This window comes from Salvelinus fontinalis, chromosome 27 (genome assembly GCF_029448725.1).
Source record: "Salvelinus fontinalis isolate EN_2023a chromosome 27, ASM2944872v1, whole genome shotgun sequence".
In the NCBI taxonomy this organism is placed as follows: Eukaryota; Metazoa; Chordata; class Actinopteri; order Salmoniformes; family Salmonidae; genus Salvelinus; species Salvelinus fontinalis.
The window spans coordinates 28,639,821-28,928,178 of NC_074691.1; the positions used below are offsets into that span (position 1 = coordinate 28,639,821).

General features: G+C 43.1%; 6 protein-coding genes, 1 non-coding gene and 1 pseudogene across 7 annotated transcripts; 5 read left to right on the top strand and 3 right to left on the bottom strand.

Moving 5' to 3' along the window:
- Positions 1-97,784: 97,784 nt before the first annotated feature.
- Positions 97,785-144,651, top strand: LOC129825395 (visinin-like protein 1). Its single transcript, XM_055885483.1, has 4 exons — positions 97,785-98,083; positions 104,372-104,538; positions 141,403-141,618; positions 142,255-144,651. The coding sequence occupies exons 2-4, from the start codon at positions 104,377-104,379 to the stop codon at positions 142,450-142,452; spliced, it is 576 nt and encodes a 191-aa protein (XP_055741458.1). The 5' UTR covers positions 97,785-98,083; positions 104,372-104,376; the 3' UTR covers positions 142,453-144,651.
- A 531-nt stretch (positions 144,652-145,182) lies between these two features.
- On the bottom strand, positions 145,183-153,175 carry LOC129825396 (splicing factor 3B subunit 6). The gene is made up of 4 exons (XM_055885484.1): positions 153,035-153,175; positions 152,418-152,536; positions 147,033-147,171; positions 145,183-145,751 (listed from the first exon to the last, which is right to left on the bottom strand). The coding sequence occupies exons 1-4, from the start codon at positions 153,062-153,064 to the stop codon at positions 145,662-145,664; spliced, it is 378 nt and encodes a 125-aa protein (XP_055741459.1). The 5' UTR covers positions 153,065-153,175; the 3' UTR covers positions 145,183-145,661.
- A 3,308-nt stretch (positions 153,176-156,483) lies between these two features.
- Positions 156,484-180,372, top strand: tdrd6 (tudor domain containing 6). The gene is made up of 17 exons (XM_055885485.1): positions 156,484-156,832; positions 160,807-160,854; positions 161,078-167,072; positions 167,285-167,412; positions 167,539-167,619; positions 167,756-167,801; positions 167,931-167,998; positions 168,245-168,299; positions 168,555-168,637; positions 168,728-168,797; positions 168,902-168,981; positions 169,078-169,126; positions 169,205-169,281; positions 175,099-175,132; positions 175,253-175,329; positions 177,540-177,591; positions 179,557-180,372. The coding sequence occupies exons 3-17, from the start codon at positions 161,159-161,161 to the stop codon at positions 179,673-179,675; spliced, it is 6,933 nt and encodes a 2,310-aa protein (XP_055741460.1). The 5' UTR covers positions 156,484-156,832; positions 160,807-160,854; positions 161,078-161,158; the 3' UTR covers positions 179,676-180,372.
- Positions 180,373-180,583: 211 nt separating this feature from the next.
- Positions 180,584-194,520, bottom strand: LOC129825399 (platelet-activating factor acetylhydrolase-like). Its single transcript, XM_055885486.1, has 11 exons — positions 194,155-194,520; positions 193,524-193,651; positions 193,268-193,418; positions 192,995-193,088; positions 192,816-192,884; positions 190,658-190,832; positions 190,186-190,299; positions 185,120-185,211; positions 183,292-183,468; positions 181,524-181,672; positions 180,584-181,377 (listed from the first exon to the last, which is right to left on the bottom strand). The coding sequence occupies exons 1-11, from the start codon at positions 194,222-194,224 to the stop codon at positions 181,286-181,288; spliced, it is 1,311 nt and encodes a 436-aa protein (XP_055741461.1). The 5' UTR covers positions 194,225-194,520; the 3' UTR covers positions 180,584-181,285.
- Positions 194,521-196,599: 2,079 nt separating this feature from the next.
- On the top strand, positions 196,600-205,847 carry LOC129825401 (integrator complex subunit 9-like; annotated as a pseudogene).
- Positions 205,848-208,110: 2,263 nt separating this feature from the next.
- glrx5 (glutaredoxin 5 homolog (S. cerevisiae)) lies at positions 208,111-210,328 on the bottom strand. Its single transcript, XM_055885487.1, has 2 exons — positions 209,876-210,328; positions 208,111-209,239 (listed from the first exon to the last, which is right to left on the bottom strand). The coding sequence occupies exons 1-2, from the start codon at positions 210,174-210,176 to the stop codon at positions 209,067-209,069; spliced, it is 474 nt and encodes a 157-aa protein (XP_055741462.1). The 5' UTR covers positions 210,177-210,328; the 3' UTR covers positions 208,111-209,066.
- A 3,263-nt stretch (positions 210,329-213,591) lies between these two features.
- LOC129825735 (small Cajal body-specific RNA 13) lies at positions 213,592-213,876 on the top strand. The gene has a single exon (XR_008754935.1). It is a non-coding gene; the product is annotated as a small Cajal body-specific RNA 13 (non-coding RNA).
- Positions 213,877-239,572: 25,696 nt separating this feature from the next.
- On the top strand, positions 239,573-242,201 carry LOC129825402 (alpha-1-antitrypsin homolog). The gene is made up of 5 exons (XM_055885489.1): positions 239,573-239,658; positions 239,736-240,414; positions 240,684-240,954; positions 241,341-241,488; positions 241,655-242,201. The coding sequence occupies exons 2-5, from the start codon at positions 239,745-239,747 to the stop codon at positions 241,844-241,846; spliced, it is 1,281 nt and encodes a 426-aa protein (XP_055741464.1). The 5' UTR covers positions 239,573-239,658; positions 239,736-239,744; the 3' UTR covers positions 241,847-242,201.
- Positions 242,202-288,358: the final 46,157 nt, after the last annotated feature.

Genomic DNA, 288,358 nt, shown 5'->3' on the forward strand with positions numbered 1-288,358 from the left:
AATTGCGGACATATCGTCATATTAGTCATTTGTGTACATTTTAATTAAAGGAGGATAGTGATATAGATGTAATTCTAGTTCTATCTTATATTACTTAAATCTGAAGATTTTTTTATAATAGTTTGATGAATGGTTCACAATATAGATTTGGAAGCGATTTGAACAGTCATCAATCACATATCAACAGGAGAGGGAAGGGTAGCTACATCATAACATTATTTTAGATCAAACTTCCTCTTCACGAGACACTGATGAATCACTGGAGTAAGGATTTAGTATCCCTGTTACAGAGGCTCTCACACACAGAAACACAGGCAAGCATGCACACACAAACACACACAACCAATTTAATAAATGTCTTAATTTCTTGCATTAATGTGTTATCATTTACACACTGTGTCACGTTTATTTTGCTTCTGTTTCGAGAGAAAAAAAACTTCCTTGACAGAATCATTATTTTCCTCTTTGACTGTGCATTTGACAGTTCTTACTTTACATTTACATTTACATTTAAGTCATTTAGCAGACGCTCTTATCCAGAGCGACTTACAAATTGGTGCATTCACCTAATGACATCCAGTGGAGCAGCCACTTTACAATAGTGCATCTAGATCTTTTAAGGGGGGGGGGGGGGGGGGGCAGAAGGATTGCTTTATCCTATCCTAGGTATTCCTTGAAGAGGTGGGGTTTCAGGTGTCTCCGGAAGGTGGTGATTGACTCCGCTGTCCTGGCGTCGTGAGGGAGTTTGTTCCACCATTGGGGTGCCAGAGCAGCGAACAGTTTTGACTGGGCTGAGCGGGAACTGTACTTCCTCAGTGGTAGGGAGGCGAGCAGGCCAGAGGTGGATGAACGCAGTGCCCTTGTTTGGGTGTAGGGCCTGATCAGAGCCTGAAGGTACTGAGGTGCCGTTCCCCTCACAGCTCCGTAGGCAAGCACCATGGTCTTGTAGCGGATGCGAGCTTCAACTGGAAGCCAGTGGAGAGAGCGGAGGAGCGGGGTGACGTGAGAGAACTTGGGAAGGTTGAACACCAGACGGGCTGCGGCGTTCTGGATGAGTTGTAGGGGTTTAATGGCACAGGCAGGGAGCCCAGCCAACAGCGAGTTGCAGTAATCCAGGCGGGAGATGACAAGTGCCTGGATTAGGACCTGCGCCGCTTCCTGTGTGAGGCAGGGTCGTACTCTGCGGATGTTGTAGAGCATGAACCTACAGGAACGGGCCACCGCCTTGATGTTGGTGGAGAACGACAGGGTGTTGTCCAGGATCACGCCAAGGTTCTTAGCGCTCTGGGAGGAGGACACAATGGAGTTGTCAACCGTGATGGCGAGATCATGGAACGGACAGTCCTTCCCCGGGAGGAAGAGCAGCTCCGTCTTGCTGAGGTTCAGCTTGAGGTGGTGATCCGTCATCCACACTGATATGTCTGCCAGACATGCGAGATGCGATTCGCCACCTGGTCATCAGAAGGGGGAAAGGAGAAGATTAATTGTGTGTCGTCTGCATAGCAATGATAGGAGAGACCATGTGAGGTTATGACAGAGCCAAGTGACTTGGTGTATAGCGAGAATAGGAGAGGGCCTAGAACAGAGCCCTGGGGGACACCAGTGGTGAGAGCGCGTGGTGAGGAGACAGATTCTCGCCACGCCACCTGGTAGGAGCGACCTGTCAGGTAGGACGCAATCCAAGCGTGGGCCGCGCCGGAGATGCCCAACTCGGAGAGGGTGGAGAGGAGGATCTGATGGTTCACAGTATCGAAGGCAGCCGATAGGTCTAGAAGGATGAGAGCAGAGGAGAGAGAGTTAGCTTTAGCAGTGCGGAGCGCCTCCGTGATACAGAGAAGAGCAGTCTCAGTTGAGTGACTAGTCTTGAAACCTGACTGATTTGGATCAAGAAGGTCATTCTGAGAGAGATAGCAGGAGAGCTGGCCAAGGACGGCACGTTCAAGAGTTTTGGAGAGAAAAGAAAGAAGGGATACTGGTCTGTAGTTGTTGACATCGGAGGGATCGAGTGTAGGTTTTTTCAGAAGGGGTGCAACTCTCGCTCTCTTGAAGACGGAAGGGACGTAGCCAGCGGTCAAGGATGAGTTGATGAGCGAGGTGAGGTAAGGTAGAAGGTCTCCGGAAATGGTCTGGAGAAGAGAGGAGGGGATAGGGTCAAGCGGGCAGGTTGTTGGGCGGCCAGCCGTCACAAGACGCGAGATTTCATCTGGAGAGAGAGGGGAGAAAGAGGTCAAAGCACAGGGTTGGGCAGTGTGAGCAGAACCAGCGGTGTCGTTTGACTTAGCAAACGAGGATCGGATGTCGTCGACCTTCTTTTCAAAATGGTTGACGAAGTCGTCTGCAGAGAGGGAGGAGGGGGGGGGGGAGGGGGAGGAGGATTCAGGAGGGAGGAGAAGGTGGCAAAGAGCTTCCTAGGGTTAGAGGCAGATGCTTGGAATTTAGAGTGGTAGAAAGTGGCTTTGGCAGCAGAGACAGAAGAGGAAAATGTAGAGAGGAGGGAGTGAAAGGATGCCAGGTCCGCAGGGAGGCGAGTTTTCCTCCATTTCCGCTCGGCTGCCCGGAGCCCTGTTCTGTGAGCTCGCAATGAGTCGTCGAGCCACGGAGCGGGAGGGGAGGACCGAGCCGGCCTGGAGGATAGGGGACATAGAGAGTCAAAGGATGCAGAAAGGGAGGAGAGGAGGGTTGAGGAGGCAGAATCAGGAGATAGGTTGGAGAAGGTTTGGGCAGAGGGAAGAGATGATAGGATGGAAGAGGAGAGAGTAGCGGGGGAGAGAGAGCGGAGGTTGGGACGGCGCGATACCATCCGAGTAGGGGCAGTGTGGGAAGTGTTGGATGAGAGCGAGAGGGAAAAGGATACAAGGTAGTGGTCGGAGACTTGGAGGGGAGTTGCAATGAGGTTAGTGGAAGAACAGCATCTAGTAAAGATGAGGTCAAGCGTACTGCCTGCCTTGTGAGTAGGGGGGGAAGGTGAGAGGGTGAGGTCAAAAGAGGAGAGGAGTGGAAAGAAGGAGGCAGAGAGGAATGAGCCAAAGGTAGACATGGGGAGGTTAAAGTCACCCAGAACTGTGAGAGGTGAGCCGTCCTCAGGAAAGGAGCTTATCAAGGCATCAAGCTCATTGATGAACTCTCCAAGGGAACCTGGAGGGCGATAAATGATAAGGATGTTAAGCTTGAAAGGGCTGGTAACTGTGACAGCATGGAATTCAAAGGAGGCGATAGACAGATGGGTAAGGGGAGAAAGAGAGAATGACCACTTGGGAGAGATGAGGATCCCGGTGCCACCACCCCGCTGACCAGAAGGTCTCGGGGTGTGCGAGAACACGTGGGCAGAAGAAGAGAGAGCAGTAGGAGTAGCAGTGTTATCTGTGGTGAGCCATGTTTCCGTCAGTGCCAAGAAGTCGAGGGACTGGAGGGACGCATAGGCTGAGATGAGCTCTGCCTTGTTGGCCGCAGATCGGCAGTTCCAGAGGCTACCGGAGACCTGGAACTCCACGTGGGTCGTGCGGGCTGGGACCACCAGGTTAGGGTGGGCGCGGCCACGCGGTGTGAAGCGTTTGTATGGTCTGTGCAGAGAGGAGAGAACAGGGATAGACAGACACATAGTTGACAGGCTACAGAAGAGGCTACGCTAATGCAAAGGAGATTAGAATGACAAGTGGGCTACACGTCTCGAATGTTCAGAAAGTTAAGCTTACGTTGCAAAAAAATAAAAATAAAATACAAGATCTTATTGACTAAAATGATATAGTACTGCTGGCTGGTGAAGTAGCCTGGCTAGCAGTGGCTACGTTGTTGAAAGTGAAGCTGGCTAGGTAACCTCGACAATTTCACTAAATTTCTCTAAACTACACAATTATCATGGATACAAGGACAGCAAAGACAACTAGCTAACACTACGCTAATCAAGTCGTTCCGTTGTAATGTAAGTTTCTACAGTGCTGCTATTCGGTAGAAGTTGGCTAGCTAGCAGTGTTGGCTAGGTAGGAGGACGGCAGCGTGGCAGGCGAAAAATAGCTGGCTAGCTAACCGATAATTGCTCAAAGCTACACAATTATCTTAGATACAAAGATAGCAAAGAAAACCATGTAGCTAGCTAACACTACACAAGTCAAGTCGTTCCGTTGTAATGTAATCGTTTCTACAGTGCTGCTAATCGGTGGCTAGCTGGCTAGCTAGCAGGGTTGCCTACGTTACGTTACGTTAGGGCGAGAATACCTGGCTAGCGAACCTCAGCGAACCTTGATAACTACACAATTATCACCGATACAAAGACGGCTATGTAGCCAGCTAAGTAGCTAGCTAAGATCGAACAAATACAAATCAAAGATAGCAAAGACAACTGTGTAGTCAGCCAACACTACACTGATCAAGTCGTTCCGTTGTAATGCACTCGTTTCTACAATGCTGCTATTCGGTGGCAAGCTGGCTAGCTAGCAGTGTTGGCTACGTTGCGTTACGTTAGGGCGAAAATAGCTGGCTGGCGAACCTCAATAACTACACAATTATGTTTGATGCAAAGACGGCTATGTAGCTAGCTAAGATCAAACAAATCAAACCGTTGTACTGTAATGAAAATGAAAATCAGACCGTTGTACTATAATGAAATGTAATGAAAAGTTATACTACTATTCGGTAGACGGTGGACGTTTGCTAGCTGCTGGGCAGATAGCAGTGTGGACTACGATAGGCGACGAAATACGATAATTACGCAATTATCTTTTATACACAGACGGCTAAGTAGCTAGCTAAGAAGAAATTGCTAAGGTTAGACAAATTAAACCGTTGTACTATAATGAAATGTAATGAAATGTAATGAAAAGTTATACTACCTGCAGAGCGAATGCAAATGCGACCGCTCGCTCCAAACCGGATGTCACCACTAGAGGGCGATTAGACGATTTTTGGGGGGCTGTACTCCCGAAGTTGTTGACTGTTTTTGTGCTTGCCAGTTAGCTAACAGTTCTCAGCTGTTAGCAGCCGACCTCCAGAACCATGGCTAGACGTTTTTTACATGGTGACCAAACCAGCTCCGCGCGTGTGCCATTGTGCGCATATTGATTTTGACTATCCCCACCAGACTCGTATCATGACACGCAGGTTAAAATAACAAAGCCAACTGTGAACCAATTATATTCATTTGGGGACAGGTCAAAACACAAATGAAACATTCATGGACATTTAACTAGCTTGCTGTTGCTAGGGAGATAAACATTGGGTTGTTATTTTACCTGAATTTTGACCTATTTTGAGTCTTACAAAATCGTATGTTTTCTTCTTTGACAATGAATCCACATATTAAAGGGAAAAACTGAGTTAGCTTTCTTTGATTAATCTCTCCTCGTTCGTCTTTCTTCTTCTTCTGTGGATTTTATATGGCAGTTGACAATCAACTTTAAGGTGCATTAAGTTGCATTAACACCACCAACTGGACTTGCAGAGCGTCAAGCGTTTAAAATAAATCCAAGTTCTATTTTAGCGCCTGTGTCACGCCCTGGGCGAAGAGAGCTTTTTATGTCTCTATTTTGGTTTGGTCAGGGTGTGAATTGGGTGGGCATTCTATGTTCCTTCTTCTATAATTTGTATTTCTGTGTGTTTGGCCGGGTGTGGTTCTCAATCAGAGGCAGCTGTTTATCGTTGTCTCTGATTGAGAACCATACTTAGGTTCCCTTTTCCCACCTGTATTTGTGGGTAGTTGTCTATGTGTAGTTGCATGTCAGCACTCGGTTTAAATAGCTTCATCTTCGTTTTGTTGTTTTGTTAGTTTGTGTAGTGTTTATTTGTTTATTAAAGAAGAATGTATTCAAATCACGCTGCGCCTTGGTCTCATCGTTATGACGAATGTGACAACCTGGCTGCGCAGATGCCCGTTGACGTGAGCGAGCAGTTTGATTGAATAACATGCATGCCTACATGTATTATGCAACGCTTGAATACGCAACGCGGACAGTGTGGTCAGCATGTTCCTTGATGATTTCTGTCAGTTTTTCGAGTCATTACTGAATTATTTAATGTAACAAATCAAACGTTAAACCATGGTCATGGTCATTCATGGTAATGTTAAATTCATGGTCATTCATGGTAACCTCGTAAACAATTCATTTAGACCCAGCGTTCATTTGAAACAGGTGTTTATTTGCTGAAATATGTACTGTTGCCCGGCTATTAAAAGGGACGGATGGCTATTTGAGACTGAGTTTAATTGAAGTTTTACGGTAGTCAGGTCAACACCCTTCTAACCATGCAGCAGTGGAACTATCTTTCAGCTATCACAAATTAGAATAGATAATGGAAAGCAATGAGGGCAAAAAGGCTACATACAGACATATGTATTTCTCATAGGGATGCCTCATCAGAGGCTCAGCCTTAGAGCTCAGTGTCAGACTTTATTTGGCTAGTCCGGATGGTCATACTATCAACAAACTATCTGTTGATAAGCAACTGCTTGCTAAGGTTAGGGTTCGGTTTAGAATAAGGGCTTGGGGTTAGGGCTAGGGTTAGTAGATAGTTAGTTGAAATGTTACTGATAATCTGTAGAGCCTATCTAAATAAAGTGTTTCTGAGCGGAGTGTCAGAGATCACCAGTTGTTAGGAGCTGTAGCAGCACCACCACCATGTCCTTCTCCTCATCAGGAATACTTAAGAGACTCACTAACGCCTGCATATTTAATAGGGCTTCTTTTCAACACCTATTTTTATCAGCTGGGTTGAATAATTCAGTGCATACTTCAACTGTTCAGTTCTGTTCTGTCTGAGCTGTGTGTGCGTGTGTGCGTGCGTGTGTGCGTGTGTGAGTGGAGCCCTCCCCTGAAAAGAGAGTCAAGAACAAAACCTTCTGTTTTCATCTGTCAGTTATGTACTTCAGTTTACCACTCTCATCTATCAGTTATGTACTATTATGTTATGTAAAAAAGCCCTCCTACAATGAAAATAATCTAAGGTTTTTGTGTGGTCATGTTCACGTCAGCTTGTCATGGGCGTGAGAAAGAGTATTGTTTTTGAATCTTTAATTTCAGAGTCTTCGTCATCACCCCACAGATTTATGATGAATAGGAGAGAAATTACTGGGTGCGTGCTCTGTGTGTGTGTGTGTGTGTGTGTGTGTGTGTGTGTGTGTGTGTGTGTGTGTGTGTGTGTGTGTGTGTGTGTGTGTGTGTGTGTGTGTGTGTGTGTGTGTGTGTGTGTGTGTGTGGCTCCTGAAGTTGGTCCATTCAAAATTAATTAAACATTACAGTATATTATCATATGCCCTCTTCTAACAACGGTGCATCGCCTCAAATCATTCTCCACAAGGTCAGTTGTTGAGTTACAATAACAGAGAGAGAGCAACAACCAAGACCTCCGAGACCAACACTTGATTTGTAATCAAACAGCACAATCAAGGAAGTAGTCCCTCTTCATCAGCCTATGTTCTTTCATGGCAACAGCTGGCATGACAACAGCTGATACCTACCTACAGTTGCCAGCAAGTACGTTTCTAGTTGGCACCGCTGCACTTCAAAGTGTTGCCTTGTAACGTTTGATTAAACACCAGTTATGAGAGCAGCATCACTGAGCTCCGAGCTCCAGAAAGAGGCAGTGAACAGTCACATTTACCCTGCAGCTCTGAGCTCCAGAAAGAGGCAGTGAACAGTCACATTTACCCTGCAGCTCTGAGCTCCAGAAAGAGGCAGTGAACAGTCACATTTACCCTGCAGCTCTGAGCTCCAGAAAGAGGCAGTGAACAGTCACATTTACCCTGCAGCTCTGAGCTCCAGAAAGAGGCAGTGAACAGTCACAATTACCCTGCAGCTCTGAGCTCCAGAAAGAGGCAGTGAACAGTCACATTTACCCTGCAGCTCTGAGCTCCAGAAAGAGGCAGTGAACAGTCACTGTTACTAGTTTGACTGGGCCTTTGGGTTATTATCTAAGTCACACTGTTGCTGCCTCAGCTTTGTGTTGCTGTATGACTATGGAGAAAGCGACACACCATGAATGTGTTAAGGAGCACTGAAATACCTTTATTAGCTTGCTGTTGCTGACCGCGAAGACAGGATAGGCCTGTGAGTTGTTAGTGTGTGTGTGTGCATACAGTGCATTCTGACAATATTCAGACCCCTTGACTTTTTCCACATTTTGTTACATTACAGCCTTATTCTAAAATGGATTCAGTTGTTTTTTTCCTCTTCAGTCTTCTTGGGTATGATGCTACAAGCTTGGCACACCTGTATTAGGGGAGCGTCTCCCATTCTTCTCTGCAGATCCTCTCAAGCTCTGTCAGGTTGGATGGGGAACGTCGCTGCACAGCTATTTTCAGGTCTCTCCAGAGATGTTCAACCAGGTTCAAGTCCGGGTTCTGGCTGGGCAACTCAAGGGCATTCAGAGACTTGTCCTGAAGCCACTCCTGTGTTGTCTTGGCTGTGTGTTTAGGGTCCTTGTCCTGTTGGAAGGTGAACCTTCGCCGTCTAAGGTCCTGAGCGCTCAGGAGCAGGTTTTCCTCAAGGATCTCTCAGTACTTTTCTCCTTTCATCTTTCCCTCGATCCTGACTAGTCTCCGGGTCCCTGCCGCTGAAAAACATCCCCACAGCATGATGCTGTCACCACCATGCTTCACCGTAGGGATCGTGCCAGGTTTCCTCCAGATGATGCTTGGCATTCAGGCCAAAGAGTTCAATCTTGTTTTCATCAGACCAGAGAATTTTGTTTCTCATGGTCTGAGTCCTTTAGGTGCCTTTTGGCAAACTCCAAGTGGGCTGTCATGTGCCTTTTACTGAGGAGTGGCTTCCATCTACCATAAAGGTCTGATTGGTGGAGTGCTGCAGAGATGGTTGTCCTTCTGGAAGATTCTTCCATCTCCACAGAGGAATTCTGGTGCTCTGTCAGAGTGACAATCTTTGCCAGCAAATGGCTTGGTTTTTGCTCTGACATGCACTTTCAACTGTGGGACCTTATATAGACAGGTGTTTGCCTTTCCAAATCATGTCTAATCAATCAAATCCAAGCAAGTTGTAGAAACATTTCAAGGATGATCAATGGAAATAGGATGCACCTGAGCTCAATTACGAGTCTCATAGCAAAAGGTCTGAAAACTTATGTAAATAAGGTATTTCTGTTTTTATTTTTCTATAAATTCCTGTTTTGTCTTTGTCAATTTGGGGTATTATGTGTAGATTAATAAGGAAAATGTTTTATTTAATCCATTTTAGAATACGGCTGTAACGGAACAATTTGGAAAAATTCAAGGTGTCGGAATACTTTTCGAATGCACTGTATAATGCATATGAAGGCCTATGGATATGTGTGCCTATGCATGTGTGGATTTGTGTATAAGAGACAGATGGCTCAAGCACTATCTATCATCTGCATGTGTGTGCTGTAGTGTTGGGTTGTTCTCTGCGTCACTCCAGGCCTGGCGCTGTGGAACCCGATGGTAAACAGGGTGAAATGCCAAGACAACAGGCCATGCAGTCACTGAGCAACAGAGAGACAGAACAGTAAACCTGTGGCACTGCAGTATCAATCCAATGTAGGCACACACACACACACGTACACACACACACACACGTACACACACACACGTACACACACACACACACACACACACACACACACACACACACACACACACACACACACACACACACACACACACACACACACACACACACACACACACACACACACACACACACACACACACACACCAGCCGCACAGTATTTCTGTCATATTCTGTTACCTCTCAGTCAATCAACCCACACTTCATGCTGTCGTGACTCACTAAACAATAGTACCCATTGCCCACCAAAATACACTACATCAATATCCCCAATATACAGCAATGCAGCACTCTGGCAATCTATTGTATCTCAAACAAACAAATTACATTCAAAACACTTAGTTGGTTTGTGAAACGAGATACTTGTTATGCTGATGTGATGTGAATATCTCAAGTGGCCACATTGGCTGTTTTAACACATGATCATAACCTGATTAGCAGTCTGACATGGAGAACTACCAATCTGACATGGAGAACTACCAATCTGACATAGAGAACTACCAATCTGGCATGAGAACTACCAATCTGACATAGAGAACTACCAATCTGACATAGAGATCTACCAATCTGAAATGGAGAACTACCAATCTGACATGGCGAACTACCAATCTGACATGGCAAACTACCAATCTGACATGGCAAACTACCAATCTGACATGGAGAACTACCAATCTGACATGGAGAACTACCAATCTGACATGGAGAACTACCAATCTGACATAGAGAACTACCAATCTGGCATGAGAACTACCAATCTGACATAGAGAACTACCAATCTGACATAGAGAACTACCAATCTGACATGGAGAACTACCAATCTGACATAGAGAACTACCAATCTGACATGGCAAACTACCAATCTGACATGGAGAACCACTAATCTGCATTTCTGGAGGGCAGTTGATAGAGTGGATCATGGGAGGAGCGGGAATGCAGGTGCGCCTGCCCACACACACACACACACACACACACACACACACACACACACACACACACACACACACACACACACACACACACACACACACACACACACACACACACACACACACACACACACACACACACACACACACAGTGGATAGGAGAGAGGGAGGTGAGGGGACACGCAGCATAGCAGTCAATATTTGCAGTCAGTATTTTATATTTGTATTTATTAAGGATCCCCATTATCTGCTGCCAAGGCAACAGCTACTCTACCTGGGGTCCAGCAACATTAAGGCAGTTGTATACAATTTAAAATATTACATTACATTATATTTCATAACACTTTTCACAACACATTAAGTGTGTGTCCTCAGGCTGCTGAGGGGAGAACGGCTCATAATAATCGCCAGATGGAGCAAATGGAATGACATCAAACACCTGGAAACCATGTGTTTAAAGTATTTAATACCATTCCACCTATTCCTCTCCAGTCATTACCACGAGCCCCAGTTAAGGTGCCACCAACCTCCTGTGAAATCCATGTGTACGTGTGTAGAGCGTGTGCTTTATCATGTGTACAGTAGGAGGGTAGGGGGATAGGTGGGTAGTGGGGTAGGAGGGTAGGTGGGTAGGAGGGTAGGAGGGTAGTGGGGTAGGTGGGTAGGTGGGTAGGAGGGTAGGGGATAGATGGGTACGGGGTAGGAGGGTAGGTAGGTATAATGGTAGGAGGGTAGGTGGGACGAGGGGTAGGGGGGAGGGGGGTAGGAGGGTAAGTGGGTAGGAGGGTAGGTGGGAAGAGGGGTAGGGGGGGGGTAGGGGGGGGGGTAGGAGGGTAAGTGGGTAGGAGGGTAGGGGGCTAGGTGGGTCGGAGAGCAGGTGGGTTGGAGGGTAGGTGGGTAGGAGGGTAAGTATGGAACATGAAGTCCATAAGAATATTTAATCACTCCATCTAAATCCTAAATGGCACCCTATTCCCTATATAGTGCACTACTTTTGGTCAGTTCTCTGCCAAAGCCTATAACTTTCTCCAACTGTCTTGTTCCATTAGTGCATGAGGCCTGAGTCATGTTGATATTGACCCTCTCTTGATTCATTAACTACATTAGAACACAGCCAGGGCTCTTGTCCTCCATGCTTGACCGTGACAGCCATGGTTCAACTAGTCATGTCTGACTAAGAGCTCTGGATAGTTGATGTGTTGCTTCATCTGCACTGTTTTGTTGCCTGGGATTTAAAGGTACAATCAGTGATGTTGCTGTATCGATGTTCAATTGGTAATTTCAGTTGATTCTTGAAGAGTTTAATTTATAAATTAATCTTGAGCTTAGTACAACTGTCTTAGTGTCACGCCCTGACCATAGATTGCTTTGTATGTTTCTATGTTTTGTTTGGTCAGGGTGTGATATGGGTGGGCATTCTATGTTGTATGTCTAGGTTGTCTATATCTGTGTTTGGCCTGGTGTGGTTCCCAATCAGAGGCAGCTGTCTATCGTTGTCTCTGATTGGGAGCTATACTTAGGTAGTCTGTTTTCCGTTGTGTGTTGTGGGTGATTGATTTCTGTTTAGTGTATGGTCACCTGGCAGAACTGTTTCAATTTCCTCATTGTTGTTTTGTGTAGTGTTCAGTTTTTATTAAACTATCATGGACACTTACCACGCTGCGTATTGGTCCGATCCTTCATACTCCTCGTCTGAAGAGGAGGAAAATCGTTACACTTAGCCCATCATAACCCAAATACAAGAAGGATATCGAAAACCAAGTGGTGGAGCTACTGTAGATAAACAAATCACAGATTGTGGCTTTTTGAGATGTAAAAGTATGCTAGATGGAGGATTGTTCTCCTCAGCAATCGGTCGGCGATATATCAAAGCGTATGTTATTTGTCACATGTGCTGAATACAACAGGTGTAGACTTTACCATGAAATGCTTATTTACAAGCCCTTTCCCAACAGTACAGAGTTCAAAAGTGAGAAACATTTGAAAAAAATTCCAAAGGACACAGTAACACAAAACAATAACGAGGCCAAATACAAGGAGTACCAGTACTGAGTCAATATGCAGGTAATGAGGTAGTTGAGGTAATATGTACATGTTGGTAGGGGAAAAAGTCACGAGGCAATAATGATCGATAATAAACAGAATAGCAGCAGCGTGTGTGAAAGTGTGCCTATTTGTGAGTGTGTGTGTGGCATCAATATGTGTGTGTGTGTGTGTGTGTGTGTGTGTGTGTGTGTGTGTGTGTGTGTGTGTGTGTGTGTGTGTGTGTGTGTGTGTGTGTGTGTGTGTGTGTGTGTGTGTGTGTGTGTCAGTGTAGTATGTGTTAGTTTGTGGGTAGAGTCCAGTGAGAGTGCATAGAGCCGGTGTAGGAGAGTCAGTGCAAATAAAAAGGGGGTAGCTATTTTAATAACTGTTCTGCAGTCTTATGGCTTGGTGGTAGAAGCTGTTCACGAGCATTTTGGTCACAGACTTGTCGCTCCGATACCCCTTGCCGTGCGGTAGAAGAGAGAACAGTCTATGACTTGGGTGGTTGGAGTATTTGACAATTTGTAGGGCTTTCCTCTGACACCACTTGGTATGGAGGTCCTGGATGGCAGGAAGCTCGGCCCCAGTGATCAAATCAAATCAAAGTTTATTTGTCACATGCGCCGAATACAACAGGTGTAGACCTTACAGTGAAATGCTTACTTACAGGCTCTAACTAATAGTGATAAAAAGGTATTAGGTGAACAATAGGTAGGTAAAGAAATAAAAACAACAGCAAAAAGACAGTGAAAAATAACAGTAGCGATATACTGGGCTGTACGCACTACCCTCCTTATGGTCAGATGCCAAGCAATTGCCATACCAAGCGGTGATGCAGCCAGTCAAGATGCTCTCAATGGTCCAGCTGTAGAACTCTGAGGATCTGAGGGTCCATGCCAAATCTTTTCAGACTCCTGAGGGGGAAGAGTCATTGTCATGCCCTCTTCACTACTGTGTTGGTGTGTTTGGACACAGAGGATCTTGAAGCTCTTGACTCACTCCACTTCAGCCCCGCCGATGTGAATGCTCAGCCCTCCTTTTCCTGTAGTCCACAATCAGCTCCTTTGTCTTGCTCACATTGAGGGAGAGGTTGTTGTCCTGGCACCACACTTCCAGGTCTCTGACCTCCTTCCGATAGACTGTCTCATTGTTGTCTGTGATCAGGCCTTCCACCGTTGTCTTGTTGGCAAACTTAATGATGGTGTTGGAGTCGTGCGCGACCATGCAGTCGTGGGTGAACAGGGAGTACAGGAGGGGATTAAGCACTTACCCCTGAGGGGCCCCTGTGTTGAAGGTCAGCGTGGCGGATGTGTTGTTGCCTCCCCTCACCACCTGGGGGCAGTCCGTCAGGAAGCCCATGATCCAGTTGCAGAGGGAGGTGTTTAGTCCCAGGGTCTTCAGGTGTTGAACACTGAGCTGTAGTCAATGAACAGCATTCTCACATAGGTGTCAATTTTGTCCAGGTGGGAAAGGGCAGTTTGGAGTGCAATAGAGATTGCGTCATCTGTGGATCTGTTAGTTAGTCATTTAGACAAGTTACCTTTGCGTTCTTGGGCACCGGGACTATGGTAGTCTGCTTGAAGCATGTAGGCATTACAGATTGGGTCAGGGAGAGGTTGAAAATATCCTGGTAATCCATCTGGCCCTGTGGCCTTGTGAATGTTAACCTGTTTAAAGATCTCACATTGGCTACGGAGAGCTTGATCACACAGTTGTCCAGAACAGCTTGTGCTCTCATGCATGGTTCAGTGTTGCTAGCCTCGAAGCAAGCATAGAAAGCAATTTATCTGAATTGCACGCCCTCCAATTTCACCGGAAGTTGTCAACAGGTGTCCCGCTTGTTTTTTAAATTTACGGATAGCCAGAGGCACAGTTCAACACTCAAACACAATTTACAAACGAAGCATTTGTGTTTAGTGAGTCTGCCAGATCAGAGGCAGTAGGGATGACCACGGATGTTCTCTTGATAAATGCATGAATTGAACCATTTTCCTGCCCTGCTAAGCAATCAAAATGTAAAGATGCTGTTCTGATGTCCAGGAGCTCTTTTCGTCATAGGAAATGATGGCGGAAACATTATGTACAAAAACACTTAAGATCAGTAGAAAAATGATAATAAAATAGCACAATTGGTCAGGAGCCCGTAAAACGGCTGCTATTCCCTCCAGCACCATTACAATCAAGCAATGTTATGTAACAGAAAAGAGACACGTCTTCACTAAAAGCCAAACTGTGTGTGTGTGAATGCGTCCATGTGTTACTCTGCAGTAATGAGCCCCGTTATGACAAGACTTCTAACGGTTGACACTGTAAAACTGTCTCTGTGTCTCTCTGGGAGTTTGTGTGATAGGCTACAAATGGAAGGTAAAATGTGTACACCAAAAAGTCACAATTATCCCTGCGGTGGTTCCTGTCAAGGAGAGCGAGACAAACGCTTTTTGCTCAGTTGAGTACAAAAAACAGTAGCTCAAAGGAACAACAATTGTTTTTAGAATTATTCATATTAACGGCATCTATATCATCCAAACTCCTATATTTGCTACTATTAATAATTAATATATATATGCTAGCTAATATTAATAATATGTTAGCTTCTATTAGTAATTAATAATGATATGTTAGCTATTATTATTAATAATAATATATTAGCTAATATGAATGCCTAATCATAATATGTTAGCTGATATTAATAATGAATAATAATATGTTAGCTGATATTAATAATATGTTAGCTGATATTAATAATGAATAATAATATGGTAGCTGATATTAATAATGAATAATAATATGTTAGCTGATATTAATAATATGTTAGCTGATATTAATAATGAATAATAATATGGTAGCTGATATTAATAATGAATAATAATATGTTAGCTGATATTAATAATGAATACTAATATGGTAGCTGATATTAATAATGAATAATAATATGTTAGCTGATATTAATAATGAATAATAATATGGTAGCTGATATTAATAATGAATAATAATATGTTAGCTGATATTAATAATGAATAATAATATGTCAGCTAATATTGGGGCATAGTACAGGTCTGTAGTTCAGGTATAACTGTGAGCTTAATTCTAAATCCACTTAAAAACAAATTAGACCCCTCATAGGGTGATGTGTCTTTACCACCATACATTGCAGTAATCTCTATATTACTGTTTCAGTTACTTCTCAAAACACTAAATTACATTTTCATTATCTTAATTTAATCACGTATTACAATAGGCCTTATTGGTGCCATATTTCACATGTGGTGGATACATGAAGACATTGTATGAAAGGTGGCTGTAAGGAAACAAACACACACATGTAATCAGTCTCCTGGCATACATCAGTCAACCAGATGTTACATGCATAGATCTGAACGTCATGTAGAACCTAGAGAAATCAACGCTGCCAATGGTGGCATTGCTTAGCAACTGATGCATATGGAGCGGACAAACAAATGCAGGCCCACACACACAGATGCATATGGCAGTGAAAGGAATGTGGATGGTAAGCTCTGAGACATGTTAGCCGCTAATACCGTATATTATGGCCTTTGATAAATCGACCCCACAAACATTTTAAGTTCATTCCCATCCGCTATGGATCCAATTTAAAAGTCTGAGCTAACCTATTGTATTACATCGACTGCAATAACCAACAGTTTCACTTTGTCTGCGTATGGTGGTACAGCAATAACTCATTCATCGATGGTACAACTGTTCACTATGGATAGCTGGCAGAAAAAGACATGCCTACAACAAACTACACTTTCTGCCTCCCTATACTCTCTCTCTGTCTCAAATATACACACCAACATACACACACACACACACCAACACACACACACGGTCATATACCAACCTTAATCTCGAGGGACAACCTGTTCCCTTCAATTTAAGGCTCCATTAATTTCAGTACAGTTGACGGAGGCTCCATTCATTTCAGTACAGTTGACGGAGGCTCCATTAATTTCAGTACAGTTGACGGAGGCTCCGTTAATTTCAGTACAGTTGACGGAGGCTCCATTAGTTTCCGGACAGTTGACGGAGGCTCCGTTAATTTCAGTACAGTTGATGGAGGCTCCGTTAATTTCAGTACAGTTGATGGAGGCTCCGTTAATTTCAGTACAGTTGACGGAGGCTCCGTTAATGTCAGTACAGTTGATGGAGGCTCCGTTAATTTCAGTACAGTTGACAGAGGCTCCATTAATTTCAGTACAGTTGACAGAGGCTCCATTAATTTCAGTACAGTTGACAGAGGCTCCATTAATTTCAGTACAGTTGACGGAGGCTCCCAGAGCCTCAGCCACACACCCCAGTTTCCGTCCTTCAGAGACCCTGAGAGAGGAGTAAGGACAGAGAAAAAGGAAAAAAGAGGGAGAGGGGGAGACAGAGGGTGAGACAGAGGGAGAGACAGATGAAGAGGGAGGGAGAGACAGAGGAAGAGGGTGAGAAAGATGGAAAGGGAGAGACAGAGGGAGAGGGAAAGGGAGAGACAGAGGGAGAGGGAGTGACAGAGGGAAAGGGAGAGAAAGAGGGAAAGGGAGAGAAAGAGGGAAAGGGAGAGAAAGAGGGAAAGGGAAAGAAAGAGGGAGAGACAGAGGGAGAAGGAGAGGGAGAGGGAGAGACGGGGGGAGAAGGACAGACAGAGAGACAGAGGGAGAGGGTGAGAGAGGGAGAGCGAGAGGGAAAGGGAGCGACAGAGAGAAAGGGAGAGAGGGAGAGCGAGAGGGAAAGGGAGAGACAGAGAGACAGGGAGAAAGGGAGAGAGGAAGAGCGAGAGGGAAAGGGAGAGACAGAGAGACAGGGAGAAAGGGAGAGAGGAAGAGCGAGAGGGAAAGGGAGAGACAGAGAGACAGGGAGAAAGGGAGAGAGGGAGAGCGAGAGGGAAAGGGAGAGACAGAGAGACAGGGAGAAAGGGAGAGAGGGAGAGCGAGAGGGAAAGGGAGCGACAGAGAGACAGGGAGAAAGGGAGAGAGGAAGAGCGAGAGGGAAAGGAAGAGACAGAGGGAGAGGGAGAGCTCAGCAAGGATGGCAATATACCAAATAGTAGTGCACTATATAGGGAATAGGGTGCCATTTGTAACTTACCACATGTTTAAGTGATAGAGACGTTGAGCGGCGGCGCCAGGGAGTTTGTGTTGTTTTGTGCTCACAGTGACAAAAACCTTGGTACACAACGCTATCGATTTCAACATCCAATCACATTACATGTCTTGTCTATCCTCTACCTGTGTGTGTGTGTGTGTGTGTGTGTGTGTGTGTGTGTGTGTGTGTGTGTGTGTGTGTGTGTGTGTGTGTGTGTGTGTGTGTGTGTGTGTGTGTGTGTGTGTGTGTGTGTGTGTGTGTGTGTGTGAGGTGATGCCTGTTGGATAGATGAGTTGGGGCGTGTGAGTGGGTGGATGAATGTATGTGGATATTTCACTGTAGAAAACAACCGCCTAGTGACTTGAAAAATGCATAAAATGTACCCTCCTGTATATACAGTGGGGCAAAAAAGTATTTAGTCAGCCACCAATTGTGCAAGTTCTCCCACTTAAAAAGATGAGAGAGGCCTGTAATTTTCATCATAGGTACACTTCAACTATGACAGACAAAATGAGAAAAAAAAATCCAGAAAATCACATTGTAGGATTTTTAATGAATTTATTTGCAAATTATGGTGGAAAATAAGTATTTGGTCAATAACAAAAGTGGATTTTTTTTTCTCATTTTGTCTGTCATAGTTGAAGTGTACCTATGATGAAAATTACAGGCCTCTCTCATATTTTTAAGTGGGAGAACTTGCACAATTGGTGGCAAAATACTTTTTTGCCCCACTGTACACAACACATCTTGCAGTAAACATGTTGGGTACCATGGAGGCTCAGTCAAACAGCTTGTTTTAAATGTAGAAGCCTTCCTCTCCCCTCCAACAGAGGAACCGAAGAGGGGAGGACATCAAAACCTATGGCACTGATAGAGTTAAATATTCATTGTGCTGCTGGTTCGGATAAATATAATGAGAGCGAGAGAGAGCGAGAAGGAGGGAGTGTGTGTGTGTGTGTGTGTGTGTGTGTGTGTGTGTGTGTGTGTGTGTGTGTGTGTGTGTGTGTGTGTGTGTACAAACATGCAATTCTGTGTGTGTCTTTGTGTGTTTCTATGTGTGTGTGTTTGTTCATTTCTATGTGTGTGTGTTTGTTCGTTTCTATGTGTGTGTGTCTGTTTGTTTCTATGTGTGTGTGTCTGTTCGTTTCTATGTGTGTGTGTTTGTTCGTTTCTATGTGTGTGTGTCTGTTCGTTTCTATGTGTGTGTGTTTGTTCGTTTCTATGTGTGTGTGTCTGTTCGTTTCTATGTGTGTGTGTGTCTGTTCGTTTCTATGTGTGTGTGTCTGTTCGTTTCTATGTGTGTGTGTTTGTTCGTTTCTGTGTGTGTGTGTTTGTTCGTTTCTGTGTGTGTGTGTTTGTTCGTTTCTATGTGTGTGTGTCTGTTCGTTTCTAGGTGTGTGTGTTTGTTCGTTTCTAGGTGTGTGTGTCTGTTCGTTTCTATGTGTGTTTGTTCGTTTCTATGTGTGTTTGTTCGTTTCTATGTGTGTTTGTTTGTTTCTATGTGTGTGTGTTTGTTTGTTTCTAGGTGTGTGTGTTTGTTCGTTTCTATGTGTGTTTGTTCGTTTCTATGTGTGTTTGTTCGTTTCTATGTGTGTTTGTTTGTTTCTATGTGTGTGTGTTTGTTTGTTTCTATGTGTGTGTGTCTGTTCGTTTCTATGTGTGTTTGTTCGTTTCTATGTGTGTTTGTTCGTTTCTATGTGTGTGTGTTTGTTCGTTTCTATGTGTGTGTGTCTGTTCGTTTCTATGTGTGTGTGTTTGTTCGTTTCTATGTGTGTGTGTTTGTTCGTTTCTATGTGTGTTTGTTCGTTTCTATGTGCGTTTGTTTGTTCGTTTCTATGTGTGTGTGTTTGTTTGTTTCTATGTGTGTGTGTCTGTTCGTTTCTATGTGTGTGTGTTTGTTCATTTCTATGTGTGTGTGTTTGTTCGTTTCTATGTGTGTGTCTGTTCATTTCTATGTGTGTGTGTTTGTTTGTTTCTATGTGTGTGTGTCTGTTCGTTTCTATGTGTGTGTGTTTGTTCGTTTCTATGTGTGTGTGTTTGTTCGTTTCTATGTGTGTGTGTTTGTTCGTTTCTATGTGTGTGTGTCTGTTCGTTTCTATGTGTGTGTGTTTGTTTGTTTCTATGCGTGTGTGTTTGTTCGTTTCTATGTGTGTGTGTTTGTTTGTTTCTATGTGTGTTTGTTTGTTTGTTTCTATGTGTGTTTGTTTGTTTCTATGTTTGTGTGTTTGTTCGTTTCTATGTGTGTGTGTTTGTTTGTTTCTATGTGTGTTTGTTTGTTTCTATGTGTGTGTGTTTGTTTGTTTCTATGTGTGTTTGCTCGTTTCTATGTGTGTGTGTTTGTTTGTTTCTATGTGTGTTTGTTCGTTTCTATGTGTGTGTGTTTGTTTGTTTCTATGTGTGTTTGTTCGTTTCTATGTGTGTGTGTTTGTTCGTTTCTATGTGTGTGTGTTTGTTCGTTTCTATGTGTGTGTGTCTGTTCGTTTCTATGTGTGTGTGTTTGTTCGTTTCTATGTGTGTGTGTTTGTTTGTTTCTATGTTTGTGTGTTTGTTTGTTTCCAATGTGTGTGTGTTTGTTTGTTTCTATGTGTGTGTGTCTGTTCGTTTCTATGTGTGTGTGTCTGTTCGTTTCTATGTGTGTGTGTCTGTTCGTTTCTATGTGTGTGTGTCTGTTCGTTTCTATGTGTGTGTGTTTGTTCGTTTCTATGTGTGTGTGTTTGTTCGTTTCTATGTGTGTGTGTTTGTTCGTTTCTATGTGTGTGTGTCTGTTCGTTTCTATGTGTGTGTGTCTGTTCGTTTCTATGTGTGTGTGTCTGTTCGTTTCTATGTGTGTGTGTCTGTTCGTTTCTATGTGTGTGTGTGTGTGTGTTTGTTCGTTTCTATGTGTGTGTGTCTGTTCAATTCTATGTGTGTGTGTTTGTTCGTTTCTATGTGTGTGTGTTTGTTCGTTTCTATGTGTGTGTGTGTCTGTTCGTTTCTATGTGTGTGTGTGTCTGTTCGTTTCTCTGTGTGTGTGTTTGTTCGTTTCTATGTGTGTGTGTTTGTTCGTTTCTATGTGTGTGTGTCTGTTCGTTTCTATGTGTGTGTGTTTGTTCGTTTCTATGTGTGTGTGTTTGTTCGTTTCTATGTGTGTGTGTCTGTTCGTTTCTATGTGTGTGTGTTTGTTCGTTTCTATGTGTGTGTGTTTGTTCGTTTCTATGTGTGTGTGTCTGTTCGTTTCTATGTGTGTGTGTCTGTTCGTTTCTATGTGTGTGTGTGTCTGTTCGTTTCTATGTGTGTGTTTGTTCGTTTCTATGTGTGTGTGTGTCTGTTCGTTTCTATGTGTGTGTGTTTGTTCGTTTCTATGTGTGTGTGTTTGTTCGTTTCTATGTGTGTGTCTGTTCGTTTCTATGTGTGTTTGTCTGTTCGTTTCTATGTGTGTGTGTTTGTTCGTTTCTATGTGTGTGTGTTTGTTCGTTTCTATGTGTGTGTCTGTTCGTTTCTATGTGTGTGTCTGTTCGTTTCTATGTGTGTGTGTGTCTGTTCGTTTCTATGTGTGTGTGTTTGTTCGTTTCTATGTGTGTGTGTTTGTTCGTTTCTATGTGTGTGTCTGTTCGTTTCTATGTGTGTGTGTCTGTTCGTTTCTATGTGTGCCTGCGTACGTATTCTGCTGCCTCTCCCACTCCTTCAGAGAGCGGCTTCAATGCAGCACTGCTCTAATGATACATACTGATCTGACTGCCTCCAATGGGAAATACAGCTCCTCTCTTCTCTAACCCCTCACCCATCACAGGCTTCCCTACAGGGAGAGGAAATGCGTTCTATTATCTCTCAGACATAGAGGTGATGTTCCCAGGGCAGACAGTAGAGACTGAACTGTCAGACACTGTACTGTGTTATGTAAGAGCATGCCTGTGATTCCACTGTGACATTATAGAGAACAAAGCGTGTAGGAGAAGCTGCAACGTACAATGGTGAGTGGATGTTAGAACGAACCTGTGGTGAATGATATTCTTAGATATTGCTATAAGATCACAAGGAGGAGCTCATAAAATAGAATCATGATGCTGTCAGGGATATGATTATCCTGTTGATTAGATGTAGATGTTTGTCACAATTCCAATAGTGGTGATGAAGGAGTCAGGCGCAGAGAGCAGGGTAGTGAGAATTCACTGGATTTAATATTCCAAAGAATATAACGAGACGGCTACGCCACACATATAAGGGCGTGTCAAGTACAGTCCAAAACAAACAGGACAAAATCCACAGGGAACAGACACCACAAGAAAAATACGACACCACAAACAGAAAAACAAGCCCGCACAAAAGCCGGCGGGCCAACTGGGTTTAAATAGCCCACAATAAACCTAAACACAAAACAGGTGCAACAAATCAGACACAACTAAATGAAACAGAAAAGGGGATCGGTGGCAGCTAGTAGGCCGGAGACGACGACCGCCGCCCGAACGGGAAGAGGCACCATCTTCGGCGGGATTCGTAACAATGTTAGTATTTTTCATCTCTCACACTGACTGTCATGATCTGAAGTTGTTTTCGATGTAGCGTTGCAAAATTCTGGTGACCTTCCAAAAATTCCCAGGTTTTCCGAGAATCCTCCAACCGTAAAAATACAGACATTTTGCACCTCTAATTTCATGTCAAATGATTTGACACACATCACAGGTGGACCGTGATCTTGATCTTGGTTATGAAGCAGTCCTCTCTGCTAGAATTTAAGTAGTGAGTCACATTAGTAATTGGACGTGGTGCACACTCCTACACACAGAGTCAATCCATACATTAGCATCATGGCAGAAACCCTGGTAGCTAGCAGCAGGTGCAGCTGGTTGGTATGGACTGTAGAGAAACCAGGTTATTGAAAGGCCGGATCCATTCAAAGTGGGGCTCTGCCCTCTATACACACAAACACACACATATGCAAATTGATGCATATGTACTTTTCCCACCACCCACATATTATTATGCAGCCTTGACTACGTACCTGCATTCTAAGAGGCATTTGAACAAAACAAGTGAGGGTAGGTAGGAGTGCAGCAGAGTGGTACTCTCTGACAGAAGCATCTTGTCAATGAGTTATGCAGGTAGCCACCATTAGAACTGTGTTGAATGTTTTTCTAAGACCGAAGGCCCTCATCAGCTTAAGCTTTATTCCATTAAGAAACAAAACACTACCTTTTTTTTTTACAATATACACTGCTCAAAAAAATAAAGGGAACACTTAAACAACACAATGTAACTCCAAGTCAATCACACTTCTGTGAAATCAAACTGTCCACTTAGGAAGCAACACTGATTGACAATAAATTTCACATGCTGTTGTGCAAATGGAATAGACAAAAGGTGGAAATTATAGGCAATTAGCAAGACACCCCCCAAAACAAGAGTGATTCTGCAGGTGGTGACCACAGACACACATGCACATTTGTGGCCTGCTGGATGTCATTTTGCAGGGCTCTGGCAGTGCACCTCCTTGCACTAAGGCGGCGGTAGCGGTACTGCTGCTGGGTTGTTGCCCTCCTACGGCCTCCTCCACGTCTCCTGATGTACTGGCCTGTCTCCTGGTAGCGCCTGCATGCTCTGGACACTACGCTGACAGACACAGCAAACCTTTTTGCCACAGCTCGCATTGATGTGCCATCCTGGATGAACTGCACTACCTGAGCCACTTGTGTGGGTTGTAGACTCCGTCTCATGCTACCACTAGAGGGAGAGCACCGCCAGCATTCAAAAGTGACCAAAACATCAGCCAGGAAGCATAGGAACTGAGAAGTGGTCTGTGGTCACCACCTGCAGAATCACTCCTGTTTTGGGGGGTGTCTTGCTAATTGCCTATAATTTCCACCTTTTGTCTATTCCATTTGCACAACAGCATGTGAAATGTATTGTCAATCAGTGTTGCTTCCTAAGTGGACAGTTTGATTTCACAGAAGTGTGATTGACTTGGAGTTACATTGTGTTGTTTAAGTGTTCCCTTTATTTTTTTGAGCAGTGTATTTCTGTCCATTAACAGTTCTCCATAACAAGTTCTCTGACGTTGGGTTCTACATTGCCGTTAAGCACAACATGCAGGCGTGGAGAACAGTTCATTTTAATGGAGAGAACAGTAGCTTCTTGCCTCGTGTGCTAAAAATAAAGCATTACACACACATGGGCTTATCTAAGTCATGTTTTTACCATTAGGAGACCAGGGGAGGCCATGCCTCCTAGCAGGCTAGCTGGAACTCTGAAACATCAGAAACAAGACATCATGATGAGTGTGGACTCAGACTCAGTATAGAAACAGCAGATACAGCACCAGAGAAAATACTGAATTAACCCTTTATATTCCCCAGCAAACCGAAATAGGTTCTGTGAAAGTTTCCAGAACAAAGGTTCTCATAACACAAAAACTGTCGAGTCTTGCTGATGATTATAGGCCCCATGCGCACAACTCTTGGCGGCAGTAACAAAGCCATTCAACATGGCCTAGATTTGTGTTTATTACTTCTAAACAAAATCACTTTTTGGTGTTCTGACACGCTTACAATGATGTTTTGATTATTGCTTCAACAGTTGCTAAGATTATATTTACTTGGTTGTGATTTTTTCAAAATAACTATTTCAATGCAGCAGTTGTTAGCTAGAATGCTAACGATCATTGATATAGGCTGTAGCAAAAGTTAGCTAAAGAGCGTGTTTTTTATGTATTCTGCTGTTCATTTGTGATGAGGACAAAAACCTTATATTAAGCAGGACTCCATACGAGCCACAAAAAACAATTATAATCCAATAGTAGTGTGAAATGCACTACTAAGCAACATGTAAAGAAAGGCTTTTTCCCCCTGGCGTTCTCTGAGAAGGTGTTCTGCCACCAACCTTGTGCGGCAGGAAATGTTTGCAAACAAAGAAAGGGGTCTATAGAATGTTTGTATAAAACATTTGCCTGATGTTCCAAGAATGTTCCTAGAGCACATTTAATCTGTTTAAAGGTTCCCAGAATGTTTCATTAGGTTGTGGGAACAGTTTGGTGAAAACATTGTGGGGATATCACAAAAAATATGTTCCCAAAACACAAAAATTGTCCAGTTGTGTGGATGATTCTACAATGTTTCTTTTAGAGCTAAAGCGGTGTTTGTCAGACCATGATACATCCCGAAAATAGGTCTTCTCACAAAGTTGTCTGTAGCGTCCCGAACGGTTTGGCCAACTATTATGACCCCTTTATGAAAACATGTACTCTCACGAACACGCTGGTGTTCTCCGTTTTGCTCTACAACCCCACAAGCGTTTTGGGACTCCTCTGAAGTTGGTACAGCCCATCTGCCAACTGTAGCGTCTGAACAGTTTGGGCGTCACACCAAGAAGACACACTCTCAAGAGCACGTACATGTTTCCTGATCTTTCTTATATCTCAGATATAGGACAGGCTCTTCAGAACAAACTTCCTTTAGATTTTATGGGGGTTTATTTTATCAAATCTAAAGGATGTTTGTTTATGGGGGACTATGTGTTGGCAAATAGCAGTAAGGCCAAATAACATTTTGCATCAAATAATTGTTTTATATATTTTTTTATATTTCAAGGGGTCCTAAAATTCCAAATCAAATGCTCATCACACAGGTGCACCTTGTGCTGGGGCAATAAAAGGCCACTCTAAAATGTCCTGTTTTGTCACACAACACAATGCCACAGATGTCTCAAGGTTTGAGGGAGCGTGCAATTTGCATGCTGTGTGCAGGAATGTCCACAAAGCTGTTGCCAGAGAATTGAATGTCCTTTTAGAGAATTTGGCAGTACGTCCAACTGGCTTCACCACCCCAGACCACGTGATATCACAACAGCCTAGGACCTCCACATCCGGCTTCTTCAACTGTCCCGGGCAGATGGCATACAGCGTATATGGCGTTGTGTGGGCGAGTGGTTTGCTGATGTCAACGTTATCAACAAATGTTGCGGAAAGTACAGTAAATATAAAATCAACAGTGTAATGTTTAGATTCAGTTTTATCAGGTGATTCAGTCTTGTGCCTCACCTTAAGTCTAATAAATGTCCTGTTCCCTTTTAATTTCTACCATGGTTATGCATATGCTTTCCATATTTCTTCTGTAAGAAACATTCCCATGTAGGCCAATTCCCATGAGTGTAAAGGGTTAAGAGGCCAAGACTAAAGCATACGTTGCATATATTATATCCCATTGGAATACACAGTAGATAACATTGGAATATAGATTTACCAATGGTATCTATCAAATCAACTTTATTTGATTTGAATATACAGTGGGGAGAACAAGTATTTGATACACTGCCGATTTTGCAAGTTTTCCTACTTACAAAGCATGTATAGGTCTGTAAAAATCCAGAAAGTCACATTGTATGATTTTTAAGTAATTCATTTGCATTTTATTGCATGACATAAGTATTTGATCACCTTCCAACCAGTAAGAATTCCGGCTCTCACAGACCTGTTAGTTTTTCTTTAAGAAGCCCTCCTGTTCTCCACTCATTACCTGTATTAACTGCACCTGTTTGAAAACCATTAGAAAACCATTAGTAACACACTACGCCGTCATGGATTAAAATCCTGCAGCGCACGCAAGGTCCCCCTGCTCAAGCCAGCGCATGTCCAGGCCCGTCTGAAGTTTGCCAATGACCATCTGGATGATCCAAAGGAGGAATTGGAGAAGGTCATGTGGTCTGATGAGACAAAAATAGAGCTTTTTGGTCTAAACTCCACTCGCCGTGTTTGGAGGAAGAAGAAGGATGAGTACAACCCCAAGAACACCATCCCAACCGTGAAGCATGGAGGTGGAAACATCATTCTTTGGGGATTCTTTTCTACAAAGGGGACAGGACCGACTGCACCGTATTGAGGGGAGGATGGATGGGGCCATGTATCGCGAGATCTTGGCCAACAACCTCCTTCCCTCAGTAAAAGCATTGAAGATGGGTCGTGGCTGGGTCTTCCTGCATGACAACGACCCGAAACACACAGCCAGGGCAACTAATGTGTGGCTCCGTAAGAAGCATCTCAAGGTCCTGGAGTGGCCTAGCCAGTCTCCAGACCTGAACCCAATAGAAAATCTTTGGAGGGAGCTGAAAGTCCGTATTGCCCAGCGACAGCCCCGAAACATGAAGGATCTGGAGAAGGTCTGTATGGAGGAGTGGGCCAAAATCCCTGCTGCAGTGTGTGCAAACTTGGTCAAGAACTTCAGGAAAATTCTGATCTCTGTAATTGCAAAGAAACGTTTTTGTACCAAATATTAAGTTCTGCTTTTCAGATGTATCAAATACTTATGTCATGCAATAAAATGCAAATGAATTACTTAAAAATCATACAATGTGATTATCTGGATTTTTTTAGATTCCGTCTCTCACAGTTGAAGTGTAACTATGATAATAATTACAGACCTCTACATGCTTTGTAAGTAGGAAAACCTGCAAAATCGGCAGTGTATCAAATACTTGTTCTCCCCACTGTATATGCAATTGGAATATGTGCATTGAGGACGTCGTCCCCACAGTGACTGTACGTACATACCCCAACCAGAAGCCATGGATTACAGGCAACATTCGCACTAAGCTAAAGGGTAGAGCTGCCGCTCTCAAGATGCGGGACTCTAACCCGGAAGCTTAAAAGAAATCGTGCTATGCCCTGCGACGAACCATCAAACAGGCAAAGCATCAATACAGGGCTATACTACATCCGGCTCCGACGCTCGTCTTATGTGGCAGTGCTTGCAAACTATTACAGACTACAAAGGGAGCACAGCCGCGAGCTGCCCAGTGACACGAGCCTACCAGACGAGCTAAATCACTTCTATGCTAGCATTGAGGCAAGATATTCTGATGCATGCATGAGAGCAGCTGTTCCGGACGACTGTGTGATCACGCTCTCCGTAGCCGACATGAGTAAGACCTTTAAACAGGTCAACATACACAAGGCTGCGGGGCCAGACGGATTACCAGGTCGTGTGCTCCGGGTATGTGCTGACCAACTGGCAGGTGTCTTCACTGACATTTTCAACATGTCCCTGATTGAGTCTGTAATACCAACATGTTTCAAGCAGACCACCATAGTCCCTGTGCCCAAGAACACAAAGGCAACCTGCCTAAATGACTACAGACCCGTAGCACTCACGTCCGTAGCCATGAAGTGCTTTGAAAGCCTGGTAATGGCTCACATCAACACCATTATCCCAGAAACCCTAGACCCACTCCAATTTGCATACCGTCCAGACAGATCCACAGATGATGCAATCTCTATTGCACTCCACACTGCCCTTTCCCACCTGGACAAAAGGAACACCTACATGAGAATGCTATTCATTGACTACAGCTCAGCGTTCAACACCATAGTACCCTCAAAGTTCATCACTAAGCTAAGGATCCTGGGTCTAAACACCTCCCTCTGCAACTGGATCCTGGAATTCCTGATGGGCCGCCCCCAGGTGTTGAGGGTAGGTAGTAACACATCTGCCACGCTGATCCTCAACACTGGAACCCCCCAGGGGTGCGTGCTCTGTCCCCTCCTGTACTCCCTGTTCATCCACGACTGCATGGCCAGGCACAACTCCAATCACCATCATTAAGTTTGTAGACGACACAACAGTGGTAGGCCTGATCACCGACAACTACGAGACAGCCTATGGGGAGGAGGTCAGAGACCTGGCCGGGTGGTGCCAGAATAACAACCTATCCCTCAACGTAACCAAGACTAAGGAGATGATTGTGGACTACAGGAAAAGGAGAACCGAGCACGCCCCCATTCTCATCGACGGGGCTGTAGTGGAACAGGTTGAGAGCTTCAAGTTCCTTGGTATCCATATCACCAACAAACTAGAATGGTCCAAACACACCAAGATAGTTGTAAAGAGGGCACGACAAAGCCTATTCCCCCTCGGGAATCTAAAAAGGTTTGGCATGGGTCCTGAGATCCTCAAAAGGTTCTACAGCTGCAACATTGAGAGCATCCTGACTGGTTGCATCACTGCCTGGTACAGCAAGTGCTCGGCCTCTGACCGCAAGGCACTGCAGAGGGTAATGCGTACGATCCAGTACATCACTGGGGCTAAGCTGCCTGCCATCCAGGACCTCTACACCAGGCGGTGTCAGAGGAAGGCCATAAAAATTGTCAAAGACCCCAGCCACCCCGGTCATAGACTGGTCTCTCTACTACCGCATGGCAAGCTGTACCGGAGTGCCAAGTCTAGGACCAAAAGGCTTCTCAACAGTTTTTAGACTCCTGAACAGGTAATCAAATGGCTACCCGGACTAATGGTATTGTGTGCCCCCCCAACCCCTCTTTTACGCTACTGCTACTCTCTGTTTATCATATATGCATAGTCACTTTAACTATACATTCATGTAAATATGTACATCCTACCTCAATTGGCCCGACCAACCAGTGCTCCCGCACATTGGCTAACAGGGCTATCTGCATTGTGTCCCACCACCCGCCAACCCCTCTTTACGCTACTGCTACTCTCTGTTCATCATATATGCATAGTCACTTTAACCTTATCTACAGTTGAAGTCGGAAGTTTACATACACTTAGGTTTGAGTCATTAATTAAAACACGTTTTTAACCACTCCACCAATTTCTTGTTCAACAAACTATAGTTTTGGTAAGTCTGTTAGGACATCTATTTTGTGCATGACACAATAATTTTTCCAACAATTGTTTACAGGCAGATTATTTCACTTATAATTCACTGATCACAATTCCAGTGGGTCAGAAGTTTACATACACTAAATTGACTGTGCCTTTAAACAGCTTGGAAAATTCCCAAAAATTATGGCAATGCTTTACAAGCTTCTGATAGGCTAATTGAAATAATTTGAGTCAATTGGAGGTGTACCTGTGGATGTGTTTCAAGGCCTACCTTCAAACTCAGTGCCTCTTTGCTTGATATCATAGGAAAATCAAAAGAAATCAGCCAAAAAAAATTGTAGACCTCCACAAGTCTGTTCTGTAATGATCGTCCTGAAAAGAAGGTGACCAAAACCCAGCGTGGTAAGTGTTCATTATAATTTAATAAATAACCTGAACACTGAAACAACAAAAACAACAAAGAGAGTGAACGAAACGAAACAGTTCTGTCTGGTGAAACAACACAAAACAGAAAACAACTACCCACAACACACAGGTGGAAAAAGGCTACCTAAGTATGGTTCTCAATCAGAGACAACGATAGACAGCTGCCTCTGATTGAGAACCACACCCGGCCAAACACACAGAAAAGAAAACATAGAACACCAGACATAGAATGCCCACCCCAACTCACGCCCTGACGAAACCAACCTAGAGACATAAAAAGGATCTCTAAGGTCAGGGCGTGACAGTACCCCCCCCCCCCCCCCAAAGGTGCGGACTCCCGCCGCAAAACCCAACCTATAGGGGAGGGTCTGGGTGGGCATCTATCCGCGGTGGCGGCTCTGGCGCGGGACGTGGACCCCGCTCCATCTTAGTCTTGGCCCACCTACAGTATATCACAAAAGTGAGTACACCCCTCACATTTTTGTAAATATTTGAGTATATCTTTTCATGTGACAACACTGAAGAAATGACACTTTGCTACAATGTAAAGTAGTGAGTGTACAGCTTGTATAACAGTGTACATTTGCTGTCCCCTCAAAATAACTCAACACACAGCCATTAATGTCTAAACCGCTGGCAACAAAAGTGAGTACACCCCTAAGTGAAAATTTCCAAATTGGGCCCAATTAGCCATTTTCCCTCCCGGGTGTCATGTGACTCGTTAGTGTTACAAGGTCTCAGGTGTGAATAGGGAGCAGGTGTGTTAAATTTGGTGTCATCGCTCTGTCACGCCCTGGCCTTAGTATTCTTTGTTTTCTTTATTATTTTAGTTAGGTCAGGGTGTGACATGGGGAATGTTTGTGTTTTGTCTCGTCTTGGGTGGTTATATGGTAAAGGGGGTGTTGGGTTTAGTGTATGGGGTTGTGGTTAGTGAATGTGTCTAGGTAAGTCTATGGTTGCCTGAGTGGTTCTCAATCAGAGACAGCTGTCTTTCATTTGTCTCTGATTGGGAGACATATTTAAGGCAGCCATAGGCATTATGTGTTTGTGGGTAATTGTCTATGTAGAACGTTTGTAGCTTTTGTATTGCACTTACGTTTGTAGCTTCACGGTCGTTGTTGTTTTGTTTAGTTTTGTTATAAGTGTGCGTTTCGTGTTTCACTCGTCTCTAATAAAAGAGCATGTATTTTTCACACGCTGACGCCTTGGTCCACTCATTATCCTCAAGACGATCGTGACACGCTCTCACACTCCCTCATACTGACTGGTCACTGGAAGTTCACCATGGCACCTCATGGCAAAGAACTCTCTGAGGATCTGAAAAACAGAATTGTTGCTCTACATAAAGATGGCCTGGGCTATAAGAAGATTGCCAAGACCCTGAAACTGAGCTGCAGCACGGTGGCCAAGACCATACAGTGGTTTAACTGAACAGGTTCCACTCAGAACAGGCCTCGCCATGGTCGACCAAAGAAGTTGAGTGGACGTGCTCAGCGTCATATCCAGAGGTTGTCTTTGGGAAATAGACGTATGAGTGCTTCCAGCATTGCTGCAGAGGTTGACGGGGTGGGGGCTCAGCCTGTCAGTGCTCAGACCATACGCCGTACACTGCATCAAATTGGTCTGCATGGCTGTCGTCCCAGAAGGAAGCCTCTTCTAAAGATGATGCACAAGAAAGCCCGCAAACAGTTTGCTGAAGACAATCAGACTAAGGACATGGATTACTGGAACCATGTCCTGTGGTCTGATGAGACCAAGATAAACGTATTTGCTTCAGATGGTGTCAAGCGTGTGTGGCGGCAACCAGGTGAGGAGTACAAAGACAAGTGTGTCTTGCCTACAGTCAAGCATGGTGGCGGGAGTGTCATGGTCTGGGGCTGCATGCGTGCTGCCGGCACTGGGGAGCTACAGTTCATTGAGGGAACCTTGAATGCCAACATGTACTGTGACATACTGAAGCAGAGCATGATCCCCCCCCCCCCCCCCCCCTTCGGAGACTGGGCCGCAGTGCAGTATTCCAACATGATAACGACCCCAAACACACCTCCAAGACGACCACTGCCTTGCTAAAGAAGCTGAGGGTAAAGGTGATGGACTGGCCAAGCATGTCTCCAGACCTAAACCCTATTGAGCATCTGTGGGGCATCCTCAAACGGAAGGTGGAGGAGTGCCAGGTCTCTAACATCCACCAGCTCTGTGATGTCGTCATGGAGGAGTGGAAGAGGACTCCAATGGCAACCTGTGAAGCTCTGGTGAACTCCATGCCCAAGAGGGTTAAGGCAGTGCTGGAAAATTATGGTGGCCACACAAAATATTGACACTTTGGGCCCAATTTGGACATTTTCACTTAGGGGTGTACTCACTTTTGTTGCCAGCGGTTTAGACATTAATGGCTTTGTGTTGAGTTATTTTGAGGGGACAGCAAATTTACACTGTTATACACGCTGTACACTCACTACTTTACATTGTAGCAAAGTGTCATTTCTTCAGTGTTGTCACATGAAAAGATATACTCAAATATTTACAGAAATGTGAGGGGTGTACTCACTTTTGTGATATACTGTAGGTGGCGCCTCTGGAGCGGGGACCCTTGCCGCCGACCCCGGACTGGGGACCCTTGCAGTGGGCCCTGGACAGGAGGGCGACTCTGGCGGCTCCGGACAGGAGGGCGACTCTGGCGGCTCCGGACAGGAGGGAGACTCTGGCGGCTCCGGACAGGAGGGAGACTCTGGCGGCTCCGGACAGGAGGGAGTCTCTGGCGGCTCCGGACAGGAGGGAGACTCTGGCGGCTCCGGACAGGAGGGAGACTCTGGCGGCTCCGGACAGGAGGGAGACTCTGGCGGCTCCGGACAGGAGGGAGACTCTGGCGGCTCCGGACAGGAGGGAGACTCTGGCGGCTCCGGACAGGAGGGAGACTCTGGCGGCTCCGGACAGGAGGGAGACTCTGGCGGCTCCGGACAGGAGGGAGACTCTGGCGGCTCCGGACAGGAGGGAGACTCTGGCGGCTCCGGACAGGAGGGAGACTCTGGCGGCTCCGGACTGGGGATCGTCGCTGGAGGCTCTGGACTGGGGATCGTATCTGGAGGCTCCGGACTGAAGGGCGTCGCTGGAGTGGAGAGACAAACAGGAGGCTTCGTGCCATGGATCATCACTGGAGGCTTCTTGCCATGGATCATCACTGGAGGCTTCGTGCCATGGATCATCACTGGAGGCTTCTTGCAATATATCATCACTGGAGGCTTCTTGCCATGGATCATCACTGGAGGCTTCGTGCCATGGATTATCACTGGAGGCTTAGTGCCATGGATCATCACTGGAGTGGAGAGACACACAGGAGGCCTGGCTCTGGGAGAAGGCACAGGATTCACCAGGCTGGGGAGACATGCAGGAGGGTTAGAGCTTAGCACAGGCACAGGACTCACCAGGCTGGGGAGACATGCAGGAGGCCTTGTCCTTGGCCGAGACACCGGATACACTGGGCCGTGGAGGCGTACTGGATGTCTCGAGCTAAGAGCCTGCACAACCCGTCCTGGCTGGATGGTGACTTTGGCCCTGCACGTGCGGGGCGCAGGCACAGGACGCACTGGACTGTGCAGACGCACTGGAGACACAGTGCGCAGAGCCGGCGCAGGATAACCCGGGCCGAGGAGACGCACTGGAGGCCTGGAGAGCAGATGAACTTGGTACCTTTAGGCGTTTGGAAATTGCTCCCAAGGATGAACCTGTCACGCCCTGACCTTAGAGATCCTTTTTATGTCTCTATTTTGGTTTGGTCAGGGCGTGACAGGTTCATCCTTGGGAGCAATTTCCAAACGCCTAAAGGTGCCAAGTTCATCTGTACAAACAATAGTACGTAAGTATAAACACCATGGGACCACGCAGCATTCATACAGCTCAATCCCAGAACAACAGCAAAAGACCTTGTGAAGATGCTGGAGGAAACAGGTACAAAAGTATCTATATCCACAGTAAAACGAGACCTATATCAACATAGCCTGAAAGGCCGCTCAGCAAGGAAGAAGCCACTGCTCCAAAACAGCCATAAAAAAGCAAGACTACGGTTTGCAACTGCACATGGGGACAAAGATTGTAGTTTTTGGAGAAATGTCCTCTGGTCTGATGAAACAAAAATAGAACTGTTTGGCCATAATGACCATCGTTATGTTTGGAAGAAAAAGGGGGAGGCTTGCAAGCCGAAGAACACCATCCCAACCGTGAAGCACGGGGGTGGCAGCATCATGTTGTAGTGGTGCTTTGCTGCAGGAGGGACTGGTGCACTTCACAAAATAGATGGCATCATGAGAACGGAAAATGATGTGGATATATTGAAGCAACATCTCAAGACATCAGTCAGGAAGTTAAAGCTTGGTCGCAAATGGGTCTTCCAAATCGACATTGACCCCAAGTATACTTCCAAGGGTTTTGGAAAAATGGCTTACGGACAACAAAGTCAAGGTATTGGAGGGACCATCACAAAGCCCTGACCTCAATCCTATAGAAAATGTGTGTGCAGAACTGAAAACGCGTGTGCGAGCTAGGAGGCCTACAAATCTGACTCAGTTACACCAGCTCTGTCAGGAGGAATGGGCCAAAATTCACCCAACTTATTGTGGGAAGCTTGTGGAAGGCTACCCAAATCGTTTGACCCAAGTTTAACAATTTAAAGGCAATGCTATCGAATACTAATTGAGTGTATGTAAACTTCTGACCCACTGGGAATGTGATGAAAGAAAAAAAATCTGAAATAAATAATTCTCTCTACTATTGTTCTGACATTTCACATTCTTACAACTTCAACTGTACATACTACCTCAATCAGCCTGACTAACCTGTGTCTGTATGTAGCCTCACTACTTTTATTATTTCTTTACTTACCTATTGTTCACCTAATACCTTTTTTACAACAACCTGGGGAATAGTTACAGGGGAGAGGGATGAAAGAGCCAATTGTAAACTGGGGATTATGATGGTTTGAGGGCCAGATTGGGAATTTAGCCAGGACACCAGGGTTAACACCCCTACTCTTACAATAAGTGCCATGGGATCTTTAATGACCTCAGAGTCAGGACACCCGTTTAACGTCCCATCCGAAAGACGGCACCCTACACAGGGCAGTGTCCCCAATCACTGGCCTGGGATATTATTATTTTTTAGACCTGAGGAAAGAGTGCCTCCTACTGGACCTCCAACACCACTTCCAGCAGCATCTGGTCTCCCATCCAGGGACTGACCAGGACTAACACTGTTTAGCTTCAGAAGCAAGCCAGCAGGTGTATGCAGGGTGGTATGCTGCTGGCTAAGATGTCTTTGGAATATACAGTAGATACCATTGGTATATAGATGCCATTGGAATATAGATGCCATTGGAATATAGATGCTATTGGAATATAGATGCCATTTGAATATAGATGTCATTGGAATATAGATGTCATTGGAATATAGATGCCATTGGAATATAGATGCCATTGGAATATACAGTAGATGTCATTGGAATATAGATGTCATTGGAATATAGATGTCATTGGAATATAGATATTGGAATTAGATGCCATTTGAATATAGCTCGTTGGTGAGAGAGGTCGAAGGAGAATGGCAAGAGTCGTACAAGCTAACAGGCGGTACACAAACAGGCCAATAACGGCGCAGTACAACAATGGTGTGCAGAACGTCATCTCGGAACGCACACCTTGTCACGGATGGACTATTGCAGCAAACGACCACACCGGGTTCCACTCTTATCAGCTAAAAAAGATAAGAAGCTGCTCCAGTGGGTAAACGATCACCAACACTGGACAATTGAGGAGTGGAAAAACATTGTCTGGTCCGACGAACCAGGATTTGGCGTAAGCAGCATGAGTCCATGTCCCATCCTGCCTATTGTGTACGGTACAGTCTAGTGGCGGTGGTGTAACGGTGTGGGAAATGTTTCCCTGGCACAAGTTAGGTCCCTTGATACCAATTGAGCAACGTTTGCACGTCACACCTTGATTAATCAACACCCCAAAAAATGTAGGCTGTTCTGGAGGTAAAGGGGGGCCCAACCCGGTACTAGATGGGTGTACCAAATAAACTGGCCACTGAGTGTAGATGCCATTGGAATATAGATGCCATTGGAATATAGATGCCATTGGAATATAGATGCCATTGGAATATGGTTGCCATTGGAATATAGATACCATCGCAGAACTAATCAGGCATGTGTACCACCAGACTCTTTCTGCAATCAACCTCTCTAGCTACATTGGAATGAGACAGGGACTAAGGCTATATTAGAGACATACATAATAATTGCTATAGAAATGACTGAAGGGGCTGAGAACCCTTGAATGGTTTAGCTGTCCTTTATAGTTCCATCAATGGCCTGCAGCTTTTCTTTCTTAGCCACCAGAGGCCTGTGTGTTTGATCTAATATGGAGAATCAGGGGGGCAAAGGGAGGTAGAGCGAGAAGTTCCAACTAAGACAGTTTTATCTGTAGAACACCTCTGTTGTTACTGGCCCATGGTGAATTGACGTGAATTGGTCTGCTATCCCTGCTGCTTCCTCATGTGGTTGTAGATACACCATTAGGACAAACCAAGAGGCCATGCATGACTCTGTGTGTCCTAAATGGCTCCCTATTCCCTATGTAGTGCCCTACTTTTGACCTGGGCATAGGTCACTGGTTAAAAATATTGCACTACATAGCTTTCTTAGTGTCTAACAAGCTTTCTCTGTCCTTAACCTTGTTCCGAACACCTCCAAAACAAAAGTCATGTGGTTTGGTAAGAAGAATGCCCCTCTCCCCACCGGTGTGATTACTACCTCTGAGGGTTTAGAACTTGAGGTAGTCACCTCATACAAGTACTTGGGAGTATGGCTAGACGGGACACTGTCCTCTCAGCACATATCAAAGCTGCAGGTTAAAGTTAAATCTAGACTTGGTTGCCTCTATCGTAATCGCTGCTCTTTCACCCCAACTACCAAACTAACCCTGATTCAGATGACCATCCTACCCATGCTAGATTACGGAGATGTACTTTATAGATCGGCAGGAAAGGGTGCTCTCGAGCGGCTAGATGTTCTTTACCATTCAATCATCAGATTTGCCACCAATGCTCCTTATAGGACACATCACTGCATTCTATACTCCTCTGTTTTAACGGCTGTCGTCCTCCTCTTCCTCAGACGAGGAGAGGAGAGAAGGATCGGTGGACCAATACGCAGCAAGGTATGATGACATAAAGTAATTTATTGAAAGACAAAGACGAATACGAAAACAATTACAAAATTACAAAATAAGAAAACGACGTAGACGAAACCTGAACTTACATAACTACACGTAGAACTCACGGACAGGAACAGACTACATCAAACGAATGAACAGCCAAACAGTCCCGTATGGTACAGACACAGGAGACAATCACCCACAAACAAACAGTGAGAACAACCTACCTTGATATGACTCTCAATTAGAGGAAAACGCAAAACACCTGCCTCTAATTAAGAGCCATACCAGGCAACCCAAAACCAACATAGAAACAGAAAACATAGACTGCCCACCCAACTCACGCCCTGACCAATAAACACATACAAAACAAGAGAAAACAGGTCAGGAACGTGACATCTGTAAACTGGTCATCTCTGTATACCCGTCGCGAGACCCACTGGTTGATGCTTATTTATAAAACCCTCTTAGGCCTCACTTCCCCCTATCTGAGATATCTACTGCAGCCGTACACATGCACGTACACATGGTTAGCAGATATTAATGCGAGTGTAGCGAAATGCTTGTGCTTCTAGTTCCGACAGTGCAGTAATATCTAACAAGCAATCTAACAATTCCCAACAACTACCGAATACACACAAGTCTAAAGGGGTGAATGAGAATATGTACATATAAATATATGGATGAGCGATGGCCGAGCGGCATAGGCAAGGTGCAATAGATGGTATAAAATACAGTATATACATATTATATGAGTAATGTAAGATATGTAAACATTATTAAAGTGGCATTATTTAAAGTGACTAGTGATCCATTTATTAAAGTAGCCAGTGATTGGGTCTCAATGTAGGCAGTCACATTCTGTTAAAGGTCCCCAAAGTACACACATCCCTGGGTCGCTCCTCTTTTCAGCTCGCTGCAGCTAGCGACTGGAACGAGCTGCAACAAACACTCAAACTGGACAGTTTTATCTCAATCTCTTCATTCAAAGACTCAATCATGGACACTCTTACTGACAGTTGTGGCTGCTTTGTATGATGTATTGTTGTCTCTACCTTCTTGCCCGTTGTGCTGTTGTCTGTTCCCAATAATGTTTGTACCATGTTTTGTGCAGCTACCATGTTGTGCTGCTGCCATGTTGTGCTGCTACCATGTTGTTGTCATGTTGTGGTGCTACCATGTTGTTGTCATGTTGTGTTGCTACCATGCTGTGCTGTTGTGTATTGCTGCCATGCTGTGTTGTCTTAGGTCTCTCTTTGTGTAGTGTTGTGTTGTCTCTCTTGTCGTGATGTGTGTTTTGTCCTATATTTGTATTTTATTTTTAATCCCCGTCCCCGCAGGAGGCCTTTTGCCTTTTGGTAGGCTGTCATTGTAAATAAGAATTTGTTTTTAGCTGACTTGCCTACTTAAATATTGGTTAAATAAAAATTAAATATAAAGATAGGGAATAGGTTTCCATTTGGGATGAAGTCTCAACTGTAGTATAGGCTACATGGGGTAAAATGATTCATATGTGTAACTGGTGGACAGATTGTTGTCGTTGTTTTACATGATTAGGATATTCAGAAGTTCATTAGATTGCTGAACAAGGGGTAAACATTTTAATGGGAAAATTGAGTGTATGGCCTCTTGTTGTTGTGTATTAATAAGATAATCAAGCTAAATTCAATGACGTTCAGAGTTCTCTAATACTGTATATGGGTATAATTAGGGGAGGAGGAACAGATTCTCAATACACTTCAACATAATTTAATGTGGTTTTGATTTAGTCCTTTCTGGGTCATGGCAGCCTTTTCCTTGTTTTGTGACCAGAGGCCTAGTCAGGGTTGTTGGAAACTAATATGCAGGTTGAGGTGACCTTCTCCAAGCCTCCAGTCAGAGTCAGGAGAAATTACTAATTTTCTGTTCCATTGAGGGTAAACCCATACTGCTCAGTGCTCGCTATGGAAAAGCCAGCTGTCATTTTACCCACAATGATCTCAGTAGTAATTTCACATTATCAATCCTAGGCATAGGATTTCCTCTACGTGTAAAACGACCATTGATGTTTGGCAAACAGTTCAAACACAATTTCACCTGGAAATCCAAACAGCTCAATTCCATCTTTTCATGTTCCCTTTAAAAAGCATAAAGGCAGTAGTTGGGTTGGGTTGATCTCATTTAATATCTCATTCCTCCAGTAATAAACTCAAATCTCTCTGTTTGTTGAGGTGTTCCAGAGGGAATCCAGGCTGTGTTAATCAAGCTCCTATTTCCCAGACGTGCCCAGATGAGACTGGCTCTTCTCTCCAGAGATCTCTTCACATTTTACACACACACACACACACACACACACACACACACACACACACACACACACACACACACACACACACACACACACACACACACACACACACACACACACACACACACACACACACACACACACACACACACACACACACACACACACACACACACAGGGTTAGACCTGGGACTACTCTTCAGAGGTCTCTTCACGTCTCCTCATCAAATTTCTCCTCATCAGCTTCAGTAATGAGATCTGGCACACCATCAGTGTAACTCTCCTCACTATACCTGTCACATCCACCCAGTCCAGAACACATTTTCACTTTATATGTGTGTTTGCTGCAGTTCTCTATGTACAACAAAGCAGTACACTTGTCTTGACAATATTTCCCTGTTAATATTACATATTAATAAGGCCTTTAGAGGTTTGTTACCAGACACTCATAGTCAGAACACAGTCAAACTCAGACTGGCGTCAAATTAGGCCCAGAACTCCAGACCCAGAAGTTTCCCAAAAAGCATTCCATAAATAATCTGTGTGTGGATCAATGAACAATGAGATCCTCTCAACTCCTAATCAATTGCCCATCACACAGCAGTCCTAAAATAGCCTCAGATAATACCCCAGGACTGTGGGAGAGCTCAGCTCAGTACAGTGCTGTTGCAGTTAGCCTATTTAAAGCTATGAGCGATGCAGGCAAAGTACACACTAAATTGGCTCTATCAGATTCTATTCCTTTAACAGTCCACACATCATTCATTTAAAGTCTGCTTAGAGACCCCCTCAGGGAAAGTTAAGCAAACGTCTTAAGTGACAGAAAGTCTGGAGGAAGAAACTACGGATGCAGCTGGACATGTTTTTGGGCCAGATTTCCTGTATGAAATGGGCAGATAGAGCAGATGAGACCTACAGTAAACTAGTCACATTCCACCACCCTCCCAGCTACTATACCACGTCTTCCCTCTCCCAGGTCCCTCAACACGGATGATGACGTTACCATGTTTCATAATGACTGGCTGTGCATGGAAACAGCCAGGAGCAGATGTGTACTGCTGTGTGTGACGGTTCACTTGTCACAGTACTTTCCAAATGTCATCATCTAATTTCCAACCGCGTCTGATGAACCAAACGAGATCTCTCCGCTCGTTATGATAATGGTGCTCGATACTGGATTGATGGAGCTGGACCAAAGGTAGAGAAATAGACTTATATGCGTCACAAAGAAAATATTTGGTTGTTTTCCTCCATCTTCATTCATATCATTTATTGAATTTAAGCATAATAATATAAATCATGATGTATACAGTGTGAACATAGCATGTATTTACAGTGTACTTACCATACAATAGTGTATTTACAGTGTATTGTGTGACCCCAGCAGACCTCTGTAACCCAACTGTAATATCCAAGTATTCAGTGTGGTTCATTGGTTCATTGGTTCAGGTTCAGTCCTCTCCTAAAGGTTATTATGATGTCACAGCTCTGGACTCTCCTAAAGGTTATTATGATGTCACAGCTCTGGACTCTAATAAAAGTTATTATGATGTCACAGCACTGGACTCTCTTAAAGGTTATTATGATGTCACAGTTCTGGATTCTCTTAAAGGTTATTGTGATGTCACAGCAGCTGTCACAGCTCTGACTCTCTCCACATACACACTTCCCCAACTTACTGAATATTCAACATGCAGCACTTTCTAATGGACTTAAGGCAGCATAAATTAAGGCAGCATAAACTTTGAACACACGCACATGTACACCCATGCACACACTGTCTCTCACACACACGTACACACACATACCCACAAGGACTTTCATGAGAGTTTTCTCCATCCCTTTGCCTAAAATAAAGAATCCCTTGTTCCTGGGTTTGTATTTTTTATGTAACCTAATCTTTCAGGAAGTGTTTTATTCATTTTAAAGAACACTTTTATGGTTATGTATGTAGTTTTTTTCTCTCAGATGCCCATGAATGTAATTGCAGTGGTGAACGTTTTTCCTTGAAGCCCTAATGGAACGGTGGGTGGTGGAGAGAGAAAGAGAGCGAGAGAGAAAGAGAGAGAGGCTGCGATGGCAGCGAATGGAAATTACCTTTCATAACAAGAGCAGCTGGAAATCTGGAGGGGCCTCATCAATAATTCATCGAACAACACAGAAACCAACAAACATAAAGGCCTCTCAGTAGAAGAAGTGCCCTAGCTACGATTCTGCTGATCACAAATTACAAGACACATACTGGAGACGTTAGATATGCAGTGTTAGTTATTATTGTGACCTGGGCTGAATGGAGTTATTTCATCTGGGAGATAAAACTCCTTCTTATTTACTGTGGACCAAAGAAAGAAAGAAAGAAAGAAAGAAAGAAAGAAAGAAAGAAAGAAAGAAAGAAAGAAAGAAAGAAAGAAAGAAAGAAAGAAAGAAAGAAAGAAAGAAAGAAAGAAAGAAAGAAAGAAAGAAAGAAAGAAAGAAAGAAAGAAAGAAAGAAAGAAAGAAAGAAAGAAAGAAAGAAAGAAAGAAAGAAAGAAAGAAAGAAAGAAAGAAAGAAAGAAAGAAAGAAAGAAAGAAAGAAAGAAAGAAAGAAAGAAAGAAAGAAAGAAAGAAAGAAAGAAAGAGGGGCCAGTCAGAACAGGCTTGGCTTGTAGCTATGTACTTATGAACCCAGCAATCTGGTTGATATTTACTCGCTTAGAAACTGACTTACACACCAGTCAAATTTAGATGTGGAGTTGTGTATTCTGGTTTGTGCTGGACAGAACAGTAAATCACAGGGCAGCTTCATCTATCAATACTCTGTGTGTGTCTGTTTGCGGGAGTGGGTGGATGGTGTGTGTCATGGTGGATGGAAGCTGCCAGAGAGATTTCAGCATATTAGAAATATACATCAGACTTTTGATTGCATGTAATGTCATTGAGCATGTCTAAAATGAATGTATGTGAGGGGTGGTTGTGTGATTCTCGGTGGCTATATAAAATGTATTCAACGTCTAGACTCATATTGACCAGTCCTAGGTCTAATTTACAATGTATAGTACATAGCCCATCTGTAAATTGCCCATCCAACTACCTCATCCCCATACTGTATTTATTTATCTTGCTTCTTTGCACCCCAGTATCTCTACTTGCACATTCATCTTCTGCACATCTACCATTCCAGTGTTTAATTTCTATGTTGTAATTACTTCGCCACCATGGCCTATTTATTGCCTTACCACCCTTATCCTACCTCATTTGCACTCACTGTATATAGGCTTTTTCTACTGTATTATTGACTCTATGTTTGTTTTATTCCATGTGTAACCCTGTGTTGTTGTATGTGTCGAACTGCTTAGCTTTATCTTGGCCAGGTCGCAGTTGCAAATGAGAACTTGTTCTCAACTAGCCTACCTGGTTAAATAAAGGTGACATTTAGAAAAAAAAATCTGATGTAATCGCTCTCTACATCACTTTTAACTGTGCCTCGTTAAAACAAAAGTATGTAATATCTCCTGCAATGAATTCTCATGTCATTGATGCAGGCTTTTATGTGTTTAATACCTATCTACCTAACTCATGATGAAAATCTCACTGCTACCCTAATTCAGACGTTTAATTGGAACAAATCCTGGGCCAATTAGTCAAGACTAGAAGTCCCTAGACATCTGCTCTCCTCTCCTACTAATTACTTTGGTAGCGGCTGATGTCCAACTAAAACACACACACACACACACACACACACACACACACACACACACACACACACACACACACACACACACACACACACACACACACACACACACACACACACACACACACACACACACACACAAAAACAAAAACAAAAAGTGTAAGCATGTGCGCCTGTGTATGTTAACTGTAAAAGTATGTGTGTGTTTGCTGAATGCGTTGCATGCTTGTGTGTACACACTCTGTATGTCAATGTTTCTGCCTGTGTGTGAATAGTTCTGTTATCAGTCTGGACATACAAGAGGAATACCAATCCAGGGGCTTCTCTCCTACACTGTAGTCTCTATGTACAGGGGTATGCCTGGGAGACACAGAGACAGGCTGACATGAGAGGGAGAGGGAGAGAGGGGGAGAGAGAGGGAGAGAGACCTACACCCAGACCACAGCTTCACCAGCCACACCCCAACCAGCTGAGACCACCCCAAACAAACCCTGGCCACACCCTATATACGCCCCCCCAGATCAGACCGATGTCCCTTCTGCCACCACCCCATGTCCCCCGCCCCTGCAGCAAGAACCTCAACATGACAGCTGCACACATGCTCAGGCCGTATGTAAAGCAACAGCGCAACCCCCACTAATGCACCCCACCAAGCCCCATCCTGCGACCTAAGAGGTATGTATCAGATGCTCAACATGCTCTGCTCACACCTACTGTGGTGGTCTGGGCCTAAACCACACAAAAACAACACTAGACACTATGGAACACAAAGCTTTTACTATCTCATCCTGGAATATACAAGGTCTCATCTGCCTTTGGCCTAAAAAGCAGGAACCCAGACTTCATCAAAGAAATTAGAAATACAGACATTGTCATTCTACACTAAACATGGTATAGAGGAGACAGACCCACTGGTTGCCCTCTAGGTTACAAAGACTCGGTAGTCCCATCCACCAAACTACCAGGTGTGAAATAGGGAAGAAATTTAGGGAGTATGCTAATTTGATATAGAGCAGACCTAACCCACTCTATTACAGTTTTTTCCAATTGCTAACACACTAAAATGACATGCACAGCACAATTATTTAAACTGACACACAGAGAGTAAAACCTCTTCTCAAATCTCCAAAAGTCTAAACACATTTTCTGCTTTACACACATTTTGCAATTCAAAATGGCACTTTTTAAATGCACTGCACACGGTTCTTTGCATAAGACACAACAATCTGACATAAAGTCACATGTTTGCCATTTCAAAACAATGCCATTCAAAATGACACTACATGAGCTAATTGGCCAATACATGTGCCACCTGGCCAAACACCTCAGTGGTTAATTGTTACCACTTCAATCAGGAAGTAAGCACTATGAAAAGACCACAGGTGAGGACCTTTTGTTTTACAACAACAATGGAAGCCGTTGCAGAGAGAGGAAGAGGGAGGGTGAGAATGAGAGGGGGAGGAAGAGTGAGAGGTAGGGGGAGGGTGAGAATGAGAGAGGGAGGAAGAGTGAGAGGTAGGGGGAGGGTGAGAATGAGAGGGTGAGGAAGAGTGAGAGGTAGGGGAGGGTGAGAATGAGAGGGTGAGGAAGAGTGAGAGGTAGGGGTAGAGCTGGTAGAGGAGTTCATGGCCAAAGAAGACAACAACTTTCAAATGAAATCAGAGCAACATTAGTTGATCATGTCATCAACCATGGGCTGACAATGAGAGAGGCTGGAATCAGAGCAACATTAGTTGATCATGTCATCAACCATGGGCTGACAATGAGAGAGGCTGGAATCAGAGCAACCTTAGTTGATCATGTCATCAACCATGGGCTGACAATGAGAGAGGCTGGAATCAGAGCAACCTTAGTTGATCATGTCATCAACCATGGGCTGACAATGAGAGCGGCTGGAATCAGAGCAACCTTAGTTGATCATGTCATCAACCATGGGCTGACAATGAGAGAGGCTGGAATCAGAGCAACCTTAGTTGATCATGTCATCAACCATGGGCTGACAATGAGAGAGGCTGGAATCAGAGCAACCTTAGTTGATCATGTCATCGTCCATGGGCTGACAATGCGAGAGGCTGGAATCAGAGTAACCTTAGTTGATCATGTCATCGTCCATGGGCTGACAATGAGAGAGGCTGGAATCAGAGCAACCTTAGTTGATCATGTCATCGTCCATGGGCTGACAATGCGAGAGGCTGGAATCAGAGTAACCTTAGTTGATCATGTCATCGTCCATGGGCTGACAATGAGAGAGGCTGGAATCAGAGCAACCTTAGTTGATCATGTCATCGTCCATGGGCTGACAATGAGAGAGGCTGGAATCAGAGCAACCTTAGTTGATCATGTCATCGTCCATGGGCTGACAATGAGAGAGGCTGGAATCAGAGTAACCTTAGTTGATCATGTCATCGTCCATGGGCTGACAATGCGAGAGGCTGGAATCAGAGTAACCTTAGTTGATCATGTCATCGTCCATGGGCTGACAATGCGAGAGGCTGGACAGAGAGTGCAGCCCAACTTGAGCCGTTTTACTGTCGCCTGTGTCATCCGGACATTTAGACTGGAGTACAGGTATGTAACCAACATTTCTTTCACACTATGTAGTACACCCCATGTCATAGTGTATCAGTTGGGTGACGCCTGTTTACTTCATGAATGGCTGATGTCATACACTAACTGCACAAATTTCCTGTAGAATTTACTCTACTGTGGGGGAAATATCTTTAGGCTGCATTGTCCAAGCCCTATATTTTTGTTTTTTGTTTTCTCTAAAGGACTGAGAGACGCAACCATGGTGGAGGAAGGGGCTAAATGTTCACCGGAGTACAGGAAGCTGCCATTGTAAACTTGGTTTTGGAAAATAATGAAATCAGATTACGAGAAATTCCAAGCCACATCATCCAAGACAACACCATATTCAACAACATTCAACGAGTCAGTCTGTCCACATTGGCTCGCATTCTCAAGCGAAACCAAATCAGAATGAAACAACTTTATAAAGGTGCCGTTTGAGAGAAACTCTCAAAGAAACCTAGAGGTCAGACGAGCATATGTGGATGTAAGTACAATATTGACTGCAGTACACTACACGCAACATTGTTTCCCAGTGTACTGGATAACACCATATTAACTGCTTTTGTTCTTTGTTTTCAGGGAGTACTGGAAATGGATGCTCATGCAATCCCACACGAGTTCATCTTTATAGATGAGGCTGGGTTCAACCTAGCAAAGACCAGAAGAAGGGGGAGAAACGTCATTGGCCACAGAGCCATTATAGATGTTCCTGGTCAACGTTTCTGAACCCCATAGAAGAGTTCTTTCCGGCGGTGGAAGGTATACGACCAGCAGCCCTTTGTGCGCATGCCTCTTGTGCAGGCTATGGAAGAGGCATGTGATGAGATTGATGTGGGTGCGATTCAGGGATGGATAAGGCACTCAAGGCGCTTCTATTTTTCTTGCCTCTTTTTTTTCTATATATTTTTTCTGCACATTTTTTCTGCAATTTTATTTTTTCAGTTTACTGTTTTTTTGTGAGCATATTTTTGTTCAGTCCAATGTAAATATATCTGCTGTGCATATAACACTGACTTGTTCGGTGAAAATAAAAAATGTAATGTTTCAACAGCATGTGTGTGTGTGTATCTGCAAATATTTCTGCGCATCTGAAGAATTTTCTACAATTTGAACTATTTTAGTGTTATGGCAAAGCATACTAAAGATGAGAGTGCTTTTCATTATGCTCAACAGTGTGTAGTTGGTTAGACAAAAATCTGGTAATATGAATGAAGTATGTGCCATTTCGTGCAAACGTTTGATTTTGATCATTGTAAAGGCTTTCTTCCAGGGGTGAAGGAGGACCAAAATGCAACGCGGCTAGTGTTAAACATGTTTAATACCAGAACAAGTGAAACACTACAAACAACATACAAAATAACAAATGTGCAAAACCGATACAGACCTATCTGGTGCAGAACACAAACACAGAGACAGGTAACAAACACCCACAAAATCCCAACACAAAACAAGCCTCCTATATGAGTCTCAATCAGAGACAACGACTACCATCTGTCTCTGATTGAGAACCCACACTAGGCTGACATAGAAACAGACAAACTAGACACACAACATAGAATTCCCACCCAGCTCACGTCCTGACCAACTAAACACATACAAAACAACAGAAAACAGGTCAAGAACGTGACAGAACCCCCCCCCCCCCCTCAAGGTGCGAACTCCGGGCGCACCCCTAAAACTCAAGGGGAGGGTCTGGGTGGGCATCTGTCCGCGGTGGCGGCTCCGGCGGTGGACAAGGGCACCACTCCACCATTGTCTTTGTCCACCTCCTTAGCGTCCCTTGAGTGGCGACCCTCGCCCCCGACCATGGTCCAGGAACCTTCACCAACTCCCCTCTACAATAGAGGAGACAACTCAGGACAGAGAGGTAGTTCAGGACAAAGAGGTAGCTCATGACAGAGAGGTAGCCCAGGACAGAGACGTAGCTCAGGACAGAGGGACAACTCCGGACTAGTGGCAGCTCCGGACTGAGTGGCAGCTCCGGACTGAGTGGCAGCTCCGGACTGAGTGGCAGCTCATGACAGGAGGGCAGCTCATGACTGGAGGGCAGCTCATGACTGAAGGGCAGCTCATGACTGAAGGGCAGCTCATGACTGAAGGGCAGCTCATGACTGGAGGGCAGCTCATGACTGGAGGGCAGCTCATGACTGGAGGGCAGCTCATGACTGGAGGGCAGCTCATGACTGGAAGGCAGCTCATGACTGGAGGGCAGCTCATGACTGGAGGGCAGCTCATGACTGTAGGGCAGCTCATGACTGAAGGGCAGCTCATGACTGTAGGGCAGCTCATGACTGTAGGGCAGCTCATGACTGTAGGGCAGCTCTGGCAGCTCCTGACTGGCTGGCGTCTCTGGCAGCTCCTGACTGGCTGGCGTCTCTGGCAGCTCCTGACTGGCTGGCGTCTCTGGCAGCTCCTGACTGGCTGGCGTCTCTGGCAGCTCCTGACTGGCTGGTGTCTCTGGCAGCTCCTGACTGGCTGGCGTCTCTGGCAGCTCCTGACTGGCTGGCGGCTCTGGCAGCTCCTGACTGACGGACGGCTCTAGCGGCTCCTGACTGACGGACGGCTCTAATGGCTCGGGACAGACGGGCGGCTCTAATGGCTCGTGGCAGACGGATGACTCAGATAGCGCTGGGCAGACAGATGGCTCAGACGGCGCTGGGCAGACGGATGGCTCAGATGGCGCTGGGCAGACGGATGGCTCAGACGGCGCTGGGCAGACGGATGGCTCAGACGGCGCTGGGCAGACGGACGGCTCAGACGGCGCTGGGCAGACGGACGGCTCAGACGGCGTTGGGCAGACGGGCAGTTCAGACGGCGTTGGGCAGTCGGGCAGTTCAGACGGCGTTGGGCAGACGGGCAGTTCAGGCGCCGCTGGGCAGACGGGCAGTTCAGGCACCGCTGGGCAGACGGCAGACTCTGGCCGGCTGAGACGCACTATAGGCCTGATGCGTGGTGCCGGAACTGGAGGTACCGGGCTGAGGGCACGCACCTCAGGGCGAGTGCGGGGAGGAGGAACAGGGCTCTGGCGATGCACTGGAAGCCTGGTGCGTGGTGTAGGCACTGGTGGTACTGGGCTGGGGCGGGAAGGTGGCGCCGGATATACCGGACCGTGAAGGAGGACACGCGCTCTTGAGCACCGAGCCTCTCCAACCTTACCAGGTTGAATGGTCCCCGTAGCCCTGCCAGTGCGGCGAGGTGGAATAGCCCGCACTGGGCTATGCAGGCGAACCGGGGACACCACCTGTAAGGCTGGTGCCATGTACGCCGGCCCAAGGAGACGTACTGGAGGCCAGATATGTTGGGCCGGCTTCATGACATCCAGCTCGATGCCCAACCTAGCCCTCCCAGTGCGGCAAGGTGGAATAGCCCGCACTGGGCTAAGCACGCGTACTGGGGACACCGTGCGCTTTACCGCATAACACGGTGTCTGACCAGTACGACGCCCTCTCACTCCACGGTAAGCCCGGGGAGTTGGCTCAGGTATCAAACCCGGCTTCGCCACACTCCCCTTTAGCCCCCCCCAAGAAATTTTTGGGTGAGCCTCTCGGGTTTCCAGCCACTCTGCCTTGCAAGCGCCTCATAATGCCGCCTCTCCGCTTTTGATGCCTCCAGCTCCGCTTTGGGACGGCGACACTCCTCTGGCTCTGCCCAGGGTCCTTCTCCGTCCAGAATCTCCTCCCATGTCCATTCCTCCTTGTACTGCTGCTGCTGTTGCTGCTGCCCGTTGCCACGCTTCTTGGTCCGGGTTTGGTGGGTGGTTCTGTAACCATCTGTCTCTGATTGAGAACCCACACTAGGCTTACATAGAAACAGACAAACTAGACACACAACATAGAATTCGCACCCAGCTCACGTCCTGACGAACTAAACACATACAAAACAACAGAAAACAGGTCAGGAATGTGACAATCATGTAATATGTAGTTTGGTTGCAGTGCTTCATTTTGCAGGATATATGAGGTATTTTGCAGTTTGGGTGTGTGGTTTTGTGAATTGTGTTAAGTATTTTGATAAAACCAGCCTAGTTTGCAAAATTGTGTTTTAAGAATTGGGAAAAACTGTAAATTAGTCAAAACAGGAACATTTTACATCTAACTAGAAATTAATAAGGAAATTATCTCAGAAAAATATTTGGTTTGGAACCATCAAGACTCTTCCAAGAGCTGGCTTCCTGGTCAAACTGAACAATCGGGGGAAAAGGGCCTTGGTCAGGGAGGTGACCAAGAACCCGATGGTCACTCTGACAGAGCTCCAGAGTTCCTCTGTGGAGATAGGAGAACTTTCCAGAAGGACAACCATCTCTGCAGCACTCTACCAATCAGGCCTTTATGGTAGAGTCGCCAGATGGAAGTCACTCCTCAATAAAAGACACATGACAGGCCGCTTTATTGCCAAAAGGCACCTAAAGACTCTCAGACCATGAGAAACAAGATTATCTGGTCTAATGAAACCAAGATTCAACTCTTTGGCCTGAATTCCAAGTATCACGTCTGGAGGAAACCTGGCACCATCCCTATGGTGAAGCATGGTGGTGGCAGCATCATGCTGTGGGGGTGTTTTTCTGCATCAGGGACTATTAATGTAGCAAAGAACAGAGAGATCCTTGATGAAAACCTGCTCCAGAGCGCTCAGGACCTCTGACTGGGGCGAAGGTTCACCTTCCAACAGGACAACGACCCTAAGCACACAGCCAAGACAACGCAGGAGTGGCTTCGGGACAAGTCTTATTGTCCTCCTGCCAGAGTCCGGACCCTGAACCCGATCGAACAGCAACACTACCCATCCAACCTGACAGAGCTTGAGAGGATCTGCGGAGAAGAATGAGAGAAACTCCTCAAATACAGGTGTACCAAGCTTGTAGCATCATACCCAAGAAGACTGAGTAAAGGGTCTGAATACGTATGTAAATGTGATATTTCTGTTTTTGCATACATTTTAAAAAAAATACGTTTTTTTGCTTTGTCAATATGGGGTATTTTGTGTAGATTGAGATCTGAGATATCTACTGCAGCCCTCATTCTCCACATAAAACACCCGTTCTGCCAGTCACATTCTGTTAAAGGTCCCCAAAGCCCAAACGTCCCTGGGTCGCTCCTCTTTTCAGCTCGCTGCAGCTAGCGACTGGAACGAGCTGCAACAAACACTCAAACTGGACAGTTTTATCTCAATCTCTTCATTCAAAGACTCAATAATGGACACTGTTACTGACAGTTGTGGCTGCTTTGTATGATGTATTGTTATCTCTACCTTCTTGACCTTTGTGCTGTTGACTTTGCCCAATAAGGTTTGTACCATGTTTTTGTGCTGCTACCATGTTGTGTTGCTACCATGTTGTTGTCATGTTGTGTTTCTACCATGCTGTGTTGTCATGTTTTGCTGCCTTGTTATGTTGTTGTCTTAGGTCTCTCTTTATGTAGTGTTGTGTCTCTCTTGTTGTGATGTGTGTTTTGTCCTATATTTATATTGTATTTATTATTATTATTATTTTAATCCCAGGCCGTGTCCCTGCAGGAGGCCTTTTGTCTTTTGGTAGGCCGTCATTGTAAATAAGAATTTGTTCTTAACTGACTTGTCTAGTTAAATAAAGGTTAAATAAATAAAAAATGTAATAAAACAGTAGCAGCTCCTATGTACCTGAACACAACGGTGCAAAGAGAAAAGACGCCAACTGTTATATGGACATTCAGTTGTCTGTTTCAGCCTGGCTTCTGACAAAGAGGCAATGGGAGATGTAAAAGAGGGGGAACTGTAAGCAATGTTAGCATTACATTATTATGTTATAATTGTAAAGGCAGTCATTGTTGTTCTCCCCCTTAGACGAGAAGGAGCATGGATAGGACCAAGATGCGGATTGAGGGAAATAAGCCATCTTTTAATGAAAAACAGCAAACAAGACACTACAAACTACAAAACAACAAACGTGACTAACCTTCAACTGTCCTGTGAGGACACAGGAACAAACACCCACAAAACACCAGTGAAACCCTGGCTGCCTTTGTATGACTCTCAATTAGAGACAAACAATACACACCTGTCTCTAATTGAGAATCATACCAGGCTGAACACAAAACCCCACATAGAAATACAAACATAGACAAACCCACCCAACTCACGCCCTGACCAACTAAAATGAATACAAAACAAAGGAAAACAGGCCAGGAACGTGACAATAATTGTGTTATGTTCAAGCTACACTTTGCTACACTAGTTCAATATTTCAAGGAAAAAATGTATGACTAGTCAATGAGACACCTTAGAATGCTACAGACCCTAACCTTCTGTAACTATGGAAATGACAGTTACAACATTGACTTGGAGGGATGGATACTAGGGGAATCAGGGAGGGAGGGGACATCACTTTGCTTGTTATGGATCGTCATATGAAGCTCACCAACTGTCAATCAGCTGCAGCTAATATGACTTTTAGTTATTAGCTGTCAACATGAACATGGTGTTTGGTTCCGTTTGCATAGCCAGCAGTAGAGGCGTCATTACAAATCATTAAAACCTCATTACAGTAGGAAGTGACTGTAAGTAATAGGAAATGTATGACTGTCTATGGCTAATGAGTGTGTGTGTATGTATCTGCGTGTGTTTATGTAATGATTTCTTAATTCTCCAAATGGCTGCCATACATACATTAGCTGTTGATGGAGAAAGCATTTGGCACTGATAGTGACTGATCGATAATTGATATCTCACACGTGACGATTGAGCTTATTGATTGACATTCACATTGATTATCATTTGCACTTTGATTTACTGGTCAGAGAGACTATTTGATTGAGAGGCACACTCATCTGGTGAGTGTGTGGGTGTGTGGGGGGGGCGGTGCATATTTGAATGTAATGCATGTCATTGTTACGTTTTGGTTCTTTCTGAGTGGTTACCTTACCATATACAACTTGACACCAAATGTTGTAATAATTAAAATGAACTATGTTGGCCTCTACTTTACATATTTGTCATTAAGTGCATTGGAACTTTCCAATCCTCATGTTTCAATGCTCAAGGCGTCCTCCCTCAAGTCATATTCATTTAACCTCTCTCTCTCTGTGTGTGTGTGTGAAATGAGAAACAACATGACTTATAGTCCCTTTAATACATTAAGTGTGATTTCCAGACCCTCGCTAAGGGAACTGCAATATGGTAACCATCTGGTACATTCAGATTCCCTGTAAAGTCAGTCTGTAGAATCACTGACACACTCCTGCCAAACAGAATAATCCCAAAACAGAAGGAAGAAACAGAGTTTAGGTATTTTATTTTCAAAGTAACAGAAGACAGAAGTTCTCTGAGCTGTTATCAATCTTTACTATGTCAGTGAGCCATAGATCCAGGCCATTTTCTGAACCATGAGGTGTTTTTTGCTGTTCAGTGGAGATTCATTTAAACACATATTGTAAAGTGTTCCTGTCTACTACAGATGTAGGATCTTAATAACTAGAGCCAGTTTTCTAAAGCAGGAAAATAATCCTGCAGCAACTGGAAATGTGAATTATTATATGGATTATACTTCATGGACATTTTTTGTAGGGGTTTGTACATTTCTGACATTTTAAAGTGGAAATTACAAACTTCAGAAGCCTTTTGAAACTTTGAACACACTACAAGTTTCCATTTCTTGCTGTGCAGGACAATTCACAGCAACAAAAAAGAGTGATCAAATTAAGATCCTACATCTGTAAAGAAGGCCATGCCCCTTGATGCTCTTTTTCAATTCATGCATTTATTTCATTATTATGTGGCGGGTATACTGACCACATTGAGTGTCTCTCAAATAGCTAAAAAAAAGACATGTTCCAGGTCACTGATGTATCGCTCACTAAAGTACACAAAATTATTGTGTTTTCAATATACCCTGAATAAAAATATAAAAGTCCCATGTTTCATGAGCTGAAATAAAAGATTCACCAGATAATTAAATGTTAATTTCTCTACCATAAACCACCTCCAACATCGTTTTAGAAAATTTGTCAGTAAGTCCAATGTAATATTTCATAATTTTTTTTATTTTTATAAATTAGCAAATAATTCTAAAAACCTGTTTTTGCTTTGTCATTATGGGTTAGTGTGTAGATTGATGAGGGGGGGGGGACTATTTGATACATTTTAGAATAAGGCTGTAATGTAACAAAGTGTGGAACAAGTCAAAGGATCTGAATACTTTCCAAAGGCACTGTATGGCAGAGAGACCAAATAATACATATTATATCTGCTCTCCTTTTTCTCTTCTCAAAGGCAAGGGGAATAAATTAACTGTCAGACATCCAGGATTAATGATAGCATTTCCCATAAGGGCCACAATGCCATGGCAACAACCTCCCACCTTATTCCAATGACTCAGCAGCTGGTACAATGTGATTGGCTGATTCCTGAACGATGTACACCTCTCTGTTGCTCCCATTTTGCTTTCAGAAAACGTAACTTCCCACAATGGAAATCTTATAGGCTACTGTACACTGCACTTGAGTTAATGGTGGGACTGACATGACTGTATTGGGATAAAAAACAAATGTGCAGCAATATGTATTTTAATACAATCAAATTGGACTAGTCTGTAACTCTGCTTTGACTAACACCTCTATGCGAGACGTCTTTGAACAATCCTGAACAAAAATATGAATGCAACATGTAAAGTGTTGGTCCCATGTTTCATGAGCTGAAATAAAAAATCCCAGAAAAATGTTCCATATGCACAAAAAGCTTATTTCTCTCAAATGTCGTGCACATATTAGTTTACATGCCTATTAGTGAGCATTTCTCCTTTGCCAAGATAATCCATCCACCTGACAGGTGTGGCATATCAAGAAGCTGATTAAACAGCATGATCATTACACAGGTGGACTTTCTGCTGGGGACAATAAAAGGCCACTTTAAAATGTGCCGTTTTGTCACACAACACAATGCCACAGATGTCTCAAGTTTTGAGGGAGCGTGCAATTGGCATGCTGACTGCAGGAATGTCCAACAGAGCTGTTGGCAGAGAATTGAATGTTAATTTCTCTACTATAAGCTGCCTCCAATGTGTTTTAGAGAATTTGGCATTGCGTCCAAACAGCCTCACAACCGCAGACCACGTGTAACAATGCCAGCCCAGGACCTCCACATTCAGCTTCTTCACCTGAAGGATCGTCTGAGGGGGGGTGGGGGGAGTATTTATGTCTGTAATAAAGCCCTTTTGTGGGGAAACACTAATTTTGATTGGGTGGACCTGGCTGCCAAGTGCGTTGGCCTATGCCCTCCCATGCCTGCGCCCCTGCCCAGTCATGTAAAATGTATAGATTAGGGCCTAATGAATTTATTTTTCCTTATATGAACTGTAACTTAGTCAAATTTTGGAAATTGTTGCATGTTGTGTTTATATTTTTGTTCAGCATATATCTGTTTTGATCAAAATGAGCCTAATCTTTCTATCTGTGATAAAAACCCTGTCAACTAACTCCAGACTGTGTCTTAATGGTTCATTTTAAGTGTCACTACTTGTCTCGATGGGTCTTATGAAACGTTCATAAGAAGAGATAAAAGCAGCACAGTCTCTGCTCTCTGAATCCTGAGCATATTTCCATGTGTCAAAACCCCCAATTATCTTTCATCTTCGATTGCTGAGGCCCTGAGGACCATGTTTGACCATATCTAACTTCCCAAACCATGGCTGTGGCCAAATCTGTGCAATCTCTGACAGTGTTTTCACTGTGACTTCGCTCACTGACTTCAAAAGACAGAGAAAAACCTACTGTTGAGAAGTGAAATGGTTGGGTTTATTTACACAACTCCCTTTGTAGTCAAGTAAATGCCTGAGACTACTTGATAATCATCACATATGACACTAGCCTGGTCCCACAACTGTTTGTGCTGTCTTGCACAACTCCTATGGTCAGTTATTGTCACACCAAACAATGACCACAGTTCTGGGATCAGTCTACCATAACATTGGCTTTCATTCTAATGTCTCTTAGTCACAGATTACTGCAGTACAATCTCAATTTTATTTATTTATTTATTTATTTTACCATTATTTTACCAGGTAAGTTGACTGAGAACACGTTCTCATTTGCAGCAACGACCTGGGGAATAGTTACAGGGGAGAGGAGGGGGATGAATGAGCCAATTGTAAACTGGGGATTATTAGGTGACCATGATGGTTTGAGGGCCAGATTGGGAATTTAGCCAGGACACCGGGGTTAACACCCCTACTCTTACGATAAGTGCCATGGGATCTTTTAATGAGCTCAGAGAGTCAGGACACCCGTTTAACGTCCCATCCGAAAGACGGCACCCTACACAGGGCAGTGTCCCCAATCACTGCCCTGGGGCATTGGGATATTTTTTAGACCAGAGGAAAGAGTGCCTCCTACTGGCCCTCCAACACCACTTCCAGCAGCATCTGGTCTCCCATCCAGGGACTGACCAGAACCAACCCTGCTTAGCTTCAGAAGCAAGCCAGCAGTGGTATGCAGGGTGGTATGCTGCTGGCAAGTAAATGTGAGATTATTAATGACCTCTTAATGACCTCTGACTTTTGACACACATTTACACAAAGTCAGTATGACCATCCATAGGGTAACATCATATTCAAAAGCTCAAAGAGATCTACTGCATCATTCATAGAAAGGTAGGTAGTGACATAGGCCTGGTCCCTTGGGAAGTGTGCCCTGAGATGATAGCGGGTGTAGCCTATAACCTTTTGTCATCATTTGACATCTACATTTGAGATATATATTTTATTAAAGCTAATAGGTTATGTATGAACTTCCAATGTAATCTCTGCCTTTTAATGAACAGGTTTCCTCTCACCAACTCCATGCTCTAATCTGCCCCTGGTAAGACAGAGAGGGGGAGTATGTCCGACAAAGGGAATAGCTGGCCGCTTTAGTCCAGTGGGTGAGTCTGATAGAGAGAACAGCCTTTGAAATGGATCCTGCTACCCGCTATAGTCCAGGGGATGAGTCTGATAGAGAGAACAGCCTTTGAAATGGATCCTGCTACCAGCTATAGTCCAGGGGGTGAGTCTGATAGAGAGAACAGCCTTTGAAATGGATCATGCTGCCAGCTATAGTCCAGGGGGTGAGGCTGATAGAGAGAACAGCCTTTGAAATGGATCCTGCTACCAGCTATAGTCCAACCAGCCTTCAGCCTGTGAGGGCTCACCTGACATCTCGTTGAGAAGTAGACATTTGTATCTACGGTGCAGAACGGTGAGTATTTAGTTGCCGTGGATACAGCAGAAAATGTGCCGATTCTGAAGACACCCCTTTCATCTTTTTTGTATTGAATGACCTGACTAATGTTAAATAACTCTTTCTCTAGGAATTCAGGAACGGATCCTTAGTACACTGCCATTTAGGGAAAGTGTATAATCGTTTGAATATTTTCTTCTTCCAGGTGGCGCAGCGGTCGAGAGCACCACATTGCAGTGCAAGAGGCGTCACTATAGTACCTGGTTCGAATTCAGGCTGTATCACATCCGGCCGTGATTGGGAGTCCCATAGGGCAGGGCACAATTGGCCCAGCATCGTCCGGGTTTGGCCGGAGTAGGCCGTCATTGTAAATAAGAATATGTTCTTAACTGAGTTGCCTAGTTAAATAAAGGATACATTTAAAAATATATAAATATAAAAGAGAATTTACAGTATTTATCACATCACGATACAGGTGAAGCTAACAGCATGACATTGCACACAATTTACTGTAAAGAACCAACCAGCAGAAATCAGTCTCAAGTATGAATCCATCCTCAAGCTGAGTGCATTTATTCAGATCACATTTACAAAGGCTCTTTGCAAGTCGACCGATACGTCTCCCAGTGGTTTTCTGTGCATTGTGGCCTACCAAGTACAAACTACTAGGAAACACACAGAGAATGACTGCCAAAAAGCAGTGCTGTCTGCTTCTCGCTCTCTCCGTCTCACTTTCTTTCTTTCTGCCTCACTCTTCCTGCTTCTCCTTGAGCTGCTGTGGCAAAGAAACAGCGGCACGTTGAATAATTGAGGCAGATATGGTGGGAATGTGTCAGAGTCAAGGTAAAAAAGGTTCTGCCGCTACAGATGTGTTCTCCTTCTCTTCTCACACCCACTCTGCTCGTTCTTTTCATCCCTTCATCCCACCCACACAGAGGCAATTGCCCCTGTGCGTTTTTTAATTTTCTCCTCAGCGTCCTAATGGAACTGCAAATACTAGAGGAGACGAGGCTGTGAGTGACTGAGTCAGTCAGTAAGTTCTCAGCCTGCCATCTTCAGCCCCTAACAGCTTAGACAGGCTCTGGGTGGGGGACGCATGTTATTAAACAGCCAATAGCGTGCACCGGTCTGATTGAGACCTGGAGAGAAATGTTGTATTGTCCCTGGAGGCCTGCATCACGCAGAGAGAGAGAAACAGAGAGAGCGATAGAGAGAGGGAAAGAGACAGGGAGAGAAAGACTGGGAGAAAGGGGGAGAGGGGGGTGAGAGAGGAAGAGTGAGACAGGCAGAGGGAGAGATAGACTGGGAGAAAGAGGGAGAGGGGGGGATGAGACAGGGAGAGGGAGACAGGGAGAAAGAGGGAGTGGAAGAGGGGGGGTGGGGTGGAGAGACTGCGAGAGGAGATAGAGAGAAGTAGTTAGAGAGGGTCGTGGGGTGAGACAGGGATGTAGCTTAAGCCCCACCCTCTTCAACATATATATCAACGAATTGGCGCGGGCACTAGAACAGTCTCCAGCACCCGGCCTCACCCTACTAGACTCTGAAGTCAAATGTCTACTGTTTGCTGATGATCTGGTGCTTCTGTCACCAACCAAGGAGGGCCTACAGCAGCACCTAGATCTTCTGCACAGATTCTGTCAGACCTGGGCCCTGACAGTAAATCTCAGTAAGACCAAAATAATGGTGTTCCAAAAAAGGTCCAGTCGCCAGGACCACAAATTCCATCTAGACACTGTTGCCCTAGAGCACACAAAAAACTATACATACCTCGGCCTAAACATCAGAGCCACAGGTAACTTCCACAAAGCTGTGAACGATCTGAGAGACAAGGCAAGAAGGGCATTCTATGCCATCAAAAGGAACATAAATTTCAACATACCAATTAGGATCTGGCTAAAAATACTTGAATCAGTCATAGAGCCCATTGCCCTTTATGGTTGTGATGTCACAATACAGAGGCGGATGCAAGATGCAAGCAACGATGGTTTAATGAAAATAGTTTACAGTATCCACAGGACAGACAGAATATACTCAGACAGAATCCAACCCAGGGCCTAGGGCACATCCTCTGATGATAGCGTGCTGAGAAATCCAAGGGAGTGAGTCCGGCTGGGTAGGAAGGAGCACAGCAGATAATCCCCACAAGGGCTGAGAGAGAATGAGCACTGACACACGACACAACCTCAGGGAAGAAACAACGATCTGACAACAAGAAACACAGGTTACAGAACATATAAAGGGGAAGATAATTAATTCCAGCTGGCGCAGACAATCAGGCCAAGATTGGGAACCACGCCCACACAAACACAGGAGAGAGAGAGAGAAAGAGCGAGAGAGAGAGCGAGAGAGAGAGAGAGAGAGAGAGAAAAGAGAGAGTGAGGCAGTGGATTCATGAACCGTGACAATACCCCCCCCCTAGGAACGCCTCTTGGCGTTCCCAGACAAATTTACCTGTCGATTGAAATCATCGATAAGGGAGTGATCCAGAATGTCCCTAGCGGGTACCCAACTTCTCTCCTCCGGACCGTAACCCTCCCAGTCTACCAGGTACTGGAATCCGCGTCCCCTCCTTCTCGAGTTCAAAATCCGATTGACAGAAAAGGTGGTCTCCCCATCAACAAGTCGTGGCGGCGGGGGAACCGGGACCGGCGGGTTAATGCGTGCCTGAAACACCGGTTTTATCTTGGACACATGGAAGGTAGGATGAATTCTCCTATACGCCGGAGGAAGCTTGAGCCGGACCGCCACCGGACTAATGATCCTGGTGACCCTGAACGGCCCGATAAATTTGGGGGCAAGCTTGTTAGAAACGGATCGGAGTGGAATGTTCTTCGTGGAAAGCCACACTCTTTGTCCAACAACGTATACCGGAGGCTTCGACCGGTGGCGATCGGCCTTAGCCTTGGTGCGCGCCCCCACCCGGAGGAGAGTCTCACGGGCTCTGCTCCATACGTGACGGCACCTCTGGATGAAAGCGTGAGCGGAGGGAACAGTGACCTCGGACTCTGTACTGGGAAAGATAGGTGGCTGGTAACCTAAACTACACTCAAACGGAGAGAGACCCGTGGCTGCCACTGGCAACGAATTGTGAGCGTACTCAACCATAGAGAGTTGTTGACTCCAGGAAGAGGGGTTCTTAGAAACCAAACATCGCAACACTCTCTCCAAATCTTGGTTGGCCCTCTCCGTTTGACCGTTGCTCTGGGGATGAAACCCTGAAGAGAGACTGACACTTGCTCCCAGTAACCTACAAAACTCCTGCCAAAACTTGGACACAAATTGGGGCCCACGGTCAGAAACTACGTCCATCGGCAGGCCATGTAAGCGAAAGACATGATCCACGACCGTTACCGCTGTTTCCTTGGCAGATGGTAATTTAGGCAAGGGAATAAAATGAGCCGCCTTCGAGAACCGGTCCACCACAGTCAAAACAACCGTCTTGCCCTGGGAGGGCGGGAGACCGGTAACAAAATCTAGCGCGATGTGGGACCAGGGTCTCGAAGGGACCGACAGCGGTTGGAGTAACCCATCTGGGGGTCGATTAGAACTCTTCCCAGTGGCACAAACCGAGCAAGCCAAGACAAAACTGTGAATGTCACGAGCCATCAGCGGCCACCAAAAGCGTTGCTTCACTAAAAAGCTAGTACGGCTGACTCCTGGATGACACGCTACGTTGGAGCAATGCCCCCACCGAATAACATCGGACCGACACCCCTCCGGCACAAACAACCGATTAGGCGGACAACCGGGCGGAGGCGTTACCCCTTCTAAGGCCGTTCTGACCCTCGATTCAACCTCCCATATAAGTGTGGAGACCACTAGGGTCCTGGGTAGGATGCACTCGGGAGTGGATGGGCGTTCGGAATGGTCAAAAATACGAGAAAGGGAATCGGGTTTGACATTCTTGGAACCCGGGCGATACGAGAGAGAGAAGTCAAAACGTCCGAAAAAGAGTGCCCACCGCGCCTGCCTGGAGTTGAGTCTCTTGGCTGTTCTGATATATTCCAAATTCTTGTGATCGGTCCAAACTATAAAAGGTACCCCCGAACCCTCTAACCAATGGCGCCACTCCTCCAATGCTAACTTTACTGCCAACAACTCTCTGTTGCCAATGTCGTAGTTGCGTTCCGCAGGTGATAACCGATGGGAAAGGAACGCGCAAGGGTGCATCTTGTTGTCAGATGCGGCCCGTTGGGAAAGTACCGCACCTACCCCCACCTCTGAAGCGTCCACCTCCACCACGAACTGACGCGAGGGATCGGGAGCTATGAGGATGGGGGCCGAAACAAAGCGGCTCTTGAGTTTGACGAATGCAGCCTCGGCTGTATCGGTCCACCTGAACGTCACTCTGGGGGAGGTTAAGGCGGTAAGGGAAGCGACTATCTGGCTAAAGTTGCGAACAAAACGCCGGTAGAAATTGGCGAATCCCAGAAACCTCTGTAGGGCCTTACGGGAATCTGGGCTTGGCCACTCCACCACAGCCTTAATCTTGTCAGGATCCATGCGAATACCCTCAGTCGAGACGATGTAACCTAGGAATGGAACGGATTGTGCATGAAAAATGCATTTCTCCGCCTTGACAAAAAGTCCATTCTCCAACAACCTCTGGAGCACTCGTCTGACGTGCTGAACGTGTTCCTGGAGAGAAGAAGAAAAAATCAGTATGTCATCCAGGTAAACATATATGAACTGATCAATCATATCTCTCAGCACGTCATTGACGAGTGCCTGGAAAACCGCTGGGGAGTTGGATAGCCCAAAAGGCATGACCAAATATTCAAAGTGCCCTCTGGGGGTGTTAAACGCGGTCTTCCATTCGTCCCCCCTCCTTATGCGAACCAAATGATATGCATTACGTAAATCCAACTTAGTGAACACGGATGCTCCCTGTAACCTTTCAAAGGCTGAGGACATCAACGGTAAGGGATAGGTATTCTTCACTGTGATGTTATTCAACCCACGGTAATCAATGCAAGGACGCAGAGATCCGTCCTTCTTTCCCACAAAGAAGAACCCCGCCCCCGCTGGAGAAGAGGAAGGACGAATGAATCCAGATGCCAGAGAATCAGAGATGTATCTCTCCATAGCCTCCCTCTCAGGAACAGAGAGTGAATATAACTTGCCTTTAGGCGGAGACTCACCTGGCAATAATTCTATTGCACAGTCATAAGGACGATGCGGAGGAAGAGAAGCAGCACGGGACTTACTGAACACCTCCTTCAGGTCGAGGTATTCAACGGGCACGTTAGACAAATCCACTGCCTCCTCTAGAAACACAGAATCAGACACAGATGAACAAGCAGACACTAAACAGGACTCAAGACACTTGTTACTCCACATGGATATAGAGTTATGACCCCAGTCCACTCTGGGGTTGTGTTGGGTGAGCCAAGGGTGGCCGAGAACTAATGGTGCAAGGGGTGAGTCCATGAGTAGAAATGATAGTGTCTCAGTGTGATTGCCAGAAGTGATGAGTGTGATAGGTTCAGTGGTGTGAGATATGTTGGGGAGTTCTTGACCATTGAGAGCGTTGACGGATATCTTGTGCGTGAGTAAGGTGATAGGAAACTGGAGCTTGTGAGCGAGCTTGAAGTCCATGAAATTACCCTCTGCTCCTGAGTCCAGTAAAGCTTGGGTGTCGTGCGTGTGGGTGGCCCATCTTAGTCTTACCGGAAGGAGAGTAGATGATGAGGTCTTCTCTGTGGTGACACCACCCGATAGTAGCCTCATACTTACTACCGGGCCTGATCTTTTACCGGGCGGGAGTGGATAAAGTGGCCCGCTCTACCACAGTAGAGACAGAGTCCTTGTGATCTCCGCCTCTCCCTCTCCTCCCGGGAGAGGCGAGCTCTCCCCAGCTGCATGGGTTCGTGAGCGGAGGCTGAACTGACCGTGTTCCCGCCGCTGGTATGCCAGCCCTCCGTGTCGTTATACGGTCTGTTAGGGCATGCTCGGCGGCCAATACGACTCAGACGAGCATCGACCCTCAAGGCTAGTTCCACTAGTCCATTTAAACTCCTGGGAAGGTCCAGAACATAGATCTCCTTCTGGATCCGGTCCCCCAGCCCATGCAGGAACATGTCCCACTGCGCCTCCTCGTTCCACTGACACTCTGCGGCCAGAGTGCGGAATTGGATGGAGTATTCCGATACTGAACGGTCTCCTTGGCGAAGGTCAGCGAGTAGTCTGGCCGCCTCCCTACCCGCCACGGCCCGATCGAAGACCCTTCTCATCTCCTCGGATAGTGTCTGGAAAGAGGTGCAGCATGGGTCCTGGTTCGCCCACACCGCCGTTCCCCAAAGAGCTGCTTTGCCTGATAGCAGTGTGAGTACGAATGCTACCTTAGACTGTTCACGGTTGAAGGTCCGTGGCTGCAACGAAAAATGCATTGAACATCTCGTAAGAAAAGCTCTACAATAGTCCGGATCACCTGAATAACCCTCTGGTGTCGGTAGTCGTGGCTCTAGCTGAGAATCCAGCTCTGGCGGGGCGTGTGGAACTGCTGGTGTAGGTGGCGCAGCGAGACCCTTCAGATGTTGTAATTGTTGGGTCAGCTGGGATACCTGCGTCGCCATGGCTTGTACTGCCCGACCTGTGCTGGAGATGTTCTCCTCTTGTTGGTCCATTCTCGTGATACTGCGGGAAATGAATTCGGTCAGACTCGTTGAACTCGCTGCATCCATGATATGGTCAGATCGTTCTGTCACAATACAGAGGCGGATGCAAGATGCAAGCAACGATGGTTTAATGAAAATAGTTTACAGTATCCACAGGACAGACAGAATATACTCAGATAGAATCCAACCCAGGGCCTAGGGCACATCCTCTGATGATAGCGTGCTGAGAAATCCAAGGGAGTGAGTCCGGCTGGGTAGGAAGGAGCACAGCAGATAATCCCCACAAGGGCTGAGAGAGAATGAGCACTGACACACGACACAACCTCAGGGAAGAAACAACGATCTGACAACAAGAAACACAGGTTACAGAACATATAAAGGGGAAGATAATTAATTCCAGCTGGCGCAGACAATCAGGCCAAGATTGGGAACCACGCCCACACAAACACAGGAGAGAGAGAGAGAGAAAGAGCGAGAGAGAGAGAGAGAGAGAGAGAGAGAGAGAGAGAGAGAGAGAGAGAGAGAGAGAGAGAGAGAGAGAGAGAGAGAGAGAGAGAGAGAGAGAGAGAGAGAAAAGAGAGAGTGAGGCAGTGGATTCATGAACCGTGACATGTGAGGTCTGGGGTCCGCTCACCAACCAAGATTTCACAAAATGGGACAAACACCAAATTGAGACTCTGCATGCAGAATTCTGCAAAAATATCCTCCGTGTACAACGTAGAACACCAAATAATGCATGCAGAGCAGAATTAGGCCGATACCCACTAATTATCAAAATCCAGAAAAGAGCTGTTAAATTCTACAACCACCTAAAAGGAAGCGATTCCCAAACCTTCCATAACAAAGCCATCACCTACAGAGAGATGAACCTGGAGAAGAGTCCCCTAAGCAAGCTGGTCCTAGGGCTCTGTTCACAAACACAAACACACCCCACAGAGCCCCAGGAAAACAGCACAATTAGACCCAACCAAATCATGAGAAAACAAAAAGATAATTACTTGACACATTGGAAAGAATTAACAAAAAAACAGAGCAAACTAGAATGCTATTTGGCCCTAAACAGAGAGTACACAGTGGCAGAATACCTGACCACTGTGACTGACCCAAACTTAAGGAAAGCTTTGACTATGTACAGACTCAGTGAGCATAGCCTTGCTATTGAGAAAGGCCGCCGTAGGCAGAAATGGCTCTCAAGAGAAGACAGGCTATGTGCTCACTGCCCACAAAATGAGGTGGAAACTGAGCTGCACTTCCTAACCTCCTGCCCAATGTATGACCATATTAGAGAGACATATTTCCCACAGATTACACAGATCCACAAAGAATTTGAAAACAAATCCAATTTTGATAAACTCCCATATCTACTGGGAGAAATTCCACAGTGTGCCATCACAGCAGCAAGATTTGTGACCTGTTGCCACAAGAAAAGGGCAACCAGTGAAGAACAAACACCATTGTAAATACAACCCATATTTATGCTTATTTAATTTAACTTTTGTGCTTTAACCATTTGTACATTGTTACAACACTGTATATATATAATATAACATTTGTAATGTCTTTATTGTTTTGAAACTTCTGTATGTGTAATGTTTACCGTTAATTTGTATTGTTTATTTCACTTTTGTATAATATCTACCTCACTTGCTTTGGCAATGTTAACACATGTTTCCCATGCCAATAAAGCCCCTTGAATTGAATTGAATTGAGAGACCAGTCTGAGACCTGTCAGTTTACTCCACTCCAAGATGGTGATGAAAGTTTAATGAAGTTACACTGCAGCATGGTAATGAAAATTCTCCAAGGCCAGAGAGTTGGGGATTGGCTGGAGAACTGACAGACAGAGAGGAAACACATTCATACAGATACAGTACCCTGGCCACGCCCCCGGGCACAGAACAGACCAGATCATGATGCTTAGCTTCCAGGTAGCAGAGCCGTGGAGCAAAGGTGCCGTGTCCGCTTTGTCCCCTTCCTGATAAGATGAAAGGCTCTGCCAGTTTGCCGGATAAATAATTCACATGAAGTGGAGTGGGGGGTTAACCTCTACCTTATTACAGCTTATGTTACCTCACTGCAGTGCAGCTCTGTGTCTCAGTGAGGGAGAGGGTTGTGACCTAGTATCATCTATCAGATCTGGATAGAATACCTATATAAAATATTTCAAATACTTGAAGAGCGTTTGATGTAGCTTGCCTGCCATACAAAGTTTGCACTTTTTAAAACTATTTCATGAGTTATGGTGTGCCTGACAAGCTAAATCAAGCACACCTCAAAAGTGTTTTGAATATTTCAAATAAGTGTTCAGCCCAGGTCTAGTATTTTAAAGATACTGTATTGTTAGTTGGCTGTGACCATAGGGTTAAAGCCAGAGCCACCCAGACTCTGATAAATGAGCCTCTCTCACCCAGGTCAGGACATGCATCAGTTGTACCAGTACGTATTTTTATTGTCTCTTCAGAGTTGAAAGAGCTAGCAGTGCTGAACTGGGGTTATTCATATAGCATCCATTACATCATGGTTTCCCAGCCCGCGGGTGCTTTTATTTGATCTGTTCCCAAGTATTCCCACGCATAATAAAGAGATGTGATTGTATACAAATGTAAGCAAGGTTGGGATTTATTAGGTTTTTGTCAAATATATCTGTTTGGGCTTCTTGCTGTCAATTTGCAATGTGCAAATTATTTGTAATTATGTTCCGGTCCCCCAACGATTCGCTTAAGAAAAAAAAATACATATACACTATATGCAATTGGAATATGTGCATTGAGGACGTCGTCCCCACAGTGACTGTACGTACATACCCCAACCAGAAGCCATGGATTACAGGCAACATTCTCCCCACTGTACTTATTTTAAAATCGTCCCACGGCTGAATCTAGTTGATGATCCTTGCTTTATATCATCCATAACATACTCTGTAACATTAGGATATCACATCATTGCTCCCCTGAAAAGACCAAAGTAAGTAACCTCATTCCCCCATCTGTCTTTGCTCTGAGCACGTTTACAATATTTACTGGCAGAGCAACGAGAAAGGATGTGTCATTTCAGTTCAGAAGGGCTGCGTTTGAAGTGGCACCCTATTCCCTATAAAGTGCACAACATTTGACTACAGCTTGCACCTTATTCCCTATGCAGGGCACTACTTCTGACTAGAGATAGTGTAACGGATGTGAAATGCTTCGTGGGTGACTGTTGTCGATGTGTGCAGAGGGTCCCTGGTTCGCGCCCGTGTCGGGGCGAGGGGACGGTTTAAAGTTATACTGTTACATTGGTGCCGTGACCCGGATCACTGGTTGCTGCGGAAAAGGAGGAGGTTGAAAGGGGGGTGAGTGTAACGGATGTGAAATGGCTAGCTAGTTAGCAGGTACGCGCTAGTAGCGTTTCAATCAGTTACGTCACTTGCTCTGAAACCTATTAGTAGTGTTGCCCCTTGCTCTGCAGAGGCCGTGGCTTTTGTGGAGCGATGGGTAACGCTGCTTCGTGGGTGACTGTTGTCGATGTGTGCAGAGGGTCCCTGGTTCGCGCCCGTGTCGGGGCGAGGGGACGGTTTAAAGTTATACTGTTACACTAGCACCCATTCCTTATATTGTTCACCACTTATACTGGCCCTGTTAAAAGTAGTGCAGTATATGCAAATAGGGTGCACCAAAGGTCTTAAGTGCCGAGTCGCCCTCTGCCTTTCTGCAGAGTTTAGCAGCTATTTCATTCCTCAACCAACCTCTCAGCTCTTTGTCGTCAAAGGTCAGGATTTGATGTAAGTGTAGCTAGCTACCAGCTATCGATTCTCTCTCTCTCTCTCTCTCTCTCTCTCTCTCTCTCTCTCTCTCTCTCTCTCTCTCTCAAGAAATACAATCGCCTTGAAACTCTCCTTCCATCCTGATGTTTAGGCAAAGTTGGGCAACCGAACCGCACTCAGTTCACAGAGAATATTCTCGGATGTACCCTTAGAAAGAAATTGCACCAGTTTACAGTGAAAAGTTGAAGCTGAGAAAGGTGTTTTTTCAAAAGGATAGGGAACTTTTTCCTCTCAGAACATGTCCAATAAAAACAGTATAAACTCTCCCTCTGTTTGTCAAATAGATACACTATATATTCAAAAGTAGTGGATTCGGCTATTTCATCCACACCCGTTGCTGACAGGTGTATAAAATCGTGCACAGTCATGCAATCTCCATAGACAAACATTGACAGTAGAATGGCCTTACTAAAGAGTTCAGTGACTTTCAACGTGGCACCCTCATAGGATGCCAACTTTCCAACAAGTCAGTTGGCCAAATTTCTGCCATGCTAGAGCTGCCCCGGTCGACTGAACTGTTCGTCGGGAGCTTCCTATAATGGCCGACAACCACACACAAGCCTAAGATCCCCATGTGCCAAGCATTGGCTGGAATGGTGTAAAGCTTGCCCCAATTGGACTCTGGAGCAGTGGAAACGCGTTCTCTGGAGTGATGAATCACACTTCACTATCTGGCAGTTGGACGGACGAATCTGGGTTTGGCGGATGACAGGAGAACGCTACCTGCCCCAATGCATAGTGCCAACTGTAAAGTTTGTGGAGGAGGAATAATGGTCTGGGGCTGTTTTTCATAGTTCAGGCTAGGCCCCTTAGTTCCAGTGAAGGGAGATCTTAACTCTACAGCATACAATTACATTCTAGATGATTATGTTCTTCCAACTTTGAGGCAACAATTTGGGGAAGGCCCTTTCCTGTTACAGCATGACAATGCCCCCGTTCACAAAGCAAGTTCCATCCAGAAATGGTTTGTCGAGATCGGTGTGGAAGAACCTGAGTGGCCTGCACAGAGCCCTGACCTAAACCCCATCAAACACCTTTGGGATGAATTGGATCACCGACTGAGAGCCAGGCCTAATCGCTTAACATCAGTGCCCGACCTCACTAATGCTCGTGGCTGAATGGAAGCAAGTCCCCGCTGCAATGTTCCCACATCTTGGCCAGTGGTTCCCAAACTATTTATAGTCTCGTACCCCTTCAAACATTCAACCTCCAGCTGCGTACCTCTTCTAGCACCAGAGTCAGCGCACTCTCAAATGTTGTTTTCGCCATCATTGTAAGCCTGCCACACACACACACTATACAATACATTTATTAAACATAAGAATGAGTGTGAGTTTTTGTCACAACCCGGCTCGTGGGAAGTGACAAAGAGCTCTTTTAGGACCAGGGCACAAATAATAGTATAATAATAATAATCAATAATATTTCTCTTTATTTAACCATCTTACATATAAAACCTTATTTGTTCATAAAAAAGAGTGAATAACTCACCACAGGTTAATGAGAAGGGTGTGCTTCAAAGGATGCACATAACTCTGCAATATTAGGTTGTATTGGAGAGTCTTAAATAATTTCCCACAAACAGTCTCTGCTTGTATTTAGTTTTCATGCTATTGAGGGCAGAGAATCCACTCTCACATAGGTACGTGGTTGCAAAGGGCATCAGTGTCCTAACAGCGCAATTTGCCAAGGCAGGATACTCTGAGGATACTCTGCCCAATCCAGAAATCTGTCAGTGGCTTCTGATTAAATTACATTTTCACAGAACCGCTTGTTGCAATTTCGATGAGGCTGTCTTGTTCAGATATCGGTAAGTGTACTGGACGCAGGGCATAAAAGGGATAACGAATCCAGTTGCTTGTGTCGTCTATTTCGGAAATGTACCTGCATAATTGCGCACCCAGCTCACTCAGGCGCTTGGCTATATCACATTTGACATTGTCCGTAAACTTGAGTTCATTGGCACACAAAAAAATCATACAATGATGGAAAGACCTGTGTGTTGTCCTTGTTAATGCAGACAGAAAAGAGCTCCAACTTCTCATTAATCCTAGCATCAATTTCGTCCCGCACGTTGAATATAGTTGCGGAGTCGTTGTAATCCTAGATTCATATCACTCAGGCGAGAAAAAACATAACCCAGATAGGCCAGTCGTGTGAGAAACTTGTCATTATGCAAGCGGTCAGACAAGTGAAAATGATTGTCAGTAAAAAAAACTTTATGCTCGTCTCTCAATTAAAAAAACGTGGCAATACTTTGCCCCTTGATACCCAGCTCACTTCTGTATGTTGTTAAAACGTTACATGGTCACTGCCCATATCATTGCATATTGCAGAAAATACACAATAGTTCAGTGGCCTTGTTTGATAAAGTTAACCATTTTCACAGTCGTGTCCAAAACGTCTTTCAAGCTGTCAGGCGTTCCAGCAGCAGGAGCATCTCGGTGGATGCTGCAGTGTATCCAAATGGCATCGGGAGCAACTGCTTGCACGCGCGTTACCACTCCACTATGTCTCCCTGTCATCAGTACAGATACCAACACATCTTGACCACCAAAGTCCAGTTGATGTCACAAAGCTGTCCAGTACTTTAAAAATATCCTCTCATGTTGTCCTGGTTTCCAGAAGAGGATGTCTTCCTTAATTGACCCCCCATAAACGTGCCAGTCCCACCACGTCTGTTGACTCATCCAGCTGTAACGCATAGAATTCACTGGCTTGTATGCGAAACAATAATTGTTTCAAAACATCTCCTGCCATGTCACTGATGCGTTGTGAAACAGTGTTGTTTGATGAAGGATTGTCTGTATAGTTGTTTGGCCTTTTCCCCCAGCATCGTCCCAGCCATATCCACGGCAGCAGGAATAATTAAGTCCTACACAATAGTATGGGCTTGCCTGTCCTAGCCACTCGGTAGCTCACCATATAAGACACTTCTACCCCCTTCTTATTAATGGTATCTGTTGCTTTTATACATGTCTTACTACCAGAAAGTCATATTTATTCTCGCTCAAAAAACTCCCGTGGCTTATTTTTCAAATTGTCATGTTACGTTTCTAAATGTCTGCACAAGAGTGAATGTTTCCTGCGAGAGAGTAACGGTTAATGTGATTGGATGTTAGTTATTTGACTAGGCTACCTGTATTTGACATTGTGTTGCTATTTCGCTGAACACGAGATGGTTTAATAAAATTTTTGGCAGTGAAATGAGGCTACTTAGGTGAGAAAAAACCCTCATCCAATTGTATAGCCCCGTTGTAAAATATAAATGTACTGTTTGAAAATGTGAAGATTTAAAAAAAAATATATATATAAATACATATATATATTTTTTAAATGTGAATCACATTTTAAACCCCCGACAGCATTGTGCGTTCCCCAGTTTGGGAATACCTGATCTAGTGGAAAGCCTTCCTGAAAGAGTGGAGGCTGTTATAGCAGGAAAGTTAAATATTAATGCCCATGATTTTGAAATTAGATGTTTGATGAACAGGTGTCCACATACTTTTGGTCATGTAGTGTATCTCTGTTTGAGCTTTTGCTACAATAAGAGGATCAGGTATTTGGTTCACTCTGCAACACAGAAAGAGGGACTCAGCTGTATGAAGCCTCTACAATAAAGCCTTGCAGTGCACAAACTCACTGCTTGGGAGAATGAAACAGAGTCAGAATCTCACCTATAGACTTGGTATTATGCTCACACACATCCATGTCAGTCAAGCTATGGATTGCCTGTTAAAAAGGTTAAATGTAAAAAATTGGACAGCAAAATGTTCAATAGTAATTTCATTGAATTGGTTTAGCCAGGATAGTCCACTCAGTAACATTGCCACTGTTTCCAGGGAGTTCTGGGCCTTGCATGAGTGAATGTGACAGTCAGTGGAGGCTGGTGGGAGGAGATATAGCAGGACGGGCTCATTGTAATGACTGGAATGGAATAAATGGAACGGTATCAAACTCAAACATATGGAAACCACGTTTGACTCCGCTCCATTCATTTCATTCCAGCCATTACAATGAGCCAGTCCTCCAATACCTCTTCCCACCAGCCTCCTCTTGTGACAATTAATTATTTTCACTGACTAATTCCTGTAAGCTCCTAGTGGAGCAAAAGGGCCTCCCTATTTAAATTAGTGGCTCACCCCCCTCAGGGAGGAAACTAGGTTCCCATCAGAATGTGTTCCAGGTAACCAACAGAGGAAATGATCACCAAACCGACTGCACTGTGATTGTCCATTATGCGGTGGGGAAAAAAGCCAGTGTCGGGGAAACAATGTGCAATGGTTGATCCTGGCGAGCATGTGTCACAACAGTTTGTTCAGAGTGGGGTGAATGCTAATTACCATGGCGATGAGGCATCCAAAAGGATGTTGCTGCTGTCATGAGGGCTGAGGTGGCGGTGCCAACGGATGTTGCCAACTCGTGAATATTCATTAATGGAACAGCTAACTCTCCTCTGACAGCACCGGGGATGGAGGCATGAGGAGTGCCATCCTGAGAAGCAGAAGGCTGAGGGTGGCCTGTTAGCATGGCCTGTTACCATAGCGATAGGTCTCCACTGTTGGTGAACTCTGTTATTCCTGACCAACTTTGCTTTACGAGCGCATTGATGTTGTTCAATAATGAGAGCAAGAATGTTTTGGGGTATTTGCTGTTTTTCAGCGACAGCAAATTATATCGCTTGGTGATAACATACTCTTTAACATTCAAATGATGTTATGCATTATAGAATGTAATAGAATTTCTCCTCAGGAAGATACACCTGTTGGGACTTTTTAGTATGATGGTGACATGATAGTCATTTCCATGGTTAAATAACATGTTATCAATGATGTCTACAGTGATTGATTGGTTGTGATGGTGAAGAGATTTTCATCATAAATGTACAGAGCCTTTCATCATAAACGTACAGAGCCCACAATTTTAGTCTGCTGCCATATCAAACATCTTTCTGTTGTATGAGTCAGATCTACCTTGTACTGCATAAAACAACATTCATCAACCTTTGTTTTAGCCTATATTATGTATAGGTAATCGCTTATTTTAAATTCTGTATGATGCCACGGTATCCATGGCAAACCTCACAATGTTGTATTTGCATCATACCTGTTAGATTACTGATTAAGGAGAATGTGAACAAATGTTTTATCAATTTATACAGGTATCCTACTATCCTAGCACAAATTAAGTCATATTGTTTAGTTTTGAACGGAACGTATTCCCTATACAGTGCACCTGATCAAAAGTAGTGAACTATGTAGGGAATAGGGTGCCATTTGGGATGCCGGGAGAGCGTTCAAGCAGGAGGCACATCAACTAACTCTGCATGGTACATCGACTAACTCTGCATGGCACATCGACTAACTCTGCATGGTACATCGACTAACTCTGCATGGCACATCGACTAACTCTGCATGGTACATCGACTAACTCAGCATGGCACATCGACTAACTCTGCATGGCACATCGACTAACTCTGCATGGCACATCGACTAACTCTGCATGGTACATCGACTAACTCTGCATGGCACATCGACTAACTCTGCATGGTACATCGACTAACTGCATGGCACATCGACTAACTCTGCATGGTACATCGACTAACTCTGCATGGTACATCGACTAACTCTGCATGGCACATCGACTAACTCTGCATGGTACATCGACTAACTGCATGGCACATCGACTAACTCTGCATGGTACATCGACTAACTCTGCATGGCACATCGACTAACTGCATGGTACATCGACTAACTCTGCATGGCACATCGACTAACTCTGCATGGCACATCGACTAACTCTGCATGGTACATTGACTAACTCTGCATGGCACATCGACTAACTCTGCATGGTACATCGACTAACTCTGCATGGTACATCGACTAACTCTGCATGGTACATCGACTAACTCTGCATGGCACATCGACAAACTCTGCATGGTACATCGACTAACTGCATGGCACATCGACTAACTCTGCATGGCACATCGACTAACTCTGCATGGCACATGTAGGCACGTAGTGGCCTCAGCCCACTGAGACCAAGGAAAAAGCAATAGATTTCAGACTCTGCCTAATTTCTCCCCTGAAATATCGTTCTTGATTAATGAAAACATTCTTGGCAAACGCCAAGTCATGGCCAAGTAATGGCTAGAAGGGATCCATTTGTCAGATTTAACTTTTCGTAGCAGGTTAGGGAAAATTAACCAGCAGGTTAGGAGAATTAACATAGCAGGTTAGGAGAATTTGGTTAAGGTTAGGCAAATGGTTAGTTAGGGTTAGGTACATTTTTAATTTGACAAAAAGTCATTTGACAAAAGCTGGAGCCCTTCTAGCCATGACCTGAAATATCAGGCTCTGCTTTGTACTACTATGGCTAACCCTGTAAAGCAACACATTTCACTGCACCTATCTGTTCTACAGTATGTGACAATAAAACATCTTACTTTTTTTGGTGTCAAATCATTAGCATAAGCAGTTTATTCTGGGTTTAAACTGTGAAGATAAACCCATTATCATTTGTTTCTGTCAGAGTGGTATTTTTTAATCTGGTCTGTGTGTGCTTTGTATAATTTTTCTTTGTGTGTGTATAAGAAAACGCCTCAGATCCTCAGTGAAGTGGAGCTATTTTCAAAGCTGACACTGTGACAACTTTATTTTGAATGGAAAGACCTCAAGAGTCAAATTGACAGTTTTACACTTCCCCTATAAAGCAGGTCTTGGACTACGTCATATGAAGATGTATTACTGGGCTGCACAACTGCGTTTACGTAAACAATGGACAGTAGACTATCCTTGTGCATAGAGGAGTATTGAAGCAATTACATATAGGTGTTCCCCCACAGTTTCAATTTGAAGAACCCCTAAAGGATACTCCAGGAACCTTTTCTTTTTAGAGTGTAGGCTACAGCAGAACACACATATTGTATGATAATATATACGTATCCTTCCTATGTGATAATATGGTGCACATAATACATTTCACAGTATAGAACGTTTGTAAAAATATCAAAAATAAATCCTACCTTAGTTTTCAAAACCTGCCACAATGACTCTTCCCGTGTCAAGTCCTTTTAACTCCTGACAGTCAATTTCTTGCTCAAAGCCGTGAGTGGGCCTGTGGCTGTGAAGTTTAGCCTCCTTCTAAGGCTGTTCGGAAGACTGGCTGTAGAGTCTATTTTTTCATTTTGAGTTAACTATAACCCGGGTGTCCTCTTTAGTCTGCTGCCACCAAATGCGCCTTGGTTCAAGTATGTTCAAAAACCTTTTTTCTGAGGGCTCTTTGTTGGTTTTTTCTTAAGTCTGAGGCCGAGGATGTTAACTTACTCTCCTGTACATTCCACCCACTCTTTTGCTAGTTCAATCCCTCCAGTCGTTTCAAGACCCAAGCTTTTTGCATGTTGTACAGCCTAGCTTTGGTATTTTATTAGGATCCCCATTAGCTGTTGCAAAAGCAGCTACTCTTCCTGGGGTCCACCCAAAACATGACATAAAACAGAACATTAATAGACAAGAACAGCTCAAGGACAGAAGTACATACGTTTTTTAAAAAGGCACACGTAGCCTTCATATCAATACATAACCACAAACTATCTAGGTCAAATAGGATGAGGCGTTGTCCCGCGAGGTGTTGCTTTATCTGTTTTTTTAAACCAGGTTTGCTGTTTATTTGAGCATTATGAGATGGAACAGAGTTCCATGCAATAATGGCTCTATATAATACTGTACACTTTCTTGAATACGCTTTGTTCTGGATTTGGGGACTTTGAAAAGACCCCTGGTGGCATGTCTGGTGGGGTGTGTGTGTGTGTGTGTAAGTTGATTATGCAAACAATTTGGCATTTTCCACACATTAATGTTTCTTATAAAAAGAAGTGATGCAGTCAGTTTGTCCTCAACTCTTTGGCAAGAGAGACTGGCATGCATAGTATTTATATCAGCCCTCTGATTACAATGAAGAGCAAGACGTGCCGCTCTGTTCTGGGCCAGCTGCAGCTTAGCTAGGTCTTTCCTTGCAGCACTGGACCACGTGACTGGACAACAATAGAGATTAGACTAAACTAGAGCCTATAGAACTTGCTTTTTGGAGTGTGGTGTCACAAAAACAGAGCATCTCTTTATTATGGACAGACCTCTCCCCATCTTGACAACCATTGAATCTATATGTTTTGACCATGACAGTTTATATTCTAAGGTAACGCCAAGTAATTTAGTCCTTCAACTTGTTCAACTGCCACACCATTCATTACCAGTCAGCTGAGGTCTAGAACTTAGTGAATGATTTGTACCAAATACAATGCTCTTAGTTTTAGAGATGTTCAGGACCAGTTTATTACTGGCCACCCATTCCAAAACAGATTGCTACTCTTTGTTAAGGGTTTCAGTGACTTCAGCTGTGGTTGCTGATGCGCATATGGTTAAATCATCAGAATTATTGTTCTTATTGTGGACACATGCTTTGTTTAATGCCAGTGGCAGGTCATTGGTAAAAATAGAAAAGAGTAGAAGGCCTGCATGACAAGCCAGGGGTTATACGTTTGCTTGTTCTTGAATTGCAAATTGCACCTGCTCCGATCACTATTTTTTACTTGGCTTTCCCACGTTTCAAATTCAGTAAGGAGACTACTAGCCTTGGCTACGTGACGAGGTTAGGTAGGGATCTCTTCACTAGCTGACCACCACTACCAAGACCTGTGTCAAGATCAGTTCCTTACCCCACCGACCTTACCCCATAACCTCAATGTACAAATAAGCCAGCATGTCTGGAATCAGTGTGGCAGGATAGGATGATTACACAGAAAGATCATCGCGCTTTTAAATGATGGGCTTTCTGGGGGTTGGGAGAAATAACTATTAGAATGTTTAAAGTGTGATACAATTAATAAATCATGCTGTGAGAGGTACCGGATCCGGGAAAATAGGAGCCGGAACAAACAAAGTCAAATCTGAGAGGCCGGATCCTGTTCCGGCAGGATCTGCTCAAATTAAGCACTGGTTAGTAGGTGCCAGGCGCACCGGTTCGAGTGTGTCAAGAACTGCAACGCTGGTGGGTTTTTCATGCTCAACAGTTTCCTGTGTGTATCACGAATGGTCCACCTCCAAAAGGACATCCAGCCAACTTGACACAACTGTGGGAAGCATTGGAGTCACCATGGACCAGCATCCCTGTGGAATGCTTTTGACACCTTGTAGAGTCAAAAGGGGGTGCAACACAATATTAGGAATGTGTTCCTAATGTTTTGTACACTCAGTGTATTCACTACTTCGGGTCCAAGGCGTTGAAGGAAAAGACAGACAATCCAATGATTCTCAATTCCATTTGTATTTGGGGGAAATGTACATAAATTCATGACGTGGAAAAAATGTATATCGCCAGGCACCCCTATTTGGAATAACTTCACCTTACCTCCAGTGTTTAATGACAACACCTTTAAGTCCAGGCTCCAAAGTGGCATCATGAATTTTGAACATGTGCACTATGATGGATCTCCATCATTCAATACAGAGTTACACATAAACAAACGTATAGTCAATAACACAATAGAAACATCTATGTACAGTGTGTGCAAATGTAGAAGGGAAGGAAGGCAATAAATAGGCCATGTAGGTGAAATAATTACAATGTAGCATTAACACTGGAGTGATAGATGTGCAGATGATGATGTACAAGTAGAGATACTGGGGTGCAAAAGAGCAAGAGGATAAGTAACAATATGGGGATTGGGTGTGCTATTTCTAGATTGGCTGTGTACAGGTACAGTGATCGGTAAGCTGCTCTGACAGCTGATGCTTAAAGTTAGAGAGGGAGATATAAGACTCCAGCTTCAGTGATTTTTGAAATTCGTTCCAGTCATTGGCAGCAGAGAACTGGAAGGAAAGGCGGTCAAAGTAAGTGTTGGCTTTGGGGGTGACCAGTGAAATATACCTGCTGGAGCGCGTGCTATGGGTAGGTGGTGCTATGGTGACCAGTGAGCTGAGATAAGGCGGGGCTTTACCTAGCATAGATTTATAGATGACCTGGAGCCAGTGGGTTTGGTGACGAATATGTAGTTAGGGCCAGCCAACGAGAGCATACAGGTCGCAGTGGTGAGTAGTATATAAGGCTTTGGTGACAAAACGGATGGCACTGTGATAGACTACATCCAGTTTGCTGTGTCTTTGTGAGACACAGAGTAGGTGAACAGATGATCTAAACATGTGTATTTCCCACCGTAAAGCATGGAGGATGAGGTGTGATGGTGTGGGGGTGCTTTGCTAGTGACACTGTCTGTGATTTATTTAGAACTCAAGGCACACTTATGCAGCATCCCTTCTGGTTTGCGCTTAGTGGGACTATCATTTGTTTTTCAACAGGACAATGACCCAACACACCTCGAGCTGTGTAAGGACTATTTGACCAAGAAGGAGAGTGATGTAGTACTGCATCAGATGACCTGGCCTCTACAATCACCCGACCTCAACCTTCAAATACAAAATATATTTTGATTTGCTTAACACAGCTTCATATGTGTTATTTCATATTTCAATGTAGAAAATAGTAATAACAAAGAAAAACTTGGGAATGAGTAGGTGTGTCCAAACTTTTGACTGGTACTATGAAAAACAGCTGCATTGGAACTTTAAAGTTTACCTTGATTAATTAGTGTTCAGTTTGAGGTAGTCAGATCGTCAGACTGGAAACATACCAAGAGCTCTAGTGGCAAATAGGACCACTTAACTGATTCTCACCATTTGTTTTGCGGCATTGCAGTATTCGTTCTTATCATACCCTCTCCCTCGTTGGGAGGAGAATAATCCATGGCTGATTGTTCAACACACATAGACTCTTCATTTCTTTTCTCTGCAGCAATCAGTCGAAGCTTCGTCCCAAATGACACCCTATTCTCTTATAGTGCACTACTTTTACCTGTGCCCATAGAGCTCTGGTTAAAAGTAGTGCACTACATAGTGAGGGCTCTGGTCAAAAGCAGTTTACTATTTGGGAATAGGGTGTCATTTGTGACAGACCCAAACAATGCCAATATCCCTGGTGGGAGATGGTTGACTAGGGAAGTGTGGCCTGGGTCAGAGGTTTGATAATACCTTCCTGGGGATATAGAATGTGTCAGACTAGAAATACAATTGTGATAACAGTTTACCCTTGAGAAAGGGGAGTACATGATATAACAAAAAGGTATGTACAGACATTGTAGGGACTAGAACATTTGTTCATCTTTTAAAAGTTTTCTGCATTGTTCCGCTCAAATGAATATCTATTTTGAGAATATTGAATGGTTAAAAAAAAATGTATACTGTAGTGAAATACATAATAACATGCATATTTGATTTGACTGAATGTCTTAATATGCAACGGCGGTTTCAATAAAATCCACTTTAATCAAAGCAAAGGAAAACCCCAAATTAATGTTGCAAAGTATTCCCTGAGCTTCATCAGTCTGCAAAAAAAGGAGTGTCCATTCCCAGCTAGCACAAAACGTTCTTAGGTTTTGGTGAGAGTGTGGATGTCCTATGGTTATTTGCATACAATCTTCCCACAACTCTCTGGGAATGGTGCAGGATAGCTGCTTAGCTTTGGAACATTCTTAACACATTTAAAGAACTTGACAAAAAAAAAACGTACTTTTTGGGGTATTTCATTACTTTAACAGAACGTTCCCTAAAAGTTCAAATATGGTTACATTTAATATAAATTTGGGTAATTTTCTAGGAACGTCCTCCAACTGGTTTCACATTGGTAATGTTCTCAAATAGTTCAGAGAACGTTGAGAAACAACGTTCTTCTGTGGGAATTTCATTACTTCAGCATAACGTTTCCTCATGGTTCTATTTAGTCATTTTCACAAATTGTTCTGAGAACATTAAGAGAACTTTCCATAAAAACCACAAGAAAACTTTAGTAACGTTCAGAGAACATTCTAAGAATGTTATTTAAAAACATATACTTTCCATTCTCAGCATCAACCAAACTCTCTATCCTCTCTTGTTAAGTGTGCTCAGGTGTGTTGGCTTTACCCGTTAATTGGCCACACCTGATCTTAATGAGGGCTTGTTTCCTTTGAAATGGGGTCTGATTGAATAGACTAAAATTAACAGCTTTGTATGCATAAAAAACCTGGCATGAAAACTCCATGGCATGCTAGCAGTGGACTAATCCCATGGATAGAGAACAGAAGAGGTTTTAATCTCAATTATAAAAATAATTATTTGCATGACTAATGCCTAAGGAAATTAATTTCCATGTGTCCTATCTGTGCTTGGAGTTAAAAAAAGTTAACCTGAAATAAGCTAGTGTTATTAAAAGTCTTATTAAAACATTCAGTGAAAGTTTTAAAGGCCCAAAGCAGCTGTTTTCAAATCATTTCTGTGTAACAATTAAATACTGTACTGTATTATATTTCCATTAAAATCTGCAAAAATAGCTTTTTAATCAAAAAAACATTTCCCAAGGAAGAATTTTGCTAAGACTGTCTGGGAGTGGTCTGAGAGGGGAGCGGAAAAACTGAAAACGAGCTGTTTTTGGCAGAGGTTTGGAACTCTCTATGCTATTGGTCTATTCACCAATTTAACGCATGGTGATGTCACCATGGAAAGCCAAAATAGTTAAGGTCCTATGTAGACAGTGGTGGAAAAAACACTCAGTTGTAATACTTGAGAAAAAGTAAAGATACCTTAATAGAAAATGACTCAAATACAGTGCATTCGGAAAGTATTCAGACCCCTTGACTTTTTCCACATTTTGTTACGTTACAGCCTTATTCTAAAATGGATTACATTGTTTTTTCCCTCATCAACCTACACACAATACCTCATGACAAAGCAAAAACAGGTTTTTCGATTTTTTTGTTAATTTACATAAATATTCAGACCATTTACTCAGTACTTTGCTGAAGCACCTTGGCAGCGATTCTTCTTGGGTATGATGCTACAAGCTTGGCACACCTGTATTTGGGGAGTTTCTCCCATTCTTCTCTGCAGATCCTCTCAAGCTCTGTCAGGTTGGATGGGGAGGGTTGCTGCACAGCTATTTTCAGGTCTCTCCAGAGATGTTCGATCAGGTCAAAGTCCGGGCTCTGGCTGGGCCACTCAAGGACATTCAGATACTTGTCCCGAAGCCACCCCTGCATTGTCTTGGCTGTGTGCTTAGGGTCGTTGTCCTGTTGGAAGGTGAAACTTTGCCCCTCCTGAGAGCTCTGGAGCAGGTTTTCATCAAAGATCTCTCTGTACTTTGCTCCGTTCATCTTTCCCTTGATCTTGACTAGTCTCTCAGTCCCTGCCACAGAAAAACATGCTGTGAAATATGGTATATCGGTCTTCGCTGGGCCTTTCTATACTCATTAAAAATCTCTGGTCACATTTTTCTGATACAGTTGACATCTATCTGCAGGGGGGCTGGGTATGAAGGAAAAAGAGATCCCTTTCAAGTGTAAAATTATATTTATGTGATGGCGAACATCTCTGGAGAGACCTGAAAATAGCTGTGCAAGATACACTCCCCATCCAACCTGACAGAGCTTGAGAGGATCTGCATAGAACAATGGGAGAAACTCCCCAAATAAAGTTTTTCCAAGTTTGTAGCGTCATACCTATATATGGGGTATTCTGTGATGATTGATGAGGAAGAAAAACAATTTAATCCATTTTAGAATAAGGCTGAATACTTTCTGAAGGCACTGTATATGGTATATGCGAGGTCTCTAGCTGAATGTTGCAGTTTCTAGTCTCCTGGTGCCTTGAATATGCCATGTCCATTTTAATCAAAACAAACATATCTAAGTGTGCCTAATTCTCACATTTTTGGACCCTCCCCCTAATAACACGTTTTCATTGTCAGTAGTATTTAAGATCTTGGATCCCGGGTTACATAATTATTGGAGCTCATAATTGCGGTAAATTAATTACATGGGCGAGCATCTGCGAAGGATTGAGAGGAGTAATTTTCTAAGAACTTCAAAAAATAAATATACCTTCTGGCTCTGTGTGAGGCTTTGAAGTGTTTCTCAATCCCATCAAGCGCCTTAAAGGGCCAATTGCAACCATCGAAAGCCACCAGATTATCGCCATCTGATCTGTTGTTAAACCATCAATACGTGCTAAAATAACACGAGCTCAAGTGATCTACTGGTTTATCCTTGTGGGTTTTTCGTTGCAATCAAGCTTAGTTTAGATTGCAGGTGCATGTAATTTCCTGCTAGTAGCGTTTTAAGAAATCCTGGAGTAACCCGTAGGACTGCATGAAGGTCTGTCAGTTAGTTGCAATCGAGACAATATCTCTTTCATGTCAGAGGCATCAGATTCAACGGCGTCAACGAAGTACAAACCTGACCATTAATGTAATCAGAAAAACATTAGAAAACTGAAAACCTGGCAGAAAACTGAAATAAGTCAAGGGGTATGAATATATATGTATACACAGTCGTGGCCAAAAGTTTTGAGAATGACACACATATTAATTTCCACAAAGTTTGCTGCTTCAGTGTCTTCAGATATTTTCGTCAGATGTTACTATACAATACTGAAGTATAATTACAAGCATTTCAAAAGTGTCAAAGGCTTTTATTGTCAATTACATGAAGTTGATGCAAAGAGTCAATATTTGCAGTATTGACCCTTCTTTTTCAAGACGTCTGCAATCCGCCCTGGCATGCTGTCAATTAACTTCTGGGCCACATCCTGACTGATGGCAGCCCACTCTTGCATAATCAATGCTTGGACTTTGTCAGATTTTGTGGGTTTTTGTTTGTCCATCCGCTTCTTGAGGATTGACCACAAGTTCTCAATGGGATTAAGATCTGGGGAGTTTCCTGGCTATGGACCCAAAATATCGATGTTTAGTTCCCCAAGCCACTTAGTTATCACTTTTGCCTTATGGCAAGGTGCTCCATCATGCTGGAAAAGGCATTGTTCGTCACCAAACTGTTCCTGGATGGTTGGGAGAAGTTGCTCTCGGAGGATGTGTTGGTACCATTCTTTATTCATGGCTGTGTTCTTAGGCAAAATTGTGAGTGAGCCCACTCCCTTGGCTGAGAAGCAACCCCACACATGAATGGTCTCAGGGATGCTTCACTGTTGGCATGACACAGGACTGATGGTAGTGCTCACCTTGTCTTCTCCGGACAAGCTTTTTTTCCCCCTTGCAGGTAATCATGGTTGACAGAAGAAGAACAATGATTCCAAGCACCGCCCTCCTTTTGAAGCTTCCAGTCTGTTATTCGAACTCAATCAGCATGACAGAGTGATCTCCAGCCTTGTCCTCGTCAACACTCACACCTGTGTTAACGAGAGAATCACTGACATGATGTCAGCTGGTCCTTTTGTGGCAGGGCTGAAATTAAGTGGAAATGTTTTTGGGGGATTCAGTTCATTTGCATAGCACAGAGGGACCTTGTAACTAATTGCAATTCATCTGATCACTCTTCATAACATTCTGGAGTATATGCAAATTGCCATCATACAAACTGAGGCACCAGACTGTGAAAATTATTATTTATGTCACTCTCAAAACTTTTGGCCACGACTGTATATACACTACCGTTCAAAAGTTTGGGGGCACTTAGAAATGTCTTTGTTTTTGAAAGAAAATCTAATTTTTTGTCCATTTAAAATAACATAAAATTGATCCCAAATACAGTGTAGACATTGTTAATGTTGTAAATGACTATTGTAGCTGGAAACTGCAGATTTTTTATGGAATATCTACATAGGTGTACAGATGCCCATTATCAGCTACCATCACTCCTGTGTTCCAATGGTACGTTGTGTTAGCTAACCAGAATAGAAAGAGTGGGAGGCTCCGGTGCACAACTGAGCAAGAGGACAAGTATATTAGTGTCTAGTTTGTATATTAGAGTGTCTAGCTTGAGAACAGACACCTCACAAGTCCTCAACTGGCAGCTTGATTAAATAGTACCCGCAAAACACCAGTCTCAATGTCAACAGTGAAGAACTGACTCGGGGATGCTGGCCTTCTAGGCAGAGTTAAAAAGAAAAAGCCATATCTCAGACTGGCCAATAAAAAGAAAAGATTAAGATGGACAAAAGAACACTGGACAGAGGAACTCTGCCTAGAAGGCCAGCATCCCGGAGTCGCCTCTTTGTTGATGTTGAGACTGGTATTTTGCTGGTACTATTGAATGAAGCTGCCAGTTGAGGAATTATGAGGCATCTGTTTCTCAAACTAAACACTCTAATGAACTTGTACTTTTGCTCAGTTGTGCACCGGTGTGTCCCACTCCTCTTTCTATTCTGGTTAGAGACAGTTTGTCCTGTTCTGTGAAGGGAGTAGTACACAGTGTTGTACGAGATCTTCAGTTTCTTGGCAATTTCTCACATGGAATAGCCTTTACTTTTCAGAACAAGAATAGACTGATGAGTTTCAGAAGAAAGTTATTAGTTTCTGGCCATTTTGAGTCTGTAATCGAACCCACAAATGCTGATGCTCTAGATACTCAACTAGTCTAAAGAAGGACAGTTTTATTGCTTCTTTAATCACGACAACAGTTTTCAGCTGTGCTAACATAATTGCAAAAGGGTTTTCTAATGATCAATTAGCCTTATAAAATGATAAACTTTGATTAGCTAACACAATGTGCCATTGGAACAAAGAAGTGATGGTTGCTGATAATAGGTCTCTGTACGCCTATGGAGATATTCCATTACAAATCAGCCGTTTCCAGCTACAATAGTCATTTACAACATGAACAATGTCTACACTGTATTTCGGGTCAATTTGATGTTATTTTAAATGTTTATTTTAAATTTTTTAAAGGACATTTCTAAGTGACCCCAAACCTTTGAACGGTTGTGTATATACTGCATATTATAGTCTTTTAAGATAGGAAATTAACCACAAGTAGTTAAATAACCCACAGAGTCTCTGTATGGAGAGTGGGACTGAGAGAAAGAGAGAAAGAGAGAAAGAGAGAGAGAGAGAGAGAGAGAGAGAATACTTAAATCCACATGAAGATTAATTTACACTGATACTGAATAAATTATGCAACCAGACATTTCTCCAGCTACAAAGGTGACAAAGTAATCAACCAACTACATCTCACTGTTGCACACGTATACATAACGGTAAGTAATTTGATTTAAAATGATGATAGGGTGTTCAGTACCCTGACGGTTTAGTCTGTACATGATTAAACATAATGGATTTAGCAACAAAAGTTGAAATATTTAATATCAGCCTTATTTTGCAAAGCCACGCATAGTCTCTCTTGGTATACTAGACTATTATCATCCCCACCATTACATTTCCGCAAATACATATTTCATTGCCACCCTCATCACCTGGGGGACCTGTCCCAGACTAATGCAGGGAAAATCGACTAAATCAGGATTTTAGTGGAGCCTGTGGAGTATTATCGAAAAACTGACAAATTGACACATTTATTGGAAACTGGCTTGTTTTCTAAATTATTTACTTGTTCATAAGGTAGTGTTAACAGAATGAGAAGTCAGTGTGTAATGATAATAAGTATGTAAGAGAGACGAGTTTAGCCTAGGGATATATCAAGTATCTCACTCTCATTTGTATTAAGTACTGTCTATTTCAAACTACCATATGTATCCTCTGGTGAACAAGTTTTTTCAACAACTCCAAACCTCCCACAATAATGTAGCAAGGCCATTCAAATGTACATTTGCAAAACAATACAATATGAAATACATAACTTCCATCAATAAATACTCCCGACAATTGAAATAATTAGAAAGCGGTAACATATTATTCATAAAATATTACATACAGTGGATTCGGAAAGTATTCAGACCCCTTAACTTTTCCTACATTTTGTTACGTTTATTCTAAAATGGATTAAACAAAAAAAAATCCCCATCAATCTACACACAGTATACCATAACGACAAAGCGAAAACTGGTTTTTATACATTTTTGCAAATGTATTAAAAATGTAAAACAAAAATACCTTCTTTACATAAGTATTCAGACCCTTTGCTATGAGAGCTCAGGTGCATCCTGTTTCCGTTGATCATCATTGAGATGTTTGTACAACGTTGAGTCCACATGTGGTAAATTCAATTGATTGGATATGATTTGGAAAGGCACACACCTGTCAGTAGAAGGCACATGACAGCCTGCTTGGAGTTTGCCAAAAGGCACCTAAAGAACTCTCAGACCTTGAGAAACAAGATTCTGTGGTCTGATGAAACCAAGATTGAACTCTTTGGCCTGAATGCCAAGCGTCACTTCTGGAGGAAACCTGGCACCATCCCTATGGTGAAGCATGGTGGTGGCAGCATCATGCTATCGGGATGTTTTTCAGCGGCAGGGACTGGGAGACTAGTCAGGATCGAGGGAAAGATGAACGGAGAAAGTACAGAGATCCTTGATGAAAACCTGTTCCAGAGCACTCAGGACCTCTGACTGGGGCAAAGGTTCACCTTCCAACAGGACAACGCAGGAGTGGCTTCAGGGCAAGTCTCTGAATGTCCTTGAGTGGCCCAGCCAGAGCCCAGACTTGAACCCGATCATACATATCTGGAGAGACTTGAAAATAGCTGTGCAGCGACACTCCCCATCCAAACTGACAGAGCTTGAGAGGATCTGCAGAGAAGAATGGGAGAATCTCCCAAAATACAGGTGTGCCAAGCTTGTAGCGTCACACCCAAGAAGACTTGAGGCTGTAATCACCGTAATCGATGGTTCAACAAAGTCCTGACTAAAGGGTCTGAATCCTTATGTAAATGTAATCTTGCAGCTGTTTTTTTATTATTATACATTTGCAAAAATTTCTAAAAACCTGTTTTTGATTTGTCATTATGGAGCATTTTGTATTGATTGATGAGGGCAAAATAACTATTTAATCAATTTTAGAATAAGGCTGTAGCGTAACAAAATGTGGAAAAAGTCAAGGGGTCTGAATACTTTCCAAATGCACTGTAAATACATTACATGAAGTGCTCAGTTTCTCATTTGAAGTAAGGCTTTTAATAATCTCTTATATGTTCAATAGTATAGCATAGAGCTAGAGTTAAACCCAGAAATACTATACTATAAAGATGAAGGTATTTTATGTGTTAAGGGCTCACTTGTAAAAGAGAACTGGGTCTCAATGTGAACTTCCCTGTGTAAATTAAGTTAAAATAAAATAAGATAACATATCCTGCATAAATACATTTCATCAAGTGCTCACTTGGAGTAGGGGTGAAGTTGTTTAGTCTTAGCCTTCTTGGAGAGTCCAACCCTGATGGGACGTGTGCATGTTTTCAGAGGCTCCAATCTTTTGGGTTGCTCAGGCTTTCCTGGAGGCAAGGAGACAAGAATAAATATATTATTTAGTACTGTACTTATGTGTGTGAACAGACTACCACCTGCTGCATAAAGTACAGTGTAGTGTACAATATCTAGGCCTAACTCCAGTTAACAGGCCAGATATGTTAGAGAGCTGCTGTCGATAGCATGATGCTCCAAGAGCTGTAAAAGGCCCCAGTGAATAAATAAATAACTCCAATTACTGAAACGCCTTACTTCAACTAAAACCTTTTACAACCTGCTGATTTTTAACAAAATACTCCCCCCAGAGTGGGAATGTGTAACTTACTTTGGTTTAACTGGTCCAGGCATGGGAGAAACATGAACGCAGGAGACCACAGCTTGCATTTCTCATCTGCTCCCTGCCCCCTGGAGTGATCTGTCGACACAATCCAATAATAATGCCGTCATGTTAAGGCAGGATTACTCTGTTCGTGTTTTGATAAGCTATCACTGTCCCCACAACAACAACAACAAAACAGTTTTTTATATGGCTGTTATAATTCCATTGTTGCATATAATTTTGGAACGTGTATTGATAGTCTGCAAATTGACAAGAAAGAAAAAAAACACCATCCGATAGGTGTCTGATTGATGCAATAAAAATACAAATACAAACTACTCAGTTAACATTCTTGTTAGGGTTATATCAATAAACTTGTTTTCTGAGACGTCTTTATGCAAGACATTTATCTAGAGAGTGAAGTATCAGACCAAGGCCTTTTGTTAAATGTCGAATCACACCAACCTTTGTGCTTGACTGAAGAGTACATGGAGTCCTCGCCCTCTGTGCCCTGATGGCAGCATTCAAGAGGCACCTCCTGCTCACAGTCAAGGGCCCCAGTGGTACATGTAGTTTCTGGTTCTGCTTGATATGTTTTCAGACCGTGGTCATCATCTCCCATTGATGTGCCTCCACGTGGTTTGTCTTCCACTGCATCCTGGCTGCTTGGACGGTCACTACTACTCCGTCTAGGAGATGAGAGCGATAATACTTTATTAAAGGGATAGTTCGGGATATGAAGGAAGTTCATAAGGAGGTCGTTTCGCGTGCCAACGCTAGCTGATCCCGAAGACTTCCGGTCTTTGTGCTAACGCTAGTTAGAATTGGCTTGCGAAACTACCTCTAACTTTCTTCATACTGGATGCAGATACATAAAAATGGTATCCTGGAGTTCACCTGACTCTGGGGAAGTACATAAGAAGCTTAATTGCCAAAATCCAAAATTATCCCTTTAATCCCCAAGGGGAAATTAGTTAGTCACACAGTAACCATAATAAAAACAATAGAAACACTCACGTCATTAAATCAGTGTTGTCCTCCTCAGCTACAGGGTCCCTAACGCTGCACTGTTCAGACGTTGCTCTTTCAGATGATTGATAACCTGCCTCGTCACTGATCTCGAAATACAAACTGAGCTCTTCCATGACCATGTCGAACCTCTCCTTTATTTCAAACTCTGGGAAGTCATGGATTTCAGAGACCGGATGGATGTTTTTGTCAGAGGTGAGAGTTGGGGGTTTTGCCTGAGGGGGAGAATCACACTGGGAAGTTCCACAGAAAAGAATAGAAGATTGGCAAGGCATTTCTGGACTCAATGATGGAGAGATTTGGGGTGAGATAAAGTCGGGGACAGGGACTTCATTAAACTTGGTGTTTTCACAGTGGAAAAATCCCCTCTCAGCTTCCTCTTGGCACTGGTCCTCTTCTTCCTCTGCTATGTCCTCTTCATCACTCTCTCCTGAGTGCATAGTGCCACCAGCACTGTGGTGTTGGAACTCAGTTTTAAACGTTCGACTGGGCGAGCTGCTGAGGAGAGGGCTGTGCTCCAGGCCATTGGTGTCAAGGGGACAGAGCTGGATCTTTTCAAATGTGTCAAACCCAACTGGCACACAGTCAGAGAGAATGTGTGCCGCAGATGGCATGACTGAGACTGATCGGTCCTCCTCTCGGTCCCGTACTGTGTCATCCTCTGGGTTAGAATCTGATCCTGGGACGACAGCATCGTTGGGTACTGAGGTGAAAGGGACCACATGATTGTTTTCAATCTTGAGTAGTGGTTCAGTTCCGTCGGTGTGATCAACTGCTGGACCCTCCTTCGCAGCCTGCAAGCGAACAGTTCCAGATGTAGCTTCTGCAGGAAGGTGGAGTATTGGTAGGTTGGCAATTTTGCAGAGTTCTCCTTTGGGCCAGTTGTTGATCCACTCACCAGTCATCGCACCTATGACCCCTGTGCTTAGCATGTCACATCGAGGTATCATTCCAAGTTCCTGGTTAACTGAATCAACATGCAGGGCAGTTTCTGTAACACTGTCACCGTTTTCCTGCATTATCCCATTTAGAACTGCGCACTCAGATGGAAAACTAACAGTCTCAAATGTCTTTAGATAGTCTTTAATGGTAGAAACCTGGCCAGCTGGGTCCCATTCCTCACAAAGGTGTTTTGCTGTGTCAGAACTTACTTCGCTTCCCTCTTCAGCATCATAACTCTCTTCATGGTCAGGAGTGCTGCTGAGAAGTGGCTCCCAATGATGGATCCCCTGGCTGCTTATGTCATGTGCCTCTGTTGTGCAGCTGCACTGTTCCACCAATAACTGACAGGTGTCTTCATATTCACCTTTGAGTTGGGTTCCATGTTGAGCATCAAAATGTAAAGAGAGCTCGAAAGTAGCATTCCTGACGTATTCAGTCCTCAAGAGGAAATCTTCTGGATGTGGTGGGTGGAGAGGAGACATAGTATCTTCTGGTTGTGGTGGGTGAAGAGGAGACATAGTATCTTCTGGTTGTGGTGGGTGGAGAGGAGACATAGTATCTTCTGGTTGTGGTGGGTGAAGAGGAGACATAGTATCTTCTGGTTGTGGTGGGTGAAGAGGAGACATGGTATCTTCTGGTTGTGGTGGGTGGAGAGGAGACGTGGTATCTTCTGGTTGTGGTGGGTGGAGAGGAGACGTGGTATCTTCTGGTTGTGGTGGGTGAAGAGGAGACATGGTATCTTCTGGTTGTGGTGGGTGGAGAGGAGACGTGGTATCTTCTGGTTGTGGTGGGTGGAGAGGAGACGTGGTATCTTCTGGTTGTGGTGGGTGGAGAGGAGATGTGGTATCTTCTGGTTGTGGTGGGTGGAGAGGAGACGTAGTATATTCTGGTTGTGGTGGGTGGAGAGGAGACGTGGTATCTTCTGGTTGTGGTGGGTGGAGAGGAGATGTGGTATCTTCTGGTTGTGGTGGGTGGAGAAGAGACGTGGTATCTTCTGGTTGTGGTGGGTGGAGAGGAGACGTGGTATACTCTGGTTGTGGTGGGTGGAGAGGAGACGTGGTATCTTCTGGTTGTGGTGGGTGGAGAGGAGACGTGGTATCTTCTGGTTGTGGTGGGTGGAGAAGAGACGTGGTATCTTCTGGTTGTGGTGGGTGGAGAGGAGACGTGGTATCTTCTGGTTGTGGTGCGTGGAGAGGAGACGTGGTATCTTCTGGTTGTGGTGGGTGGAGAGGAGACGTGGTATCTTCTGGTTGTGGTGGGTGGAGAGGAGACGTGGTATATTCTGGTTGTGGTGGGTGGAGAGGAGACGTGGTATATTCTGGTTGTGGTGCGTGGAGAGGAGACGTGGTATCTTCTGGTTGTGGTGGGTGGAGAGGAGACGTGGTATCTTCTGGTTGTGGTGGGTGGAGAGGAGACGTGGTATACTCTGGTTGTGGTGGGTGGAGAGGAGACGTGGTATCTTCTGGTTGTGGTGGGTGGAGAGGAGACATCGTTTCTAGAGCCACTCCGTTGATGTCAGAGCAAACTGCATGTTCGGTTACACTTGCTATCTTGTTGCGATTAACATCAGCTGGCTTTTGACTGAGGTCTGTTGAAACCGACAGTTTCTGTGTTGTGTTGTGATCAACACCCAGTTCACACAAAGTTTCAGCTGTCACAGTGCCAACAGCGTGCCCTAATGTTGGTTCACGGAGATCATCATGCTTAAGACCCATATTGATCTCAGCCCCATCACTCAGTACAGGTCTGTCTAATACCATATAACAAGTGACAACGGAGCCATCTACATATTCAACTACTGTCTCAGCTGCGGCAGAGCTGTCATTATGCATGAAGTACTCCTTGTTAACTTGGGCTTTTGCTTCTCTATCGCAGACATCTGCATTTTCTCTCACATCATTCTGCAATCTGGCTACATTTCCCTCATTTTTTCCCACTCCTGTAAAGTTCCCAAAAGGTTCAGTTTCAGCATGAGAGCCAGATGACTCGCGGTCCTCTCTGTAATCACTGGGTAATGGGTAACGCCTGGGTTCTTTCTCATAGCAGATACTTTGATTGAATCCATGTTTATCCTCATTCTGAATCTGATGATTATTTTCACCTTCAGTAGATCCTTTGATGAAGCTCATACTGTAAATGGCTGAATTCAGAGCCAGGCTTTCACAGATGTAATCAGGTTCTTCAGTACCGTCACTCACACTTGAGCTGTGGTCGGTTACTGGGATGTGGCTTTCACTATTTTGTTCAGTCACTGCTTCTTCATCTGCTGAGGGACTAGTACCGGTGAGACTGCATTTGAGTGATTTCCCAGGCTGATTGAAATCATGACTTGAGAATGTATCAGTTGTTCCGTCATCAGAAGAGTGAGACTTTGCTGACACACACCCTGCTTCATTTCTAGAGTGAAAGCTGTAAGAAGAGGTGCCTGTTTCACTAAGTGGATCATGTTGCTCATCTAGCCCTTGACATAGACCTTGAGAGTCTCCATCTGTACTGTGAGGACTGATTACACATGACCCTGCGCATGTCTGATTATCTCCGAGAGCTGTACTCTCCTCTTTTCCCATTTCTTCACAATGAAATCCTGTCACTGTGTATTTGAGATATTCATGGTCAGATTTAACTCTATGTGTTTTGTCCTCCTGAAGAATAGGCCTATTCTGCAGTGATGTGACACCATCGTTGTTACGGAAACTCAACAGTTCTGGGAATTTGAAATGGGTGTTGCAACTGTGTTTGTTTGTTATTGTGCAATCTGTCCTTAGTCGTTTAGGAGACAATGGAGCAGTATCTTCCTCAATGGGAAAACAACCATATTGTGTGTGTTTATCCATTCCTTTTTTATCCACTTCACCTAAAACAAAGACAGATTTACTGTCAACCTATGTTTTTATTCCAGAGAAAACACATTGAGTAAGATATGTTGTTTATAAAGTGTGTATGGCATATCAAAGATGCAATTCATTTGAGAAACACTTATAGACTGATGAGCTAATGATTACAGAATTAAAAGCAAAGGAAATCTTTTGTAGCTTCTTATTTCAATATGGTTGATAATTTACATATAGGCTTACGGCAAGTGCAATACATTTGGCCAGCTAAATGGAATACAACATTACTGTATGATTTGATAGTAACTGTACAGTTGAAGTCGGAAGTTTACATACACCTTAGCCAAATACATTTAAACTCAGTTTTTCACAATTCCTGACATTTAATCCTAGTAAAATAATAGAATAGTAGAGAGAATTATTTATTTCAGCTTTAATTTCTTTCATCAAATTCCCAGTGGGTCAGAAGTTTAGATCCACTCAATTAGTAGGTGGTAGCATTGCCTTTAAATTGTTTAACTTGGGTCAAACGTTTCGGGAAGCCTTCCACAAGCTTCACACAAAAAGTTGGCGGAATTTTGATCCATTCTCCTGACAGAGCTGGTATAACTGAGTCAGATTTGTAGGCTTCCTTGCTCGCACACGCGTTTTCTACAAATTGTCGATAGGATTGAGGTCAGGGCTTTGTGATGGCCACTCCAATACCTTGACTTTGTTGTCCTTAAGCCATTTTGCCACAACTTTGGAAGTATGCTTGGGGTCATTGGCCATTTGGAAGACCCATTTGCGACCAAGCTTTAACTTCCTGACTGATGTCTTGAGATGTTGCTTCAATATATCCACATAATTTTCCGTTCTCATGATGCCATCTATTTTGTGAAGTGCACCAGTCCCTCCTGCAGCAAAGCACCACTACAACATGATGCTGCCACCCCCATGCTTCACGGTTGGGATGGTGTTCTTCGGCTTGCAAGCATCCCCCTTTTTCCTCCAAACATAACAATGGTCATTATGGTCAAACAGTTCTATTTGTAATTAATCAGACCAGAGGACATTTCTCCAAAAAGTGCGATCTTTGTCCCCATGTGCAGTTGCAATCCGTAATCTGGCTTTTTGGAGCAGTGGCTTCTTTCTTGCTGAGCGGTCTTTCAGGTTGTCACTATAGGACTCGTTTTACTGTGGATATAGTTACTTTTGTACCTGTTTCCTCCAGCATCTTCACAAGTTCCTTTGCTGTTGTTCTGGTATTGATTTGCACTTTTCGCACCAAAGTACATTCATCTCTAGGAGACAAAACGTGTCTCCTTCCTGAGCGGTATGACGGCTGAGTGGTTCCGTGGTGTTTATACTTGCGTACTATTGTTTGTACGGATGAACGTAGTACCTTCAGGTGTCTGGAAATTGCTCCCAAGGATGAACCAGACTTGTGGAGGTCTACAATTTTTTATGAGGTCATGGCTGATTTCTTTTGATTTTTGTATGATGTCAAGCAAAGAGGCACTGAGTTTGAAGGTAGGCCTTGAAATACATCCACAGGTATACCTCCAATTGACTCAAATTATGTCAATTAGCATATCAGAAGCTTCTAAAGCCATGACATCATTTTCTGGAATTTTCCAAGCTGTTTAAAGGCTTAGTGTATGTAAACTTAGTGTATGTAATTTAGTGTATGTAAACTTCTGACCCACTGGAATCTGTCTATAAACAATTGTTGGAAAAATTACTTGTGTAATGCACAAAGTAGATGTCCTAACCGACTTGCCAAAACTATTGTTTGTTAATAAGAAATTTGTGGAGTTGTTGAAAAATGAGTTTTAATGAGTCCAACCTAAGCGTATGTAAACTTCCGACTTCCACTGTATACTTCTTTCAGCATTTACAACCAACTGCTGAAAATGGAGCTTTGCACCCTGAAAATACATCAAAGTAGTAGTTGATTTCTATGACTCACCTGTCAGTGAAACCAAATCTCAACAGATGAAAGGTACTTCAGCAAAAACCTTCAAAGCAAAATATATAATCATCAGTTACTGGATTTTAATACTGTAGCACTGAATAAACAAACGGCCATATACATAATCTATGTTTACATAACATTACAGCAGGTGAGAAACAGTTTAAATATGTAACCAATGTAAATTGTATGTATCTGATTTCCATTAATGATGAGTCTTTCGTGAACAAACTGCTCTATTTGAACGGATCTTTTTGGTGAATGTCGGGAATCGAATCGCATCGGTGAAAGAGGCGTTAATTTGGCTCCCTGATTTGCATAGTGCTACTACTTTTTGAGCTCAAAACAACGTTTTTCTGCAACTAAGTTACAAAATAATTATCTAATTATCCTCACTTCAGAAACAATAAATTGTGCGGAAAGCGCGTCAATCTGGTCCACGCATAAACAATAGCTGACCATCTAATAATATGGCCAGGTAAAAATCTATTTGAATTTCATGATCTGACATACTGGTAGCCTTACTTTTGGTATTTACATCGGAGATTTGGAATTTGTTCATGATTCTAGTTCGATTTTAACCATTTTCAACAAAGAGCTGTTTGGGAGCCAAAGGAGCCGGCTCACCGAAAAGACTCGGAATGCCCATCACTAATTTCCATTTGATATTGTACAGTCGTGGCCAAAACTTTTCAGAATGACACAAATATTAATTTCCACAAAGTTTTCTGATTCAGTGTCTTTAGATATTTTTGTCAGATGTTACTATGGAATACTGAAGTATAATTACAGGCATTTCATAAGTGTCAAAGGCTTTTATTGACAATTACATGAAGTTGATGCAAAGAGTCAATATTTGCAGTGTTGACACTTCTATTTCAAGACCTCTGCAATCCGCCCTGGCATGCTGTCAATTAACTTCTGGGCCACATCCTGACTGATGGCAGCCCATTCTTGCAAAATCAATGCTTCGAGTTTGTCAGAATTTGTGGGTTAAAAAATATCTATGTTTTGTTCCCCGAGCCACTTAGTTATCACTTTTGCCTTATGGCAAGGTGCTCAGCATGGCTCATGCTGGAAAAGGCATTGTTCGTCACCAAACTGTTCCTGGATGGTTGGGAGAAGTTGCCCTCGGAGGATGTGTTGGTACCATTCTTCATTCATGGCTGTGCTCTTAGGCAAAATTGTGAGTGAGCCCACTCCCTTGGCTGAGAAGCAACCCCACACATGAATGGTCTCAGGATGCTTTACTGTTGGCATGACACAGGACTGATGGTAGCGCTCACCTTGTCTTCTCCGGACAAGCTTTTTTCCAGACGCCCCAAACAATCGGAAAGGGGATTCATCAGAGAAAATGACTTTACCCCAGTCCTCAGCAGTCCAATCCCTGTACCTTTTGCAGAATATCAGTCTGTCCCTGATGTTTTTCCTGGAGAGAAGTGGCTTCTTTGCTGCCCTTCTTGACACCAGGCCATCCTCCAAAAGTCTTCACCTCACTGTGCGTGCAGATGCACTCACACCTGCCTGCTGTCATTACTGAGCAAGCTCTGTACTGGTGGTGCCCCGATCCCGCAGCTGAATCAACTTTAGGAAATGGTCCTGGCGCTTGCTGGACTTTCTTGGGCGCCCTGAAGCCTTGTTCACAACAATTGAACCGCTCTCCTTGAAGTTCTTGATGATCCGATAAATGGTGATTTAGGTGCAATCTTAATGGCAGCAATATCCTTGCCTGTGAAGCCCTTTTTGTGCAAAGCAATGATGACAGCACGTGTTTCCTTGTAGGTAACCATGGTTGACAGAGGAAGAACAATGATTCCAAGCACCACCCTCCTTTTGAAGCTTCCAGTCTGTTATTCAAACTCAATCAGCATGACAGACTGATCTCCAGCCTTGTCCTCGTCAACACTCACACCTGTGTTAACTTCTCTAGGATAGGGGGCAGCATTTTCACTTCGGATGAATAGCGTGCCCAGAGTGAACTGCCTCCTACTCTGTCCCAGATGCTAATATATGCATATTATTATTACTATTGGATATAAAACACTCTGAAGTTTCTAAAACTGTTTGAATGATATCTGTGAGTATAACATAACTCATATGGCAGGCAAAAACCTGAGAAAAAATCCAAACAGGAAGTGAGAATTCTGAGGCTGGTCGATTTTCAACTCATCGCCTATTCAAATCCCAGTAAGATATGGATCTGTTTGCACTTCCTACGCCTTCCACTAGATGTCAACAGTCTGTAGAATGTTGAATGAAGCCTCCACTGTGATGTGGGGCCGGATGGGAGGTGTTTCAGTCAGTGGTCTGGCAGAGAGCCAGTTCCTGGTCACGTGCATTCCACATGATATCGCCTTGCGTTCCATTACTTCTGTAGACACAAAGGAATTCTCCGGTTGGAACGTTATTGAATATTTATGATAACAACATCCTGAAGATTGATTCTCTACTTAGTTTGACAAGTTTATTCGACCTGTAATATAACTTTTTGAAGCTTTCGTCCGACGTTTTGCAGGACCTGCGCGAGCGTTTGGACATGTGTACTAAACGTGCTAGCAAAAGTAGCTACTTGGACATAATTCATGGACATTATCGAACAAAACAACAATTTATTGTGGAACTAGAATTCCTGGGAGTGCATTCTGATGAAGATCATCAAAGGTAAGGGAATATTTATGATGTAATTTCGTATTTCTGTTGACTCCAACATGGCGGAGAAATGTTGTTTATATTTGAGCGCCGTCTCAGATTATTGCATGTTTGCTTTTTCCGTAGTTAAAAAAAAATCTGACATAGCGGTTGCATTAAGAACAAGCGTATCTTTAATTATTAGTAAAACATGTATCTTTCATCAAAGTTTATGATGAGTATTTCTGTTATTTGATGTGGCTCGCTGCAATTTCTCCGGATATTTTTGAGGCATTTCTGAACATGGCGCCAATGTAAACTGAGATTTGTGGATAAAAATATGCACATTATCGAACAAAACATACATGTATTGTGTAACATGATGTCCTATGAGTGTCATCTGATGAAGATCATCAAAGGTTAGTGATTAATTTTATCTCGATTTCTGCTTCTGCGTGACTCCTGTGTTTGGCTAGGAAAATGGCAGTTTTTCTGTGGCTATGTACTGACCTAACATAATCGTTTGGTGTGCTTTCGCCGTAAATCCTTTTTGAAATCAGACATGTTGGCTGGATTCACAACATGTGTAGCTTTAATTTGTTGTCTTTCATGTGTGATTTCATGAGATTGATTTTTATAGTAATATATTTGAATTTGGCACGCTGCATTTTTACTGGCTTTTGGCCAAGTGGGACGTTAGCGTCCCACACACCCTAGAGAGGTTAACGAGAGAATCACTGACATGATGTCAGCTGGTCCTTTTGTGGCAGGGCTGAAATGCAGTGGAAATGTTTTTGGGGGATTCAGTTCAAGAGGGACTTTGCAATTCATCTTATCACTCTTCATAATATTCTGGAGTATATGCAAATTGCCATCATACAAACTGAGGCAACAGACTTTGTGAACATTTATATTTGTGTCATTCTCAAAACTTTTAGCCACGACTGTACCTTCTGAATTGAATTAAAAAACATGAATAGGCTGCCACCACAAACACATCGTTTTATTATTGAACAAAAGGCCCCGCTTTGTTTTGGTTCAAAATCTAAATTTATACAAAATGAGGAGCCGTTTTAGATGGATTCAGATAATAATGTCATTATTGACATCCCTGACAAGTTTTTGAAAATAATAGCTAGCAAGCCTAGCTAGCTAACTAACTAACTTTAGTTACCCTACCAACCAAACTAGCTAGCTCGTAATATTGTAAATGTGTATAGTTTGTAAAATACAAGTAGCTATCTACAATAATCGCGTTTTCACAACCCGACACTTATTTGATGACTTACCAGAGAAACCTTTTACAGATTCAAAACAAAGTAGCTAGCTAACGTTAGCTAGTTAGCCATTGTTTTTTTTTGCGAAACTGGACGCTGTGGTCTGTGTTGTGCTGATGCTGCTGCTGCCACCACCAGCTGTTTTGCTGTTTGGCGCGAAATGTTACTAGCGCGTGCGTGAGTGAGTGAGGCAATGAAGGTAAGTAAAACCCTTGGCGCCAGATATGCTGTAAGAATAGACAATCAGCCTAACTTTTGGTAGTGGCAGCCTTTAAAAAAAAAACGCATAAAGAGATGCTTTGTTACATTATCAGTCGTTATTTTTTGACTGTTCAAATGCTGTTGTTCCTTTTGAAAGTAGGACTGATTTGATAGCAATGGCAGAATATAATCAATAGGCATAATAGCAGATTTACAGCATGTAGTAGGCCTACCCCTACCACCAGGATCTGGGGAATGTACTTTGATTTTAATATATTTTGCGATTTATATTCCTATCATAGGCTATATATGTTGACAATGACCCTCATGAGACTGCACATTTAATGCACATAAAAATAATTCTAATTCACAGATAGCATAGGTGCAGTAGAAGGCGTATTCCTTTCCTCATGCGCAAACTCAAAAAACACCCCACCAAAACAGTGGTCCATTGCATGCCTGGCATCAACCACTCTGTGCGAGGGAGACAGGGAGAGAGAGAGTCGTGATACACTTGGTCTGACGCTGCGCTTCATTGTATCCTCAGCGAGCGTGTGTGTGTGTGTGTGTGGACGGTCCTACTTGCAGAATCCTTGGAACTGCATCAGTGATTTTCGACGAGGCTCATTTCTTCCCAAAGAAACCCCACCACAAGCCTCGACAAGACGTTTGACTAATAGTCTCTGTCCGCACATATAACCTACTCTGAAGAAGAGAGCAAAGACCAGTTAACTTCGCACTCTTGCAAGGTAAATATGTTTTATTTATTGTGGATTACAGTAAAATGCATAGTGAAACTTTCCCTCTATTCAATTATGATTTGTAAAGATAATCTTTATAAATCATTGCTAGATACATTATACTACAAACTAATACAGTTGTATTAAATAATTAGGTTAGGCTAAATGTATTTTACATTGGGGAAGCATGGCCCAATCTTCTTAAGAGGCTATATCATAATGGATCAACAGCAGGACTGCAAATCATATAATTTCATATTGTAGGCTATTTATTAAGAGAATACAGAAAACAATATGGCTCTTTATCTCCCAAACAAATAGCCTGGTACTGAATGGGGCGGGAGTGGTTTAGCCTACTTCACTGGTGGATTTTTCAAAAACAAAAGTATCAAGAGTAGCCTACAACTAGAAAAAGGCTACATGTCAATAGATACAGTTCATGTGTGGTGTTGTTTTCATTAATTTGCCAAATGCAATATATGACATTTTCAAATGCAATTGTAATGTGGCATTTTCCTCTGAGCTTTCTTTCCTCTGTTGTGATTCTGATGTAGTGCTTAGGGGATGCTGCCTCGCTCCTGGCACGTTTGTATGCGCTCACCCTGGCTGGGCTCGCGCTGGCTGGGCTGCAAGGATGGAACCATTTGATTTGCCGGGCGATGCTAGTTTAGAAACAAATGCATGCGTGGCATGGTGAAATTATGATAGAAATAATCCCAAAACTGAAAACTGACTTTTAAATGTAGATTTGTTTTATATCGTATGTCCTTTCATCTTAGACTGATATATTTTCTTAAAAACATGCTCTTTTTTGTGGTAGTGCTAAGAAATCATGATTGCAAGATTTGCAGTGCATATGAAACATGTCATCGATAGTGCTTGAATGTATAGATCTGAGCATCTGTTAATGTATGTGTGGGTGTTGTACTTCACTGGATTTTGACTCTCAAGGTCATTCTCTATTGGAAAATGATGGAAAAGGAACATGCTGTTACATTATGTGGCTGGTCAGTATACAGAGAGAGGAGGACTATTAGTTCATATTAGAGAATCAGCTGATGACTATACTTTGGTTAGTGGAGTTTAGCCAGTAACCAAAAGGTTGCTGGTTTGAATCCCTGAGTTGACTAGGTAAGAAATCTGCCAATGTGCCCTTGAGCAAGGCACTTAACCATAATTGCTCCTGTAAGTCTCTCTGGATAAGAGCGTCTGCTAAATGACTAAAATGTACTAAGAGGCTGCCCTAAGATCCTTAGAACCATGTACTATCTATTTGGCCCTGTCTCAGTGTACTGAGCGGATGACAACATGCTGCCCTCTGCAATGCACTGCAGACTTACTTCTTTGTAACCGAGTGGCACTATCTGGGTCTTTTGTCACCACTAACACAACTGCAGCAGTAGATTCAGACTATGATTTCAGGGAATTAGTCATTGTCAAGTAAAAGCATTTCCTTTTGGGGTGGCAGGTAGCCTAGCTGTTGAGCTTTGGGCCAGTAACCGAAAGGTTACTGGATCCAATCCCCGAGCTGACAAGGTACAAATCTGTCGTTCTGCCCCTGAACAAGGCAGTTAACCCACTGTTCCTTGGTAGGCCGTCATTGTAAATAAGAATTTGTTCTTAACTGACTTGCAATTTCCATTTTTTATTCTTCACATAATCTCTTCTCCTTCACATCATTACATTTAAATTTGAGTCATTTAGCAGATTTACAGGAGCTCAAGGGCACATCGACAGATTTTTCACCTAGTCGGGGATTCAAACTAGCGACCTTTCGGTTACTGGCTCAACGATCTTATCCACTAGGCTACCTGCCGCCCCATCTCTTCTACTCCTCCCTCCATTCACCTTTACATTGCATTTAACACCCATTCACTCATTGTCTGATGATGCTGCTGCTCTGAAATGGACCTGTAGGGAAGCAATAGAGACATTTTCCTCATCAGCGTAAAGCCTACTCCGCCGCCTAAGTCTCTTGACAACGGTGCTGTGTTCGAGTGCAATGCAAAACATGAGATTGGGGCATACAGGTGCACCTCTTGGAGCAGTCTGTACTCTGCTCCTCCGCCATTGTGTGAATGGAAGACCTTTTAAAGTGTCACACCTCTGAGTGGAGTAGCCCGGTAGTGGATTATACATGCTCATCATTGCTCACATGGGACTGATCTGTCTGGTGCTGCTGCTGCTGTCTTGAGGCCTATACTTCATTGAGAGTGACAGCACGTATTGTGACAAGGAAAACGTCACCAGTTTATATGTCTCAGAACATAGGCTACTGCTTGCTTCGAGAATACAGCACCATCTATCCCTGGATGTTTGTTATATGGGTAACTCTATGCTAACAACAACACAGCTTCTTCTGGAGATGTGCTTTGACTATCACTGTCAATATGTTCACTGGTTGCTGCAATGCTGGGTCAGGAGAATGATCATCTTATGTTTTCTTACACTGCTAGGCTACTACCTTTGCGTGTTCATAACATGGTCCTCTGTGTGTGTGTGTGTGTGTGTGTGTGTGTGTGTGTGTGTGTGTGTGTGTGTGTGTGTGTGTGTGTGTGTGTGTGTGTGTGTGTGTGTGTGTGTGTGTGTGTGTGTGTGTTCATAGCATGGTCCTGTGTGTGTTCATAGCATGGTCGTGTGTGTGTGTGTGTGTGTGTGTGTGTGTGTGTGTGTGTGTGTGTGTGTGTGTGTGTGTGTGTGTGTGTGTGTGTGTGTGTGTGTGTGTGTGTGTGTGTGTGTGTGTGTTCATAGCATGGTCCTGTGTGTGTGTTCATAGCATGGTCCTGTGTGTGTGTTCATTCCATGGTCCTGTGTGTGTGTTCAGTCCTCTTGTGCCCTAGTTAACAAGGATCCAGAGATAATTGACATTAGAGGCATGGAGATAGTAATGGCTGGATGGAAATGAGAACTATCCCCCCCAGCCTTTACTAGGGCTATACCATGGCCAGATTGATAGCCCACTGAGCTAAAGCATAGACATGGTTACTCATCACGAGAACACAGTTCTCCAAACTACGTCCACTACTTTGGGTACTCAGAAGGTGTGCTTAGAGTTGATATCTGTTCATTTTGATGATTTGTCATTAGAGTACAATCTCATTTCATGACATGAAAGTTCCAGAAATAGAGTAAGTAGAATGTCTTCTTCAGTTATTCTAAGAACCACAAGAAGAACATGATAGAGTTGTTTTTGGGGAAGGCAATCAGTATGTGCTTGTCAGAACTGCAAATGTGTTCATGACATAAAAATGGCAAGGGGCCTGGTGATGGTCTTTGATGTAGCCTAACAATCGCTACCTTGGCTTTCACTGAAGCCTTGTCACTTGGGTCAGCATTAAATAGAATATATTACAGTAATTAATTCACATTGTATACACTGAACAAAAATATAAACGCAACATGCAACTATTAAAAATATTTTAATTAGTTACAGTTGATACAAGGAAATCAGTCAATATTAAATAAATTCATTAGGCCCTAATCTATGGAGTTTACGTGACTGGAATACAGTTATGCATCTGTTAGTCACAGATACCTTAAAAAAAGGTAGGGGCATGGATCAGAAAACCAGTTAGTATCTAGTGTTAGCTTTTTGTGCTTAGGGAACATTTCTGGGATCTTTCATTTCAGCTCATGAAACATGGGACCAACTTTTTACATGTTGCGATTATATTTTTGTTCAGTGTAATTAACTCTCTTGTTCTGGCTCATGCTGCTTCCTCAGTACAATGAAAGAGTATGGGACATGGGACAGAGTATTTGTATCATAGCTACCTCACTCACTACAATGAAAGTGTATGAGACTTGACATCAGGGTTGTTTTGCCCCGCTCGTCAGTGCGAGCCAAGGCGCAGGTGATAGTGAGTGTACCCTCTACGTCTCAGGGGAATAGGCCATTGTACGCTGAGGTAATCTCCAAGGACAAAGAGCATCTATCTACTGCACTCCATAGATCAGAGAGGCTGACGTCCAGTTAATGTATCAGGCAATTTGAGGCCTCGCCTTGCACTAGGCTAGGTATTCTATTGGTGATGTCACACCGTTGTTATTCAGTTTTGTTCTGTGGCTAGCTCGCAATCTCTATCATTGTTTTTGTTGATGGCAATGTGATTGTGATTGTCTCGCTTGTCATGCATTGGGTTTTACCTCTAAACCATGAAATTCAATTAAATTATTTTTCGTTCTGAACTCTGTTATTAAGCGTTCGGTGTTGGGTGACTAATCATTTTTTTCTGTGGTTGTTTTCCCCTTAACATAGACAAAGTTAAAATGCTGCATGTCATTAAATCATCATCTGCAATGTATTATCTTCTAGAGAATACTTTTCGTCATATCTGTGATAATTGAATCAGAAATAATAGAATTGACCCTTTAAAGTGCTAGTTGTTTGTTTGCTACAGGATGCACCTAATTAATTGATATGGCTTTTCCGATGGTATCATATAATCTCTTTGTTTAATACGAGCAGAATGAATTTGAGCTCTTTCCCCCTTTTACATGAATCTAGAGTACTAAGAATTACACAACCATTACACATTGACAATAAAATCTCCAGATTTCAGATCTGCTTTCTCCGCTCGGGACCTTTTGTGATTCAGTGAGAGCATTGGTGACTAGTGAAAGGGGCCAGATTTTCTAAATGGTAAAAGTCACATTGTAGCATTGGATTTGTTGGCATGCTCGTTATGCTAATGACAGGTTTCTTAATGAACTAATCTGGCTGAATTAGAAGCAGTGTGTGTGTGTGTGTGTGTGTGTGTGTGTGTGTGTGTGTGTGTGTGTGTGTGTGTGTGTGTGTGTGTGTGTGTGTGTGTGTGTGTGTGTGTGTGTGTGTGTGTGTGTGTGTGTGTGTGTGTGTGTGTGAAGCAGTGTGAAGCAGTGTGAAGCAGTGTGAGCTGGGCTGGATACAGAGGCTGGGGTGCAAACAGCTGCAGGCTGTGGAGATAGGGCTAAGGCTAAGCAAAGGAGATAGGGCTAAGGCTAAGCAAAGGAGATAGGGCTAAGGCTAAGCAAAGGAGATAGGGCTAAGGCTAAGACAATGAGATAGGGCTAAGCAAAGGAGATCGGGCTAAGGCTAAGCAAAGGAGATTGGGCTAAGGCTAAGCAAAGGAGATAGGGCTAAGCAAGGGAGATCGGGCTAAGGCGAAGCAAAGGAGATTGGGCTAAGGCTAAGCAAAGGAGATAGGGCTAAGCAAAGGAGATCGGGCTAAGGCTAAGCAAAGGAGATTGGGCTAAGGCTAAGCAAAGGAGATAGGGCTAAGCAAGGGAGATCGGGCTAAGGCTAAGAAAAGGAGATAGGGCTAAGGCTAAGCAAGGGAGATAGGGCTAAGGCTAAGCAAAGGAGATAGGGCTAAGGCTAAGAAAAGGAGATAGGGCTAACCAAAGGAGATATGGCTAAGTAAGGGAGATCGGGCTAAGGCTAAGCAAAGGAGATTGGGCTAAGGCTAAGCAAAGTGGGCCGAAAGGGAAATTAGACACAAAGTCACAATTATGGCATCAGATCACAATAAAACAAACAACTCGAGACACTTAGCCTAACAATCTCAAGGAATTGCTGTTGGATACACACTCGTTTGCTAGTTAAATCTCCAGTGGTCTGACCTGGTGCATGTTTGTTGTTGAGTGATTGTAGATACTTAGGCGGAGCAGAAGTGATGGCATATACTTTATTTCCAGACAACCATGGATTTATTTTTGTTTTAATTATACAGAATGCGTTGGTGTAGCAGCCAGCTAAGGGGAGGTAGGCTACTCCCTAGTATATGTAAGATCTATCAATGTATCAAACGTCTTGGGTTAAAACATAAGACAATCATCGAAGCTATCCAGGAATATTCTTCGATCATCTGTGTTTTATCGTCCCTGGTGCAGCCAAATAGAGACATGGTATACAAATCCACACTTAGTGTTCAACATGATTACTTTTCCCTAAATATCACATAATCCATTGGATTGAGGTGATTTTTGATACATTACAGCCATTTTTAGCTACAGCTGGGTTGAGGTGGTGTTTAGAATATAATTACCCGTGCTAGAAAATTCTCCTTTCTTCAATTCAAGCCTGATGAAAGACTTTGCTGATACCTTTTAGAGATTTCTGTCAATGTTAGTCCAGACTGCCACAGGTATTTAACCTGTTCTGATAGAAAAATTATGTGTTCCATTCATTCTTTCCATACTTTCCAAAGTAATCAGGCACCATTCTTTCTTTCCATACAGACATTCTCAAAGAATAACTTTCCATTACTTTTTCTTCCTCTGACATTCTAAAATAATTCTCTTGCCATTCTTTTACAGATAAAATGGGAGCGAAAAACAGCAAGCTGACCCCAGAGGTGATGGAGGATCTGGTAAAGAGCACAGAATTTAACGAGCACGAGCTGAAACAGTGGTACAAAGGCTTCCTCAAAGACTGCCCCAGTGGACGACTCAATCTGGACGAGTTCCAACAACTCTATGTGAAGGTAGCTACAGAACACTGTCACTCTGCCAACATCTAAATGCACCCTATTCCCTATAAAGTGCCCTACTTTTGGCCAGAGCCCATCAGGATCTCATCAGAAGTAGTGCACTATATAGGGAATAAGTGTGCCATTTTGGATGCACACTGTCACTTTGCCAACATCTGCACAGACACAGACCCTTTTATCAGCAATATCTCCATAGAGTAGAGTAGAGCAGAGAAGAGAAGAGAAGAGAAGAATAGTACACTCTTTATTGGTGCGATAGGCCAATTGGTTTAGCAGTGGATTGAAATACATAAGGATAGATATAGGAGCCCCAAGGCTTGGTAGTTGAGGAAGTGATGTCGTACAAAATTCTTTCAATTTCTCCACAAGTGAATGTGTTCAAAAACCATACAACTCAATACTCTACAGAAATGTTGAGAACTAGCAGAAATGCAGAGGTTTTGGAGCTTTGTAAGTATAACAGAAGCATATGTCATCGCAGTGGCAAAGCAATCAAAACAACATGATCCTATGGCAAGCTCAATAACAGTACTGTAATTAGTAACGAGTACATTACAGTATGTGATATCACCCTCCTGTCTTATTCGTTCCCTCAGCTGTATCCATTATGTTATTCTTTCCCTCCTGTATCCGGGCAGGAAACTAATCGACGGTGAAGCAACTCAAGAACAACTCAAGAGCACTTTGATTATAATCTCCTTTAATATTTATCTCCTCATCTTTAGAGGGGCTCGGGGAGAAATTATTATTCACAGGCCATAAGGTGAGAAGAATTATATATTTTCTAGTCCTAAATACAGATAAGTTTAATGAAACTTTCAGTTAATTTTATATAGGTAAATGTAATCTTTATAATCTTCTATTTAAAGAATTGAAATAAGATTGTCAAGATCTTATAGCTACAGCCATGTATGAATATTGACCATTAGGGAAGTATCAGGCGTCTTGGAGTGTAGATTTGTTGTTAGTGGATGACAGTGCCTTCAGAAAGTATTCACACCCCTTGACTTTTTCCACATTTTGTTGTTTTACAGCCTGAGATTTTTTGTCACTGGTCTACACACATTACTCCGTAATGTCAAAGTGGAATTATGTTGTTAGAAATTTGTACAAATTCATGAAAAATGAAAACCTGAAATGTCTTGAGTCAATAAGTATTCAACCCCTATGTTATTGCAAGCCTAAATAGGATTACAAATGTGCTTAACAAGTCACATAATTTGTATTTATTTTCGTTCAAATATTTTTTATTGAACACACACAGGAATGGTGTATAGGTATAAAAGGCAGGTATACAATTTTTATCTAAACATAAAAGAGCAGACAGAAACAAAAAGACCCAGAGTTCTGGGTACAAAACAAATATTACAAAACAAGACATACAGAACAAGGATAGGTAGAAAGAAAGAGGGTAGGTGTCACCCCCCACTTATTCCCCCCCTTTATCCCTCCCCCACTTCTTCCCCCCCTTTAGTATTTATTTTTATTTAACCTTTATTTAACTAGGCAAATTGTTATTTACAATGACGGCCTACCCCGGTCAAACCCTAACCCGGACGACGCTGGGCCAATTGTGCGACGCCCTATGGGACTCCCAATCACGGCCGGTTGTGATACAGCCTGGAATCGAACCAGGGTAGGTAGTGACGCCTCTAGCACTTAGATGCAGTGCCTTAATACACATTATGGTGTGTTGTGTGTAGATGGGTGAGAGAAAAATTCTATTGAATCAATTTTGAATTCAGGCTGTAACTGTCACGACTTCCGCTGAAGTCGGTTCCTCTCCTTGTTCGGGCGGCGTTCGGCGGTCGACGTCACCGGTCTTCTAGCCATCGCCAATCCACTTTTCATTTTCCATTTGTTTTGTCTTGTTTTCCCGCACACCTGGTTTACATTCCCTCATTATTTTACGTGTATTTAACCCTCTGTTCCCCCCATGTCTGTGTGTGGAATTGTTTGTTGTTACGTGTATGTGCACGTCAGACTGGTTTGCGCCGGGTTATGTCAACCCATATTTGTTTATTGTTCTTAGTGCCGTGTGTCTGTTCGCCGTAATAAAGGGGCTCCGTTTGGCTACCCAATTCTGCTCTCCTGCGCCTGACTTCCCTGCAGCCAGCTACGCATACCTTACAGAATTCCACACCCGAGTATGGAGTCAGCAGGAGCAGGTACCTCTGGTAGCGGAGTCGAGGAGCGCGTCCGGGAGCACACAGCGGTGATTCACCATCTCTGCGCCGCCATTGACTGCGTCGTCCAGACGATGGACCGCTGGGAGAGACAGGGAGTCCCTCCAGCGCCCCCACCAGCACAACAGGGGTCTCCACTACTCACCCCCTCCACACCCAGTTTGCGCCGGGTTATGTCAACCCATATTTGTTTATTGTTCTTAGTGCCGTGTGTCTGTTCGCCATAATAAAGGGGCTCCGTTTGGCTAGCCAATTCTGCTCTTCTGCGCTTGACTTCCCTGCAGCCAGTTATGCATACCTTACAGTAACAAAAGCAAATTTGGAATAAGTCAAAGGGTAAGAATACTTTTTGAAGGCACTGTATAGGTACTGACATCCTAACCCTGGTCGGTCGTCTCAGGAAATGCCCCATAATGAAAGATGTAAAACCATGTTAGAGAGTATCTAAAGGCATGGCTAGAAATATCAATGCACCTAATTCCCTATCGGTCAAAGTCAAACGTTGTGCACTCAAGAGGGAATAGGGTGCCATTTTGTGATGCACACCTAGTCTGCATTAGCTAAGAGGCTTCAGAAAACGCCACAAGACAAAGACACATAACCAAATATCTATGGTGTAGGCCTACATGTACACCCTCGTAGCCCCAATTGGGGTTCTTTGTGACAGGCTGACAGCGTGTATGAACATCTACACGCTGGAGACCGTCTTACTATAATTGACAACCAATGCATTGAGTGCACTGTGGATGAAACTGATGTACCGTACAGAGTGGTGTTCCAAAGAGGTCTCAGAGGCTGATGGCTGCAGGCAAGTTAACCTTTCGCAGCGTCATATTGTGTTTCCAGGCAACAGGATATCAGTGAAAGGGTTTTATTTAAATCCAAAGGCTCTGATAGTGAGAACATTGATTACATCACATTAGCTGGACAGACTGTTCTTCTGAAAAGGAATGGTGTGTGTGTGTGTGTCCCCGCATTCACTTGTGTGTGTCCCAATGGGTGTGTGTGTATGCACTCATGTGTGTGTGTGTGCATGCTGCCTCACGTGTGTGTGTGTCCCAATGATGTGCGTGTGTGTGTTTGTGTGTGAAGGTATGTTCGGTGTGATTTAGGTAATTTCAGTGACTGTGAGTGAGTGGGTGATCAAATCAAAATCTAATCTAATTTTATTGTCACTTGCAGATGTTATTGCGGTGTAATGTAGAGGTCGACCGATTATGATTTTTCAACGCCGATACCGATACCGATTATTGGAGGACCAAAAAAGACGAAACCGATTAATCGGCCGATTTTTATATATATATATTTGTATTAATGACAATTACAACAGTACTGAATGAAATATGAACAATTATTTTAACTTAATATAATACATAAATACAAATCTATTTAGTCTCAAATAAATAATGAAAGATGTTTGGTTTACATAATGCAAAAACACAGTGTTGGAGAAGAAAGTAAAAGTGCAATATTTGCCATGTAAAAAAGCTAATGTTCAAGTTCCTTGCTCAGAACATGAGAACATATGAAAGCTGGTGGTTCCTTTTAACATGAGTCTTCAATATTCCCAGTTAAGAAGTTTTAGGTTGTAGTTATTAGTAACACACTACGTCGTCATGGATTAAAATCCTGCAGCGCACGCAAGGTACCCCTGCTCAAGTCAGCGCATGTCCAGGCCCATCTGACATTTGCCAATGACCATCTGGATGATCCAGAGGAGGAACGGGAGAAGGTCATGTGGTCTGATGAGACAAAAATAGAGCTTTTTGGTCTAAACTCCACTCGCCGTGTTTGGAGGAAGAAGAAGGATGAGTACAACCCCAAGAACACCATCCCAACCGTGAAGCATGGAGGTGGAAACATCATTCTTTGGGGATGCTTTTATGCAAAGGCGGACATGACGACTGCACCGTATTGAGGGGAGGATGGATGGGGCCATGTATCGCGAGATCTTGGCCAACAATCTCCTTCCCTCAGTAAGAGCATTGAAGATGGGTCGTGGCTGGGTCTTCCAGCATGACAACGACCTGAAACACACAGCCAGGGAAACTAAGGAGTGGCTCCGTAAGAAGCATCTCAAGGTCCTGGAGTGGCCTAGCCAGTCTCCAGACCTGAACCCAATAGAAAATCTTTGGAGGGAGCTGAAAGTCCGTATTGCCCAGCGACAGCCCCGAAACCTGAAGGATCTGGAGAAGGTCTGTATGGAGGAGTGGGACAAAATCCCTGCTGCAGTGTGTGCAAACCTGGTCAAGAACTACAGGAAATGTATGATCTCTGTAATTGCAAACAAAGGTTTCTGTACCAAATATTAAGTTCTGCTTTTCTGATGTATCAAATACTTATGTCATGCAATAAAATGCAAGTTAATTAGTTAAAAATCATACAATGTGATTTTCTGGATTTTTTTAGATTCCGTCTCTCACAGTTGAAGTGTACCTATGATAAAAATTACAGACCTCTACATGCTTTGTAAGTAGGAAAACCTGCAAAATCGGCAGTGTATCAAATACTTGTTCTCCCCACTGTATATATATATATATTATTAGAGGTCGACCGATTATGATTTTTCAACGCTGATACCGATACCGATTATTGGAGTACCAAAAAAAGCCGATACCGTTTAATCGGCCGATTTTTATATACATATTTGTAATAATGACAATTACAACAATACTGAATTAACACTTTTATTTTTGTCACGTTCCTGACCTGTTTTCTGTTGTTTTGTATGTGTTTAGTTGGTCAGGACGTGAGCTGGGTGGGAATTCTATGTTGTGTGTCTAGTTTGTCTGTTTCTATGTCAGCCTAGTGTGGGTTCTCAATCAGAGACAGATGGTAGTCGTTGTCTCTGATTGAGACTCATATGGGAGGCTTGTTTTGTGTTGGGATTTTGTGGGTGTTTGTTACCTGTCTCTGTGTTTGTGTTCTGCACCAGATAGGTCTGTATCGGTTTTGCACATTTGTTATTTTGTATGTTGTTTGTAGTGTTTCACTTGTTCTGGTATTAAACATGTTTAACACTAGCCACGCTGCACTTTGGTCCTCTCCTTCACCCCTGGAAGAAAACCTTTACAATTTTAACTTAATATAATACATCAATAAAATCAATTTAGTGTCAAATAAATAATGAAACATTTTCAATTTGGTTGAAATAATAATGCAAATAATGCAAAAACAAAGTGTTGGAGAAGAAAGTAAAAGTGAAATATTTGCCATGTAAATAAGCTAACGTTTAAGTTCCTTGCTCAGAACATGAGAACAAATGAAAGCTGGTGGTTCCTTTTAACATGAGTCTTCAATATTCCCAGGTAAGAAGTTTTAGGTTGTAGTTATTATAGGAATTATAGGACTATTTCTCTCTATATCATTTGTATTTCATATACCTTTTGACTATTGGATGTTCTCATAGGCACTATAGTATTGCCAGCCTAATCTCAGGAGTTGATAGGCTTGAAGTCATAATTATCGCTGTGTTTCAAGCATTGCGAAGAGCTGCTTGCAAACGCAGGAAAGTGCTGTTTGAATGAATGCTTATGAGCCTGCTGCTGCCTACCACCGCTCAGTCAGACTGCTCTATCAAATATCATATCATAGACTTAATTCTAATATAATAAACACACAGAAATACGAGCCTTAGGTCATTAATATGGTGAAATCCGGAAACTATCATTTCAAAAACAAAACGTTTATTCTTTCAGTGAAATACGGAACCGTTCCGTATTTTATCGAACAGGTGGCATCCATAAGTCTAAATATTGCTGTTACATTGCACAACCTTCAATGTTATGTCATAATTATGTAAAATTCTGGCAAAATAATTACGGTCTTTGTTAGGAAGAAATGGTTTACACACAGTTCGCAACGAGCCAAGCGGCCCAAACTGCTGCATATACCCTGACTCTGCTTGCACAGAACTCAAGAGAAGTGACACAATTTCCCTAGTTAATATTGCCTGCTAACATGAATGTCTTTTAACTAAATATGCAGGTTTAAAAATATATACTTGTGTATTGATTTAAAAAAAGGCATGGATGTTTATGGTTAGATACATTGGTGCAACGACAGTGCTTTTTTGCGAAAGCGTTTTTGTTAAATCATCACCCGTTTGGCGAAGTAGGCTGTGATTCGATGATAAATTAACAGCCACCGCATTGATTATTTGCAACGCAGGACAAGCTAGTTAAACTAGTAATATCATCAACCATGTGTAGTTAACTAGTGATTATGTTATTATTGTTTTTTATAAGATAAGTTTAATGCTAGCTAGCAGCTTACCTTGGCTCCTTGCTGCACTCGCGTAACAGGTGGTCAGCCTGCCACGCAGGTTCCTTGTGGAGTGCAATGTAATCGGCCATAATCGGCATCCAAAAATGCCAATTACCGATTGTTATGAAAACTTGAAATCGGACCTAATTAATCGGCCATGATTAATCGGTCGTCCTCTAGTGTAGTGAAATGCTTGTACAGTGCAGATAATTTCCAAAAAATTGACAAAAATACACGCAATACACAACCTAAAAGTAAAGAATGGAATTAAGGAACATGGTACAAACATTGATAGAAGGGAGATCAGGGCAGTCGGCCGTGACATCATGCCTTTGATTCGTTCACATTCCATCCACCTGAGCCAACTGTCCAGATGCCATTTCTGTCACTGTGCTAAATACTGACTTATTATATGTCTATTGAGTCCCAGTGTGCTCAAATAGGCTAGGTTAAAACAGGGTTAAATCTTTATTTTCAGTCTCTTCCTTTTCATTTCAACTGCGTTTGTAGTGGCAATAATTTTGTCTGCGTCAAGGGAGTGAACGCTTTTTGAGTGAGCACAATATCAGTGCATGTTGAGGGCTTTGGTGCTTTTTTCCCTCTCTGTGGTGGTAGATTCTATTTCTATTCTACGTGTGTAGCTCCGTACCAATGAATTCCAATTATAGTTTTCTAGACTGAACTCAGAAATCGATCAGCTGTATAGATTGAGTTGCGCTATTGTGAGCACAATGAACTGCTAGCATGTTGTTTTCAACTTAAGCTAATGAGTGTTGACGGCAGGGGTGTCTGGACTGGGTTTGGAATGGGATACATTGAAGTAAGAAAGTGTACAATTTAGAATGTTGGACAGTGGTTTAACAGTAGACAAAATGTCAGTGGTAGTATCATTAAAAAAGGTCATTATGGTTGGTGATTATTACGTCATTGGCTTCCATCAAAACACAGTGAAAACACGTTGCTCTGAGCTGAATTTCAGTCTTGAAGGAGATGAGTAGTATGTAATCCCAGTGTACAGAAGATACTGTACAACTACATTTTCAGTGACATTTTACTTTTGAGTTTTAAGTAGATGGTGTGGCATTCCACACACACACACACACACACACACACACACACACACACACACACACACACACACACACACACACACACACACACACACACACACACACACACACACACACACACACACACACACACAGAGAGAGAGCCTAGGGTCCATGGTGATGACAGTAGTGTCAGGTAAGTGACTGGGCTGCCAGTGTGTGTTTGTTCTTTTTGTGATGATATAGATGTTACTGTGTCATCAGTGATAAGTTGCAGAGTAATGGACTTAATGTATGATTCCTGCTGAATACAGCTATCAGACTGTAATTGGCCTGAGGGTAGCATATGCACTGGGTTGTACAGCACCATGCAGAAGACTTTATAGTGACATCACCAACACCCCATACAGCACCATGCAGAAGCCTTTATAGTGACATCACCAACCACCCATACATCACCATGCAGAAGACTTTATAGTGACATCACCAACACTCCATATAGCACCATGCAGAAGACTTTATAGTGACATCACCAACACCCCATATAGCACCATGCAGAAGACTTTATAGTGACATCACAAACACCCCATACATCACCATGCAGAAGACTTTATAGTGACATCACAAACACCCCATACAGCACCATGCAGAAGCCTTTATAGTGACATCACCAACACCCCATACAGCACCATGCAGAAGACTTTATAGTGACATCACCAACCACCCATACATTACCATGCAGAAGACTTTATAGTGACATCACCAACACCCCATACAGCACCATGCAGAAGACTTTATAGTGACATCACCATCACCCCATACAGCACCATGCAGAAGACTTTATAGTGACATCACCAACACCCCATACAGCACTATGCAGAAGACTTTATAGTGACATCACCAACACCCCATACAGCACCATGCAGGAACTTAATCGCTCTCTACACAGCAGGCAATCACACAGATCGAATCACCCCCCCCTCCCCCCACACACACTGATGGAAACCTATCCCTAACACTGCACCACACCAGGACACACAGCGCAGTGCCCTGACCTGGATTGATGGGCTGGATAGATAGATTCTGGTTTGGCGATTCTCACTTCAATACCTGCAGGGCGTTTGATGTGTGTGTGTGGTGTGTTTCTGTGTGTGTGTGTGTGTGTGTGTGTGTGTGTGTGTGTGTGTGTGTGTGTGTGTGTGTGTGTGTGTGTGTGTGTGTGTGTGTGTGTGTGTGTGTGTGTGTGTGTGTGTGTGTGTGTGTGTGTGTATGTGTGACCCACCCCCTCTCCCAGACAGTCCCAGCATTACTATCATAAGTTTGTAATTAATGACCTTGTTGGACGCTTTTATTTCCACAAATGGAAACAGTCCTATGGTCAGTGACTGACAGAGACGAGGGCAGCAGCAATCCATAATATGACGAGGGATGTAATAATGTGATCAGATGTTTGATAGACAGGACGTCATACCACCATGACAGATGCTGTATGTTACACTCTGTCTTTGTCACTGGTACTAGTAAGAGGTCTGGAGAGCAGACACTGGCTTAAAGGTGCAATCTGCAATATTACCTGCTGTTCAATAATGATGAAGCCTATACCAATTGAATCTTGAGGAAAATAACTTAGAAATGCCTGATGAGATTAGTACAACAGTTTTACTCCATCATTTTTTACTACATTGTTTGTAAAGCCTTTCCTGAAAATCAAATGAGGGATTGTGCCTTTAAGCCATTAGATCTCTCTGCAAGGGTGGATGTGTGTAGAGAGACGTGTCTACAGGGCCTGGGTGCATCTGTAACGGATGTGAAATGGCTAGCTAGTTAGCGGGTACGCGCTAATAGCGTTTCAATCGGTTGCATCACTTGCTCTGAGACTTGAAGTAGGGTTTCCCCTTGCAGAGGGGCCCTCTGCAAGGGCCGCGGCTTTTGTGGAGCGATGGGTAACGATGCTTCGTGGGTGATCGTTGTTGATGTGTGCAGAGGGTTCCTGGTTCGCGCCCGAGGTCGGGGCGAGGGGACGTACTAAAGTTATACTGTTACATTGATGCTGTTGACCCGGATTACTGGTTGCTGCGGAAAAGGAGGAGGTCGAAAGGGGGGTGAGTGTAACGGATGTGAAATGGCTAGCTAGTTAGCGGGAATGCGCTAATAGCGTTTCAATCGGTTACGTCACTTGCTCTGAGACTTGAAGTAGGGTTTCCCCTTGCTCTGCAAGGGCCGTGGCTTTTGTGGAGCGATGGGTAACGATGCTTCGTGGGTGACTGTTGTTGATGTGTGCAGAAGGTCCCTGGTTCGCGCCCGAGGTCGGGGCAAGGGGACGTACTAAAGTAATACTGTTACACATCTCTCTCTCTCTCTCTCTCTCTCTCTCTCTCTCTCTCTCTCTCTCTCTCTCTATGTCTGTAGAGGCGGTGGTCTAAAATTAGTGGCTGTCATTTGAAGCGCTCACAATCCATGCTCCATCACTGTCACAAAAGAGGAAGAATTGAAAAAACTTCTATACTTTTCACTTTATTCTGTCTGAACTGGAGTCATTGCTTCGTATTTTGTACAGCAGTGGAACTCTCAGTGTGAGGTGCTGCATGAACAGAGACACAACATTGGGGGAGGGGAGGGTACTGTGCTGGGCGAGGGGAGGGTATGGGCTAGGGGGGGTACTGGGCTGGGCGAGGGTACTGGGCTAGGGGAGGGTACTGGGCTGGGCGAGGGGAGGAGAAGGTACTGTGCGAGGGGAGGGGAGGGTACTGGGCTGGGCGAGTGGAGGGTACTGGGCTGGGCGAGGGGAGGTTACTGGGCTAGGGGAGGGTACACGGGGCGAGGGGAGGAGATACTGGGCTAGGGGGTGGGAGGGTACTGGTCTGTGCGCGGGGAGGGGAGGTACTGGTCTGTGCGCGGGGAGGGGAGGGTACTGGGCTGGGCGAGGGTAGGGGAGGGGACTGGGCTGGGCGAGGGGAGGGGGGGTACTGTGCTGGGCGAGGGGAGGTTACTGGGCTAGGGGAGGGGAGGGTACTGGGTTTGGTGGGGGGAGGGGAGAGTACTGGGCTGGGCGAGGCGAGGGTACTGGGCTATGGGAGGGGAGGATACTGGGTGAGGGGAGGTGAGGGTACTGGGCTATGGGAGGGGAGGGCACTGGGCTAGGGGAGGTGAGGGTACTGGGCTAGGGGAGGAGAGGGTACTGGTCTAGGGGAGGGGAGGGTACTGGTCTAGGGGAGGGGAGGGTACTGGGCTGTGGGAGGGGAGAGTACTTGGCTGGGGGAGGGGAGGGTACTGGGCTGGGCGAGGGGAGGGTACTGGGCTGGGGGAGGGGAGGGTACTGGGCTGGGGAAGGGGAGGGTACTGGCACTTCAATCAAATCAATCAAAATGTAGTGATATGCTTTAATGATCTAGGACTTGGCATCAATGATATATTGTCTTTCACTTTTTCAACCAGTGTCTGTCAGAGTTTGTTTAGCTATGGCCACTTGAGACAAGCTAAAAAGCCTTTATATAATAATGTGTGTCTGTGCATGTGTGTTGTGCGTGTGGGGGCATACTGTATGTGTGTGTGTGCAGGTCTGGAGCAGTAAAGTAGAGGGGGGTTGTGCTGTGTTGTGCCAGCCAGGCCTTGTTATCCCGCAGGCCAACTGCACATCTAATTCAATCACAAGAGAAAGGGCAACATACCCATCCACTGCTCCTCTGACTATAGAAATGGAAAGAGGGTGTGGGAGAGAGAGAAAGAAACACAGAGAGAGATGGGGGGGTGAGAGAGAGAGAGAAGGGGAGGGGATGTGAGAGGGTGGAGGAAGGGTGAGAGAGGGAGAGAGAGTTAGATGCTACACTAAATAGGTTGATGGTGTGAACTGAACTCTCTCTTTTTAATTAACTTCATAACAATTGAATGCTCTCTTAATTAGTGTTCCCTGTCATTAAATATATGTGGTGTGATTTTAACGATGGTAGGAGACGTGAGGAGACATTAGTTAGAAAAATCCAATGTTATGTTACATAATGCATCATGAAGCTGGTTAACTTGTGGCGTGTTAAGTAAAGCCTATATTGTGAGCATGGCTCTTGCAATGCCAGTATAGTGGGTTCGATTCCCGGGACAAAACGTATGTAGAAAATGTATGCACATAAAAGCTACTGCTAAATGGCATATATTTTAATTATGACTAGATGCTTCACATGTACATGTAGCAGATGGAGAGCTGTAAAACTCACTCCTCAGCCTTAAATGTCGCCCCTTGTGCAAATGAAGAAGATATCTGGTAGCCACTTCAAGGGTTAGGGTAAGAAACTAGGGCTGTCCCCTGGTCTACCTGACAGCCACTAAAAGCTGAGTCAGAGGGATGGATGCTGGCATTTTGGATGGCCCTCCTTCCTGTGCTTCCTCTCTCACTGCCCCCCTCTGCTGGCTGATAAACACACTGACAGTATCGTGCCGAGATGATGACCAGGGTGAAGTTTCTCCTAGTTACTGATGTAGGATCAACCCCAACTTTAACCATTAGTGGGGAAAATGCCAAACTGATCCAAGACCAGCGTCTAGGGGCAACTTCACCCTACTCCCATGGGCTATGCTGAACACTTTTGTTTCATAATGCTGAAACAAACAAACACCTTCACTTACTAGCTGGTTAATACAGAGAGAAGCAATAATACTGATAAAATAATCTGACATCGCCGTGTTATTTCATTTAGTGACTTCCCCTTAGAAGGCTTTCACAATCAGCATCTCATTTTTCAAGAACTGAATGATCCTAAGAGACTTTGGACAAAAGTTACTTGCATAATACTTGCATTTAGAGTGCATCCAAATTGAACCCTCTTCACTAAATACTGTAGTGCACTACCATTGATCAGCTCCCTGGTCAAAATGAGTGAACTATATGGGGAGTAGCGTGCCATTTGGGATAGTCAGTTTGTTGACACTATAATGTGGTTAGAATTCCAACCTTATCTTTCCATCCTCCCTGCTGTTTTAGAGGATATCTGTAGTGTATAGTTTTTTCTTTAATCTGTCTTAATTAGCTTGGTATTTTCTCATGTTTCCATTATGGTGGATACTGGGGAGTGGGTGCACTGCTGTGAACTCTTTCCCTGTAGCCTCATCGCTCTCTCTCTCCGTGTGTGTGTGTGTGTGTGTGTGTGTGTGTGTGTGTGTGTGTGTGTGTGTGTGTGTGTGTGTGTGTGTGTGTGTGTGTGTGTGTGTGTGTGTGTGTGTGTGTGTGTGTGTGTGTGTGGTTGTGTGGTTGTGTGGTTGTGTGGTTGTGTGTGTGTGGTTGTGTGGTTGTGTGTGTGTGGTTGTGTGCGTGAGTTTTATAACTGAGACTGGGGTCCCGAAGGGTGCTGGCTGGCTATGCTGCCCGAGTTTAGCTCTCCTCTCTCTCTCTCCGCTCTCTCTCTCTCTCTCCTCTCCCTGCCTTACATGTCACTGACTTTTATGTAAGAGCTCAGAATGCATCTTAGAGCCCCCATCGGTAGGTCGGTCAGTCGGTTGCGCAAAACTTGAAACATCCAAATGATTGATGCTGGATTATGCATGTACTCAGCAGCCCTCTCTCTCTCTTTCTGCTCTGTGAACAAGCCAGCGTCTTTGTGTGAGAGATGCGCTGGCAGGACAAGGCGTTGCGTCTCAAATGGCACTCTAGTCCTTGTATAGTGCACTACTTTTGATCAGGGCCCATAAGGATACAACCAAGGTTAACATTTATATGCCTTAACATGCTAACAGCTCCCTCTCCCTGCCAACAGCTATATGCAGTAACATGCTAACAGCTCCCGCTCCCTGCCAACAGCCATATGCAGTAACATGCTAACAGCTCCCTCTCCCTGCCAACAGCTATATGCAGTAACATGCTAACAACTCCCTCTCCCTGCCAACAGCTATATTTTTATTTATTTTTATTTATTTCACCTTTATTTAACCAGGTAGGCTAGTTGAGAACAAGTTCTCATTTGCAACTGCGACCTGGCCAAGATAAAGCATAGCAGTGTGAACAGACAACAACACAGAGTTACACATGGAGTAAACAATAAACAAGTCAATAACATGGTAGGAAAAAGAGAATCTATATACAATGTGTGCAAAAGGCATGAGTTAGGCAATAAATCGAATAATTACAATTTAGCAGATTAACACTGGAGTGATAAATCATCAGATGATCATGTGCAAGAAGAGATACTGGTGTGCAAAAGAGCAGAAAAGTAAATAAATAAAAGCAGTATGGGGGTGAGGTAGGTAAATTGGGTGGGTAGTTTACAGATGGACTATGTACAGCTGCAGCGATCGGTTAGCTGCTCGGATAGCAGATTTTTAAAGTTGTTGAGGGAGATAAAAGTCTCCAACTTCAGAGATTTTTGCAATTCGTTCCAGTCGCAGGCAGCAGAGAACTGGAAGGAAAGGCGTCCAAATGAGGTTTTGGCTTTAGGGATGATCAGTGAGATACACCTGCTGGAGCGCGTGCTACGGGTGGGTGTAGCCATCGTGACCAGTGAACTGAGGTAAGGCGGCACTTTACCTAGCATAGCCTTGTAGATGACCTGGAGCCAGTGGGTCTGACGACGAACATGTAGCGAGGGCCGGCCGACTAGGGCATACAGGTCGCAGTGGTGGGTCGTATAAGGTGCTTTAGTAACAAAACGGATGGCACTGTGATAAACTGCATCCAGTTTGCTGAGTAGAGTATTGGAAGCTATTTTGTAGATGACATCGCCGAAGTCGAGGATCGGTAGGATAGTCAGTTTTACTAGGGTAAGTTTGGCGGCGTGAGTGAAGGAGGCTTTGTTCCGGAATAGAAAGCCGACTCTAGATTTGATTTTGGATTGGAGATGTTTGATATGAGTCTGGAAGGAGAGTTTGCAGTCTAGCCAGACACCTAGGTACTTATAGATGTCCACATATTCTAGGTCGGAACCGTCCAGGGTGGTGATGCTAGTCGGGCGTGCGGGTGCAGGCAGCGAACGGTTGAAAAGCATGCATTTGGTTTTACTAGCATTTAAGAGCAGTTGGAGGCCACGGAAGGAGTGTTGTATGGCATTGAAGCTCATTTGGAGGTTAGATAGCACAGTGTCCAGGGAAGGGCCGGAAGTATACAGAATGGTGTCGTCTGCGTAGAGGTGGATCAGGGAATCGCCCGCAGCAAGAGCAACATCATTGATGTATACAGAGAAAAGAGTCGGCCCGAGAATTGAACCCTGTGGTACCCCCATAGAGACTGCCAGAGGACCGGACAACATGCCCTCCGATTTGACACACTGAACTCTGTCTGCAAAGTAGTTGGTGAACCAGGCAAGGCAGTCATTAGAAAAACCGAGGCTATTGAGTCTGCCGATAAGAATATGGTGATTGACAGAGTCGAAAGCCTTGGCCAGGTCGATGAAGACGGCTGCACAGTAATGTCTTTTATCGATGGCGGTTATGATATCGTTTAGTACCTTGAGCGTGGCTGAGGTGCACCCGTGACCGGCTCGGAAACCGGATTGCACAGCGGAGAAGGTACGGTGGGATTCGAGATGGTCAGTGATCTGTTTGTTGACTTGGCTTTCGAAGACCTTAGCTAGGCAGGGCAAGATGGATATAGGTCTGTGACAGTTTGGGTCCAGGGTGTCTCCCCCTTTGAAGAGGGGAATGACAGCGGCAGCTTTCCAATCCTTGGGGATCTCAGATGATACGAAGGAGAGGTTGAACAGGCTGGTAATAGGGGGTGCGACAATGGCGGCGGACAGTTTCAGAAATAGGGGGTCCAGATTGTCAAGCCCAGCTGATTTGTATGGGTCCAGGTTTTCCAGCTCTTTCAGAACATCTGCTATCTGGATATGGGTAAAGGAGAAGCTGGGGAGGCTTGGGCGAGTAGCAGCGGGGGGGGGGCGGGGCTGCTGGCCAAGGTTGGAGTCGCCAGGTGGAAGGCATGGCCAGCCATTGAGAAATGTTTGTTGAAGTTTTCGATTATCACGGACTTATCAGTGGTGACCGTGTTATCTAGCCTCAGTGCAGTGGGCAGCTGGGAGGAGGTGCTCTTGTTTTCCATGGACTTTACAGTATCCCAGAACTTTTTGGAGTTTCTGCTTGAAAAAGCTGGCCTTTGCTTTCCTGACTGACTGCGTGTATTGGTTCCTGACTTCCCTGAACAGTTGCATATCACGGGGGCTCTTCGATGCTATTGCAGTTTGCCACAGGATGTTTTTGTGCTGGTCGAGGGCAGTCAGGTCTGGAGTGAACCAAGGGCTATATCTGTTCTTGGTTCTGCATTTTTTGAACGGAGCATGCTTGTCTAATATGGTGAGGAAGTAACTTTTAAAGAATGACCAGGCATCCTCAACTGACGGGATGAGGTCAATATCCTTCCAGGGTACCCGGGCCAGGTCGATTAGAAAGGCCTGCTCGCAGAAGTGTTTCAGGGAGCGTTTGACAGTGATGAGGGGTGGTCGTTTGACCGTGGACCCGTGGCGGATACAGGCAATGAGGCAGTGATCGCTGAGATCTTGATTGAAGACAGCAGAGGTGTATTTGGAGGGCAAGTTGGTCAGGATAATGTCTATTAGGGTGCCCATGTTTACGGATTTAGGGTTGTACCTGGTGGGTTCCTTGATGATTTGTGTGAGATTGAGGGCATCAAGCTTAGATTGTAGGACTGCCGGGGTGTTAAGCATATCCCAGTTTAGGTCACCTAACAGAACAAACTCTGAAGCTAGATGGGGAGCGATCAATTCACAGATGGTGTCCAGGGCACAGCTGGGAGCTGAGGGGGGTCGGTAGCAGGCGGCAACAGTGAGAGACTTATTTCTGGAGAGATTAATTTTTAAAATTAGAAGTTCGAACTGTTTGGGCATAGACTTGGAAAGTATGACAGAACTTTGCAGGCTATCTCTGCAGTAGATTGCAACTCCTCCCCCTTTGGCAGTTCTATCTTGACGGAAAGTGTTATAGTTGGGTATGGAAATCTCAGAGTTTTTGGTGGCCTTCCTAAGCCAGGATTCAGACACGGCAAGGACATCAGGGTTGGCAGAGTGTGCTAAAGCGGTGAGTAATCCAAACTTAGGGAGGAGGCTTCTGATGTTGACATGCATGAGGCCAAGGCTTTTTCGATCACAGAAGTCAACAAATGAGGGTGACTGGGGACATGCAGGGCCTGGGTTTACCTCCACATCACCCGAGGAACAGAGGAGCAGTAGGATGAGGGTGCGGCTAAAGGCTATCAAAACTGGTCGCCTAGAGCGTTGGGGACAAGGAATAAAAGGAGTAGATTTATGGGCGTGGTAGAATAGATTCTGGGCATAATGTGCAGACCAGGGTATGGTGGGGCACGGGTACAGCGGAGGCAAGCCCAGGCACTGGGTGATGATAAGAGAGGTTGTATCTCTGGACATGCTGGTCTCAATGGGTGAGGTCACCGCATGTGTGGGGGGTGGGACAAAGGAGGTATCAGAGGTACGGAGAGTGGAACTACGGGGTCCATTGCAAACCAAAACAATGATAACTAGCCTGAACAACAGTATGCAAGGCATATTGATATTTGAGAGAGACATACAATAAGGCATAAAGTGATTGCAGGTCATGATTGGGAGAGCTAGCTAAAACAGCAGGTCAGATAACAGCAGCTAGTCAGCTAACACAGCAACAGAAGGTAAAAATGGCGACGACTGGGCAGAGAGGGTCGGATTAACTACACACAGATCCTGAGTTAAGGCACAGAGCCGACAGATAAAACACAAATAAACAGAATGGAGTACCGTGAATTAATGGACAGTCAAGCAGGCATAAGCTATGTAGCCAAGTGATCATAGTGTCCAGGGGGCAGCCGTAGATGGAGTAGTGAGGCCTCCACTAAGCTAGCCCGCGGCGTTTAAAGTTAGTAGCCCGGGGGGGGTGGTCTGCTCAGACGGAGGGGGTCTGCTCAGACAGAGGCCGGTTGAGGGCACAGCGGATGGGGTATTTGTCCGCAGACCAGACGTGGTCGTGTCGACAGAGAATCCAAGCCGGATGGCGGTGGCGAAAGAGAGGTTGTGAGTTGTAGAATTGTGTTTGCTAACTGGTGCTAGCTTCGTGATTCAGACAGCTAGTCATGGGTAGCAAGCTAGCAGAAGATGGAGGTCTGTTTTTAGCCACGCCGTGCAATTCCGTCGGTAGATTAGTGGGGTTCCGTGTGGTAGAGGGGACCAATCCAATTGTCAAAATATTTATAGTGGCCTAAGAAGATTGTTCGATAGACCTGTTCAGATAGCAGCCGATATGCTCAAGACAGCTAACGATTAGCGGGCCGCAGTTAGTATATGGACGTTCAGGTTACGTCGCGATGGAGGGGCCGGTTGAAATACTCCCTCGGGCAGATAACGTCGGTATCCCAGTCGTGAAGGCCCGGTGGGGCTCCGCATCGGCAGTAAAACGGGTCCGGATAGGTGATTGTAGCCCAGGAGTGGCTGATGGAACTCTTCAGCTGGCTAGCTCCGGGATAATTGGTGTTTGCTCCGGAATTGATGTTAGCCGATAGTCACTCGGATAGCAGCTAGTTAGCTGCAAGATCCAGGTGTAAATGTCCAGAGCTTGAGGTAAAAATCCGGGGATATGGAGAGAAAATAGGTCTGGTATGCTCTGGTCTGAGTCGCGTTGTACAAAACTGGCAATAGTTTTCCGAGCTAAAGGATAGCTGATGAGCGCTAGCTGTGGTTAGCTGAACTACTAACGTTAGCTTGTGAGCTGGCTAACTTCTGGTTAGCTTGTTAGCTTCTGTTGTAGATTTCGGATACGAGGTGAATAATACTTTTGAGGAAGAAAAAAAAACAGATCCGCACCACATTTGGTGAGGTGGGTTGCAGGAGAGTGTTTTGAAGTTGAGTTTTTAAGAAGAAAAGAATATATATATTAAAAGATATGCGAAGAAAAATATATAAAATATATATACACGGGACAAGACGAGGACAATGGACATCTGACTGCTACGCCATCTTGGATTCTTGGATACAGTAACATGCTAACAGCTCCCTCTCCCTGCCAACAGCCATGTGCAGTAACATGCTAACAGCTCCCTCTCCCTGCCAACAGCTATATACAGTAACATGCTAACAGCTCCCTCTCCCTGCCAACAGCCATATGCAGTAACAGGCTAACAGCTCCCTGCCAACAGCTATATGCAGTAACAAGCTAACAGCTCACGCTCCCTGCCAACAGCCATATGCAGTAACAGGCTAACAGCTCCCGCTCCCTGCCAACAGCCATATGCAGTAACATGCTAACAGCTCCCTCTCCCTGCCAACAGTCATATGCAGTAACATGCTAACAGCTCCTTCTCCCTGCCAACAGCTATATGCAGTAACATGCTAACAGCTCCCGCTCCCTGCCAACAGTCATATGCAGTAACATGCTAACAGCTCCCTCTCCCTGCCAACAGCCATGTGCAGTAACATGCTAATAGCTCCCTTTCCCTGCCAACAGCTATATACAGTAACATGCTAACAGCTCCCTCTCCCTGCCAACAGCCATATGCAGTAACAGGCTAACAGCTCCCTGCCAACAGCTATATGCAGTAACAAGCTAACAGCTCACGCTCCCTGCCAACAGCCATATGCAGTAACATGCTAACAGCTCCCTCTCCCTGCCAACAGCCATATGCAGTAACATGCTAACAGCTCCCGCTCCCTGCCAACAGCCATATGCAGTAACATGCTAACAGCTCCCGCTCCCTGCCAACAGCCAGATGCAGTAACAAGCTAACAGCTCCCTCTCCCTGCCAACAGCTATATGCAGTAACATGCTAACAGCTCCTTCTCCCTGCCAACAGCTATATGCAGTAACATGCTAACAGCTCCCGCTCCCTGCCAACAGTCATATGCAGTAACATGCTAACAGCTCCCTCTCCCTGCCAACAGCCATATGCAGTAACATGCTAACAGCTCCCTCTCCCTGCCAACAGCCATATGCAGTAACATGCTAACAGCTCCCTCTCCCTGTCAACAGCTATATACAGTAACATGCTAACAGCTCCCTCTCCCTGCCAACAGCCATGTGCAGTAACATGCTAATAGCTCCCTCTCCCTGCCAACAGCTATATACAGTAACATGCTAACAGCTCCCTCTCCCTGCCAACAGCCATATGCAGTAACAGGCTAACAGCTCCCTGCCAACAGCTATATGCAGTAACATGCTAACAGCTCCCTCTCCCTGCCAACAGCCATATGCAGTAACATGCTAACAGCTCCCTCTCCCTGCCAACAGCCATATGCAGTAACATGCTAACAGCTCACGCTCCCTGCCAACAGCTATATGCAGTAACATGCTAACAGCTCCCTCTCCCTGCCAACAGCCATATGCAGTAACATGCTAACAGCTCCCTCTCCCTGCCAACAGCTATATACAGTAACATGCTAACAGCTCCCTCTCCCTGCCAACAGCCATGTGCAGTAACATGCTAATAGCTCCCTCTCCCTGCCAACAGCTATATACAGTAACATGCTAACAGCTCCCTCTCCCTGCCAACAGCCATATGCAGTAACAGGCTAACAGCTCCCTGCCAACAGCTATATGCAGTAACATGCTAACAGCTCCCTCTCCCTGCCAACAGCCATATGCAGTAACATGCTAACAGCTCCCTCTCCCTGCCAACAGCCATATGCAGTAACATGCTAACAGCTCACGCTCCCTGCCAACAGCTATATGCAGTAACATGCTAACAGCTCCCGCTCCCTGCCAACAGTCATATGCAGTATCATGCTAACAGCTCCCTCTCCCTGCCAACAGCCATATGCAGTAACATGCTAACAGCTCCCTCTCCCTGCCAACAGCCATATGCAGTAACATGCTAACAGCTCCCTCTCCCTGCCAACAGCTATATACAGTAACATGCTAACAGCTCCCTCTCCCTGCCAACAGCCATGTGCAGTAACATGCTAATAGCTCCCTCTCCCTGCCAACAGCTATATACAGTAACATGCTAACAGCTCCCTCTCCCTGCCAACAGCCATATGCAGTAACAGGCTAACAGCTCCCTGCCAACAGCTATATGCAGTAACAGGCTAACAGCTCCCTGCCAACAGCTATATGCAGTAACAGGCTAACAGCTCCCTGCCAACAGCTATATGCAGTAACAGGCTAACAGCTCCCTGCCAACAGCTATATGCAGTAACAGGCTAACAGCTCCCTGCCAACAGCTATATGCAGTAACAAGCTAACAGCTCACGCTCCCTGCCAACAGCCATATGCAGTAACAGGCTAACAGCTCCCTGCCAACAGCCATATGCAGTAACATGCTAACAGCTCCCTCTCCCTGCCAACAGCTATATGCAGTAACAGGCTAACAGCTCCCTGCCAACAGCTATATGCAGTAACAGGCTAACAGCTCCCTGCCAACAGCTATATGCAGTAACAGGCTAACAGCTCCCTGCCAACAGCTATATGCAGTAACAAGCTAACAGCTCACGCTCCCTGCCAACAGCCATATGCAGTAACAGGCTAACAGCTCCCTGCCAACAGCTATATGCAGTAACATGCTAACAGCTCCCTCTCCCTGCCAACAGCCATAAGCACTAACAGGCTAACAGCTCCCTGCCAACAGCTATATGCAGTAACATGCTAACAGCTCCCTCTCCCTGCCAACAGCTATATGCAGTAACATGCTAACAGCTCCCTCTCCCTGCCAACAGCCATATGCAGTAACATGCTAACAGCTCCCTCTCTCTGCCAACAGCCATATGCAGTAACATGCTAACAGCTCCCTCTCCCTGCAAACAGCCATATGCAGTAACATGCTAACAGCTCCCTCTCCCTGCCAACAGCCATATGCAGTAACAGGCTAACAGCTCCCTCTCCCTGCCAACAGCTATATGCAGTAACATGCTAACAGCTCCCTCTCCCTGCCAACAGCCATATGCAGTAACATGCTAACAGCTCCCTCTCCCTGCCAACAGCCATATGCAGTAACATGCTAACAGCTCACGCTCCCTGCCAACAGCTATATGCAGTAACATGCTAACAGCTCCCTGCCAACAGCCATGTGCAGTAACATGCTAACAGCTCCCTCTCCCTGCCAACAGCCATATGCAGTAACATGCTAACAGCTCACGCTCCCTGCCAACAGCTATATGCAGTAACAGGCTAACAGCTCCCTCTCCCTGCCAACAGCTATATGCAGTAACAGGCTAACAGCTCCCTCTCCATGCCAACAGCTATATGCAGTAACAAGCTAACAGCTCCCTCTCCCTGCCAACAGCCATATTTAGTAACATGCTAACAGCTCCCTCTCCCTGCCAACAGCTGTATGCAGTAACATGCTAACAGCTCCCTGCCAACAGCTATATGCAGTAACATGCTAACAGCTCCCTCTCCCTGCCAACAGCTATATGCAGTAACATGCTAACAGCTCCCTGCCAACAGCTATATGCAGTAACATGCTAACAGCTCCCTCTCCCTGCCAACAGCCATATGCAGTAACATGCTAACAGCTCACGCTCCCTGCCAACAGCTATATGCAGTAACAGGCTAACAGCTCCCTCTCCCTGCCAACAGCTATATGCAGTAACATACTAACAGCTCCCTCTCCCTGCCAACAGCCATATGCAGTAACATGCTAACAGCTCACGCTCCCTGCCAACAGCTATATGCAGTAACATGCTAACAGCTCCCTGCCAACAGCTATATGCAGTAACATGCTAACAGCTCCCTGCCAACAGCTATATGCAGTAACATGCTAACAGCTCCCTGCCAACAGCTATATGCAGTAACATGCTAACAGCTCCCTCTCCCTGCCAACAGCTATATGCAGTAACATGCTAACAGCTCCCTGCCAACAGCTATATGCAGTAACATGCTAACAGCTCCCTCTCCCTGCCAACAGCCATATGCAGTAACATGCTAACAGCTCACGCTCCCTGCCAACAGCTATATGCAGTAACAGGCTAACAGCTCCCTCTCCCTGCCAACAGCTATATGCAGTAACATACTAACAGCTCCCTCTCCCTGCCAACAGCCATATGCAGTAACATGCTAACAGCTCACGCTCCCTGCCAACAGCTATATGCAGTAACATGCTAACAGCTCCCTGCCAACAGCTATATGCAGTAACATGCTAACAGCTCCCTCTCCCTGCCAACAGCCATATGCAGTAACATGCTAACAGCTCACGCTCCCTGCCAACAGCTATATGCAGTAACAGGCTAACAGCTCCCTCTCCCTGCCAACAGCCATATGCAGTAACATGCTAACAGCTCCCTCTCCCTGCCAACAGCTATATGCAGTAACATGCTAACAGCTCCCTGCCAACAGCTATATGCAGTAACATGCTAACAGCTCCCTGCCAACAGCTATATGCAGTAACATGCTAACAGCTCCCTGCCAACAGCTATATGCAGTAACAGGCTAACAGCTCCCTGCCAACAGCTATATGCAGTAACATGCTAACAGCTCCCTGCCAACAGCTATATGCAGTAACAGGCTAACAGCTCCCTGCCAACAGCTATATGCAGTAACATGCTAACAGCTCCCTGCCAACAGCTATATGCAGTAACAGGCTAACAGCTCCCTGCCAACAGCTATATGCAGTAACAGGCTAACAGCTCCCTGCCAACAGCTATATGCAGTAACATGCTAACAGCTCCCTGCCAACAGCTATATGCAGTAACATGCTAACAGCTCCCTGCCAACAGCTATATGCAGTAACATGCTAACAGCTCCCTGCCAACAGCTATATGCAGTAACAGGCTAACAGCTCCCTGCCAACAGCTATATGCAGTAACAGGCTAACAGCTCCCTCTCCCTGCCAACAGCTATATGCAGTAACAGGCTAACAGCTCCCTCTCCCTGCCAACAGCTATATGCAGTAACAGGCTAACAGCTCCCTCTCCCTGCCAACAGCTATATGCAGTAACAGGCTAACAGCTCCTTCTCCCTGCCAACAGCTATATGCAGTAACAGGCTAACAGCTCCTTCTCCCTGCCAACAACTATATGCAGTAACAGGCTAACAGCTCCCTCTCCCTGCCATCTCTGTCTGCTTTTCTACTCAAGGTCTGCTTCTTGTGTGCTGTCAGGGTCTGAAAATAGGCCAACTGTATCTGTTGTAGTTGGAGAACTTGCATAAAACACAAATCCTTATTCATGCATGATTCATGTCTTTATTAAAAACAAAGTCCTCCGTTGTTTAGTGTCACGGTTCTCAAAATGTAACAGTGGTAAGAGTTCAACTTGAGCTTATGTCAATGCCTTGTAATGCTGTCGTAGTCTGCCAACGGGTTTATAGCAACGACTTGTAATGTATTAGATCAGTGGTTCCCAAAATGTGTATCGTCCCGTACCCCTTCAAACATTCAACCTGCAGCTGCGTACCCCCTCGAGCACCAGGGTCAACGCACTCTCAAATGTTGTTTTTCCATCATTGTAAGCCTGCCACACACACACACACACACTATACGATACATTTATTAAACAGAAGAATGAGAGTGAGTTTTTGTCACAACCCGGCTCGTGGGAAGTGACAAAGAGCACTTTTAGGACCAGGGCACAAGTAATAATATAATAATAATGAATAGTTTTGCTCTTTATTGAACCATAAATAAACCATAAAACATAAAACATATAAAATTGTTAATCGAAAATAGTGAATAACTAATAATAACCACAGGTTAATAAGAAGGGTGTGCTTGAAAAGATGCACATAGCTCTGCAATGTTGTATTGGAGAGAGTCTCAGTCTTAAATCATTTTCCACACACAGTCTGTGCCTATATTTAGTTTTCATGCTATTGAGGGGCGAGAATCCACTCTCACATAGGTACGTGGTTGCAAAGGGCATCAGTGTCCTGACAGCGCAATTTGCCAAGGCAGGATACTCTGAGGATACTCTGCCCAAGCCAGAAATCTGTCAGTGGCTTCTGATTAAATTACATTTTCACAGAACCGCTTGTTGCAATTTTGATGATGCTCTCTTGTTCAGATATCGTTAAGTGGACTGCAGGCAGGGCATGAAAGGGATAACGAATTCAGTTGTTTCTGTCACCCGTTTTGGTAAAGTACCTGCGTAATTGCACACCCAACTCACTCAGGTGCTTCGCTATATCACATTTGACATTGTCCATAAGCTTGAGTTCATTTGTACACAAAAAATCATACAATGATGGAAAGACCTGTGTATTTTCCTTGTTAATGCAGACAGAGAAGAGCTCCAACTTCTTAATCATAGCCTCAATTTTGTCCCACACCTTGAATATAGTTGCGGAGAGTCCCTGTAATCCTAGATTCATATCATTCAGGCGAGAAAAAACATCACCCAGATAGGCCAGTCGTGTGAGAAACTCGTCATCATGCAAGCGGTCAGACAAGTGAAAAGGATGGTCAATAAAGAAAACTTTTAAGCTCGTCTCTCATTTAAAAGAAACTTGTCAATACTTTGCCCCTTGATAACCAGTGCACTTCTGTATGTTGTAAAAGCTTTAAATGGTCGTTGCCAATATCATTGCATAGTGCAGAAAATACATGAGAGTTCAGGGGCCTTGCTTTAACAAAGTTAACCATTTTCACTGTAGTGTCAAAACGTCTTTCAAGCTGTCAGGCATTTCCTTGGCAGCAAGAGCCTCTCGGTGGATGCGGCAGTGTACCCAAGTGGCGTCGGGAGCAACTGCTCTATGTCTCCCTGTCATGGCTTTTGCGCCATCAGTCCAGATACCAACATGAGAAGCAGCTACATTTGGCTACATACGGACCATTAGTGGAATTCCCGTGCGAGAGTAACGGTTAATGGGATTGGATGTTAATTATTTGACTAAGCTACCTGTATTTGACATTGTGTTGTTATTTCGCTGAACACTAGATGGTTTAATTTTATTTTTGGATGTGAAACGAGGCTACTCAGGCGAGAAAAAAAACTCACCCAAATGTATAGCCCCGTTGGAAAATATAAATGGACTGTTTGAAAATGTGAAGAAAAAAGAATATCTTTAAAGAAAAATGTGAATCACATTTTTATTTGGCGTACCCCCGACAGCATTGCGCGTACCCCAGTTTGGGAATACCTGCAGGTGATTCATTCTATTGTAGTAGTATGCCAGTAGGCTTATTTGGAGGGACAAGGCATCTATTGAGGACTCTGTACTTTCAGTGAAGAATTTGTTTTATGACAATCTCGACTTGTGTACTCTTCCCTGTAGACTCAATGTCAGGATTTTGTGTGACAGTTACTGATCAATAAGTGATTAATAAGTGATGTTGAAAACTGTTTATTTGATGAAAGATGCAGGTTACAACCCCATGAATTTAGCTGTATATCACTGGCCCATCCAGGGCTAGCCTCAAGCACAAACAAGCTCTGCCTCTCTATGTCTTCATGTGACATACTGCCAGTGGAAAATGTTATGTCACAGAGACAGAGAGAGTCGCCATGGCACCCGTCCAGCCCAGGCATTATTGGTTGTCCTGTGTGCGTTGTCACTCAGCATGCCATGTTTAGAGCAGAGACTAGAGAGATGGCAGGCCATCCAGCCCAGGGTTCCGTCGCAAATAGCACCCTATTCCCTATGGGAAGTCTCCATGGATGTTTATGTTGTTGTGTTATAGCACCCTATTCCCTATGGGAAGTCTCCATGGATGTTTATGTTGTTGTGTTATAGCACCCTATTCCCTATGGGAAGTCTCCATGGATGTTTATGTTGTTGCGTTATAGCACCCTGTTCCCTATGGGAAGTCTCCATGGATGTTTATGTTGTTGCGTAGTAATGGTCATGGTCTTATGATGGTATCCACCCAGTCTCTACCTTTCATCCACTTCCAGTTAGCATGTCACTAAAATAGCAATATAGCTGTTTGAAAGATATCCTAACTGTTTCAGATGATGTAGGCTACAGTGAAAGCTTTTATTCTGACATGTTCTCCTGTTATCGTTGTTAAGAGAAAGAACATCTCAGAGAGTAGAGTGATTTACCACAGACAGGGTTGTTGTCATTCTGCTTGTATAAGCCTTGTTCCATCCAGAGCCTGATCATGGCCACTGCTGTTATGATTGTGTGAAATGGCCTCCATTATGAGTGTGACTGCAAAGTTAATGTGGCCACAGCGAGCGAGGTCTCTGCATCTCTCTCTCTCTCTCTGCAATTCTCTCTTTCTTCATTCCTCTCTCTATCTGTCTATCGCTTTCTCAATTCAATTCAATTTATTGGCATGGGGAACATATGTTTACATTGCCAAAGCAAGTGAAATAGATAATCTCTCTCTCTCTCTCTCACCCTCTTTCCTTTTCCAATCTCTCTCCATCCCTTGGCTGTGCTTGTGGCGTTGTTCACCTGTGCTCTATTCCTTTCTACCCCACTGACATCTGCGTTTACTAGGCCAGCTGTGGCTGCCTGAGCCTGGGTCTATATACAGTGGGGAGAACAAGTATTTGATACACTGCCGATTTTGCAGGTTTTCCTACTTACAAAGCATGTAGAGGTCTGTAATTTTTATCATAGGTACACTTCAACTGTGAGAGATTAAATCTAAAACAAAAATCCAGAAAATCACATTGTATGATTTTTAAGTAATTAATTTGCATTTTATTGCATGACATAAGTATTTTATCACCTACCAACCAGTAAGAATTCCGGCTCTCACAGACCTGTTAGTTTTTCTTTAAGAAGCCCTCCTGTTCTCCACTCATTACCTGTATTAACTGCACCTGTTTGAACTCGTTACCTGTATAAAAGACACCTGTCCACACACTCAATCAAACAGACTCCAACCTCTCCACAATGGACAAGACCAGAGAGCTGTGTAAGGACATCAGGGATAAAATTGTAGACCTGCACAAGGCTGGGATGGGCTACAGGACAATAGGCAAGCAGCTTGGTGAGAAGGCAACAACTGTTGGCGCAATTATTAGAAAATGGAAGAAGTTCAAGATGACGGTCAATCACCCTCGGTCTGGGGCTCCATGCAAGATCTCACCTCGTGGAGCATCAATGATTATGAGGAAGGTGAGGGATCAGCCCAGAACTACACGGCAGGACCTGGTCAATGACCTGAAGAGAGCTGGGACCACAGTCTCAAAGAAAACCATTAGTAACACACTACGCCGTCATGGATTAAAATCCTGCAGCGCACGCAAGGTACCCCTGCTCAAGCCAGCGCATGTCCAGGCCCATCTGACATTTGCCAATGACCATCTGGATGATCCAGAGGAGGAATGGGAGAAGGTCATGTGGTCTGATGAGACAAAAATAGAGCTTTTTGGTCTAAACTCCACTCGCCGTGTTTGGAGGAAGAAGAAGGATGAGTACAACCCCAAGAACACCATCCCAACCGTGAAGCATGGAGGTGGAAACATCATTCTTTGGGGATGCTTTTATGCAAAGGCGGACATGACGACTGCACCGTATTGAGGGGAGGATGGATGGGGCCATGTATCGCGAGATCTTGGCCAACAATCTCCTTCCCTCAGTAAGAGCATTGAAGATGGGTCGTGGCTAGGTCTTCCAGCATGACAACGACCTGAAACACACAGACAGGGCAACTAAGGAGTGGCTCCGTAAGAAGCATCTCAAGGTCCTGGAGTGGCCTAGCCAGTCTCCAGACCTGAACCCAATAGAAAATCTTTGGAGGGAGCTGAAAGTCCGTATTGCCCAGCGACAGCCCCGAAACCTGAAGGATCTGGAGAAGGTCTGTATGGAGGAGTGGGACAAAATCCCTACTGCAGTGTGTGCAAACCTGGTCAAGAACTACAGGAAATGTATGATCTCTGTAATTGCAAACAAAGGTTTCTGTACCAAATATTAAGTTTTTTTTTTCTGATGTATCAAATACTTATGTCATGCAATAAAATGCAAGTTAATCAGTTCAAAATCATACAATGTGATTTTCTGGATTTTTTTAGATTCAGTCTCTCACAGTTGAAGTGTACCTATGATAAAAATTACAGACCTCTACATGCTTTGTAAGTAGGAAAACGCTGATACCGATACCGATTATTGGAGGACCAAAAAAAGACGATACCGTTTAATCGGCCGATTTTTATATACATATTTGTAATAATGACAATTACAACAATACTGAATTAACACTTTTATTTTAACTTAATATAATACATAAATAAAATCAATTTAGTGTCAAATAAATAATGAAACATGTTCAATTTGGTTGAAATAATGCAAAAACAAAGTGTTGGAGAAGAAAGTAAAAGTGAAATATTTGCCATGTAAATAAGCTAACGTTTAAGTTCCTTGCTCAGAACATGAGAACAAATGAAAGCTGGTGGTTCCTTTTAACATGAGTCTTCAATATTCCCAGGTAAGAAGTTTTAGGTTGTAGTTATTATAGGAATTATAGGACTATTTCTCTCTATATCATTTGTATTTCATATACCTTTTGACTATTGGATGTTCTTATAGGCACTATAGTATTGCCAGCCTAATCTCGGGAGTTGATAGGCTTGAAGTCATAAACAGCGCAATGCTTGAAGCACAGCGAAGAGCTGCTTGCAAACGCAGAAAAGTGCTGTTTGAATGAATGCTTACGAACGAGCCTGCTGCTGCCTACCACCGCTCAGTCAGATTGCTTTATCAAATATCAAATCATAGACTTAATTATAATATAATAACACACATAAATACGAGCCTTAGGTCATTAATATGGTAAAATCCGGAAACTATAATTTCGAAAACAAAACGTTTATTCTTTCAGTGAAATACGGAACCGTTCCGTATTTTATCTAACGGGTGGCATCCCTAAGTCTAAATATTGCTGTTACATTGCACAACCTTCAATGTTATGTCATAATTATGTAAAATTCTGGCAAATTAATTACGGTCTTTGTTAGGAAGAAATGGTCTTCACACAGTTCGCATTGAGCCAGGCAGCCCAAACTGCTGCATATACCCTGACTCTGCTTGCACAGAACGCAAGAGAAGTGACACAATTTCCCTAGTTAAAAGAAATTCATGTTAGCAGGCAATATTAACTAAATATGCAGGTTAAAAAATATATATTTGTGTATTGATTTAAGAAAGGCATTGATGAATGGTTAGGTACTGTCACGATCGTCTTCTTGATAGACAGTGGACCAAGGCACAGCGTGTGGAAAATACATCTTCTTTTATTGAGAAGAGAGAGAAAACACAAAACGAACACTATACACAAACTAACAAAACAACAAAACAACAAAGAAGCTAAATAACGTAAGTGCACAGACAAGCAACAAACGTTCAACATAGACAATTACCCACAAACAGCTAAAGCCTATGGCTGCCTTAAATATGGCTCCCAATCAGAGACAACAATAACCAGCTGTCTCTGATTGAGAACCAATTCAGGCAACCATAGACTTTCCTAGACACCTACACTGAACACTAACCCATCTACTCTACTTAACCCCCTAAACCATACAACCACCCTAGACAATACAAAAAACACATACCTTCCCCATGTCACACCCTGACCTAACTAAAATAATAAATGAAACAAAGAATACTAAAGCCAGGGCGTGACAGGTACACATTAGTGCAACGACAGTGCTTTTTTAGGGAATACGCTTGTTAAATTATCACCCGTTTGGCGAAGTAGGCTGTGATTCGATGATAAATTAACAGCCACCGCATTGATTATTTGCAACGCAGGACAAGCTAGATAAACTAGTAATATCATCAACCATGTGTAGTTAACTAGTGATTATGTTAAGATTGATTGTTTTTTATAAGATAAGTTTAATGCTAGCTAGCAACTTACCTTGGCTCCTTGCTGCACTCGCGTAACAGATAGTCAGCCTGCCACGCAGTCTCCTCGTGGAGTGCAATGTAATCGGCCATAATCGGCGTCCAAAAATGCTGATTACCAATTGTTATGAAAACTTGAAATCGGACCTAATTAATCGGCCATTCCGATTAATCGGTCGACATCTAATGTATATATATATATTGAAATTATTGGCACCATTGATAAAGATGAGCAAAAATGACTATATAAAAGAAATAATTCAAATACTGAGCTATGTTGTTCAAGTTTTTGGGGAGATTATATTATTTTATACTAATACAATTGCTCAGAGAAAGATATTTAGTCTAACAAGTAATACATTTGTTTTATCAAAAAGGTAGAGGTCAACATTTACACCTCTGTTTTCAATGCCTTTCAATACCTCACCTTGCAAGGATAACGACACTGAGCCTTTTCTCAAATGTTTTATGAGATTGGAGAGCACATTGGGAGGGATCTTAGATCGTTCCTCCATACAGAATCCTTCCAGATCCTTGATATCATTCGTCTGCACTTATGGACTGCCCTCTTCAATTCAAACCACAGGTTTTCAATGGGTTTCAAGTCCAGAGACTGGGATGGCCATTGCAAAATGTTGATTATGTGGCCAAATAACCATTTCTTTGTGGATTTTGATTAGTGCTTGGGGTTATTGTCTTGCTGGAAGATCCACTTGCGTTTTCAGCCTTCTGGCAGAGGCAACCAAGTTTTCAGCCAAATTATCTTGGTACTGGGTAAAGTTAATGATGCCGTTGACCTTAACAAGGGCCACAGGACCAGCGGTCTAAGGCACTGCATCTGAGTGCTAGAGGGGTCACTACAGTCCCTGGTTCAGCGGTCTAAGGGACTGCATCTCAGTGCTAGAGGGGTCACTACAGACCCTTGTTCAGCGGTCTAAGGCACTGCATCTCAGTGCTAGAGGGGTCACTACAGACCCTGGTTCAGCAGTCTAAGGGACTGCATCTCAGTGCTAGAGGGGTCACTACAGACACCCTGGTTCAGCGGTCTAAGACACTGCATCTCAATGCTAGAGGGGTAAGCAGAAGCAGAAAAGAAACCCACACCTACTGTAAAATATGGTGGTGATAAAATATAAGTTATGGCTCATTTCTAATGAGCTGTCCGTTATCAGGGGATATTAACTGGTAATTCATAGAGACATTGTTAAGCGAAAATGGGCTGTTATAATATTCACAGTGCTATGTGCTCTGTTAACAATTATGAAACTGAGCATATCAGTTTCAATTCCAGGCTACTATGACCAGTACCTGCCACTACCAGGCTACTATGACCAGTACTTGCCACTACCAGGCTACTATGACCAGTACCTGCCACTACCAGGCTACTATGACCAGCACTTGCCACTACCAGGCTACTATGACCAGTACTTGCCACTACCAGGCTACTATGACCAGTAACTGCCACTACCAGGCTACTATGACCAGAACCTGCCACTACCAGGCTACTATGACCAGTACCTGCCACTACCAGGCTACTATGACCAGTACTTGCTACTACCAGGATACTATGACCAGTAACTGCCACTACCAGGCTACTATGACCAGTACCTGCCACTACCAGGCCACTATGACCAGTACCTGCCACTACCAGACTACTATGACCAGCACTTGCCACTACCAGGCTACTATGACCAGCACTTGCCACTACCAGGCTACTATGACCAGTAACTGCCACTACCAGGCTACTATGACCAGAACCTGCCACTACCAGGCTACTATGACCAGTACTTGCCACTACCAGGCTACTATGACCAGTACCTGCCACTACCAGGCTACTATGACCAGAACCTGCCACTACCAGGCTACTATGACCAGTACCTGCCACTACCAGGCTACTATGACCAGTACTTGCTACTACCAGGATACTATGACCAGTAACTGCCACTACCAGGCTACTATGACCAGTACCTGCCACTACCAGGCCACTATGACCAGTACCTGCCACTACTAGGCTACTATGACCAGTACTTTCCACTACCAGACTACTATGACCAGTACCTGCCACTACCAGGCCACTATGACCAGTACCTGCCACTACCAGGCTACTATGACCAGTACTTTCCACTAGCAGGCTACTATGACCAGTACCTGCCACTACCAGGCTACTATGACCAGTACTTGCCACTACCAGGCTACTATGACCAGTAACTGCCACTACCAGGCTACTATGACCAGTACCTGCCACTACCAGGCTACTATGACCACTACCTGCCACTACTAATTCTCCATGTATTGCTCTTTTTTCTGTCTTGTTTTTTAACCAATGCATAGCCTCCATATCAGATAAGGACAGGAAGGGAAAGGATCAGATAAATGAGGGCTTAAAAGGAGATGTTTCACAGTCAGTCAGTCCAATTGTCCTGGTCCACTTGTCTCTAGAGCTTTTACATTTTACATTTAGGTTTTAGTCACTTAGCAGTCATTTTTCCAGAGCGATTAAAAAAAATGTTTTCATAACCAAGTGTTTCATAACTGGATATATTCTCAGGGAGGAATAATCAGCAGGAGATGCACAGTCTCTCTTCTCCCTCTCTTTCTCTCTCCCTCTACTCTCTATCTTACCCTCTCCATCTCTATTTATGTGTTGCTATCTCTGGCTCTCTCTATCTCTCTCTCTCCCCGCCCCTCTCTCTCCACTTCTGCAGGTCTTTCTTTCCCTCTCTACTGTCCTGACCCTCCTGACTGAACAGGGACAGGTACTGAACAGGGACAGGTACTGAACAGGGACAGGTACTGGACAGGGTAAGGTACTGGACAGGTGCTGAACAGGGACAGGTACTGAACAGGGACAGGTACTGGACAGGGTAAGGTACTGGACAGGTGCTGAACAGGGACAGGTACTTAACAGGGACAGGTACTGAACAGGGACAGGTACTGGACAGGGGAGGTACTGGACAGGTGCTGAACAGGGACAGGTACTGAACAGGGACAGGTACTGGACAGGGTAAGGTACTGGACAGGTGCTGAACAGGAACAGATACTGAACAGGGACAGGTACTGAACAGGGACAGGTACTGAACAGGGACAGGTACTGAACAGGAACAGGTAATGAACAGGGACAGGTAATGAACAGGAACAGGTAATGAACAGGGACAGGTAATGAACAGGGACAGGTAATGAACAGGGACAGGTACTGAACAGGAACAGGTAATGAACAGGGACAGGTAATGAACAGGAACAGGTACTGAACAGGAACAGGTACTGAACAGGGACAGGTACTGAACAGGGACAGGTACTGAACAGGGACAGGTAATGAACAGGAACAGGTAATGAACAGGGACAGGTAATGAACAGGAACAGGGACAGGTACTGAACAGGAACAGGTACTGAACAGGAACAGGTAATGAACAGGGACAGGTAATGAACAGGAACAGGGACATGTACTGAACAGGAACAGGTACTGAACAGGGACAGGTACTGAACAGGGACAGGTACTGAACAGGGGCAGGTACTGGAACATGGACAGAAACAGGTACTGAACATGGACAGGTACTGAACAGGGACAGGTAATGAACAGGAACAGGTACTGAACAGGGACAGGGACAGGTACTGAACAGGGACAGGTACTGGAACATGGACAGAAACAGGTACTGAACATGGACAGGTACTGATTAGGGACATGTGCTGAACAGGAACATCCAGACAGTTCCAGGCTATATGGAGCACCAGGGCCAGCCCTGTGAGGGAGTCACTTTGAATTTTCGCATGCTGCATCACAGTGTGCATTACATCCTGGCAGTGCCACACACCAAAGCAACATTTTCACAACAATTAGATCTGAAGTGATTAGTCTGGCAGTGGCACATCCCATTGTGTTGTATGTGTTTTGAGAGTTGAGCAGGGCTCCCCAACACCTCTACTCCTGCTATCAGATAGGGCAAGTAGAAGGTCTGCTCTAATGAATTAGCCTGGTCCCCTGGAGAACCAAACCAAACCACAACCTCACATCTAGATTACAGAAACTCATCATATTCTACATAGTGTTTCTTTGTAGCCCATTAGCCTCTACCCTGTCCATCTGTGTATTGCTTATGGATGCACTGTTTGAACCACAGCCTAAAGTAAGTCCAGGAATAGGGATATGGTTCTGTGTTAGGGTTGCAAAAAAAAAATCCAGGTTTGAAGATTCTTGGAATTAAGAGGGAATAAGCAGGAAATACAGAATCTTCCAATCAGGATTTCTGAAAAAACAGGGAATTTGGGGAATTTTTCTGGAATGTTCGCAACCCTAATCTGTTTTTATTCAGCACTCAACAAGAAGGGTAGACGTTAATAATCTCTTAAGGATCCAACCCTTTTTTTAAATTGTCGCCTAAAAGGACATACCCAAATCTAACTGCCTGTAGATCAGTAACAGAAGCAAGGATATGCATGTTCTTGATACCATTTGAAAGGAAACACTTTGAAGTTTGTGGAAATGTGAAATGAATGTAGGAGAATATAACACATTAGATCTGGTAAAAGATAATACAAATAATTAATTTTTTATTTTTGTGCCATCATCTTTGAAATGCAAGAGAAAGCACATAATGTATTATTCCAGCCCAGACGCAATTTAGATTTTGGCCACTAGATGGCAGCAGTGTATGTGCAAAAGTTTTAGACTGATCCAAGGAACCATTGCATATATGTTGAAACTGCCCAAATGTGGCTAATTAGTTTATTAATATATTTTCAAGTTCATAATTGTGCACTCTCCTCAAACAACATGGTATTCTTTCACTGTAATAGCTACTGTAAATTTGACAGTGCAGTTAGATTAAAAATAATTTAAACTTTCTGCCCATATCAGATATGTCTTTGTCCTGGGATTTGTTTTTGTTACTTACAACCTCATGCTAATCACATTAGCCTACGATAGCTCAACCGTCCCACGGGGGGGGGGGGGGGGGGGGGGGGGGCGATCCCAGTGTAGTAAAGAACTTGGCGATCCCAGTGTAGTAAAGAACTTTTACATTTAGGGACATCATCCTCCCTAAAACAGATGAACAAATTAATGATTTGTTGACGATGATGTCCTTGAAATGTGACGTGAGAATAAAAATTCTGGAACTATATGCTAAGATTTAGGCAGAATTATAAATTATATTATTGAGTCTTTCGGATTGGCACTAAACAGTCTTTTGTTTATCACCAGACCAAGCCTTAGTGGCTCATAGGGCAGGAGCCTATCTCCTGTTTCTGTAGTGTGAGGCAGCTTGATGTACACACCCTGGACAGGACGCTAGCCTATCACAGGGCTTTACCCCCAATCTATCTCCTTAATGCAATAGCTTGGAGTGCCAAACGGAGATGCATCAGGTCCCATTTTTGGTATGACTCGCCAGGGATTGAATTCACAGCCTTCTAATCTCAGGGCGGACGCTCTAACCACAAGGCCGCTGAGTCGGCAGAGCAGTGATGTAGTGGTAAAGACATATGTGGGTAAACTCACCGGTGGCGGTGAAAAAAGTAACACTCCCAATACTTTTAATTAATTTTTCTGCAAAAGGTGGGTAAACTGTTTACCCTCCACTACACCACTGACTGTGAGCTTAGAGGGAGGAACACTCAAGGTGTGCATCCCAATTGGCACCTTATTCCCTTTGAAGTGCACTACTTTTGACCAGACCTAGTGTGGAGTCATTTCAGACCAACCTTTTTTGTTCCGGGGACCACCAAACCACCGTTCGCGGAGTCGCAGCATTTTTTTACATAAAATATCTTAGCTGTCAATTTAAGAGTCCGTTTTATCAGTGAATTTAACAGATTAAAAGCTTACAATATCATATATACTCCCAACAGTTATTTTTTCTGGAGAAAAAAGTATAATCAAAACAAAAAATATATCCTTAAGAAAAGTCAGACCACTGCTCTAAAGTAGGCAGGCTCTGTTTAAAGTTAATGGCTGGAAATGGCAGCCTTTTATTTATTACATTTTTTACCTTTATTTAAATAGGCAAGTCAGTTAAGAACAAATTCTTATTTACAATGACGGCCTACCTCGGCCAAACCCAAACCCGGACGACGCTGGGCCAATTGAGCGCCGCCCAATCACGGCCGGTTGTGATACAGCCTGGTATCAAACCAGGGTCTGTAGTGACGCCTGAAGCACTGAGATGCAGTGCCTTAGACCGCTGCGCCACTCGGGAGCCCCGAGCCCTTTTGAGAGCTTAATCGTGTTAAAACACCACAATGTTCCCTCTGATGAATGGAGGATTCTCCCTACTCCCTCCTCTCCTCTCACTCCTCTTCTCCTTTTTCTATTCGCCTTGCCTCTCACCTCTCACTCCCTCTCCTCTCCACTTTTCTCCTCTCCTCAGCTCTCCTCCTCCTCTTTCTCTCTCAGACTGACTACAAAGCTTAGGTCCGCATTGCAGTCCTCTGCTGGATCTCAACAATATGCTGCAGGGCTGGTATCATACACACTGAGCGTCAGACACACAATCAGAGTTGCATGCACACACACACACGGTACCGTTCCACCTATTCTATTCCAGTCTTTACAATGAACCCATCCTCCTATAGCTCCTCCCACCAGCCTCCTGTGTATCAAAGGTATAGCCAGCTACATGTGATATTGTCTTGAATGATTGATTAAGCTGTCTATAAGCCGGGGTTCCTCTTCTAACTAATTCAAATGGGATCTCTTCTGTTTTCATTCTCTCTTTCAGTTTTTCCCGTACGGAGATGCATCAAAGTTTGCCCAGCATGCGTTCAGGACCTTTGATAAGAACGGAGACGGCACCATCGACTTCAGAGAGTTCATCTGTGCCCTGTCCATCACATCACGAGGCAGCTTCGAACAGAAACTCAACTGGGCCTTCAACATGTACGACCTGGACGGAGACGGCAAGATCACACGGGTGGAGATGCTGGAGATCATCGAGGTAAAGTTCAGAGTTCAGCCCATAGAGATTAATCATGATTTATATGCTTAGTGCCAAATGGCACCCTATTCTGTATATAGTGCCATAGGGCTCTGGTCAAAAGTAGTGCACTTTATAGGGAATAGGGTGCCATTTAGGCCATTCATGTCATATTAGTGTTGGGATATTATTCATGGAAATTAGTATCTAAAAAATGTACTTTTGTTCTCCAATTTACGGCCAGGGTTTACTCTTTACTAGGGCCGGGATAATACCAATATCGCAATATGTTTTCCATGGCAAAAATGAAAACGCGAAGTAGACCAAACTCTTTGGTCCTTTAAAAACCTGCTGTATGTAAAACATTGTGTTTCTATGGCTTAGAAAATAAATACATGTGACTGGATGACAACAACATAATGATGTTTGTTTCCAACATTTGGGCTGTTTTGTTTCCTTGCCAAGATACTAAGGAGTATCGTCCCGGCCCTACTCTTTACCTTCTGAATCTTTGACATTTCCTCCTCTAGCCCCAAATGCCCTCTTGTGTGCCTTGAATACTAATCAGGTTGGGTTTTTCAGAGAGTGTGTTTGACCTATAAATGTCTCTACTTAAGTAAACAATGACTGAACGATAATTTCTCCCCCTCTGTTAAGGCCATCTACAAGATGGTGGGGACTGTGATCATGATGAAGATGAACGAGGACGGCCTGACACCCCAGCAGCGAGTGGACAAGATCTTCAGCAAGATGGACAAGAACAACGACGACCAGATATCACTGGACGAGTTCAAAGAGGCAGCAAAGAGTGACCCCTCCATTGTATTACTCCTGCAGTGTGACCTGCAGAAATAGAGGAGAGGGAGGATTGAGAACCACCACAGACTGCACAGAAGATTCATGTTCCATTCAGTTTGCAGCTATTTCCACTGAAAAGAAATTATGCTTGGACTACCTTTCAATGGATTTGCTTCTTGTGTTTGAAACACTTGTGTGCATGAGAATGTTAATTTGCTATAAAATATTTACATATACACACACACACACTTACCGAGACACACCCCACGAAGATACACACGCATCACCACACACTCACTACATATTCACACCACGCACAAATATATATAGAGATATATAAATATTATTTAAATTATTTAAAATCAACTGCCAAAATGTAAAGTGTGCAATGTATTTTCCATAGATACCGTCTCAATCCACTGGAGCTTTAGCATCAGTGATGTGCTATGTTGAATTACGCTACTACTTATTGTTCTGAGTTTACTGACACTAGCTGTGTGTTTCAGATATTGAGTAATGTCAACCAAACCAAATTCCTATGGTAACGTAACTGTTTCTGATAAACCATGTATCCATTCTTATAAAAGATTAGATTTGGATAGATGAAGAGATGGATTAGTAGCCTATTCATCAAACACTTTTACTTCCAAACGTGCTTGTACTGTTGGTGAAAATAAATGTAGTTCATTTGCATGCCTTTAGGTTTCGCCTTAAAAATAATCTCCTCATTTTGCATTCTATTAGAATAATGAAGACAAAGCCTTATTAATGAAATGCAGTTAAACAGTTAAACATAAAATATAATAATAATTGAATAAGAAAAATCATATTACAGTATAGATCCTTCTACAAGTATTGATGTATGGGATGTATTTTTTGTGTTTGGTCATGACATTCTTTTTGACTGCCGTACATGTGGGAGCATGAAACTTGTAGATAATAATAATAGTTATGATGCTAAGAAATCCCTGTTGCATCTCTATTTAGGAACGAGGAGATATTGAATGTGGCATATTTAACAATGACAAAACCAATAGTCAACAAAAATATTTGTCTAAAAGAAATGAAATAAATTGAAATAAAAATAATCAGTATTGTCAGGGGAATTATCCCCTGTGAGTCATAACCAATGAGAGGTTGTAATATAAAAAGCTATCTGAAAATGAATCTCAGCCCTTTAACAATGAAGAGATTTTAAGTGTATTTTATCCTACCTACTATTGGTCCAATTCGTTTTAGTCCTATGTCATCACACCATTTCTTCAATGTAGTTCAATGTAGATACAGGTTGCATATCAATGTGCTGAATTCGACGAAGTTCCTGTCATGAGTTTATTAATACCACTAATAGGTGTAAAGAAAAAAATAACTATGGCCAGTATGACATTGTGTTAAACATCGATCAGTATAACCTCATACTGTTTTGTCTCTCTCAGTTTAAAACAATTGTGTTTAAAAACAATGTCTTTAAGGATCTAGTGAATGCCATTCCTTATGAACCAAGCCAAGAGGACTAAACCCCTTAAGCCATGTGTTTTGGTAGGCTATACAGTTTGCCCAAAGTGTACCTAACGATACGCTACTCTTTATTGTTCAAATTTTTCTACTTTTTTATTCCTCTCTCACATACTGAAGCATACAAACTGTACAGTAGCTTCTTCCTTTTCAGGTGCAGTGTATCCTATCGTCCACGCAAGACACCAGCTTGGAAATAGTCTCGGACACCTAGCCTGGTCCCAGATTGGTTTGTGCGGTCCTACAACTCCTATTGGTTATTGTAACGGCACAACATAGGAGTTGGCCAGACGGCACAAACAGATCTGGGACCAGGCTGTAAGACCCCAGCCTGACTGGATAATATTTAATAAATCCCCTGTACATATTAGTTTAAAGTAGACCCTGCTTGTATAAATCACTATTACAATTTGGTAACTAACTACCCATTTTGTTTCACATGCCATCTGCTTATTTGGGAGGAGTTATTTTAATCATATTCAAATTGACTGCGATGCCGAGACCAAATCCATCACGATTCCTCAAGAGATTAGGCTGACTGTCATCTAAAACTTTCCATGAACATATTTGCCCAGAAATGTTTGTACTGAAAAAAAACTATTATCAGATACCAAATGTAAACAATGGCAACCATGTAAACTAAATGATTATGTTGTACATGTAGCATGTATTGTGTCCCTGATGACATGGCTGCGCTAGTCCTTGTGTTGTGATTTAAACTAATAAAATAACTCTATGGGCTGTTTTCTGAAGGTGTGAATTAGATTGCACAAAATGAAAGTAACTATACTAGATTGAGTTGAGGGGGGTTGTGATAGTATGCAGTAGTGCATATAAAACCAATCTGTATAGTTCATATTAGAATAAGCAGGTAAACCAACGGTAGAGATTGTCTTCCTGAGGATGTCTTGGGTATAGATCTACTGCACTCCAGAACGTCTCAGCTCTCTAAATGTGAGTTGAACTGGCCTAGTGACAAATATGGTCTTAGCCATGATACAAAGCTATGTGAAAGGAAAGCAGGCTGACTAAACTGCCATACTGACTGAAAAGATCCCTGGTTCAGGATAGTGTGAAAGACCCTGTGCATTGCGTATGTAGAATTACAATAGAGCTGCTGGCAGTCGTGTGTGCCGGTCTATGAATGACCGTGACCTATGCCTCTACTTTGACCTGGGCTGGAAGCTACCTATTACTGTTGACCTTTATGGGGTCAGGAAGAGGACAGTGCTATGACAGAAGTGCATTCATGCAAGACGTATGGCCAATAGCTTTTATCAAAGGACCATTTATTTGACAGAATCTAAAAACTCATTTTTTTATAAATATGTTTACGTCAAACTGCAGAATATTTTTTCCACAGAGATTGTATGTGTTCAAAATGCACACCAAAGAGACATACCAAAACTAAAATAAAACAAAAAGACTGTCAAAGCCTGTAAAATGCAACCTCTATCACATAGCAATCAGTAGAAAAATGCCCATATGCTGGGGATCATCCCCCCCAAAAATTCACCCTAATATACTTGATAACCAAGATATTACCCAATTACAAAACACAGATCAGTTAACTTTAGCAATTGGACAAATTAAGATGTACAAATGATTTAGAATTAAAAAAATAAGCTAAATAAAATAAACTTTTCAGGAGACAAGAGTCCTACAAGCAAACATTGGATTACAACAAGCAAGAGGTGAATTTGTACAGATGTCTAAATGCACATTCTGTGCCAAAAGGGGAAGAGGGGAGACTATTTTGGGGGATCTGTGTTGATGCCATATTTCTCCTTCAGAAGCTTCAGCTGCTCCTCTTTTTTCTTGGTGTCCATCTTCTGGAAAGCCTGTGAGACAAACAGCGAAATGAAAATCATGAGTTATGCATGATTAAGTGCAAAACTTTACACCGTTTACATGTGACAACCAGACACAGGCCGACCTGTCAGAAAGAAAATAACATAGATTACAACATTTACCTCACATTAGTGCCTTAAAAGGTAGAGTCAGTGATGAACAAAGTACACAAAAATATCAGGTCAACTTCCGCAACAACTAAGAGTGCGAAGCGCAAGGCTAAACTTCTTCGCCGTTTTGGTCTAGCAGCTATCACACGTTGCAGCAAAGTGAGTCACATCCGTGTACATGTGCAGATCCTCTGTGCCGTCTTGCATCGTGCTCGTCTGCAATTTCTGTGCATAATATTGCCGACTCTCAGTTCAATAAAAATAAGCAGTTTGACTCTTCCTCCAGACACCTGGAGGTGTCAATGTACCAGCATTGACTAACGCCAACACCAGGGCTCAACAACCCTGTTCCTGGAGAGTTACCCTCCTGTATGTTTTCACTGCAACCACAATTGTAACTAACCTGACTCAACCAGATAATTATTACATCCAGCTGCGCTCAATTAGGGTCGGAGTGAAAACCTACAGGACGGTAGCTCTCCAGGAACGGGGTCGGAGTGAAAACCTACAGGACGGTAGCTCTCCAGGAACGGGGTCGGAGTGAAAACCTACAGGACGGTAGCTCTCCAGGAACGGGGTCGGAGTGAAAACCTACAGGACGGTAGCTCTCCAGGAACAGGGTCGGAGTGAAAACCTACAGGACGGTAGCTCTTCAGGAACGGGGTCGGAGTGAACACCTACAGGACGGTAGCTCTCCAGGAACGGGGTCGGAGTGAAAACCTACAGGACGGTAGCTCTCCAGGAACGGGGTCGGAGTGAAAACCTACAGGACGGTAGCTCTCCAGGAACAGGGTCGGAGTGAAAACCTACAGGACGGTAGCTCTCCAGGAACAGGGTTGGAGTGAAAACCTACAGGACAGTAGCTCTCCAGGAACAGGGTTGGAGTGAAAACCTACAGGACGGTAGCTCTCCAGGAACGGGGTCGGAGTGAAAACCTACAGGACGGTAGCTCTCCAGGAACGGGGTCGGAGTGAAAACCTACAGGACGGTAGCTCTCCAGGAACAAGGTTGGAGAACCCTGGCCTACAATGTTTGTTCAGTATGGTATTTTCTCCATATGCAAAGCTATGAAAGTTACTAGTCCTGTTGAGAAAATATATCAACAATGGTTAGAGGAGACTTTGTCAGGTCCTTGATTGATGAGATTATAGGCCTACGTACCCTGTTTGCATTGTAGTATAAAACTACAAGATATCTGTTGCAGACGTTGAATCCAGAAAGGTGATCGCAGGCATTCTTGGCATCAAAGATGTCCTCGTAGACCACATAAGCTGTCCCTCTTGATTCCGGTGTGTTTCCACTGAAAGACAGTGCATAAGAATACATACATTTAGACAAGACAATGGTGAGACATTGTGGCTGAATACCTGCCACAGTTCTGCAGACTAGCCTACACACAAGGTGATGATACATAAACTAACAAACAAACAGCAGAGACCTGAGGACACCATCCAACCTGGAACTGAGCTGCCAGGCTTGAAAAGACAGACCAGATACAAATTCAATTAGCACTGAGGTGTAAAGTAAAAGGGCTTTTGGCCCAACAAGTGTCCGGAGTCTTTGAGGCGCCCTCTGAAGCCCCCTACTGCTGTTCAAAGATCATTCACTGGCATTTTCTACAAGAAATCTGCCTCCAGAAATAAAAGCTTCCAAGTGGGTGTGACACCTACTCCCATTGCCTGCTGCACTGCTGCTTGGATTCCACCTGGCGATTTGTTCACCGTCTGCCCTGGCCTGTCTCCCCCTGTCTGGTACAGGTACCTCCACCACACCCACCCCTCTCCCAAGCTTTCGCTCGCCTCCAGCACACAAGCACTGTTGGGGTGAGTGACTCTGAACTTACAATGGCTAGCCCCAAGTCGTTATATATATATATTTTTTTCTTGTGCATTTTGCCTCATGCATACTTTGTTGACTACAAACTTTTTTTACCCAACCGTGGGACAGACTGTTTGTTCCCACACTCGGGACTCTATTGGTTACATAGACTTTTGGCCTCCCACCCTATTCTAACCATCTCTCGCCGGCTTTGTATTCATGTTACCTGATGAAATTGCTATACAATATGATCTTGTTGCCAACTGATGCACATTCAGATGTCATAAATCAGCACTGCAAAGCTCTCCCTGTACTATGCCGTGCCTTGATTGTATTACTGTGATATCTGGAAATGTGCTCTGATATCTGCTTCACTGATTTCTGCTCTCGTAAAAGCCTGGGTTTTCTGCACGTTAACACTAGGAGCTTATTACCTAAAATGGATCAATTGAAAGTGTGGGTTCACAGCTTCAATCCAGATGTGTTGGTCATTACTGAGACGTGGTTAAAGAAGAGTGTTTTGAACACTGATGTTAAACTTTCTGGTTATAACCATTTTCGGCAAGATAGATCTTCCAAAGGTGGTGGAGTGGCAATCTTTACCAAGGAACACCTTCAGTGCTCAGTTGTCTCCACCAAGTCTGTCCCCAAACAATTTGATTTGCTGGTTTTAAGAATTAAACTTTCAAATATCTCTTTGTTGACTGTTGCTGGGTGCTATCGTCTTCCATCAGCACCGGCCTGTACCCTACCTGCCCTAAGCTCTCTCCTGGCCCCTTACAAAGTCTGAATTTGTCCTGCTAGGTGACCTAAACTGGGACATGCTTAAACCACCTGACCAAGTCCTAAAGCGATGGGACTCCCTAAATCTTTCTCAGATTATCACCAATCCCACAAGGTATGACTCCAAACTAGAGGTCAACCGATTAAATCGGAATGGCCGATTAATTAGGGCTAATTTCAAGTTTTCATAACAATCGGTATTTTTGGGCGCCGATTTGCATATATATATATATATATATATTTTTTTTTTACACCTTTCTTTAATCTTTATTCAACTAGGCAAGTCAGTTAAGAACACATTCTTATTTTCAATGACGGCCTAGGAACGTTCTGCCTCGGGAGCAGAACAACAGATTTTTTACCTTGTCGGCTCGGGGGATCCAATCTTGCAACCTTACAGTTAACTAGTCCAATGCTCTAACACAGGGGTGTCAAACTCATTCCACGGAGGGCCTAGTGTCTGCAGGTTTTTGGTTTTTCCTTTCAATAAAGCCCTAGACAACCAGGTGTGGGGAGTTCCTAACTAATTAGTGATGTTAATTCATCAATCAAGTATAAGGGAAGAGCGAAAACCGGCAGACACTCGGCCCCCCGTGGAATGAGTTTGACACCTGTGCTCTAACACCTGATTACATTGCACTCCACGAGGAGCCTGCCTGTTACGTGAATGCAGTAAGCTAAGGTGAGTTACTAGCTAGCATCACACTTATCTTATAAAAAACAATCAATCAATGACTGTCATTGCTCCAATGTGTACTTAACCATAAACATCAATACACAAGTATATATTTTTAAACCTGCATATTTAGCTAAAAGAAATCCAGGTTAGCAGGCCATATTCACCAGGTGAAATTGTGTCATTTCTCTTGCGTTCATTGCACGCAGAGTCAGGGTATATGCAACACTTTGGGCCGCCTGGCTCTTTGCGAACTAATTTGCCAGAATTTTACGTAATTATGACATAACATTGAAGGTTGTGCAATGTAACAGGAATATTTAGACTCATGGATGCCACCCGTAAGATAAAATACGTAACGGAATAAACGTTTTGTTTTCGAGGTGATAGTTTCCGGATTAGTCAAAGGTATACGGTTTAGAGAGAAATAGTCGACGCGTTATAATTCCTGTAATAACTTACGGCTGAACTTGAAAGGGGTTCCTTCGTTATTTTACCGTTCATGTGTTCCATAGAGAATGTCTTGATCTACTTCAAATAAGGTCTGTGTTTCGCGGAGGAGCAGACTGACAGGGGACCATGCAGACAAGCTCTGCTTTCTGCACTACAACCTAAAACTTCTTAACTGGGAATATTGAAGACCCATGATAGCTGGTGGTTCGTTTTAACATATGTTCTCATGTTATTTGAGACTAAATTGATTTTATTTATGTATTATATTAAGTTAAAATAAGTGTTCATTGTTCATTCTGTATTGTTGCAATTGTCATTATTACAAAAATGTGTGTGTGTGTGTGTGTGTGTGTGTGTGTATGATATATATATAAATACACATATTTAATTTTATTTATATATTTTTATTTATTTATTTAAAATCGTCCGATTAATCAGTATCAGCTTTTTTGTCCTCCAATAATCGGTATCGGCGTTGAAAAATCCTAAATCGGTCGACCTCTACTCCAAACACCCAGAAAAGGCTACTCTCCTCGATGTTATCCTGACAAATAGGTATCAGTCTTCTGTTTTCTGTAATGACATTAGTGATCACTGTTTTACAGCCTGTGTTCCTGATGGCTGCTCAGTGAAACGACCTGTCCTGATTTGTCAGATGCTTGCTAAAAAACTTTAACGAGCAAGCCTTCCTTCATGACCTGGCCTCTATAAATTGGTATAGAATCAGCTTGATCCCCTCTGTCGAAGACGCTTGGACCTTCTTTTTTAATATTTTCAGTGGTATTGTTAACAAACACACCCCCATAAAAAAAAGAGAGAATTAAAATCAGGTTCAGCCCCTGGTTCGACCGTGATCTTACAGAGTTACTCCACCTCAAGAATTGCATTTGGCGAAAGGCTCGGCACACACATACTCAGGCTGACTGGCTATCGTTCAGGCAATTGAGAAATAAGTGCACTCAGGCTATCTGGAAGGCCAAAGTTAGTTACTTTAAGGAGCAGTTCTCTCTCTGTTGGTCTAACCCCAAGAAGTTCTGGAAAACGGTTAAAAACCTGGAGAATAAACCCTCCGCCTCACAGCTGCCCATGTCCCTTAAAGTTGATGATGTGGTTGTTACTAACAAGAAGCACATGGCTGAGCACTTTAATCACCACTTCATTAAGTCAAGATTTCTATTCGACTCAGCCATGCCTCCTTGCCCGTCCAACATTTCCTCATCTCCCTCCCCTCCTAATGCGACTCCCCAATGCTCCTCCCTCTTTTTCCACTGCCCCGCTACAAAGTTTCTCCCTGCAGGCAGTCACTGAGTCAGAGGTGCTAAAGGAGCTCCTTAAACTTGACCCCCAAAAAACAATCTGGGTCAGATGGTTCAGACCCTTTCTTCTTTAAGGTTGCTGCCCCTATCATCGCAAAGCTTTTGATACGGTAGACCATTCCTGTGGGCTGGCTAAGGAGTATTGATGTCTCTGAGTGGTCTTTGGCCTGGTTTGCTAACTACCTCTCTCAAAGAGTGCAGTGTATAAAGTAAGAAAATCTGCTGTCTCAGCCACTGCCTGTCACCAAGGTACCCCAAGACTCAATCCTAGGCGCCACGCTCTTCTCAATTTACATCAACAACATAGCTCAGGCAGTAGGAAGCTCTCTCATCCATTTATATGCAGATGATAGTCTTATACTCAGCTGGCCCCTCTCCGGATTTTGTGTTAAATGCTCTACAACAAAGCTTTCTTAGTGTCCAACAAGCTTTCTCTACCCTTAACACCTCCAAAACAAAGGTCATGTTGTTTGGTAAAAAGAATACCCCTCATCCCACAGGTTTTATTACTACATCTGAGGGTTTAGAGCTTGAGGTAGTCATTGCATACAAGTACTTGGGAGTATGGCTAGACAGTACACTGCCCTTCTCTCAGTACATATCAAAGCTGCAGGCTAAAGTTAAATCTAGACTTGAAAGAGGAGCGTAATCGCTCCACTAACCCTGATTCAGATGACCATCCTACCCATGCTAGATTACGGAGACATAATTTATAGATCGGCAGGCAAGGGTGCTCTCGAGCGGCAAGATGTTCTTTACCATTCGGCCATCAGATTTGCCATCAATGCTCCTTATAGGACATATCACTGCACTCTATACTCCTCTGTAAACTGGTCATCTCTGTATACCCATCGCAAGACTCACTGGTTGATGGTTAATTATTAAACCCTCTTAGGCCTTACTCCCCCCCCCCATTTGAGATATCTACTGCAGCCCTCATTCTCCACATACATCACCTATTCTGCCAGTCACATTCTGTTAAAGGTCCCCAAAGCCCACACGTCCCTGGGTCGCTCCTCTTTTCAGTTTGCTGCAGCTAGCGACTGGAACGAGCTGCAACAAACACTCAAACTGGACAGTTTTATCTCAATCTCTTCATTCAAAGACTCAATCATGGACACTCTTACTGACAGTTGTGACTGCTTTGTGTGATGTATTCTTGTCTCTACCTTCTTGACCTTTGTGCTGTTGACTTTGCCAAATAATATTTGTCCCATGTTTTTGTGCTGCTACCATGCTGTTGTCATGTGTTTCTGCCTTGTTATGTAATGTTATGTCTCTTGTTGTGATGTGTGTTTTGTCCTATATTTATATTGATTACATTTTTTAAAACCCAGGCCCCACAGAAGGACTTTTGCCTTATGGTTGGCCGTCATTGTAAATAATAATTTGTTCTTAACTGACTTGCCTAGTTAAATCAAATAATTAAATATAACATGGGTGATGTAGTTTACATAGTTTATCTGAGCATTCCATCTAGATCAACAATCTTCCACTTACGTTCGAATCTGCCGTATTGGTCCATACTTCCCAAAAATGTCGTACATTTCCTCAGCTGTGATCTTGTATGGTAGATTTCTAATGTAGAGTATTCTGTTGACTTCAGGTGGTAATCGAATCTGCATAGAAAACAGCATTTGCAACTGATACACTCAATTTACTTAACTAAATAACGTAACATTAGTATAAACTGTGACAGGTTGCGTAAACAGTAACGTTTCATGATCAAGTTACTAAGTGATGTTAGTTACGCAGTTTAAAGCAAGTTAGCTAGCTAACTTGAGTGAAAATAATTAACGTTAGATAAAATTAACATTTCCCCCACAAAAAAAAAGCGTTTTAGTTGAATGGTGTTTGATATTTACGTCTTAATATAATATGGCTAACGATAAAGCACAGCTTGTACATGTGTGAAATAGGACAAATACAAGCACCCATCAAATCATTATTAAATCGACCAAGCCAATCGCCTGTCTTTAGTTTAGCGTTACAGTACCTAGTTAGCGAGCTAGCTTCGTTAGCCAACCAACTACCCCGCTAACTATAAACTAAACCTGACGAGGTTGATTAGCTATAGCTATCATTTGAATCCAAAAACATGATACATGTCAACTTACATTAGCTCGTTTAGCTGCTTGCATAGCCATGCTTGTATATTTTGTGTACAAAATGTGCTAAGAAAAATATACGAAAACTACTTCTGTCATCGACAACACACGAACGCAGATCTTTTTTAACGTATTTCCGATTACAGACGATACAGTTCCGGGTACGTCATTTCAGGATCAAGTGTAATGCTATTTAAATTAAATTATATTTCAGTCAGTAAAGCTTCCATAGACTGTATTTCTAAATCTTCATTTGATATTTATCCTCAAGCCTTTTTTTTTATTTAGATGTATTATTCATCCTCAGTCTGTGTTTGATTTAGTGATCGTATGGTTACAGGACGATACTACCACCTGGTTTTGGCATAAAAACTGCCCTTCTTGGCAGAGGCACTGCACTCTGCACTGCACTCATGTGAAAAGTGAATTGAATTGTAGCAATCTTTTTTTAACCTTTATTTTACTAGGCAAGTCAGTTAAAAACAAATTCTTATTTACAATGACGGCCTACCAAAAGACAAAAGGCCTCCTGCGGGCCAGGATGGCTGGGATTATAAATAAAAAATAAAATATAGGACAAAACACACATCACGACAAGAGAGACACCACAACACTACATAGAGACCTAAAACAACAACATAGTATGGTAGCAGCACAAACCATGGTACAAACATTATTGGGCACAGACAACAGCAAGAAGGTAGAAACAACAATACATCAAACAAAGCAGCCACAACTGTCAGTAACTGTCCTGGATTGAGTCTGATTGGTATCTTCTTCTTCTATGAGGTTTAAGGCGGTTGGCATCCAATTTGTTGCATTACCGCCACCTACTAACTCCATTTTACTTTACTTTAAAAATAAAAATGTACTAAATAAATACCCTACCGTCTAACGCTATACACACTAATTTCAAACTAATGAAATGTATTTATTCCTACCTCATGCGTTCACCCTGAAAGGATGGGACATCACCACTTAACACATCCTGTAACTCTTCTGCTGTCAAGTCTTGCACACCCAAATTCCTCTCTGCAGATGCCACCACAACCTCAATTTTTTGAGACTTCCGATCCATCTCTGCAGTACAATTAATAACCTTTGTTATAAATGCTAAAAATCCAATCTTACTGAAACTTATTTCACTTTTTGGCCTATCCCTCTGTACTGGTATATCTTTACTACTCTCACCACTCCTCCCCTTTAACCCATCTTCTTCTACTTTCTTCACTGCCTCAGCATATAAAAACTTCTGCTCTACTCTAATCCTGGAAACCTCAACGTGCCTCTCTCGCACAGGACATTTCTGATTCCCAGCTCAATGGGCACTCCTACAATTAACACATTCCACTACTTTCCCCAATACTACACATTCCTTTGTCTCATGCCCTTCTGCACATTTCTCACACCTTGGACCCTTCCTCCTACACACTGCTGCCACCTGCCCATAAGCTGTGACACCTGTAACGTCTTAACGTAATCGTCACATACGCTCGCACATGATAACGTATATATCCTAACTTCACTTTGTTAGGCAAAGACTCAACTTCAAAACTCAAAAGAACAGACAATAACTCTTCTGTTTCTCCACTCTCGCCACCCTGTCTGCATCGCATCAAACAACGAGCATCACATACACCGGGAATCTTTGCCCTCAACTGGTCAATGTTTATATCTACTGCTACCCAAGTTATCACTCCTTTCATTGGTGCCTTTTTCTTGAGAACTGTTATGGGATTTTTATGAATAATTTACAAAAATATGTATACATTTGACTTAGATGTTACTGTATGAATGAAACTTATTATAATCATAATGCTGAGTGTAATATGTTCCTTGTTAGAAAGAATGGGTTTATCTTCAGACAGGCTAGAATGATGTCTCTACCCAGGGAGGGGAAAGACCTTGGGTTGGTTGCAGATAGTTTAACAGGTGGCAGACAGTAATGAGAACGCTAACTATACTGCCATTGTATCCGAGAGGAGGATGGACATTAAAACCTATGACATCATCTTTACTATATAACCTGATGTAAAATGTATTATGATCAGTACTCTCGAGAATAAACGCTATTGATTGATTTTGAGACTGGTTTCTGTCCATTTTATGCTGTTAAGTATCTTACAAATTATTATGTATAGACAGAGTGTTTTAATTGAATTGGTTGATAAACATAGGAATTAAATTCCTTTAACAAGAACAAAACACTTCACTTTACTTACCCCCATTCATTTTACTTTGAGTGCATTCTTCCTCTGCCCAACAGAAACACAAACAGTTATCACTGGAACACTTCTGGTTACCCTCACCGATTTCACCCACCGTGAAACCACAAATGGATCAGCCAAAAGGCAAGAGTCCACTTTTTTCATAAACTTCACTCCCACTGTCACAGACTCTCCTTCATCCTGATCCTCGGTGCATACCTTGGTCTCCGATGACTTTACCACACCTACCACCTCCGATACTTCACCCTCATTCACTTCCATTTCTCCTCCTGTCTTCAGCTCCCTCTCTCCCTCTACACTTTCTACCATTCTTCTTTGACAAACCATCTCCCTTTTTTCCACCATTTTTATCTGACTCAAGCTCTTTGAATGATCTCCCAATGTATTACACTATGTAATACACTCCCACAATATTGCTTTCACCTATTCAGATCAACTTTGGAGATGAGGGGAGTGCAAACGTATTACTTTTATTATAACGTGTTTTAATTTTCAATTTTTTATCTATTTTCTTTCTCTGCATTTTTGGGAAGGTCCCATAAGTAAGCATTTCACTGTTAGTCTACACCTGGTGTTTACAAAGCATGTGATTAATACAATTTGATTTGAAAACATAGGCATTTGTGTTGGGGCCTTGCCTTGTAATTCAGGGTCAAACTCAAGCCCCTCTGCCTGCAATGAGGATGAAAAGTCTTTATGCAGTGCCTCTTGATAATAAAACTGATATGCAAAGACCTGTCAAAGATGGTTTTCTGTGGACCCGTCTTTGTAGTGTGGGTACCAGTCGTTATAGCTAATATTCCACTCCTTGTCACTCCGGTCATTTGCCAAATTTAGGAGTGGCAAGGGGTGGAATGTAATAGCTGAACAGAGACAGCAACCAGGCTACTTTTTTTGGTCCTAGAACCCAGATCATCGTGTCCCTCAAAGAATTTAGGGTAAATGTATTTGACCTTTCAGCCTGTCATTATAAGTAACCCAGGTTTCCCATCCAAAAGCATTCATATTTTTGTAACATTATTTTTGTAGATTTGTGTAGGGCATATGCTCTTTCTCAATGTGCAGGCATGGAAAGCTAAATAAACGGATGATAATAAAACTCTTTATCTGTGATTTGATGATACCACTGTACCCTCCTGTTGAGTGGGGTGGAGACGAAAACAGAAGCCAAGTGCAATTTTTTTTTGCCGTTGCATTTTTTTTCATCCGATCACTCACTCCATTTTCTGCAAAAGAAGCCAGTTAGTTGCATACAACAGCGGCATCTTCAAAGCATAATATTACTTTCCCTGCCTGCACATTTCCAAGTTTCAAATGTAGCTGTAGCCAATTGATAAGCGGATCGCATCAAATATTTTTGTTAACTTGCACAATAATACTAGCTTCCGAACGTCGATTACGTGAGTAACGTTATTATTCCTTTGGAGAACGAGAAGTCTCCCGCCATGGAGCGACGCCTAGCTAGTTAGATAACGTAGCTAACAAGTTAATTGAGGGAAGTTTCGAAAGTGCTTGTTCTGCCCTTTTTGAAGAAACGTCGTTGATCAGCGCTAGAAGGACAACTATTTGCAAAGCGAGGGTGAGCAGCTAGTTACTACTGAAAATTATTTTGACGTGGATGATGAATCCTAAATTAATCTAGCTAACGTTAGTTAGCCAATTTATTTTGACTTCGGCTTGCCTTTCTTTAGCTTATGTCTTCTGCACGCTGCCCCGGCTAACTTAGTTGCATTTTAGCCAAACAACCGTTAACAAACTAGCTACTATAGTTATTGTGCCTTAGTCGTTTGTGTGGATTGTCAGCTAACACATTGTATTTTAACTGTGAAATTGTGTCGTTAACGGGTTTTTACTGAATTTGGTTTATTCATGTTCATAGATCGCTATTGAGATGGCTACCCAGCTAAGTCAGCTATCCCAACTGGTTCGACAGGCAGTTGCATTGGCCATGTGCTGTAATTCTTTCTGTTCTGTAGTTAGCTAGCTAGCGTTAGTGGTTAGCGCTTCGCCTTTCATGGTTGGTGTTTTAAAACGGTATACCACATGCTACTGTACGATAAACACATTTGACCGACAACTATTGTGATTGTGAACCCATAAAAGCACAAAGACATGTCAACTTGGTGGAGTCGAATAAGAATACTAACCATGACCGTTTTACCCCACATCGTGGCAGTAACGTCAAAGTTGATAGTGACTTTATGGAAAGAAATAACCGGACAGACTGAGATTGATGGTATCATAACATTTCATTGGTTGGCTACAGCTATTTTGACTATGTACTAAGGTGTTTAGAGATGCCTTTTGTATCATTTGCCTGCTATGTTACATTATTTAAATGTTTGTAAAATAGGCCTAAATGAGAGGTTTGCTCATTGGAAGTGTTATTATCACATTGTGTATGATGTTCCTAGAGAGTAGGCTAATGGGAATTATTTGAAAAGACTGCCTAGGTTAAGGTAAACTACAGTATGTCAAGATTGTGAATTCCACTATATTTCTCTGGTACAGGGATCATCAACTAGATGAAGCCCCTAGCTGATAAATTTTTCTTGAGCAGATGCTCAGGGGCCCGGAACATAATTACACATAATTTGTAGACTGCAAATTGATTGCAACAAGCCCAAAAAGGTAAAACATTTGACTAAAACTATAATAATTTCAAACCTTGCTTACATTTAAGATCACATACACTGAGTATACAAAACATTAGGAGCACCTTCCCAATATGGAGTTGCACACACCTTTGCCCTCAGAACAGCCTCAATTCATCGGGGCATGGACTCTTCAAAAGCGTTCCACAGGGATGCTGGCCCATGTTCACTCCATTGCTTCCCAAGTCAAGTTGGCTGGTGGACCATTCTTGATACACACAGGAAACTGTTGAGGGTGAAAAACCCAGCAGCATTTCAGTTCTTGACACACTCAAACCGGTGTGCCTGGCAGCTACTACTGTACCATACCTGTTCAAGGGCACTTAATTATTTTGTCTTGCCCATTTACCCTCTGAACAGCACACATACACAATCCATGTTTCAATTGTCTCAAGGCTTAATAATCCTTCTTTAACCTGTCTCCTCCCCTTCAACTACAGTGATTGTAGTGTATTTAACAAGTGACATCAATAAGGGATCATGGCATTCACCTGGTCAGTTTATCATGTAAAGAGCAGGTGTCCTTAATGTTTTGTACCCTCAGTGTATATCTCTAGTATGCGAGGGAATACTTTGGGCAGATTTCCGACATTTAAATAACTTGGATTTGATTTTCTGGTGTTTTTACATCTTATGTCCAACAATAAAAACATTTACATTTAAAAAAAGCCCAGAACTTGGGAGGCCAAATAAAATTAGCTGGGGAACCCTGCTCTATCTAGTACACCCAATAGGAAAAGTTTAATGGCTTCTTTGACATTTCACAGGTTTTTTCCCCTTGTAAGATCAACTGGTCAGTGTAACATTGCGGGTGAAGACTGCACAAGGTCATGCCAATACAATACATTAATGTTGAATGTTCATATCTCCCGTGTGATTGAGGTTGAAGTAGGAATTGCAGTAAAAAAAAATAAAAAAATATATATATATATATATATATATATAAAATAGCTTAAGCCTACTTGACACAAATCTTGCTGTATGTTGAATTCCCTTGATATGCCAAAGTGGCAATCTTATTTTACATTAGTGCATAATCAGTTTATATACAGTCAGCTCCATATTTTTTGGCACTCTTGATAAAGATGAGCAAAAAAGACTAATACAATTACTAGCTATATTGTATGCTTATATATATAATGTAACCTTTTAACTTATGGCTGGGGGTGCTGTTTTCACGTTCGGATGAAAAGCGTTCCCAGAGTTAACGGCCTGCTACTCAGGCCCAGAAGCTAAGATATGCATATTATTAGTAGATTTGGATAGAAAACACCCTGAAGTTTCTAAAACTGTTTGGAGGATGTCTGTGTGTATAACAGAACTCATATGGCAGGCAAAAACCTGAGAAAAAAATCCAACCCGGAAGTGGTAAATCTGAGGTTTGTAGGTTTTCAAGTCTTTGCCTATCCAAGATAGTGTAAATTGGGTCCGATTGCACTTCCTAAGGCTTCCACTAGATGGCAAGTCTTTAGAACCTTGTTTCAGGCTTCTACTGTGAAGGGGGAGCGAATAAGAGCTGTTTGACTAAGAGGTCTGGCAGAATGCCATGAGCTAATGTAACAGTATAACTTTAAACCGTCCCCTCGCCCCGACACGGGCGCGAACCAGGGACCCTCTGCACACATCAACAACTGACACCCACGAAGCAGCGTTACCCATCGCTCCACAAAAGCCGCGGCCCTTGCAGAGCAAGGGGCAACCCTACTTAAAGTCTCAGAGCAAGTGACGTAACTGATTGAAATGCTACTAGCGCGTACCCGCTAACTAGCTAGCCATTTCACATCCGTTACACTCACCCCCCTTTCAACCTCCTCCTTTTCCGCAGCAACCAGTGATCCGGGTCAACAGCATCAATGTAACAGTATAACTTTAAACCGTCCCCTCGCCCCGACACGGGCGCGAACCAGGGACCCTCTGCACACATCAACAACTGACACCCACGAAGCAGCGTTACCCATCGCTCCACAAAAGCCGCGGCCCTTGCAGAGCAAGGGGCAACCCTACTTAAAGTCTCAGAGCAAGTGACGTAACTGATTGAAATGCTACTAGCGCGTATCCGCTAACTAGCTAGCCATTTCACATCCGTTACACTAAGTCATGCGTGCGGCTGTGAGAGCGAGCTGCGTTCCTTTTCATTTCTAAAGAGAAAGGAATTGTCCGGTTGGAACATTATTGAAGATTTTTGATAAAAACAATAATAAGTTTGATTTTTATAGTAATTTATTTGAATATGGCGCTCTGCATTTTTACTGGCTTTTGGCCAAGTGGGACGTTAGCGTCCCACATATCCCAGAGAAGTTAAAGGAGAAGTCTGCTTTTTACAACCAAATCTCTATCGTTGGTGTAAATGGCATGTTATTGAAGGGTCCAGACACGTTTTTTTGTTGTTGCCATTTCACTTGTTTTAGAGAATCTTACCCCAACCAGCGAGTCAGCTGATAGCTTAGCGGTAAGAGTGTTGGGCCAGAAATTCGAATGGTCGCCAGTTTGAATCCCCGAGCCGACAAGGTGCAACATCTGTCTGTGCCCTAATTGGTTTAGGATGCTATTGATAATGGCAGATCCTGGCTGCGACCCCACTCTCCGAGGGTGTCTATGGGGGAGTTGGGATATGCAAAAACACATTTCCAAATCACAGATGCGTGTAATGCACACTTGTACATTTGTGAAATATGACAAATATAAGTACCCACCTTTTATCATTATAATGATAAAGTCCTTATCCTGGTTGTGCAGTACAGGGGCTCTGAAAACATACAAATATGTCCTTTTAGATGCTGAAAAGCTCTCATTATAGTGATGCAGGTCTTTAGACATGAATTTGTCATTCCGAACTTTATCCGCAAGGTTATGTTCGATTTTATGCGACTCAATCTGCATTTGTTCATGTTTTTTTCAGAGCCCTGTACAGCACAACGAGGATGACGAAGTGACTCGCCGGGTTGGGGTAAGTTTATCAAAAACAAGTTAAATCGCTAAAAAAGTGTCTGGATCCTTCCTATAAGATACCATTTACATAAAAAAGGTTTAAAAAAAAAAATAAGATAATTTCTCCTTCAATGTGCCCAATGACTTATTTACTGAGTATTTTTTTATTTGATTGTTATCAAAGTTTCTCAATTGCACTGTGTCCAAAATACGGAATTTAATCTACTGACTTCTTTACTTAGACTCATTGGACCTTGACATTTAGGATTTGTTGGATCGACTTTGATAGTTGATGGAAGACGGAATACTTTGACAACGTCAAAATGTGTTCAATCCCTGGGCTCCCAACACCAGGTTCAAACGTTTCAGTTCTCATAACAAGGGTGAACTGCAATCCCCAATGTGATATTGTGGAGCTATGGGGCAATTTTGATCAAGAGAGAAAAATTGCCTATCAACGCCTGCGAAAAGACATTCAGTTTCCCAGAGAAACCTTTCGTGAGTTGGAGGGAAATCCTGGAGATTTGTGCTTGGTTCAGATATATGAAACTTGGTATAGGGTACGCATAGTCTCAAGAAATGGCTCAAGTTACAATGTGTTCCTTATTGACGAAGGGAGAATGCTTGGTGTCACCACTAGCATGTTGGCTTGGGGTCAGAAAGAGTTTTTCCACCTACCCCCTGAGGTAGAATTCTGTGTTCTTTCCAATGTGTTGCCTCTGTCACCTGACAACAGGTGGTCTCCAGTGGCCTTAGAATTTCTGAAATCCCTCTGCGGAAAGACGGTTGATGCATGTGTCCAGGACATCTTGGTGCCCCATAGAACCTTCCTCCTGGATGTTCCCTGCGTATCTAGACAGATGCACGAAATGGGGTTTGCTAAGAAGCTGAGCACCGATAAGTTCAAGCTCTACGTTTCAAAGTCATTGCAGAGTGGGGCTTCAAACTCTACAGAATATCCACAGAAGTCCTCCACGAGAAATGACCCACTAGAGACCCGTGAGCAAATTGAGAAGCAGCAGAACTACATGTATCCAGAGCTGCAAACGGAAACCGTAGAGACGGTCATTGTCACGGAGGTAACCAACCCACTGCGCGTCTTCTGTCAGTTGAAGGTGTTTTCTCAAGAGTTGAAGAAACTAACGGAGCAGATTACACAACACTATGAAGGCAGAGTGGAAATGGGCATCACCAGACCCGAAACGTTGGGTTCCCCATGTGCCTCAAGAGCAAGTGACGGAAGGTGGTATCGGTCTATGTTACAACAGGTCTTTCCAGCAAATAATGTGGTTGAAGTGCTCCATGTCGACTATGGGAAGAAACAGTTTGTCCAAGCGGAGAACATCAGACCACTGGCCACAGAGTTCTTCAGAATGCCTGTTGTCACATATGTCTGCTCCCTCCACGGCATCATCGACAAAGGCGTTGGATGGACGGCTGCCCAGATTGAATATCTGAAATCCCTACTTCTGAACAGGACTGTGATCGCCAAGTTCGAGTACCAGAGTCTGTCAGAGGGAGTCCACTACATAACACTCTATGGGAATGAAAACGCAAACATCAACAAACTGTTTGGCACAAAGGAGAGATGTTTGCTGGACTCTGAGAAGTCGCATGAGAAGTTGCATGGAGATTATGCTGTTCGCAACAGCTGTGCAAGTCCTCCACATCCAGATGGAATCAAATTTCAGGAAACTGCACCACCAAGCTCTGGTGATCCCAAGGAAATTAAGGCTAAATATCCTGCTGAAGATCTCCCTCTGAATTCTTCACACGTGGCAGTTGTACAACATGTGGAGAACCCTTCAGAATTCTGGATTCACACACAGATGTATGCAGATGCATTTAATCAAATGATGAGTGATCTTGCTGATTTGTACAGCAACCCAGTCAGTGCGGGAGTTGTCAAATGTCCAAAGGTTGGCCTTTATTGTGCTGCCAGATCACAAGACAACTCTTTTTACAGGGCGACTGTGTCTGAAGTCACTGGGAACAAGGCCAGGGTCTTCTTTTTTGACTATGGAAACACAGAGATGATTGACTGGTTCAATCTAGGAGTCCTTCCTGACAAGTTTAAAGAGTTGCCAGCACTTGCACTGAAGTGTAGGCTGGCCGGTATTAGACCAAAAGAGGAGAAATGGAGCCGAAATGCTACAGACTTCTTCACAAAATCAATCGCAGACAAGATCCTGGATGTACACGTAACTGCAAAGTCTCATGGTGCTTACATTGTTCAACTGATGGACTCATCTGCACATGGAGAGCGAGATGTCAGTAAGCTGCTTTGCAGTGCTGGCTTTGCAGAGAAGGGCGACACAAGTAAGACACCTCACAAGGCCTCTTCAAGGCCTATCATCGCCCCCACAACACAGAACCCACATGCCATTCCTTATGATGTGTTCAAGGCAAGTGTTGGCCCTCAAGGATTGTCCACCAGCGATTCCACTGTCAAAGAGTCCAGAACTGCCTTCAAGGAATACCTGTTTCCAATAGGAAGTTCAGTTGAAGTCACGGTGTCTTACATTGAGAGTCCAAATGACTTTTGGTGCCACCTAGCACAAAATTCTAATCATCTAAAATGGCTCATGCAAGACATACAGCAGCACTATGCTGACACCGAGTTTGAGCAACCTGTAGAACCTGCCTGTGTTGCCCGCCATCCAGACAACGGAATGTGGTACAGAGCCCTGGTCATTCAGAAGCATGCAACACTGCACGTTGATGTGCTGTTCATAGACTATGGTCAGACAAAGACAGTCTCCCTGCAAGACTTGCGCCGCATAGATCCCAACTTCGTGCAACTTAAAGGTCAAGCTTTTCGTTGCAGCTTGTACAACCTTATCCTCCCTACTTCTCACACCACTGAATGGCCTGAAGATGCCATTAGACAGTTCCAGGACTTTGTGGAAACCGCAGCATCCGACCACAGGGTCTTGAAGTGCACCATATATGCTGTCATGTACAATGCCCAGAAAGTGGTATTCAATGTGGTGGATCTGGAAACACCCTTTCAGAGTGTCTGCAACTTGATGGTTCAGAAAGGACTGGCAAACCGTGCACCTGCCAAAAAAGTCCCTTCCTCCCCTTTCCGGTTGGACACCTACTACTACTCCACTCACAACATCAAAACGGGGAGTGAAGAAGAGGTCAGTGTGACAAGTGTGAAAAATGTCAATCACTTCTACTGCCAGCTGAAAAGGAATGCAGATACAGTTGAAGGACTTGCAGAGACCATCAACACGCTTTGTCGCCAGTTGGAGATCACCAACTGTCCCCAAACTTTTGGAACTGTGTGCTTTGCGAAATACACAGACGGAGAGTGGTACAGAGGGCAGATCAAGTCTAGAAATCCAACAATCCTGGTGCACTTTGTGGATTATGGCGACACATTGGAAGTAAAAAAATCAGATCTGCTTCCCATTCCCATTGAGGCCAGTGAGATCATGTCTGTGCCTGTACAAGCTGTCCAGTGTGGGCTTTCTGATATCCCTGGAGAGGTTACAAATGAGGTGAACAGCTGGTTTGAGACCAGTATGACTGACCGGAACTTCCAGGCTCTTGTGGTGGCCAAAGAACCTGGGGGCAAGTTGCTGGTGGAGCTCTATGACAGGAAAATGCAAGTGAATGCAAAGATAAAGGAGAAGTTCAACCTTGACATGCACAGAGAAGAGCAAGTAGTACACCGGAGCAGGAGACCACATGATGGAACCAGCAGCCACACATCAGCTCTTGAAGCCAAACCTCAGTCTAGAACTAAAGAGGTGCTACAAAAAACAGACGAGGACACCCGAAAGTTTGAGAAACTCCCTCGAGCACCCTACAGGACATATCAAAAACGGGTACCTTTGAGGGGACCTAATGAGCGAGTTTGTTCAGAGGCCAGGAAACAACCAGAAAAACCAATTCCTCAGGCGGAAACGAAAGGCCCACAAGCGCCAAAGCCATCCCTCATTGAACCACAAAAGGAGATTGTGGTTCCCAAAGCAAAGGTGAAAGATCTTCCAAAACTCTCAGACCTGCCCTCAAAATCCATAAATCCAGGCATGGTAGCCGATGTCTTTGTCTCACATTGCAATAGTCCACAGAGTTTCTTTGTACAGTTGATCAAGGAGGAAGATGACATTTATTCCATTGTGGAAAAACTCAATGATGAACAGTCAACTGCTACAACCATTCACACTAAGGACTTGAGTCAAGGAGACTTGGTCAATGCAGAGTTTCCAGATGATTCGTCATGGTACCGTGCAGTTGTAAGTGAAATAATGGGAAACGAAACAGCTCTTGTTGAGTTCATAGACTTTGGAAATACAGCAACGGTTTCAGTCTCCAAGATATGTCAACTCGACAAACACTTCCTTGAAATTCCCAGGTTCAGTATTCACTGCTTCCTAAGTGGAGTGACAGCTGTCGGAAACCAAGCAGAACTGAATCCGGAAGTTGTGTCTAACTTCAAAGAGAAAGTTGGTTTAAACGGTAACAAACGGTTAGGGTGCATGTTCATGAAACAGTCTGGATCTTTTTGGGAGGTTGGCCTAGTTCACGGCAGCAAAGCAATCACATGCAATATATCTCCCAGCAGCCCAACAGCCTTGTCTGATGTGATACCTGAGACATCAGAAGGCTCCAACCAAGAGGCAGAAGAGCCCCAACAAAGCCCTTCTGCTAGAAGTGTGCCACCAGAGATGAGCACTTTGGTTGACGTTAAGACTGCTCGTTATAGTAAGCCTGACATTTCAGAGGGACAGACCGTAGAAGTCTATGCCTCTACTATAAATGGACCTCGGTCCTTTTGGTGTCAATCTGCTGAATCGGACAAACTTGATAAGATCACTAAAGTTGTTGCAGACGCTGGGAATGCTGTGGCATCTACGTTAATTGACACTGAAACCCTGTGCACTGGAAGCCCTTGCATTGCTCTCTTTGTGGACGATGGACAGTGGTACCGTGCAGAGGTCCTAAGGAAAGATGGAGATGCCTTATCCATTCTCTTTGTGGACTATGGAAATGAGTCTACAGTCAATCTGAAAGATGTGAGGCCAATGCCAACTGTGCTCATTGACACTCCCCCACAGGCGTTCCAGTGTCAGCTTGAAGGGTTTGATTATTCACAAGGATCCTGGCATGACACTGCTGCTGACCAGTTATCAGAACTCATAAAAGACAAGCTTCTACACCTGACAGTTCTGAGAGTATCCAGTCAAAAGCGGGGTGGGATCACATGTTTCCTCAAGGTGAGATGCGAGGAAGAAATGATAAATGACACTATGAAGCTGTACTGGAAGAGCTCTGTTGACAAAGAAACGTCTGAAGACGAAGACAAGTCCGATCCTACAGGAGTTGCAATGTCAGGTGACATGCCTTCATTGGTAGGTGAATTTAAGTTGGTTGAGGAAGAGGCAGCAGTGCCCAACTCAAGTCCCGAAGAGCCAAATGAAAACGTCAGAGAGCACGACACAGACTATGCTTTGGCCCATAGTGAAACTCATGAGTTAGTGGATGAGGACAAATGCACAGACATTTCTGATGAGCAACAGGACAACTCAGTACTCACCCAAGCAACAGATGAAGGTCATGCAGAGGATGTGGATCTGATAAGTTTCCAAGTAGATGCAGACTGTTTTGATCACCTTGGCAACACAGAGTTAATTGACGATGACAAAGAGGAAGAAAAACAGTCTTACACAAATGAGACCCAAGAATCCATGACTGCCATACAGGGTCTGAGTGCAACGACACCCAACGAAGGGAAAGAGACTGAGTCCATTCCCATCATCATCATCTGTGAGGAACCCAGTGACGCAGGACTCGAATGTGCCTCAGAGAGTGGAAATTCATGTGAGGCTCAAGTGGCAACTTCCCAAGGGAACAAAGACATCTTGGTTTCAAGGACTAAAAAGGACACATTGGAAGTAGACAAAGACGAAAGTGGGAGTGTATCGGTACTGGAAAAAGCCTTCAGTCTGGATGACTCAGAGTCACGTCTGTACTTCGACGAACACTTTGACCAGACTTCTCTTTCAAACATCGACCAAGGTCAAGACGACATCTATGAGGAAGTTTTCAAGCTGTGTGCTGAGCCTGTCATCGAGAGTGCAAAGTCAGAACATGCTGTCACAGAGGAGTCAGAAACAAAAGATGAGGAACTGGATAAATTGGCTTTGGAGTTGGAGACCAAAAAAGAGGAATCTGGAATCCGAGATGAGGATGTCAACATCTCTGCTGTTGTACCTGAATCTGGTGAGTTCTACACGTTATTTACTATTTGAACTTTGCATTTTTTTCCATGAAATTTGAGTACTTATTACATTTTAAATTAGTCATTTAGCAGATACTCTTAACCAGAGCGACGTGCAGTAGAGTACATACATTTTTTGTACTTTATGGTACGTTTTACATTGGGTGTGTTTAATATTAAAAGGTTTTGCTTCTTTTTTTTGGGTCTGTTTTAGAGTTTGGTAAACTTCAGAGAGTTGAGCCGACTGCTCCAGTTGGGTCATCATCATGTGTCGTTTGGTCCTCTGCTAAGAAGAGTTGGTGTAAAGCAAAGATTTTGAAGATCTTTGAGGACTCCATAAAGGTAAGCAAGCTCCTCCCCACCCTGTGTTTAAAAACAACCAACTGATGTGTGAGACGTATCACTGCATATATTTGTATCTGAAATATAACCCCGAGCTGTTCTAAATACATTTTTTTTAAACACTAGGTTCTGCTGCTGGATCACGACACTGAAATGATAGTAGACCCACACAATATATTTGAGCCGTTGTCTTCAGAAACAGAAGAGGTTTGTAACAAGGAATGTTTCTCCCTCCATCTTCACATGACAAAGATTTCCAATAGAGATAATGGCCTTTATAATTTACTTCATTGTGATGTTTGTTAATTTGAGCATCATATGTTTACACTTTGAACTTGACCAGAGTGATGACTTCGATACAGCGTCGTCGAATGCTGGGTCAGAACGTGGTAAGCGTGTCTCAGAAGAAGACGCAGTGTTTTGATTTGACGCAAATGATTAATCTTCATACAGAACACAGTGACATGAAAGTTTCTTGCACTATTTTGGAGTCTTATCCCAGGTTTGCTAACATACAGATCATGAAGACACAGATGACAGTGACAACACCGTTGCAGGAGATGACCTGAGCAAGGCTGCCTCAGAGGTAGGTGTAATTGTAATCTTTTTGTATCGATTCTATGCATTTTCTCTGTTTTTAAAATGGAGCCATTGTAAAATGTATTTTACAGGGCTTTCTGGTGGATCTCGACACTGAGATTGTAGATCCGTGCAAAAACGTTGTTGTAGTGTGCAAAACCAGAGCTGTTAATACATTGGTTTTCCCATTTTTCCTCCACAAGAGAATGATTTCCTGTTACTCACAATTAAACTCCAGCATGCTCTATCGCAGGTCCAGGATGACTCTACTCTAGATGATGTGTGTGCACCATTAGATGAATCTAGTGGTGAGTGGTATTTCATAATTCTGGAGATAATAGATTAAAACCTAATGCAATACATGACACATCAGCAAAGAGTGTGTGATGTTGATTCTCAGTCTTAATTTATGACGGTGTACTGAAGACACATGAAAGTGGAACGTCGCTATTCATCTATACCTTGCGAGAGCCCATTCTGACAACTTTGATCATTTGACAGGTTTAGCTAAATGCAAACAACCAAAAAAGTACTGTTTCTGAACATGATCAATGCCCTTGCAGACGTGCTTTCAGAACAGCTAGTTGATATTGAACCAGCAACTGATGTAGACGTTGTATCCAGTGTTCCCACACAGGATAATAAGGTAAGAGGTTGGTTGGTTGTAATAAGTGACATTCACATTGTCGTCATAAAACGGAACTATGAATACTCTTAATATTCGGTTACATTTTAGGATGATGACGTGCTTGAGGAAGACTCATGTCTTGGAGAAGTGACTTCATGTCTCATTGGAGACTGTTTAGGTATGTGATCACATCTGATTTGACTGGTGTCAGACAAATCCATACATGGACAAATGCACTCTTATTGTTTGATTTTAAATTATGAACGTAAATATCCTTTACAGTTGCATCCACAGATGATGGTGCTGAGATTAAGAAAGCAACCTATGCAGATGGTATATCAAGTGCTACCCCGCAGGAAAGGGTAAGCATATTTGGAGTGGTACAGTAGAGGAGTTGTTGCATTGTTTATTTGTATCCCCTTTGATTGGGACGCTTATGATATTCTGTTCATTTTTAGGACGACCTTCTAGGGGAATCAAAGTCTAGTCCTGATGAAGACTGTTTAGGTTTGTGATGACATTTTGTGGATTCAGGATGTAGTATTTCTGTGTAGTTATTGATGCCAATGTAAATGTCTTTTGTAGTGTCCACAGAACAGAGAACTGATGCTCAAGAGGCAACTGTTGTGGAGGTTACATCCAGTGCTCCCACACAGGTCAAGGTAACAGAACTCTTCAAATCGAATTATATTTGTGACGTACACACTCTACAAAGGTATAAAAGGTGCAGTGAAATGTTTGTGTGCTAGTGACCTCATTGCAGTACATTTATATACACTGCTCAAAAAAATAAAGGGAACACTTAAACAACACAATGTAACTCCAAGTCAATCACACTTCTATGAAATCAAACTGTCCACTTAGGAAGCAACACTGATTGACAATAAATTTCACATGCTGTTGTGCAAATGGAATAGACAAAAGGTGGAAATTATAGGCAATTAGCAAGACACCCCCAATAAAGAAATCGTTCTGCAGGTGGTGACCACAGACCACTTCTCAGTTCCTATGCTTCCTGGCTGATGTTTTGGTCACTTTTGAATGCTGGCGGTGCTCTCACTCTAGTGGTAGCATGAGACGGAGTCTACAACCCACACAAGTGGCTCAGGTAGTGCAGTTCATCCAGGATGGCACATCAATGCGAGCTGTGGCAAAAAGGTTTGCTGTGTCTGTCAGCGTAGTGTCCAGAGCATGGAGGCGCTACCAGGAGACAGGCCAGTACATCAGGAGACGTGGAGGAGGCCATAGGAGGGCAACAACCCAGCAGCAGGACCACTACCTCCGCCTTTGTGCAAGGAGGTGCACTGCCAGAGACCTGCAAAATGACCTCCAGCAGGCCACAAATGTGCATGCTGTAAGCAGGCATGAGGACTGCAGATGTGGCCAGGGCAATAAATTGCAATGTCCGTACTGTGAGACGCCTAAGACAGCGCTACAGGGAGACAGGGTGGACAGCTGATCGTCCTCGCAGTGGCAGACCATGTGTAACAACACCTGCACAGGATAAGATACGTCATCAGAGCGCGTGTACTGTCTACACTCGGTTTGTTGTTTATTATTTTTTTTTCATTAAATCAATTCGAATCAGAACTAAAGTTTTGTTGCTAAGGATTCCACGACGAGGTTAGCCTTTACGCCTGGGACTGCAAGTTTGTGTTCCATTTTTTTGCGTGGATTCCACGAGTGCTAGCTCGCTGTACTACAGACATCTGTTGTCGTCGTGAGAGACTCATTGTTATCTTTTCGTAAAATAACTGGTTGCAGTGTAGAGCCTACCTGGATTCCCAGGAGAGCCTGAGGGAAATCGATGAGTGCCAACAGTTTTACTCTATGGAGGAACAACATACTCCATCATGGAAAGATTCAACTACCTCACAAATGAACTTTAACATAAAAAAAGATTTATCTACAGACACGGACAATTTACTTACAAATGATGTAGAGGCTAGTGCTCTGGCTGGAATCCATGCAACACTGGAAACGTTTTGTGAGGTAGCAGGGCTGAAGGGGAGTTTGGAGTTCAGCCAGAGTTAAATTCTTACGCTCCAAGGAGAGAACAAGACACTCACAGCCAAGGTAAAAATCCCCGATTCCAACATGGATCGTCTACTCAGGGAAAATGGGGTGATGGAGTCGCTACTAGACATACAAAGTCGGAGCATGCGTGAAAATATATATTTTTCCTGGGATTCCTGAGGACACATCCAATAATCCAGAGGGCGTGATCAGAGAATTCATGCAATCCGCCTTAACTTCCTATAGAGACTGCAAACAAGGTGTCTGTCCACCGAGTACACAGACTTGGAGCTCGGAGCGGCAAGACCAAGGGTCCCCGACCGATCATCGTAAAATGAACACAACCAACAAAAGGAGCTGATCAAAAGCAGAGGAAGAGTGCAGAGGCAACAGAGGGAGAAGGGTAAGCCTGCCTTTCTCATTGTGGACAAACTCTTTATAGATGGACAGCTATTCCGCGACAGCTCCATAACATCATGGCTGTACTAAATTCTACAGGGACTTCAGGTTACGAAAAAAAGAAAGTATGGGACCTGTAAAAATATCTTAACACTATGAAGTGGATATGAACACACACATACTCAATTACATGCCCGCTTGCACATACACACACACACACACACCTGATCTTGCTCTCTTCTCTCACTCTCCTCTCTCTCTCTCTGTCGAACTGTTTTATAATTTAATGTGTTTTGTTTGTCTCTTTTTTTTATGTATTTGTCTACAAGTTTATATATATTTAAAACAAGCAAGGGGAAGATATCAGAATAGGGGCATTGGGGAATAATAACATTGTACGGAATACATTTGTACTGTAGTGAAGCCGTCTCTAGAGTAATGCAAGGTCTCTTTCATGATCATGTGAAACATCAATTGCTATGGAAATGCTGGGATGTGTTCAATGATGTTAAATGTAATTATGATGTAACTATGACGGTGATACGATATGGATTACAATTGTCATCATGAATATTAAGGCTATACGCACTACATGTTACAGACACTCAACCATGCAAATTGGCGAAGTTATTATTTATTTGGACATCACACATTATAGTCTTACTCTTATACAGGCATCGTACACACTCTCACTAAATCACATCCAATATCATACACATCAACCTACTCAGATTTACTACACACAATGTCTTGTCTCAGTTTTCTAACATCTGTGGCATTGGCTCACAGGCAAACAGGCAAGAAAATAAACAAATATCGCTAGAACTTTTTACTTGAATTATAAATATCAGACATTTGAAATCTCTAATTTTGACCGTCAAAATACCTCTGATGGCAGTAACTTTTTACAAGCACTAATAATGGTCAATTTAGACTGAGAATAGTATCTAGTTATGATGAGTGTACAATATTACATATTGGATCTTTAAAAAATACAACTTTTACATGACCCTGAAGTTTACCTATACAATTGGCTGATGGTGAAGTAGACACTTGTTGTTCATTTCAGAAAAGATATAAGTAAGCTCTCCACAATGAATTTCAATAGAAAACTATATCCTGCAACTATGGAGAGGTAAATACCTGTCTATTTATGAAAAAATTGCCCTGATTAACTCCTTAGTCATATCTCAGTTTACTAACTTACTTATGACGCTGGCTACTCCTGATGATTCGTTTTTCAAATCATATGAGCAAAAAATATTTAGCTTTATCTGGGATGCTAAAGCAGACAAAATAAAACGTGCCTAAAAAATTGCCTTTTTGCCTTTGCAGATTGCCATGTCTCATTTTCGATTAATTGAAAATAATATTTTTTTCAAAGTATCTATTTTTCAAACAAGCATTGCAGAGCTAGCTACAATTTCAATTTCATCCCCCTGAAAAGATCGAACAAATATTATGGCTGAACTCGTGCTGGTTGATAAAATACCTGTATTTGTGGGAAAGATGTTTGAAAAGGGTATTTTGTTCTTAATTAAATGATATTGTAAATTGGAATGGTAGAGTTATGTCCTTCATGGAGTTATCAGAATTGTACAGGAAGGTCTGCTCAATCCAAGAGTACAACAAATTGATTACAGCATTACCCCAAAAATGGAGGAGGCAGGTGGCAGCGGGAGGAGGTAGGGAACTGGTCTGTCTGCCCAATGTAAAGGATCAAAATTTGCAGAGGAATAAAAATATTAGAAATAGGAAAGTATACCAGTTTCATTTGAGGACCAGGATGTTGACAACTTGCAAAATAGTTGGGAAGAGATTTTTGTACTGATTCCATGGTATGAGTTGATGTATAAAACAATGCAAGATTCAAGATTTTGTGCTTTTCAGCTGAAATTATTATATAGACTTCTTGCCACCAACAAAATGTTGAATATTTGAGGCATAAAATCATCGAAGCTCTGCAGATTTTGTGAGGATACAGAATCAATAGACAATATATTTTGTTTTTTCCCTCAGGTAGCTTATTTCTGGTCTCAGGTTCAGGAATGGCTGAAAATGCATAGCATTGATCTAAAATTAACCCTATAAATAGTACTGTTAGGAGATCTGGAGAGACCGGGTCAGTCAATTACTAATACTCTTAGTAAAAGTTTGTTTTCAACTTGCAATCTGTGGATTCTATTCGATTAGATAGATTGAAATTGTATATTAAACATCACAGCATAGTTGCAAAATATGTGTTGCGTAGAAACCCGAAGTGGGTGGCCAGCAGAGATAGATGGAATGGGTTGGGATGTGGAATTGGAGACAAGTGGGCGTGGAGTTGCTGTGTGGGAGATAGAAAGATGGTCAAAGATAAAAGTCAAAAATAAAGTCAAAATAAAACATAATAAAAAGTATGTTTGAATGATACTGGGGGACAGTGTTTTTACAGCTAATGCCGGTTTGGCTGAGGTTGATGCCGTGCAGGTGTTTGTACACATGCATATACACACACTCTCATTCAATAAACGCATACAACACACATGCATGTAATAGTACCAGACATGCACACAAACATATACAGTTGACATTGCTGTTATGATTTTAGTTGTCCTTGATGCTCTTTGTTTAAAAATAATATATATTTTTTTCCATTGTTTGCTGTTTTCTTCTGTCTTCTTTTTTTCATTTTCTTGGTTGTTGGTGCATCTGGGGGTTCTTGGGGTGGGGAATGGAATTGTTTAAATTTTTCTTTTGGGGGGGCTGTGGGAGGGGTCTCGAATGGTTGAGGGACAGCTATTGGGGATCTGGGGGCTTTGGCCTGGTGCCCTTGAGCAGGGCATTGACACTGGATGCTTCTGTGTGTCGCTCTGCATGGGAGTCTGTTGGATGACTGGTATGATGTAGTCGTTGAGCGGCTTCACTGCAGTATATTGTATGTTTCGGATATTCAATAAAAATAAACACCTGCACAGGATCGGGATATCTGAACCATCACACCTGCGGGACAGGTGCAGGATGGCAACAACAACTGCCCGAGTTACACCAGGAACGCACAATCCCTCCATCAGTGCTCAGACTAAACGCAATAGGCTGAGAGAGGCTGGACTGAGAGCTTGTAGGCCTGTTGTAAGGCAGGTCCTCACCGGACATCACTGGCAACAACGTTGCCTATGGGTACAGGACTGGCAAAAAGTGCTCTTCACTGACGAGTCGCTGTTTTGTCTCACCAGGGGTGATGGTCGGATTTGCGTTTATTGTCGAAGGAATGAGCGTTACACCGAGGCCTGTACTCTGGAGCAGGATTGAGGTGGAGGGTCCGTCATGGTCTGGGGCGGTGTGTCACAACATCATCGGACTGAGCCTTGTTGTCATTGCAGGCAAACTCAACGCTGTGTGTTTCAGGGAAGACATCTTCCTCCCTCATGTGGTGCCCTTTCTGCAGGCTCATCCTGACATGATCCTCCAGCATGACAATGCCACCAGCCATGCTGCTCGTTCTGTGCGTGATTTCCTGCAAGACAGGAATGTCAGTGTTCTGCCATGGCCAGCGAAGAGCCCGGATTTCAATCCCATTGAGCACGTCTGGAACCTGTTGGATCGAAGGGTGAGGACTAGGGCCATTCCCTCCCAGAAAGGTCCGGGAACTTGCAGGTGCCTTGGTGGAAGAGAGGGGTAACATCTCACAGCAAGAACTGGTAAATCTGGTGCAGTCCATGAGGAGGAGATGCACTGCAGCACTTAATGCAGCTGGTGGCCACACCAGATACTGACTGTTTCTTTTGATTTTGACCCCCCCCCCCCCCCCTTTGTTCAGGGACACATTATTCCATTTCTCTTAGTCACATGTCTGTGGAACTTGTTCAGTTTGTCTCAGTTGATGAATCTTGTTATGGTCATACAAATATTTACAGATGTTAAGTTTGCTGAAAATAAACGCATTTGACAGTGAGATGACATTTCTTTCTTTGCTGAGTGTGTGTATGTATGTGTGTGATTATATATAATCACACACACAAGTTATTTGAGTTGTGGTAGAGGGGAATCCAAACTTGCACTAATATTCTATGCCATTTTAGGATGATCTTCTTGGTCATGAAGAAGTCTGTTCAGGTATAAGATTTCTCTTTACACAACAGACTAAAACACTAACTCACACATTTTCTCAATTGTGGGATGACTGTTTATGTAGTGACTTGTTGACGTGAATTGTCAGTGTAAATGTCTTTGTAGATTGTGCAGAACAGTTTGCTGAGATTGAAGAGGCGACCGATGTGGAGGTAGTATCCAGTGCTGCTACACAGGACAAGGTAACGGAACTGTAGAGTAACACTGGAGAGGGGGGTGCTTCTTCATAGTGAGTAGGTTAACATGCACACTAATATTTAAATATTAAACTGATTATGGCAGTAGTCAGATTATGAAAGTCATGTAAACGCCTTACTCTGCTTCTCGTAAGGTCAAAATCGAAGTTGGTATACGTCGATTAAAACACCTGGTTTTCTGAGCAATCTTTCGAATTGTTAAGAAATGTTAGGACTTTAATCGGTGTTCCAGCGGTGTATTTGATCTGCGCATGTGCATCAGCCAAGTGAGCCTCCTCTAGCGCGTGTAGAAGTGTGATCGGAACAACAATGTATGCGTCTTAGTTTTCACATACAAACTTTATATGTTCAAACTCGGAGTCAAATATGCTTCCCAAAAATAACATGTTTACTGTGGTACATTTGTTTTGAGGAGTGATTATTTATTATACACTGCTCAAAAAAATAAAGGGAACACTTAAACAACACAATGTAACTCCAAGTCAATCACACTTCTGTGAAATCAAACTGTCCACTTAGGAAGCAACACTGATTGACAATAAATTTCACATGCTGTTGTGCAAATGGAATAGACAAAAGGTGGAAATTATAGGCAATTAGCAAGACAACCCCAATAAAGAAATCGTTCTGCAGGTGGTGACCACAGACCACTTCTCAGTTCCTATGCTTCCTGGCTGATGTTTTGGTCACTTTTGAATGCTGGCGGTGCTTTCACTCTAGTGGTAGCATGAGACGGAGTCTACAACCCACACAAGTGGCTCAGGTAGTGCAGTTCATTCAGGATGGCACATCAATGCGAGCTGTGGCAAAAAGGTTTGCTGTGTCTGTCAGCGTAGTGTCCAGAGCATGGAGGCGCTACCAGGAGACAGGCCAGTACATCAGGAGACGTGGAGGAGGCCATAGGAGGGCAACAACCCAGCAGCAGGACCGCTACCTCCGCCTTTGTGCAAGGAGGAGCACTACCAGAGCCCTGCAAAATGACCTCCAGCAGGCCACAAATGTGCATGTGTCTGCTGAAACGGTCAGAAACAGACTCCATGAGGGTGGTATGAGGGCCCGACGTCCACAGGTGGGGGTTGTGCTTACAGCCCAACACCGTGCAGGACGTTTGGCATTTGCCAGAGAACACCAAGATTGGCAAATTCGCCACTGGCGCGCTGTGCTCTTCACAGATGAAAGCAGGTTCACACTGAGCACATGAGCACATGTGACAGACGTGACAGAGTCTGGAGACGCCGTGGAGAACGTTATGCTGCCTGCAACATCCTCCAGCATGACCGGTTTGGCGGTGGGTCAGTCATGGTGTGGGGTGGCATTTCTTTGTGGGGCCGCACAGCCCTCCATGTGCTCGCCAGAGGTAGCCTGACTGCCATTAGGTAGCCTGACTGCCATTAGGTAGCCTGACTGCCATTAGGTAGCCTGACTGCCATTAGGTACCGAGATGAGATCCTCAGACCCCTTGTGAGACCATATGCTGACACATGCACATTTGTGGCCTGCTGGAGGTCATTTTGCAGGGCTCTGGTAGTGCTCCTCCTTGCACAAAGGCGGAGGTAGCGGTCCTGCTGCTGGGTTGTAGCCCTCCTACGGCCTCCTCCACGTCTCCTGATGTACTGGCCTGTCTCCTGGTAGCGCCTCCATGCTCTGGACACTACGCTGACAGACACAGCAAACCTTTTTGCCACAGCTCGCATTGATGTGCCATCCTGGATGAACTGCACTACCTAAGCCACTTGTGTGGGTTGTAGACTCCGTCTCATGCTACTACTAGAGTGAAAGCACCGCCAGCATTCAAAAGTGACCAAAACATCAGCCAGGAAGTATAGGAACTGAGAAGGGGTCTGTGGTCACCACCTGCAGAACCATTCCTTTATTGGGTGTGTCTTGCTAATTGCCTATAATTTCCACCTTTTGTCTATTCCATTTGCACAACAGCATGTGAAATTTATTGTCAATCAGTGTTGCTTCCTAAGTGGACAGTTTGATTTCACAGAAGTGTGATTGACTTGGAGTTACATTGTGTTGTTTAAGTGTAAACAGGATTATTAGGGACATTGTTCTTCTTGAAAGCATGCAAACATTTTAATTAAACTATTATAATAATCTGACTATCCATAATCACATTATTGTGTGCATGTAACCACACTCATTGTCTGAACTTTGAATGACACTAATGATTTTCTATTCAATTTAAGAATGATGTGCTGCATGAGCAAGATATGTCTTTTCCTGGTGAAGACTCTGCAGGTATGTGCTCATCTTCGGGATCCATAATTACTAGTTGGTCAATAATACTTTCTGATAAAACAGGCCAATGATGAAGGGATATTACTTAAAAAAATATATATATTAATTTCTGACACTCATTAGGATCTCCATTAGCTGTTACAGAAGCAGCAGCTACTCTTCCTGGGGTCCACACAGAACATGAAACATAATACATAATACAGAACATTAATAGACAAGGACAGAACACATCAATTTAAAAATGGCTCGCATTGCCTACATGTCAAGACATACACACAAACTAGTCTCGGTCAAATGGGGGAGAGGCGTTGTGTCGTGAGGGGTTGCTTTATCTGTTGTTTTTTAAATCAGGTTTGCTGTTCATTTGAGCAATATGAGATGGGAGTTCCATGCAATAATGGTTTTATATAATACTGTACACTTTATTGAATTTGTTCTGGATTTGGGGACTGTGAAAAGACTCCTGGTGGCATGTCTGGTGGGGTAAGTGTGTGTCAGAGCTGTGTAAGTTCACTTACACATCACTTATCTTTATAAGAAACAGTCTTTCCTCAACTCTTAAGCAAGAGTGACTGGCATACATAGTATTTATATTAGCCCTCTGATTACAATAAAGAGGAAGGCATGCTGCTCTGTTCTGGGCCAGCTGCAGCTTTATAGGTCTTTCATTGCAGCACTCGACCACACAACTACGATAATCAAGATGAGACTTAACTAGAGCCTGCAGGACTTGCTTTGTGGAGTGTGGCGTCAATAAAGCAGAGCATCTCTTTATTGAGGACAGACCTCTCCCCATCTTTACAGGCATTGCATCTCTTTTGACCATGACTATTTACAATCTAAGGTAACGGCAAGTAATTTAGTCTCTTCAACTTGTTAAACTGCCAAACCATTCATTACCAGATTCAGCTGAGGTCTAGAACTTAGGGAATTATTTGTACCAAATACAATGCTCTTAGTTTAAGATGTTCAGGACCAGTTTATTACTGGCCACACATTCCAAAACAGAATGCAACTCTTAAGGGTTTCAGTGACTTCATTAGCTGTGGTTGCTGAGAGTCCTTTAGGTGCCTTTTGGCAAACTCCAAGCGGGCTGTCATGCCTTTTACTTAGTATTGGCTTTTGTTTGGCCACTACCATAAATGCCTGATTGGTGGAGTGCTGCAGAGATGGTTGTCCTTCTGGAAGGTTCTCCCATCTCCACAGAGCAACTCTGGAGCTCCGTCAGTGACCATCGGCTTCTTGATCACCTCCCTGACCAAGGCCCTTCTCCCCCGATTGCTCAGTTTGCCCGGGCGGCCAGCTCTAAGAAAAGTCTTGGGGGTTTCAAACTTCTTCCAGTTTAAAAATTGAGGCCACTGTGTTCTTGGGGACTTTCAATGTTCCGTTTTTTTTTTTTGGTACCCTTCCCCAGATCATTACCTTGACACAATCCTGTCTTGGAGCTCTATGGACAATTCCTTTGACTTCATGGCTTGGATTTTGTTCTGACATGCACTGTCAACTGTGGAACCTTATATAGACAGGTGTGTGCCTTTCCAAATCATGTCTAATCAATTGAACTTACCACAGTTGGACGCCAAGTTGTAGAAACATCTCAAGGGATGATCAATGGAAACAGGATGCACCTGAGCTCAATTTCGAATCTCATAGCAAAGCGTCTTAATACTTATATAAATAAGGTAACTTTTCGCTTTGTCATTATAGGGTATTGTGTGTAGATTAAGAACATTTATTTCATACATTTTTGAATAAGGCTGTAAAGTAACTATGTGGGGGAAAAAGGGCATCATCATACATGGACACACACATGCTGTGTTTATTGCCAGTGGCAGGTCATTGGTGAAAAGAAAAGAGGGCCTAGAGCTCATTGATATGATCAACCATTCATAACCAGAAAAATAGGATATTTGTATTTCATATTTTCTCATCACTTCTCTCTGCCCTCACCTTTCTCCCATACAGAAGTTGTGATGTCACAGGTGACTCATCTCAGCCTGAGAGTGGAGGAGAACTCCGATGATGACGTCATCTTTGTGTCAGAGATTCGGACCACCCAGGAACAAAGCCAGTCCAGTGACTAGTGTGTTGTTGTGCAGGCACACACTCAGTTCTATTCCATGTTGTAATCTGGGATGTTAAATCAATCTGTTCAGTGGCATTTTGTTTGCATTCTGTGTCCAGTTTATTTGGTAATTTGCTTTGCTTTTTCCTTTATTTAGCTGTAAGCACCCATCTTCACCTCAAGTTAGCCATTTGTCTCTAGATCAGAAATACCTCAGAAGGTATACTACAAGCAGGTTCAACGAGTTAGCCAGCTAACTTTGATAAGCAACCAGAAATGGCTATTAATTTTCTGGAATATAAAAAATGTGAAATTTAGATATGAGTTGGCTGAATCAATTAGATTATGCCAATGATTTAGCTACATATATTTATTTTTTAACTCCTTAATCCTGCTTTGTAGTATACTACTCTGTCCATACCAAGTTTAGAAAGATTGACAATCTTTGAAATACCATGACACTGTCTTTGGATTATTGTTGCATCAGTATTCTAAACTGAACTCCTGTCAGCCTAGTGTATTTATGGAACACTGCACAATTGATCTGTTTAGTTTGAGTAATTTTGCCCAAGTTCTATTCAATTATTGTTGATGTTTAAACATTGAATATGGACAGAAAGTGTGTCCAATGTGATGAAAGGCTTTCACAAGATGGTTGTTCCTGTAAAGAAATGGGCAGTGTTCTGAGATTTTTTTTGTTTACACAATACATAATCTTGCACTTCCTTCCACGCGTCGTTCTCTTTGTCCTACCAGCAGCTATGATTAAAAACAATCTTATTGTCACTCCACCACTACTACAATGTCCTCAGCAGTCTAGTGTCAATGCTATTTGATGCCATTCCAGAACATTACTACAGAGATGGTTCATAATCTTCACATAGGCCATTATGGTTGTTTCTCCCCACAGAAAAATTGATCAAGGACTCACAGTATCCATCATTTATAGTTGTATACAAATCAGATGCATTGATTACAGTAGTGTACAAATTAAAATATTTCAGAATTGAAACACATGGAAAATAAGGTGATACGTTTGAATGATCCAGGGCTGTATTTGTGTGCCAAACAGAACTGAAATGTGTGTTCCTCATTGGACAAGTTCAGGTTGTTTTAGTGCCTGATGAATATGACCCAGGAAATACAGGTAGATTAAGGCACATTTATGGCGCTGGTTCAAAGGAATCAAACATCTCATCTTTGTGACTAGTATTTTGCTACATTCTATCAATCTGTGCAATCATGCTAGATACATAAATTAACCATCTATGGGTCATAAACTGAAAGTCTTGGAAGACTCCTACCTTTTCAAAATTGACTTAATATCCCATACAGGTGTAAAATGTTATACACTACAACCATAATTAGTTCAGGTACAAAGATACTGTTGAGTGCAGTGTTCCTACAAAACGGTATAGCTTGACATTACTTGGAGATACAGTATACCTCTCCAAGCAATCATAATTTGGTACTGGTGAAGTCTGACTGTAGTAGAAATCACTGTGCTCTATTTGACATATCCATGATTGAAACTACATTCAAGGCTCAGTGCAATAAATATTGGCACTTTGAGTTAGTGGAATTGGCTGGAAACCATGCATCCCTCTGAGGTCCATAGCGCAGATGGAACTAAGATATTTCAGTAACATTGGTGCCTGGAATGAGGTTGTGGTCCTTGCCCTCTATTAGATGGTCCCATTGATTGAAGTCTTTATCTAAACCTGCAAAACAAAGGCAAACCCATTGGACACATTCCTGTTTTATCAAATTGAAAAAAGCTTCCACACACAGAATGCCATTTGGACATCGTCTGTTGAACCAACCAACCCTTGTTTACAAATCAAATGAACTCTGTACAGATCCTTACCTAGATGTCTCTGCAGGAATGCTAGCGATGCTCTATTACAGAGATCGATGCCGACCTGAGGGTCGAGCTCTCCTTTCAGCTTCAGGATCTTCCCTATCCAGTTGCCAGTCAGGAAGGTGAAGTCTGGGAAGCTCTGGTGAACGGTTCCCCTGTGCGGGAAGAAGAGAATATAAGATTACTCAAGTGTCCATTGTCATTTTCAGATCAAATAAATAAAACAATTCTTAACCCAACCCCATGAGAAACACACAGAAGTTGGATGCCAGGGTCAGCTACAGAATATATATTTTTTAATGTCATGTGCCCCTCACATAACAATTGAGGCAACTGTGTTCTTTGAATGGTGAACTGAAACCATTTAAAGAGTGAAAAGAAGATCCTCCTTGGAAGGCAATAAACAGGTATTTATTGTACCCATTCTGGTTTCAAAATCAGGAAGTGGCATTGTAAGTTTGTTCGCTTGCACAACTCAACTGACCAAAGAGAGGGCTGAGCCGACAACATCACGAAAACGATGTGCGTGCTTCCATGGGACAGGAGTCAAATTTGATTTGTCACATGCGCCAAATACAAGAGGTGTAGACACTACAGTGAAATGCTTACTTATAAGCCCTTAACCAACAATGCTTTAAGAAGTTACGAAAAAAAGTGTTAAGTAAAAAATAAATAAGAGCAGCGGTAAAATAACAATAGCGAGGCTATATACAGGGGGTACCGGTACAGAGTCAATGTCCGGGACACCGGGTAATTGAGGTAATATGTACATGCAGGTAGAGTTAAAGTGACTATGCATAGATAATAAACAGAGTAGCAGCAGCGGAAAAGAGGGGCCTTTGATAATTAGTTCAAGAGTCTTATGGCTTGGGGGTAGAAGCTGTTAAGGAGCCTTTTGGACCTAGACTTGGCGCTCTGGTACCACTTGCCGTGCGGTAGCAGAGAGAACAGTCTGTGACTAAGGTGGCTGGAGTCGTTGACAATTTTTAGGGCCTTCCTCTGACACAGCCTGGTATAGAGGTCCTGGATGGCAGGAAGCTTGGCCCCAGTGATGTACTGGGCCGTACGCACTACCTTCTGTAGTGCCTTGCAGTCGGAAGGCCGAGCGGTTGCCATACCAGGCAGTGATGCAACCAGTCAAGATAATCTTGATGATGCAGCTGTAGAACCTTTTGAAGATCTGAGGACCCATGACAAACCTTTCAGTCTCCTGAGGGGAATAGACTTTGTCGTGCCCTCTTCACGACTGTCTTAGCTCTCAACATGCTCCACTACAGCCCCGTCGATGAGAATGCCGGCGTGCTCAGTCCTCCTTTTCCTGTAGTCCACAATCATCTCCCTTGTCTTGATCACGTTGAGGGAGAGGTTGTTGTGATTCTGGACAGCCAGATTACTCGCAAGAATGACAAGAAAGTGGCTCATTTCATCTTGTTCTTGATACCTTCTCTTGTTTTGACTGATTTCATGTCAATGCTAATATGGCTAATCAAAAGGGAACCACAGCGCTAAATGGCAAAAAATTGCTAGCTAGCTAACCAACAATTGTACGATGTATTTTAGACGGTGCAAATGTATTTATGTTTTCAATAAACATTGGAGACCAAAGATAGCTTACAACAATTTAAGCTAACTGTCTTTTTTGCCCCATAGTTGCGCACGGATTGGTTTTGTTGCTAAACAACCAACCAGTCTATAGGTGTGGAAACAAAATCTACTAATCTATCATCTTTCACATTGTCATCTCAGTAACAGTGAATGTATTTTCTTTCCATACTTGATGGTGATCATTTTCCTCTGCATGGAGGTGGAGGAGGAGTCCAGTTTCCTCATCCGACTGATGTTCCCGGCCCACTGGAACTTCTCAGAGTTAATGAAGAAGATCGGCTGCTTTACCCTGACATAGATCTCTTCATCCAGGGGGAACATCCATGCGTCCAGGGCAATGCCACACCTTAGGAGATCAACATAAATATACAAATAATATTGTGAGTTCGGGGGGTGCCCCAACCAGGACTCAAACCTGGGTCCAGCAACTGTCAACCCAACATCTTATCTGTTACGCCAAGAGATCTGAACCCTTTGACGAGGTTTCTAGGTGTTATGTTAAGGTCGCTACAATATTATGGTCATTTCAGTGGTTGAAAAAGTACCCTATTGTCATACTTTAGTAAAAGTATAGACACGTTAATAAAAAGTTACTCAAGTAAAAGTCTAAAAGTATTTGGTTCTAAATATACTTAAGTATCAAAAGTAAAAGTATAAATCATTTCAAATTTCTTATATTAAGCAAAGCAGACGGCACCCTTTTCTTGTTTTAAAAATGTACTGATAGTAATGGGCACTCCAACACTCAGACATCATTTACAAACCAAGCATTTGTGTTTAGTGAGTCTGCCAGACCAGTGGCAGTAGGGATGACCAGGGATGTTCTCTTGATAAGTGCATGAATTGGGCCATTTTCCTGCCCTGCTAAGCATTCAAAATGTAACGAGTACTTTTGTGTGTCAAGGAAAATGTAGCGAGTAAAAAGTACATTATTTTCTTTAGGAATGTAGTGAAGTAAAAGTAAAAGTAGTCAAAAATATAAATAGTAAAGTAAAGTACAGATACCCCAAAAAACTACTTAAGTAGTACTGTAAATTATTTCTACTTAAGTACTTTACACCACTGGGTTAATTTAGCAAGAGAGCTAGGTACATCTCCAGCACTAGAAAAACAGACTTAATTGATGTACGCCAACAACCATCTGAGGGATGTGATGGAAAAATGTTATTGTTTGAAGAGACAGCCTTGAAAATGTTCATCTTGTTTTTCGTGTCACAAAAAATCCTTGGTTCCTGCCTGTGCTTGGTAAAGATATGAGAGGTGACATCACCCCCTCCTTAGAACCATCTGTCAGAATGGCCAGAATATGTTCTTTAAGATAGGAGACAGTGCCAGACACATGCAGGAACCAACCATGCAAATATAACTTGTCTGTGTCAGCAGTATATAAGAGAACAAACAGGACTGCGCCCACAGAGCTCACTTCAAACCGGTACTTTATGCATCTAAGGTTGACTGTGACCTCTCCAGCTTGCTGTTAATAAACAATGATTCCTTCAAGATTGATTTCAGGTGTCCCTGGTGGTAATTTCCACGACAAGTTGTTGAATTTCCACGACAGGGGACTGGTCTGCAACATCACATTGAGGTTTAAGAAACACTAATTTAGTAGATCTTTTTATACAAAGCGACACTGTATAGTGTGTATTATTTTCAGTATAAAATATGGGGCTGTGGGGGAATCAAACTCACAACTCTGGTGTTTAATTGTGTTACTATTTACTTTTATCTATTTGTTCTATTCTATTTGTTCTATTCTCTTACTTTTTAACTGCATTGTTGGGAAAAGGATCGTAAGTAATTCACGATAAAGTCTACACTGTGTGTGTGACAAATACAATTTGATTTGATTCAAGCACCATGTTCCAAGGAAACATTTTGAACCATCTCACCTTAATGTGCCATTTGATGAAATTGATTAGACTTTAGTAGAGAGAGGAAAATGTGAAAACTGAAGCGACTTTGAATGTGATGAAATTGAGAGGTGTAACTCTTACTTGAAGTTGACGTCTTTGCAGAGGGCTTCTATCACTGTTGCTCCCCCAAAAGAATGGCCCATCACCGCTATCCGGCACAAGTCCATAGAGTTCTGGGAAAGAGGGAAGATACAGGGTGATGTCATTCATTACCAGTAACACTGGATTTGATTCAAACAGCAGAAAAGGTAATCGTACTAAAAGTTTGAACACAAATTGACTGAATACCAATCGAATTTTCAGCCAACATGCACAACTTGTAGGGCCTGTTAATTATCCAATGTGGAGGAATATTTGGCCTTTTTATATTTTTATTTATTTATACATATATCTGTTTGCCTTCACCTCCCTTATCTCACCTCACTTGCTCACATTGTATATAGACTTATTTTTTTTCACTGTATTATTGACTATATGTTTGTTTTTACTCCATGTGTAACTATGTGTTGTTGTATGTGTCGAACTGCTTTGCTTTATCTTGGCCAGGTCGCAATTGTAAATGAGAACGTGTTCTCAATTTGCCTACCTGGTTAAATAAAGGTTAAATAAATAAAATAAAATGTCAAAACAGTTATCAAAACTGTCATTCAACAAATTAAAAACAGGTGGCCCTGTTTCTTTAGTTTGCTCTACATCAGTGGTTCCCAAACTTTTTATAGTCCCGTACCCCTTCAAACATTCAACCTCCAGCTGCGTAGAGTCAGCGCACTCTCAAATGTTGTTTTTGCCATCATTGTAAGCCTGCCACACACACACACTATACAATACCTTTATTAAACATAACAATGACTGAGTCTTTGTCACAACCCAGCTCATAGGAAGTGACAAAGAGCTCTTATAAGACCAGGGCACAAATAATAATAATAAGCAATCATTTTGCTCTTTATTTAGCCATCTCACATATAAAACTTAATTTGTTCATCGAAAATTGTGAATAACTCACCACAGGTTAATGAGAAGGGTGTGTTTGAAAGGTTGCACATACAGTTGAAGTCGGAAGTTACATACACCGTAGCCAAATAAATTTAAACTCAGTTTTTCACAATTCCTGACATTCAATCCTTGTAAAAATTCCCTGTCTGAGGTCCGTTATGATCACCACTTTATTTTAAGAATGTGAAATGTCAGAATAATTGTACAGAGAATGATTTATTTCAGCTTTTATTTCTTTCATCACATTCCCGGTGGGTCAGAAGTTTACATGCACTCAATTAGTATTCAATAGCATTGCCTTTAAATTGTTTAACTTGGGTCAAACATTTCAGGAAGCCTTCCACAAGCATCCCACAATAAGTTGGGTGAATTCTGGCCCATTCCTCCTGACAGAGATGGTGTAACTGAGTCAGGTTTGTAGGCCTCCTTGCTCCTTGCGTGTGCACCTTTTCAGTTCTGCCCACAAATCTTCTATAGGATTGAGGTCAGGGCTTTGTTGTGGTCACTCCAATACCTTGACTTTGTTGTCCTTAAGCCATTTTGTCACAACTTTGGAAGTATGCTTGGGGTCATTGTCCATTTGAAAGACCCATTTGCGACCAAGCTTTAACTTCCTGACTGATGTCTTGAGATGTTGCTACAATATATCCACATAATTTTCCATCCACATAATTTTCCATCCTCATGATGCCATCTATTTTGTGAAGTGCACCAGTCCCCCCTTGCAGCAAAGCACCCACACTACATGATGCTGCCACCCCCGTGCTTCACGGTTGTGATGGTGTTCTTTGGCTTGCAAGCTTCCCCCTTTTTCCTCCAAACATAACGATGGTCATTATGGCGAAACAGTTCTATTTTTGTTTCATCAGACCAGAGGACATTTCTCCAAAAAGTACGATCTTTGTCCCCATGTACAGTTGCAAACCGTAGTCTGGCTTTTTTAATGGCGGTTTTGGAGCAGTGGCTTCTTCCTTGCTGAGCGGCCTTTCAGGTTATGTCGATATAGGACTCGTTTCACAATGGATATAGATACTTTTGTACCTGTTTTCTCCAGCATCTTCACAAGGTCCTTTGCTGTTGTTCTGGGATAGATTTGCACTTTTCGCACCAAAGTACGCTCATCTCTAGGAGACAGAACACGTCTCCTTCCTGAGCGGTAGTGTGGCTGCGTGGTCCCATGGTGTTTATACTTGCGTACTACTGTTTGTACAGATGAACGTGGTACCTTCAGACATTTGGAAATTGTTCCCAAGGATGAACCAGACTTGTGGAGGTCTACAATTGTTTTTCAGAGGTCTTAGCTGATTTTTTTTTCTTCCCCCATGATGTCGAGCAAAGAGCCACTGAGTTTGAAGGTAGGCCTTGAAATACATCCACAGGTACACCTCCAATTGACTCAAATTATGTCAATTAGCATATCAGAAGCTTCTAAAGCTATGGCATCATTTTCTGGAATTTCCCAAGCTGTTTAAAGGCACAGTCAACTTAGTGCATGTAAACTTCTGACCCACTGGAATTGTGATACAAGTGAAATAATCTGTCTGTAAACAATTGTTGGAAAAATTACTTGTGTCATGCACAAAGTAGATGTCCTAACCGACTTGCCAAAACTATAGTTTGTTAACAAGAAATTTGTGGAGTGGTTGAAAAATGAGTTTTATTGACTCCAACCTAGTGTATGTAACTTCCAACTTCAACTGTAACTCTGCAATGTTGGGTTGTATTGGAGAGAGTCTCAGTCTTAAATCATTTTCAACACACAGTTTGTGCCTGTATTTAGTTTTCATGCTAGTGAGGGCCGAGAATCAACTCTCACATAGGTACGTGGTTGCAAAGGGCATCAGTGTCTTAACAGCGCGATTTGCCAAGGCAGGATACTCTTGAGGACAGCCCGATCCAAAAATCTGTCAGTGGCTTCTGATTCAATTAAATTTTCACAAAACCGCTTGTTGGAATTTCGATGAGGCTCTCTTGTTCAGATATCACTAAGTGGACTAGAGGCAGGGCATGAAAGAGATAAAGAATCCAGTTGTTTGTGTCATCCATTTCGGGAAAGTACATGCGTAATTGCGCACCCAACTCCCTCAGGTGCTTCGCTGTATCACATTTGACATTGTCCATAAGCTTGAGTTTATTTCCACACAAAAAATCATACAATGGAAAGACCTGTGTGTTGTCCTTGTTAATGTAGACAGAGAAGAGCTCCAACTTCTTAATCATAGCCTCAATTGTGTCCAGCACATTGAATATAGTTGCGGAGAGTCCCTGTAATCTTAGATTCAGATCATTCAGGCGAGAAAAAACATCAACCAGATAGACCAGTCGTGTGAGAAACTCGTCATCAGGCAAGCGGTCATACAAGCGAAAATGATGGTAAGTCAAGAAAACTTTAAGCTCGTCTCTCAATTTAAAAAAAATGTGTCAATACTTTGCCCCTTGATAACCAGTTCACTTCTGTATGTTGCAAAAGCGTTACATGGTCGCTGCCCATATCATTGCATAGTGCAGAAAATACATGAGAGTTCAGGGGCCTTGCTTTAACAAAGTTAACCATTTTCACCGTAGTGTCCAAAACGTCTTTCAAGCCGTCATGCAATCCTTTGGCAGCAAGAGCCTCTCGGTGGATGCTGCAGTGTACCCAAGTGGCGTCAGAAGCAACTACTTGCACGCACGTTACCACTCCACTATGTCTCCCTGCCATCAGTACAGATACCAACACATCTTGACCTTCAAAGTCCATTTGATGTCACAAAGCTGTCCAGTACCCTCTCCTGTAGTCCTGGTTTCCAGTGGTTTGAAGAGGATGTCTTCCTTAATTGACCCCCCCATAAAAGTAACGGACATATACCAGGAGCTAAGCCAGGCCCGCCACATCTGTTGACTCATCCAGCTGTAACATATAGAATTCACTGGCTTGTATGCGAAACAATAATTGTTTCAAAACATCTCCTGCCATGTCACTGATGCGTCGTGAAAAAGTGTTGTTTGATGAAGGCATTGTCAGTATAGTTGTTTGGCCTTTTCCCCCAGCATTGTCCCAGCCATATCCGCGGCAGCACGAAGAATTAAGTCCTCCACAATAGTATGGGGCTTGCCTGTCCTAGCCACTCGGTAGCTCACCATATAAGACGCTTCTAGCACCTTCTTATTAATGGTATCTGTTGCTTTTATACATATCTCACTACTCAAAAGTCGTCTTAATTCTCGCTCAAAAAACTCCTGTGGCTTATTTTTCAAATTGGCATGTTTTGTTTCTAAATGTCTGCGCAAGAGTGAAGGTTTCATTGAGTTGTGAGATAGTACTTTTGCACATATAACATACTGTGGCTGAGGAAAGGCACTACTCCCAATATAAGTGAACCGCAAATCAATGTAGTTCTCATCATATTTGCACCTCTTTGATGGTCCAACGTCCCTGTCTGTTGTTCAGTGCTTTCGCGGGTAAGGGGACAGTAGCTCTTCGGCTGCATCAGATTCACAACTGTCAGTGTCCATGCTAGCTGGGCTAACAACAAATGTAGAATTACTGATGCTAGCATTGGATAGGCTCGTAGAAGCAGAACAACTTGTGTCGTCGACAGGTGCAGATGTAGTACTGCTGGTAGTAGCAGTACTACCAGTAGAGCTGGTATGTCTCTATGGACGCGGGCCTTACTTTTCTTAACCATTTATCAATTTTTGAGCAAACGGAATGAGCAGCAGCTACGTTTGGCTACATATAGACCGTTAGTGGAATTCCCGCGAGAAAGTAACGGTTAATACGATTGGATGTTAATTATTTGACTAGGCTACCTGTATTTGACATTGTGTTGTTATTTCGTTGAACACTAGATGGTTTAATTTTATTTTGCCTGTGAAACAAGGCTACTCGGGCAGAAAGAAAACTCACCCAAATGTATAGCCCCGTTGGAAAATATAAATGGACTGTTTGAATTTTTAAAATGGGAATTATATTTTTATTTGGTGTACACCCGACGGCATTTGGCTTACCCCAGTTTGGCAACACCTGCTCTACATAAAGGGTTCAAGTGATGCTGTGAGTAGGCAGAGTATTGTCTAAAAGCAGTTAATTTAGCCATTCCCAGCGGCAGAGAACACAAAAGGGTGCAAAAGCCACTGGTCACTGATTGTTTCATTTGAGACAAAATATTCACCTCCAAAGTCGTCCAGTCAAACTCTGTCTGAAGCACGTTCTCCATCGTTTTTCCTGAGTTGATTTGGATGAGTGTATCCAAAGCCTTTATGCACTCGTCAGCTCGCTGTTTCACCTAGAAATAGACACTTCAATATTATGCTTAGTTCTCAAACACATGAAATTGTCTTCCTAACAGAATGCAATGCGGAGTAATATGTCCAGTGTGGCTCAGTTGGTAGAGCATGGTGCTTGCAACACCAGTGTTGTGAGTTTGATTCCCACAGGGGATCAGTATCTGGATAAAAGCATCTTCTAAATAACTAAAATGTAAAAATATAATACAAATGCAATATTCCATGTTATGGCAGTAGTGATATCACATTCATAAAACAAATGTATTACTCAAAGGTATGGTCCTGAGGAATGGCTCAGACAAGCCGATAAAAGGGTCTACACATGATTACACTGTATGTGACATATTCAATGTGTACCTGTTTATTCCTAAGGGGAAATTCACTCTCGCCTGGTTTCAGAGATCGGTAGTACATCCATTCCTCTACCAGGTTCTCTGGGGCTTCAGGGTTGGGTTTAAGCGGCGAAGCCTTATCTTTCTCAGGCTCTTGAGGCTTTTGATGGTAGAAGTATGTCGCAGAGGCAGATTCATCCCTAGAGGAAAACACCAAATAGCTATCGTTCAGCGGCACCAATACTGACATTATATCCTTTCGGTTGTTGTACAATGCTGACAGAGATCTGAAAAAAGTGTTTTCTTTAAAAAAATACACAAGTCTGATTTAATGAACAGGATATAGGAAAACTTTGAGTACATGTATAATATTACATATTAAGTGTAAATAAACAGTAATGACATACATACAGTACCAGTCAAAAGTTAAGACACCTACTCATTCAAGGGTTTTTCTTTATTTGTACTACTTTCTACATTGTAGAATAATAGTGAAGACATCAAAACTATGAAATAACACATATGTAATCATGTAGTAGTGTTCAACAAATCAAAATATATTTGATATTCTTCAATGTATCCACCCTTTGCCTTGATGACAGCTTTGCACATGCTTGGGACTGGTACTGTACATACATATAATATGACATATTAAGTGTAAATGCACAGAAATGTCATTAATACATACATATCATATGACATATTAAGTGTAAATAAACAGAAATGTCATTAATACATACATAAATATAATATGACATATTAAAAGTCGATAAACAGTAATGTTGTACATTAGTCAGAGATTGTCTATCTAAGCCTAAAACATATATCATTAACACTTCCGTTATCACACTCACTCGTTTGGCTGAAAAACCAATCAGACTCATACAGATTGATAAAACGGCTGACAAACCAATCAGATTCATACAGATTGATAAAACGTCTGACAAACCAATCAGATTCATACAGATTGATAAAACAGCTGACAGACCAACCAGATCTATACAGATTGATAAAACGTCTGACAAACCAACCAAATTCATACAGATTGATAAAACGGCTGACAAACCAATCAGATTCATACAGATTGATAAAACGGCTGACAAACCAATCAGATTCATACAGATTGATAAAACGGCTGACAAACCAATCAGATTCATACATATTGATAAAACAGCTGACAGACCAACCAGATTTATACAGATTGATAAAACGTCTGACAAACCAACCAGATTCATACAGATTGATAAAACGGCTGACAAACCAATCAGATTCGTACAGATTGATAAAACAGCTGACAGACCAACCAGATTTATACAGATTGATAAAACGTCTGACAAACCAACCAGATTCATACAGATTGATAAAACGGCTGACAAACCAACCAGATTCATACAGATTGATAAAACGTTTGGGGTTAACACGTGTATTTGTTGGATTTACAACTGCACAGGAACAAAAAATAAAATCATCTTAACTGAAATAGAGATTTTTCACTTGAAAGTCCAAAACTTTCAAGACTAAATTATTCTAAATTCAAATTAATTTGGTTGGAGGCAAGTGATTCTCGATTATGTGTAATATATCGGATCTGTGGTAAGTTGCAGGTGCCTACAGGGTAAAAAATAGCAATTGAACCCGTTTTGAAAAGAGAAAACAGACAATTCTGCTCCATTGCATTCCATTGTTAGGTGCAAGAGTGACAATATATTTAACTGCATCTTTAACACAACACAAATGTGTAGTAACACAACACAATAGCCAGTTCAGTGCCGCTGAAATTCACAGAAGTCCACAGCAGCAAGCTTAACCTGTATAAGCTGTGGTGGGCTTTAGGCCATAACCCCATGACAGACAGGGTTAGGCCACAGACCAGCCATTATGCTATCCATATAGTACCAGCAGTCCATACTGATAAAAATGTGATGACCTAGTTTGTACCATTGTACCACTCCTACCCTGAGATAAACAGGCAGGCCGCTCACGCCTGCTGCCTATACGAGGGCGACTGTCTGTGTATTTATGGAGAGTCCTATGTCATTGTTAGCTTAAGAACATTAACTGTCGACTGGAATCTCATCCCTTCCTCTGTCCATTAGATTAGGGAGCGCTTTTCAAAGTCTCTTTTCATAAATGAAGTGGACAGAGACTGTGTTTACAGTGTGTGTGTAGAGAGTGTGGAGTACCTGTGTTCCACTGATGCTACTATGAAGCCTTGTGAGGCCAGTTCTGTGCATATGGCTGAATATAACGTTCTGGGAGGAAAAGAGGTGAGGCATAAGATCATGTCCATATAATAACATAATATAATGTCCATATAATGGAGAATGTACATGTAAGGTGAACAATAAACTTCTGTTTGTACCTGAAAGCTCCAAGTCCATGAGAGAAGATGACTACTGGATACTTCCCATTTTGTTTATATGAGCCATTCAGGGCAGCAGGTATCTTAAAAGATCCTTTATAAAACACCAGAAACAACATGTTATAACAACTCAAGCACAGTTTGTGATTTAATAACCTCTACTGTATACTACATAAAACATTGTAAATCTAGCCCACCTGATTTTGATGTTCCAGGATCACTATAGCTAAAATAACTAAATGGTAATGTGTACCATAGAATAAAAGTATTTACCAAAGAGGTAATTGAAAATCTTTTCACTCAGGCCTCTGTTGATTTTCAGGAAGTCTGCAAGCCCATAGAAATATCCTTTACATGGGATCCAGTCTGGTTTTTCAGCATTGTCGGACGCTACACATGGATAGTATAACCTAAAGAATGTTCCCTGGTGACAGACAGTTTAAATGATTGTTACCAGTTGGTTTGGTATTTGGGAAAGATACTTTTTCCTAGCTAGTAGGAAAATGACAAAAATAACAACACTGTTTACCTCTACAGTGTGATCCATCATGAAATCTGAACATCCCACTGCATTAGGCCCTTTTGCTGGTGGGATTCCCAGGTTGTTGCTACAGGAGTTTCCCATAGCTGCTAAGAGACTCAATGTGCACCTCTGATCTGTAAACGCATTAGAATGTCAGTGAGTCAGCATGAATAAGCACATATCTAGATGGTAGATACGGCGTAGGAAGTGTATTTCAACAGTCTTCGTATATTACATGTGAGACTACAGTTTCCCAACAAAGGAGCATGAAGTCAAATGATGTTATGAAAGACAGCACCTAGCAAGCTGTCTTTGGATCCTCAATGTGTATATATAGCTGACAGTTAAAACATTACATAAATCATTAACTAACTAGCCACGACATTAAGACTGATTTAGTTACAACCAGCTACATCATGGCATTAATAAATTCACGTTAGAATGTATGAACGAAATTGACTAATGTTAGCTATCATGAGTAACTAGGAATGGATAGATGCCAAAAGTTCAAAAGGTTGATTTGTTAGCTTTGTGATGCTAGTTATAACTCTTTAGTTTTTATAATATTAGTTTCCTTTTAAAGCTAACAACTACAAATGACATATTAGTTCGATTCAATTCAGTAACGTATCCATACCTGATCCTGTCCTTGACCACTGATAAATCTTCTTAGCTAATAACTGTATGAGTCCACCATTAGCGAACATCGACCTCTAGGTTGCCTGATAAAGTTCGTTAGAAAGACGTACCGGATGCTAGCTAGCTAGGTCAACATTATCAGGTGAAACCTGTTTAAAAGTGTGTCATTCGGGAGCGGCTTCCTAAGTACATTCACTGTCTGTGGACACACATTTAGTAGGAGGTGGGTTAGACACATCGGGACTAGTGATGCACCAACTGACGTAGCTACTAGCTGGTTAGCTTAGCATTAGCACATGCTAGCTACAGACTGCCTTCAAAAAGCATGGTCTCATGTGTATTCATGGCTTCTGTCTGCAGCAGTAGCAAAGATGCCTGTTTAGCTAAACCACTAAACCAAGACACACCACAACCTGTCGTTTTAAACGGGAACAAATGAGTCATAGTGGGCAGAACAAGCAAGGAGGTGGGCAGAGCCAAGCACGAGCTAGCAAGATCCTATTGACGCGAACAATTTTATATTTGCATATTTCTGTTGGGGAACGTCTACTCTGTAAAGTGCGCGTATGCAAAAACTAAATTCGCCTTTGCACTCGTTCTAAACAACGTAATTTTTTAAAACCTTTGGCAAAAGGTAAAGTCTACAAAACCAGTCCACTCTGTTCGTAACATATTCTAGTTTTGGGAACAGAAAACTGTATTCTCCCACTCTTCTCCCACTGCAGGCCACTGGATTTCCTCTAACTATCATATTTGGTAGTGAGTGGAAACGCCAAGCAGATGCTTCACATTTATACATCTGGTGAAATATCTGTCTCATTGTTCTGTCGGTGGTAATAGTATGTTTGGCAATCGCTTTGTGAATATTTGCATATTTATTGCATGACACAAACATTGTACAGATCAATATGCAAATATCACAGAAAAGTAAATAACTAAAACCAGAGAGACACTGAAAAGTATATATTACACGATTAGACAAGTTCAATTTTGACAAATACTGTAGATACTTTTTTTTGATCATTTGCTATGTATACCTTTCAAGGATGTTACCTAATATTCTAAATAAATTAGAAAATATTTCACAATAAATTCACAAATTATTGGCTGTCACTGTGTGTGTATGTAAAATAAAAATGAATATCAAATTTGGCAATGCTTACAGGTTTACCCACCTTATCACTGATACATATTTTCACATCTATCTAAAATATTTCTACACTATCACTGTATATATATGTGATATATTAGTGCATGTAATGAAAAGCTTGACCACTCCTTCAGTAAAGTAAGGATTACAATGGGAATAGCTTTCATTAAAATGTCATATTCCTTACACAACATAACGTTTTTCTGGCTAATAATTCATTGTATGGCGTATACCTTTGACATGCCATGAACTCTTTCATGCAAGAACACTTGTAGGGGGCTGTAAATTTAACAATTGATGTCATGAAGTTTTCAACAAAGTGGTAATCCCATAGATCCAACTGCAACGTTTCCCAACCCTGCTCCTCCAGTACCCCAACAGTACACATTTTTTTTGTAACCCTGGACAAGCACACCTGATTGAACTTGTCAACTAATCATCAAGCCCTCAATTTATTTTTTATTTTATTTATTTTACCGTTATTTTACCAGGTAAGTTGACTGAGAACACGTTCTCATTTGCAGCAACGACCTGGGGAATAGTTACAGGGGAGAGGAGGGGGATGAATGAGCCAATTGTAAACTGGGGATTATTAGGTGACCATGATGGTTTGAGGGCCAGATTGGGAATTTAATGATGAGCTGAATGAGGCGTGTTTGTCCAGGGCTACAACCAAAATGCCTACTATTGGGGGTACTGGAGGACCAGGGTTGGGAAACGCTGAGTTAGAGAACTCATCTTTATATCTGTGCCATTATAACGTCTGTGACAGCATGGGCAGCGTCATTGAGGCTACAACCCGTAGGAATCCCCACCCAGTTGACTACTTTGACTACTTTAAATGCATGGTGGATGCCCTCAATTGTGCTGACTATGGTAAAATTAAGCAATAATGCACGAGGGGGTGTGGTCTATAGCCAATATACCACTGCTAAGGGCTGTTCTTATGTACAACGCAATGCGGAGTGCCTGGATACAGCCCTTAGATGTGAGATATTGGCAATATATCACAAACCCCAGAGGTGCCTTATTGCTATTATAAACTGGTTACCAAGTAATTAGAGCAGTAAAAAGCATTGTTTTATTATAATCATGGTATACGGTCTGATAGACCACGGCTGTCAGCCAATCAGCATTCAGGGCTCGAACCACCCAGTTTATAACTGCCTTTTGGCCACTAGAGGCCTCTATCACTATATGTGGGTAGTTCAGAATTAAGACCAAAGACAGTACAGTAAGAAGACATGCAGAAACATTCGAGTCTAACGGTCGTCTCGCGCCGAACTGCGCATGCACAGACTTTCAAATCAAAGGCACTCCTTCGATATTAAGTTGTTTTTTACTCAAATGAAAACAACGCAGTTTGTATTTTTCACGAGATTGGAGTAATAACATGTTGACCTACTTAATACCTTGGTTAGAATCTAGGTTGTGGATATAGATTTCGAGAAAATTATCAACCAAGGAAGAATGTTTTACTTCTCTCGTTGACTTCTAAAACCCCAAACCCCGGTCTGGTCTGCTTGGCTTGTTTTGCAAGTTGTTCCAGAAGCCTCGCGTTATTGTGCCTCTGAGTTTAGAAACTCCGTTGTAAACTCGACGTTTGTGTCCACAATAGTGACACCCTGAAGATTAACTTGATTTGTCATTATACTCGATAAATATGAAATTGATGAGTTGATATAACACGGGGAGGGGAGAATTTACACCGTAACTGATACGCTATTTTTTTGGTATGCTAAGTAATGTAGTTGATATGGCAAACGTTACTTGGCTAGGCTAGCCAACTAACGTTACAGTAGTTTTTTTGTATCGTTTGTTGTTAGCTAGCTAGCGTGGTAGCCATGGCTATCATACATTTGCAAGTTTTTGAACACAGACAAGCCAGCAACCAATCATTGACAAGACAGTATCGCAGCGTTTTATTCTGTTGCATTTCCTATGCAAGTTGCTATTGTTGTTTTAGCTAACTTGTTATCATGCCTGTTGAGAGATGACATGTTTAGCATCTCTTCCTTTCAGTACTGTCTGTCAGGTCACCCCACACTGCCTTGCAATGTCTTAAAATTAAAATCCACCACAATCATGTTGGACTGTGGACTGGACACCACATCTGTGCTACAGTTTCTACCACTGCCTCTGGTACACAGGTGAGACAGAAGTGATGTACAGCTAGCTGCCTTCTTGTTAACATCGGCCACACAGCAGTATGCATCGGGGTTATACCTCCTTTATACTGTATGTCTTCCTTAGGTTGACGTTGCAAAGACATTTACTGTGAATAGACATATTTGCCCCAACAAGTACCATGCCATGATGATGAGAGTATCCTGTATATTTTCCAGCCCAAGGCTTTCCAAACTCCCAGGATGAGTGTTTAAAGACAGCACGATTAACCTTGAGAAGGTATGAGGTCACGTTTTGATTGTCTATTGTGGATTTATTCATGAATTGAGTATACCAACATTCCTGCACACGTCTACCTTCAGGAGCTGAAGGAGTGTGCAGGGCGCGTCTTTGGACTCACAGCCAGAGTTCTGTCTTCTTGAGGTAATGTATACCTGGATATAATTCCAACCATCAACCTGTACATTAAATTAACCTGGGCACTAGAAGCCACTGTGGGTAACATCGTCTGATAATGTGGTGATATATTAGTCTTGCTTTTCACATCCTTGTCCATCCTCCTCACTCAGAAAGAGCTGCTGGACCTGTCCACCATAGACATCATCCTGACCTCCAACTACCACTGTATGATGGCCCTGCCTTACATCACGGAGCACACAGGCTTCACTGGGACTGTGTATGCCACAGAGCCAATTCTGCAGATCGGCAGGTAGAGAGGGTGACTTGATGTGACTAGAATCATCTGCGACATTCTAGAATCACCAGAATTGGCAACATTCCAGAAAAATCCAATTGACATTTTAAAAACACATTCTAGAATCACTTGGATTAGCATCATTGCGGGAAAATGTAATGATTCAAGAATGTGATTCTAGCAATTCAGATTCTAAAATCATTAGAATGTCAACATTCCAGAAAAAATGACAAGGGGATCTTAGAAGGGATTGAATAAGCCTAAGAACTGTTCTGGTTAGCATCCGACTGATTCTACCTATCTGCCCTTAGACTTCTGATGGAGGAGCTGGTGAACTTCATGGAAAGAGTTCCCAAGGCCCAGTCTGCCACCTGCTGGAAGAATAAGGAAATCCAAAGGTGACCTGCCAGACCAACGCCCTGCACAAATGAGTTTAGGATATGTATTAGTTTAGGATTTGTCAACTTATGTTATACTTGTAATTCACAAACTGAGAGCACGCTATTTTCATGAGAAAAAAAACAAACGGACATTCATTTATTTTTAGGCTGCTTCCCAGCCCACTGAAGGATGCTGTAGAAGTGTCGACTTGGAAGAGATGCTACAGTATTCAGGATGTCAACTCTGCTCTCAGCAAGGTGCAACTCGTGGGCTACTGGCAGAAAGTGGTAAGAAGTCTGTCTTGTGCACTATAATTCAAACACACATACGCATTAATTCACCTAATAACTGAAGCTAACGTGTGTCTTCTATCATTTCTCTCTCCAGGAGCTGTTTGGTGCCGTGCAGGTCACACCACTGAGCTCTGGCTACTCATTGGGTAGCTCTAACTGGATCATCCAATCCCATTATGAGAAGGTTTCCTATGTCTCTGGCTCCTCCCTCCTCACCACACATCCACAGCCCATGGATCAGAGCGCCCTGAAGAACAGTGATGTTCTTATTCTGACTGACCTCACACAGATGCCAACCCAGATGGCATGCTAGGGGACTTCTGCACTAACTTAGGTATGTATTGTCCTGGTCCCAAGTCTGTTTGTGCGGTCTTGCCAACTCCTATAGTCATTGGCTATATGTTCATAGCTTTATCAATAGTACAATTACCTAATCTTTGGAATCTTGCATAGTACCCATAAAAACACGGTGCATTCAAATTTGAATTCATATGTAAGATAGAAGTGAAGACTAAAAACGTATAGAAACAGGTTTAAAATGTATAGAAATGTAATGTTTTTAGACAGGTACACATGAAACGAATTACAGGTTGACATATGGCGTTGTGTCTGACCAAACAGTCTGTTGTGCTAGTAGCCATGACGATCCGTGCAGGAGGGCAACGTGCTGGTGCCATGCTATTCCTCAGGGGTGGTCTATGATCTCTTGGAGTGTCTTTACCAGTTCATAGAGAACGCCAACCTGGGCTACACCCCCTTCTACTTTATCTCGCCTGTGGCTAACAGCTCTCTAGAGTTCTCACAGATTTTTGCAAAGTGGTGAGTTAGAGAGCCATAGAATTAAAATGATTCTATTTCTATGACCTGTGATTTTTGAGCCATCTGTGGATTTGACTACTCCTATCTCAAACAAGTCTCTTGTAAAATAGATTTTTTAATCTCACTAGCTTGGTTTCGATTCCAATTGGTGACAGATTTTCATGCGAATATTATAAGATCCACTCAAAGAAAAAATGCTAATTTCCCCACCAGTGGCGTTTCCACCAAACAGACTTGTTGCCGGATAACAATTAGTGCGCGATGACATAGTGCACACACAATGTACTTTATGCTGAAGTTTTCGTGTACTAAATAAAAGTAAACTCTACCGATAGTTTTTGTCAACTGTTAGTCAACTGTAGCAAATGTGCCTTTCTCTGGTCTTGGTATGTGCACTCTAACCTACCTGCACTGTATCTGCCAGCTGTTGGCTAGTCTACATGATGACATTATTATGGAGAAGAAACAGAATATTTTTACTTGTGAAACAGCAGTCAAGCATCGATCATCATGTCACAAGAATCAGACCCTCGATATTTATTGGAAAGGAGCATCAAGATCACCGTACACTTCAGCACCCTGTGAAGTTCATCATAACTTATTTCATCTGTAGCTTAATAAACTGCATGGTTTCCCGAGTCCTAGTGGGAGGACCACACACCAAGTTTACGTCGATATGATAGTTCAATAAATCAATATTTGATAAAATAATTTCCACCGCCATTTCTCGTAAACATTATACTGATACAAAAAGATCCCACCATTTCAAATGAACAAATTATCTGTCGGCAATTATAAAATTGTACCGAGACTTCCTGTTTCCATCACAGCTGTCGTAATTTTTTATATGGAATGACTTTACTCATAAAAACTGTGTGAAAACAGGGTTAATGAGACTAACTAACCTACAGTGTCCTCCTTAATTATTGACAGCATTTTTTTCTTCTTTTGTACTCCAAAAGTTAAAATCAAATAATGATAATGAAGTTAAAGTGCAGAATGTCTACTTTAATTTGATAGAAGTTTAGAAATACCAGCAGTTTTTGTATATAGCCCCCCCCCCCCCTCAATTTATGGGGCCAAAATGATTGGGACAAATTAATTTATGTGTATTAAAGTAGTAAAAAGTTTAGTATTTGGTCCCATATTCATGTCATTTAATGACTACATCAAGCTTGTAACTAAATTAATGGTAAATAATATATTGTGTCATTTTGAAGTAACATTTATTGTAAATAGAATGTTTCTAAACACTTCTACATTAATGTGGATGCTACCATGATTGCCGATAATTCTGAATGAATCGTGGATAATTATGAGTGAGAAAGTTAGACGGAAAAATATCATTTTCCCCTAGATATCCTAACCACTCACCATTACAATAACTGGGAAGGTTAGCATTTTGAGGGGATATAACCACGATGCGGACCACAATGTCTTGCTCCCAGACAAACGAAACAACTTCTTTGCTCGCTTTGAGGACAATACAGTGCCACCGACACCGCCCGCTACCAAAACCTGCGGGCTCTCCTTCACTGCAGCCAAAGTGAGTAAACATTTAAACGTGTTAACCCTCGCAAGGCTGCCGGCCCAGACGGCATCCCTAGCCGCGTCCTCAGAGCATGCGCAGACTGGCTGGTGTGTTTAAGGACATATTCAATCAATCCTTATCCCAGTCTGCTGTTCCCACATGCTTCAAGAGTGCCACCATTGTTCCTGTTCCCAAGAAAGCTAAGGTAACTGAGCTAAATGACTATCGTCCCGTAGCACTCACTTCCGTCATCATGAAGTGCTTTGAGAGACTAGTCAAGGACCATGTCACCTCCACCCTACACCCACTCCAATTTGCTTACCGCCCCAATAGGTCCACAGACGACGCAATCACACTGCACACTGCCCTAACCCATCTGGACAAGAGGAATATCTATGTAAGAATGCTGTTCATCGACTACAGCTCAGCATTTAACACCATAGTACCCTCCAAACTCGTTATTAAACCCTGGGTCTCGACCCCGCCCTGTGCAACTGGGTCCTGGACTTCCTGACGGGCCGCCCCCAGGTGGTGAGGGTAGGAAACATCTCCACCCCGGGGCCCCACAAAGGTGCGTTCTCAGCCCTCTCCTGTACTCCCTGTTCACCCATGACTGTGTGGCCATGCACGCCTCCAACTCAATCATCAAGTTTGCAGACGACACTACAGTGGTAGGCTTGATTACCAACAATGAAGAGACGGCCTACAGGGAGGAGGTGAGGGCCCTCGGAGTGTGGTGTCAGGAAAATAACCTCACACTCAATGTCAACAAAACAAAGGAGATGATTGTGGACTTCAGGAAACAGCAGAGGGAGCAGCCCCCTATCCACATCGACGGGACAGTAGTGGAGAAGGTGGAAAGTTTTAAGTTCCTCGGCGTACACATCACGGACAAACTGAAATGGTCCACCCACACAGACAGCGTGGTGAATAAGGCGCAGCAGCGGCTCTTCAACCTCAGGAGGCTGAAGAAATTTGGCTTGTCACCAAAAACACTCAAACTTTTACAGATGCACAATCGAGAGCCTCCTGTTGGGCTGTATCACCGCCTGGTATGGCAACTGCTCCGCCCACAACCATAAGGCTCTCCACAGGGTAGTGAGGTCTGCACAACGCATCACCGGGGGCAAACTACCTGCCCTCCAGGACACCTACACCACCCGATGTCACAGGAAGGCCAAAAAGATCATCAACGACAACAACCATCCGAGCCACTGCCTGTTCACCCCGCTATCATCCAGAAGGTGAGGTTAGTACAGGTGCATCAAAGCTGGGACTGAGAGACTGAAACAGCTTCTATCTTAAGGCCATCAGACTGTTAAACAGCCACCGCTAACATTGAGTGGCTGCTGCCAACATACTGACTCAAATCTCTAGCCACTTTAATAATTAAAAATTGGATTTAGTAAATGTATCACTAGCCACTTTAAACAATGCCACTGTATATAATGTATACATACCCTACATTTCTCATCTCATATGAATATTCTGTACTCTATACCATCTACTGCATCTTGCCTATACCATTCGGCCATCGCTTATCCATTTGTTTTTATGTCCATATTCTTATTCAGCCAAAAGAAGACTTCGCTGTCCCAATAATTACAGTGGGCTCTGTGCATAAATGGGTTAGATTAAAACTTACTGTTGGTAGCAGACCTGCCGCTGGCCTGTGGAGATGTGACACCCAGTCTTTTCCCCTTTTCCTTATCTTCCGGAAGGCTTTGTCACAATAAGCAGTCTAAGGTCTACCTTCCAGAACCTCCTTTCCCTCACGCTGAGGTAAGGCTGCTGGTCTTTAAATTGATTTGTTTTAAAGAGAGTTGCTGCCAATTGAAATTACATTGCACCATATTTTACAGTTTTATCTTTAATTTACTCAATCTATCAGAATTTTGACACTGTTCATTTGATAATTTAGCTATAGTTGTATGTTGGCCTATCTCAGACACTTGTTTGTCTTTCTGTCTATGTATCTCTCAGTTCATCCAGAACAACAAGTTGAAGCACTACCCTAGTATCCTTCAGTAGTGAGTTCCAGCAGCCGTGTGTGGTATTCACCGGGCACCTGTCTCTTGGCTTCGGGGACGTGGTGCACTTTATGGAACTGTGGGGCAAATCCAGCCTCAACACTATCATCTTCACTGGTGAGCACAATTGTACCAGAACATAGCAAGTTTACCAACCATGGTAGCCTGTCCCTAATCTCAGAACCCAAAACCAAATCCTGCACTAGCTAGTCTGTCACAAGAGACTTGACCTGTCATTAAAACTTTGTTCCATTGTTCGAATACCATTAGACTATATAAAACAGAAGGTTAGATCCCATGGTTCCAAATATGTGGTCTACTGAACTATGATTATTATTATTTTTGAAATGGTTCTATCTTACTCCCACAGAACCAGACTTCTCCTACCTGGATGCGTTAGCCCCGTACCAGTCACTGGCCATGAAGTGTGTGTACTGTCCCATCGATACGCGCCCCAACTTCCACCAGGTCTCCAAGCTGCTCAAGGAGGTTCAGGTACTCAATACACACCTGGAACTTTTATAAGGAAGGCACTGCTATTATACATATACAGTTCCTTCAGAAAGTTATCACACCCCCTGACTTTTTCCACATTTTGTTGTTACAGCCTGAATTTAAAATAGATAACATTTAGATTGTGTCACTGATCTACACACAATACCCCATAATGCCAAAGTGGAATTATGTTTTAGGCTTGCCATAACAAATGTATAAAAATTGATAGGCTGAAATGTCTTCAGCTAATAAGTATTCAAACCATTTGTTTTGGCAAGCATAAATAACTAAAGGAGTAAACATTTGTTGAACAAGTCAGATAATAAGTTGCATGGACTACCTCTGTGTGCAATAATGGTGTTTAAAATTACTAACCCATCTCTGTACCCCACACATACAATTATCTGTAAGGTCCCTCAGTCCAGCAGTGAATTTCAAGCATATATTCAACGACAAAGACCAGGGAGGTTTTCCAATGCCTCGTAAAGAAGGGCACCTTTTAGTAAATGGGTTAAAAAAAATTTTTTTTAAAAACAAACATTGAATATCCCTTTGATCATTGTGAAGTTATTACATACACTTTGGTCACTTCAAAGATACAGGCGTCCTTCCTAACTCAGTTGACAGAGAGGAAGCAAAACGCTCAGGAATTTCACCATGAGGCTAATGGCTTTGATAGGAGAACTGAGGATGGATCAACAACCTTGTAGTTACTCCACAATACTAACCTAAACGGAGTGAAAAGAAGGAAACCTGTACAGAATAAAAATATTACAAAACATGCATCCTTTTTGCAATAAGGCACTAAAGTAATACTGCAAAAAATGGGGCAAAGAAATTAACTTTTTGTCCTGAATACAAAGCATAATGTTTGGCGCAAATACAACTCATCACTGAGTACCACTCTCCATATTTTCAAGCGGGGTTGTGGCTGCATCATGTTATGGGTATGCTTGTTGTCTGCAAGGACTAGAGAGTAAAAAAAGGAATAGAGGAAAACATGGTTCAGTTTGCATTCCAACAGACACTGGGAGATAAATCCACCATTCAGCAGGACAATATTTGATTAAATTCTATTTAACCATTTAATTAGGCAAGTCCAAACAGTCTCTAAACCCCTACCTGTCGTCCCTCTGCAGCTGGCCAAATCCCTAGTGCCCTCTGAGATCAAACCTGGCATCTCCGTGGCAACCGTGTCCGCAGTTCTGCAGTCCAAGGATAACAAGCATACGCTAAAGGTCAGTGTGTGAGAGTATGCCGTGTTGAATAAGGAAATGTCAGACACACACACCATTAACTATCTTGTCTGTGTGATACCAGCTGGTTCCGAAGCCCCCTCCGCTGCCCCCCAATAAAAAGAGGAAGCGTGTAGTGGAGGAGCCCCCAGAGGTGCTGGCACCCAAACCCCTGCTCAGTGGAGCTGTACCCCTGGAAACCTTCCTAGCCATGTTACATAAGGTGAGAGTGACACCTTCAAAGCGCTGGACACTGATTGGCGTCAGCATTTCTGAAGAGATGGGGTTGATGTCAACAATATGGCGATAGCTCTCCTTCCAAGCTTCCAATTGGCTTAGGAGAGATTCGGCCTTACAATTCAGTCTTTTCACATATGCAACCATGTAGTTAGGCTTACGGTTAATTATTTTGGGACTTAGCATCAATGTGTCCTGTTCCCTGCCAGCACGGCATCACAGAAGTGAAGGTGGAGGAGACTGCAGAGGGCCACATTCTGCACCTGCAGGCTGAGGACACTGATCCAGCTGGAGGAGGACGGGACTCACATCGTGTGTGACAACAACGAGCCACTCCGCACAGCTCTCAGGGATCTGGTGCTGCGCTTCCTTATGAACCTTAACCTCCTAACTCTGACCTCAACGCCACCGCTTCCATTCATCCATGTGCGTGTTTGAGATTGACTATATTAGTCAGCGACTACAGAATGACTGTTCTACAAATCTGGCTCGCATCCTGAATGACTACTTATTATGATTGGTAAATCAGCTAACTGAACTGTGGTCAAACACTCACTTTCCCAATCGTTGGAAGTGGCTTTCTCTACTCCTCTCATTTGTACAGCTAGTGATGTCATTTTTGTCTTGTATGTAGATAGTGCTTTTTGTAATACCAATGTGTAAAATAGTATTTTGTAATAAACTACATTTAGGAAAGAAGTGAGTCACTTATCAATTTGAGAGAAGAAAATGTTCATTCCCAATATTCAAATCCTTTCTGAAGAGTCCTGTATTCAGTAGAACATGTACACTGTTCATTCTAGTCCAGAGGAGGCTGGTGGGAGGAGTTGTAGGACAGGCTCATTGTCTTGACTGGAATCTAATGCAACAAAGTCAAATGTTTCCATGTGTTTGGTACAAGTCCAGTGATTACATTCCAGTCATTATAATGACCCTGTCCTATAGCTCCTCCCACCAGCCTGTTCTCGCCTCTCCAGGGAAAATCAACAAAAGGTGAGAAGGTGATTGTTTATTCCACCAAGGAGTAAGTGACAATGCTTTACAGAAGTCATTTGGGGAGATTCCATTATTATTGATCATTGCAGTTCCTGAATACTGCCACTTGGAGGCCATGAAAACCAGCTTGGTCATGCTCCCATAGTACACTGCTAGAGACTAGGCTCCATTTAGTCAAAATACACTGCTCAAAAAAATAAAAGGGAACACTTAAACAACACAATGTAACTCCAAGTCAATCACACTTCTGTGAAATCAAACTGTCCACTTAGGAAGCAACACTGATTGACAATAAATTTCACATGCTGTTGTGCAAATGTAATAGACAAAAGGTGGAAATTATAGGCAATTAGCAAGACACCCCCAATAAAGGAATGGTTCTGCAGGTGGTGACCACAGACCACTTCTCAGTTCCCATGCTTCCTGGCTGATGTTTTGGTCACTTTTGAATGCTGGCGGTGCTTTCACTCTAGTGGTAGCATGAGACGGAGTCTACAACCCACACAAGTGGCTCAGGTAGTGCAGTTCATCCAGGATGGCACATCAATGCGAGCTGTGGCAAAAAGGTTTGCTGTGTCTGTCAGTGTAGTGTCCAGAGCATGGAGGCGCTACCAGGAGACAGGCCAGTACATCAGGAGACGTGGAGGAGGCCATAGGAGGGCAACAACCCAGCAGCAGGACCGCTACCTCCGCCTTTGTGCAAGGAGGTGCACTGCCAGAGCCCTGCAAAATGACCTCCAGCAGGCCACAAATGTGCATGTGTCAGCATATGGTCTCACAAGGGGTCTGAGGATCTCATCTCGGTACCTAATGGCAGTCAGGCTACCTCTGGCGAGCACATGGAGGGCTGTGCGGCTCCACAAAGAAATGCCACCCCACACCATGACTGACCCACCGCCAAACCGGTCATCCTGGAGGATGTTGCAGGCAGCAGAACGTTCTCCACGGCGTCTCCAGACTCTGTCACATGTGCTCAGTGTGAACCTGCTTTCATCTGAAGAGCACAGGGTGCCAGTGGCGAATTTGCCAATCTTGGTGTTCTCTGGCAAATGCCAAACGTCCTGCACGGTGTTGGGCTGTAAGCACAACCCCCACCTGTAGACATCGGGCCCTCATACCACCCTCATGGAGTCTGTTTCTGACCGTTTGAGCAGACACATGCACATTTGTGGCCTGCTGGAGGTCATTTTGCAGGGCTCTGGCAGTGCACCTCCTTGCACAAGGAGGTAGCGGTCCTGCTGCTGGGTTGTGTTGTTTAAGTGTTCCCTTTATTTTTTGGAGCAATGTACATCATTTCAATGCCAAGGTGTTACAAATACTTCAGGACAGCTTAATCTTCAATGCCAAGAAGGATCTGTGAGATCTTGCATGGAGCCCCAGACCGAGGGTGATTGACCATCGTCTTGGACTTCTTCCATTTTCTAATAATTGCGCCAACAGTTGTTGCCTTCTTACCAAGCTGCTTGCCTATTGTCCTGTAGCCCATCCCAGCCTTGTGCAGGTCTACCATTTTATCCCTGATGTCCTTACACAGCTCTCTGGTCTTGGCCATTGTGGAGAGGAAAAAAGCTGATTCAAAGAGGAAGTGTCAGCTTTCAAAACCCTTCCACGGTAGGATACAAGTATTCTCAATGAAAGGTGGCTATCGAGGAAGACACTTTTTGCCTACCAACTAATTGACACACTCAACTTTTCAGTTTTCAGTTCACGGCGAAAAGATGGACTTTTGCCGAAATGAGAAAACCCTCCTGAGAGAGCAGGTGGACAAAATAGGCCAAGTAAGGCTAGATCATTTTCCAGGCAGGGCACAATGACCCCTAAAGCAACAACCAGCTCCAACAAAATGAGCATCAATAGTTACAAGGGCACTAGACTGCTGCACATACACACAACTACAAAATACTTCCCTCACACTGAGAAAAGAGTGCAACATACTCACCATCTAGAATTTCCAGAACACTGACCATTTGTGTGGGAAAATATTTAATTGAGTTTACATGCACCTAAAATACATGTAATAATATTTCAATGTACAATATCTTAAATATAAGGTGTACTACATGAGCATTAGATAACACAAATGTATGTATGCAGCAGATGGAAATGTTGATGTACTGATTGTCAGGAAGTCTAGTAGTCCTGTTTGAATATTGTTTTAATGTGTACTCTCCCTTCCTCCACATGAGACTATTGACTTGACAAAAGCAAGCTTCATCACATTACTTCTCACTATATAATTAAACTGGATCAGTGATCATATTGAGGAAGAAAGGAAAGATGTGGATTGTTGCATTTGAGCGGCTCTAAATGCTTTAGCGAGATTACGTTTGTGGAATAATGCAGTCAAACAGTAAACGTATACAGGCAGTACGTTTTGAAGGGATCCCCTGGCTGGTTTGATATCTCATATCCTAGTCACCTGAGGGCAGTTTGGTCTTCTGCAGGTTCTATTGTATTACACACCTTCTTATAGGACTTGTGGAAGGGACAACATTTCATACGCCCAATCCCAAATCAACCCTTAGCCCCCAGGCTCTTTTGTAGATCTGAAATAAATGGTTATGTACAGAACAGTTTAGTCATTTAGCAGACGCTCTTGTCCAGAGCAACTTTCAGGAGCAATTAGGTCTAAGTGCCTTGCTCAATCAAGGGCTCATAGACAGATTTTTCACCTAGTTGGCTCAGGAATTTAAACAAGCAACCTTTTGGGTTACAACGCTCTTAACCACTAAGCTACCTGCACAACATGCTTGTAGCTCCACCTTGCCAGTGTCTTCTGAAAACATTCACTATGTGGCTTAAAAAGGTTCGCTTTCACGTACATATAACAAATCTTCGAAGATCTACACAAGTGCCTAGGGGGTTATGGGGCTAAGTCAACCACCAGCTTTCTCTAAACTGGAAAGCGACCGACTGGTTTGTCTACTTGGATTCTTTCTCAGCATCCAGCAGCACAGAGCGGATCCCAAGCTTCTGGAGCTCCTCTACCAAGTCTCCATTCTGGTGCATCTGTAGGAAGATGTCACAGCCGCCCACAAACTCTCCATTTAAGAATATCTGTGGGATCGTGGGCCAGTTGGAGAAGTCCTTCACTCCTGTGAGAGAGACAGAAAGAGTTAACATGTGTAACTATTAACAATATCCATACAACATTTTCATCATGGCCCAATTTCAGCAGTATGCTGGTGCTGTAAGATAACAATTCCCCAACTGACATTCCTTTGACGCGCTTGTTGTGTTGCAAGTTAGCATTTCCTTATGTTCATAGACTGTTACACAACATTGTCTCTAATAGTCCCATTGTATAGCAACAGCCACAGTAAAAATTAAGGGGACTACCTCGTAACATATTGCTACAACAAGCCTAATAAAATGTCAGTACATAAGTAGTATAATGTTTGACATGAACCACACCCTCTTTGTCCTTGCTGCAAAACACTGATTAAAAAATTACTGTGAACCTAACTTAGTTAGCTAGATTTGAAAAGGAGCACAACTACTTTTGGACAGGTTGATGTAACATACATACATACACACATACACACATACACACATACATACATACATACATACATACATACATACATACATACATACAGCCAGACAGCCAGCCACATATAGTTCATTTCTGTCATCTTAATGAAACTAATGTTACTAACTACAAGGTTAAAAACGATCGGGATAAATTGTAGGCTAGTATTTTGAAGTAAAAAGTAGCGAGCTGTACTGACCTTGCCTGAGATCCTGGTCATCCAACACGTTATATGCAGCATATTCATTCACACCATGCATCCTCAGTATCTGAACCACGGCATTACTGAAACCACACATTGGCTGGGCAGGCGTCCCCTTTATAAACACCACCACCTTGTCCTTCTTCACCATATCACCAAGGTCTTTCTGTAAGGCCGCAGAACACATAAGCCGGGCCGAGGACACCAACGATGCATGTTGTCCATCAACTTGCTTCGGTGGATAGACCGAAGAACTCAACCGAAGACAGCGAACTGTAGACCGAATTAGGTTGTTCATTGTCTTCGTTTGAAGGAAGTTTTAAACAAACAGAGACACTTTCACACACTCGGGAGCAGTGTTACCAACTAATTTTCAGTGGAAGTTGCTAGAAGCAGGTCGATTTGTTGCTAAAAGTTGCTAAATGACGGGGTGACGTAATTGCGTGTGAAGTCATTACGCAAAAACGTAAAAGATCGTCATTACGTAGAATACACAATAACGTTACTCAAATTGACTGGCCATCTCGGCGAAAGATATGATTTGACATTTGTTAGTTTAGATTTGTTTGTTTATTATCATGTGTTTATATTAATTTTACAAATAAAAATATCATTTTTTTTATGACCACATTGTTACTTTTAAAGACAACACATTGAATTATTGAACAATTACACATTATTGAACAATTACATTTTATTTATTTTCTTTTTAACTAGTAAACCTACACATTCTGAACAATTATAGTTTTAAGCAGTGTATTGGTAGTTAGTTAACATGCTACCTAACTGATCAACGATTATAGGTACAGGCTAATAACAAGGCATATATGCTATCTTATTGAACAAGCAACTGAACTCAAATAATGATGTATGCGCTAGGCATCTCTCTCCAGGTTGTTGTGCTGCTTGGCTGGCTAGCTGCACACTGGTTTCCTCCAGATATTGCCACTGTTCTCACACACACTGCAGTGCACACTGCCACCATCAGCTGTGTGTCTCCGCCAGTTCCAGAAAGTCCACTCCTTGCATACGTACTGTAAATATGATGAATCATAGATTGGTCAGGAAATCCTCTTCATATTCACTGTCCAACTGCATTGTCACGGAGCTGGAACCAGCAGAAGAGGATGGAGTGGCCTTATAGCTGTATGCTGCTGTGGTGCCAAACTGCTGCAGAACTTCATTTACATTACATTTACATTTACATTTAAGTCATTTAGCAGACGCTCTTATCCAGAGCGACTTACAAATTGGTGCATTCACCTAATGACATCCAGTGGAACAGCCACTTTACAATAGTGCATCTAGATCTTTTAAGGGGGGGGGGGGCAGAAGGATTGCTTTATCCTATCCTAGGTATTCCTTGAAGAGGTGGGGTTTCAGGTGTCTCCGGAAGGTGGTGATTGACTCCGCTGTCCTGGCGTCGTGAGGGAGTTTGTTCCACCATTGGGGTGCCAGAGCAGCGAACAGTTTTGACTGGGCTGAGCGGGAACTGTACTTCCTCAGTGGTAGGGAGGCGAGCAGGCCAGAGGTGGATGAACGCAGTGCCCTTGTTTGGGTGTAGGGCCTGATCAGAGCCTGAAGGTACTGAGGTGCCGTTCCCCTCACAGCTCCGTAGGCAAGCACCATGGTCTTGCAGCGGATGCGAGCTTCAACTGGAAGCCAGTGAAATGCGGTAGTTTATGTTGGTAACAGGTATCACCAGCCAGCTTCAGTCCATACCGCACCAGGAGTATGGAGTTGAGAGTGTGCAGTGACATTCTATTTCTTAACTTTGACTTGACCACACTCATTTGGCTGAACAGCCGTTCAACCTCCGCATTTGAGTGTGGCAAGGAGAGGGCAGCGAGTGCAGCTTTGCACAGTTCTTCAAATGGATTTGGTGCATACACTGCTTTGTACGCCTCGTGCCGTTCTGGGGAAATCAAAAACCAGTTGTAGGTTTCCCTGATTAAGTACTCAACACTCCTAGGGATGGTTTCTTTGGATGCTTCACAGACAGCCAATTGTAAAGACTGGCACACACAGCAGATGAGTACCAAATTGGGCAATGCACATTCTTTCTTTAAAATCTTGTGCACCCCGTTGTGCACCCCAGTCATCACGGACGCATTATCAGTGCCAATACCCTGAAGATTCTCTTTTTTAAGGCTACACTTCTCAAGAAACTCAACTACCTCCTCTGCTATTAATCTGGCATCGCCCCCCTCCAATTCAACCAGGCCGAGAAATGTGGACACAAGGTTCTTTTTTTAGCACTGAAATACTGAATCACCACACCCAGGTATTTCGAGACACTGACATCAGTGGACTCATCCAAAAGGAGACTGAACTTCTCATCCCCCACATCTGATGTTACTCTTTTGAGAAAATAAGGAGCCAGTACTCCCCTAATCTTTTCTGTGCACTTGGTGCGGTGCATTTGGAAGTTTGCTGCCACATAATCTGAAAAGGCAGTTTTGCAAGCCATACCTAAATGGTTGCATGCTAGCAGCGAACAATGCTCTGCAGTGGCCATTGCCATAGTAGCTTCTGTGCTTTTGCAGTTATCCACTTTTTTAACCAACTGTGGTAATGTAGACTGCGTTGTGGGGTTGTATGGTTTTGATTTATTTATGTGCTTTGCTGTAGCCCAATGTTTTTTGATGTCATACATTTTTGCAAGCATATCTGATTTGCAGTACGCACAGTATGCCTGACAATCATCCCCAATTACTGGCTTCAGCCACCCTTTAAATTCAGGTACAGACTCCCACTCTTTTCTGTACTTCTGTCTGTACAATTTTGATTGAGACATGTTAATTGATGTTGTAAGTTCTGTTCAAGATCAAACACTTGTGACCAACTATATTCATTGGGTTTGTCTTGTCGAACGCATACTACTGCTGCTGCAGTCGTTTTTGTGTCATTTAGAGGGGAAATGTGTGCATTTTAGCATTTGAGTCATTTTTCAAAAGTTGCTAAATGTTTCAAATACATTTTTTAAAGTAGCTAAATTGGTTGCTATGTGCTGTTTGAAAAAAAAGTTGCCAGGGTACTCTGAAAAGTTGCTAAATCTAGCAACAAAATTGCTAAGTTTGCATCACTGCTCGGGAGCAGGGCAACACATTTATAGTTGAGACAAATATCAACCTCGATGTCATGTGACAAGATGGAAGCAACTAGTTCTGAATGTTGATTGGACAGCATAAATTCCGGCACGCGTGTCATTCTTTCAAGTTAACACCAATTACGTAAGTTACACAATTGTGGGTGATGAAATAGCATGCCAAACTATTTACTTTGACAATAATAAATAGTCCTAGATAAAAAATATATATATTATAAAACAGAAACGTCAGAAAATTTGTCTTTGTTAAATTTTTTAACATAACATGTGAACATTAGCTTCCGGTTTTGTGATGTCATTAGTGGCTTCCCACTTTTAGCGTAAAAAACAAACAAAAGAGTTGTTCATCCGACGATCAAAACGTGCAATCATTCATACAACACAGGTTTGTAACATATTATGAGTAGTGCTACTAATTGTATTGCAATGAAAACCGTGCGTTATATATTTAACAACACAGTTGATAAGAAGGTTTGGGGTTAGAAAGAAGTTGAGATTGTTTGTGTGTGAGTAGCTAGCTAACGTTAGCTAGTTAGCTGTGGCATGCTGGTCGAGTCCTGCAACATCCAAACAATACACAGTCGTCCTCTGTCATAGCTCATAATTTGTAACCTTGTGATACAGCCTCTTGCAAGGACAATTGCTTGTGGCGAAACACAGTTACATAAAGCAAAACAAGGAAGCTAAGGCGTGACTTCAGGAGGTTGAGGAGTTCTACATGCGATGTTCCTTGGACAGATTGTCTTCAGAGAGCCCTGCTTTCCACGGCGGTGACGGACCATCATGTACCCTCACCTTTCTTGAAGCAGGAAGAAAAAGCCTTGTGTGGTAACCAGCTATTGTTTGGAAGGGGAAGGTTTTCCTGTCGAACACTGGATTTGCCACATTCTCTAGTATCTATACCTGTAAAGCTGAGATTCAGTCTTTGGCCCTCAACAGCTGTTTGTTGTCCCTGTTTTTGAATTTAATGACCTTTGTCATACCTTTTTATAAACCCTGTTGTTTCTGTGTCTCTCGGAACAGGTATTGTAAAGCATGACCGGTGTCACAGGGAAAGATCTGTCCTGTGTGTTGACATCTTCAGGGATCCTGTTATCCTCTTTTGTAGTCACAGAGTGTGTAAAGCATGTCTGTAGGAAAAATGGAGACATAAGGGACCTCGGGAATGACCAGTGTGTCGGAAAATATTTAAGAAATACAATCCACTCTGTAACCTGGTCGTAACGAACCTGTGCGACGCCTTTCTCCAGGAGAGGAGTCGGAGGGCTTCAGAGACTGCTGGGTCTGGGGTGTTCTGCAGTCTGCACAGGGAGGAGAAACTCATGCTTTTCTGTGTGGAGGGAAAACAGCTCATCTGTGCGATATCAGTCCTTGTACCTACATAAAGATCACAACTTCTGCCTGACTGACGAAGCTGTACTTGATTGTAAGGAGACAGTCAACTTCACTGGAGCCACTAAAGAAGAAGCTGATGTCCTTTGATGAAGTGAAACAGACCTGCTATAAGTCGACAGTGTATATTAAGATTGAAAGGATGAACAGAGAGATGTCATCACTTTCAGTTACAATCACAGCCATAGAGGAGGAGCTGAAAGCATCTCTTTCCTGCACACCTACAAGTCACGGTGAAAATAACTGTGCAGACTACCAGACCCATAGTTGGACTCAGGATTAGAGGTAGACCGATTATGATTTTTGAACACCGATACCGATTATTGGAGGATCCAAAAAAGCCTATACCGATTAATCGACCGTTTTTTTTTTATTTGTTTGTAATAATGACAATTACAACAATACTGAATGAACACTTATTTTAACTTAATATAATACATCAATGAAATCAATTTAGCCTCAAATAAATAATGAAACATGTTCAGTTTGGTTTAAATAATGCAAAAACAAAGTGTTGGAGAAGAAAGTGCAATATGTGCCATGTAAGAAAGCTAACGTTTAAGTTCCTTGCTCAGAACATGAGAACTTATGACAGCTGGTGGTTCCTTTTAACAGGAGTCTTCAATATTCCCAGGTAAGAAGTTTTAGGTTGTAGTTATTATAGGAATTACAGGACTATTTCTCTCTATACGATTTGTATTTCATATACCTTTGACTATTGGATGTTCTTATAGGCACTTTAGTATTGCCAGTGTAACAGTATAGCTTCCATCCCTCTCCTCGCCGCTACCTGGGCTCGAACCAGGAACACATCGACAACAGCCACCCTCGAAGCAGCGTTACCCATGCAGAGCAAGGGGAACAACTACTCCAAGTGTCAGAGCGAGTGACGTTTGAAACGCTATTAGTCCACACCCAGCTAACTAGCTAGCCATTTCACATCGGTTACACCAGCCTAATCTCGGGAGTTGATAGGCTTGAAGTCATAAACAGCGCAATGCTTGAAGCATTGCGAAGAGCTGATGGCAAAACGCACAAAAGTGCTGTTTGAATGAATGCTTACGAGTCTGCTGGTGCCTACCATCGCTCAGTCAGACTGCTCTATCAAATCATAGACTTAATTATAACATAATAACACACATAAATACGAGCCTTAGGTCATTAATATGGTCAAATCCGGAAACTATCATCTCGAAAACAAAACGTTTATTCTTTCAGTGAAATACGGAACCTTTCCGTATTTTATCTAACGGGTGGCATCCATAAGTCTAAATATTCCTGTTACATTGCACAACCTTCAATGTTATGTCATAATTACGTAAAAATCTGGCAAATTAGTTCACAATGAGCCAGGCGGCCCAAACTGTTGCATATACCCTGACTCTGCGTGCAATGAACGCAAGAGAAGTGACACAATTTCACCTGGTTAATATGGCCTGCTAACCTGGATTTCTTTTAGCTAAATATGCAGGTTTAAAAATATATACTTCTGTGTATTGATTTTAAGAAAGGCATTGATGTTTATGGTTAGGTACACGTTGGCGCAACGACAGTCCTTTTTCGCGAATGCGCACCGCATCGATTATATGCAACGCAGGACACGCTACATAAACTAGTAATATCACAGTGATAAACTAGTAATATCGTATCTAGTGATTATGATTGATTGTTTTTTATAAGATAGGTTTCACGCTAGCTAGCAACTTACCTTGGCTTCTTACTGCATTTTTGTAACAGGCAGGCTCCTCATGAGGCAGGTGGTTAGAGCGTTGGACTAGTTAACCATATGGTTGCAAGATTGAATCCCTGAGCTGACAAGGTAAAAATCTGTCGTTCTGCCCCTGAACAAGGCAGTTGACCCACTGTTCCTAGGCCGTCATTGAAAATAAGAATGTGTTCTTAAATGACTTGCCTAGTTAAATAAAGGTGTAAAAAAAAAAAAAAACGGCATCCAAAAATACAGATTTCCGATTGTTATGAAAATGTGAAATCGGCCCTAATTAATCGGCCATTCCGATTCATCTGTCGACCTCTACTCAGGATGCTGATAGATGTGGCCTATCAGCGATTGGGCGCAGAGATGTAGCGGAGTCAGGCGCAGGATACAGGATTTTGAGCAACACGACGGAGTTTACTCAAAAATTCAAACAAAATTCCAAATAGGAACATACATACACACTAGCACATACAACAACCACTAAAGACACCAACAATCACGGACAGAACAGAAATGTAAGCCAGAGGGTTAAATAAGGAACATGATAAGGGGATTGAAACTAGGTGTGTGTAATACAGACAAAACGAAACTGAAACATGTGATCAGTTGTGACTAGAAAGCCGGTGACATCGACCGCCGAACACCACCCGAACAAGGAGAAGGGCCGACTTCGGGGGAAGTCGTGACAGGCCAAACACCTGGGCAACCTGTCCTTCAGTGTATGGGAGAACATGTAGGGAATAGCTAAACACAGCCCTGTGATTCTGGACAGCCTCCCTGTGCACTCTCACCTGTCTGGTCAGCTTGAGGTACAACCAGAGTGAAGATGATGACAAAATTCCTGCAAACTCGGAGAGGATGGATGACAATAGGATGGTGCTGGGCTCTGTGGGTTTTGACTCGGGACACATTGCTGGGATGTTGAGGTTGGGGACTGGGACGTGGGAGTGATCACTGAGGCGTGCAGCAAGGAAAATTATGAGTTGTTTTTTGCAAATATGAGGTGTTGAGTATGACAGTGGTTTTGAAGCATGTTGTCCATCACAGAAACTGATTTCCATCATAGTGAAGCATGATACCAGGAAATACAGGACACCCAGCGAGTCCTGCCACAGCCAGCCAGGCCTCCTGTGTGACCTGGCAGGACTCAAGCCTGGGGTGGTGCAGTTCACACACAAATTCAGACCGTTAATATATTAGGCTATGCCCTTGGATATGCATATGTTATAATTTCCCATAGACCCTAGACCATTGTCATAGTCCTGGAGGTCCGACGTTGCTCTTTCCATAGTCAATAAATCCATTAATTCCATTAACTAAATGTCCATGCTCTTTTTTTCTTTTTGACTGATAGGAAGGCCAGTGCAATGTTGTGTGGTTCTAGGTTGGCTACTGTCTGCCCTACTTCCTAGCAGGCACACTACAGGACAAAGTGGGATGCATACTGTACAGAAATAACTTTTGTTAGTTGGTTCCACATCAGTAAAAAACAAGGTGGTGTTGAGTCAACCACTAGAACCCCTAGTGCTCAATCTAAATTTACCTGGATCGTAATCATGGTTGGGGAGTAACGAGTTGGGTAGGTTACTTTTCAAATCTAATCAGTTACTAGTTAACTGTCCAAAATTGTAATCCGTAACGTAGCTTTTGGATTACCCAAAATCAGTAATGTAATCTGATTAATTTCCTCTTAAAATGGATTAGAATAATACAAAAATTAATTTTACCAATAAAATCGAATCACATTTTATTGGTCACATACACATGGTTAGCAGATGTTAATGCGAGTGTAGCAAAATGCTTGTGCTTCTAGTTCCGATAAGTGCAGTAATATCTAACAAGTAATCTAACAAATTCACAATGACTACCTTATAAACACAAATGTAAAGGGATATGCACATATAAATATATGGATGAGCGATGGCCGTGCAGCATGAGCCAGATGCAGTAGATGGTATAGAATACAGTATGTACATATGAGATGAGTAATGTAGGATATGTAAACAATATTTAAGTGACGTTATTTAAAGTGACTAGTGATACCTTTTATTAACTCCATTTATTACATTTATTAAAGTGGCTAGAGATTTGAGTCTGTATGTTGGCAGCAGCCACTCTATGTCAGTGATGGCTGTTTAACAGTCTGATGGCCTTGAGATAGAAGCTGTTTTTAAGTCTCTCGGTCCCAGCGTTGATGCACCTGTACTGACCTCGCCTTCTGAATGATAGCGGGGTGAACAGGCAGTGGCTCAGGTGGTTGTTGTCCTTGATGATCTTTTTGGCCTTCCTGTGACATTGGGTGGTGTAGGTGTCCTGGAGGGCAGGTAGTTTGCCACCGGTGATGCGTTATGCAGACCTCACCACCCTCTGGAGAGCCTTGCGGTTGTGGGCGAAGCAGTTGCTGTACCAGGCGGTGATACAGCCCGACAGGATGCTCTCGATTGTGCATCTGTAAAATTTTGTGAGTGTTTTAGGTGGCAAGCCACATTTCTTCAGCCTTCTGAGGTTGAAGAGGCGCTGCTGCGCCTTCTTCACCACGCTGTCTGTGTGGGTGGACCATTTCAATTTGTGATGTGTACGCCGAGAAACTTAAAACTTTCCACCTTCTCCACTACTGTCCCGTGGATGTGGGGATGCTCCCTCTGCTGTTTCCTGAAGTCCACGATCATCTCCTTTGTTTTGTTGACGATGAGTGAGAGGTTATTTTCCTGACACCACACTCCGAGGGCCCTCACCTCCTCCCTGTAGGCCGCCTCGTCATTGTTGGTAATCAAGCCTACCACTGTAGTGTCATTTGCAAACTTGATGATTGAGTTGGAGACGTGCATGGCCACGCAGTCATGGGTGAACAGGGAGTACAGGAGAGGGGTGAGAACGCAACCTTGTGGGGCCCCAGTGTTGAGGATCAGCGGGGTGGAGATGTTGTGTCCTACCCTCACCACTTGGTGGCGGCCCGTCAGGAAGTCCAGGACTCAGTTGCACAGGGCGGGGTCGAAACCCAGGGACTTGAACTTAATGATGAGTTTGGAGGGTACTATGGCGTTAAATGCTGTGCTGTAGTCAGTGAACAGCATTCTCACATAGGTATTCCTCTTGTCCAGATGGTAAAGGGCAGTGTGCAGTGATGGCGATTGCGTCGTCTGTGGACCTATTGGGGTGGTAAGCAAATTGGAGTGGGTCTAGGGCGATAGTAATTTAGTTCAGTTACCTTTGCTTTCTTGCGAACAGGAACAATGCTGGCCATCTTGAAGCATGTGGGCACAGCAGACTGGAATAGGGATTGATTGAATATGTCCGTAAACACACCAGCCAGCTGATCTGCGCATGCTCTGAGGATGCGGCTAGGGATGCCGTCTGGGCCGGCAGCCTTGCGAGGGTTAACACGTTTAAATGTTTTACTCACGTTGGCCACGGTGAAACAGAGCCCACAGGCTTTGGTAGCGGGCCGTGTCAGTGGCACTGTATTGTCCTCAAAGCGAACAACATCTTTTTATTGCAGGATAAATCAATGTTGGTGTTTACATAGCTGAACATAAATGGATGTTGCATTTTACTTGTGGTTATGTAGGCTTCTAACCCATTGTAACGGTCCTGACCTGTTTTATGTTGTTTTTGTATGTGTTTTTGGTCAGGGCGTGTGTTTTGGGTGGGCAGTCTATGTTTTGTATTTCTAGGTTGGTTTTTGTGTTCGGCCTGGTATGATTCTCAATTAGAGACAGGTGTGTATCGTTTGTCTCTAATTGAGAGTCATACTAAGGCAGCCAGGGTTTCACTGGGGTTTTGTGGGTGTTTGTTCCTGTGTCCACACATGGACGGTTGAAGGTTAGTCACGTTTGTTGTTTTGTAGTTTTGTAGTGTCTTGTTTGCTGTTTTCATTAAAAGATGGCTTATTTCCCTCAATCCGCATCTTGGTCCTATCCATGCTCCTCCTCGTCTAAGGGGGAGAACAACAATGACTGCCTTTACAGAAACACCCACCACAACAGGACCAAGCGGATTGAGGAGAGAGAAAAGGAACTAAAGCAATGGAGAGAAGAGGAATGGGGTTGGGAACAAATATTCAACGGAGAAGGACCCTGGGCTAAGGTTGGTGTGAATCGCCGCTCGCGGGAGGAGAAGAAGGCAGCCACAGCCCAGGAGCGGTGGATTGAGGAGGCAGCACGTATGAGAGGCTGGAAGCCCGAGAGGCTCACCCAAAAATTTCTTGGGGGGGGGGGCTAAAGGGGAGTGTGGCGAAGCCGGGTTGGATACCTGAGCCAACTCCCCGGGCTTGCCGTGGAGTAAGAGGGCGTCGTACTGGTCAGACACCGTGTTATGCGGTAAAGCGCACGGTGTCCCCAGTACGCGTGCTTAGCCCAGTGCGGGCTATTCCACCTTGCCGCACTGGGAGGGCTAGGTTGGGCATCGAGCCGAGTGCCATGAAGCCGGCCCAACGTATCTGGTCTCCAGTACGTCTCCTCGGGCCGGCGTACATGGCACCAGCCTTACAGGTGGTGTCCCCGGTTCGCCTGCAGAGCCCAGTGCGGGCTATTCCACCTCGCCGCACTGGCAGGGCTACGGGGACCATTCAACCTGGTAAGGTTGGGGAGGCTCGGTGCTCAAGAGCACGTGTTCTCCTTCACGGTCCGGTATATCCGGCGCCACCTTCCCACCCCAGCTCAGTACCACCAGTGCCTACACCACGCACCAGGCTTCCAGTGCATCTCCAGAGCCCTGTTCCTCTTCCACGCACTCTCCCTATGGTGCGTGTCTCCAGCCCGGTACCTCCAGTTCCGGTACCACGCACCAGGCCTAGAGTGCGCCACGAGAGTCCAGTGTGCCCAGTTCCTGTTCCCCGTACTCGCCCTGAGGTGCGTGCCCTCGGCCCGGTGCCTCCAGTTCCGGTGCCACGCACCAGGCCTATAGTGCGTCTCAGCCGGCCAGAGTCTGCCGTCTGCCTAGCGCCAGAGCCGTCCTGCCATGACCTGCCAGAGCCGTCCTGCCATGACCTGCCAGAGCCGTCCTGCCATGACCTGCCAGAGCCGTCCTGCCATGACCTGCCAGAGCCGTCCTGCCATGACCAGCCAGAGCCGTCCTGCCATGACCAGCCAGAGCCGTCCTGCCATGACCAGCCAGAGCCGTCCTGCCATGACCTGCCAGAGCCGTCCTGCCATGACCTGCCAGAGCCGTCCTGCCATGACCTGCCAGAGCCGTCCAGCCAGGACCTGCCAGAGCCGTCCAGCCAGGACCTGCCGGAGTCCCTACGCCCGGACCGGTCGGAGTCCCTACGCCCGGACCGGCCGGAGTCCCTACGCCCGGACCGGCCGGAGTCCCCCAGCCCGGACCTGCCGGAGTCCCCCAGCCCGGACCTGCCGGAGTCCCCCAGCCCGGACCTGCCGGAGTCCCCCAGCCCGGACCTGCCGGAGTCCCCCAGCCCGGACCTGCCGGAGTCCCCCAGCCAGGACCTGCCGGAGTCCCCCAGCCAGGACCTGCCGGAGTCCCCCAGCCAGGACCTGCCGGAGTCCCCCAGCCAGGACCTGCCGGAGTCCCCCAGCCAGGACCTGCCGGAGTCCCCCAGCCAGGACCTGCCGGAGTCCCCCAGCCAGGACCTGCCGGAGTCCCCCAGCCAGGACCTGCCGGAGTCCCCCAGCCAGGACCTGCCGGAGTCCCCCAGCCAGGACCTGCCGGAGTCCCTCAGCCAGGACCTACCGCCCCTTATCCCGGTGCTGCCCCTTATCCCGGTGCTGCCCCTTATCCCGGTGCTGCCCCTTCATTTAGGTGGTGTTAGTGGGAGGGTGGTCATTGGGAGGGGGATAAGGAAGCGGGGATTGATTATGGTGGGGTGGGGACCTCGCCCTCAGCCTGAGCCACCACCGTGGTCAACTGCCCACCCAGACCCTCCCCTGGACTTTGTGCTGGTGCGCCCGGCGTTCGCACCTTGAGGGGGGGGGTTCTGTAACGGTCCTGACCTGTTTTATGTTGTTTTTGTATGTGTTTTTGGTCAGGGCGTGTGTTTTGGGTGGGCAGTCTATGTTTTGTATTTCTAGGTTGGTTTTTGTGTTCGGCCTGGTATGATTCTCAATTAGAGACAGGTGTGTATCGTTTGTCTCTAATTGAGAGTCATACTAAGGCAGCCAGGGTTTCACTGGGGTTTTGTGGGTGTTTGTTCCTGTGTCCACACATGGACGGTTGAAGGTTAGTCACGTTTGTTGTTTTGTAGTGTCTTGTTTGCTGTTTTCATTAAAAGATGGCTTATTTCCCTCAATCCGCATCTTGGTCCTATCCATGCTCCTCCTCGTCTAAGGGGGAGAACAACAATGACTGCCTTTACACCCATTGCTTTCTACTTCAATACAGATAGTACGATTAGGATAATAAACCTAAGTCTTGTCAAATTTCCAGTCAAGAGGAATTTTAATAATTGGAATGGTCTTCTCAGAGTGTGGTCAGAATTGCTCAGGTGGAAAAACTACATTAAACTTGCGCCCTTTTCAATGCTGAGTTGAATGTCAATAAGAACTGAAGTGTCAATGTATTTCTTCCCTGCAAAACATCTTAAAAAAACAGCCTGTAATCGAACCCACATGCTGTTGCTCCAGATACTAAACTAGTCTAAAGAAGGCCAGTTTTATTGCTTCTTTAATCAGAACAACAGTTTTCAGCTGTGGTAACATAATGGCAAAAGGATTTTCTAACGATCAATTATCCTTTTAAAATGATAAACTTGGATTAGCTAACACAACGTGCCATTGGAACACAGGTTGCTGATAATGGGCCTCTGCACGCCTATGTACAGTTGAAGTCGGAAGTTTACATACACTTAGGTTGGAGTCATTAAAACTCGTTTTTCTAACACTCCACAAATTTCTTGTTAACAAAATATAGATTTGGCAAGTCGGTTAGGACATCTACTTTGTGCATGACACAAGTAATTTTTCCAACAATTATTTAGAGACAGATTATTTCACTTATAATTCACTGTATCACAATTCCAGTGGGTCAGAAGTTTACATACACTAAGTTGACTGTGTCTTTAAACAGCTTGGAAAATTCCAGAAAATGATGTCATGGCTTTAGAAGCTTGTGATAGGCTAATTGACATAATTTGAGTCAATTGGAGTTGTAGCTGTGGATGTATTTAAAAAATATATATTTCAAGGCCTACCTTCAAACTCAGTGCCTCTGCTTGACATCATGGGAAAATCAAAAGAAATCAGCCAAGACCTCAGAAAAAAAATGGTAGACCTCCACAAGTCTGGTTCATCCTTGGGAACAATTTCCAAACCCCTGAAGGTACCACGTTCAGCTGTACAAACAATAGTACACAAGTATAAACACCATGGGACCACGCAGCCGTACTACCGCTCAGGAAGAAGACACGTTCTGTCTCCTAGAGATGAACATACTTTTGTGCGAAAAGTGCAAATCAATCGCAGAACAACAGCAAAGGACCTTGTGAAGATGCTGGAGGAAACAGGTACAAAAGTATCTATAGCCACAGTAAAACGAGTCCTACATCGACATAACCTGAAAGGCTGCTCAGCAAGGAAGAAGCCACTGCTCCAAAACAGCCATAAAAAAGTCATATTACAGTTTGCAACTGCACATGGGGATGAAGATCGTACTTTTGGGAGAAATGTCCTCTGGTCTGATGAAACAAAAATAGAACTGTTTCGCCATAATGACCATCGTTATGTTTGGAGGAAAAAGGGGGAAGCTTGCAAGCCAAAGAACACCATCCTAACCGTGAAGCACGGGGGTGGCAGCATCATGTTGTGTGGGTGTTTTGCTGCAGGAGGGATTGGTGCACTTCACAAAATAGATGTAAATTGAAGCTGAAGCTTGGTCGCAAATGGGTCTTCCAAATGGACATTAACCCCAAGCATACTTCCAAAGTTGTGGCAAAATGGCTTAAGGACAACAAAGTCAAGGTATTGAAGTGGCCATCACAAGGCCCTGACCTCAATCCTATAGACAATTTGTAGACAGAACTGAAAAAGCGTGTGTGAGCAAGGAGGCCTACAAACCTGACTCAGTTACACCATCTCTGTCAGCAGGAATGGGCAATAAAATCACCCAACTTAGTGTGGGAAGCTTGTGGAAGGCTACCCAAAACGTTTGACCTACGTTAAACAATTTAAAGGCAATGCTACCAAATACTAATGTATGTAAACTTCTAACCCACTGGGAATGTGATGAAAGAAATAAAAGATGAAAGAAATAATTCTCTCTAATATTATTCTGACATTTTACATTCTTAAAATGAGGGAATTTTTACAATTTTACTAGGATTAAATGTCAGGAATTGTGAAAAACAGAGTTTTTAAATGTATTTGGCTAAGGTGTATGTATACTTCCGACTTCAACTGTAGATATTCCATTAGAAATTAGCTGTTTCCAGCGACAACAGACATTTACAACATTAACAATGTCTACACTGTATTTATTTATTTATTTTTCTCCCCAATTGGTAGTAGTTACAGTCTTGTCTCATCACTGCAACTCCCGTACGGACTCGGGAGAGGTGAAGGTTGAGAGCCATGCGTCCGCCGAAACACAACCCAACCGCACTGCTTCTTGACACAATGCCCATCCAACTCGGAAGCCAGCTGCACCAATGTGTCGGAGGAAACACCGTACACCTGGCGACCTTGTCAGCATGCACTGTGCCCGTCCGGCCACAGGAGTCACTAGTTTGCGATGAGACAAGGATATCCCTGCCGGCCAAACCCTCCCTAACCCAGACAACGCTGGGCCAATTGTGCGCTGCCCCATGTGTGTATTTCTGATCAATTTGATGTTCCTTTAATGGACAAAACATTTGCTTTTTCAAAAGCAAGGACATTTCTAAGGGACCCCAATCTTTTGAACCACACTTCCAAATGGATGAGGTGAGTGTCATGTCTTAATTTTTTTTTTGACAAGACATTGTGGCCCTTTATACAATAATACAATGGGTTCTTTCAATTCTTGTCTTTATTTTTCATTAGGACAGTGCATCTGACTTTGAAATGAGCTCAATCCTGTTCAGAGACCGTACTACCAACCAACACCAGAGACCCTCACCCCAGCAGAAACCACTGTTCCCAACCCTAACCAGACCAGCCCTCAGAGCGCCATAGTGGAGATTGGAATCAATGCCAGCCACATCACTATGAAATTTTAATATCATGAATATAATGATTCCCAGTATGTCAGATAGACCATTGGGTCTGAGTAAAGATTCTTGGAGCTCTTTGAGTGCCCCTGAGCCAAATGGCTGGTTAAATCTGGTTACATCCTGGACCTGAACAAGGAAGATGCCAGCCATCAGTCAGTATATTCTGATCAGCACCAGGGCTGGGAATTGCCAGGGACCTCACGGTGCCAGTATGATATGTATTGTGATTATCATGATTCTATATGTATTGCGATTCAATACTGTGATTTTATTGCGATTCGATGTTCCAAACATATTGCTCAGCATATTTCTGCTGCAGAGGGACAAAGAGAGGTATAAGAAAACAAGTTTTGAACAGGCATGTAAATAAGTGCTGAAAACAAATTGTCTCCCTAATTTAAAAGACGACAGAGAACAAGCTATGAAGGAAAAATACAGGAGTTTTGGTGCAGGTACAGCCAACTACTGCAAAAATAATATTGCGATACTGTCAAAACGATACATGATCAAAAATACCCCCCATCATTAATCAGCACTAAGGAGTAGTATCAGGGTTAGAGCTGACAGCGAGCAGTTTGGAGACAAATCCACAGTTGCTATTAGATCTGAATCAGAGGTGATAGAAGACAGTGAATCTGAATGTGAGCCCCAGTTTACAGAGTCGTCAGTCACCCTGAGGAATGGTGCTGTTGAGCTGGAAGGAGAGGAGGGAGCCCAGTCTTAAAACAAGAAGACTGGGCTGTATTCAGGAGAGCATGAACAGCACAGTGGCAAAGAACAGGAATATTTTAAGGGAGAAGATGACTTCGAACAGGAGGAAGTAAAGGAGGAGAAGAAGAAAGAACAGGATGTTGTGAAGGAGGAGGTCAGGAAACACTCCCAGTCCCTGGACAGGGGAGGCTGGAGTTCAGGATAGAGGAGAGTGTGACAGAGGAGATAATAACAGAGGTTAGAAAGACATTGTGAAGGAAGAGGTGAGTACACAGGACTTTGGAGAGGAGGAGAATAAGGAGGGGAAATAAGATGGAAGTTGAGGGGGAGGATGAGGGTATAGACGGAGATTATCTCAGGGAGATCACTGGAAGAGATTGTACAGGACAGTGACAAGGAGCGGGAAGAGATAAAGAAGTGATAGCAGGAGAGAATTTTGAAGAGGAGGAGGTGGAGGAAGAGGAAAAATAAAAGTATGGGGTAGTGAAGGAAGGAAGCAACAGGAAATGGTCTCAGTCCCTGATCAGGAGAGGGCAGAGTTCACGACAGAGGAGGAAGATGGAGTAGAGTTAGATGGTGCCAGAGAAATGGTAGAGATTTTAGGGAGGATGGTTGTGGAGGAACAAACATCTATGGTAGAGATTACAGAGAGCATGGTTTTGGAAGAACAAACATCTATGGTAGAGATTACAGAGAGCATGGTTTTGGAAGAACAAACATCTATGGTAGAGATTACAGAGAGCATGGTTTTGGAAGAACAAACATCTATGGTAGAGATTACAGAGAGCATGGTTTTGGAAGAACAAACATCTATGGTAGAGATTACAGAGAGCATGGTTTTGGAAGAACAAACATCTATGGTAGAGATTACAGACCATGGTTTTGGAAGAACAAACATCTATGGTAGAGATTACAGAGAGGATGGTTGTGGAGGAACAAACAGCTATGGAGGAAGAAGTCAATGCAGATGAAGACTTAGAAGAGAAGAAAGAGGAGGATAAGGTTGTGAAAGAAGGAGAAAGTAGGATGAAGTTGTGAACGAAGAGGAGAAAGAGGCCGAGAAAGAAGATAAAGTTGTGAAGGAGGAGAAGGATGAGAAAAAGGAGGATGAGGTTATGCTGGAGGAAATGAAAGAAACTGAGACAGAAGAGGGGGAAGTTGTAAAGGAGAAGGAGGCTACAGAGGGAGTCCATCTCAGGGAGGGGACACATGGAGACAGTATGGAGGATTTGGACAGACATCCTTCTCATCAACAAAGTGACTTCACTCTTCCAGAAAAATAGATTTCTGCAAACAGTGGAAATTCACTGGCATCATGTTATGTTAATTTACAGTGAATATTCTTTACTCTGAACATTACATAAACACTGCAATTGTCTCAGGGAGTTGCCTTCAGTCAATACTAGGTTAATTAAATCAAACTTTATTTATAGAGCACATTTCTTACAGAATATGCATTACAAAGTGCTCAACAAATACAAAAATACCAGGTGAGAAAGATAAAAATGAAATGTTTTCTAAAAAGAGACAAATTAAAATAGTAAAACAATAAACAGTGGACCTGAGAGACTAATGCTTAAAATAAATAGTATATTCATAAAGCACCCTAAAAGCTTGGCCAATAAGGTGTCTTAAAAATGTCTACAGTTTCCGAGGCCCTCAGATCCTCCAGCAGGTTGTTCCAAAGGCCGAGAGGATGAAGAAATTCAACTTACAAACTTCAACAGATGCACAATTGAGAGCATCCTGTCAGGCTATATCACCGCCTGGTACAGCAACTGCACCGCCTTCAACCGCAGGGCTCTCCAGAGGGTGGTGTGGTCAGCCCAACGCATCACCGGGGGCACACTGCCTTTCCTTCAGGACACCTACAGCACTCAATGTCACAGGAAGGACAAAAATATCATCAAGGACATCATCCACTGCCTGTTCACCCGCTATCATCCAGAAGACAAGGTCAGTACAGGTGCATCAAAGCTGGGTCCATCATTAGCCAGCTACCACCCAGTTACTCAACCCTGCACCTTAGAGGCTGCTGCCCTATGTACATAGACATGGAATCACTGGTCACTTTAATAATGGAACACTAGTCACTTTAATAATGTTTACATACTGCTTTACTCATTTCATATATATATATATTTATACACTGTATTCTATTATATTTTAGTCAATGCCACTACGACATTGCTCGTCCTAATATTTATATATTTCTCAATTCCATTATTTTACTTTTAGATGTGTATATTGTTGGGAATTGTTAGATACTACTGCACTGTTAGAGCTAGGAACACAAGCATTTCACTACACCTGCCTGGTCTTTTAGTGATGGTGTTATTTCTGGGACTGTGGCCCCACCTTGTGGTGTAACAACATCTGCGATGGAGCTGATGCTGATGCTGCGGGTCTCTTTATCCTTCCCATCTGAACTTCTGCAGTTTCTTCTACAGACACCTCAGACTCAAGTAACTTACTGTTACACCTGTACAATGAACTCAGAAACTTAAACTGTTTCAGGTACATGTATATGAACTCAAAAACCAACAGAGCTGTCAGTTTAAAGTGCATGTGTAAATGAACTTAAAAACTGAGAGAGCTGTCAGTTTAAAGTACATGTGTAAATGAACTTAAAAACTGAGAGAGCTGTCAGTTTAAGTCCTCATTTAGGGCTGCAGGATGTCTGGCTTGTCTTTCTCTAGTCTAGACCTCTTAAGTTTCAACAAAGCAACCACAGTCTAACGGAATCAAGTCTATTACACCAGTATATTATTAGCCACAAGATGGCAACACAAGGCCAGGTAAGTAGTTTGCTAGTGTATCTCAGATTAGTTCCAATGCCGTAAACCTGGTTACAAACAGACTGCCAGACAGGTAATTAGCATGGGTATCATTGTGAGTTCATGCAAGCAGTGATTAATGAGCACATTGACATTTCAACAGACATACTAGCATTAACAAGCTCTGTCACAAGCTGCACACATATTCACATAATGAGCTGAACTTTAGGGATTAATTACAAATGAAACTTATTTTATCTGTGAAATCAGGTGTTATTTTTTAATTTTTAAAAATATATATATTTTTTACCTTTATTTAACTAGGCAAGTCAGTTAAGAACAAATTCTTATTTCCAATGACGGCCTAGGAACAGTGGGTTAACTGCCTTGTTCAGGGGCAGAAAGACAGATTTGTACCTTGTCAGCTCGGGGATTCGATCTTGCAACCTTCCTGTTACAAGTCCAACGCTCCAATCACTAGGCTACCCTGCCGCCCCTTATTACATTAACTTTATATATTCTGTGAACATTAAAACTTTAAGCACCCCTTTGATTGTGAAAATTAAAAAACTGGGTAAATATTCTATTGTCCTCACTTAAAATACAGTAAATGGTATGTGACAGAAGTAATTTTTACTTTGGATAAACACAGATTTCTTTGGCCAAGAGTTTGTGTTACATCAGTTACACACATAAACCACTGATGTGACTGTTACTTTAAAACAATGTACACAATTATATTTTGTGTGTGAACTCTGTGTGTGAGCAGCACAGCAGGCAGGGATCATGAGAAGGGGACACATCCGGAGTGTACCCTCTCTCTGCTACTCACCCACCACCATGTGTCCCTGGGTCTTTTGTTCCTAGAACCAAGCTACGTGCAGTTTGTTTAACGTCAGCCTGTGGGTCAATGACTGGTCGGAGAGATCAATACATTTCAACACCCACCCAGTTAGCCAGCGCTTGAAAACAACAACCAGAGACTGGAGTTTGAACAGAGTTACGTGTATGAATGAGAGCTCACGCGGACCTCTGTGGATCGGCCAGGCGATACATTGATGAATAGATTAGTATGCACAACATGACCAAAAGTATGTGGACACCTGCTCATCTAACATCTCATTCCAAAATCATGGGCATTAATATGGAGTTCCTTCCCCCTTTGATGCTATAACAGCCTCCACGATTCTGGGAAGGCTTTCCACTAGGATGTTGGAACATTGCTGCTGGGACTTGCATTCATTCAGCCAAAAGAGCATTAGCGAGGTTGTGCACTGATGTTGGGCGATTAGGCCTGGCTCGCAGTCGTCCTTTCAATTCATCCCAAAGGTGTTCGATGGGGTTGAGGTCAGGGCTCTGTGCAGGCCAGTCAAGTTCTTCCACAAGAACTCCGACAAACCATTTCTTAATGGACCTAACTTTGTGCACGGGGGCATTTTCATGTTGAAACAGGAAAGGACCTTCCTAAAACTGTTGCCACAAGTTAGAAGCACAGAATCGTTAGAATGTCATTGTATACTGTAGCATTAAGATTTCCCTTCACTGGAACTATGGGGCCTAGCACAAACCATGAATAACAGCACCAGACCATGTATCCTCCTCCAGGATAAACTTTACAGTTGGCACTATGCATTGGGGCAGGTGGCATTCTCCTGGCATCCGCCAAACCCAGATTCGTTTGTCAGACTGCCAGATGGTGAAGTGTAATTCCTCACTCCAGAAAACGCGTTTCCACAGCTCCAGAGTCCATTGGCGGCGAGCTTTACACCACTCCAGCCGACGCTTAGTCTTGTGTCTTGTGGGAGGCTTTTCGGACATGGAGTTTGGAACCGGTAGTGAGCGATTTGCATGGCTGTGTGCTCAATTTTATACATCTGTCAGCAACATGTGTGGCAGAAGTTAAAGGGGTGTCCTCATAATTTTGTATATATAGTGTAGGAGGTGTTAGTAATGAATAGCATAACATGGCTAACAGCGCTAGCTAGGCTCTCAGGCCTACTATTCGTTGCCGTGGCAGCACTGCCAGAGAACCCTCCCAGAGGTCGAGAAGAGAGAGGAGGACCAGGGCCCCAGGCAGCGGCAATGGCAGCAGCTGGACACCTTGGCCCTCAACCCTGCCCTTCAGCCCCTACCATGACCTGGCCAGCAGCCGGCCCGGCCACAGCCTCCTCTCGTCCCACCTGGGCCTGGTCTCGGCCCTTGGTCTCCTCTTTTTTTAAATATTTTTTTTATTATTTTTATCCCATTTTCTCCCCAATTTTCGTGGTATCCAATCGCTAGTAATTACTACCTTGTCTCATCGCTACAACTCCCGTACGGGCTCGGGAGAGACGAAGGTCGAAAGCCATGCGTCCTCCGAAGCACAACCCAACCAGCCGTACTGCTTCTTAACACAGCGCGCCTCCAACCCGGAAGCCAGCCGCACCAATGTGTCGGAGGAAACACCGTGTACCTGGCCCCCTTGGCTGGCGCCACTGCGCCCGGCCCGCCACAGGAGTCGCTGGAGCGTGATGAGACAAGGATATCCCTACCGGCCAAACCCTCCCTACCCCGGACGACGCTATGCCAATTGTGCGTCGCCCCACGGACCTCCCGGTCGCGGCCGGCTGCGACAGAGCCTGGGCGCGAACCCAGAGACTCCCTTGGTCTCCTCTTGACGGTCTCTGGCACTCTCACCCTGACTGAGCTGCTCACTGTCATGGGACTGGGGAACGCAACCGATGAGTGGGTGGTGGCTACCCTGTCTACAGTGCATTTGCATCCGCCTACACGTAAGTCGGAGCATCCATTCTACAGGCGTCACACCATCAACAGGCGTTTCCACGTGCACATGTCGTCGACCGTTGAGGTCACCATGATGTTCCGTGACGACTCTGTAGAGCTGAGGATGACGTACGATACTACCTGTCTGGGGGAGGCCTGGTGGAGGGAAGCCAGCCTAGGGGAGGCACGGCCCCCTCCACCATGCCTCCCCAGGCTGGCTTTCCTCCCACTTTACCGGGCTTCCCCCAGACTGGCTTCCCTCCTTCTGCCGCCCAAGGGAGAGGTTCAGCCCTTGGAGGAGCCTCTCTCCACAGCCAGGATGGTCTTCTGGCTCTCAATCCTCAAACATGGGTACACTGGCCTCAACTCACCTTAAGGGAGGGAGGGAGGGGGTGGGTGTTTGTTTGAGTGTGTGGGTGGATGGGTGTGTGTGTGGGCAGGTGGGTGGATTTGCATTTGTGTGTGTGTGCGTACATACATGCATATGTGCATGTCTAGGTTTGCATTATGTGTGTGCGTGGATGTGTTTGTATATTGATGGTGCAATGTGCTGAGGGACTTTTTCTACCAGGGCCACACGTGTTGTGGCGACAGCTAATCTTACTGGGGTCCGACATATAACAAAAAATACTTTACAGTCCAAAGACTACAATTTACACCGATTTTAAAACATAAACATGTATTGTTTGTGTGCATCTATCAGTTACACATACATGTCAGTACATACACACAAGTAGGCCACATGGGGGAGAGGCTCTGTGCCGTGAGGTATTGCTTTTTTTTTTTTTTTTTTAAACAGGTTTTCTATTCACTTACTCTATATAAGATGGAAGGGAGTTCCATGCACTCATGGCTCTGTATAATACTTTGTTTCCTTGAATTTCTTCTGGACCTGGGAACTGTGAAAAGAACCCTGGTGGCGTGTCTGTTGGGGTAAGTGTGTGTGTCAGTGCTATGTTTAAGTTGACAATGCAAAGAATTTGTAATTTCCAACACAATGTTTCTTATAAAAACAAGAAGTGACACAGTCAGTCTTTCCTCAACTCTTAGCCAAGAGAGACTGGTATGCATAGTATTGATATTAGCCCTCTGGTTACTATGAAGAGCATGATGTGCCGCTCTGTTCTGGGCCAGCTGCAGCTTAACAAGGTCTTTCTTTGCAGTACTTGACCATGTGACTGGACAATAATCAAGATAAGATTGAACTAGAGCCTATCTAGTTCAGTACTGTCACGACTTCCGCCGAAGTTGGTCCCTCTCCTTGTTCGGGTGGCGTTCGGCGGTCGAAGTCCCCGACTTTCTAGCCATCGCTGATCCTCTTTTCATTTTCCTTTGGTTTTGTCTTGTCTTCCATCACACCTGGTTCCAATCCCATCAATTACATGTTGTGTATTTAACCCTCTGTTCCCACTCATGTCCTTGTCGGTGATTGTTTGTTTGTAAGCTATGTGCAAGTTATGTTCTGGTGTGCGAAGGCCATGCAGCCGAAACGCGTTGGTTTAAAAAAACTTTGTTTCTATTGAACATGCCATACTAATAAAGGCATTTTAATTAATTATATGATGAGTGCCTTGGTCCTCCTTTCTTTTTGATGACCAATTTACCCCTTTTACCAAAGAGCACCTTCTATCTACCAAAATGTACTATAGTGTACCTTAGTAGCGCTTCCCTTCCTCCTCTTTCTACGGGTTTTGTACCCACTTATTATTTTGTATATTTTGGTTTTCTGAGTTTTTGAGCACTTATTAAACTGCTCCGTTTTATACCAACTTCGATCTCCTGTGTCTGACTTCCCTGCTACCAGCACACACCCACTTTCACAGATGTGCAGCCAGACTTACTCCTGTTGCCTCATCTCTTTCAACCATACCGTTTTTCAATTCCTCATTAATCCATGGCGCCTTAACAGTTAACAGTTCTAACAGGTGCATGTTTATCAATAATTGGAAGAAGCAATTTCATAAATTCATCAAGTGCAGTGTCTGGATGCTCCTTATTAACCACATCAGACAAACAAATATTTTAACATCACCCACATAAGAGTCACAGCAAAACATTTTGTATGATCTCTTCTATACTATTTTAGGCCCAGCTTTGGGAACTTCTACTTTCCTGGATATAGCCACTATTTTGTGATCACTTCATACAATGGGTACGGATACATGGGTCCAATGGGTACAGTATTAGTCAAAATGTGATCAATACATGTGGATGATCTTGTTCCTGTAGTGTTTGTAAACACCCTGGTAGGTTGATTAATAACCTGAACAAGATTACAGGCACTGGTTACAGTGAGAAGCTTTCTCTTGAGCGGACAGCTTGATGAAAACCAGTCAATATTCAGGTCCCCAAGAAAGTAGACCTATCTGTTTACATCACATACACTATCAAGCATTTCACACATATTATTTAGATACTGACTGTTAGCACTTGGTGGCCTATAGCAACACCCCAAAAGAAACGGCTTTACATGTGCCAGGTGAACCTGCAACCACACGTCAAAATACTTGACATAAGAACTTCTCTAAGAATTACAGGGAAATGGCTCAGAATATATACAGCAACACCCCCCCCCCCCCTCCTGTCTCTTCTATAGATGTTATATCCTTGTATTGCTACTGCTGTATCACCAAATGAATTATATGTGAATCTCAGAAATGGCTAAAATATTCATGTTATCTGATGTTAACAAGTTATTGATTTGATGGAAAGGAGCAAATAAAGCAAGAGAAAAAAATACATTCAGCAGTGCATTAGTCAGTTGGTGTGAGTGTGTGCTGCGGGGTTGAAGCTAGGGACCCATAGGCTTTGCTCTCGCATCCCTTCCAGGCTTTTGGGAGGTAGGGAGGGTGGACAATGAGCCTGTCATAGCAGATGTAAGCAATGTCCCCACATGCTCTGGCAGCTTTCATGTCTTGGACAAGATCTTTCTTCTTCTGGCGCATAGCTTCAGGATAGTCCTCGTTGAGGAAGATATAGTTCTTGGCTCCACCTCAATCTTCCTGTGGTCCATATTCAGTTTCTCTGAGATCATTTCCCTCACTTTGTCCTCAGACTCCGTCCAGGTCTCATGCGGAGATTCTGCAATTCTGTGCACAACCATGTTGTTCCGCCTTGACTGTCCCCCGAGATAATCTGATTTCTCTGTCATTGTAATCGTGGATTCTCATACAGAACTGATGTCCTCTCTCAATGACATACAGATTGCTCTTACCTTGCTGTTCTCCTATTTAAACTCCTTGAGCTGACCATGGCAGAACTGCAAACTTCAGGTTCTGGACCTCTCTGGTCAGGTCATCCATTATTTTATTTGTTGACTCCACCAGTATTTGGACAAAACACTTGAAGCTATTTTCTTGTTCTACCTGGGCTAGACAATCTGGAACCTCTCAGATGATACGAAAGAGAGGTTGAACAGGCTGGTAATAGGGGTTGCAAAAATTTTGGCAGATCATTTTAGAAAAAGAGGGTCTAGATTGTCTAGCCAAGCTGATTTGTAAGGATCCAGATTTTGCAGCTTTTTCATAACATCAGCTATCTGGATTTGGGTGAAGGAGAAACCAGGAGGGGGGGGGGGGGGGGGGGGGGGGGGGGGCTTGGGCTAGCCAGGGGAGCCAAGCTGTTGGCAATTGTAGGGGTAGCCAGGTGGAAAGCATGGCCAGTCGTATAAAAATGCTTATTGAAATTCTCGATTATCTTAGATTTATCGGTGGTGACAGTATTTCCTAGCCTCAGTGCAGTGGGCAGCTGGGAGGAGGTGCTTTTATTCTCCATGGACTTTACTGTGTCCCAAAACCTTTTGGAATCGGTGCTACAGGATGCACATTTCTGTTTGAAAAGCTAGCTTTAGCTTTCCTAACTGACTGTGTTTATTGGTTCCTGACTTCCCTGAAAGTTGCATATCGCTGGGGCTATTCGATGTTAATGCAGTACGCCACAGGATATTTTTGTGATGGTCAAGGTCAGTCAAGTCTGGAGTGAACCAAGGGCTGGATCTGTTCTTCGTTCAATTTTTTTTTGAATGGGGCATGCTTATTTAAGATGGTGAGGAAAGCACTTTTAAAGAACAACCAGGCATCCTTTACTGACGGGATGAGGTCAATATCCTTCCAGGATACCCTGGCCAGGTCGATTAGAAAGGCCTGCTCACTGAAGTGTGTTAGGGAGCGTTTGACAGTGATGAGGGGTGGTCGTTTGACCACGGGCCCCTTACGGACGCAGGCAATGAGGCAGGCAATGAATTCCCTGCCTATAGGGGGGGAATTCACTGCATATATTTCTGTTGAAACGATGTGACTATGCCAAATCACTTGATGTTTTTATAACTAGTGAATGTAACGCGCCAATGTAAACTCAGTAAACTCATGTTTTGTGTAACATGAAGTCCTATGAGTGTCATCTGATGAAGATAATAAAATGTTAGTGATTAATTTTCTCTCTATTTCTGCTTTTTGTGACTGCAATATTTCCCTGGAAAAATGGCTGTGCTTAATGTGGTTTGGTGGTGACCTAACATAATCGTTTGTAGTGCTTTCGCTGAAAAGCATATTTGAAATCGGACACTTTGGTGGGATTAACAACAAGATTACCTTTAAAATGATATAAGACACATGTATGTTTGAGGAATTTTAATTATGAGATTTCTGTTGTTTGAATTTGGAGGCCTGCACTTTCACTGGCTGTTGTCATATCGATCCCGGTAGCGGGATTGCAGTCATATGAATTAACCTTGTTCTGAACACCTCCAATCGCTCCTCTTTCACCCCAGCTGCCAAACTAACCATGATTCAGATGACCATCCTACCCATGCTAGATTACGGAGACATTATTTATAGATTGGCATGTAAGGGTGCTTTAGAGCTGCTAGATGTTCTTTACCATCAGATTTGCCAATAATGCTCCTTATAGGACACATCACTGCAATCCATGTTCCTCTGTAAACTCGCCATCTCTGCATACCCGACGCAAGACCCACTGGTTGATGCTTAATTATTAAACCCTCCTAGGTCTCACTCCCCCCTTTCTGAGAAACCTACTGCAACCCTCATCCTCCACATACAACACCCTTTCTGCCAGTAACATTCTGTTAAAGGTCCCCAAATTACACACATTCCTGAGTCGCTCCTCTTTTTCCAGTTTGCTAGCAACTGGAACGAACTGAAAAACCCCCACTAAAGCACTCGACGGTTTTATCTCCATTTCTACATTCAAAGACTCAATCATGGACACTCTAACTGACACTTGTTGCTGCTTAGCTTGATGTATTGTTGTCTCTGCATTTTTGCCCTTTGTGCTGTTTTCTGTGCCTAACAATGTTTGTACCTTGTTTGTGCTGCTACTATGTTGGTCTGCTACCGCGTTGTTGTCATGTTGTGTTGGTACCATGCTGTGTTGTCATGTGTTGCTGCCATGTTGCGTTGTTGTCTTAGGTCTCTCTTTATGTAGTATTGTGGTGCCTCTCTTGTCATGATGTGTGTTTTGTCCTACTTCCCCATACCCCCCCACCCCCCCAGAGCCAGTCCCCGCAGGAGGCCTTTTGCCTCTTGGTAGGTTGTCATTGTAAATACGAATTTGTTCTTAATTGACTTGCCTAGTTAAATACAATAAATACATAAAAAAAACATTTACTCATGCAATAACAAAACAGCTTCCTGAACACAATCCATTAACACCTTGATTGGTATTTTCACACAGGCGGGCAGAAATACCTCAAGAAGTTCCTCAAGAAGAAAGCCTAGAAAGTCTAAGGAAGTCTACTAAAAAGCGGCTGGGGTCTCGTCCATTTTTACAAACAGAGCCGACTTCTCTGCGGTTTCACTGAAGAATACCCTGAAACTCATTCAGGAAGGAGTACCACTTGGAAGCTGTTTAAAGTAACAATTGATGAAGATGATGTTGTAGAAGGAAAAATCATAGTTTATCTGTTATTCTGCTCAAGATACACAACACATTTTGGGGTCATGGTAGTTTAGTGGTAGTGTATCATAAGTAGTGTATAAGTAGTGTATCAAAAATATTTGGGGCTGAGATTAGACATTCCCTTAGTTGACTTCTTGCACCAAATCTTGTCAACACATCCCCCCCTCTGAATGCTCTCTATGAGGTTACTCTAGAGGTGCATGAGACCAAATCAGAGGAGCCCCAGTCTCTTATTTCACTGTTGTGACGCTCTATCACTCATATCGCTGTTGTATTTTCCTCCCTTTGGTGATGATCAGAAGAACAATAATAAGAATTGTCATTGTCAGATCACGGAAAATCTTATTTGAGCTTATTCCTTTATGTACCCTGTGATATAAAACGTTGCATCCAGAAAGTGGATTTGTAGACTGTCTGTGCCTTTGAAATGGATACTGTGAAGTATATGTTTTGACCATTAAAATCGGATTCAGAAACCACCTGCTTGTTTGCGTTTTGTGGATTTCCGTGAAAGGGCTTGTCGCGTACGAACCATCCCAATCTCGTGAGCTTACATTCTGTTTCACTGTTTCGCTACACTGATAAACAGAATGTAACAGAAGAATGTAACAGAAGAATGTAACAGAATGTAACAGAATGTTACAGAATATAACAAGAGAATGTAACAGAATGTAACAGGAGAATGTAACAGAATGTAACAGGAGAATGTAACAGAATGTAACAGAAGAATGTAACAGAATGTAACAGGAGAATGTAACAGAATGTAACATCATGTAACAGAAGAATGTAACAGAATGTAACAGGAGAATGTAACAGAATGTAACATCATGTAACAGAAGAATGTAACAGAATGTAACAGAAGAATGTAACAGAATGTAACAGAATGTAACAGAAGAATGTAACAGAATGTAACAGAAGAATGTAACAGAATGTAACAGAATGTAACAGAAGAATGTAACAGAATGTAACAGAATGTAACAGAAGAATGTAACAGAATGTAACAGAATGTAAGCTCACAAGATCAGGATTGTTTGTACGAGGCTATGAAAGGCCGTTTGTTGAAGAAAAATTATAAGAATGTAGTTGTTCTACTGTAGTTTCTGTTTTATTTTAATATTTTAGATAAAATACTTTCTTCTAGTAATGTAAGTATTTTTGTTATATACAGGTTAGGGCTGACTTTTACATTACATAACAATTTCACAATTAAATTGTTTTACAATTGGGATGAAAGAAAATGCTATACAAACTCATTCATCAGTCAATATCAGAATCAATCATTTAGTTTATTGACAATCATTTTAATAACAGAGACAGCAAAAGTTTTAAGCTTATTTTATCCTTAGGCTACACTACAAGCTGGAGTTTTCGAATCAAACATTTCACAATGACACACACAGAGAGCAAAGCTTTGAGTGTGAATATCATTCTATTCTTTGATGCTGGCGTCCTGCAGATGACATTGTGATATTTCAAACTCGGAAAGATAAAGTGATGAATAGAATAGAACAAGATGAATCAGACAGCAGATCAGTCATGAGAGGCCAGCTCAATAATCTGTTCCCAGCTTTCAACAGTGACAGATCACAATCATAAGCCAATTGGTGGTTCCAATATGGAGTTTAGTTGTACAGCTACTGGTCTACATGGGGTTCTGGAATGTCATACAGCTGTCAGGAGAAACATGTGACGTTTGTAAAGTATTTATAGTGGTTCTGCTTTCTGAAATGTCAGGCTTATTACCAACAAAGAGCGGCCAGGAGAGATTTGAGAGACGACACAAGATTTGGTGTCACAAAGTCATTCTAATATACTATAATAATAATAATACATGTCATTCTGCTGTCAGATAAAAAAAAGGCAATGTGTTTCTCATGTTAAATCCAATTAAACTGATTGATGTCTTTATTACATCTGTTTGTGATGGTGTTAAAATATAAGTGTTCTGAGCAATCATGTGTCACTGATCAAAAGTGTTGCAAGGTATGAGTAAGATCACCTACATTTACCAACAACTTACCGTGAGGAAGGAAAATCCTTTAGTGCTTTCGTGTGGAGTACTGGGTGTTGAGACATGTTGCATCATTACATGTAGTCTAGTCAGCCTAGCCAGATTAATCTCCAGTTCAGCCAGGTCAGTATAAGGAGGTGGGGTCTGGTTAATCATTCATTAAATGTGATCAGCTGATCCTCTCAGGACCATAAATTGACAGAGTTCCTGCAACACTGTCTCCGGCAAAGAGGACATTGGAGGTAGGAACTGATCTTTGTCACTGCATTTTTCAAATTTGTGCGGAGTAGTAATGACATTGTCCATTCTCTCTCTCCAGGTAGATAAAATGCGGGGTATATCTTATTGTACGATAGTGGCTGTGCTGCTCTGCGTGGCCTTGGCGGCGCCCCATGACGGGGACCACGCCGGTCACACAGAAGACCACCACCACCACCTCCACCACGTCGCTGGCGAGGCCCACCCTCAGCACAGCCACAGGGAAGATGAGTCCTGCCACAAGCTGGCGCCCCACAACGCAGACTTCGCCTTCACCCTGTACAGGAGCCTGAGCAAAGCCAACACCGAGAACATGAACATTTTCTTCTCTCCTCTGGGCATTGCCACTAGCCTGGCTATGCTGTCCCTTGGGGCTAAGGGAGACACCCACAGCCAGCTGTACTCCGCTCTGGGTTACGGCGCCTTCACACCGGAGCAGGTGAACGATGCTTACGAGCACCTGAACCATATGTTGGGCCACACTGGGGAGGCCATGCAGCTGGACATGGGCAATGCCTTGGCTCTGAGGGACGGCTTCAAGCCCCTAGCCAAGTTCCTCGAGGACGCCAAGCACTTCTACGCCAGCGAAGGCTTCACTGTCGACTTCAAGAATCCAGCTGAGGCTACCGCCGAGATCAACAAGTTCATCGCCAAGAAGACCCAGGACAAGATCACGGACATGGTGAAGGATCTGGACCCTGATACGGCCATGGTGCTCATCAACTACGTCTTCTTCAGAGGTAGGAGGAGGACACTGTAGTAGGAGAAAATGGTCATGCACTTATTGTTTAATTTAAGAACAACAAAATAATACAGATCATTGATAAATTGATTGACTGACTGAATGACCAACTAATTTCCACACTGTAAACAAAAGATGTGTAAATAAAGAATTAAAAGAAAATGAATGTGCAGGACAAACTAAAACCAAATAGGCTTATAGCATCGTCTGTTTCTGCTTGCATGTTTACTACCCCTTAGTAACAATGTCCTCTACCTCCCTCCCCAGGGAAGTGGGATAAGCCGTTCGATGCCACGCTGACCCACAAGGCTGACTTCAAAGTGGACGAGAACACCAAGGTGCAGGTGGACATGATGAAGAGGACGGGTCGTTATGAGTTGTATCAGGACCAGGATAACTTCACCACCGTGGTCATGCTGCCTTACAAAGGCAACTCCTCAATGATGGTGGTCCTGCCCAACGATGGAAAGATGGAGCATGTGGAGGCCTTCATCAACAAGGACTACCTAAAGCACGTGCACGAGCACCTGTTCAGGACGTGAGAACACATTATTTCATATACTTTTCTAATGTAACGTTCTCTATTCATTCATGGTATATATGGTCAGTGTAGTACTACATCCTCTTCAGGAGTTAAGGAGAGTAGATTTTTTGTACAATTTTGTATTGGGCACCTTTTCAGTATAATGTTGTCTATTCTTTTTATATTATTTATTTGTATCTATTCTTAACATAAGGTCAGGGTAGTCTGTTTATCAGCTGACAAGACAAAGTTTGCAATAAGCATCAGATTGTATCATATATAAAGATTATTAATGCAGATTAACATTTGAATGTGGCTGGCATTTATTTGCGAGCTGCAGGATCTTGCACGTTTCTTTGTGATGATACTGTAAACTCAGTGTATGATAATCTTTCTTTCAGCAATGTGGATATCTTCATGCCCAAGTTCTCCACCTCTACTTCGTACTCCCTGGGAAATCATCTGAAGGACATGGGTGTGGTCAGTGCCTTCGGTGACACAGCTGACTTCTCTGCCATCTCTGAGGATACCAAACTGAAGGTGTCCAAGGTATGATAATGTGTCCCATCCATCTCATGTCTGCAACAAAATAGAATAAGAATGTCTGTCTCTGATGGACTACTAAGGGTCTATTCCATTCTATTATGTTTATAGGCCACGTAAGGGACAGTGTTGTCAAGGTCAACAAATTAACCCTATCCTGTTCCCTCCCCAGGTTACCCACAAGGCTGTGCTGAGCGTAGATGAGAAGGGGACTGAGGCGGCCGCTGTAACTACGATAGAGATCATGCCTATGTCTCTCCCAGACACCATCATGCTCAACAGGCCCTTCCTGCTCTTCATCCTGGAGGACACTACCAAGAGCATTGTCTTCATGGGCAAAGTCACCAATCCCAGCCCCAACTGAACTACAGAGAGGGAGGGAAAGGGAGGGAGAGTGTGAATAACATCTGAGGAGATTTAAGAAAGGTTTTTGTCTCTCATGCTTTAACAACTGGCAAAACATATCTTTATCTGACTTTGCGGTTCGCAGTTGTGGCATTCAAATGTCGGCCATTTTGTCTACATGTGTTTTTATATCAACTGTATACCTAAAAGCAGAGGTGTGTGTGTGTCTGTGTGAGTTTGTAGTTAGCCTAAAATTGTACTGATGTCCATGCTGGTTTGTTGATAGTGATGTGTCATGGTTATGTCTCTGGAAGTTGTGTTTATAACGCATTTTCAAAAAATAAACACGTCCCCCAACAGCATTAAAAAGAAAATGTTGTATCATCATTTTGAACAGTTAATACTAGGCTGATGTCTCAAGCATTGATTTATCTGTATGCATTTCGACTGATATCTCATCTTGATTGCGATCATCTCAAATCATTGATCGGGTTAGATAGCCCCATGTCAGCATTGCAATTTTTCTTTGATATAGAATTTTCACATTTTTCCAACACACTAGCATAGCACTAGCACACTATTATTGCCAGGTCGACTAGACAACTGCTGTCTATCAAGAACAGAGATCTGGATGAATCCTGAGTTAGAACATTTTCCCAGTAGAAGATAGGGACTTGGGTAACCTGAGGTTCATTGGCCCTAGCTGAGTCGGTGACTTTTGACCTGTAAATAGACAGTTGCTACTGGGGAGTTTATGTAATCAATCAATACCCCCTGTCCTCATTCTATCCCACGGGCGCTCTCACATGCTGACTCGTCAGAAAGACATGACGGAAACAGACACACCTGGCCCCATTCAGATAAAAAATATTTTCAGATATGGCTTTTGATTATTTAATTTTTCCTGTTTCAGAACAAAACAATAATTCAATTGTAAAGATACAGATACAAATATCTAATACCAATTGTTAAGACACATAATGCATATTGCTTCGACCACAAAAGGAACACTAAACGACTTCAACACAGATTGCTGACAAACCGAAACAGAACAATGCAGTACTTCAGAGAATTCACTTTCATTGATCCGTGGCTGCTCCTAGAATCAATGTGTAAAGAAAAGCATTATACACAGTGAATCCCTGGGATATATTTGAAGACCAACATACAGTAATTGTAGATGCATTGCATTGAAGGGAAAAAGTAACAGAAGAAGTTATGGACAAAATCTCTTAGAGGGGGGTGCCCCACATCTCAATGGTGTGTCTAATCTACCTATTCTTTCCAGACCAGTTGATAACCCAAGCACCATTTTTAACCTTAACCCCACCCCCCAGCTTTGTTCATCATTAGCTTGATCAAACCCCCTCTTCTTCTCAACCCCAACCCAAACCCCCTCTTCTTTAAACCCCAACCCCCTCTTCTTCAAACCCCAACCCCCTCTTGTTTAAACCCCAACCCTCTCTTCTTCCCAACCCCAACCCCCTCTTCTTCCCAACCCCAACCCTCTCTTCTTCCCAACCCCAACCCCCTCTTCTTCAAACACCAACCCCCTCTTTTTTAAACCCCAACCCCCTCTTCTTCCCAACCGCAACCCCCTCTTCTTCCAAATCCCAACCCTCTCTTCTTCAAACCCCAACCACCTCTTCTTCCCAACCCCAACCTCCTCTTCTTCAAACCCCAACCCTCTCTTCTTCATACTCCAACCCCCTTTTCTTCAAACCCCAACCCCCTCTTCCTCCAAACCCCAACCCCCTCTTCTTCCCAACCTCAAACCCCTCTGCTTCCCAACCCTAACCCCCTCTTCTTCAAACCCCCAACCCCCTCTTCTTCAAACCCCAACCCCCTTTTCTTCAAACCCCAACCCCCTCTTCTTCAAACCCCAACCTCCTCTTCTTCAAACCCCAACCTCCTCTTTTTCAAACCCCAACCTCCACTTCTTCCCAACCCCAACCCCCTCTTCTTCCCAACTCAAACCCCCTCTTCTTCCCAACCCCAAACCCCTCTGCTTCCCAACCCCAACTCCCTCTTCTTCCAAACCCCCAACCCCCTCTTCTTCAAACCCCAACCCCCTCTTCTTCAAACCCCAACCTCCTCTTCTTCAAACCCCAACCCCCTCTTCTTCAAACCTCAACCTCCTCTTCTTCAAACCCCAACCCCCTCTTCTTCAAACCCCAACCTCCTCTTCTTCCCAACCCCAAAATGATTGGTCTATTATGAATTATTATTTGGCTGTATGGATTCATTTACATTTAGGATATTTTTTTTTCTTCAACAATGTGGCCTCATTAAAAACATGCTCCGGAATTTTAGCAACCACAAAGTATTTTTTAAACCTCTCGCTTTGGGCTGGATGTGTCAATGTGTAGTTCATACATGCATAATCTATGAGCAGGATTACTGTTTTCCCTCAATTAGCCACAAAATCCCAACTGTTTTTCAACCTCAACTCCTGCTTCTTCTCAAGCTCAACCCACCATTTCTCTCAACCCCAAACACCTATTATTCTCACTCCCAAAACCAGTCATCTCTTTTCTGCTCTGCCTATTATCTAATATTAAAGAGCTCAAATGGCATGTTACCCACTCAGTCAGGCTAGGAGTTGGATTGTGTGAAGTGATCATCTGTAGCAGACAAGGTGAAAAATCTGTCAATGTGACCTTGAGCAAGGCACCTAACAGGCACTTAACACCAAATGTGCTCCAGGGGCGCTGGACCTGTAAAACAGCACATTTTACAGTGAATTTGGGAAAGTTCCAAAAATGTTTATGTTACAAAATGGATTAAATAAATAAACATTATCAATCTACATACAATACCCTATAATGACAAAGCAAAAACAGGTCTTTAGAATTTTTTGCAAATGCTTTACAAATAAATAACAGAAATCCATTTTTTTACAGTACGTAAGTAATCAGACCCTTGTTATGAGACTTGAAATTGAGCTCATCTGCATTCGGTTTCCATTGATTATCCTTGAGATGTTTCTACAACTTGGAGTCCACCTGTGGTAAATTCAATTGATTGTACATGGCTTGGAAAGGCACAAACCTGTCAGGGACTGGGAGACTAGTCAGGATCGAGGGAAAGATGAACAGAGCAAAGTACAGAGAGCTCCTTGATGAAAACCTGCTCTAGAGCTCTCAGGACTTTAGTGAAGGATTAACTTCCAACAGGGCAACGACCCTAAGCACACAGCCAAAACAATGGAGGAGTGGCTTCGGGACAAGTATCTGAATGTCCTACACAAGAAGACTGGAGTCTGTAATCGTGTTAAAGGTGCTTCAACAAAGTACTGAGTAAAGGGTCTGAATACTTATATAAATATGATTTCAGTTTTCTTTTTAATATATTTGCAAAATGTTGAAAAAGTGAAGGGGTCTGAATACCCTCTGAAGGCACTGTATATACATTCAGATACAGTGAGCTCCAAAAGTATTGTGACAGTGACACAGTTTTTGTTGTTTTGACTCTGTAGTCCAGCAGTTTGGAATTGAAATGAAACATTGACAATGAGGTTAAAATGCAGACCGAAGGCATTTTCATTCATATCGGGTTAACCGTTTAGAAGTTACAGCACTTTTTGTACATAGTCCACCCATTTTAGGGGACCAAAAGTATTGGGACAAATTTACTTATAGGTGTATTGTTAAAGTGGTCAAAAGTTTTGTATTTTGTCCCATATTCCTAGCACGCAATGGTCACATCAAGCTTGCAACTGTACAAACTTGTTGGATGCATTTGCTATTTGTTTTGGTTGTTTTCAGATTATATTGTGCCCAAAAGAAATGAATAGTAAATAATGTATTGTGTCATTTTGGAGTCACTTTTATTGTAAATGAGAATAGAATATGTTTTTAAACATTACTATATGAATGTGGATGCTACCATTATTACGGATAGTCCTGAATGAATAATGATGAGTAAGAAAGTTACAGATGCACAAATATCATACCCCCAAGACATGCTAACCTCTCACCATTACAATAACAGGGGAGGTTAGCATTTTATATCATACCCCCAAGACATCCTAACCTCTCACCATTACAATAACAGGGGAGGTTAGCATTTTATATCATACCCCCAAGACATGCTAACCTCTCACCATTACAATAACAGGGGAGGTTAGCATTTTATATCATACCCCCAAGACATGCTAACCTCTCACCATTACAATAACAGGGGAGGTTAGCATTTTATATCATACCCCCAAGACATGCTAACCTCTCACCATTACAATAACAGGGGAGGTTAGCATTTTTTGAGGGTATCATATTTGTGCGCCTGTAATTGTATCATTTTAAATCCAAAGTGCTGGAGTACAGAGCCAAAACAACAAAAAATGTCACTGTCCCAATACTTTTGGAGCTCACTATATATATATATATATATATATATATATATATATATACACTACCGTTCAAAAGTTTGGGGTCGCTTAGAAATGTCCTTGTTTTTGAAAGAAAAGCATTTTTTTGGTCCATTAAAATATCAAATTGATCAGAAATACAGTGTAGACATCGTTAATGTTGTAAATGACTATTGTAGCTGGAAACGGCAGATTTTTTATGGAATATCTACATAGGCGTACAGAGGTCCATTATCAGCAACCATCACTCCTGTGTTCCATTTGCACATTGTGTTAGCCAATCCAAGTTTATAATTTTAAAAGGCTAATTGATCACTAGAAAACCCTTTACGACTGAAACGTTCACTGCTCGTTTGGTTACAAGGGACCTAACTTGTGCCAGGAAAACATTCCCCACACCAGTACACCACAGCCACCAGCCTGTACCAGACAGGATGTGTCCATGGACTCATGCTGCTGACGCCAAATCCTGACTCTGCCATCAGAATGACGCAACAGGAACCAGGATTCGTCGGACCAGGTGATGTTTTTCCACTCCTCCATTGTCCAGTGTTGGTGCAACTTATTTGTGTTTTTAGCCAATAGGAGTGGAACCCGGTGTTGTCGTCTGCTGCAATAGCCCATCCATGACAAGACCGATGAGTTGTGTGTTCCGAGATGCCGTTCTGCACACCACTGTTCTACTGCACCGTTAGTTGTCCGTTTGTGGCCCACCTGTTAGCTTGCACGATTCTTGTCATTCTCCTTCGACCTCTCTCATCAATGAGCCCAAAGGACTTCCACTGACTGGATGTTTTTTGTTTGTCGCACCATTGTTCCATCAAGCTTATAGTTGCATAAGACCTCAAATCACTGCCTGGTCAGAGAGACTGGAGAAACAGATTACGCGAGTTTCTGTCTGAGAGAAAGAACAAAGGCAACGATGAAAGTTGAATGAAGAGATAACTTCCCACTGGGCACACACAGGTTGAATTGAATCAATGTTGTTTTACAAATCATTTCAATGAAATTATGTTGAATCAACGTGGAATAGATGTAGAATTGATGTCTGTGCCCAATGGCTTGGTCCTCTATCTACATTCATCTTCTTGAAGGCTGCAGCATTCCGCAATCGGACAGATAAATATAGAGACATTGGGCCACATTTAATGATAACTCGCTCTAGTCTTACTGAAAGCTTGTTCAATATAAGCTAATGGTGCTTTTATTCCCTGACTGAACAAACCATCAAACAAAAGGCTCAGGCAGAAAAAGATTGATGGTATCATGGATCAGCTCAGCTGTTGACCATGTCACACAAACTATGTTTTGAAGTTTTACAGTCCCACCATTACATTTCTAATCTCTTTTGACTCAGCATTTTGATCTGTTTTAGAAAGAAGTCCATGTCAGAGTTCCCAGAGAATATTGTTTTAAATTATTAGATTAGATTTCAGGCGGCCTTTTCAAACATCTCTTACACTGAAACGGCATCATCATAATTTTCTAAATTTCACAGTATTACTTCAACCTCATAGTTTGGAAATATATATAAAACACAATGAATTGCAGTGGGCTTTAAAAATGAGTCCTTTCTGGAGATGTTGTTGAAGTGAATGGGGTGGTTATTTAAGCAATAAGGCACAAGGGGGTGTGGTATATTGTCAATATACCACGGCTAAGGTATGTTCTTAAGTATGATACAACGCGGATTGCCTAAATACAGGTCTTAGCCGTGGTATATTGGCCATATACCACAAACCACCGAGGTGCCTTATTGCTATTATAAACTGGTTACCAACATAATTAGAGCAGTAAAAATAAATATTTTGTCATACCCTGATATACCACGGCTGTCAGCCAATCAGCATTCATGGCTCGAACCACCCAGTTTATAAATGGCATTAGATTTCCAAGAGGGATAATTTCAAATAAGATCTATTCATTTTCCAAGAACAGACCAGTTTTGGTCTATGTCATCTTGGAGGTTAAGTAACACACACACTACATGCACGCACACGCACTCACACACGTGCGCACGTACACACACAAACGTTATGTTCTTCTATCCTCGTCGGGACCTAACATTTATTTCCATTCAAAATGCTGTTTTCCCTAACCCCTAACCCTAACCCTAAACCTAACCCTTATCCTAACCTTAAAACTTAAACCCTTACCCTAGTCCTCGTGGGGATGTGGGAAGTGTCCCCAGGAGGGAGAATTTTCCTTGTTTTACTATCCTTATGGGGAATTTGGGGGATATTAGGTCCCCACAAGGATAGAAGAACCACACACACACACACACACACACACACACACACACACACACACACACACACACACACACACACACACACACACACACACACACACACACACACACACACACACACACACACACACACACACACACACACACACACACACACACACTGTTCTTCGCCAGGTGGCAGTGTTGTCTCTTCAGTTGATTAAAGCATCGCCCCACTCCTTCCTCTCTGTGTTCAGCTACTGTAATTCTCTATCAATTTGAGTTTGCAATTTAGAGCCAAATGAAGCCACATCTGCCTCGTAATTCATTGGACTGCTTACACATCCAAGTCTTAAATTAATCGAATGTTTGGAAGGTCATGGCATTTTTTGTTCTCATCCTCTACTATTAAGTGTGTGTCACTGCACCACAAAGCCAGGAAGAACACATTAGAACGTCTTCTCTGAAGAATTCCAGCAGCTAAACTCAACCCCCCTGGTAAAAACCCCCCCTCTACAGTGGTATTGGCATTGCAATCATTCCCATAGGCCCTTGAGCCCTGGGATGAACCAGAATAGGTTCTGATTACTTGTGCTGTGCATAGTCAGGATAAATAAGATATCGGTGTGATGATAGACATTATATGATATATATGATATGCAGTGCATTCAGAAAGTATTCAGACCCCATGACTTTTTCTGTAAGGATTGACGCTGGTAGAGACGAGAAGTAGGAACAGGGAGTGGACGTTTAATTATCAACGGACATGGAACGGAACAGAACAGGACAGCGTCTGGACAAGAACACATAACAACATTAATGCAGACACAGGGAACAAACGGGGGAGCAGACAGTTATAGACGGGGCAATCAAAAAAGGGAAGGAGTCCAGGTGAGTCCAATGAGTACTGCTGTGCATAATGATGGTGACAGGTGTGCGCAATGAAGGGCAGCCAGGCGCCCTCGTGCGCCAGAGAGGGTAAGCGGGAGTAGGCTTTACAGTACCCCACCCACTAGGGGCGCAACCCGAAATCCCACCTGGGTGAGCCTGACGGGCCGGCCGAGGCATGGGTGCTGGACAAGCCGGCTGGGGCGTAGAAGCCCGACGAACAGGCAGAGGCGTGGGAGCCTGGCGAGCCGGCTGAGGTGTGGGAGCCTGATGGGCCGGCTGAAGCATGACGTGGGGTGGGCGCCTGCTGAGCCCACCGAGGCAAGACGACCTCTCGAGCCAGCTAAGGCGTGGAAGCCCAATGAGCTAGCTGAGGCACTGCCAGTTCCCTCGGCTACAGCGCCTGGACAAGAACACATAACAACATTAATGCAGACACAGGAAACAAATGGAGAGCAGACAGTTATATACGGGGCAATCAACAAAGGGAAGGAGTCCAGGTGAGTGCAATGAGCACTGCTGTGCATAATGGTGGTCACAGGTGTGCGTAATGCCTTGCGCCCTCGAGCGCCAGAGAGGGAGAGCTGGAGCAGATGTGACATTTTCCACATTTTGTTACGTTATAGCCTTATTCTAAAAATGGATTTAATTGTTTTTAACCCCTCATAAATATACACACAATCCCCCATAATGACAATGCAAAAACTAGTTTTTAGTTTATACACACAATCCCCCCCGGAAATATCACATTTCCATAATTATTTACACCGTTTACTCAGTACTTTGTTGAAGCACCTTTGGCAGCGATTGCAGCCTCGAGCATTCTTGGGTATGACGCTACAAGCTTGGCACACCTGTATTTGGGGAGTTTCTCCCATTCTTCTCTGCAGATCCTCTCAAGCTCTGTCAGGTTGGATGGGGAGTGTCGCTGGACAGCTATTTTCAGGTCTCTCCAGAGATGTTCGATCAGGTTCAAGTCTGGGCTCTGGCTGGGCCACTCAAGGACATTCAAAGACTTGTCCCAAAAAAACTCCTGCGTTGTCTTGACTGTGTGCTTAGGGTTGTTGTCCTGTTGGAAAGTGAACACCAGAGGTCCTGAGAGCGCAGGAGCAGATTTTCATCAAGGATCTGCCTGGACTTTGCGCCGTTCATCTTTCCCTCGACCCTGACTAGTCTCCCAGTCCTTGCCCTGAAAAACATCCACACAGCATGATGCTGCCTCCACCATGCTTCCCCATAGGGATGGTGCCAGGTTTCCTCCAGACGTGACGCTTGGCATTCAGGCCAAAGAGTTCAATCTTAGTTTCATCAGACCACAGAATCTTGTTTCTCTTGGTCTGAGAGTCCATTAGGTGCCTTTTGGCAAACTCCAAGCGGGCTGTCATGTGCCTTTTACTGTGAGGTGGCTTCCATCTGGACACTCTACCATAAAGGCCTGATTGGTGAAGTGCTGTAGAGATGAGTGTTCTCCTGGTAGGTTCCCCCATCTCCACAGAGGAACTCTGCAGCTCTGTCAGAGTGACCATCGGGTTCTTGGTCACCTCCCCCGATTGCTCAGTTTGGGTGGACGGCCAGCTTCAGTAAGGGTCTTAGTGGTTCCAAACTTCTTCCATGATGGAGGCCACTGTGTTCCTGGGGACCTTCAACGCTGCAGAAATGTTTTGGTACCCTTCCTCAGATCTGTGCCTCGACACAATCCTATCTTGGAGCTGTACGGACAATTCCTTCCACCTCATGGCTTGGTTTTTGCTTTGACATGCAATGTCAACTGTGGGACATTATATAGACAGGTGTGGGCCTTTCCAAATCATGTACAATCAATTGAATTTTCCACAGGTGGACTCCAATCAAGTTGTAGAAACATCTCAAGATGCACCTGAACTCAATTTTAAGTCTCATAGAAAATGGTCTGAATAAAAAACTGGTTTTGCTTTGTCATTATGTGGTATTGTGTGTATATTGATGAGGAAGAACATTTATTTCATTAAGCAATGCACGAGAGGGTGTGGTATATGGCCAATTTATCACGGCTAAGGTTTGCTCTTCTGCACGACGCAACATGGAGTTTTATTTATTTATTTATTTCACCTTTATTTAACCAGGTAGGCAAATTGAGAACACGTTCTCATTTACAATTGCGACCTGGCCAAGATAAAGCAAAGTAGTTCGACACATACAACAACACATAGTTACACATGGAGTAAAACAAACATACAGTCAATAATACAGTGAAAAATAAGTCTATATACAATGTGAGCAAGTGAGGTGAGATAAGGGAGGTGAAGGCAAACAAAATATATATATATAAATAAAAATATAAAAAAAGGCCATGGTGGCGAAGTAAATACAATATCGCAAGTAAAAAACACTGGAATGGTTGGTTTGCAGTGGAAGAAAGTGCAAAGTAGAGATAGAAATAATGGGGTGCAAAGGAGCAAAATAAATAAATAAATACAGTAGGTAAAGAGGTAGTTGTTTGGGCTAAATTATAGATGGGCTATGTACAGGTGCAGTAATCTATGAGCTGCTCTGACAGCTGGTGCTTAAAGCTAGTGAGGGGCTATATCCAGAGTGCCTGGATATAGCCCTTAGCCGTGGTATATTGGTCGAATACCACGAACCCCCGAGGTGCCTTATTGCTATCATAAACTGGTTACCAACGTAATTAGAACATTAAAAATACATGTTTTGTCATACCCGTGGTATACGGTCTGATATACTACGGTTGTCAGCCAATCAGCATTAGGGACTCAAACCACCCAGGTTATAATCAATTTTAGAATAAGGCTGTAACGTAACAAAATGTTGAAAAATGGAAGGGGTCTGAATACTTTCCGAATGCAGTGTATATTATATGCAGTTACAGCATGGATGAACTGTGTTGGTATGTTATAACAGCATCAAAGCAACAACAACAACACATCCAGAACATAAGTGAAGTACAGATTATTGACAGAAAGAGAATGATTTATATGCCACCAAAGAAAAAAACAGAGAAACCAAGAGTGAACTTGATCTACTCTTGTATTATGTAGACTTCCTTACGGTTGTTCATGGAAAGAACAACTATGAAGCTCTAAGCTCACATGAACATACAGTACATGGTCAAAAGTAGACAAAAATTGGTTGTAGAAAAGCCTTACTCAAGAGCTCAGCGACTGTCAACGTGGCACCGTCATAGGATACCACCTTTCCAACAAGCCAGTTTGTGAAATTTCTGCCTTGCTCGAGCTGCCCCCGGTCAACTGTAAGTGCTGTTATTGTGAAGTGGAAATGTTTAGGCGCAACAATGGCTTAGCCACAAAGTGGTAGGCCACACAAGCTCACAGAGCGGCACCGCCGAGTGCTGAAGCGCGTAGCGTGTTAAAACCGTCTGTCCTCGGTTGCAACACTAACTCCTGAGTTCCAAACTGCATCTGGAAAAAAAGTCAGCAAAGGGACTGTTCGTCAGTAGCTTCATGAAATGGGTTTCCATGGCCGAGCAGCCGGACACAAGCCCAAGATCACCATGCTCAATGCCAAGCGTCAGCTTGTGGTGTAAAGCTTGCCGCCATTGAACTCTGGAGCAGTGGAAAGGCGTTCATGGTTTGAGCTAGGCCCCTTATTTCTAGTGAAGGGAAATCTTAGCACTACAGTATACATTACATTATTTGTGGCAACAGTTTGGGGAAGGCCTTTACCTGTTTCAGCGTGACAATGCCCCCGTGCACAAAGCAAGGTCCATACAGAAATAGTTTGTCAAGTTCGACATTGAAGAACTTGACTGGCCTGCACAGAGCCCTGACCTCAACCCCATCGAACACCTTTGTGATGAATTGCAACGCCGACTGCGAGCCAGGCCTAATCGCCCAACATCAGTGCTCGACCTCACTAATGCTCTTGTGGCTGAAGTGAAGCAAGTCCCTGCATCAAAGTCAACATCTAGTGGAAAGCCTTACCAGAAGAGTGGAGTCTGTTATAGCATCAAAGGGGAGACCAGCTCCATAATAATCCCCATGATTTTGGAATGAGATGTTTGAGTGTCCACATACTTTGGCTATGTAGTGTATCAAAACATATGTTAACTATGGCTCAGCAGGCAGCAAATGTCAAGCCACAACAGTGTGTCACATCCTTGACATCCCTCTTGGCACTGTGTGCACTGTGATAAACCGCCCCAGGGTGATCGTTCTCCTTCTGGCTATATATAGAGGTAAATAGCTTAGCATCCTCTGAATTGGAAAGTATTAATAGGATATTTGATACAACACCAGAGGCAGAATGACTAACTGATGGGCACATTACTGTTGTCATGGCATCTGGAACTATTATACATCCATGCCACTTGCTGTCGTGAGTTTGTCATATTCCAAATGTCCTTCTCCTCCTACTTTTTAGAAATATAATATTTAAATTCAAAGGGTTGGATTCAATCCGTACGCATTGCAGAAGTATTGTGGGAGATCTGCATTATAGCTTGATATGAATTTGAAGGCAATGTTCCCACGTTCGCGGAGACTGCAGTGACCGTAAAAGCTGCATATGTCGGCTCAATCGTAAATGACCTTTACATTTTAACGTGGATCTTCCACAATACTTCTGAGATACGGATTGAATCCATAAATCCTTCAAAAGCCATGAATCTGTAAATAGAAGGCTATGTTACCTCAAGTCATGGTTTGAATAACCTACTGTCATCTTAAATCAAGACCTTACGACCACGTCAAGAAGTTCGGATCTCTTGGCGTAACGGTGTTGTGTTGACAGTCACTGGACTCAGGGTACGAGTCCCAGTCGGGCCTGCTGCCAAATTCGTTACCCTACTCAGTAACATGCTCGTATACCTGTGTAGTAATATTGTAACTAGTATAAATAATCTAGAAGCAACATTGTATTATCATGTTGTTAAACAATACTTTGGTATTTGTATTGTATTTGCACAGTTGTAGTCTATAACAAGAGGAATAGTAGATCATAGTTGTAGTCTATAAAAAGAGGAATAGTAGATCATAGTTGTAGTCTATAACTAATAGGAGGAATAGTAGATCATAGCTGTAGTCTATAACAAGAGGAATAGTAGATCGTAGTTGTAGTCTATAACTAATAGGAGGAATAGTAGATCATAGCTGTAGTCTATAACTAACAGGAGGAATAGTAGATCATAGTTGTAGTCTATAACTAATAGGAGGAATAGTAGATCATAGTTGTAGTCTATAACTAACAGGAGGAATAGTAGATCATAGTTGTAGTCTATAACTAATAGGAGGAATAGTAGATCATAGCTGTAGTCTATAACAAGAGGAATAGTAGATCGTAGTTGTAGTCTATAACAAGAGGAATAGTAGATCATAGTTGTAGTCTATAACTAATAGGAGGAATAGTAGATCATAGCTGTAGTCTATAACAAGAGGAATAGTAGATCGTAGTTGTAGTCTATAACTAATAGGAGGAATAGTAGATCATACTTGTAGTCTATAACTAACAGGAGGAATAGTAGATCATAGTTGTAGTCTATAACTAATAGGAGGAATAGTAGATCATAGCTGTAGTCTATAACAAGAGGATCAGTAGATCATAGTTGTAGTCTATAACTAATAGGAGGAATAGTAGATCATACTTGTAGTCTATAACTAACAGGAGGAATAGTAGATCATAGTTGTAGTCTATAAAAAGAGGAATAGTAGATCATAGTTGTAGTCTATAACTAATAGGAGGAATAGTAGATCATAGCTGTAGTCTATAACAAGAGGAATAGTAGATCATAGTTGTAGTCTATAACAAGAGGAGGAATAGTAGATCATAGTTGTAGTCTATAACTAACAGGAGGAATAGTAGATCATAGTTGTAGTCTATAACAAGAGGAATAGTAGATCATAGTTGTAGTCTATAACAAGAGGAATAGTAGATCATAGTTGTAGTCTATAACAAGAGGAATAGTAGATCATAGTTGTAGTCTATAACTAACAGGAGGAATAGTAGATCATAGTTGTAGTCTATAACAAGAGGACCAGTAGGTCATAGTTGTAGTCTATAACAAGAGGAATAGTAGGTCAAAGTTGTAGTCTATAACTAACAGGAGGAATAGTAGATCATAATTGTAGTCTATAACAAGAGGAATAGTAGATCATAGTTGTAGTCTATAACAAGAGGACCAGTAGGTCATAGTTGTAGTCTATAACAAGAGGAATAGTAGATCATAGTTGTAGTCTATAACAAGAGGACCAGTAGGTCATAGTTGTAGTCTATAACAAGAGGAATAGTAGATCATAGTTGTAGTCTATAACAAGAGGACCAGTAGATCATAGTTGTAGTCTATAACAAGAGGAATAGTAGATCATAGTTGTAGTCTATAACAAGAGGACCAGTAGGTCATAGTTGTAGTCTATAACAAGAGGAATAGTAGATCATAGTTGTAGTCTATAACTAACAGGAGGAATAGTAGGTCAAAGTTGTAGTCTATAACTAACAGGAGGAATAGTAGATCATAGTTGTAGTCTATAACAAGAGGAATAGTAGATCATAGTTGTAGTCTATAACAAGAGGAATAGTAGATCATAGTTGTAGTCTATAACAAGAGGAATAGTAGATCATAGTTGTAGTCTATAACTAACAGGAGGAATAGTAGATCATACTTGTAGTCTATAACAAGAGGAATAGTAGATCATAGTTGTAGTCTATAACAAGAGGAATAGTAGATCATAGTTGTAGTCTATAACTAACAGGAGGAATAGTAGATCATAGTTGTAGTCTATAACTAACAGGAGGAATAGTAGATCATAGTTGTAGTCTATAACTAACAAGAGGAATAGTAGATCATAGTTGTAGTCTATAACTAATAGGAGGAATAGTAGATCATAGTTGTAGTCTATAACTAACAGGAGGAATAGTAGATCATAGTTGTAGTCTATAACAAGTGTGACGACCCTCCCATTCTGTCTACCGTTTTCTCTCTCTCCTTGCTCTTGTTTCCCTATTAGGATGCCGGTGGGCGGAGTTGGGAGGGTCGTCAGCTACATGGGGAACACCTGGGCCCACTCTCCCAGGATATTTTCACCACTTCCCCATTCATCAAGGAGACTCTCTCCATACAGACACTTTGATAGATTTTGTTGCGTTTGGTTGTGCTTTTTGGTTGTTTGTTTTAGCATCTTTCAACACCTTGCATTATCACATTCATCCATGCACAACATTCACTTACACTACTGATTACTGATTACACACACCATTGTATTATACATAGTTTCTTTATTTAATAAATATATATTTTGTTACTTCTTATCTCCACGTGTCTCCCTTTTGTTACGGGCTTTGAGCCGGTTCGTGACAAGTGGGGGCTCGTCCGGGATAATTGAACGTATTGGTTTGGGAGAACGTGGAGGTACGTGTTTGGTTTACATATTTGGTTTGAGTTTGATAGGCCTAGTATTGGTTGCCTTTGTTGTTTGGTTTGTGTGCTGCGTTGGAGAGAGAGTATAATGGTTAGTTTCCAGGCCCTGCCCAGCCTGGAAACTCTTGTTCTACTTTCTGTTGGGACATCGGTCTGAGGAGGTGAGTAATCGGCTGTGTACCTCAGTGGGAGATTTGGTAGGGTAGTGGAATTTACTACCCGGAGCTATAGCCTTTTACCCCTGATAGGCTTAGTGACGTGTTTCATTTTTGGAATATGTTGGGCATGGTTAATGTTTGTTATTTTTGTGTGGTGTCTGTGGACTGAGCATTTGTCTCGGGGGTACATCCGTGGCTTGGTGGAATCTGCCAGCATGCTGGGGGGTTTATTACCTTGCCAGCGGGCTACAGTGCGTAAATACCCACCGCAAATCCGCACGAAGACTAGGGTTGAGTTAATGTAGGTTTTGGGGAAGCTCCGTATCTCCTCTCTCTTCTGTGGTGCTCAGGGTGATTGTCATTTCTTGAGTTGTGGTCTGGTGTGCTCAGCAGAGGGGAAGAGTGAGAATTTTTTTTGTAACTATGGCGTCTTTTGTAGATGAGTTCATTCGCTTTCCATCAGAGGAATTGTTAGAATTAGGTACTAAAGAACAGCTGTTGAAAATCGCCGAATACTACAAGGTTGAAATTAGTGATAAACGTTTAAAGAATTCTATTAGGTTGATATTGAAGGCCAATCTGATGGAGAGTGGTGTTCTTGAAGTTACCACTGGGCCAGCCTCTGCTGAGGAGTCATCTCCCCGTAACGTTACAATGGCCATTCCATCGGTTAGTCCTAGTAGTCTTCTTTTTGAACAGCAGAAAGAACTGCTTCTGTTACAGCTGCAGCATGATCGTGAGAAGCTAGAGCATGATCGGCAGCATGATCGTGACAAGCTAGAGCATGATCGTGAGAAGCTAAATCATGATCGTGTAAAGTATGAAAAGGAATTAGCATTTAAACAAGATATGGAGATGGCTAAAATCAAGTTGCAACAAGAACGGATAGAGTTGATTAGGGAAGGAAAGATTTCAGGGGAGAGTTTGTTCTGGGAAGGTGACCAAGAGTTACCTAGGGGTCGTTCCTCTTTTGGTCGTGCCCCGGACACATTTGATATTGTTGGGAACTTACGGTTATTGCCTCAGTTTAATGAAAAGGACCCTGAGACATTCTTTTTGTTGTTTGAGCGTGTTGCTGACGCTAGGAGTTGGCCTGATTCTGACCGCACCTTAATGTTGCAGTGTGTGCTGACTGGTAAAGCGCAGGAAGCATATTCAGCTCTTAGTGTACACGACAGTACCTGTTATGATAAGGTTAAAATGGCTGTGTTGCAGATTTATGAATTGGTCCCTGAGGCTTACCGCCAACGATTTAGAACTTTAAAAAGGGATGATCAACAGACTCATGTGGAGTTTGCGCGACAATTATCTGTACAGTTTAATCGCTGGTGTTCTGCCTCTGCAGTTGTGACTTTCCAAGGGCTGTGTGATCTGATTATGTTAGAGCAATTTAAGGACACAATCCCTGATCGTATTGCCACGTATATTAACGAACGAAAAGTAAAGAATGTCGTTGAAGCAGCGGTTTTGGCGGATGAGTATATGTTAACTCACAAAAGAGTCTTTGCAGAGCCCCGTATTCGGAATGAGTGGGGGCGTTCGGATAGATTTGGGCTTCGCTCACCGAGATACTTTGGTTCACGGGCAGAGTTCAATTCAACTAGGGTTGAGCCTGAATCCCGTGGAAGAGCTGACTTTGGGCAAGAGTGTCATTACTGTCATGATTCAGGTCATTGGAAAAACGAATGTCCGGTTCTCAGGGAAAAGGACAAATTCAGTACGCGTGATTACGTTAAATCTAAGCCTACGGCGTTAGCTGCGCCTGTTTCACATCAGTTCACTCATGACACATGGTCTCAGGCGCAGGTGAAAGTCCATATTCACTCAGGCTATTTACCTTTCATTACGGAAGGTTTTGTGTCTATATTAGGGAGTAAGGAATTGGTGCCAGTGAAGATCTTGAGAGACACAGGTGCCTCCGAATCGTTTGTGTTGGAGTCTGTGTTACCCTTTTCAGCTGAGACTGATTCGGGGAAGAGTGTTCTAATTAGGGGGATAGGTTTGAACACTCTTTCAGTTCCATTACATAAAATGATGTTGGATTGTGGGCTGGTAAAAGGTGAGGTTGTTGTGGGGGTGCGTCCTTCGTTGCCTATTGAGGGTGTTGACGTTGTTCTTGGGAATAACTTGGCTGGTGATCGTGTATGGCCTGTCGCATTTCCATCTCGAGTTGTTCCCATAAAGCCGTCAGTTGTTGAGATTCCAGATGAGAGTGTACAGAGCTCCCCAGGGATGTTCCGTGCGTGTGCAGTGATGAGTTCTATGAGTCGTGGCGAACTGGTCACTGTGCCGACTGATGAGAATACCACAAAGAAGTATGCCACTGCTTTCCCTGTTATTCCGTTGTCTGTTACCCACTCAGATCTAGTCAGTGCGCAGCGGACTGACCCCACATTGGAAGAGTTGCGTGACCAAATTGTGCCTGTGGAACAGTTGGGAGATGTCACCCATTGCTATTTTCTCCAAGAGGATGTCCTGATGAGAAAGTGGGTGTCTCATGGTAGTCGTTTTCTGGGGGAGGCGATTAGTCAGGTTGTGGTACCAGTAAAGCTTCGTGAGTTGGTTTTGACAACTTCTCACAATGGTGTTGCTGGACATATGGGTGTGAGGAAAACATACCATCGCATATTACGACATTTCTTTTGGCCTAGATTAAAGAGGGATGTCTCTGATTTCATCAAAACTTGTCACACCTGTCAATTAACTGGTAAACCTAATCAAGCTATTAAGACGGTACCACGGTTTCCTACTCCTGTACTCAGCCAACCTTTTGAGTATTCGATCATTGACTGTGTGGGTCCTTGGCCTCGTACAAAAAAAAGGTAGATTGAAATGAGTAGTCTGTTACGTTGGGAAGTGGCTATGAATCGTTGGGAGTTTAAAAAAAATTAAGGACTTTGTTCTTTTCGTTGGAGGTTGTAGCTGATGTGGTCTCGTGCGCCCTCTTCCTGAATGTTTGTATGGTCAGGTTCTGTCTTTCCTGTCTATTCCGTCCTGGTCTGGGGAGCCTTCTTTCCTCTTAAAAGTTGCTTCCTATGCACTAATGTTGCTGAGGTCTGGGGTGTCTTCTTTTCTCTTAAATGTTGCTTCCTATGTATTAAGGTTGCTGAGGTCTGGGGAGTCTTCTTTCCTCTTAAAGGTTGCTTCCCGTGCACAAAGGTTGCTGAGGTCTGGAGAGGAGATTGGCTGGGGCAAATTTGGAAGAGGGAACACGTACCCCTCATAAATTTGGGACGCAAGTGCTGTGTCAGTTTGGGACGCAGAGGGCGGTATGTTGTTCCGGGGTCCTTGTTGGTCCCCGGTTTTATGGGGGGGAATGTGACGACCCTCCCATTCTGTCTACCGTTTTCTCTCTCTCCTTGCTCTTGTTTCCCTATTAGGATGCCGGTGGGCGGAGTTGGGAGGGTCGTCAGCTACATGGGGAACACCTGGGCCCACTCTCCCAGGATATTTTCACCACTTCCCCATTCATCAAGGAGACTCTCTCCATACAGACACTTTGATAGATTTTGTTGCGTTTGGTTGTGCTTTTTGGTTGTTTGTTTTAGCATCTTTCAACACCTTGCATTATCACATTCATCCATGCACAACATTCACTTACACTACTGATTACTGATTACACACACCATTGTATTATACATAGTTTCTTTATTTAATAAATATATATTTTGTTACTTCTTATCTCCACGTGTCTCCCTTTTGTTACGGGCTTTGAGCCGGTTCGTGACACAAGAGGAATAGTAGATCATAGTTGTAGTCTATAACAAGAGGAATAGTAGATCATAGTTGTAGTCTATAACTAACAGGAGGAATAGTAGATCATAGTTGTAGTCTATAACAAGAGGAACAGTAGATCATAGTTGTAGTCTATAACTAACAGGAGGAATAGTAGATCATAGTTGTAGTCTATAACTAACAGGAGGAATAGTAGATCATAGTTGTAGTCTATAACAAGAGGAATAGTAGATCATAGTTGTAGTCTATAACAAGAGGAATAGTAGATCATAGTTGTAGTCTATAACAAGAGGAATAGTAGATCATAGTTGTAGTCTATAACTAACAGGAGGAATAGTAGATCATAGTTGTAGTCTATAACAAGAGGAATAGTAGATCATAGTTGTAGTCTATAACAAGAGGAATAGTAGATCATAGTTGTAGTCTATAACTAACAGGAGGAATAGTAGATCATAGTTGTAGTCTATAACTAATAGGAGGAATAGTAGATCATAGTTGTAGTCTATAACTAACAGGAGGAATAGTAGATCATAGTTGTAGTCTATAACAAGAGGAATAGTAGATCATAGTTGTAGTCTATAACAAGAGGAATAGTAGATCATAGTTGTAGTCTATAACTAACAGGAGGAATAGTAGATCATAGTTGTAGTCTATAACAAGAGGAACAGTAGATCATAGTTGTAGTCTATAACAAGAGGACCAGTAGGTCATAGTTGTAGTCTATAACAGGAGGAATAATAGGTCATAGTTGTAGTCTTTAACAGGAGGAATAGTAGATCATAGTTGTAGTCTATAATAAGAGGAACAGTAGATCTGCTGGTGCTGTTCTGAGAAGCATCTCTGTGTAGAAATGTTGTTAACAAGGTTGAGACGACGCCATGACCCAAAAATAAATCTGTGTTTGCTGTCGATGCTGCTGTTGACAAAAGGGATTAGACATAATCTGTTTGGACAGACACACCATTGTGTTACAGAATACCCTCCCTCCCTCCCTCCCTCCCTCCCTCCCTCCCTCGGAAACATAAAAACGATTTGTCCCTGTCAGTGATGGACTGGTTCCTGATTCCTCTTCCTATAAGACAGTTATGGCCTGGTTCCTGGTTCCTCCTCCTATATAACAGTGATTGCATACATCATTATATTTCTCCCATCACTTCATATTCCCAGAGAAGTCAAACTGCTAACCCCAATTTCCAACATACAGTTGATTCCTCCCACCTCGGTCCACAGATTGTGACAGTTTGATAACCCAATCACCTGTCATTGTTGTGGCAACCACTGGGTTGTATGCTGGTATTACACCCTGGACATATCTCCAGTAACATGTCAGAAAAAACAGTTACCACACATTTATGAGAACATACATTTTTTTTAACATACCAACCGGTATTATCTATGCATAGTCACTTTAATACATGTACATATTACCTCAATTACCCCGACTAACCAGAGCCCCCGCACATTGACACTGTACCGGTACCCCCCTGTATATGTTCTCGCTATTGTTATTTTACTGCTGCTCTTTAATTACTTGTTCCTTTTATTTCTTATTCTTATTCATATTTTTTAAACTGCATTGTTGGTTAGGGGCTTGTAAGTAAGCATTTCACTGTAAGGTCTACACCAGTTGATTTGGCGCATGTGACTAATAAAATGCGAATTGAATTGAGTGGGAACCCATTGCTGAAAATCTGATTGTTTGACATGAGTGCACAGCTCATCTTAATATTAGAAGAAGAAGAAGAAGAAGAAATGTATACTTGGGACCAACTAAAGCAGGTCTGATTTACAATGGCTATGACATGATAAATGGATGTTACTTAGCTTGTTCCTGTGGGTTAGGGTGGACAATAATCAAGATGAACGCTTTGTCCAATCACACTAAGACTAGGGAGGAAGACTGGGCTGTGTCTTCAGAGAGTGGATCAATGCATCATTTATTATGTCTCCTCCTAATGAGATTAATCCTCTACAGATCATCATGTTGCCAAATGGACATCAAGCGTGTTTCCGGGTATGCTACTGTGACAAAGCATTGATCACTTAGCTACTGAGGAATTAATGGATGCTGGGCCTGTGCCTCTATCTTCGATCAACTGTACACGATTGATTTATGTAATTCTATACAATATTATTGTACAATTTACTACTACTACTGCTGTAAGGGGTGTATCTCTCTCTCTGTCCCACTGTAATTTAATATATCGTAACTAGGGTCCACAAAATTATTTTGACACGCTAATGATCGCCTTGCATCTGTAAATAAATATATTTAGCATATTTACCATCATTCCATAAATCAGTAATTTAGTTGCAGCCACATTTATTCTGAATGGAGAGCAATCTGATATAGGCCAGCCGTCTATGCATCATCTGCTTGTTAAAAAGATACTTCTGACTGTGGGGCTTCATAACACCTCATTATCAGGCTATTATGAAGATCTGCATAATGCCTATCAAGGAAAAGGGAGATGATTTTTACGATGATATATTATGTTGAAATTAATATATGCTACTAGCCTGGTTCCAGATCTGTGAATCCTGTAAATGTTCATAGGAGTTGGCTATTATTGTCTACAGCACAAACTGATTGTAATGTAACTGAGGGGGAGCATGTCGAATGGCTAGTCAGGGAAGGGAACATGGGGAAAGGGAAAAGAAAGATGTCTGTGACATCTGCCAACTGTCAAGGCTTAGAAGAAGATATTTTGTTTCTCAGCTAACAGGATGAAATATTCATTTTACACACCGGTATATTTCTCTCTCTCTGATTGTTCTTCAATCACACTGCTCCTTTATCTTCACTCATTTTTTAATAAAAGCCTCAAGTTGTTACACTGCAAATCTGCCATCAATAAATTATGAAAATCTCCTCTTTCAAAACTGTCACCCACCTTCCATGCCAGTGTGTGAACCCTGGTTTGGGTCATTAATTAAATATATGACACAGGCAGGATCTCATGAGTCGAGGTTAGAGATAGATATTTTTCTGAAATACGCAGATGATCTGTGTTGGGGAAAAGAGAAGAAGTGGAAGAAATGTCATCCTTCCCTCCTTTCCTGAAGGAGGTGACACACTTCCAGATGAAAAGCTATATCAGGACTGTGTGAGGCAGTGGGGAGCGGTGGAGCAGTTCAAACGCTTCCACTGACTTTCAATTACACTTTGGGAGATTTGATTCATAATTCATATCCTGGAGAAATGTGATCATCAAAGCAAACAAAGCACCGCTCTCTCCGTCTTCTCCTCTACTACTACAGGTGAACATTTAGTTTGAGCTCCTCGTCAGCACTCCCTACTGTAAGTGTTTGGTATAATTTCATCAGTGTAGGCGTAGATATCAATGCAATTGCTTGAACTTTAAATTAGACTCCCGGAGGACGGAATTCACAGCTACTGTAAACACATCGTAGATTGGATGATTATTTTACATGCAAAGCACTATGACAGTTTTCAGGTCAGACTTGAATCAAATTGACTGTGATAATCTGATATAATGGGATGTTGTTCTACAGTGGAAGCTAGTATAGGGAGTGCCTGGTTGGCCATACCATATATAGTATCTATGACAATTACACACTTTTGAGCCATCAAAAGTGTGCATCCTGACCGGTTGCATCACTGCCTGGTATGGCAACTGCTCGGCCTCCGACCGCAAGGCACTACGGAGGGTAGTGCGTACAGCCCAGTACATCACTGGAGCCAAGCTTCCTGCCATCCAGGACCTCTATACCAGGCGGTGTCAGAGGAAGGCCCTAAACATTTTCAAAGATTTTAGCCATCCTAGTCATAGACTGTTCTCTCTGCTACCGCACGGCAAGCGGTACCGGAGCGGTACCGGAGCGCCAAGTTTAGGTCCAATAAGCTTCTAAACAGCTTCTAGCCCCAAACCATAAGACTCCTTAACAGCTAATCAAATGTCTACCCAGACTATTTGCATTGACCCCCCCCCCCCTTCTACACTGCTGCTCCCACTCTCTGTTTATATCTATGCATAGTCACTTTAATATCTCTACCTACATGTACATATTACCTCAATTACCTCGACATCGGTGCCCCATCACATTGACTCTGTACCTGTACTCCCTGTATATAGCCCCGCTATTGATATTTACTGTTGCTCTTTATTACTTGTTGTTCTTATTCTTACTTTTTTTTTGGGGGGGGGGGGGATTCTTAAAACTGCATTGTTGGTAAAGGGCTTGTAAGTAAGCATTTCACTGTAAGGTCTACACCGGTTGTATTCAGCATTTCACTGTAAGGTCTACACCTGTTGTATTCAGCATTTCACTGTAAGGTCTACACCTGTTGTATTCAGCGCATGTGACAAATAACATTTGATTTGACTTGATTTGACAATCAGAAAAGGAAAGACTGGAACATTTTGGTGTTGGCACTTAACCCCCAAATTGCTCCTGGGCACTGCACTGATGCTGACCTTTTGTTTTTCTCAAGTATATATATATACATACAGTGCATCTGGAAAGAATTCATACCCCTTAACTTTTTCCACATTTTGTTAAATTACAGCCTTATTCTAGAATGGATTAAACTCATTATTGTTTTCCTCATCAGTCTACACACAATACCCAATAACAACAAAGCAAAAACAGCTTTTTATAAAAAAATTAAATGTATTAAAAAGAAATGGCTGAAATACCTTATTTACATAAGTATTCAGACCCTTTCCTATGAGACTCGAAATTGAGCTCAAGTGCATACTGTTTCAATTAATCATCCTTGAGATGTTTCTACAACTTGATTGGAGTCCACCTGTGATAAATGCAATTGATTAGACACGATTTGGAAAGTTTTTCAGTGGCAGGGACTGGGAGACTAGTCAGGATCAAGGGATAGTAGGTCATAGTTGTAGTCTATAACAGAGTGTTCAGGACCTCAGACTGGGGTGAACCCTAAGCACACAGCCAAGACAACGCAGGAGTGGCTTTGGGACAAGTCTCTGAATGTCCTTGAGTGGCCCAGCCAAAGCCCGGACTTGAACCCGATCTAACATCTTTGGAGATGACTTAAATGTAAATGTAAATGGAGAGACCTGAAAATAGCTGTGCAGCGACGTTCCCCATCCAACCTGACAGAGCTTGAGAGGATCTGCCAAGAAGAATGGGAGAAACTCCCCAAATACAAGTATGTCAAGCTTGTAGTGTCATACCCACGAAGACTCAAGGCTGTAATCGCTGCCAAAGATTCTTCAACAAAGTACAGAGTAAAGGGTCTGAATACTTATGTAACTATATTTCAGTTTTGTATTTTTTGTAAATTTGCTAAAATTCTAAGAAACAGCTTTTGCTTTGTCTTTAAGGGGTATTGTGTGTAGATTGACGAGGGGGAAAAACAATTTAATTCATGTTAGAATAAGGCTGTAACGTAACAAAATGTGGAAAAAGTCAAGGGATCTGAATACGTACCTTTGAAAAGTTTGGACACACCTACTCATTCATGGGGGTTTTCTTTATTTGGACTACTTTCTATATTGCAGAATAATAGTGAAGATATTAAAACTATGAAATAACACATATGGAATCATGTAGTAAACAAATCAAAATATATTTTATATTTGAGATAGACAACACACAACAGGGACATTTTGTCACAGTAGAACAGACAGACAAAAACATGGAGATATGTCTCTCTCTCTCATATATATATATATATATATATATATATATATATATATATATATATATATATATATATATATATATATATATATATATAAAGTACTATTCCATCTTATGATGGGCTCCTGAGTTTCGCAGCGGTCTAAGGCACTGCATCTCAGTGCAAGATGAGTCACTACAGACCCTGGTTCGATCCCGGGCTGTATCACAACTAGCCATGATTGGGAGTCACATAGGGCTGCACACAATTGGCCCAGTGTTGTCTGGGTTAGGGGAGGGTTTGGCCGGGGTAGGTCGTCATAACTGACTTGCCTGGTTAAATAAAATAAAATGTTATTTTCAATACTGGTGCAAACATATAGCCATTTATTGTCCCTGAGTACCTTCATCGCCAGTCGTATCCCCACACACGGAACAGTCCCTACTTTCCAATATCCTCCACAATACAGCAAAGTCAATAAAACCACAATCAAAGTATGTTACAGCATTAATCTAAAAGACACACAGAATTTTAAAAAAAGTATGCTTTTGTCTGTCTTTGTTCTACTGTGACAAAATGTCCCTGATGTGTGTTGTCTATGGGAGCCTTGGGACTACAGAGCAGAGAGAAGAGGATCAGAGAGGATGAATGGCGTATTAAGTCCCTGTGTCAGATCAGACTGATACGCCCTCTCTAGAGGCGCTCCCACTGCGTGATTGCCACCGGCATTATGTGTTCTGTTTGATGCCAAACTTTGTCGGCTGACAGCTTTGAGTATTTTTTTATTGTTATTTCTTTCTTATTGTTCAGAGGAGGAAGGAACATCTGATTCAAAAAGGAACGCCTCAGCTCCATAGTATTATCTAGCAAAAGTTTGAGGGTGAGATTATTTTGTAGCAGGAATATTTGAATGTTACGGTTACGGGTGAAATCAAAGATTAGTGATTTACTTTTTGAAATCATTGATGATGGCAGTGATTGTATTGCGTCTTTACTCATTTTAAAAACTAACATTTAGATACATGTTTTACTCTTTGTTCTGACCTTGACCAGATACTGAAATTTACCCAGACTAAATCATAATCTGTAGAAAATAATAATGAAAAGAGGTGAATAGGCCTACTATCTGTCTTAACATTGGCACTGTTCCTATGGTTACCAGGACCTAGGGACAACATACAATCCTTCTATCCCACAGAGTTATTTTTCTCCAAGAACAGGGTACAATACTGTACCCACCAAATCCAGATAAATTCTTAACCGAACCGGAGAATGACAAAACAATGGTAATAAAACTAAAAGAAGAGAGGGCCATAAAATGGTCAGTGCTTGGAGAAGTTCTACACGGTGCTGCTCAGTTTCTATGCGTCATCAGACGATGGTGTGTGTGAGTGAGTGGAGGAGAATATTCTAGCAATGATGTTAACTGTTAGCTGCTGTGTTATCCAGGGAGGATGTGAAGCTCTGCGAGAATAGAGAAGAAACAATGGTGGGTTTGATTAACAAGCTCACCCTGGGATCCCACATCAATGTAATTAACAGCTGTTAGTGGAACTGGGCTCCCTGTTTGAACTTGAGAAGAAAAATAGACAAATACAGACTCCAAACCGTGTCTTGTATTGGGCCGGTCGTAACTTGAGATAGGTGCATCACCATACGCTATATAAACTCCGGCTTCACAATCATGCATTGATGTCAGTATTGTGCGCTTACCTCAAGTCAGGACTCAACCCATTGTGACTGCACAGTTATTAGGCTCCCCGTCTCAGGCCGGGGTATGAGAATGACCAGAAGTCTTAAACAGTAGACCTACTCCAGCTTGTGAAACATTAACTTCTTGAGAATACAGGGGGTGCTGTTTCGCATTAGCATAATTGCCTCTACAGATTAAACTGCCTCTTATTCAATTATTGCTGTTACTATATGCATATAACCATATACCAGTGGATAGAAAACAAGCTATGGTTTCTAAATCCGTTTCAATTTCGTCTCTGAGTGAAACACAGGTCATTTCACAGCACTTTCCCTGAGCCAGAAGAAGATTGCAAGATGTGTATGCTCGCTTCAACGCTCTGCCTATATATGGTCATGCCACCTATGACCCGAAACAGACTTCGTTCTTCTTCCTCTAGGTGTCAGGAAGTTGTCAGAGGAGAAATTTTTTGTTTATCTTGTACTGACGTGAAATAAGACCTATTTCTTTAGCGTGACCGACAACTTCCGGTTTTCTCAGAAGCGCGTCTTAGAGCTGCCATTGTCTTTTGTTATGCTGACGTTACGGATGAAAACTATCTCCGTCTCGAAGTTTGTTTGATACATGTGACCATATCACCGTAATGTATGTTTTTTCAATATAGTTTAATCAGATTATTAGAATTTTTTCGGGAATTTTGCCGTGTTCCGTTCTTTGAGTTTTTTAACTTTGGACAGGGACTGTGCCAGTCGACCAGTACCCAGGCTAAATGAAGAGGGGAAGTTGCCATTGTGAATGGATTGAACGACTCATCAGGACTAAGGACACCTTGATCAACATTCTGATGAAAGATCAGCAATAGTAAGAACCAATTTACGATGTTATTTCATATATCTGTCGTGCATGTGAACTGGTCGGGCGCGTCCAGCTGGTTCTGGCTGGCCTGGTTATGCTAATTTAGCGCTACATTTTGTTTTCGCTATAAAACATTTAAAAAATCTGAAATATTGTTTGGATTCACCAGATGTTGGGCTTTCAATGTCTGTACGCTGTGTATTTTTTCTGAAATGTTTTAAGACAAGTAATTAGTTATATAACGTTGGTCTCTGTAATCGTTCTAGCTGCATCAGCACTATATCAGATTGCAGCTGCAATGTAGAACTGTGATTTATACCTGAAAAATGCACATTTAAAAAAAAAAAACTATGCTATACCATAAATATGTTATCAGACTGTCATCTTATGAATTTGTTTGTTGGTTTGTGGCTATCAATATCTTAGTTTAGCCGAATTGGTGATAGCACCTGATGGAGTAAGAAACTGTTGGAGTAAGAAAATGGTGTCTTTTGCTAACGTGTTTAGCTAATAGATTTACATATTTTGTCTTCCCTGTAAAACATTTAAAAAATCTGAAATGGTGGTTTTATTCACAAGATCTGTGTCTTTCATTGGGTGTCTTGGACTTGTGATTTAATGATATTTAGATGCTACTATTTAATTGTGACGCTATGCTAGCGATGCTAATCAGTGTGGGGGAGGTGGGGGGTGCTCCCGGATCCGGGTTAGGTACTCTGTAGAGTTAACATGGTTTCTCTCAGTGTATTGTAGTATACTGCCTTGACATCTTCTTCAAACTACAAATCAAATCAAATTGTATTAGTCACATTAGCAGAATACAACAGGTGTAGACATTACAGTGAAATGCTTACTTACAAGCACCTAACCAACAATGAAGTTTAAAAAAATATGAATAAGAATAAGACATAAAAGCAACAAGTTGTTAAAGAGCAGCAGTAAAATAACAATAGCGAGACTATATAGAGGGGGTACCGGTACAGAGCCAATGTGCGGGGGCACCGGTTAGTCGAGGTAATTGAGGTAATATGTACATGTAGGTAGAGTTATTAAAGTGACTATGCATAGATAATAACAGAGAGAAGCAGCGGCATAAAAGAGGGAGGCAATGCAAATAGTCTGGGTAGCCATTTGATTAGATGTTCAGGAGTCCTATGGCTTGGGGGTAGAAGCTGTTTAGAGGCCTCTTGGACCTAAACTTGGCGCTCCGGTACCTCTTGCCATGCGGTAGCAGAGAGAACAGTCTGTGACTAGGGTGTCTGGAATATTTGACAATTTTTAGGGCCTTCCTCTGACACCGCCTGGTATAGAGGTCCTGGATGGCAGGAAGCTTGACCCCAGTGATGTACTGGGCTGTACGCACTACCCTCTGTATTGCCTTGCGGTCGGAGGCCTAGCAGTTGCCATACCAGGCAGTGACTCAACCAGTCAGGAAGCTCTTGATGGTGCATCTGTAGAACGTTTTGAGGATCTGAGGACCCATGCCAAATCTTTTCAGTCTCCTAACGGGGAATAGGTTTTGTCGTGCCCTCTTCACAAAAGTCTTGGTGTGCTTGGACCATGTTAGTTTGTTGGTGATGTGGACACCAAGGAACTTGAAGCTCTCAACCTGCTCCACTACAGCCCCATCAATGAGAATGGGGGCGTGCTCGGTCCTCCTTTTCCTGTAGTCTACAATCATCTCCTTTGTCTTGATCACGTTGAGGGAGAGGTTGTTGTCCTGGCACCACACTGCCAGGTCTCTGACCTCCTCCCTATAGGCTGTCTCGTCATTGTTGGTGATCAGGCCTACCGCTGTTGTGTCATCGGCAAACCTAATGATGGTGTTGGATTCGTGCCTGGCCATGCAGTCATGAGTGAACAGGGAGTACAGAAGGGGACTGAGCACGCACCACTGAACGTGGTATGAGACACCGAGAATTGGCACACTGGGCAAAAACTGGTTGAACAGAGGCTGTTTCTGCTTAATTTCAATGTAATGACGTTGAATCAACTTGGAAAACTGATTGGCTTTGCAAAAAGTTAACGTAAGGGAATTTCATATTTTTTTCACTCAATATTTAATCAAAATCCAATGACATGTTGACTTTTTGTTTTAAAATTCACATTGAACTCATATCAGTTGACAACTCAACCAAATGCAAATCAAAACTACATGTTGAACTGAAGTCAGTGCCCAGTGGGGTATTACCATCCTGTTGGTTGTCCTGTGTGGCTCCCTGCAGGCTTCCACTGGAACATATCAAGGTGGAGAGTGAGTTTCTGAGTGGTGCCATGCTTCAAAACTCAAAAGGAGGGTCTTAAAACCCACCAGCTGCGAGGTAGGTTCCCGGTTCAAAAACCTCAATTTGCAGCCTTTTAAATTGAAGAGTAAGCTGCTTCTACTGACACAGATGTCTTTCCTTTCTTTCACCACTGGGCCTCTGTCTCTCCTTCCCTCTCTCTCTCTTCTCTCACTTTCCTTCGCTCTCTCGCCACTTTCTCTCCCTCTCTCTCCTTCTCGCTCTCCATCTCTCGCCCTCTGTCAGAACGTGTCACCAACCGTCACCGCCATCGTCGTCGAATCCCCAACACTTTATTTCCTCTCAGACAGAAGTCAGCAATCCCCGATGAGTGTGGAGGCTGCTGGGGGATCCGTCAGGGCTCAAAGGGAATAATAAAGCAATTTCAGCCTGTCACAACGGAAGAGGAATGCAGACACTGAAGATATAAATCACTAATTTGATTGCTGCCTGAAAGTTTTTGTTAGGAGCGGTGTGTGACACTTAAATAAATGTAGTTTGGGAGCGTCCTTAACAGTGGCACGTCGAGAACATGTTCAATGGGGTGGCCATTTTGAACCTTAATCGATGCAAGGTGAGTTTTTTCAATGCACACTGCCTCCAGAAAGTATTCATACACCTTTACTTATTCCACATTTTGTTGTGTTACAGCACAAAATACCCTATAATGAAAAAACATATTTTTGGAAATATTATCAAATTTTGGGAAAATGAAATACAGAAAACCTTAATTTACATAAGTATTCACACCCCTGACTCAATATTTTGTAGAAGCATGAAATACAGAAAACCTTAATTTACATAAGTATTCACACCCCTGACTCAATATTTTGTAGAAGCACCTTGGCAGAGATTACAGCTGTGAGTCATTCTGGGTGAGTCTCTAAGAGTTTTCTACACCTGGTTGTGCAACATTGGCGATTATTATTTTCAGAATTCTTCAAGCTCAGTCAAATTGGTTGTTGATCATTGCAAGACTACCATTTTAAGGTCTTGTCATAGATTTTTAAATAGATTTAAGTCAAAACTGTAACTCGGCCACTCAGGAACATTCACTATGTTCTTGGTAAGCAAATCCAGCTTAGATGGCCTTGTGTTTTCGTTCAAATATTTTTTATTGAACACACACAAGAATGGTGTATAGGTATAAAAGACAGGTAAACAATTATTATCTTAACATAAAAGAGCAGACAGAAACAACAAGACCCAGAGTTCTGGGTACAAAACAAATATTACAAAACAAGACATACAGAACAAGGATAGGTAGAAAGAAAGAGGGTAGGTGTCACCCCCCCTTTATCCCTCCCCCCTTTATCCCTCCCCCCTTTATCCCTTCCCCTTATTCCCCTCCCGACTGCTCGGGTGGCGGTGCCAGCACATGCTGCCCAAAGGTGGATTAAAATATTACAATTGAGAGTGCGTTAAAAAGTACAAATTCACAGCGGCGAATGGTCCAAGTAAGAGAGGAAAGGCTGCCACATTTGAACAAATGTTGATAATTTATTGTTCAGTATATATCTAATTCTTTCTAAGTGTACAGTGTTTGCCAATTCGCTGAGCCATAATTTGGTAGTGAGCGCTTCCCTCCTTTTCCAAAACAACAAGATTAGTTTTTTTGCCGAAATGAGACTGTAAGAGATGAGTTGTTTTGAGGGTTGGTTAATCCGTTTAGGGAATCAGACACTCCCAGGATTATCAGAAGCGAGTCTGTGGCCTTGTGTTTTAAATAATTGTTCTGCTGAAAGGTGAATAATCTTCCAGTGTCTGGTGGAAAGGAGACGGAACCAGGATTTCCTCTAGGACTTTGCATGTGCTTCGCTCGAGTCCTTAATGATTACAAGCATACAGTGCATTTGAAAAGTATTCAGACCCCTTGAATTTTTCAACATTTTGTTAAGTTACGGCCTTATTCTAAAATGTATTAAATTGTTTTTTCCCACTCATCAATCTACACACACAATACCCCATAATAACAAAGCAAAAGCAGGTTTTTAGAATGTTGTGATAATATATTAAGAATAAAAAACTGAAATATCTCATATACATAAGTATTCAGACCCTTTACTCAGTACTTTGTTGAATCACCTTTGGCAGCGATTACAGCACCGAGTCTTCTTGGGTATGACGCTACAAGCTTGGCACACCTGTATTTGGGGAGTTTCCCCCTTTCTTCTTTGTAGATCCTCTCAAGCTCTGTCAGGTTGGATGGGGAACGACGCTGCACAGCTATTTTCAGGTCTCTCCAGAGATGATCGATTGGGTTCTAGTCCAGGCTGTGGCTGGGCCACTCAAGGATATTCAGAGACTTGTCCCGAAGCCGCTACTGCGTTGTCTTGGCTGTGTGCTTAGGGTCGTTATCTTGTTAAAGGTGAACCTTTGCCCCAGTCTGAGGTCCTGAGCTCTCTGGAGCAGTTTTCATCAAGGATCTCTCTGAACTTTACTCCGTTCATCTTTGCCTCAATCCTGAATAGTCTCCCAGTCCCTGCTGCATAAAACATCCCCCATACCATGATACTGCCACCACAATGCTTCACTGAAGGGATGGTGCCAGGTTTGCTCCAGATGTAGCGCTTGGCATTCAGGCCAAAGAGATCAACTCCAAGCGGGCTGTCATGTGCCTTTTACTGAGAAGTTGCTTCCGTCTGGCCACTCTACCATAAACAGGTGATTGGTAGAGTGCTGCAGAGATGGTTGTCCTTATGGAAGGTTGTCACATCTCCACAGAGGAACTCTCGAGCTCTGTCAGAGTGACCATCGGGTTCTTGGTCACCTCCCTGACCAAGGCCCTTCTCCCCCGATTGCTCAGTTTGGCCGGGCGGCCAGCCAGCTCTAGGAAGAGTCTTGGTGGTTCCAAACTTCTTCCATTTAAGAATGATGGAGGCCACTGTGTTCTTTAGTACCCTTCCCCAGATCTGTGCATCAACACAATACTGTTTCAGAGCTCTATAGACAATTGCTTCGACCTAATGGCTTGGTGTTTGCACTGACAAGCACTGTCAACTGCAGGATCTTATATAGACAGGTGTGTGCCTTTCAAAATCATGTCCAATCAATTTCATTTACAACAGGTGGACTCCAATCAAGTTGTAGAAACATTTCAAGGACAATCAATGGAAACAGGATGCACCTGAGCTACATTTCGAGTCTCATAGCAAAGGGTCTGAATACTTATAATATTGAAGTTGGAAGTTTACATACACTTAGGTTGGAGTCATTAAAACTCATTCTTCAACCACTCCACAAATTTCTTGTTAAAAAACTATAGTTTTGGCAAGTCGGCTAGGACATTTACTTTGTGCATACCACAAGTCATTTCTCCAACAATTGTTTACAGACAGATTATTTCACTTATAATTCACTGTATCACAATTCCAGTGGGTCAGATGTTTACATACACTAAGTTGACTGTGCCTTTAAACAGCTTGGAAAATTCCAGAAAATTATGTCATGGCTTTAGAAGCTTCTGATAGGCTACTTAACATAATTTGAGTTAATTGGAGGTGTACCTGTGGATGTATTTCAAGACTTACCTTCAAACTCAGTGCCTCTTTGCTTATAACATCATGGGAAAATCAAAGGAAATCAGCCAAGACTGGTTCATCCTTGGGAGCAATTCCCAAACACCTGAAGGTACCACGTTCATCTGTACAAACAATAGTACGCAAGTATAAACACCATGGGACCACGCAGCCGTCATACCGCTCAAGAAGGAGACACGTTCTGTCTCATAGAGATGAATGTACTCTGGTGCTAAAAGTGCAAATCAAACCCAGAACAACAGCAAAGGACCTTGTGAAGATGTTGGAGGAAACGGGTACAAAAGCATCTATATCCACAGTAAAACAAGTCCTACATCCACATAAACTGAAAGGCCGCTCAGCAAGGAAGAAGCCACTGCTCCAAAACCGCCATAAAAAAGACAGACTATGGTTTGCAACTGCACATGGGGACAAAGATCGTATTTCTTGGAGAAATGTCCTCTGGTCTGATGAAACAAAAATAGAACTGTTTGGGCATAATGACCATCATTATGTTTGGAGGAAAAACGGGGAGGCTTGCAAGCCGAAGAAAACCATCCCAACTGTGAAGCACGTGGGTGGCAGCATCATGTTGTGGGGGTGCTTTGCTGCAGGAGGGACTGGTGCACTTCACAAAATAGATGGCATCATGAGGGAGGAAAACTATGTGGATATATTGTAGCAACATCTCAAGACATCAGTCAGGAAGTTATTAAAGCTTGGTCTCAAATGGGTCTTCCAAATGGACAATGACCCCAAGCATACTTCCAAAGTTTTGGAAAAATGGCTTAAGGACAACAAAGTCAAGGTGTTGGAGTGACCATCCCAAAGCCCTGACCTCAATCCTATAGAACATTTGTGGGCCGAACTGAAAAGGCGTGTGTGAGCAAGGAGGCCTACAAACCTGACTCAGTTACACCAGCTCTGTCAAGAGGAATGGGCCAGAATTCACCCAACTTATTGTGGGAAGCTTGTGGAAGGCTACCCAACACATTTGACTAAAGTTTAAAGGCAATGCTACCAAATACTAATTTAGTGTATGTAAACTTCTGACCCACTGGGAATGTGATGAAAGATATAAAAGCTGAAATAAATTCTCTCTACTATTATTCTGACATTTCACATTCTTAAAATAAAGTGGTGATCCTAACTGACCTAAAACAGGGATTTTTTACTAGGATTAAATGTCAGAAATTGTGAAAAACTGAGTTTAAATGTATTTGGCTAAGATGTATGTAAATTTCCGACTTCAACTGTAGGTATTTATGTTTAGGTTTTACACATTTGTAAAGTAAAATAATACAAATGTTTTCGCTTTGTCATTATGGGGTATTGTGTGTAGATTGATTGGTGATAATTATTATTATTTTTTTTAGAATAAGGCTTCAAAGTAACAAAATGTGGAAAAGGTGCTGGGGTCTGCATACTTCCCGAATGCACTGTATATTTAGTGTGTACATGCCTAAAGCTGAATGAATAGGCCTATTTTAAAATTTCTGTGAACAAATACACATAATATGACTGGTATCGTAGCATCTGTCAACAGACAGTTGTCGGATGCAACCACTAATGAGGAAATTTATCCCGGTGCACAGAATTTTTGTTAATGGACATTACGACAAATTAGGAAGTTTTCACCTCTTTCGAATTTGGAAGGGGATGGGACATTTGGTCCATAGACTTGCTGGTAACTTGCAAAGAGAAGGGGGTGGAGCTACCGCCATGCATCTGCTCCTCGTTCTAACATGGCGTATCTTTTCAAACACGTCTGCACCCAGAACTTAATCGAGCATCTTACGCAACTACACAAGATTTTAGTTTTTGTTTAGTTTTTTGAGATGATCTATCTTGTAATGGTCAGTTAGCAATAGGCTAAACCCAACACTGCTTATAGAAAAACAAGGGAGGGCACAAATGTCAGGTAATGATTGACTGATGTGTATTCACAAAGGAATCCGCTGGCATAGCAAATCAAATCAAAAGTCTCCATAATCAATTCAATTTTATCTAACTCAGTCTCTTAATCACAAATTAAAATGCAAGGCTCCATTTTAGTTGAGCAGCAATGTCTCTGTCCTCCAATGACAGAATCAGAAATCAAAATCACTTTTATTTACCACATACATTTACACATACACTGAATTTTACTTGGTGATATGGTGCTGCTAGTTATAGACAACATTTAGAGACAGAAAACAGACCAAGGAGTTTACATACATTATATACAAATAGGAAGAGGGAACATAGAGCTAGTACATGTTCAGTTTTGTTCAGTCCCAAAATCCAGCAAGAACTCAATTCTTATTTTGCCAGCTGCGATAAATTAACTAAGTATTGATTTGACCAGTTCAGTTACTAGTCTGAATAATAATCAAAAGGAAGGAAGAAGTCCACAAAATAAAGTAGGCCTTATAAAGTAGGCCCCAAAAATAGGCCTCAGAAAAAGCCTTCCAAACTTTGGTCCTTAGAATAGTCCACAGAGGGAACTTGTCTTGACAATCAATACAAAATGAATTATTGGACAAGTCTTTGAAAATGTTCTCGCTTGTATGGAGATGAGAAAACCAGGCTTTTAAACTATAAACAGTTTACTAGTAAAAAAAATACAAATCTGACCACAACAGTCAAGATGCAAACCAGGAAGTTCCTATTATGGGAGTGGCTGCGGAGTGACCGGGGCAGAATCCACCGCCTGTAGGGCTCAGACTACAGGTTCCGGAAGTGGATTCTCAATCCTCGTAGCCCATGGTGAAATTAATGAATATAAGTGATAGCGATATTACTGTGCAACTTAGACTTTCTATTTTCTCCCGAGATTGCTAAATAATCAGTATGCTGATGTAATGCCCATCGGTTATGAATGTTTCAACCTCTGTGTTGAGGAGTCATGTTTTTATCATCGGTTCATGATGTCAAATAATTATAACCGCTGCTACAGGCTTTAGTATTTCCATTTATCTTTTTTTAGGTTGGACTTCAGCATGTAATGCAGGTTAACACATAGGGCGCACTGATTGGTGTCACCTCCTTAGTCAGTATGTGTTACACCTGTGCTTGTTGCCATCTCGTTAGTGGGAAGGTGCTGGCCCAGGTGCTATTTAAGAGTGGCTGGGCCAGTGTTCCAGTTGTCTTGACAGATGTGGAGGGTCAACACTTTTAGTTAGTGCGCCCCAGTTTATTTATGGAGAAACATTCCTTTATCTGATTTTGTTTTGGTCCACCTTTTTGGTTTGCTTCCTGTCTTTAAGTTTGGTGTGGGTTTTTATTTTGTTTGGCTCTTAGTGGTCAAATTTAGTGGGTCTCATGATGTGTCTTTTAGGTTCCTGTTGTTATTGCTTGTCAACTTTCAGTGTCCACCACTTGAGTGTCTTTCATAACCACTTCTAAAACCCCACCTATTTTGCTTGGTTGTTGGTCAGTGACTCTTTGTTAGTTCTCTTCTGTTTGAGCGACATTTTGGGTTTTCTTGCTGGAGAACGTAACACCACAAAAAGAGGCAGGCGGCCCGTTGGCGCACAATGCACTGCAGGGATATTTTAAATATTTTACTCAAACTATAAACATTTTGCCACGTCTTTGAACAATTAAACCACACTCAGTAGGTCTATATATTCTTCATATGAATACTGAATTGAATATAATTATTCAAAGAAAACCATCTTATAACATGTATTCTCCAGCAGGGAGTCTCTCTGAGCACTCTGCTGGAAACCTTGATTTTTATTGGTCCAATATGCTGTAGTTTAATAACTCTGATCTATCTGAGGGCCCAAAGGTCTTTAATTGCCTGTGAGTTAATTGTTAAGGTATACGGCAGAGATCATTTGGAAATGATCTATCATTTAGCACAGTAATGAGTTGCTAATGGCACACTGGGCCGATTAGGCCTCCATCTCTTCTTACTGAGAGAGCCTCCACTCAGTCATGGAGAGCCGGGGCTGCAGCCTCCTCTGGATAGTGCCTCCTTCAGCAGGGTTCAGCAGGTGTGTGTACATGCCTCTCTGAGTGTGTCTAAGTTCATTATTCTTGATCAAATCCTCTATCTCCCAGCAGGTCCAGCTCTGTAAGTAAGGTCCAGAGTAGCATAAAGAACCAGACACAGCCACACTGATAAGCTACAACAGTGTTCTCTTGTCTGGTGGATGTGGATGTAGACGATACAGCTTCAGACTAGTCCCTAAAGGTCGCTTGCCCCTACCTGACCGCAGGGACTCTCCACCACTTATCCAGAAGACGACAGGCAGAAATTATCCCAATTTAGCAGATATTTTCATGTTTTAAAAATGTCAACTTGGTCCTGCCAGTAAATTATGCAGTCATAATGTAATTAAAGGGAGTTTTTCAAAGGAACTCTATGTGCTGGGTAGACCAGAGGTCATGTAAAAAAAACACTTAAAAATGCAATTATGATAAAAGGCCACTTTTAGACCATTATGGATTTCAAAGGGAAGTAAATCTGCGGTTAGAGGAAGCTGTGTTTAGAAGATGGAGGGGAAAGGCTGGTTATTGTACACACACACTCACTCACTCTCCTCTGTCTCTGTCTCTGTTTCTCACCCACACACACACATACACACTCACTCATTCTCCTCTCTCTCTTTCTCTGTCTCTCACCCACACACACACATACACACACTCACTCACTCACTCTCCTCTCTCTCTGTCTCTGTCTCTCACACACACACACACACACACACACACACACACACACACACACACACACACACACACACACACACACACACACACACACACACACACACACTATGCTATTTGTTATGTCCCTTTACCAGGGTCAGAGGTCATTCCAATTTAAGCAGTCACTGTCTCCAGCTGTGACAGCTTAAACAGAGGTAGCTATTTAAACTACCTACACTTAACAAAACTGCTTGTAAAACTCTGGAGAAATAATACGTTTTCAGTCTAGAATTAAAGAAATTATTCCTGAGGAAATAAATCCTATTTTGATTTATTGGGCATATTGCAACTTATTTTAACACTGAAAGCAGCTTTTGTTTACATAGCTAATGAGATGTAATCAATTTAGTAAATGAGCAGAAACATTGTTTAATGCATTATTGAATGCCTGGAGTTTAGGCTGCATTTTTAAGTGATTCAATTGATTAGTCATTTTAGGAGGAAATCATTTTAGGCCTGTTTTACAGTAGGCATGTAAGCTTGTGTCAGCTAAAATAAAAACAATTATTAAGTCCATATTTGGCTAAATGCAGAGGAACTAAAGACGTGATTACTTGATGATATATCTTTTTTAAACATTTAAACATTTGAAAAAAAGATGGTGCCTGATTACAGCACCCAAATCAACAACCTTGCCTAGATAGCCAACCACATTCAGTCAAACTTAACACAGGTTCGTGCCTATGGATACAAACATGCATAAGGACCAGTGCACCCCCCACCCCGAAATCTGATTGGCCACCCTAGTGGCCCCCCAGAATTCTGAGATCTGATAGGTCATCTCTAAATATAATGGTAATTTCGACCAATACATGCACTGACAGCAACGACTCATCAAACTCACATGAGAAAGCATCCAAGTGAGCAAACAAGCATCTTTCTGTCTTACTACAGTATGTGTAGCCCATGTACAGTTCATTCGGAAAGTATTCAAACCCCTTGACTTTTTCCACATTTTGTTACGTTACAGCCTTGTTCTACAATGGATTAAATACAAAAAGTTCCTCAGCAATCTACACACAATACCGCATAATGAAGAAGCGAAAACAGGTTTTTACAATATATTGCAAATTAAAAAATAATAATAATAATGAAATACCTTTCAGTTGAATGCATTCAGTTGTAAAACTGACTAGGTATCCCCCTTTCACTTTCCTTTCCTTTGCTATGAGACTTGAAATTGAGTTCAGGTGCATCCTGTTTCCATTGATCAACTTGATTGGAGTCCACCTGTGGTGAATTTAATTGATTGGACATGATTTGGAAAGGCACACTCCTGTCTATACAAGGTACCACAGTTGACAGTGCTTGTCAGAGCAAAAATCAAGCCATGAGGTTGAAGGAATTGTTCATAAGATCGCCGAGACAGGGTTTTGTCAAGGCACAGATCTGGGGACTTGAAGCAAAACATTTCGAAAGCATTGAAGGTCCCCAAGAACACAGTGGCCTCCATCATTCTTAAACGGAAGAAGTTTGGAACCACCAAGACTTTTCCTAGAGCTGGCCACCCAGCCAAACTGAGAAATTGGAGGAGAAGGGTCTTGGTCAGGGAGGTGACCAAGAACCCAATGGTCATGCTTACAGAGCTCCAGAGTTCCTCTGTGGAGATGGGAGAACCTTCCAGAAGGACAACCATCTCTGCAGCACTCCACCAATCAGGCCTCATGGTAGTGGCCAGACGGAAGCCACTCCTCCGTAAAAGGTACGTGACAGCCCGCTTAGAGTTTGCAAAAAGGCACCTAAATGACTCTCAGACCGTGAGAAACAAGATTCTCTGGTCTGATGAAACCAAGATTGAACTCTTTGGCCTGAATGCCAATCGTCACGTCTGGAGGAAACCTGCCACCATCCCTACGGTGGAGCATGTTGGTGGCAGCATAATGCTGTGGGGATGTTTTTCAGTGGCAGGGACTGGAAGACTAGTCAGGATTGAGAAAAATATGTACAGAGAGATCCTTGATGAGAACCTGCTCCAGAGCACTCAGGACCTCAGACTGGGGTGAAGGTTCAGCTTCCAACAGGACAACGACCCTAAGCACACAGCCAAGACAACGCAGGAGTGGCAGAGCTTGATAGGATCTGCAGAGAAGGGGCTCCCCAAACACAGGTGTGCCAAGCTTATAGTCATACCCAAGAAGACTCTGTGCTGTAATCGCTGCCAAAGGTGCTTCAACAAAGTACAAACCTGTCTTTGCTTTGTCATTATGGGGTATTGTGTTTAGATTGTTGAGGGGGAAAAAAATATTTAATACATTTTAGGATAAGATTGTCACGTAACAAAATGTGGAAAAAGTCAAGGGGTAGAAATACTTTCCGAATGCACTGTAGTTGTGCTGAAAATCTTTAACTAGGTGTCGTTAATCAATCTATTACAAAAGGAAAACCTAGAAGGGAAAAACATTAAGTTATAACACATTACAGTGGATGTATTTGATACCCAAACATAACCATCATTTGAAATAAATGTAGGCTAACAAGATGATAGCCTAAGTCGCAATGGAATTCTTGTAAATGGGATGGAGATAACCGATATCCCCATCCCATTTACAAGAATATTTAGATGATACCCATATGTGATGTAGCTAACTGACATCAACGCCTCCAACCTGACTGGCACCTGACAGTCTTAGATTTGAACTGAGTCACATGTAGCCCACCTGCTGTCTAACTACCTGACTCTTGCGACTAATGATTTGTGACTGAACCTTCACACACACACACACACACACACACACACACACACACACACACACACACACACACACACACACACACACCTCCACCCTCCTTTCGGGGTGTAGGCAGCATGGCTGTGATTGAAAGCTTGTGTAATTTGTCCTCCCAACTCTTTCGCCACACACACACACACACACACACACACACACACACACACACACACACACACACACACACACACACACACACACACACACACACACACACACACACACACACACACACACACACACACACACACACACACACACACACACACACCTCCACCCTCCTTTCGGGGTGTAGGCAGCATAGCTGTGATTGAAAGCTTGTGTAATTTGTCCTCCCAACTCTTTCGCCACACACACACACACACACTCACTCCCGATCTGTTTCACAGGGTCCAATGTTAAATTAGGTCTCCCTTCTCCCCTCTCCCCTCCACCCTCCTCTGAAACCCCCCAAGAAATCGATTAATGCGCTGATTGAAATGCAGTCTTCGTGATCTGTCCAGAACAGCTTATTGCTCAAACCAATCGTTGTCTACTGATCTCTCCATGACATGGCTTTTACCCCATGAGTTAAGCATTCTAGAACTTGCCTGCCTGGCTAAACATTTCTCATGATTGTAGAATAGAGACAGCAGAGGGTCAGAGTTACTGATTACGCCGCGGCAAGTTCAAACCTTTCGTCAACTACATTTCCATGTCTTGGATGTCTTGGATGTTGCGGTCTCGCTGCACATGACTAATTTCTTTCCATGTCCGGAAATGTTCTATGTTTGGGATCGTGGCTTGTGGCTGGATGGACATGGGGAGTGGTGACATAGCTTGGTGCCAGCATGTGTTATATAGGAGGCCAAGACACACACACCACACACACACCTACTCAGAATTAGACCTTCATCCATGTTTCTCAAACATCAAATTTCAAAGTTGTTCCAAACGTCAAATCTAAGTTTAGGCATTGACTCCACATTTTTAAGGTTCGGGTTAAGTTCAGGAATTAACTAAAAATTCTTAAGGCTAGGCATTAAGTCTAAATTGTTATGGTAAGGGTTAACCTTTTGCCAATAGGTGGCGCAATTAGCATTTTTTATTTCTGGGTGTCACCAAATTAAACTGTCTCGTGCTCAAATCTTGATCGTACAATATGCATATTATTAATTCTATTGGATAGAAAACACTTTCTAGTTTCTATAGCCATTGGAATTTTGTCTGTGGGTGACCCAGAACTCTTTCTACAGCGAAATCCATGACAGGTACTGCGATGGTCTGAGAGCGAAGCTCTGATTTCAGATCAGTTTTGAAAGTCTGTGAATATCCTATGGAACGACATGAACTGCACCCGCCTTCCCCTGGATGTCAGTAACCAATGAGAAGTGGAATGGGCTTGCTGCGTAGCTCTCAATGGTAATAAAAGGCCAAGGAGCGAGAGGAGCCTTCCTTTCGACGCTGAACATTGCGCGAAGTGGACCTCAGGATGCCATTTTCAAACGCTCAATTTTAAACGTTAGATGTATCCATCTGTAATTTAATTAGACATAGGTGTTAGAAGCATCATAACGAAGCTATTTTAAACCGAGTTATATCAGATTATGCGAGTATATTGCTATTTTTCGGAATTTCAACAGTATTGCGCCTTGAGGATTTGGACACGTTGGTGCAAAATAGCTATGGCTAGCTAGTGTTAGCTGCTATATCAGAAGTTGAATGCAACGTTTTACAACCAAGCAACGATTCTTTTGGACAAAGAACCACCATGGCAAGATTCTGATGGAAGCTCGTCGAAAAGTAAGAGCTATTTATGATGTTATTCCGTTTTTATGTGGAAAAATGTAAACTCAATAATGGTGAATAGTGACGCCGTTATTGCGTCACTAGTCTGGCTGTAACGCACACTGTATGTCTAGTAACGTTAATTTTAAAAATCTAACTCTGCGGTTGCATTAATAACTAATACATCTTTCATTTCATGTCCAACCTGTATTTTTTTAGTCAAGTTTATGAATAGTTTTTGATAAAAATATTTGTATTTTCAAAATGGCGCCGGCCAGATTGCTTGAGTAGTTGAACACTATTTCCATTGTGTAAGCACGATTTGTGCCGCTAAATATGCACATTTTCGATCAAAGTCTATATGGATTGTGTAATATGATGTTACAGGAGTGTCATCTGAAGAATTCTGAGAAGGTTAGTGAAAAAATTAATATATTTTGGCGATGTTGAGTTATCGCTCTCTTTGGCTAGAATCAATGCTCTGGTAACGTTTGCATATGTGGTATGCTAATATAACGATTCATTGTGTTTTCGCCGTAAAACACTTAGAAAATCTGAAATGTTGTCTGAATTCACAAGATCTGTGTCTTTCCATTGCTATGTGCTGTGTATTTTTAAGAAATGTTTTATGATGAGTAAATTGGTAATACACGTTGCTGTCTGTAGTAATTCTAGGAGCTTTGGTGAGATTTGTGATGCTGGCTGCAATGGCAAACTATGATTTATACCTGAAATATGCACATTTTTCTAACAAAACCTATCCTATACCATAAATATGTTATCAGACTGTCATCTGATGAGGTTTTTTCTTGGTTAGTGGCTATCAATATCTTAGTTTAGCCGAATTGGTGATAGCTTCTGGTGTTGAGAAAAAATGGTGGACAAAGAAAAAGGGTGTCTTTTGCTAACATGGTTAGCTAATAGATTTACATATTTTGTCTTCCCTGTAAAACATTTAAAAAATCTGAAATGGTGACTTTATTCACAAGATCTGTATCTTTCATTTGGTGTCTTGGACTTGTGATTTAATGATATTTAGATGCTACTATTTAAATGTGACGCTATGCTAGTAATGCTAATCAGTGTGGGGGGGGGGGGGGGGGGGGGGTGGGGGGTGATCCCGGATCCGGGTTTCTGAGGCGGTAAAAGTTAAGGTTTGGAATAGGTTTAAAACAAAAATCTCAAAAACATCTTTCTATCACTGGATTCAAGCTTGCAACCTTTGCTACCTGAAGCAAATGCTTACGCCTATCTGCCATCCACAACACCCTAGCAAAACCGAAACCTACTTGAAGATAACTATGCTCACTGTTGCCCCTAGTGGCTGGTTTCCACGTAATCTCCCGATATCCCCAGACATGGATAAAAGTCGAATACGGATTTGTATCACGGGTGACCTGGTTAGTCATACACAGGGCTGTGCACGGTGTGTGTGTTTGTCACACACAGGGCTGTGCATGGGGCGGACAGGGACAAGGCTAACAGCAATCAAAAGCGTCTGCCTTCAGACACGCTGGTTATTAAGGAGGACACACACGCATCGATGCACCCACTCACGCACGCTATTTATCTTGGGAGTGATAAATAGACGGACATCAAACACATGCAACCAGTGCAGTGTTTTGTTACCATTGCTGATGATTTGATTGCCGACAGTGATGTCACAGACTAGGTTGTTTGACAACAGTAAGCACAGTCTACTAAGCTATTCTCATATGTATGATCCTGCACTATTTACTCTCTTTCTCAGTTTAAATGAGGAAATGTGTTATGTTCTACTTTAATGAATCCAAATGTGTTTATGTGCTGCAGTAGCAGCTGAGTCGTATTGAGTTAGCAGCTACTGTCAAATGCCCCTCAGCCCTTTCCCAAAACTAATCTGTCTGTGATTATGTAGATCACACCACAGAAGTGAGAACAGGAGGGAGGGAGAGAGAAAGAGAGATAGAGATGTTGCGGTGGAAATGGAGAAAGGAGGTAGAAAACAGTAACAGTAGTTTTCCTCCTGTAATGGCTGTAGGATATCCAACAAGCCCTGAAAGAAGTTAAGGGATTATGTTTAGGCACTCATTCCGAATGTTTAAGGGTTAAAACAAAAAAACTGTGCCCACGACTGCGGGTTTCAAACACGCAACTTTCTGATCCAGAGTCATGGGATTACTCGTATCCATCACCCCCTATCTAAAACACCCAAGCAAAACCCAAGCCTGCTTGATGGTGATAGCGCTCACTGTTGCCACTAGTGGCCGGGTTTGAAGGCATTTCCCGAAGTGCTCAGGACATTGACAGACGTCCAATTTCGACATCAATCTTGAATGACATGGCTGGGATATCTCTTCATAGTTTTGGATGGAACGATAAGATGTTTATTGAAAATTTCAATAAGCATTTTTCTACAGCTGGCCATGCTTTCCACCTGGCTACCCCTACCCCGGTCAACAGTACTGCACCCCCCACAGCTACTCGCCCAAGCCTTCCCCATTTCTCCTTCTCCCAAATCCAGTCAGCTGATGTTCTGAAAGAGCTGCAAAATCTGGACCCCTACAAATCAGCCGGGCTAGATAATCTGGACCCTTTCTTTCTAAAATGATCTGCGGAAATTGTTGCCACCCATATTACTAGCCTTTTCAAACTCTCTTTCGTGTTGTCTGAGATTCCCAAAGATTGGAAAGCAGCTGTGGTCATCCACCTCTTCAAAGGGGGGACACTCTTGACCGAAACTGCTACAGACCTATATCTATCCTACCCTGCCATTCTAAGGTCTCCGAAAGCCAAGTCAACAAACAGATTACTGACCATTTCGAATCCCACCATACCTTCTCCACTATGCAATCTGGTTTCAGAGCGGGTCATGGGTGCACCTCAGCCACGCTCATGGTTCTAAACGATATCTTAACCACCATCGATAAGAAACAATACTGTGCAGCCGTATTCATTGACCTGGCCAAGGCTTTCGACTCTGTCAATCACCACATCCTCATCGGCAGACTCAACAGCCTTGGTTTCTCAAATGATTGCCTCGCCTGGTTCACCAACTACTTCTCTGATAGAGTTCAGTGTGTCAAATCAGAGGGTCTGTTGTCCGGGCCTCTGGCAGTCTCTATGGGGGTGCCACAGGGTTCAATTCTTGGACCGACTCTCTTCTCTGTATACATAAATGATGTCGCTCTTGCTGCTGGTGAGTCTCTGATCCACCTCTACGCAGACGACACCAATCTGTATACTTCTGGCCCTTCTTTGGACACTGTGTTAACAACCCTCCAGGCGAGCTTCAATGCCATACAACTCTCCTTCCGTGGCCTCCAAGTGCTCTTAAATACAAGTAAAACTAAATGCATACTCTTCAACCGATCGCTGCCTGCACCTGCCTGCCTGTCCAACATCACTACTCTTGAAGGCTCTGACTTAGAATATGTGGACAACTACAAATACCTTGGTGTCTGGTTAGACTGTAAACTCTCCTTCCAGACTCACATCAAACATCTCCAATCCAAAGTTAAATCTAGAATTGGCTTCCTATTCTGCAACAAAGCATCCTTCACTCATGCTGCCAAACATACCCTTGTAAAACTGAACATCCTACCAATCCTCGACTTCGGTGATGTCATTTACAAAATGGCCTCCAATACCCTACTCAATAAATTGGATGCAGTCTATCACAGTGCCATCCGTTTTGTCACCAAAGCCCCATATACTACCCACCACTGCGACCTGTACACTCTCGTTGGCTGGCCCTCGCTTCATACTCGTCGCCAAACCCACTGGCTCCAGGTCATCTACAAGACCCTGCTAGGTAAAATCCCCCCTTATCTCAGCTTGCTCGTCACCATAGCACCTGCTGCCAATGACTGGAACGAACTACAAAAATCTCTGAAACTGGAAACACTTATCTCCCTCACTAGCTTTAAGCACCAGCTGTCAGAGCAGCTCATAGATTACTGCACCTGTACATAGCCCATCTATAATTTAGCCCAAACAACTACCTCTTTCCCTACTGTATTTATTTATTTTTGCTCCTTTCCACCCCATTATTTCTATCTCTACTTTGCACATTCTTCCACTGCAAATCAACCATTCCAGTGTTTTACTTGCTATATTGTATTTACTTCGCCACCATGGCCTTTTTTTGCCTTTACCTCCCTTATCTCACCTCACTTGCTCACATTGCATATAGACTTATTTTTCTACTGTATTATTGACTGTATGTTTGTTTTACTCCATGTGTAACTCTGTGTTGTGGTATGTGTCGAACTGCTTTGCTTTATCTTGGCGAGGTCGCAATTGTAAATGAGAACGTGTTCTCAACTTGCCTACCTGGTTAAATAAAGGTGAAAAAAAATAAAAAATACCACGAAGAGAGGATACAAAAACAATTAAAAAGGTGTGGTAAGTGAACATCGAAGTGAGTCTTGATCTTCTCCAACCTTTAGAAGGCGAACAATCTCTCTCTGGTCTCTGTACTGTTCAGCCTCTGCATGCACGTTTAATATAATGCATTTTATGTTATGCATGTACAATTTTTGGACACGGTTAGAAAACAGGGTTCCAAAAGGGTTCTTCAGCTGTCCCCATAGGAGAACCCTTTTAGGTTCCATGTAGAACCCTCTGTGGAAAGGGTTCTACATG

What these genes read in the sequence shown, in the direction of transcription:
- LOC129825395 (XM_055885483.1), top strand. Translation starts at nt 104,377, where the DNA reads ATGGGAGCGAAAAACAGCAAGCTGACCCCAGAGGTGATGGAGGATCTG. An exon ending in TCCAACAACTCTATGTGAAG is followed by an intron (nt 104,539 to 141,402) that starts GTAGCTACAGAA and finishes TCTCTCTTTCAG; the next exon opens with TTTTTCCCGTACGGAGATGC. An exon ending in AGATGCTGGAGATCATCGAG is followed by an intron (nt 141,619 to 142,254) that starts GTAAAGTTCAGA and finishes CCCTCTGTTAAG; the next exon opens with GCCATCTACAAGATGGTGGG.
- LOC129825396 (XM_055885484.1), bottom strand. Translation starts at nt 153,064, where the DNA reads ATGGCTATGCAAGCAGCTAAACGAGCTAAT. An exon ending in CCAATACGGCAGATTCGAAC is followed by an intron (nt 147,172 to 152,417) that starts GTAAGTGGAAGA and finishes ACTGTCTTTCAG; the next exon opens with TGGAAACACACCGGAATCAA. An exon ending in TATACTACAATGCAAACAGG is followed by an intron (nt 145,752 to 147,032) that starts GTACGTAGGCCT and finishes TTTGTCTCACAG; the next exon opens with GCTTTCCAGAAGATGGACAC.
- tdrd6 (XM_055885485.1), top strand. Translation starts at nt 161,159, where the DNA reads ATGTGTTCAATCCCTGGGCTCCCAACACCAGGTTCAAACGTTTCAGTT. An exon ending in TGCTGTTGTACCTGAATCTG is followed by an intron (nt 167,073 to 167,284) that starts GTGAGTTCTACA and finishes GGTCTGTTTTAG; the next exon opens with AGTTTGGTAAACTTCAGAGA. An exon ending in TGTCTTCAGAAACAGAAGAG is followed by an intron (nt 167,620 to 167,755) that starts GTTTGTAACAAG and finishes GAACTTGACCAG; the next exon opens with AGTGATGACTTCGATACAGC.
- LOC129825399 (XM_055885486.1), bottom strand. Translation starts at nt 194,224, where the DNA reads ATGTTCGCTAATGGTGGACTCATACAGTTATTAGCTAAGAAGATTTAT. An exon ending in TGCAAAGACGTCAACTTCAA is followed by an intron (nt 183,469 to 185,119) that starts GTAAGAGTTACA and finishes TGATCTCCTAAG; the next exon opens with GTGTGGCATTGCCCTGGACG. An exon ending in ATTCCTGCAGAGACATCTAG is followed by an intron (nt 181,378 to 181,523) that starts GTAAGGATCTGT and finishes TTTGTTTTGCAG; the next exon opens with GTTTAGATAAAGACTTCAAT.
- glrx5 (XM_055885487.1), bottom strand. Translation starts at nt 210,176, where the DNA reads ATGAACAACCTAATTCGGTCTACAGTTCGCTGTCTTCGGTTGAGTTCT. An exon ending in TGACCAGGATCTCAGGCAAG is followed by an intron (nt 209,240 to 209,875) that starts GTCAGTACAGCT and finishes TCTCTCTCACAG; the next exon opens with GAGTGAAGGACTTCTCCAAC.
- LOC129825402 (XM_055885489.1), top strand. Translation starts at nt 239,745, where the DNA reads ATGCGGGGTATATCTTATTGTACGATAGTGGCTGTGCTGCTCTGCGTG. An exon ending in CAACTACGTCTTCTTCAGAG is followed by an intron (nt 240,415 to 240,683) that starts GTAGGAGGAGGA and finishes CTCCCTCCCCAG; the next exon opens with GGAAGTGGGATAAGCCGTTC. An exon ending in CCAAACTGAAGGTGTCCAAG is followed by an intron (nt 241,489 to 241,654) that starts GTATGATAATGT and finishes TTCCCTCCCCAG; the next exon opens with GTTACCCACAAGGCTGTGCT.